This window comes from Marmota monax, unplaced genomic scaffold, assembly GCF_021218885.2.
Source record: "Marmota monax isolate L192 unplaced genomic scaffold, Marmota_monax_Labrador192_F-V1.1 WCK01_AAM20220418_F8-fsc00327, whole genome shotgun sequence".
NCBI classification, from domain to species: Eukaryota; Metazoa; Chordata; class Mammalia; order Rodentia; family Sciuridae; genus Marmota; species Marmota monax.
In genome coordinates, this window is record NW_026692808.1 from 329,483 (window position 1) to 615,737 (window position 286,255).

The 286,255-nt window shown below is 46.2% G+C and overlaps 5 protein-coding genes, 1 long non-coding RNA gene and 4 pseudogenes across 24 annotated transcripts; 4 read left to right on the forward strand and 6 right to left on the reverse strand.

Moving 5' to 3' along the window:
- Window positions 1-20,974: 20,974 nt before the first annotated feature.
- Window positions 20,975-27,127, reverse strand: Prss38 (serine protease 38). Its single transcript, XM_058580629.1, has 3 exons — window positions 22,506-27,127; window positions 22,261-22,423; window positions 20,975-21,729 (listed from the first exon to the last, which is right to left on the reverse strand). Exons 1-3 carry the CDS (start codon window positions 22,918-22,920, stop codon window positions 21,432-21,434), a joined length of 876 nt encoding a protein of 291 aa, XP_058436612.1. The 5' UTR covers window positions 22,921-27,127; the 3' UTR covers window positions 20,975-21,431.
- Window positions 27,128-57,488: 30,361 nt separating this feature from the next.
- Snap47 (synaptosome associated protein 47) lies at window positions 57,489-130,458 on the reverse strand. Of its 7 annotated transcripts, XM_046448413.2 has the most exons (7): window positions 130,315-130,428; window positions 129,103-129,165; window positions 106,018-106,561; window positions 87,691-88,181; window positions 77,985-78,109; window positions 63,736-63,905; window positions 57,489-63,424 (listed from the first exon to the last, which is right to left on the reverse strand). In XM_046448413.2, exons 3-6 carry the CDS (start codon window positions 106,515-106,517, stop codon window positions 63,759-63,761), a joined length of 1,263 nt encoding a protein of 420 aa, XP_046304369.1. In that variant the 5' UTR covers window positions 106,518-106,561; window positions 129,103-129,165; window positions 130,315-130,428; the 3' UTR covers window positions 57,489-63,424; window positions 63,736-63,758. The 7 variants fall into 7 exon arrangements, with proteins under 7 accessions (XP_046304369.1, XP_046304373.1, XP_046304372.1 ...); XM_046448417.2 differs by lacking the exon at window positions 129,103-129,165 and having other exon boundaries at window positions 87,691-87,932; window positions 130,315-130,458; XM_046448416.2 differs by lacking the exon at window positions 129,103-129,165 and having other exon boundaries at window positions 57,489-61,109; window positions 130,315-130,458.
- A 10-nt stretch (window positions 130,459-130,468) lies between these two features.
- Jmjd4 (jumonji domain containing 4) lies at window positions 130,469-138,253 on the forward strand. Of its 2 annotated transcripts, XM_046448410.2 has the most exons (6): window positions 130,470-130,899; window positions 132,090-132,255; window positions 134,373-134,507; window positions 134,614-134,881; window positions 135,210-135,356; window positions 135,557-138,253. In XM_046448410.2, exons 1-6 carry the CDS (start codon window positions 130,635-130,637, stop codon window positions 135,854-135,856), a joined length of 1,281 nt encoding a protein of 426 aa, XP_046304366.1. In that variant the 5' UTR covers window positions 130,470-130,634; the 3' UTR covers window positions 135,857-138,253. The 2 variants fall into 2 exon arrangements, with proteins under 2 accessions (XP_046304367.1, XP_046304366.1); XM_046448411.2 differs by lacking the exon at window positions 135,210-135,356 and having other exon boundaries at window positions 130,469-130,899.
- Window positions 138,254-140,427: 2,174 nt separating this feature from the next.
- LOC124095266 (phosphatidylinositol transfer protein alpha isoform-like) lies at window positions 140,428-166,639 on the reverse strand (annotated as a pseudogene).
- Window positions 142,796-171,055, reverse strand: LOC124095267 (small ribosomal subunit protein eS21-like; annotated as a pseudogene).
- LOC124095241 (zinc finger protein 709) lies at window positions 170,945-207,809 on the reverse strand. 9 transcript variants are annotated; one of them, XM_046448406.2, is made up of 6 exons: window positions 207,693-207,809; window positions 196,677-196,761; window positions 179,450-179,589; window positions 175,212-175,338; window positions 174,692-174,737; window positions 170,945-174,142 (listed from the first exon to the last, which is right to left on the reverse strand). In XM_046448406.2, the coding sequence occupies exons 3-6, from the start codon at window positions 179,495-179,497 to the stop codon at window positions 171,649-171,651; spliced, it is 2,715 nt and encodes a 904-aa protein (XP_046304362.1). In that variant the 5' UTR covers window positions 179,498-179,589; window positions 196,677-196,761; window positions 207,693-207,809; the 3' UTR covers window positions 170,945-171,648. The 9 variants fall into 9 exon arrangements, with proteins under 9 accessions (XP_046304362.1, XP_046304365.1, XP_046304360.1 ...); XM_046448409.2 differs by lacking the exon at window positions 207,693-207,809 and adding an exon at window positions 205,858-205,958 and having other exon boundaries at window positions 179,450-179,502; XM_046448404.2 differs by lacking the exon at window positions 207,693-207,809 and adding an exon at window positions 205,858-205,958.
- Window positions 206,145-206,936, forward strand: LOC124095246 (uncharacterized). The gene is made up of 2 exons (XR_006852442.2): window positions 206,145-206,351; window positions 206,457-206,936. It is a non-coding gene; the product is annotated as an uncharacterized LOC124095246 (long non-coding RNA).
- Window positions 207,810-245,569: 37,760 nt separating the features above from the next.
- On the reverse strand, window positions 245,570-263,659 carry LOC124095247 (zinc finger protein 717). 4 transcript variants are annotated; one of them, XM_046448419.2, is made up of 5 exons: window positions 263,461-263,659; window positions 261,633-261,755; window positions 249,691-249,817; window positions 249,376-249,468; window positions 245,570-247,410 (listed from the first exon to the last, which is right to left on the reverse strand). In XM_046448419.2, the coding sequence occupies exons 2-5, from the start codon at window positions 261,696-261,698 to the stop codon at window positions 245,891-245,893; spliced, it is 1,806 nt and encodes a 601-aa protein (XP_046304375.1). In that variant the 5' UTR covers window positions 261,699-261,755; window positions 263,461-263,659; the 3' UTR covers window positions 245,570-245,890. The 4 variants fall into 4 exon arrangements, with proteins under 4 accessions (XP_046304375.1, XP_046304374.1, XP_046304378.1 ...); XM_046448418.2 differs by lacking the exon at window positions 263,461-263,659 and adding an exon at window positions 260,223-260,462 and having other exon boundaries at window positions 261,633-261,735; XM_046448422.2 differs by lacking the exon at window positions 261,633-261,755 and having other exon boundaries at window positions 263,461-263,622.
- A 2,758-nt stretch (window positions 263,660-266,417) lies between these two features.
- On the forward strand, window positions 266,418-268,799 carry LOC124095268 (proton-coupled zinc antiporter SLC30A1-like; annotated as a pseudogene).
- Window positions 268,800-274,698: 5,899 nt separating this feature from the next.
- LOC124095269 (retinitis pigmentosa 9 protein homolog) lies at window positions 274,699-276,116 on the forward strand (annotated as a pseudogene).
- The last annotated feature ends 10,139 nt before the right edge of the window (window positions 276,117-286,255 follow it).

The window sequence follows — 286,255 nt, forward strand, 5'->3', positions numbered from 1 at the left end:
AGGGAACGTGAGTCCGCCATCCCGCCTGCCTTGGAGGGTGTGTGGCCAGGGACGGTTGGGGGCCAGGCCAGCCTCTCGAGTCCCTACCCCGGCTGCCTGCGAGGGCTGAGCTGGGGAGAAGCCCCCACTCTTGGCCCTTGGGCAGGGAGCCATTTGCCCACCTAGGGCAGGTTCCTGGGCCCTCCCCCATGGGTCCGTGGGCAACAGGTGGGAAACAGCGGGTCGTCCCAGCCCCCTGTGCACATGGGGTCCCCAGTGCTCAGATGGGTCTCCAGTGGTCCCAGGGTCACAGTGTCCCACTCTTGTCAGGCAAACAGGGAGGACTTCCTGGAGGAGGGTTGGGCCAGGCTAGAGCTGAGGTGGCCTCAGGGGACGGCATGGGATTGCTCTGGCAGCTGTGGGAAGAAACCTTGAGTTCTGTGTGTGCATGAGCGTGCATGTTCACATGTGTGCGCTCCCCGTCCAGGCCCTGTGAAGACCCCGGGAGCACAGTGACTCAGATCCATCTGACGGGAGACGCTGCGGCGCCGTGTGTCAGGTTCTGGGCAGTGGCGGTCAGCTCCTAGCCTGTCCCCTTCTGTGACTCCTACCTATGAGGATGTGGCAGAAGGCTCAGGTCAGGACAGGACTCTGAGCCGCTCTGGTGGCCTGAGGGCAGGGTGAAGCCCACCACCGCAGAGGCACGAGGATGTGGGCTCCTCTGGGTGACTTCGCTGATGCCACCTGCTTCTCAGCAACCCCGTCCCCTCTTCAGAGCTGTCTCCACTGGCTGGCCCAAGGGAGGGCCCCACTTCAGCCCAGTCCAGGGCTCCGCGCCCTGCCAGTGCCTGTCCAGGAGCTCTGCAGGACTCCAGCATCAGATCTGAGGTGGTGGTCCAGACCCCTGCTGCTGAGAGCAGGAGGGGAGACCCTCGCCATGGCTTGGGTGGCCTACAGACCCCACTTCCCCATGAGGCTGTTGAGGGAGGACATGCCCAGTCTGGAGACTTGGGTCAAGAATCAAGTCTGGCTGGTACAGATGAACTCAGCCCCCTCAGCTGCCCTGGGGATCAAAGTCCACTCTGGATGGGTCTGTGGCCTGTGTCTGGGAGTCTGGCTGCCACCTGTGACCTCTGAGGAAGGGCCGCTCCAACCCCATCTCCACAGGGGCGCTCCTGAGCAGAGAGCTTCTTCCTCTCCAAGGTGGGTGGGCACCCAGGGGCAGGCTATGCAGGACAGGGCTGGGACACTGGGCAGCATCTTTGTGTGACCCCATGGAAAGTGGTAAGGCAGCTCGGTCTGGGGATTGGGTAAGGGTGTCCAGAAGGAGGGGGATAGTCTCCCATCCCAGGCCCCTCTGCCCTCACTCTGCCCTCCTTCAGAACCACAGGATCCTGAGAACCAGCCTCCTTCTGGCCTCCTGGCCTTTGTGTGGCCTGGCCTCTGGCCTGGAGTACTCTTCAGGCTTCGTGAACTCTTATTCACACAGCAAAGCCCATCTCAAAAGGCCCCCTTCCCTGGGCCATCTTCCCTGATAGCACCCCTGGACAGAGAGCTGGAAATTTCCTCTAGATGACTCTCCATCCTGGACCTACCCCACCACTCTGCATACGAACCTGCTCCAAGTGCCCCTTTCACTGTGGACCCCAACCTGGGCAGGATGGAGGTGCCAGCTCCTAGAACATGGCTCAGGGTCAACAAGTGACCACTCAGGGATGGAAGATGTAGGACTGGATGGTCAGAGAGCACTCGGATGGGGAGCCTGAGACCTAGAGAGACCCCCGGAAGCAGGTGCCCATGTGCCCCAGACTTCCCACACTCCCCTTCCTCCTCACTGCTGCCCTTTGTCCTCCTCCTGGGCCCAGTGGGCAGCCCAGGCCTTGCTGCCTGAGGGGAAAGCAGCTGGATGCCCATCCCTGAGCCCAAGTGAGACTCAAAGTGGGCTTGGTGCTGAGCAGCTGCCTGACACACGCTGTCCACTGGGCCCTCAATGGGTGGGCACAGCAGGCCCCCATGACCAGGTGGAGATGCTCTCCCAGCTGAGCATGCCCAGGGGCCTGAGGCTGGCAGCCCTGAAGGATCTCCCCTCACACCTGGGGCCACTCTTCCCAGGAGCAGGCCGAGCCCCAGGAGCCCAGGCTGATTGCTGCCTGGTGGATGGCCCCAGCAAGAATGATCCTTTCCACCTGGGTTTGGGATGGGGAGGAACATAGAGAGGTCAGAGTCTGTCCTTGGCCAACTACTCCATTCCTACTGAGTTCTGCCCTGACCACTGGGCGCCCATGCTGATCTTTGCACTGTCCAGCTTGGGGAGAACCCTGCTGTGTCGATGCAGCCGAAAGCCCTGCCCTGGCTGCTGCCCAGCTCCTCACCCCTCCACCCTGGATGATGTCTGGCCACTGGCCTGCTGAGTCTTGCCAGCTGGGTCCAGCCAGAGTGCCTGACCTGTGTCTTCACTGGGTCACTTTCTAGCGTGGACCTACCCTTGGCCACCAGTGTGCACTCACCACTGTGCTGGGGCATAGCTCTGTCTGCTCCCCACTGAGAGACCTCCCTATAAAGTCCTTCTGTCTTGACGAGTGTTGTTAGGCCTTTCTTTCTTAACGGAGGGACAACGGCAAGTCCAGGCAACGTCCCCAAGTCCCCCACTGCCCGGGGACGTGACTCCTGCTGCTCTGACGGGCCACCAGACAGAAACTAGAGTCCTATTATCCATGTGGACCATGCGAGTGGCCTCCGTGCCCACAAGTTGCCAGGCAGCCTCCGAGCCTTGTGGACGCCGGCAGTGGGGCCCTCTACCTGAGAAGCCTTGCCCCATTCCCCCACCCTCAAGCCCCAGGGGCCTCCTGCTCCTGGGCAGCCCCCGCTTCTCTGGGTGTGCACACTCCGACCTCTCCACCTGTGTGTGTGTGTGTGTGTGTGTGTGAGCCTGTGAACGCTGAGAGACCCATCCCGCAGCAGGAGCTGGTGCTGCCCGTGGGCAGGCATGGATGGGCACGTGTGTCCTGGACACACTGGGGACGTGGTGCGCGTCTGCAGGCACTCGTGTGTTGGCACAAGCATGAGGCGGTGCACGGGCAGTGGTGTGGGCATGGACACGGGACGAGTGCATCTTGGATGCGTGTCTTGGGCACAGGCCTGTCTTGGGCAGCCTGCGTTGCTGCGGGGGAGATGCGTGGACACGGTATTTCAAGCTCAGACATGTAAGTCACGGGCACCCTGCACTCGCGTGTGGGCTCAGACCTGAGTGCCCAGGTATCTGTGCTCCACGGCTGTCCGGCTGCACCCGCCCTGTCCTACGCCCGGGGCTGCCCCTGCCCCTTGGCTTACTCTGCTCTCCCTGTGGAAAGGTCTGATACATCTGAGAAATTCCACTCCCAGGCGGCCCCAGGGACAGGTCTGGTTTCCTAACTGCTGGAGAGGAACTGGGGCTGCTGCCCGGGGTGGGGCTCCTGCCCCCTGCGGGTGTGTTCCCAGGATGAGCCCTGGGTGGGGAGGGCAGTTCCCACATGAAGGGCCCCAACTGTGTGGGGGTGACATTTGGGGACCCTGTGCATGCCACCAATGCCTGGGTGCTGCCTTGAGGAACCCCATTCTGCATCCTGGGTGGGCCTGGAGTGGTCAGGGGAGAGGCTGGAGGGGTGAGTTGGAGAAGCCTTGGGGAGCTCAAGTGCTCCCTGCAGGGTGCCCTCTGGCTCAGGTCCCACCTCCTGCACTCTCCAAGGCAGCTGGATCTGTCCTGCTGGGGCCACCCTGCCTCCTTTGGAGACTGAGAGAAGCTGGCTGCGGCCCTTGTGGGAGGGCTTCACCCTGAGTCTGTGGGGCTCATGGGGACTCACTGGTGTGGGCTGATCAGCAGGGAGACTCGACATCCACTGGCCTTGCTGCAGCTATGATAGCTCAGGACCCAGCAAAGCTGCAGCCAGACCACTGCCCACCAGCCTGGGGAGGACATCTGGAGACACCGCTGGGTGCATCCTGGGCTGGGGTAGGGGCCAACGGTTCCCTCTGTTCTCCTGGGGTGCTGGCACATCGGGCATGCCCGACCTTCCTGTGACCTAGGAGAGGGGCAGGCTTGGAGAGGGGCAGGGCTCCCTAGCAAGGGTGGGGGTTGCTTTGCCAGGCAGGGTGCCAGCCCCAGACCTGTTTGTTGAGCTCCCCACCTGCTACACCTCTACCCTACCCTACCCCAACCCTTTCTTCTGGGGCCCAGAGACCCCAGGGCCTTGGGTGGCTGCTAGTGGATGGACCCTGATCAGTGGCCACTGCAGTCTTCTGCTCTCCTGCCTCTCCCATAAACACAGGGCCCATACTGCTGCAGCTGCCAGCTGAGCTCCCTGAGAGTGCTCAGGCGGGTCCTGAGGGCCCTGCCCAGACCTGGCCTTGGTTCACCACAGCCTCCCTGGCCCCAAAGGCAGCCCCTGGTCCCGGCAACCTGGGAAGGGCTGTGTGTAGCTGGCCCTGTCTTCCCATGCTTCCCTGAGCCCCAGCTGGGGCTGATGGATGGAGGACATGGTGAGGCCAGTCTGAGGAGGCTGCCACAGGGAGGCGGTGAGAGCAAAGGGCCCTGGGGGGGTTTCCAGTGTGTCCAGCCTGGGGGAAGGTGGGTGGTGGCCCTGAGGACTCCACTGTGGACTGGGAGCTGGTTTCTGCAGACGGAAAGGTGACAGTCCTCTTGAAGACTTCTGAAAGCCACTATCCAGTATCTGGAAAGTCACACCAGTCTTCCAGCACCTCTGGCCCCCTGGCTCTCCTCCCTGTGAATTCCTGGAATTCCTTCCCCGCCCCCTGCTGGGCTGGGTGCGACTGGGGCTGCACTTCCCAGGGTCAGTCAGGAGCTCAGCCTCCAGGCCCCAGGCAGTCGCCCCTGCCAGGCACCAGGCTGCCCTCAGAGGCCATCGGTGCTGTGGGGCTTCTGCCCTGCACCCAGGGCTTGGTTGCAGGAAGCTTGAGCTCATCCACCCCTCACCCTGGAGGAGGACGCACTGTGGGTGTCCTGTGGGCTCCTGGCGCTTCTGACCACACATGCAGGGGTCCAAGAGCAGGTAGGGAGAGGCAGAGACAGGGGGACAAAACGGGGCGGAGACAGGAGGCCAGTAAGAGAGCAAGAAGGGCTAGGGGTAGCTCAGAGGTGGAGTGGGCACTTGGCTGGCCTGTGAGAGTCCTGGGTTCATCACCAGTGGAAAAGAGAGAGAGGAAAAGAAAGAGAGAAATGGAGAGAGAGAGAGAGAGGGAGAGAGAGAGGGAGAGGTGGAGAGAGAGAGGGGGAGAGAGAAGGAGAGAGATGGAAAGAGAGGGAGAGAGATGGAGAGAGAGAGGAAGAGATGGAGAGACAGAGACAGAGGAAGAAAAAGCATAAGACAGACCGAGACGCAGAGGCAGAAAGGGAGATAGAAAAACAGAGAGTAAAAGAGGGAGAGAGACACCCAGAAACAGACCCAGATAGACAGAGCTGTAGAGAGAGGGAGAGAGAGACTGATGAGGACAGAGGTGGCAGGACAGCTGGGGCAGGCCGCAGCTGCCGTCTTTTGTGCCAAGGGAGAGGTCTCAGGCTGTGGCAGGCCCAGGAGCCCCGCTGTGGGGAGGTGGTGGTCTGGAATACCCACGGCTCTGAACTGCTGCTGGACATTTGGCCTTGTGGCTCCCAATGCAAGCTTCACCCTGACCCCAAGCCTGTCCTCTCAGGCCCTACTGACCTCACATTTAAATAACCTGTGGCTCAAGGCAGATAGCCTGGGCCCTTGGCCTGCTGGCTCCACATCTAGGTGACAGCATCCACCACCTTCTGATGTGCTGATGGAGTGGGGGAAGAGGATAGCCCCACGGCTCGCCCCTGAGACCAGGCGGCAGGCGGGCCAGAGTCCATGGAAGTATTCGGGCCAGAGTCCATGGAAGTATTTGCCGTGGTGCCTCCCTTGGGTCCCCAGTCCTACTTGAGGCCTCTCAGGAGAAACAGAATGTCCCTGCGCCTGGCCTGCCCCAAACCTTAGTTCCCTTCCTGGGTCACAGATGGGGCAGAGAACAGAGGAGCTGGATGCCCAGGGGTCCTCAGCCTCGAGCCTGCTGCCCACTGCTGGGCTGCGCAGGGGCTGAGGAGAGGGCAGGCTTTGAGGGGAGGCTTTCCCAGCTCTCCTCCTTGCCACCCCCAAGCCTCAGTGACAGCTCATGTCCTCAGGCCCCGTTGCCCAGAGTGGACTTCTTTCCCAGACCCACCCGCCCTGGGGATTTGGGCCAAGCCCCCGCCTTGCAGAAGCCCTATGGTGTGTGTGGGGTCCAGAGCCCATGGAGGCCCCATGTGACAGCCCCTCCAGATTCAGCAGCTCACCAAGACTCTGTCTGGGGCAAGCCGGGCAGCGCAGGTTCTGGCTGCTCTGTACCCTGGGGCACCCTGAGAGCCCTGGAGCAGCAGGGGCAGAGACTCCAGGCTGCTCTGCTCCCTGCTGGCCCCGGCCACCGGCTGGAAAGGACCATTCCTGCTGCCTTAGGGCTGGACCTTGGCCACCTGTGGGAAGACCAGGGCTGGAAACCTGCGCGGGGAGCAGAAGGGTATCTGCAGGGGATGGGGAGGTGGCCCTTGCCAGGGCTGCTGTGGGGTCCTGCCTGGGCGGAGGAGTCCACCCACAGATGCCCACCAAACCTGGCCGTGGGAGGGACCCACCTTGGCTCCATTGCCCCTTCCAAGTCTCTAGTACGCGTTGTAAGGACAGCCAGCCTGGCACCCTCTCCACCTCTCAGGGTCTCCCACCTGGGACATCCTCCCTTCCGCATGGCTGGGCCGGCACGGCTGCTCTCACCAAGACCCTCACTTGGGCAGAGTGACTGCCCCTCACTGTGGCATGGCCTGGCCGTGAGTTCAAAACTCCCCTCCTAAGGTGGGAACCCCCCAGGGAGGTTCCCAGCCAGGACACCAAAGGGACCTGTGGTGAAAGCGTGGGGGCACAGCCCAACCCCCCCTTCATAGAGGGCAGAGGGGATCTTCCAGAAAAGCCCACAGATATGGCGCCTGGGACCCCCAAGCCCTCGGGACGAGGGTGGAGCTGGCTTTCTCCCATGGTGGGCCAGAGCTGCTGCTCCCAGCACCTGCAGGCCATGCCCGGGCTACCCCAGACCCATGCTCCCTGGCTGTGGAAGCCTGTCCGCACAGGACAGCTGGTGGCTGCCGTGGTTCCCCTGTGGCTTGTTCAGGAGGTAGGTGGCCTGGTAGAGCCCCGCCCACCATCTCCTGGCATGCTGTGGGGTGGGCTTGGGTTAGGGCCCCGTGTGCCCGATGATGTCACCTCTATCCCCAGCCTCAGTTTCCCCAGCTGTGAGAAGGAGAGATGACAAGGTTTCTTTCAACTTGCAGATAGGAGGGAGAGCACTCACTCCCCAGAGGAGCCACCAGAGGGGACATTTGTCCTGTGGATGCTCACCCTCACTGTGGCTGCAGCTCCCGACCCCATCGGCCTTCCCCTGCAGCCTGAGGTGGTCACAGTTCAAGGGGTGCGCTCCCTGCCCTGAGGCTCCTGGGGACAGCCTGGGGTCCTGGCTCCTGTCTGGGGGGTCCTGCGCTCACTGGGCAATAGCAGGTACACCGTCAATGTGAAGGGACTACAGAGACCTTGCCAGGCATCCCTCTCCTGGGACCCCAGCGTGGCCCTATGAGCTGTGGGTGCTCTGGGACCAGTGTGTCTGCCTTTCCTTCTGACCCCGCGAGCTCCGGTGGAGATTCCTGCCGGCTCTGGGCCCAGCACCACTGCTGAGAGAGTGTTATTTCACCTGCTGGCTTCCAGCATTCCAGGGCAGGGCCGGGAGGCCATGAGAAGGTTGCGGTAACCTATATATTATTTTTATGCTGGTGCTTAACACGGCGTCTTTGACACATGTGCAGGAGTCCCCTCGTAAATCAGGCTGGGTCCACTGTGCACCCGTGCAGGGGGCCACCAGGCCTCTCACACGTGTGCTGTCTGCAGCCTCCCTCTGGGAGCTGAGCTTCAGGGATGGTCTGGGCTCCAGCTGCTGCCAGCGGCTTCCCTTTGCCTCCCACTGAGCTTCCCCAAGAGCTGGGAAGGCCCAGGCCAGACGCCCAAGGCTAGTGTTGGATTTGGCGGCCATAAGCACATGTGAAAGTGTCTGCGTGGGTGTGCTCATAAGTGTGCATGGGCGTGCTCCTGTCTCAGTGTGAGCTGTGCTCATGTGAGTGTTCCCAGGGGTGTGTGTGTGCTTGAGTGTGAGCACTCATGTGGGCATGCGTGCTCCTGTGTAAGTTTGGATGTGTACATTAGTGTGCCACGTGTGCATGCGTGTGCTTGCTGGTGCACTGGGCGAGGGCTCTGTGCTCATGTTTGCAGGTGTGTGCTGGTGTGCTCGCGTGGCATTGTGTGCCAGAGGGCTCCCAGGCTCCCACGGGACACGGTGCTGATGCGTGTGTGTGGATGTGCTGGGCAGAGGCCCAGCTGCCCCGTCCACTCTGGTGTGGCCCTTGCTGTCTGCCTGGTTGGGCCAGGACTTCCCCAGGTGCTGTGCCTGGGCCTGGTGGCTCCCCTCCTGAGGGGCGAGGACACAGGTGATGGCACCATTCCAAAGCCCCCGGGGAACCCTGAGTCAAGCCTGGGATCACATGGATCAGGGCTCTCTGGACCTGGTTTCCCTCTCTGTTGCACACACAGGCCATCCCTGTGTTGATGCACTGGGCCTCAGATAGGCTGAGGGGACTGTGGGGACAGTAATCTTCCTTGGGGTGCCTAGTCTGTGGAAAGTGGACATGAGGGATTGGTGGCCTGGGGAGACTCGTGGGAAAAGTGGGTCTTCTATAAATTGGGTCAAGGATCCTGGCCTTCCTGACCTGCCCCCCACCTGCAGGAACTTTGTAGGTGTCCTCTGACCCCATTTCTTTGGCCCAAGGCCCCTGGTCTGGGCAGCATGTGCTACTGAGGGCCACAGAGCCCTGGCCTAGCCCAGGGCTGGGCCCCTCCTTCTCTCTGCTGTGAGAGCAGACAGTCCCTCCTGGCTGGGGCACGAGTGGACGGTGGGTCCCCATAGTTGGCACAGCACATTGCCCCCAGAGACGTAGGAGAAGGGTGTTTTCTAAGGCGACCGTCCATGTCTTTGTGCGTACCTGTGGTGTGCATGCCTCAGTGGGCCTGGACCAGCGCACCTGTGGGATGGCCCAACATGCCCCCTGGTCCTCAGGAGGTCTTTACTGCAGGACTTCAGAGTGTGCTCTGGTTGCACAGTGACACAGGGGTGGGGCCGATCTCAGTATCTGTCAATGGACACCCAAGGGGCTTTGCTGCCTGTATTGCCCAAGGGGCTGCGGTCCCAAGGTGGCCATGCTGTGGTCTTCTGAGTCTTCCGAGGGCATCTGCAAACGAGGGCTGGCTGTTGGCAGGGGCTTCGGTTTCTCTGCTGAGGGTCTCATGTGGTTGCTTGACTGGCAGTCCAAAGACAAAGACGTCCCTCTCACTTCTGCCACATGTGTGGGTGCCAAGGGCCACCCTTAGCTCAGGACAAGTTGGACTTTCCAAGAAAAGCTTCATGATGCTGCTTCCTGGGCCTGATCTTGAGCCCAGGCTGAGCTGAGGCCCAGGAGGGATGAGCAGTGGAGAGGGACATGTCTGGGGACCCCTCAGCCCAGATCCAGAGCTGTGGATACTGTGCAGATGCCGCCAGGCCCGGCACTGTGGGGAGGGCGGCTCACAGTGCTGCCTCGCCAAGGCCTCGGCTGGCTTGTAGAGTAGGGCTGGGTGGGCTGCCCCACGCCCCAGCCTCTCTTGGCCCCTCAGCCTCCCCATTCCTCCCTCTCTGGGGCACTGACCACCATCGAGGACCCCTAAAGCCTCCAGTGGATTCCAGTGTGCTACACCCTCAATGATCTCAAGAAGATATGGCCAGGGAGAGGACGGGGCTGAGAGGCAAGGGCAAGGGATTGGGGACCCTCCAAAGGGTCAGAGGTTCTCTCCATGGGTGGATTCATGGAAGGACAGGCAGGAGCCATTCTAGATAGCAAGGACAGCTGACTCTTCCTCTCCTGCCTGGAAAGCTTAGGGGAACATGGCTGGAGTAAGGTAAGGATTGAGATGGCCTGGAGCCGAGGGGAAGAGGGACACAGGGAGGGTCCTGGGGGCAGCTTCTCAGCACCCTGGGCAAGGGGTGTCTGGAGGTAGGCAGGGAGGGGGTGAGGTGGAGACTTCTGGAGGCAGGCCCCAGGTGGGACTGCTGAGCTGGGGTCCCAAGGAGGGAGCTGTCCAGCAAGTGTCCAGCTGTGAGTGAGGACCCTGGCTCAGGGGAACACAAGCCCTAAAAGGGAGGCCCTTCGTGACCCAGCTGCACCAGCCCCAAGCCCCCAAGTGTGCAGCAGCCCAGGCTGTCCAGGAGGGGCCTCAGGGGGGAGTGTGGAGGGGTGGGGGTGCACTGGGCCTCAGTCAAGGGGCCTCTGCACAGAGGTGCCTGTGGGCTGCTGTGCCTGAGTACCCGGCCTCTCAGGCCCCTGGTGCCAGGCCACAAGAGGCGAGCAGCTGATGATGAGGAGAGGAAGTCCTGTCAGTGCTGGCGGGAGGTCAGGCCGCGGCTGGGCACAGACAGGCTGTGAAGCAGACACCAGGGCTGGCTAAGGCCACTGGCCACCACATAGGCCACACAGGGCTGCTGGGCTGAGGTATTGGGGAGCCCCACACTGTGAGCTTCCTGGACCCTGAGGGCAGGACCTCGACCCAAGAGCCACAGTCCAGCCAGGCCAGATTCATCCCGGGGCTCACACCCCTCTGTGCTGAAGGAGACCCTGGCCTTGGGGGTAGGGGCTGCCTGGTGAAGGGCCCCTCCCCTGCTCCTGCAGCTCGAGGACATCCTGAGGGTTTCCAAGGCCCAGCCCTGTCTGTCCACCTGGGTGTCCTCCCTTTGCCCAGGGAGGCCAGTGGCGAGACCAGGGGATCTGGGGGCAGAGCCCCTGCTGCTGCCCGCAGCAGCAGCATGCTCACACACATTTTATAAGGACCCAGGACGATGGCGATGTCTGCCTTCCGCTCCAGCGCATTTTATTAAGAAGGAAAAGGAGGGAAAAGAAAGAAAAATAAATGAGAGTCTCCCACAAGGACCACACACGGTGGCCCAGTGTGGTCACGGGGCAGGGCTGGCCCAGCTGGCAGGCTGCAGCCCACAGCCCCTCCAGATCCTGATGGTGGCAGCAGCAGCCCTGGTGGAATTTGGGCCAGATGGGTCCCACTTTGGGTTCTTCACACCTCTGCTGCCCCTGGCTGCTCTGAGATGGGGGCTAGTGAGGCGTCCATGTCCTTGGCGTGGTCCTGGTGGGGTCTGTTTGTCATAATCCTTGCCAGCAGCCCTGGCCCTGGCGGTGCTGCTGACCCAGGCAGGGACCCCCCCTCCTGGCTGCATGCCACCAGCCCATTGTGCCCCCTGGGCACACTGTCTCCATCCATCCACCCCATCTCTGCAGCCTCTGCTGGACACCAGGAGGTCCCAGGACTGGGCGAGGGCCATGGCCTGGTCTGGATCCTGTAGGGATAAGGCCAGGGGCCTGGCATAGTGTCTGTCCCCTCTCCTGATGTCCCACCCCCAGTCTCGTCACCAGGACCCATAGGCCTGACAATACAGGAAGCCCCTCTGGGGACAGGACTTTGAACTGGGAACCATCCAGAGGGAGCAGGGGCTGGGAGAGCTGGGAGCCCCCCTCCCCATAGCAGAGCAGGCATTTGGCTTCTGGCTCCTTGGTTAACAACAATGGAGGGAGTGGGTGCAACCTGGAGGCCCCCCCCCCAGTGTGTCTGTCCCTCATGCTTGCTTCAGGAGACAATCACTGTGGACCTCTTGGAAAAAATGTTCTCATTGTGAACATAAACAGGCAGCCCAGCTCTGCCAGATGTTCCTGGAAAATGTTTAGGATCCCAGTCAACATATGAAATTTCCATCAGACCTTTTATTAATCAGAAGGCATTTGCTGTCGGTTCACCCCGCCTGATCCCCTGGACGTCCTGGGAGAGGCCTGGGCCCCAAAGGGGACTGTCAGCACAGGGCCTCCTGCCTCCCCTCCACCCCCAGCAGAGAGGGCTCCAGGACTTCCGCAGGGACCAGCCCCTGTCACTCAGCCTGTGGGTCCTCCAAGGACCAGGACCCTTCCCACGCTCCCAACAGCCCCTCTCCCACCACCTCTTCCCACTCCGGGCAAGCCCAGCTGCTTCCAGAGGTTCTGGGCAACTCAGTGGTGATCTCTTTTATGGGGTGGGAGACTCGTAAAGAACCAAGAGCCCCACTTAGGAGCTGAGAAGCTTGGCTGGCTCCACAGCCCAGGAGGAGAGGCAGCGGGCGAGTCCTGGGGGTCAGGAGGGAGGGAGTGGTGGCAGGAGCAGGAGAGGTGACCTGAGGGGGAGTCCTGGGGAGGGAGGCCTGGAAGGAGTCCTAGAGGAGAGGCCTGGAAGGAGGGGGCCTGGTGGGGCAGGCTGGGGGCAGGAAGCTGGGTACTGGGGAGCCCCAAGAGGGAGGGAAGGCCTGGAGGGGGCAGGAGTCTGTGGGGGAGGGGGGAGGGAGGGGAGGAGTCCCAGGGCTCACCAGACAGGGAAGCTGGGTGGGTGGGACCCCCAGACTGGACCCCGGGGCCCTCTCTTAGTAGGATACCCGGGTCCTGTGTGAGTCAGTGGAGCCCCTTGACTCCCCAGGCCTGTGGTGTGTATCACAACCAGATGGGCAGTGGCCCTGGCCACAGCAGTCAGGAAGCTGGAGCTGACTTTCACCCTGGTGTGAGGATGGGTGCTCTCCCTCGCTGGCTCTGGGCGGGGCTGGGCAGGGGGACCTGAGAGGGCCATGGTGCCCAGGGGCTGGGGGTACTTCCTGCCCTCATTCCTAGTGCGGCCTGCTCACCCCCAGCTCCTGAGCCTGGGGCCTCTGCCCTTGGCAGGGAAGCTCAGATTGGTCACCTCAGAGGTCCGGGCACGTCGTCCTGGCACACGGCCAGCTGTGTCCTCAGCCCTCCTTATCTGGGCTGTGCAGGGCTGCAGGCCACCCTGGCTCGGCAAGAACCCATCAGCTTCCGAGATGAATGGCCGTGGTAAGGAACTCCGCGTGATGGCTCTTGGATCAGGTCCTGGCTGCAGTGTCAAAGCATCATTTTTTATGGGCAGCTCTGTTTTGGCCATTAAGTCATAGAGGGAAGGCGGGAGTGGAGTCCGGCCTGTGCTCTGAGGGTGAGGCGCCAGCATGGCCCAGCTGGGGCCTCTGGAGCAGACCAGTGTCCTGGGATGATGGTGAGGAGCCTGGGAGGGGATGCCAGTGGGTGGGCATGGTGGGGGGCTGGGCAGCCCCCTTCCACTCAGGCCTCTGTCGCCTCTTCTGGCCAGGGAGAACAGGGAAGATTCTCCCAGCCAGCTGGCCAGGACTGGGACTGAGCCAGGTGGGTCTGGGGCCTTCCTGCACAGAACAGGGCAGCAGAGCCTCTTGAATTCCTTGCTGCCCTGGGGGCGGTAGTGCGTGCCCTTCTGTCCTGGACCTGGGCTTTGCCCACTGTGTAGCCCTCCCTGCAGCATCTTCAACAGCTTATGGGAGTAGGACCTCACTGCCGTGGGGGAGGAACTGGCTGGCCCTCAGTGAGGCCCTCTCTGCAGGAACAGAAGTGGCGTCCAGGCCAGAGCAGTAGGTGGGGACCTGCTTGCTGCTCATTGTCCTGGGCGCAGTCTTGCTGTGGAAGGCTGGGAGGGGCCGCCTTCCACCCCAGAACTCACAACGCCCCAACAGGTCCCAAGAGCTTGCAGAGTACGGAGAAGCACAGGGACGTGGGGCAGGGTGTGGGACGGAGCCGAGCCCAGTTCACAACTCTGACCCAAAGAGCTTCAGAGCCCACAGTAGAACCAGCACCCGTCACTGTCCCCACTCCCTGACCTGCCTTGTCCAATACTGAGTAGGCAGCGACACTGAGGCCAGAAGGGTCACCTGAAGGATGGGGAGGAGGAGGAGTCCTTGGTGGTCCCTTAGAGGACACAGGTGAGGAGTCCTCGGCAGTCCTCTAGAGGACAGAAGAGGAGGGGTTATCCTAGGGAGGTCCCCTGGAGGACAGAGGAGTAGGGGTCATCCTAGGGAGGTCCCCTGGAGGACAGAGGAGGAGGGGGATCCTACGGAGGTCCCCTGGAGGACAGAGGAGGAGGGGGTCATCCTAGGGAGGTCCCCTGGAGGACAGAGGAGGAGGGGTCATCCTAGGGAGGTCCCCTGGAGGACAGAAGAGGAGGGGTCATCCTAGGGAGGTCCCCTGGAGGACAGAGGAGGAGGGGTCATCCTAGGGAGGTCCCCTGGAGGACAGAGGAGGAGGGGGTCATCCTAGGAAGGTCCCCTGGAGGACAGAGGAGGAGGGGTCATCCTAGGGAGGTCCCCTGGAGGACAAAGGAGGAGGGGGTCATCCTAGGGAGGTCCCCTGGAGGACAGAGGAGGAGGGGTCGTCCTAGGGAGGTCCCCTGGAGGACAGAGGAGGAGGGGGTCATCCTAGGGAGGTCCCCTGGAGGACAGAGGAGGAGGGGTCTTCCTGGGGAGGTCCCCTGGGGGACAGAGGAGGAGGGGTCATCCTGAGGAGTTCCCCTGGAGGACAGAGGAAGGGTCATCCTAGAAAGGTCCACTAGAGGACAGAAGAGGAAGGGTCTTCCTAGGGAGGTCCCCTGGGGGACAGATGAGCAGGGGTCTTCCTGGGGAGGAAGTTGGAAGGTAGAAGAAGGGGCAGAAACGTGAACTAGGTGGGCTGTCACGGAAAGGTATGGAGGCTCCTCAAATAACTACCAAGGAAAGGATGCAGAGTCCTACCACTGGTCCTTCCTCCAAGGGACATGAAGTAGCGTGTCGGAGAGACATCTGCACTCCTGGGTTCGCACTGTCCATGGTGGTCAGGTGGGATCAGCACAGATGGATGAGGAGCAAGTGGTGCCGTCACAGGCCATCCAGCCACAACAGGGGTGGGGTCCTGGTTTCAGTGGCCAGGTGGGAGGAGCTGGAGGATCGTGGATGAAACACGCAGGCACAGAAAGAAGGGCTGCACATGTCGGCCACCTGGGGTGGTATCGTGACCTCGGAGAAACTGAAGCTTGTGCCCTGCGGCTCACCTGCACTCACCCTGATGGACAGCAGGAATGGGACCTTTCAGAGCAGCTACTAGGGAGGACTCTGAATGTTCCCAGCTCAAAGAAAGGATGACTAATGGCCAAAGTCTGAGGTGATGGACCTGCCAATCACCTGATCTGATCATCACACGTTGCACATGGAGATTAAGCGGCCACTATACCCACTGAGGGTGTCAACTGAAAGGAAAATATGTGTTAAAAAAGGAGAATGCTGCAGCTTCTGTGTGGTCCTCTGCTTTGGAGGAGTGATTTCCTAGTTCCAGGGAGGGTCCTGACCATGGCAGAGCAAGGGTGGGAAGAAGAGGAAGTAATTTTGATTCACCACGGAGGGGCTGGGGCTGGGGAGGATTTGAATGGGCAGTGTCAAGGGAGGTTGCATTTGTCTGTCTCCTGTTACTATGCCAAAATGCTTGAGGTAGGGTGGCTTTTTAAAGAAAAGAGGTTTTGCTGGGCTTGGTGGCATGCACCTGTAATCCCAGTGACTCCAGAGACTGAGGTAGGAGGTTCAAGGCACAAGTTCAAAGCCAGCCTCAGCAACTTAGCGAGACTCTGTCTAAAGATAAACAAATTAAAATGGCAGGGGATGTGGCTTAGTGGTAGAGTGCCCTTGGGTTCAATCCCCAGCACTGCACAAAAAGGAAAGGGGTCTGTTTAGCTCACAGTTCTGGTGGTCCAAGATCCAGGGGACACATTCGGGGACTGCCTTCTCGCAGCAGAGTTCTAAGGCAGCGTAGGGCACCACGCAGCAAGACAGGGAGTGTGCGTGTGTGTCCTCCAGTCTTCCTGCATGTCCTGTGTTCCTCAGAAGTCACCAGGACTCCTCCCCAAGGCCCCACCTCTGAAACCTGCCAGGGGGGCTCAGTCTCAACACAGGACACACACAGAGGGCTGTCCTCACACCACGAGACAGATGAGACAGACGGGGGCCCAGGCACTGCTGGGGTCAGGAGGGAGTCCAGTCACATGGCTCCCCAGGATGGAGGTCCCTGCGCCCAGAGCCTGGGGACACGGGGCTGCAGGCTGCACTTGGGCACGGCCCACTCCTGCTGTGGGCTCTCCGACCCTTACTCCAAGCACCTGGCACCATGAGCCCCCTGAGCTTCCTGGCCAGGTGTCAACCAGGAGCTGATGGGAGCTGGGGACAGGTACGGCTGGAGTGGGAAGCAGTGCCCTCGCCACTATCTCATGAGCCAGTGAGGTCCCTCTGTGGGCAGCATGGCACACCCAGTGTGGCAGCAAGGCAGAGGCCCTCAGAAAGCCTGGCCTGGGCCTGCGGCTGGCCTCCTGGATGCCGGTTCTCTCTGAAGCCTGTGCTGGGGGCTCTGCAATGCCAGGGCAGCGGAGTCCCAACTCCCAGGTGCAGCCTACCTCCTCTGCTCAGCACCCCAAGCCAGTGTCACAACTGCCACTCACACCAGGCAGGCCACCGCCCCAGCTTTGCAGAGTAGGCCACTCAAATGTGCTGGGGCCCAGGGAAGTCCCACTTCCAAGAGGCCAGAGAAGTGCCCCCTGGTGGAGGAGAGGGCAGGGTGCCACTACGCAGCCACTGCTTTGGAGTCCTTGGAGGAAACGATGAAGTGGGAATTAGAACCCAGAGATGTGCCGGGACTTCAGCCCAGGATGCCACAAAGTCCTCAAGCACAGCCGCCAAGCTGGGGGCCAGGGTGAGGCCTGCCCACGCACTGGGCTCTCCCCTGCTGCAACCATCACACCATGCACACCCCTGCCGAAGTGCCACACAGAACCCCGCAGACATGTAAAGGGCCACGTCACTTTACAAACTGAAGCTGGGAGCAGGGGAGTGTGCCCATGATCCTAGAGCCTCGGGGTTGAGCCAGGGGGCCAAAGTTCAAGGTCAGCCTAGGCAACTTGATGAGACCCTACCTCAAAATAAAATAAAAAGGGCTGGTGCAGCTCAGTGGTAGGGGATGCTGGAGCACTATGAGGTCCTAGGTTTGATATTTATTTGAGGTACTACAAATAAATAAACACAACAAGCTAAAGAATAAACATTCCATCTCTGAAACAAAGCGGGTTCCCTTTAACGCACTCTAGCCACGTCCTGAACGTTGGCTCCGCAAGTGCTACTACACGGGTGCTCTTGCCGGGTGGGGTGCGAATGCCCCAGTTTGGGGCGTGGTTCCTCCAGGAGCCATGGCCAATCCAGGCACCGCAGAGCCATCACATACGGGGGCGATGGGGAGGCCTGGCAGCTGCTGCTTCCCATAGGCAGCCTCTGTGGCTGCGAGAGTCCCCTCCTGGTCCATGGGGCTGCACCCACAGAGCCCCTCCTGGTCCATGGGGCTGCACCCACAGAGCCCATCCTGGTCCATGGGGCTGCGCCCACAGGGGCACAGTGGCCGGAGCACCCTCTGCACCAGCCGCGTGGTCAAGTGTGTTTCTCTGCTTTGACGGGTGCTGGAGGTAGTGCTGATCCCGGCTTGGGCAGCAGCCTGACTCTGGCTCAGTGCCATGCCGTGCCCACTCCCCAGGTGCCTGGCAGCTCTGCTCACTCGACAGTGGGAAGCCACTCTCCCTCCAGGAGCACCCACAGTGCCATGGATGTGACCCAGGAAGACAGAGTCACATGCTGACGCTCCTTCGGGGGGCTCCAAAGTGTCTGTGGCTCCCCAGGCCCAGTGCAGGTGGACGACAGGCCAGGGGGAGGGCCCAGATGTGGTTAGAGCTGGTCATAACTGATCGTGGCCAAAACCCACGGGACTTGCTGTGTAAAACCATAGCTCTGTAAACACCAGTAGAGCCAGGTAGCGGAGCTTCGTTTCAGTCTCCTGCCAGAAAATAAGCCCAAGGACAGCAGAGAATGATCCTTCCATCTCCTTGCCTTCCCAGGGCTGGGACTGGGACACAGCAGGTGTCCCGTGAATGTCACATGGAATGTGTTTATGTTTTGAAGTGCTGCAAGAACTCTTGTGTTCAGCTGCCCTTCGGGGCTGCATGACCCCTCCCTGGTTGGGATCCTGTGATCTCAACTCTATTCGACCAGGTACCTCCAGGAACTGAAGCGACACTTGTCACCCACCAATCCCACAGGCAGGGTGCAGTCTGAATGTCCAGCCTTACCCACTGACTTCTGTATGTATGGCAGACGTGGATCATCCAGTCTGTGGCCTGCTGAACTGCAGCGTCCAAGTACAACGTGTCAGTATCTTCTGACCAGCTAACCCATGAACTGTCTCTCCCTGGGCATTCCTGCAAGTTCATGTTTTGATAAAAAGTTGGAAATCAACTTATCTAGGTACAGAGGAAAAGAAGAACCTTAAGCTGCTCTGTCTGAGCTGTGTATTTTTCCCTCGGGTACACCTGCTGTGGTAGGGGCTTGCCCTGAGGGTCGGCCCCTTCAGCCCTCAGCAGCACAAAGACCTCCCTCCTGGTTCTGTTGTGCTCCTCTTTAGGCCATGGTCTGGGAGTGGCCTTTGAAGCCCATGTGCTGGAAACCCAACCCCAAGGTCATGTGTTGGTGGTCTGTGGAGGGACAGGGTTAGGAGGCCCTGCTGTCACCAGGGCCCTAGCGGGTCAAGGAGGACGTGGCTTGGTTAGGAATATGCTTGCTCTGGCACACCTGTGAGGGCCATGTGAGGCCCTTCCCAGGTCATAGTGGGGCAGAAAGTCCCCTCAAGAGCCCATGCTTCTGCGTTCCAGCCTCCAGAAGATGAGCCAAATAAGCTTCTATTCTGTCTCCTGCCTGTCTTCCTTTCTCTTTCCCTCCTAACCTCTATTCTTTATAAGTTTCCCAGTCTGTAGTATTTAGTTATAGCAACAGAAAATAGACTGAGAATAGGGGCATTTTAAAGAGCTCTGTGTATGACCTTCCATCTCTTTTTGGAGGGGGTAGGTGGGCTGTCCATCTCATTGCTCAAACCTCGATGCCCCCTAACAGGTGCACAGACTGCGTTTACACAGCTGTCTCAGGACTGCTGAACTTCCTGTCACCTGGTCGTCTCATGTTCTCCAGGACAGCCGCCCACACTAAAAGCCTTCTTGTTCTTTACATGAGGACATCTTAAGTGACCCTGCTCATGTCTCTGGACACCTCCTAGGTGATGACAGAGACACTGTCCTCCAACGGTGCACAGTGACAGTGGAGGCAGAGCCTGCCCAGCCCCAACCCATGTGTCAGGCAGGAGATCCCCCATTAGGGACATAATGGCATCTCTCAGTCCCTGATTGTGGAGAAGTAGAGAGGAATGCTTTTATAGAATTTGGTCTATTTGAACCTTCTGTTGATTTTGATTTTTAAAAAATTCCTAAAAAGGGAATTAAAACTCATTTACATATAATTATGTAATATCTTGTGATTTCTTATTTTTTTTTTCATTTTTTTTTTCTTTTTTACCCCCAGTGTTGGAGACTGAACCCAGCCTTGCACATGTGCTCTACCACTGAACTATATCGCCAGTCCTTATAATTTTATTTTGAGGCAGGGTCTTGCTAAGCTGCTGGTCTTGCTAAGTTGTTGAGGCTGGCCTGAAATTCGCCATCCTCCTGCCTCAGCCTCCCAAGTCACTGGGACCATAGGTGTGTGCCACAGCATTCAGCTCCTCTTTGTCATTTTTTTTTTGTGTGTTCTTATTCTCATTTCTTTCTTGATTAGGTTAGTAATCCCCTCTCCCCTGCCACTACACACGTTTTAGTTTTTTTCTTTTTTAAAAGCAGCATTTTGAAATACAGTTGTCCCTTGGTGTCCTTGAGGGTTAGTTCTAGGACCCCCCGCAGGTACCAAAATTCAAGTCTTTGTGTAAAAGGCTCAGTATTTGCCTGTAACCCAGGCAATCCTCCGTGCAGTTTGCATCCTCTCTAGGTGGCTTATAATATGTAAATATTCTGTAAATAGCTGTTATACTGTATCATTTAGGAAATGACAAGAAAAGTAAGTTTGTTCATAGTTAATAGAGACAAAATTTTGGGAGGACTTTTTTCCATCTAAAGCTGGTGAGTCTGGGGTGCTAGACATGTGGAGGGGCAGGGCTGACTGCCAGCTGTGGTATGTTTTGATTTGGGCTCATTAGTTTCTGCACAGATCCTCTGGTTCCTTCCTTGGGCCCAGCTACTCTCAGCTCACCTTTTCCAGTTTTTCAAAGTGGATGTTTAAATGTCTTCAGGAATTCCTTTCTGTTTGCAGGTTTAAATGTTCAGACAATGCCCTTCCCTCTTGCCTCAGCTCTAGCTACAGCCCACAGACTCACGCTGGCCTCTAGGTAGTCCTTCCTACAAAGGCTCCATTTGGTCTGGGCTCTTCCTTTCATGCTATGGGAGCTGCCTCACCCTGAAGGTGGATGTACAGGGGACAGGTGGGCCCTTCTCTGCACAGACACTCACTCTGAAGGAATCTGCTGCAACCCTGGGGCAGAAAAACCAGTACAGAAGTGCTGAAATGCTTGCTTCATAAATATTTAATAACCTTACCAAAGCTCCTGGCTCTCCTGCTGCATCTCCTCTGCCCTCCTGGGAAGCCCCTAAGCCTCCCCTGGGAGACCCACCTATGGACCCGGCACCTGGCCTCACCTGGCTCTGGAGAGACTGCCAGGAGGAGCATAGGGACCCGGCAGGCTGCAGCTGGACTGAAGCAGGGCATGCAACCATGAGGAAGCCTGGGGTAGTCTCGGTCCTCACAACACTAAGAGGCCCACCAGAGTGGCCACAAGGACACCAACAGTGACTTCTAGGATGGGGCAGAGAGCAGGGGTCGGCTGAGGAGGAATGGGTGTGATTTCTATGTTATAACGGATCCAGTTTGAGAAATAGGAAACCCGGGCATACACTCCAGGGTACAAGGGCTGGGTACATCCGCGGCCCCAGCTCACGATTCCAATCTGCAACCATGTGTGGTTGAATTCACAGACCAGCGGCCCCCCAGAGTCACCCTGCAAAGGAAGTGGGGTTTTCTGTTACCTGAGAGTCAAGGGCCTGCTTCTCAGGTGCAGGGAGGGTGGCCTCGCTCCCCACTCACATGGCCCCCTCCCTGGCGGCAGCAGGCCCAGAGCCACAGTCTAGGCCTAAGGCAGGTATGAAGTATTCATGCACCATCATCAGCACACAGCCATCCCAGGGTCCCTGCCCAGCCCCAACTCCAATCCTTCCGGTGGGGGCATACCTCACACACAGTCCTCACATTAAAGAGGTCCCCAGCACACAGCATGTCTGGCAGGATATAGGACGAGTGTCTGTACAGCAGTGCACACAGGGCCTTGGAGACCAGCGGCAGCTGGACCTCCTGCAGCTCATCCGTGGTGTGACCTGTATGGTTCGGAGAGGGGCAGCTGGGTGAGTTCCTGGTGGGCAGGAGGCAGGGACAACAGAGCCTCAGCCCGCAAGGAACACAGCCCACCTGGGAGAAGAAATGTGCCGGCTTCAGCGTGAGCTGCCCTTGTGCCTACCTTGCTGCGTGACCACTCCCCACCCAGTGGCCCAGCAAAAAAGGTTGGTGAGGTTCACATCAGGAGGTGCCAGGCAGACCGGAAGGACGGCGTCGGAAAACACAATTCGGGTCTTCAGCTGCACCAGAGCCACGTCACCCCCCACGGGGTGGAACCTTTCGTAGTCGGGGTGCAGAATCACCTGGTTTACCTCGAACCACTGGGTGTGCTCATTGGCCACCAGGAGGTTGACGATGCCCACGTACATGTCAAAGATCTGGATGCTCTTGTCCCTGGGGGCCAAAATGAAAGCCACTGCATGTAGCCCCCGCCATCAGCCTATAGACAGAACCAAGACTGGAAGGCGGTGCAGCCTGACCAGCAGAGGTACCCACAATAGGTGCCTGACTCAGATCGCAGACCATCAAGGGCCCCTGGCCAACAGCTCTACAAGCCAGACGCCCCCACATACGAACCCTCCCTTGCAGCAGGCTGGACAGTACACACTTCCCGCAGCAGGCAGATGGCCAAAGGGGAGTCTTGTCCCTGTGCACCAGGCAGCTGCTGTGGACGTGACTGAGGCTCAAGGGACAGGGCCTTGCTCGGTTAGCATCAGGGAGCATGGCTGGGATGCGGTCTCTAGCGTGGGCACCTCGGTGTGGGGCGGGATGGTGCAAGTGGGGACCAGCCTCCCGGAGCGGTAGGGGCCTCAGTGCAGAGAAGGGTTTTGCTCAAGCAGACGGGCGGTACAAGTGGGAACCCGTTACGAGGTGGACGCAACACCATCATGGACACGCTGTGTTCCTGCCTCCCGGCGCCCTCACCTGCCGAAGCAGTGCGCGGCCGACAGCACCCAGTACTCGTTGAGGATGGAGCCCCCGCACACGTGGAAGCCGGCATACTGCACGCTGACCTGCCATGGCCACTTCCCCGGGGGCGCGGACACACCGCCCAGGATCTTGCCCTGCACCGCGCGCCGGCCACAGGCTGGGGAGAGACAGGCAAAGTGGGCGCGCGGCGGGGCAGCGCGAGGGGTCTGATGGCTGCCGGCGCCAGGGACGGGACCTACCCACAGCACTGCTCAGGGAGTTCCCGGAGCTCTTAAGGTGTTGGTGGGCCGCGGCGGTGGCCCGGGCCAGGGGCGTCTGCAGGAGCAGAAGCACTAGCAGCAGGAACCCCAGGGCAGCGCGTCGGGATGCGCCCAGGCCGGATGCGGGGGCGGCCATGGAGGAGCCTCCGCAGCAGGTGAGTATGTAGTTGCAGGTGACAGCGCCCCCAGCCGGTGAGGGCGCGCCAGCCGGACACGTGACAGCGCCTGAGCCCTGGATACCTGATGGCGCCCCCAGCAGGACATGCTCCCACCAATGACTGCAGGCCCAGCAGAACAAGCTCCCACCAATGACTGCAGCCCCAGCAGGACACGTGATGGCGCCCACTCTAGGCATGTGACAGAGTACCCAGCCCAACTCTTGTAGGTGTGGCATTCCATCCCATAGTCACACCTCGATCTTCCAGCTCTGAGAACTTCTTACCCAGCCTGGTATCCCCAGCTTTCTCCTTGGCCAACTCAATTTGGTTGAATCATTGTCTCTCACACCTGTGCAATACCCTGTGAAAACCTTTTATTTTTTTAAATTGAGGCTTCATTTACACACAGTAAAATATACTCATCCCAGCTAGTTTTGACAAGTCTTGTTATCATCAAGATACAGGATTCCAAAGAATTACATAACAAAAATGAGAAAAATTAGGGCAATTCCAAACAAAATCCTGGCATGGTCTTTAAATGTACTCTACAAGCTGGTTTTAAAAGTTATAATTCATGTTGGGTGCAGTGGTGCAGGCCAGTAACCCCAGCAGTGACTGGGGAGGGTGAGGCAGGAGAATCTCAAGTTCAAAACCACCCTCTGCAACTTAGTGAGACCCTCTCTCAAGATAAAAAATGTATGAAAAATGAAAGGACTGGGGATGTGGATCAGTGGCTGAGTGCCCAATCCCTAGTATAAAAAAATTAATAATTCATGTGGAAGGGTAAAAATTTAAGAAGAATAAGGCAGATAAATTTCCCTACAAGACACCAAATTTTATTATGATTCTGCAGTAATTAAAACATCAGGGGGGCATAGGCTGGGACAGATAATGGAATTATCTTTATCAGTTCAAGTTGCTATGACAAAATACCAGAGACTGGAGGGCATGTCAACAACAGAAATTTATTCTGCATATTTTGAAGGCTAGAAGCCCAAGGTTGGGGATCCAGCATGGTCAGGGACTGGGGAGGGCCCTCCTGGGCTACAGACTACTGCCTGCTGGTGCTGACCTCACATGGTACAGACAGGGTGAGGATTATGACTTAATCCCCTCCTCAAGACCCCATTTCTGGATACCATCACACAGGGAGTTAGGAATTCAACCTATGAATTTGGGGAAAACACAAATATTCAGTTTATTATAGGAATGAAACCCAGAATTAAATCCTGATAGATATGGAGCTTCGATATCTAATTGCAGTGGTGTGTTAATCCACTTTCCATCACTGTGACAGACTACCTGAGAAAATCAACTTTAAAAAGGAAAGATTCCTTTTGGATCATGGTTTCAGAGATTTCAATCTACGGTCACTTGGTCCTGTGGCTTTGAATCTTTGTCATGGCAGGGGACACATGGTGGAGCAGAGTTGCTCACATCATGATAGCTAGGAAGCAAAGAAAGAGAAAGGAAAGGGCCAAGGGCAAGCTAGTGCCTTCAAGGTCACATGTCCCCTAAAGTTCCTACCACTTCTGAAGAGTGCCACCAGCAGGAGAACAAGCCTTCCTTGGGGTCACTTCATATCCAGACCAAAACAATGACAAAACATAAAGCCATCTCCAGAAGCAGGAGACACTTATAATGCGGTAAGGACTCACCAGAACAGTGAGATCTGGGGAGCAAGGAGACAATGACCCGCCCCATCTGAGTGGGTGCTGCCCTTGCAGAAACGGCGGCAAAGGGGTCTGTCCTTTTGAGGCTACTGAAACAAAATAGGAGTCAGGACCCAGCAAGGGGTGAACTGTGGTCAACCACACCTGCTTCCGGCTGAAATAAAAAGGGATGCTCCCCATAAATAAGGGTGAATCCTAGGTAAATCAGTCCTTTAATGGCCACAGCCCAACTCTGAATCAACTGGGTACTCAAACCTTGAACCTGGAAAATCTCAAGTTCTCAAGCCCTGAAGGCAACCAAAGGTAACTCCAAGTGGCTGGTGTGCCCATGCACCTGGAAAAAAGCCCAGTGAGCTCCTCTTAGGGCAATGAGAGCATTGTCCATGAGGCTAAGGATGTTTCACTTGTTTCTACAAGTGAAACCTGACCTCTTTTCCAGCACACAAGCAAAGATGGCCAGAAAGAAGCACGAGATGTGCACCATGACAGAGAACCAGCAGGAAAACAGACACAAGAAATCCCAATGCCTGGATCACCAGCCAGAAAACATGAAAGAAGGATGCTGACTATGGGTAGGCTCAAGGGGGTCAAAGGCTTGTCGACTGTTTGCATTGACTGGAAGCTGTAAATTTGACCAAGGAGAATGTGAAAAGAATCATCATAGAAATTATAGAAATGAAAAGCCCAAAACCCAAAATTCAGAAACCACTGAATGGTTTTAACAACAGTTGAGGCCCAGATGAAGAGAATCCATGAACTAGAATGTGAGTCAGAAGAAAGACCCCCTATGGGAAGGAAAAGAGATGCTCAGAAAAGAAATGTGGACGTACTATGTGCTGGGTGCACGCACTTTTAAGAAAGAAAGTGCTGCTTTTATTTTGATTTTTTAAAATAAAACAATAAAGCCAAGTTGTATTAACAGGACCAGAATGACCTTCCACCTGAAACAACTCCCACCCAAAATTTAATACAGGAAGCTGGTGTTTAAGACCAAACATCAGGCAGTGAATGCTGGATCCCAGAGAGACAGGGAAGGAGTGGAGGTGGCCACCACTGAGCGACTCCCAGGACACAGCACAGCAGAACGCAGCTCCAGGGCAGTTGGAGGAGGCTGACAGAAGAGAAGGGATAGCAGGACGGCCATGGTGGTCAGGTTCTCAGGAGAGGGCACCAGACACAAGAGAAGGACAGAGAGAACCCTGGAGGACCGGAGAGGGCACCTTTGTGTTCTCAGCCTAGAGTTTGTCACATAAGCATGTGACAAAACCACCCAAGGATGAAGAGAAAATCCCAGGAGAATGAAGTGGAAAGCCACCCGGTACTCACAACAGGTGTGAGAGTCCCGTTCACAACAGGCAGGTGGGAAAGGTTCCATGCCCACAGGAGAGTGGCAGGTGTACCCGACACTCTCAGTGATGAGAACCAGTCATCACTAGACCAGACTGCACCCTCACCATCTAGAAAACCACAGAAGCAAGACCTGAAAAGACTTAACTGGAGTCAAGCCACACAAATGAATTCAGATTAAATTCAGGAAGATCTGTAGGAATTAAAAAATATATATACAGCACCCAGTGAGGTAAAATTCACAATGCCTGGCATCGGTTCAAAGAAACTAGACAGGTAAAGAAGCAAAAGCTCCCATCCCCAAACAAGGACAAATCACCTGCAACTGACTTCATTGTCAAAATGAGCAAACAAGGACATTAAAACATATCATGGCTGTAGGACATTAAAACATATAATGGCTGTATTCCATGAAAACAAGAAGTCACACAGAAGCCTAAAAGGCACTAAGAAGCACAACCAAACTTAGAAATGAATCCACAATCCTGAGGCTCACCCAAAGTCTTACAGAAAGCCTGAGAGGAAGGAGGATTGCATATTATAGGTGCTAAGAGTGGGGCTGGAGGACCCTCTGGAGAAGGTCAGCGGTGGGTTATGTAGCATAAGTGCTATGATCAGTGGGCTGGAGGGCAGAAATAGAGACCTTCTAAAGGACACACAAAGAGAATCACTTTCCAACAGTTTAGAGAATGGTGTCTGTTAGTCAGCTTTCTGTCTCGTGGCAAAGCCTGGGACGATCAGGCTTGGGATGCAGGTCTGGGAGACCCTTTCCTTAGCATGTGGGGGGCACGGGTTCAATCCCCCACAACATGGCAGGGGATGGTCCTAATAAAATCAACTTAAAGAAGGAAAGATTTATTTGGGGTCATGGTTTCAGAGGTCTCCGTTGGTGCCTCCCTTGCTCTGGCCTCAGGTGAGGCAGGACAACATGGCACAAGGGCTTGGTGGAGGACAGCAGTCAGCTCATGGCTGCCAGGAAGCAGCAACAGGAGAGGGAGCTCAGAATAAGATGAACCTTCCAGGACATGCCCAGAGGCCACCTCCTCCAGCAGGCCTTGCCTCTCTAGGTGTCCACCACCTCCCCAGAGCACCACCAGCTGGGGACCAGTCTTCAACACACAGACCTTGGGGGACAGTCCAGATCCAAACGAAACCAATCAGAAAATGAGTAAGATATAGTAAAAAAGAAATATGAGGATTGGGAATGTGGCTTGGTGGTTAGATACCCCTGAGTTCAATCCCCAGTACAAAAAATATGAAATTAAACAAAAAAAGCAGACACAGGCAATAATAAATGTCAGAGAAGAAAATAAAATAGGAAATAAATATATAAATAGTTGGCAAAAAAAAACAAAAACAAAACAAAACACAAAGAAACAAGAGCTGTTTTTTTTTTTTTTTTTTTTTAAATCACTAACATTGAGAAACCTCCCAGCAGAATGGGCAGGAGCTGCAGTTGAGGTCCACGCTGCCAGCATAGGAGGGAGTGGGACGTGGCCAACATCCAGCTGACAAGCAATGGAGGGAAGGCAACATTTGGAGCATGTTGTTTGGTGTTTCGTTTTTGGAACTGGGGATTGAACGCAGGGCTTTGAGAATGTGAGGCAAGTATGGAGCTACATCCCAGTCCCTGGAGCACGTTTCTGCCACCCAGGTGAAGTGGGCAAAGTCCTGAAGGTGGAGTTCCCACAGGGCCCTGAAGAGCAGACACCCGAGGCATCTGTCAGCCATAATGAGGACGTTCTGTGGTGAGCACGTGGTGCAGAAGGGCCCCGAGGAGCATGCCACCGAACATGGGGCAAGTCAGACGAGGCTCACCCAAAGTCTTACAGGAAGCCTGAGAGGAAGGAGGACTGCCCAGTACCTCTGATACCAGAGAAACCAGAAGGCACTGAAAGTAAAGGACGTTACAGAACTGTTCCTTCATGAAACCAACGCAACATTTCTCTACAATTTTTTAGCAAATCAAATCTGAAGGACATGGACAATAGGCCCCAGGGAACTTCCCTTACTATTCTTCTACCCATCCTCCTGCCCCACCCTAAAGGAGCCCACCACCAAAATTCCTCCCATGACCTGGCCCTGCTAAACCCATACCCTTGTTGGAGCCCACCACCATTTTCCCCTCGAAATTTTCCCCTCAAAAATGTGTCCCTTCATTACTTAATAAAGCATTGCTGGTCCAGTGAGCTCTGCCACCATTTTCTTTTTCTTTTTTTATTCCCTTTCATGTGCTGGCATTTGGGGCCAAAACCCAGGATGGAGATTTGGGGCTGTCTACCCTTTCCTGACCTAATGAACCTCTACTGTGTTTTCATATTTCCCTCCAATTCCCCCTGCCTCTTTCCACCTTATACTCAGAGAAGGAGGCCCTCCGTGAGACCTGGGCTAGAGTTTTGTTTCTTTACTGCCACAAGGATGGAGCAAGGACCCCTATGGGTGTACAAACTGAATATTAGCAGCATCCCCTAATCCTATCTGCTCCAATTCTTTCCTTCTCTTATGTATTCAGACCTCCAGGCTGCTTTTTGCCATTTTGCTCCTGCCTGCAATACCAGGCTTCTCATTCTTTGGAGAGGTAAGTTCTCTTCTGGTCTCTCACAGAGGTGCCCTGCCTGAGACCCTCACCTTTTGGCTCATCTGGATACCAGGGGTCCTCCACAAATGGGATTGCAGGAGGGGACACCCTCTCACTTTCTGGTGGAACTCTGGTGACAGGAGACATTAAGGGATGCCTTGATCTTGACTGACACCCCAGTCAAACCTCTCCAACTTGGGCACTAACCAGCCCATCCCACAGGATTCCCTCTTAGGTTGTCTCATTAAAAATTTCAAAATCCTCCACTTCCAATCTGATCTTAAAAGTAAATGCCTTATTAGGATGAGTACTCGGATCTGGCTGCAATATAAACTAGACAACCTTGTCGATGGCCCAAATTCAGAATTTGTGATATTTGACCTCCAAACCCTCCAAGACTTAGACAAGTTCCTCCAATGAACTGACAAATGGCCTGAAGTTCCTTACCTCCAAGCTTTCTTTTGCCTTTGCACAAGGCCCTCATTATGCCAACCTTGCTCTGCTCTCCAATTAATTCTCACTGATTCCCCACTCCATAAGCCCCTTAGATCAGGTCCTGACTCCCAGCCCTCTTCTTCATTTATTGTCCCCCAAGTAGCAGATAAACCCCCAACAAAAGTAAGTAAAACTGAAGGCCATAAAGGAAAGTTTCATAGATAGGAGTGCCTGATAACTATCAAGAGACTATTAAGGGCTGGGATATAGCTCAGTTGGTAGTGTGCCTGCCTTGCATGCACAAGGCCCTGGGTTTGATCCCCAGCACTGCACACAACCCAACACATACACACACACAAAGAGACTGTCAGAGTCATAAGCCTTTTTTCTGAGTCAATTTGAGATCTACAAATCTTCCTAACCTCCTATATAGGCAAGCTTGATCTCTGTTTCTGTGTCTGCTAGTATGATTATCTAGCCCCAAATGTATACCTCATATTGGTCTAAACAATGTAACATGGCACATAATAGTCCTAACGAACTTTACTAAGAAAGTTCTAAGTAACAGAAATAGAGAGATCTCTACTAAGCACAGAGGTTATGCTAATAGAAAGGTATTTTGTAAAAATCAGATGACATTAGATAACTACATCTTATGGGGGAATCTGTGACATTATAAAACTAATTATTGTGATAATCCTGGCAATGTTAAAGATTTACATTCCCAAATAAAGGCCTTATCCTCACCGGCTTTGTTATGGGAACAACTTCTCAGCTCTTGTACCTCCTGGTGAGATTAATAGTTTCCATCAACTTCATGATATTCATTGATCTGTTCTAGATGCTGTGACATTATTTTGCATAATCTCATTCCAGTCCTCATGTCTTTTTGTTTCTCTCATAGAAGCACCCACCCCCAGATGACTTTACAACCCATTCTTTCCAAACCAGACTTTTGCCATGGACACTTCAACAGACCCAAAACATTCCTAAAATGGAAACCCAAACTGGCCCCAGGTCATCCTGTCTCAGCTCAAAGCAGCCAGAGCAGCCATCTTCACTTTTCCCTTATAGCAGTAAGATTCCCTTTCTCAGAGGGGGGAACCGAAGCCAGGAGACAAAAAGACAGTGTAGATAATAAATGATTGGGTCAAAAAGGAGGGGCCTGATTCAGGAGGAAATAGAATGTTCATACCTCCAGGACACTTCCCCCATCCCTACCTGCGGCCAAGGTGACCTGCCTCCAGGGAACTCTCCTCCTGGCAAAGAGTTGTTAACGAATGAATGCCCCCATCCACTCTCTTGCTCTTCCTGCCTGTACCCCTGGGCTTTGTTCCTGCCCTGGGATCAGCCATCTGTGGCCCTCCTTTTGTCACTAGTCACAGGACAGAGAGAGAGAGGCAGGATTGGGCGGGGGAGCCTGCTAACTATTGTGTATGATTCTATCAAGTGGGCCCTCTGTGCTGACCCCCACATGCTTTCTTTTCCAAGAAACAATTTATCTGCAGCCCTGCCTGGCCCCTGAGGACAGGATATGTCACATTTCTTAGCAAACTACCTGTTCACTAAAGGAGAACTGCAGACCCAAAGTAATATTGATAAGAGGAACCCAAGTATCTCTGAGGAAGATTTCGTGACCAGATTCTGAAACTCTGGGAGGTTCTCAAAGTAGAGCTCCCCTACCTTTAAAATGAGACACCCTTCTCTAGACTCTCATAATACACATTTTCTCCTGTACTCCCCTCATCTGGCAGGAAAAGACCAGATAGCTGTCTCCTTTAACTAGAGTAAAACTAGCCCTCATCTGTCTGTCATATTTCAGGAACACAAATCATTTCTCTAGTGAAGATGTCACCCAGAGCACTAACAGACTTGCCTCCTACTTGAAATTGAGGCACATAATACGAGATCATGGTCCTGTGAATTTGAGGACCCAAAAGGACAAAAGGAACATGTAAGAAACTTTAAGGGCACAATTAGCTGGCAAATGTCCTCCCTTAAATTAAAATATTTTCAAGAAGTTAGTTATTATCCTCCATTTTGAGTGAGGCCCCAGCCAGAGGTTATGGAGGAAAAGGCAGAAACTGCTGACCCTTACAGTCTCCAGCATAGGGGAGCTGTCTTCTAGCCAAAGAAACATTTTTTTCTCGGCACAGGTGCCCATATTTCTCTTCTCTTTTTAAAATATTTGTTCAGAGGAGGGTCTTATCCTCAAAAGTAATAGTAGGGGATGACTTAATCACAGATGAGATAAAGGAGATGCCTAAAAATTTTCTGCCTCCAACATGGCCTGATTACCAACTGGGGAAATGAAAAAGGGTCTCTGGAGGAAACATAAAATGCAGGACCATACCTTAAGAGACTGATTTTACAAAAGAAAAAAAAATGGTTAAAATGCAAGCTCATGACAGCAGCTTCCCTCACTTAGCTTCTGCCAGATCTCTATCTCATCAAGGCTTGTGTTGAAATGTAAAAATCGTGGAGGTCTGCTGGGCTTGCAGGGAGCTGATTTAGGACCAAAAGGGGTAAAAAGTGTTACTTTTAAAGCCAAGCCACTTGTGAGACCTAAATGGCTGATTTATTTCCCTTTTGCAAACTAATGATCTCATATATCAAGTCTTCTTTACCTTGAGAATCTTTACCTAAGGATTTCAGGGCTCTCTCTCACATTCTTTTAATATCTGAACTCTAATCTGAGCCAAAAAGTGAACTCTGATCTTATAACAGCCATGTTATTTTTCCGCTAGAACTCTTGTTTTTAAATTTTATATATATATATATATATATATATATATATATATATATATATATATATATATTTTGGGGAGAGGCAGGTGGGTACTGGGGATTGAACTCAGGGGCACTTGACTACTGAGCTCCAGCCCTAGCCCTAGCCCTATTTTGTATTTTATTTAGAGACAGGGTCTCACTGAATTGCTTAGCACCTTGCTAAATTGCTGAGACTGGCTTTGAATTCTTGATTCTTCCATCTCTGCCTCTCAAGCCACTGGAATTACAGGTGTGCACCACCGCGCCCAGCTAAATTTTATATTTTTGAGCTCATAGTTTTATGATAAATTCACATTTGATCCTGTGTGCCTAAATTAATATTTTTTTCTGATCAGTTTTATTTTATCTAACTATAGAGGTTTTTATATTCTGTCTTTGTTCAGGGGCCAATTTTCAAGAATTAGGTCTCAAATACATTGGGAAAACTTCCTCTTACAACAAACAACTATGAGATCTCTGTCTCCTATCTGTTTTGTGTATGTGTGCACACCTATGTATTGTGGTATTGTATCTACATATGTGCTTATGTCCATACATAATGTACATGATATCAAAATTGGCATATAGATAAATGAGTACTCATAAATTAAAATTTAAATGATGAATAGATCCAAGTACCTTCGTTCATGTGACTTTTAAAAAGGGGTTCAATTAGGTAAACAAATGAGAGTAAAGATGTCTTTAAAAATTACTCACAAGTTTTTCTAGATGGTCAGACAATTAATAGAGTGTTGGTCTCTATAAAATGTCTAAAATGGGGCTGGGGATGTAGTTCAGTTGGTAGAGTGCTGGCCTTGCATGCACAGGCCCTGGGTTCAAACCCCAGCAACACACACACACACACACACACACACACACACACAATGTCTAAATTGTAATATGCATTACTTTGAGGATTTTTCTTCAAGAAGAAAGAGATGGCTAGTATTATTAACTACACTATCTGATATCTTGTTTTTTACAGTTAAAAATAAGTAAATTAGATTTCACATAAATGGTATTAATCATAAATGTGTTTTTTAGAGACATCTGATTAATTTACAAAGTTAAAGTGCTAACTGCTAAATAGAAATCAAGTATGCTTAACTTTTTAAATTCCATAAGATAATGTATTTAAACATTATGTGTGTTTTCATAAATTGGTGAATGGAAAAATGTTTGAGATTGCTTTGCCTGTGTCTTCATTAAAAACAAGGTTACTAAGAGTTAAGATTCTATCAGGTATAATTATATGCAAAGAGTATAATAGGTTTCAGTTGGACTTCAATTAAAGTACCATAAAAACATAAAAGTATTTCATCTTATTAAAGTGGAGTAATCCATCTAAATTCAGAAATTTCATAAGGGTTGTTTCACAATGTAAATTTAGAAAAGGATCAACACCTAGGAAAGAGATATGAGAAGGTTCTAGGTATGGAAATATATTTTAGTATGGAAAGTAGAAGGAAAAAGGAAGTGTTTGTGTGTGAGAAAATCTTTGGTGATGTAAAAAGTCGTAGGATGTCTAAGCAATTTGCAGAAGGTTGATGGAGGGTAAATTTCAAAATGTTTGTATGTAACTAAGTTGGAGATAAATAAATAAATATATATATATATATATATATATATATATATATATATATATATATATATATATCATAATAAGTTAAAGCTATTCAAGGCTTTTCCCCTAAGGTCAAATATTAATAATACTGATATAAACCAAAGTTTAATCCTGTATATGTTGAAGTAACAAGGATTTCTTAAAACATTAATCTGCTCTTATCTATCAAGATAATTTCTTGTGTCTGTTAAGTTTTAGTCTTCAGAAAAATTAGTCTTAAAGGAATAAGGGTTTGTACAACTCTGGCTAAACAACAACTGTTATTTTAGTGTATTACACTACATTACTGAATCTAAATTTTTCTTTAAAAGCCAGACTTGATATATAAAAACATCAGTGTAATTGTCGTGCTATTATTGGATTTTTTTTATATACTCAATGTATTCATACCTTCCAAGTATACACGTCTTTAAAATATAAGGTTTAAAAGAACAAAGAACATTTTACCAATTGGTGTTCTTCAAACTAAAGTTTAGAGTAAAGGTTTGGGATTATAAAAATTATGTTTCTTGATTCCTAGCTATGATACAAACTAAATAGGTTTTTGCTCTTGTTAATTTCATTTTGTATTTTCCTTGTAGACTTAACTGTTGTCTGTTAGTACCTTACAGAAGTACAACTTTCAATATAACAACCTGAGGTAATTTGAGATAGTAGGCCATCATCTATAGACAGAGAGGATGCAAGGCTAACTTCCAGTACTCACACAGACCCCAGTTGAATAGAAGGGGTAAATTACTGTAAAGTTATAAACATTAAAATTAAAACCCAGTATTCTTTCTGTAAGACTGATGAAACTGGCTTGCTGAATGTTTAAGACCAAGTTAAGAAAGTAAAAGGGCCAAGAAAGAAAATAGCCAACATTTGGTTCTTGCCCTTCAAGTCAGTTTAAACCCATGGAACAAGAAAAATTCTCTAAGGGCTTTGCCACTCTGGGCCACATGACCTCCCGATCAGGAAGACCTATGAGACCCTGGAGAACAGAACACTGCCAGTGCACATGCTGCAAAGATGGGGGGCATTGGATAAGGGAGACATTCCTGATGCTTCCAAGGGAAGCCACAGTGTCAAGGAGACCCTGGTCCATCCTGGCAAATGGCACTCAAGAGGCTGCTCACAAGCTCCTAAGAGTGACCCTGAGGGAACTCAGCTGATTCTTAACAGCAGATAGGAACAAGATCAGTATGCCAACTTGATCTTGAACACCTAGCAAAAACAGTCATAACCAAGTTACAGCCATTCCTGAGCATTTAAAAGAAAATACAATGGTTCTTTTAATGGAACTTAAGATGTACACTTGTGTCAGGCCCACGGCCCTGGTGTCCCCTGAATTCTGAGGCATTTTTTCCTTTGTGAAGCTCATATTTACCTGCCTACCAAAAATTGGATTGGCCTCTGTACCTTTGTCCTCAAATTGATGTTTTACCTGAAAACCAAAGTTTGCCTATCCTGATAATGGTATACACCTGACACAAGAGAGCCCTTAAGTTTATTCCCTTGCTCAAAGGGCTAGAAATATCCACTGGGATTGAAACAGGAGGAGCAGGATTGGAAATCTCTATTCACTCTTATAAAAAGTTGTCAGAACAGGTTATTGAAGATATCCAACAGGTTGCCCATTTGGCACTGACCTTGCAAAATCAACTGGATTCCTGGGTATCTGTCATCCTACAAAATCATCAGGGCCTAGATCTCCTTACTTCAGAACAAGGTGGCCTGTGCCTCTTCCTCAGGGAAGAATGTTGCTTCTATGTCAATCAATTAGGACTGGTAAGGGATAAGGTTAAACAGCTGTAGGACTGACTAGAACAGCAGAGATCAGAACTAGCTGATTCCTGGTGGGCCTTGTTGGATGGGAGACCTAAAGCAGTGGGCTTCCTGGCTTCTCCCTCTTTTAACCCCTTCATTTTTCTTATAATAACCTTTCCCTCCTGCTTTGTTTACTTTATACAGAAGCAGCTTCTTGATAAGGTATCTAGCCCATACCACCTCCCAAGAACATGTGAAAGCCATTCTGCCCCTTCACTCACAACATGACTCTCCTGAGCCCCACGATGGAATAAAGAAGGAATCACCCACATGACATTGAAGTTCCCTTCCTCTACGTCTACCTCAAGCCACATCTACCAGGACTAGAAGCCTAAAATGCCTCCCACCTCCTTATTGTCTTCCAGATCTCTGACAGGGGATCCCTTACTCCACCCCTTCTCAGCAGGAAGTAGCCAGATATTATGACATAGCCCCAATTCATTATACCCCTTTCAGAGTCTCGAATGGAGGATATGGACAATGGGCCCAGGGAACTTCCCTTATCTGCAACTGTTCCCCTGCCTGCCCTCCTGCCCTTCCCTAAACGAGCCCACCACCAAAACTCCTCCCATGACCTGGCCCTGCTAAACCCTATAAAAAACAGACTCTTGTTTGGAGCCCACCACCATTTTCCCCTCAAAAAGTTGCCCCTATGTTGCTTAATAAAGCATTGCTGGTCCATTGAAGTCTGTCTCAATTTTCTTTTTCTTTTTGTATTCTCTTTCATGCTTTCCAAAATTGAATAATATATAAGAAAAGTCAGTACACGGTAATCAGTTGTGGTTTATCCTAGAATTGTAAAGTTGGTTTGACATTTTAAAAAGTCCATCTCTGTGATTCACCATATTAACAAACTATGGCTGGGCGTGATGATGCATGCCTGTTATCCCAGTGACTCAGAAGACTGAGGCAAGAGGATCACGGGTTCAAAACCAGCTTCAGCAGCTTAGCAAGGCCCTGTCTCAAAACAAAAACGGCTGGGGATGTGGCTCCATGGGATAGTGCCCCTGGGTTCAAGCCCAAGTACAAACAAAAACAAAAACAAACTATGAGAGAAAATATTGCTCAACTCAATAGAGACACAGAAACATGAGAAAAAGTCTAATACCCATTCCACATTTTTAAAAATGTCTAGTATTATCAGCCATCAGGGATGTGTAAATCAAAACCACACAAGATGCCATTTCACACCCACTCAGATGGCAATAATTTTAAAAATGAAAAATAACAACTGCTTATGAGGACATGGGGGAAATCACACCTTGCTGGCAGGAATACAAAATGTTGTACTCTGTGGTATTGCACTGGGGATGAAGTTTTCAACACAGGGTTTTGGAGAAACACATCCAAGCTGTAGCAGGTTGACTCATTACAAAGACAGAACAATTACAAACATATGTGCATCTAACTATGGCCCCCAAAACCATGCAACAAGAACAGACAGAATTAAAGAGAGAAGCAGACACAGTAACACTCAAGATACTTCAGAAATCCACTCTCAGCAGTGTGTCAAATAACCAGCAAAGTGCACTGGGAAGACACAGATGGCAGCCATACTGTGGACAGCAAGGCCCAGAAGATGGCGGGCACTTCACCCAACAAGCAGGATCCACATTCTTCTCCAGACATGTGAACTTTCTCCAGGACAGACCAACATGCAAGGTCAAAGATGAACTTTAACTCATCAAAAAGGATCGAAATTATACCAATGTGTACTCTTCCCAAAGTAGAAATAAATATGAAAAGCAAAGCAGAAAAAAACTGGAGGAAGTTCATGAATGTGTGAGAATTAAACAATATACTGTTATGTAACCCAGGATGGGGATGGGGTTCCAAGAAGATACCACAGGGTAAGTTAAAAATATTTTGAGATAAATGAAATGAAAGAATACCATGTCAAAAAATAAGAGATGTAGCTAAAGTAGTTCTTTTTAAAAAAATATTTATTTTTTAGGTGAAGAGGGACATAACACAATGCCTTTATTTTTATGTGGGGCTGAGGATCGAACCTGGGTCCTGCCTGTGCTAGGTGAGCGCTCTACCACTGAGCCACAATCCCAGCCCCTAAAGTAGTTCTTATAGGCAAATTTATAGCTTTATTAATTAATTAGGTACTGGGTTTTATTTTTTATTTTAAGGCTAGGCTTTGCAAAGTTGCCCAGGTTGTGATCCTACTGTCTCAGCCTCCTGAGGCACTGGAATTATAGGCATGTGCCACTGTGTCCAGCAAATTTATAGCTTTAAATACCTATATTAGAAAAGAAAGCTCTCTCTCTCTTTTTTCAGAAGTCCTCTGAAAGTTGCTTTGCCTCCCACTTCCCAAGATTGCCCACAGCCCAGCTCATACACTTCAGAGCCTGGTCTATCATCTCCAAGCCCATGTGTGTCCTGACTCAAGTTCCTCCAGGATCTATCTGGACTGAAGCACCTCACTAAATGCTGTCTCCCACTGTGCAGTGAGTTTGCTCTGGGACTCCCGTCCCACATTCTCTCAGCCTGCAAGCTGACTCTCTTGCTCATATCTGGGCTGCAGACCTACAGTGGGATTCTCAGTAGACTTCCAGACTGCTGGCCACTCTGGGTCTTGCCCAGCAGTTTTCATCTCTGCCTTCCCCCTGAGATCTTTCCAGGTCTAAACCCCCTCTCCAGTGTTCTGGACCAAGGGGATTTCCCTGAGTACACACAGTCTCTCTTAAGGCCCTCATCAGTCTAGTGGGGAAGACGGATCTTGTAATATCAGGGCCCTGAGCTCCCTAACCCTCCCAAGCTTCCCAGCAGCAGCACCAATAGTGCCAAGAACAGCTCACACTGGAAACAATGCTGCCTGGCCCAGGCCTTCCATCAGGATGGCTCAGGAGGACAATGATGGTCCTGCTCTCAACTCTGCCTGGCCACAGAGGGTCAGAAGTCCAGGCAGGAGCAATGCTTCTCTCTGGGTCTATATGTCTCTTTTGGACTATACTGGGCTCATTTCTTCATCCTTCCTTTCTTCTCTTCCTCCTCCTCTTCCTCACTCTTTTCTTCTCCTTATTTTGCATTTAAGGGATGGCAAGAATCCCGCATGTTGCAGATGCAATACGCACCAGTTGTTTTCACTTTTGTTCTCTTCTTGCTGTGATGAAGGCTATGGGCTGACCCTGCTCCACACCTTATAGGGACCTGGGCTTCAGATGTGGGTACATTCACCTTGTGCACTGACTTGTTTTCCCCACTTTCTTGCACTACACACTGTGAAATGCAGGTTCTCAGAACACAGTCCAATATTTGACAATGTATCCCTGCTTCTGCTGAGTCAGCCCCCAAGGCACAGCATTTGCATTTCCCTGGAGAATTCCTGGGGACCCTTATCCTTTCCTGTCTCCATGCTGGGGACATCTGCTGCCTTAATTTGCAGGTGAGGGGGCCTCTGTGTCCTCTTTTGAGGAGGATCCCACATGCCCACCTGACAGGAAGGTGGGGAGGAGTCAGTGAGGAGGATCTGTCTTCAGCAGTGCTCCAGGTCCCTCTGGTCTGTGACAGCAGCAGGTACTATCCATGCTTTCTGCTTGGGTGGAGCATGCTGGAAGCCTGTGGCTAGGATGACTTGCTCCACCCCAGCTGTGTCCAGAGTCACTAGTGAGTCCTCCAAAGACAGAGACATGGAGGCAGGGCCGAGATTGGCCAGAGGGGGTTTCTGAGCTGGGACACTGGACGCCTGGGCAGGGGATGGATCTGAGAACTGAGCCCAAGCTGGACCTGGCCACATCTTGAGGCTTGAGGTGGGAATGCATGCTTCCTTCCCAGGAGGGTTTGAGGCTAGGCTGTTGTGTCCTGGGAAGTTTGTGGCCTCTTTGGACAAGACATAGGGGAAGGCAGGGCAGTTGTGGGCTTCCCCCAGGGAGAAGCCACCGGATGGCTAGATTCCATGTGGCTGAGAGTTGCAGGGTGGGCTCTCCATACCTTATGCCATGTGCATGTGCTCCTGAGATACACACACCTAGTGCTCCAGTTTGGGATGACCAGCTTGACTGGCTTTGTGCACCTGCGCCCAAACTCTCAACATGCTTTGACACTTCGACGTCTTTTGCACCCCCAACACCTGTCACCACATCATCCACACCCTTCCCAGGGGACCACCTCCTGGATCTGCCCCAGGAGGGCCCCTTCCAAGCTCCTCAGGGCAAACCAGTGTCCCTCTTGGCACTGAGTTAGGAAACAGGATGAGGCTGGCAGAAGACCAAGTGTAGATGGGTGGTGTAGGTCAAGAGGGCCCTTGCCAAGGGCTACGGACCATAGGAGAGCTGGGCAGCTACTAACAGTGCCAGCCATGCGTCACCATGCACCATGCACCATGCACCATGTGAAACACCCCAGATCAACTTCAAGGTGTGGGATGCAAAGAGCCCTGAGCTCCATTCAAGCACCCCACTAGTGTTCTCACCCTCATGTTCACACAGCCTGCCAGGGGCCAAGGACCAGAGACCAGCCCACCAAGTGGGGGTAAAGGCTCATGCCAAGTTCTTGCAAAGTGGCAGGAGCCAGCTGCAGGAGGGAAGATGGAGATTCAGTGTGGGTGACCCAGGGTGGCAGGAAGAAGACTCACTACAGAGATGGCAACTAGAACCTTGCAGTATCTTCCCTTATAACTCTGCCTTGGCTACTCTGTAGAACAGAAGACACCCATCACAGCTATGTGACTCAGCTCCAGGTCCATACCTCCCCTTGGCCTCAAAAGTAGAAGCCCTGTGCCAGGTTGGCTGGCACATGGCTGCAATCCCACTGACTTGGAGGTTGAGGTAGAGGAATTGTGTATTCAAGGCTACCTCGGCAACTTAGCAAGATCCTGTCTCAAAATAATAAATGGGGCTGGGGATGTAGCTCAGTGGTAACTTGCCCTGGGTTCAACCCCTGGGACCAAGGAGGGAAAAAAAAGTAGAAGCCCTTTCTTCCCAGCTGTAGGGCCAGCCTTGGAAGGTTGACCTCCCCCTTGCCCTGTAGGATAAGGCAACCCCACAGCCCTTAGGACCTGTATCCCACATGCACCTTTTAAAAATCTCTTGTACTGGGCAGGTGGTGGCACCGGAAGCCTTGCTCAGTCTGTAGGAGCTGCAGGTTGTGGAGCCACAGTTTTCTGAAGGCCATGGGCATCCCTTGGGTCAGTTGAGAAACGCTGAGCTCTGTCCCAAGTTCCCATTCCCGAGTCTGTGCAGAGCTTGGTGTCCTGATCAGCTGGCCCTTGCATAAATCAGGGGCTACCAGGCGACAGGAGAACATGCCCAGCCTGTGGGAGCTTGCAGATGGTCCCTGAATCCATGGCCCACCTGCAGCCATCGCCGGCTGTTAGACAGGCGGCTCTGACACGTGGCTTCAATCACAGCAGGGCTGGGAGGAAGGGGGGCCAGACTGACTCTTCTCTTCCCAGACCAGAATCCAGACGGGACAGCACACCCAGCAGCAGGCCAGCCCACCCAGTGCTGCTGCCTGCCAACTGTCTGCCTTTGAACTTGGGGAAATCGGAGGCAGATGCCTGTGGTCAAAAGAGTGTGTGCAGATGGGGCTCAATCCTCTGAGGGGACAGGAGATAGGGAGAGGGGCTGGGCTGGCCACACTGACCTCCCTAGCCACTTTCATGTGCCTGTTGTTTACCCACGGCTCAGCTAAGCCTCATCCATCCCAGGATGGACCTGCCGAGCAAATGATCACCCCTCCCTCAACACACACACTGACTCCGCAGGGGGAGCATCCGCGATTACTGACCCTGGGGCAGCACAAGAACATCACCCCCGTCCCAGACAAGACTCCTCAAAGAGTGTTGTCAGGAAGGGCCTGGTGGCCTTGCCAACTGACCTCTGCAGCTGTCCAGGAGCCTCGAGGCAGAGGAACGCCCTGCCTTTGTGCAGGGTCAGCCAGAGGCCTTGGGAGGCACCGCCCACCAGGCCGGGCCTGTTCCCAGCCTGCTGAGGAAGGCCAGGCAACCAGCATGCCTGGAATGTTCCCAGCATCCAGCTTCACCTCGGGCTAGAATGGCCCCTAGGTCACCCCTGGAGCCCCACGCTGCTTGCTTGCCCCTGGGACATGGTCCAGGGCAAAGCTGGCTCCCTGTCTGTACTTGGTCAAGAATGCACTGGGGTCTTCCCAGGACAGACAGTACTGGGACAGACTGTGATATGGAAAGGGAAATGCCCAACACCTGATGGCCACTGCTCAGGTGTCCTGGATAGACTCAGGTAGGAACGCTGGCAGTACCTGCAGAAGCTGCATGATAAAGCTGCCACTTTTCGGGGCCCTCGGGCCCCTCCAGCCCCTCTGGTTCAACGCTACGAACAGTTGCCTTTTTGTTTACTGTTGCAGATTGAGCATCCGTAATCCAAAAATCTGAAATACAAATTCTCAAAAGTCCAAGACTTTTTGAGGGTTGATATGACAGCCCAAGAGGAACATTCCACATAAGACTTCATGGATAGGTCCCAGCCAGAGTCCAAGTGCACTAGAAGTCCTGCCTACAGGAGTTTCAGACTGTTCTTAAGTGGCCCTGAGGCATATATGAAGTGTGTGTTGAGATGTACATCACACCTGCAAGATGAATATGTGTATGTAAACATTCCAAAATCCAAAAACCAAAAATCTGAAATCTAAAACACTTCTGGGACCAGCATTGCAGACGAGGGATGCTCGTCTGCTTTTCTTTATTTCTCCCTGTGTTTGGGGGTGGGTAGGTACGGGGTGGACTCAGTGCCACTTGCATGTTAGGCAAGCACTCTGCACCGAGCTTACCCCACCCTACAAGCTGCAGGAATACACTCTGAGACAACTTCTTAAAGCCCAACATACTTTTCTGTAGGACACAATTATTACTAATTGATTTGTATTGAACAGGTAATCCCAGAATCAAGTTGGTAAGCACTGCCAAAAGCCAAAAAAAAAAAAACCAAAACCTGAAAATAACTATTTCCACTGTGGCCAAGTGATACTGCAAGGAAATACAGAGTGTTTTCAAAAAACAGGCAGGGCAAAACCTCACAGAACACTGGAAAATATTTAATATTTAAATATGATAATAGAATGACGATATGATTTTTGGTACCAGGGATTGAGCCCAGGGATGCTTAACCACTGGGCAATATCCCCAGCCCTTATTTTTTATTTTGAGACAGTGTCTCACTAAGTTGCTTACAGCATTGCTAAATTGATGAGGCTGCCCTCAAACTTGTGATCCTCTGCCTCAGCTCCCGAGTTGCTGGCACTACAGGCATGCACCACTGCACCTGGCTAACATTTTCGTAAGTTTACTGTTCTAGAAAGAGTCTTAACAACTGTTGGACGCTGCACTGTGCTCTTAGCCCTGCTCCTTCTCCTCCTGCTGCTGCTTCCTGCTCTTGGCATATTCATCTCTGTATAGATTCTTGAGATACTGAACTTACTGAGTTCCATCACTTTTGATTTGGGTTTGTTATACAGCCTAAACTAACTGATCCACAGCCAATTTGCAACAGTTGGACCTGGTTTAATCTGTCACCAAGTTCTGGGCGTGGCCGCCTCATACAGCTGCAAGTGGTAGTATCCTCCTGGGGCCTGGCTTGTTCCTCCAGGGCTGTAAATCGAATGCCCATCCTCAGGCTGACCCTCATCTTTGCTATCAACAGCATGAACCTGCTGGGCCTGGGAAGAAGCCCCTCCAAGGACACAGTAACAGTCTTCCCTGGATGTTGGGCGAGTGGATGTCTTGTTTTCTCCCTAGAGGGCTGTGTTCTGCTCTCTTCTAGGTGGATGGTCCAGGAGTGGTCTCAGATCTACAGGGTAACTAGTGCCTCTGGACTGGAATCTGCTGCAGCTGAGCTCAGGGCCTCAGTTTCCCCACTGTGATAGGAAAGGCTGCAGCAGGTCTTTCCTGACAAGGTCATGTGAGCTAGGCCCATGGGGCCTTTTCCTGTAGACACATTCCCCCATCCCCCCAGCACAAGGGAGGTGCAGCTGGTTCTGATTACAGGGCCCCAACTCTCCTTGGTGAGTGAGCCTGTCTGGCAGAGGCAACCCAACCAGCCCCTCACCCACAGTCCAGCCCCTGGAGGATGGGGTCAGCTGCTCCTAACTTGCATGGCCCCTGAAGGCAGGAGCCTCCCAGGAGGTGGAGGGTGAGCCTTCCCACAGGAGAGCTCTTTGCATAGCTGTGACCTCATGGTTTTTTGCTCTGACCTTGGGTGGGTGGAGCGGGACTGCATTTTTTCCACTTCAGTGGCCAAAGAACATCTGATCTGAGCACAGTAGGACTTTATGGAATTATAGAAATCTCCTCTCCTGGACCCACTAAGATCTAACTTCCTTTGGCCCCCATGAGGTTCCACCCAGCAGAATGGGAGAGGTTCCCCAGGCCCCTCTCCTCTTGACTTGCCTCCTGGGCTCTGTCTGCCTCCTGGGTTGGGGCTGAGCATAGGGACTCTTTCTGGTGGTGTACCATGCATCCCCTGGGCATCTGGAATCATGAGGGCCCAGGGCCAACACAGGCCCAAGCACCCTCTCTCCCCTCATCCCTCCTACCACAGGGGGCCTCGGTATCCCAAACATGAAGTTAGGGCAACACAACAGAGACCCACCCTTGGCACCCTACAAAGCAAGCTGCTCCTGGAATGTCAGCAAGGCCACATGGACTCCCTGCATGTCAACTGCATATGCAGGAAGGCTGAGCCATGTGCTCCTTTCCTGGGGCATGACAAATGGACCGGGGCCACAGAAGCCCTGAATTCTCAACACTGGGCCTAACCTCAAAGGAGGGTGTGGCTAAACCAGGACCCTGACTCCTCAACCCATATACCACAGTCCAGACTTTCTACCTATTTCTCAGAAGTGACCCTCACAACCATCCAGGCATATTGCTTGACTTGGAAACCTGACCTCCATGGGAAGTTGTCAGACTCTAGCCTCTGAGAGGGCCCTACTGGAAGCAAAGAGCCAGGCTGGACACTGAGCTGCAAGAAGACCTGGCACTTGCTGAGGGTTCATTCTCCTGAGGTCCCCTCACCAGGTGGTCTTTGGGGTGGCAAGGCCCCAATTCTCAGTCCCCTTGGAAGAGGTGCCCAGCCGGTATGGGAGCTGTCCTGGGAAGATGCCGGATGCCAGCTAATAGGGCCCTGCACCCTCCAGGACAGGGCACTGTGGGGCCAGGGAGAGGCCCTGTGAATGTGAGCACTTGTGCCAGGTGTGCAACAGTCTGCAGGGGCTCAGGGTCACACAGACATGCCAACGGGGACACTGATCTTGCAGCCCATTTAGAGGCCTGTCAAAACTCTGCCATCTGCAGTGAAGGCCCCAAAAAAGCAAGCTCTGGGCCTGGGGGCCTAATGTAGACCTGGGAATTGAGTAATGCCAGTCTCCCCACCATGCCAGGTCACATCTGAGGCTGCCCCACTACCTCTTCTTCCTTCTAAGGTAGAGCATCCCTGGGGAGGTGGAGTTGCCCTGCTGAGGTGGAGCAGCTCTGGGGAGGTGAAGCAGCTCTGGTGTGATGGAGCAGCTTCTAGGGAAGTGGAGCAACAGGGGTGCTGGCCCCTCCCAGGTCCTGAGCTTACCTCCTGTCACACCCCTCTGGCCTCCAGTCCCAAAGGACTGTCCAAAGTGACACCCTGCTTTGTCATGATCTAATCTCCCAGCCTCAAGGGTCTGGGGAGGATGCTCCTGTCCTGTCAGGAGCTCCCCTCCCCTTGGCTTCCTCCCTTGCACATTGTGCTCAGAGGGCCTCAGTCCCACAGGATGAAGGTGCCGCTGCCTGGCTCCTACATTGTGTAAAGCTGGCTTTCTTGGACATGAACTGAATCTGCATCCTTACACACTGAAATAATGTCTTTGAAATTCTTTAAATTCAGGAGACGGACAGTGGTGTGTGTTTTGTAAAAAGCTGCAGTCGCTTTCTTTCCTGGCACAAAGATAAAGGAGGCTTCTCTTCAGCCACCATAGCTGGGCCACATTCTTGGTCCCTTGAGCATAGTGAGTGCCACTCCTTGAACCCACAGACAGGCTTCCTAGGCTTGGCCACACGTCCCTCCCTCTGGGGTCAGCATGAGTGCGCTGGTATTCCAGGCTCAGAGGGCAGAAGCCTGACACCTTCCCCAGGGGTGTCATTGTGGAGGGTACCCAGACACGATGCTGATGGCTGCTGGGTCCTGGCCCAGAGCCCCCACCACTTTGTGAGCTTCCCCTCGCCACAGCAGAGACCTGCCACTGAGACTTCCCTCACCTGGCTTTTTAATGGAGAGTGAGTGAGGGCTAGGAATACCTGGGGAACAGTCACTGGTGTCTCACATGGAGGTGTGAGGTTGGGAGCCACTGGCAGGGGCCAGGCTGGCCTCTGCAGGGATCTCCACCACACACTGTACCTGAAACGTAATGCATGCTCAGTTATTGGCTCGGCATGTGAAAATGTTTTCTTGACAGGCATTGTCTGTGTTTGATTTCAAAATCAGTCCTTTCAGGTCGACCACTTTCCTTGTGTATTTAGAGGTAACCTGGGCTCTTGGGTGTCTTGCAAGTCTAGGCAAAGGGGTAAGTAGGCCACTATCCACATAAGGCATCCTTTCTTGCTAGCCTAGGTCAGAATGCACTGATTCTTTTCTTTAAAGATGGAAATGGCTTCACAATCCTCACTGAACAGATAGGGAAACCAAGGCCTCAAGAGGGAGAGAAGGAGATGCCTAGACTACACCACTGGAATTTGTCTCTTGTCCATCAGCCCCTCTCTAGCCCAACACAGGATGGAGACAGTGACACAGGGGATGTCTAAGCACAAACCCTCAAAGTACACTCTCTGGTCCCCAAATGGTGCTTGACCTTGGGGAGACAGCCCCCAACATCTCCCTCACAGATGCCAAAGCCACAACCTTCACTGGAGGCACAAGAGACAGCAGTCACACCTGAGCTGTGTGTGAGGTAGCACCCGAGGGGGACTGGAGAGGGTGGACCCTGACTCTCCCTGGTCCCAGCTCTGGCAGGGGCCCTGGGGTCATGAATGTACACCTGAGTTGGTTGTTATTTTTCTGCCTGCCTGTGTGAGCATGTGTCAAGGCCTAGCAACAGATGAGAGAGGTTCTGCAGAGAATGGAGCCTCCTGGGAATGTCCTTGTAATAAGAACACACGTGCCACAGTCAACTAACCTGAAGAAGTGGAGGCAAGGGGACTTCTTGAGGCAAAATGAAGAGAAGTCTATAATTTGTTCTGTTAAAATGATTCTTGGCCACAGAATCAATACTAAGCTAGGTGTCAATAACAAGAGTCGCTCTACCCAGGGTTGTACATCTGCCCAGATGTCCCTAAAGAAGTAATTCTGTGCAAGGCTGCACTCTTCTGACAGTCCCTGCATTAGTCCCTGTCACCAAGCAGCCAGTGCAAGAGCTCTTCAGGCCTCCCCGGCTCTGCTTTGTCACTGTTTTAAACCTAATAGTTTTCAGTTGGTCCATGAGTCTCTGTGTGCAAGGGCATGTGTGCGTGCAAGGGCATGTGTGCGTGCAAGGGCATGTGCGCACACACTGCTCTGCTAGGGGCTGAGCCTCCACTACACTTGACTGGGGGTCAGAGAGGTGCTGGGGACTCTCCCCACGGTAGTTTTGGTGGACCGGCCCCAGGAACTGTGGCATGGAGGCACATCCAGCATGAGTGGCCAGGAGAGCTGACTCAGAGATCTCCCCCTCGCAGGCCCTGCTCATGAGTATGGAGTGGACAAGGCTGAAATGAGCACAATGAGTGCCCCCCAACAGTCCAAAAACACATTGACATGATGCCAGGCTGCTCTCAGCACTCCAGTGGCCCCAAAGGGTGTCCATCATGATCTCAAAAGACAGACTCCCAAATGCTGAGATCCTCAAAGAGCAAAAATCCCTGAAATCTAAAATTCCCAAAATTGCAAACTCAAAAGATTAAAATCCCCAATATTACAAGCTGAATTCCCCCAAACTGCAAATCCCATAGGAAAAAAAGGGGGTGCTATATTCAGGATTGTATCTCAGAATCATGGGCAGCACCACAATTTATGGGAAGTTTTGTCACAAAGACAATACCTTAGTAAAAGAAGTCAGTTCAAATGTATGTTCTTGATCTCACATTGGAGACTTAAGTGGTTATTTTGTGTCTGCTGTGCATACTAAAGGTCTGCAGAGGAGATAAAACAGAGAGCAATGCAGACAGACAGTTTATTGATATAATGCTGATATAAGGCCAGTTCTTTTGTCTTATAATCCTTCCATAACCTGAAATTTGGTTTATGGTGCATTTATTTTTAGCACTGCTTGAGCCTAACTTTCTCTTTTCTTTGGACTGAGACCTCCACAAAGGATGAGTGGGTTGCCCTGTTCTTTTCTTCACTGTATCCCTAACAGCAATGCTTGACCCCTAGCAGACACTCTAATAAATGTCTTATAAAGGGATTCAAATCATTTTTAAAAATATACAGTGTATGCATAAAGCCTTCAGTACTAGAAAAAAGGGGGTACACCACACTACCATATCACAATTTGCTATATTATTTATTTTATCTTAGCATCACTTCCAACACTGGAGGTATAAGTTGTATTAAAACTTTTAGAGAAAGTTCAAATTCATTTTGTGCAAATTTGACTCAGAGAAAATGCATTGACATGCTGACTTTGTGTGTATGTAAAATAAATGAAGAGATGCCCTTTTTGTACATCTGCATTTACAAAAGACAATTTCTCAAGATCTGGGCTCCCTGAGTGACTGCATATTCAGTGGTAACCAATCTCAGTTTTTAACAATCTCCTCAAAAGACTTAGTATAGATGACTGCAGTTATAAACCTGAATGTGCACAATTACCAACCATGGTGATAATACATTTATATATTTTGCTTTTTGACCTATTTCTTTGTAATATTGTTTACTTCCTGTAGCTACTAACCCCGTGACTATTAGTACATCTGAGTGTTCATGTTTGCAAAAATGTATATATTGTTATTGCCTATTTTATTCTGTAAAGTGGCCTACGAAGTATTCTCTTGTGTTTTCATGTTTCTCAAATAAATCTGCTTTTTTAAATGCAATTTGATGTCTTTAAAGAATTTAAATTTTTTTCTAGAAATATATGTATGTATACATATATGTGTGTGTATATATATATATATATATATATATATATATATATATATATAAAAAATTTGGTATCACAGATTGAACCCAGGGGCCCTTAACCACTGAGTCACATCTGCAGCCATTGTTTACATTTTATTTAGAGACAAAATCTCACTAAGCTGCTTAGGGCTTCACTAAGTTGCTGAGGCTGACTTTGAACTTTCAGTCCTCCTGCCTCACCCTCCTGAGCTGCTGGGATTACAGGCATGTACCACTGTGCCCAGCCCAGAATTATATTTTTAGTATTTTCTAACTCTAAAGTCAGAGTTACAGTGTTTGGGATTGTTGTTTGGGATTACAGCCCAAATCAAACTGAAAATTCATCCAAGGCTCTTGGACTTGGGCTCTGCCCCAACACCCACATTCTGTCTGCATGTCTGAGTCCTGCTTGAAAGTAATCTCCTTTTCCTTATGGAGATTTAAAACACAAAGCAGGGAAGAATACTCCTATCCAGCATCCATTCCCTTTCCTTCCTCTCACAGAGTGTCAACTAATAGATTTGGAAATGTCCCCTGGAGGTGTAACACCAACAGGTGTGGGCTCTGGAGGGGACCCATAGGTGGGAATGTTCCTACACAGAAATGACTGAAGGAGGATCTTCAGGGCCAATGATAGTAAACTGGTGTTTGGATGTCAACTCCATCAGTAGAGAAAAACAAGGGAAGAACAATCCCCAGGAAGGGATCAGGGACGCCAAACTTGCTTTTAGCAATGAAACAGATGAAGTCTGTATCTTAAATTCTGCAAGTATTGTTATATGCTTTAGTATATAACATTTATAAAGACAAAGACAATAAGTAAGAATATATTGAGTCACATAAAAATATGAAATCTGAGATTGAGTCTCAGCTACAATGTATTCTATGGGTTGTGCGGTAAATTCGATGTTATTTTATTTGACTGGTAATATCAAAACACATTTTGATCAGATTGAACTAGAAGCTCAAGAGAAGGAACACTTTTGTTGCAAATCAGTCACAATTGCTTTCTGTGCATGGTCATCAAGAAGCTGGGTATGGTGTTATGTTACAGTCCCAGCTGCTCAGGAGACTGAGGCAGGGGGATGGCTTGAGCCCAAAAGTTCAAGGCAAGCCTTGGCAACAGTAAGAACTGGTCAAAAAAAGAAAAAAAAAAAGTCAGCAGGAGACACCCAAAGCAAGACCTTGAAACCAGCCAAATATGTGAAAGCATTCAGTTCAAACACAGGGCCAGGGCCATGGGCACTGAGGCACCAGGGCCATATCAAGGAGCCCTGGACCAGCTCTGCTTCTACTTCAGAGAACCCCGAGGCCTGCGCTTGAGGAGTCACGGCCTGGAGGGAGCCTGTCTCCTCCCACTCCCAAGCTTACCTGTGTCCATGAAGGGAGACAGCAGACACAATCACTGCCCCATGACTTGGACCCCAGGAAACTTGGTGGCCCCTGCTGAGCTCAGTAATAGCCAGTCTACTTTGTCTTCTGTTCCACCAAATGGTTGTGCTGTTGTTATTTCAGTTTTTAGTGTTCTGTATACAGTCCTGCTTGGCATAATACTATTTTGGCCAATGATAGATGGCTTGTATGGTGAAAGTCCCCTCAGACTATATATTTGAAAATTTCCTATCATGTGACTGACCCCTGCAGTTGTGGTGCAATGTGTTCCTCTCGTGTTTGTAGTGAGTTTGGGAGACCGGGTGGTGTTCGCATCGGACTCAGCATCCGGGCCTTTCTTCCCCTACAAGCTGTGCAGGGTCGGGGCAGCACCTTGGTTCTCTGTTGTTAATGACACGATACTGTGGGCTGGGTGGGCCATGGAGAAGATAGATTTGTTGTGGCCCACGGTTCTGGAGGCCTAAGGTCAAGGCACACGCCTGGAGCGGGCCTGCTTGTCAGCAGAGTCCCAGGGTGCCACAGGGCTAGAGACAGGGGATGGGTATACGTCTCTTCTGGTCTCCCTTACAGAGTCACCAGGATTCAGTCATGAGCTTACCTAGCCTGGACCACCTTCCCAAGGCCCACCTCTGAAAACCATGGTGGACAAGCTTCCTCCCTCTTTGCACCTCACAAGGGGACTGCCTTCCACATACGGAGCCAGGGCAGAGGAGCACTCAAACCATTTCCAAACCACGGAACGAGCCGCTGTCAACAGCACTGATGTCCAGCCCCAGTGTCACAGGGGCCTCTGGATGCGGGTGCAAGAATGGCTCCCATCCAAGCCAGAAGTGACCAGGCATAGGGTACCTGGCCCAGTATTCTTTGCGGGGTCTGTGTGAGCCCTGCCCGCCATTCAGTAGAGCTCTGGCAGGAGGTGGCCTGAGTCCCTCTCTCAGCAGTACAGATGGGTATGGCTGCACTGTCCAGAACCCACCCAAAGTCTGAGGGCTGGAGGTGGGGTGCAGATGTGAGGCCCACCTCTCATAGGGAGAAATAAAGGGGACACTACATGTCAGGGTCTTTGCTCCTCGGTGGGTAGGGGCAGCAGAAGAAACAAGAGCTGGACCTCAGAGGAGCAACTGCACCCCAGAACCTTCCAGGAGAGGGAGGAAGAGGCTGCAGCTCATGCAGGTGGGCTCTGGGAACTTGAGTCAGTTCTTGTTGATGAACTGCTGGACCCTCTGACACTGCCCTCCCTCAGAAGGCGGGGCTGTGCATTTCCAGGGTTCCTTGAGGGCAAGGTCTGCTGACATGGTTCTGTGTGGCCTAGGATTGTCTTGATTTTAGCACTACAATCTCAAGTCCTGGAAAATGCTCCTGAAGTCCTGTGGCAACCCCCAAGCTAGGAGTTGAGCAGGTCCAGTGGATACCACCCCACACTCTCTCACACATCCTGGTACACATGTGCACACAGGTATTCACACACACAGACCTGAGTATGCCCATCACAATTGTACAAACACATATACACACACACCCCAGCACACAATCAAGTATACAAACACCTGAGAACACACTTAGGTAAGCACACGTCAGCACACTCCTCACTCTTGCACACCCCCCCCCCCCCCGCCCAGTACACTGGCCTCACCCTTGGGTGTGCTAGTGCTCACCAGAGCCTGGAACCCTGACAGTCACTGGGGGAGGCTCTGGGGACCGCCCAGGAAGCCCTCACACCACCTCCTCCCAGGCTCTATCTACCTGACCATACCTACCTCTGCTGAGGCTGGAGAGGCCACTCTGCACTGGGAAGTCCTGGGACTTGTGCCCTGCATTTGTCAGCGTGTCCCCTGGAGCTGGGACCTGCCTGTGCAATCTAGCAGTTCCCCGCCAGTGTGGGTGCAAAGGTCACTCAGCTCCCATGCCTCCTGGCCCTGGGCAGGGTTTCGCCAAGGGATGGTCCTGTCCTCCCATACCTGGACAGTCAGTTCCCTCCCTCCGTATGCTGGGCTCGAGATGCAGGAACCCCCACCCACCAGTCTTGGACACCCTTGCTCCACTCCCCTTATTCCCTTCCTAAGCCCCCACCATTGGACGCCCTTGCTCCCCCGGGGTCTCTACCCCAGTCCACTGTCCCACGGTGCCCCTAAAGCGGACACCGTGTGCCTGGGGCCCCTCCTCTACTCTATACTGCCACGGTGGGTGGATGCCCTTGCTCCCCTGGGCTCCCGGGCCGCCCAGCCAGTGGCCTGATCCATCCTTGGGATTTGAGGGTGTCCGCAGGCAAATGAGCGATAGGCCTCCCCACAAAGGACTCTGTGGACTCTTTACCCGCCGGGTGTGCAGCCAGGGCGGTGTTGAAATGGGCCTCTCTCTCTCTCTCTCTTTTTATCAGGCTCCAAACATAAGGAAGAAATTAATCTCTGAGGAGGTATCATTTCCAAATCTAGAGATTCTTGTTTTGGAAACGTCTCCTTTGGAAAGCAGAGAATTGCGGAGACTCATATTTATTTGTTCAGGCAGTGTGCTCTCCAGGACAGCCTCTGGAGACCAACATCTGCTTCTCATGAGAGCCAGGGAGTTGTGGTGCCCAGCACACTGGCACCACATCATGCAACCCGCTGGTCCACCAGGCGGTCTGTCAACAGCCCTCACTGCTGGTCACGGCAGAATTTCAGCCACAGACTAGCTCTGCCTGCTGTACAGCCTTTCCTCTTACCAGAGGTTGTGATTTCCAGGGTTTCAGTTGGCCACTGTCTGAAAATATTAAGTGGAAAATTCCAGAAATGATTCTTTTCTGAGTAGCATGGCAAAATTTCACACTCCCTTGCTCTGTCCTGCTCATTTGGGATGTGAATTGTCCCTTCGTCCAGAGTCTCCATATAGTATATGCTACCTATCTGTCAGTTACTTGGGAGCTGTCTTGGTTATCAAAGTAACCATGTTGGTGTGTAGGGGATGTCAAAGAGAAGCCAGGAAGTTCTTCCTTGAGGCAGAAAGGTGAATGTTTTTGACTTAAGCAAAGGAAAAAAATGAATATGAGGTTGCAAAGATCTACCATAAACTGTTAATCTCTTACTGTGTCTGATTTATAAACTTCACCAGTTATGTGTCCACAGGAAAAACAGTAAAGCTAAAGGGAATGTAGGGAGGAAAGGAAAAGGGGAAGCACTGGGGAAAGAAATGGAGTAAGTTATATTCATGTAACATAATCATGTATTCATATGTTGCCATGAACCCCATTATTATGTATGATTATAATGTGCTAATAAAAACCAGGAGAGCCAGAGTTTGGTACTATCTGAAGTTTCAGGCTCCACCAGGGATCTTGAACATATCCCTTACAGATAAGGGGATGCTGTATGGTATTTCACAGTCAGATGAAGCCAGCCAGGGAGGGGTCATCCTGTCCCGGCACCCCAGCACATTCACTGTGGGGCCACAGGGAAACTCTTCACTTCCCCACCCAGAAGGCCACCCTCTCCTAGATGCAGCCAGGGACCTGCCCTCCTTGTGCCCTGGTCTATGGTTCTCCCTCCTGAGAAAAGCCCTTGTGTCCAGATCCTTCCTCTCTGGACACCAGCCCCCTGAGCCCAAGGCAGCTTCTTTCCCCTCTCAAGGAGCCGGGTGGGGGGAATTGAATGATTTCAAAGCCAGAAAAGTCAGATTCTTCTGGAGCCCAAACATTAGCTCTGTGAGGCCAGGGGCCTTGTAAGATGTAGTTAGGAAGATGGGATTTTGAGCTGCAGTGTTACGAGGGGTCCCAGAAGCCCCCATATCTATTTTCCCCCAAAGCAGAAGCTATGTTTCGCATAGCTCGAAACATCAGAAGTATATTCTCTTAACTCCCAAGGCCAGAATTTGATATCAAGGTATTGGCAGGCTGTGTCCTCAACTGGGGTTCATCTGGGGCTCCCCCAAGTTCATCTAAGTTGTTGGCATAATTCAGCTCTTTGTGGCAGTAGGGCTGAGGGGTCTCTAGCTACCCTGGATGTCAGGAAGTGTTTCCTTGAGGTAGAAAGGTGAATGTTTTTTACTTAAGCAAAGGAAAAAAATAGATATGAGGTTGCAAAGATCTACCATAAATTGTTAATCTCTTACTGTGCCTGATTTATAAACTTCACCAGTTATGTGTCCACAGGAAAAACAGTAGCATAAAGGGAATGGGGGGATGTCTGTGTAGGGTGTCCTGACTCCAGAACCTCCCTGGTCCCATGGTCTACAACATGAAGTGTGCGAGAGCCAAAGGCAGTTGGGAATGGATTCCCCATACATGGAAAGGACTGAGGTGAGGTGAGGCAGAGAGAGCTCAGAGACCAAACCCCTCATGTCTCCATCTCCTCCCCACTTTTTCCTCTGTTGGGATTGATGTAGCCATGAGGCAACCTACACCTCTGACCAGTGAACCAAGCATGATGTCCTCCTTTAAACCAGCCTGCATGCTGGGCACGATTCCGGGGCCCACAATTCCTGTCTCTTGCTGACTTCACAGCCGTAAACACATCTACCACAACATAAACCATTAAATTAAAAACATGCCTGACATGTGGAACAAATCCTGACGTCTCTGTGCACAGGCTATGCATTTACTGTCTTTTCTCACTGAGAGTCGACAAAGCAGGAAAGCCCCTCCTCTCCCTGGCCTGGAAGTTGCTGTGGCTGCTGAAATCACTCTGCCCGGGAGCTCAAAGCCAGCAGTGCCCTTGGAGGTGATGAAGCACCAACTGCCTCCTCAGCAGAGATGAAGGCACCAAGGGGTGGTCCCACTTATGGCTGCACTGTGTCCTTCGTCTCCTGCTGACACCATCATGGAAGCAGGGGGTGTCTGGGAGCCTGCCAGCTCTGAGCAGCTCCTGGAACAGGAGCAGCCTTCAGGAAGAAAGTTTACCACATCTCCGTCAGCCTCTGAAGCCACATGAGGAGGACAGGAGGAACTGCGGAGAAGTGGCCCACACAAGCTGGGTCTGGGTCAAGGGCTTTGCCTAGTTGGGTCAACTAGTCTTCCGAACTGTACATGGGAGGCAGGGACATCTCCACATTACAGATGCAGAAACAGATGTTCAGAGAGAAGTAACTTCCTGGGGCCCACAGTTCATGTGGCACAGCTAGCATTAAAGAAAAAGGCCTGATATACACAGGAGAGCCTTGGGTTTTTGAGAAGGCTATAGCAGTAGAAACACAGTCAGTTTGGGCTGAAAAGGTACAGCGGCAGGACCAAGTCAAAAAGGGGTGGTGCAAGTGAGAGTGGCAGCCAGAGCACGGCCTCCTGGGTGGAAGAAACACAGAGACCTGGAGGTTCTAGCCTGGTGTCCACAGCTCTTATGAGTTATCAACCCAATACAAACTAAGTGCTGGTGAAAGGTTCTGCAGATGTCATCAAGGTCCTGGATGAGTGGATCAGAGACAGGAGAGTCCCAGTGGGACTTGCGTTGTCACACCAGCCCCTTTAAGACCAAAGTGTTCTCCAGGTGGTTGCAGGAGAGACCAAGGTCTGCAGCAGGAGGAGGAAGATTTGTGCTGCTGCTAGTGAAAAGACAAAGGGACAAGGGTCGAGGACATCCAGGGTAGCTGCAGGGGATACCTCATCCCTACTGCCACAAGGAGCTGAATTATGCCAACAACCTAGATGAACTTGGGGGAGCCCCAGATGAGCCCCAATTGAGGACACAGCCTGCCAAGCCCTTGATATCAAATCCCAGCCTTGGGAGTTAAGAGAACCCATTTCTGTTGTTTCAAGCTCTGCAATTTGTGGTAATTGTCAAGGTCACCCTGGGAAGTGAATACAGAAGTGGTGAGTGGCTGTAACAAATGTATAAACAAGTGGCTCTGGAACTAGGAAGATGAAAAAATGGAGACACATGATGGAAAAAGTCTAGGCTACCTTGAGCAGACTGTTGGTAGAAACATAGATGTTAAAGACTCTGCCAGTGCCTTCAAAAGGAAATGAGGAATATGTTATTGGAAACTGGAGGAAACTTGTTATAAACGGCAAAGCAGTTGATTGAAATGTGTCCTCCTGTTGAGTGGAAAGCAGAACTCATAAAACATATACCTGAGGAGATTTCTATGCAAAGGGTTGAAGGTGTGGCCTGGTTTCTCCTTGTGTTGTTTATAGCAAAATACAAAGGAAAGAGATAAATCAAGGACAGAACTATTAGGAAAAACAAGTGAAAATAGCACTTAACAACTTGGAGAAATTCTCAGCCTGTCAGGGAGCAAAGTTGTTAAATTAGAATATTCACTATTAATAAAATGCTCTGGAGAGAAGGCCAGGGTGGCTGGACAAATGTGGTGATTAGTTGTGGCTCATGGTGTACGCAGCCATCTCAACAGAAGCAGTAAGAAAGATGGGGCTTCCTGGGAAAGGGCTGTAAAGAACTTCTTGTCTAATGACATTAGTGCCCATGATATGCACAGGAGACCTACAAGAGATTTGAGAATGTTTTATCATCCAATACACAGGCAGCTTGGACTGAAAGGTACATACAGGATGAAGCAAAAAAGAAATGTTGGATTTCCAGAATCCTACAAAAAGGAGAACAGGCTGATAGAGCTGGTGGGCTGTGGACAAATTCTATCCTTAAAGGAGGAGAAAGAATGACTCCAAGGGTGGAATTTGGGGCCCAGAGGATTATTTTCAAGGCCTTGAAACCTAAAGAAATTTGCTCTGGGATTGCTTGGGATGGATGACTCCTCCCTCCCTGCCTCCTCCTCCTCCTCTATCTTCCTTCTCTTACTTTAAAAGCAGTTGTAGGTTCACAAAATTTGAGTGGAAGATTCAGAGTTCTTATATACCCTGTTGCTATGACATTCACACAGCTTCCCCCAGTGTTAAAACAGATCTTCCATTAAGCAGTACATTGGGTACAGTCACTGAGCCCACATTACATTGGGGTTCATCCTAGTGTTTTTACTCTTTGGGTTTTGACCAATGTGTAGTACTGTTGTTGCCCTAAAACCCCTCTGTGCTCCCTCTCTTCCCCACAACTCCGGGAAATCACCCATCTTATGTTCCCCTAGTTTTCTTTTCCACAATGTCATGGAGTTAGAATCACACCTGATGAAGCCTTTTCAGGTCGACCTCTTTCCCTTAGGCTCTTCCATGTTTTTTCTTGGTTTAATAAATCCTTTCTTTTGAGGGATGATTAATATTGCATTGTCTGAATGTATGCAGTTCATCCATTTGCCTACTGAAGGATATCTCAGTGGCTTCCAAGTTTGGGCAATTATGAAGAATGTGCATGCACAGGTTTTGTGTGGATATTAAGTGTTCAATTCATTTGGGTAATCACCAAAGAGCATAATTTCTGGATCATAGGGTAAGAGTATAGTTAGTTTTGGAAGAAACTGCCAAACTGTCTTCCAAAGTGACTGTACCATTTTGCATTTTCACTAACAATGAGAATTCCTGATGTCTGCGTCCTTACCAACATTTTGTGGTATCTGTTTTGGAATTTGGCTATTAGAATATGGGTGTTGATTCTATGTTTCTACTAACAGTCTGTTTAAGGTAGCCTAATTTTTTCCTCATTGCTTTAATCTGCAATTCTTTAACGACATGAAATTAGAGATGCTTAACAACTCTTCATATGCTTATTTGCCATCTGTATATCTTCTTTAATGATGTATGTTAATACACATTTTTAATTACATTTTTCATTCTAATGAGCTTTAAGAATTCTTTGTGTATTATGGATAATAGTTCTTTATCAGACATGTTGTTTTGCAAAGACTTTCTCCCAATCTGTGGCTTGTCATCTTTGTCTCAAGTGTCAATTGCAGGGCAGATTGTCAACTCATTCTTTCATGGATCATGGGCTTTGACAGTCTATCTAAAGAGAAGTTCTTTTGTTGTTTTTATTGTTGTAACAGGGATTAAACCCAGGGTACTTCACCACTGAGCTACCTCCCCAGCCCTTTTTATTTTGAGACACGGTCTCAAAATAATCATTAGTTACTTAGGGCCTCACTAAGTTGCTGAGTTTGGCTTTGAACTTGCACTCCTCCTGCCTCAGCTTCAGATTAGGGGCATGCACTACCTCGCCCAGCAATTTGAACAGCTTTTAAGAATCCTATCAAGGTAAGTCTACTGACAACATACTCTCTCAAGTTACTTGTCTGTGGATGTCTTTATTTACGTTTGAAAGATAATTTCACAGGATAAAAATTGGTGGATTTTCCACTTTAAGTATTTTGCTCCATTCTCTTCTTGCTGGCGTGGTTTGGGAGGAAAAATCAGATGTCAGCTACTCTGTAACTATCGAGTGGTTTCCCCCCTCTGGCTTCTTTTGAGATTTTAAAAAAATATTTGATTTCCCTTGTTTTATTTTTGAATATACTAGGTATAGGTGTAGTCATTTGGTACTTCTCCTGCTTGCTGTTCTCTGAACCTCCTGGATATATATCTTTGTGTCTGACATTAACTGGAGGGAAATTCTCAGTTATTACCGCCTCAAAACACTTTCTGTTCCTTTCTTTATTCTCCTTTTAATATTCTCATATGTGCATGTTATAATTTTGTAATTGTCCCACAAGTCTGGGTATTCCATTTCTGTCTCTTTTTTTTCCTTCAGAGTTTTCTCTTTGCCTTCTATTATGGAAGTTCCTATTCTCATGTCCTCAAGCTCACAGACTCTTTCCAGCATCTTGATTTCTGTTAAAAGTCTTTGATTTCTGGCACCCTTTTTACTCTTAGAATATTCGTCCTCCTGCTTATATCATCTGTATTTTTACACGCTGTGCACTTTCCGTGTGTCTTTGTCAGCTTTTTGGCTGCTGTAACTAAAGGATCTGACCAACACAACTGTAGGGGAGGGCTCACAATTTCAGGGGTCTTAGTCCAGAGAAGGCCAGCTTCATTCCTTGGGCTCGAGGTGAGGCAGAACATCATGGCAGGAGAGGGTGGTGGAGGAAAGCAGCTTACGTCATGGTGATCAAGAAGCAGAGAGACTGCACACCCCAAATACAGATGCATACCCACAGCCATACCCCAATTCCCACCTCCTCCAGCCACACCCCTATCATGGGATTAAATCACTGATTGGGTTAAAACTCTTACAACCCAATCATTTCTCCTCTGAACCTTCTTGCATTGTCTCACATGTGAGCTTTTGGAGGACACCCTTAGCATAGCTATCATAGTATTTTTGGAAAGATCTTGGTCTGATAATTTCAAAATTCCTATTATCCAACTCGGTTCTGATGCTAGTTCTCTCTTCAGTCTTTCCTTTTTTTATTGGTGTATTATAATTATACATGATGGTGGGATTCATTATTCCATATTCATACATGCACATGAATGTACTTCTTTTAGTATGCAATTTTTTTGTTGTTGCTGTTGGAGGGACTTTATGTGCTAGGTAAAAGCAACTGCTGCACACAGGATTTTGGTAATGTGGTGTAAGATGTGGGGGAGGGAACTATTCTATAATGATTAAGTCTTGGTAAGTCAATGTCCCTGGTTCATGGACTTCACGATTGCTTCTCAGCACAGACCCTGTCCCCCAACAACCTGTCAGGTAAGATAGAATGGTTGGAAGGACCTGTAGTTGGATACTTCCCCTTCCCCAGGTCAGCCAGGCCTTTGTAGAATGGTTTCTCTTGAGGTCAGAGCTCAAGAATAGAATGCTCTTGTATACTTCAAAAATGGTTACTTAATATTTTCCCTGAGGAAGCCCCAAAGGGATCTTTCTCCAACATTTACTGTGAGAATATGATTGAGCTGCTAAAGGTGAACTCACAAAAGGCCATGGTCTCCCCTCTTATCATGTCTCCTGCGGTTTTATCTTTCAGGATTGAGTACAATGAGGCTCCAACAATTTGTCATTAATGGTGCAGATTTTCCTACCCCAATTTGGCCTCCAGAGAAAATTCTGACATGAGTTTCTGCTCCAGGAAGAGGGAATCTGTCTTTGCTGTCTGTTGCCAGCAATCATGGCGGCAGTATTGGCCCTGTGACCTCATTTCCCTGAGAGATCTAGGAAAGTCTGTTCAAACTTTTACTTCTTGTTAGGCAGAGGGATAACGCCAAGGTCCTCAATGCATGACTGCAAAGGGAAAGCCAAGTGGCTCCTTTCTAATTTCTATTTTTTCCTCTCATCATTGCAGTCATATGCCAGTTCCACCACTGGATTTTGGTAGCAGACATGTTTCTACAAGTCGGGTTCCACAGGTTCATGGATGAAAGGGTTTTGCCCCAAGGAGAACAAACCCAGCAAATCCTTACTAACAGCAGACTCAGGAGACCACAACCCAGAGTGTGACATTCTGTGGCAGTGAATGGACATGAGAGACCCTACACCACAGCATGAGGTTCTGTTCTGTAAGCACACAGGGGAGACTTCATCCCAGTGATACTGAGGACACCCGCCACTCACAGCATGAGGTCCTGCATCAGGGAGGTGTCAAGGGATGTAGGACACCCTATGTGTCACTCTGATCCGGGTCCTGGTAAAGGGATGGGGAGCCATCCAAGCCAGAGACGTGGGACAGATGTGCATCCCTAGGTGGTGGGATGCCAGCAGAGATGAGTTCTCTGCTATTGGTCAGAGGAAGTTAAGTGGGGCTGGGACTCACTGCCAACGTGTTCTCTAACTGCGGACCACACGCTCTAGGTTGCTGACAGTGAGCTGCACATGCTGCTCACGTGGGGTGCCTGGCAAGAGTGTCTTCTCCATTAGTACTGTCATGCCTGGCAGCATCCCCAGCACTGCCCTACTAGTGGTCTTCCCACCTGCAACTCCCAGCTCTGGAGCTGGCTTCTCCTTGTCTACCCAGGACCAAAAAGTTTCCTGTCCGGCAGTGTCCTTTCAGGGATGAACTAATGGGGAAAACAGGTGGTAATACCTCATATAGGAAACAGTCTATGCGACACGAGAAAAAGGGGTCAGTTTGAGCCTAACACCATAGTCTCCAAATGTCTGCATTTTACACTATTGTAGTCCTAGACCTGTTCTTCAGGCTGGCTCTTCCTGTGTCGATCAGATCTAACGAACTTACAGAGAGGCTCTAAGGAAGACTCTAGAAGATGTAGGTCCTGGGGCAGGTGCACACTGCCTGTCCGTTTTTTGTCAAAAGTGCACAGAGCTCTCCTTCCACAATACCAGCATTTGATTAACAGAAATGCGACATTCAACAAGGAAAGACCCAGGTCCAGGTGGGACAGGCTGGTGCCCTCCAGGCCTCCTGGTATCATACTGGCACTCCACGTGTAGCCTCAATGTTCTCTGAGAGTTGTTTTCTACAGCCTCTGCATCTCTGACACTCATCCCAGGGCCAGCTCAAGTGCTGCCTCTACAGAAGACTTCATCCTGGGATTCCCAAGTAGAGTCCCTCGAGTCTGGGATCCTCAATGACCCAACATGTGGTTTTCCAGTCACCACAATCCTATCCCTATGGCCACTGCACTGTCACATACTGGAAGAGGCAGCCCATGGTCCAAACAACTTCCTGCAAGGTACTCCTGGGGCCCTACCTGTCATTATCTGAGGGATACCCACAATACAAGCTGCTGTACCCTGAACTTTGAAGGGTCCAACACCTGCTTTCCCCATGCCCACGCTCAAAGCACTAGCCATACCAAAGGTGAATTTCTGCCACCTGGGAGCCGGCTTCTTTAGTGGCAGGGTGTGGTCAGGAGTGCCCATGCACAGGGTAGAAGCTCTACCAGGGCAGCTGTGGTTCTGTGTGCAGCTCCTCCCCCGCATATCCAGTTTTCAGAGGGTTCCGAGAGCTGAAAAGACAACGTGGATGTAGAAATCTGTGGCCAACCTGAGAACTGACTGAGCAGAACTTCTGCTGTGCATAGGAGGTCCTGGGTGTTGGGAAGCACCTCCAGGAGCTGGAGTATGGTGCTTTCTCCTAGAACACGAGAGGGATCACTATGGGTGGCACTCCACCTCCACTCACTGGCCCTTTCTCAGCCTCTTCCTTTTTTGTTTTTATTTTTTTTAAACCTTCATTTTATTTGTTTTTTATTTTTTTATGTGGTACCGGGTATTGAACCCAGTGCCTCACACATGCTAGGCAATTGCTCTACCACCAAGCCACATCCCTGGTCCCCCCTTTTTTTTGTTTTTAATTGCCACAATAATGGCACCTATTGCCTTAGTGCCTGCTGAAGGGGGAAAACACCAACATTTCAGTATGACATTTCAGAACAAGTCTACCATGTGTAATGGTCAGATCAGGGGTAATTAATATATCTATCTCCTTAAACACCATCAATTCTCTGGGTGAGAATACTCAGAATCACCTCTTCTAGCTGTTTTGCAATATGCTACTCACTAGAGTCACTCTACCATGCAAGAGAACACCAGAATCTTTTCCTTCTAACTAGTTTTGTTCCTGTTTTCCTACCTTCCTTCTGACCCCTGGTAACCACTATCCACTCTACTTCTGTGAGATCAGCTTTTGCAGTTCCACATGACCAAGATCACATGGTATGAATAAAGAAACTATGGTGTGTATACACAAAGGAATATTATTCAGCTCCCCCCAAAAGATGAAATCCTGTCACAGCAATATGGATAAACCAGGAGGATGTCATGCTAATGAAATGAGTCAGGCACAGAAATACAGGCACTGCCCATTCTCGCCCATGCAGAGACAAAAAGCTGATCTCATAGGAGTAGAGAGTAGAATGGTGATCACTAGAGGCTGGGAACACAGGGGAGAGGACAGATGGAGGGAGGCTGGATAGCAGGAACTAAAACACAGCTGGAAAGGAGAAATCAGCCTTCATGTTCTACAGCCCTGCCAAGTGACTACAGTTCACAACAGTCTATTATCTATTTTAGGAAGAAGAAGAAAAAGAGAGGATTTTGAAGTCTCCTAATACCAATAAATAACAAATGTTTGAGGAAAATGAAATACTTATTGCCCTGATTTGATGACCACACTCATATACATGTATGAGACTGTCACACTAGAGCTCACTGTTAGCTTTCCACTGCTGTGACACAATGCCTGAGAAAAACAATTTAAAGGAGGAAAGCTTTGTTTTAGCCTATGGTTTCAGAGGCTTAGTCCACGGTTGGTTGTCTCTGTTGTTTAGGCCTGAAGTGAAGCAGAACACCATGGCTGAAGAGTGGAGGGAAGGAGCTGCTCAGCTCATTATTGCCAGGACGGTGTGAGGCAGCAAGAAGAGGGGTGTGGTGCTGAGGTCAAGATGTACCATTCCAGGGCACATACCCAGGGACCAACTCCCTCCAACTAGAGCCACCTCCTACAGCTCCACACCTCCCGACACTCTACTCGATTGGAATTCCTCCATTGATTAATCCACTGGTAAGGTCAGAGCCCTCATGATGGGATCACTTCCCAAAAGGCCCCACTTCTGAACACTGAAGCATTGGGGACCATCCATACAGGAGTGTTTGAGGGACATTCCAGTCCAAACCATAACACCCACAAACATGCAGTGTACATTAAATACACAGATGGGTGACAGTGGCCTGCTGTGATGTGGCTTATGAAAGGACCATCTTTCTCTCTCCCAGGGGCCCCCTGGGAGAGGTGTGAGTGTCCTAAGACATAAAACATGAAGGCCAAGAGTAGGATGCAGCTGCAAAACCTATTTTAAAACTAGCATTTCTGGGCTGGGGATCTAGCTCAGTTGGTAGAGTGCTTGCCTTTCATGCACAAGGCCCTGGGTTCAATCCCCAGCACCACAAAACAAACACCACCACCCCCACCGCAAAAAAATTATCACTTTTTTCCTATTACTGGAGAGACCTCGGGTCTGTCCAGAAGACAGAACTCTGCACTTTTTGTTAAGGGTGCTGTCACTTTTCTCTTGGGGGCAAAGGCCAGGCAGGTGTTTGCTGAGTGCTCTGGAGGTGTATTGGACTTCGTAACGCACGGGGAGCGACAAGAGCTGTCCACCAGAGGAAGCCAGAGCAGGATGTGGTGGTGAGTCTGTGGCTGCAGTTCCCACTGGGGGGGCTTGAGTGTCACTCCCAGAGTGTGCCCGTGATGCTGTGATGGAAGAGCAGGAATGTGCAGTCGCGTTCCTTCAGGAGGACTTGGGTATTGCCTTAGTGCCTGCTGAAGGGGGAAAACACCGTTTCATGTTGGATAGCTTGGGCTGCAGCCCTGCAATGGCAGCACCAGGCTGGGATCTCACAGCTTCAGGGACAGCAAAGATGGTCATACTGTATTGGCTGCCCTCACCAGGACAGGGCTCTGCCTCCATGCTCATGACACCCAGGAGGAACCTCATGTGTACAGTGGCTCCCTCCTTCGGCTGCCCGTCCTGGGGCAAGGTGGGTTCCCAGACAGGACTTCAAACACCCACAGCCCTGGAATGGCTTCCCAGGCCCTACTGCAAGGGACACACAGGCTTGGGAAGTGCAAACCTGGAGGTGCAGTGTGTCTCCTCCTAGGTCAGCCTCTTCATCCGTCGGTTATGCTTGTCCACGGTCAGGGTCGCACGGTCCACGGCTGCTGTGATGCCACCCAGGGCCTCATCCTGCCGCTCTAGCTCTGTCTCAGTGTCCAGCGCCAGCCCCTTCAGCTTTGCCAGGATCTGGGGAGAAGTGCAAATAACACACAAGCAGCTTTCCTGAGGATGTTCAGGAGCACACACACCACTCACAGACCTCAGGAGCTGCATGTGAATGCACGAAGTTTTCTGAGTTGATGGCAACAGAGCCCACAGAGCCAGCTCCTGAGCGTGGCCGCAGCATATAGAACTCAACCCTGCCAGCCGCCAGCACACAGGACCACCTGGAGAGCTTTCTCTGTCTGCCCATGCCTCTGGCCTTGTGAGAATATCCTCCATGAACGTGGGTGCCTGGGTGTTGTGTCAGGTGGCTGGGAGTGTGGGGCTCAGTCCAGGTTCCTGGTCCCATCCAGTCACCATGTATGTTACCTGTCTGTGCCCATCTGGATGTGGATTAAACAAGACTTAAAAGGAAGAGCAGAGTACTGTTTTCCATGTGTAGAAGATGTCACACACAAATATAACAGGCAGAAAAAAACAAGGTGTGACATGTACCACACAGTGACTCTCCATCAGCAATGGACTACACATGTGACAGTGGTCCCATGGGATGGTGACAGCTGAGAAGCCCTTGTCACATGATGCTGTAGCAACATCACCCTCTTCATTTCTGTGGCTGTGCTTCATATCTGTGGGCAGAGCTAGTGTGCTGCTAGCATGCAAACTGCAGGGCAAGTCATTGTGCCAGCACGTGACACTTAGTAATAACTACCAGGGCTATGGTATGCTCTGGCTTATGCATCTACCACACCACACGCTTCATGTTAGAGTGCATTCCTCCTACAAACAGTGTGCCGTGTCTTGCTGGCCACAACCTCGTGCACCTTGTTACTACCTCTTGGTGGCAGTGAGGCCACAGCAGTGACTGCTCCATATCTTCTAAGTGTGTGTAGGTCACTCTGTGACGTTCGCATGAGGATGCAATTGCCTCACAGCATCTTTCTCAGATTATGTCCCACTTGTCATCAACAGGATGAGGAGCTGTACAATACAAACCCACCAGAGTGGGGGCACCTGGCTGCACTGATCTGTGAGTGGGAGGTTCACTGAGCATGAGGGCCTGGGGACAGTAGGGATATGCACAGGTCACGGAGGAAGACTGCCTGGGCCACTGCTGGCCAGCTCCTGTGTGCTGTGACTCACGTCATGTTTCATGGAGTCTTGTTCCATCTCCATTCTGTGGACACTCATCACACTGTGCAGCACTGCTGTTGAACTCATGCTTACAGAGTGCACTGGTCAAAACCTTGATAGACTCAGGCTGACATCAGGAAGGAGAACATTTCAAAAGAAATAGTAATGACAACTACTTGAGATACACACAATCACCCGCTTTCAAGGGCAGTTTCAGAGCACCATGAGGTCACTGAAGAGGACCTGCAGGGCCTGATTCATAGGAGGAGCCCCTGTTGTACTGGCAGCCTCCCCAGAAGAGAGTTGTAGAAGATCCACTTACAGCACATTGAGTGTGCACAAGGACTGCCTAGGTGGTGACTCTGGAGGGCCAGCAGAGCTCCTCTAGAGACTATGGCTGTGCCTGAAGCCTTCCCAAGGCCCCCAGATGACACAGGTAGGAGCTCTGAGTTCACAGGGGTCTGGGAGCTCCTCTAGGGACTGAGGCTGTGCCTGAGGCCTTCCCAAGGCCCCCAGATGACACAGGTAGGAGTTCTGAGTCCACAGGTGCCAGAGTGGGTAAGGCAGAGCCATCAGCACAGAGTTAGCTGTTACACCAGCAGGTGTCTGCAGGTATCTGGAGATGACCCAACAGATGCACAATGGACAAATAGCAGGCACTCAGTTTCTAGCATCATTAACCCCTTGTTCACAGGTCTGGCCTCTAAAGACAGGGAGACTTCCCTGTGCTCTGTGTCTGACCAACCAAAACAAAACAGGAAACAGGAGCCTGAGACAGTAAGACTCAATAGCTTCCCTGTAAGGTGAGGTTCGCATGAACACACCACGTAAATGAGCTCCACAGACTGAAGGTGACTCTGCAGATCCCAGAGGAGCCCGTCCTGAGCATGTGCATTCTGCAAGTGGGCTGTGACAAAGGGGCCGTCTATCCCTCTCCAACATATAGTGCCTGCGCTGGGCTCGCTGTCACGAGACATGGCTGACTGCAGATGGCCGCCCCAGATGAGCCTTCTCACTCCCTCTGGTAACTGGTGGAAACTCCATCAGGTGAGTCATTTCTTAGGAACTGGCCAGAGCTCTGGAAAGTATACTGTGGGGTCAGCTGGCTCTGGGGGATGGGCTGGATGACCTCATACAAAAGTAGGTCTTTTCCATCTCCTAGGCCTATGACCTCACATGGCGGATGCCCAGACTGCACATTAAAGAAGGAAAAATAAACCCCAGCCCACTGCCAGGGTAGATGGGCTCCTCCCTGCCACTTTTCCTGGTCAATGACTTCTTTCTCACTTACTTCTACTCTCAGTGCAGGAGGAAGGTCACCTTGTCAGGAACTGGCACAAAGGGTTGGCCTTTGCCACCCACCTGCTTGTCACTTGATGTCCCCAGACAAGGCCCTCAGCCGCCCACAGTTGGGTCACAGACAGCCCCTGGCAGCATGTATGTAGTTTCTAGGTCCCAACGATCTCTCTGAAATGTGATTGAGTTTATGGCCACCCACTGTATAATGACGTCTTAATTAGTGATGGGCCCATATATGACAGGGGTCCCGTAAGACCACATGGCCTGGTGACACAGTGGCCATCTGATTTTGTACATCTGATCTGTGATGCTCCCACAGTGGTGCACTTCTCTGACTGTGTCCCGGCTCTCAAGCAGATACAGGACTGTGTTGGAAGTGGAGATGTACTGTGGACTGCAAGGCTCTAAGCTATGTAACCTGACTTCTTTGCACATGAGCTGAGAGCTGAGCCTCTAGAAATATACCTGCACTGGAAGTCCAAGTCCTGGCTAGAACTCTTGGTACTGAGGCTTCTGAAGGCCACATATGGGTCCTATAATCCCTCAGCTACTTGGCTCCCTTTAGTGGAGATTACTGTTTGTCTTCTTATTGTAAGAATAGTATGTGTAAAAAGAAAAAAGTTGAAGAAGAAAATAATTGTTCATGATCCAGATTATTATCTGTCTCATTAGCATCCCTGTTCCCAAAATCCACAACCTGGACCTTCTGACCTGAGGCCACAGTGCAGCGTTCCACCCCTGGCTTTGTGAGACAGGCTGCAGCTGAAACACTGGTGCACCAAGAACTGTCCTAGGTCACCTTCAGACTCTGTGTGTAAGGTATATGTGAGACAGAAATGGATTTTGTGTTTAGAATCAGTTCCCCATCTCAAGAGAGCTCATTATGGCTATACAAATATTCACAGTCCTGAACAATCTGAAACGCATAGGACTCTTGTCCTGAGTACTTCAGAGAAGGGTGCTCAGCCTGTGTAAATCATATCTTTTCCCATCACCATATTCATATGCCCCCACAATATCCAGGAATATGGGATTAGAGTACACACAGTTTTGTTTCCTGTCTTTTTCATTCCCTAGCCATCCTGAATAGAAGCTCACAGTTAGGAAACCCAATGTCAGGCACCCAAACATTGTTTCAAGACTTCACATGTATCATCTCAGATAATTCTCAAACAAACCTATTTTATAAATGAGGCCAAGAAAGGCTGGACACTGGCTGGAACTCTGGGGTGCACTGGATCCAGGCTAAGCCAGTTCTAGAAGAAGCAGAAACACCTTTCTGACATCAGATTCAGAGGTCTGATGATGCACACACAGTAACTAGGACACTGCAGAAACTGCATGTTCCTGAAGAACACAGTGCAGACCTCACCAGGGGTTGGCAGGAGGGAAAGAAATGTCCCAGGGGTACTGGGTTTCAGGACCCGTGCTCTTGTCCATAGCCCTGAGCATGCACAAAAGCTCTCTGCTGAAAGGCCAACTCAATAAGCAACTATAGATTTTTAAATACCCACATAATAAGGAGAAAAAACAAATATATCCCCAATACTACATTTCAAAATGAAGTCAATAAAAGCAATGATTGATTATGTATAGTATTTTAGTTCAATGAATGTGTATAAAGTCTTGCTATGTCAGTGTGAATGTTAGACTTAACACATATTTCAACTAGGACAGACAGGTGAACGCTGGATACACGTGACACGAGATCACAGGACCACAGGACCATCCTTCCAGAGGACCATCTCATCGACAGACCCTGTGTGGCCAACACTTATGTCTCCATCATCCTCACATGACTCTGCCCACAAGGACTATCTCCACGTTAGACTTCCATCTCCATCTTTCTGAAAGGAATCAACTGCCTTGTTCCTATGCACAGTGAAACTGTGGTAAAGGTAAGAAAATATATATATATATTCCTTGGTCTTTGCCTAATAAGCAAAGTAATATATGCACCAGGGGCCAAAACCTGCTGACCACCTGTAAAATTTTGGGCATTTTATTATATAAATCATGAAATACAGAGTAGTTCCATTCAACTTTTGACTTGGAAAAAAGTCTCACTGAATTTTAAGCCTAAATAATAGAACTCATTCCAAATGGCCTGTTAAGACCCTTGCCCTGTCTGCCAAAAAATGCACTTGGAAAATAATTAAATATTGCAAATTCAAAAGAGATCTTTATAGTTACTACGTATGCAGACAAAGAAAATTACAAAGTTAACCTTCAAAGCATTAGTACCTCTGGAATATTGGTAGCCTTTTTCCTTTAAGAGAGGGACTGAAGTAATTAAACAGCATCGTGTGCATTCCATATAACAGGATGGAAAGAATGGAGCTCATGAAGTCTGGCCAAACCTTAAAAACAGTTGTTCCCTCTGTGGCTCAGGATGACAAGCTGTCTAGTCATCCATGTTAATGTTGCCAGCCGCTGAAATAACCAGGGGCCTCTCCGATGAGCCCTTTCTGGTTGTGAGTCAAAGACCAGGCTCCAAACAAACACGTCCCCAAATCCCTGCTACACAAACAAAGTAACCAGGCAGCTTTACCTACTCAGAAATTATCTGATTAGAAGTGCTTTAATTTTGGGGAGAAAGAAACATATAGCTCACATAGCACAGGCAAGACACAAAACCATGCCTGAGTGTCAGGGGAACCATTTTGGGAAAAAAAAAAAAAAACCCAAAGGAATGCCAAGGGCTCTTCTGCTTGGGGCATGTGTATGTGTGTGTGTGTGTGTGTGTGTGTGTGTGTGTAACGATGGGCAATGAGCATGGCTGTCCACTGAAGGCACTGGGTTCCCTTAGTATCTGTGGCAGGGAAGGGTAATGAATGACCTGAGTGACTCAGGCAGGAACCAGACAGGAAGTGAAAACACAACCTGAACAAATAAACTCAGGGAAGGAAGCAGACAAAGAGTTAAGAGCTGTGGCCCTTCAGGGTAGCACAAAAGCTACTGACCCTCCATGAACTTGGCTCTCCTGGCCTTGCCAACCCCTGGTGTCCCTGACAATGCTCTGGCCCAAGAGCCTACAGTCTACTGTAGTATACACTGGCCACTTTACATGCTCACAGTTCCTTGAACTCAGGATGAGATCTACCCACAGTGTCCAGGATGAGCAATGGCACACCAGTGCACTGCAGGAGCAAATACGGAAAGAGCTCAGCCTTGCCATTTCCATTTATTCATATAGGAAATAAATTATGGAAACATGACTTACTGATAGCCATGGGTACTTACCAAAAGAGATTCGTGTGCATGCATGCACCAGCAAGGGGCAAGGCCCGTGCCCCACTTGGAATGGAGCCTGGGCCCTAACCATGGGTGGCTGTGCTGTCATAGCATAATAGGGCTCAGGAAGACCCACCCTATACTCCCAAACACACAGTGATGTATTAGTTGTTGTCTCTGCATAGAATTTGAAAGATGTTCCTCTCCACCCCATCATACAGCCCTAGGATTCAGGGTACAACTGTGTGAATATTAACAGCCTACAGGGAGTGAGTATTAGTGAGGCTGTCTGCCCTGAACTGTTATTACTCTGACTCACCTAGAAACTGAATTTTCTTTCAGTGAGAAATTAGCACCTATTGAAGAACAGAGTGGGACAAATCAAGCTGTCTGTACCTCTCAGTAGTTATTAGATGCTGTGGAGAAGACAAGGAGGGAAAACTGGCAGTCCTGTAGCAAGGCCCAGGGGACTTCAGGAACATGCTCTGCTATGATCTGTCACAGGCAGCACTCACAGGACACCCCAGACCCTCATCCCAGTGGCTATATTCCTGAGAGTCCCCAAGTGGCCTGGGGCTGGAAGGAGGATGGGTGGGAGGGTTCCCCTGCCCCAGTATACCCCCATACTGCAATGGCTAGTATCCCTGTGCCATTTCTGAGGGGACTTGGAGACAGCAGAGCAGCTGAGCTCAGGTCTTCAGGGATCCATGGATCTCAAGATACATCTGGGGGCTGGCTGCCAGTGAAAGCATTCTCACTTGAGGCCTAAATAGAAAAATGGTGCTGTTATATAGTAAGGGACCAGGGGATGGCCTGGGTCACACCATCTATCCATGCAACTCCCTGCTACCAGGCCATAATCCCATAAAGAGCAATAAATTATGGTTTAGATGTGAGGTATTCCCCAAAAGCTCATGTATGAGACAACACAAGACGGTTCAGAGGTGAAATGACAGGTTATGAGAGCCTTAGCTTCACTAGTGCATTAATCCTCTGATAGAGGTTAACCTGTAACTGTAGGCAGATAGGCTGTGGCTAGAGGAGGTGGCCCCTGGGGACATGTCTTTGGGGTGTATATTTTGTCCTTGAACAGGGCTCTCTCTCTCTCTCTCTCTCCTTCCTGGTACCATGTCCTGAGCCATTTTCCTCCACCACATCCTTCCACCATAATGTTCTGCCTCACTGCGGCTCTGAAGGAATGGAGTTGGCTGTCTATAGACTGAGACTTCTGAAACCATGAACCCAAATAAAATTTTCCCTCTCTCATTGTTCTTGTCAGATCTTTTGGTTACAGCGGCAAACAAACAAATAAACCAAACCAAATCAAACCAAACCAAACCAAACCTGACTAAAACAGTTCTCGCTAAATGAAACACATGCTGCATCTGCATGGAGCATCACCGAAGCTCATCTCACACGAGGAAGTGCATACTCAGAAGTCATATTAAACAGGGAATCTTCACAGTGACCAGAGGCTCAGCGACACACAGGCATAGAAAGGTACTGCGTCACCTTTATTCTTACCAACACCCTAGGAATGACTCTTTCCTGTGATGAGATGATACCGAAGCCAAGTGCTAGGACAAGGAGTGAATGGCTGAGAGTCAGCTAACAATCCCTTGCCCCATCTCAGTCCTCCTGCCCTCCTGCTGCAAATGGAACAGACAGACAGCATGTGCTGCTAGGGCCCACAGCCAGCAGCCACCTCAACTTCGCTTTCTCATTTAATATGATTCAATTGCATCAAAAACCCAAGGCCTGGTTCCCAACCTAAACCAAAGACTGAATCATACCTGCTACATATATTTTAAAAGTTAATGAAAAAGATGTCAATAATGAATAGATCATCTAGACAGAAGATCAATAAGGAAACAGGACCTGAACAACACTATAAACCCACTGGATCTAAGAGACGTAAACAGAACATTCCACCCCAAAACAGTAAGCCTGTAATCCCAGATTTTGGAGGCTGAGGCAGAAGGACTGCAAGTTCAAGGCCAGCCTGGACAACATAGCAAAAAAAAAAAAAATTTACAGAAGATGCAGATGAAGAGACACATCAGTGAGGTAGGGTAAGAGGCCTTCATGCCTTCCAAGCTCGAGGAACCTCCGCAGGTCCAGCCACCAGGCTCTCAGAACCCTGTGCTTTTGGGGGTTTATAGAAGTTTCTTTCCATGGGTGTGACAGATTAAATCACTGGCCACTGGTGATCCACTTAGCCCGCAGCCCCTCTCTCTTCCCTGGAGGTTGACCCTGCCTTGGTCTTTCAGGGACCAGTCCCATCCTGAAGCTGCCTGGGCTGCCAGTCAGCAGCGGGCTCAGCAGCAGACAAGACATATCACTTCAGAGACTCCCAGGACTCTAGGAGCTGTGGAAGACAGACAAAAAACCTCTGTCAGTACACAAGCAGCACGCCTGCTTCAGTGCACAACAACACTCTCCAATTATGCCGCATGGCCGGAGAGGAGTCTCCACGAATTCACCAAGACTAAACAACAGAACCTTCTCTGAACACAGTGGACTAGAAACATGGAAATCCAGAACATTCGCAAATAGGTAGCAATTAAACAGCACACTCTTAAAACTACCAGTGGAAGGAAATTTCTAATTTTTTTGACATGATTAAAAACAAAAATACAACATACTAAGCAAACCAAATCCATGTGGGACTAAGCTGGAGGGCAGGGGGCTCAACATGAGAAGACAGTGTGACATACCATATCAAGAGATTGAGGAGAAAAGCCACAAATGGTCTGAATTGACAGAAAAGCATCACCAAAGTCCCCAATCCCCTCCTGATACAAATGCTTAGAAAGCAGGAATAGAGGGCACCTCTCCAACACGGGAAAGGGTGTTTGTGAGAAGCACAGAGCTAACATGGCTGCAAGCTCTCCCCCAAGATCAGGACCAAGAGATAGCCGAGGCCTGTGTCCACCATTGCAATGTGGTGCCCCCACCCCAGAAGCCAGAGCGGTAGGACAAAAAAGGAAAAAGGCAACCATATCAGAAAGGCGGCAGCACAGCCATCTCTGGGCAGACGACGACCTACCTGCAGAAAGCCCCAGATTCCACAAACAGCAGCCAGAACAGACACCAACCTAGCGCAGCTGAGAACCAGCACAACGGCCATCAGTCTTCATATGGCAGCAACAATCAAAGAAAGAAGTTGAGAAAATAACTGCATTTATAATGGCATTCAAAAGAATAAAACAGCAAAGTTTACCCAAGAAGGTGAAAGGTTTGTACACAGCAAAGGACAAGCACTGTTGAAAGAAGCTGGAGAAGGAAACAAGTGAGAAGACATTCTCTGCTCTTGGGTTGGAAGACTTCATACTGGGGAGGACAAACAACAAAAGGGGGGGGAAAAAAAAGATAAACTGCGTTTCACCAGAATTAAAAACTTTTGTGTACTTGTTCTATTATAAAGAATTTGATTGGCCTTTGTCCCTGGTTCCTGGGGACAAAACTAAATCTTTGAAATTTTCCTAGCAATGGGACTGTTATCCAGAGTACTGGGACCAAACCTGAGTTTATGCAAACGCAATGACATAAACACAGGAAGAGCTGGAAAGACCAGCCAGGTGACTGGAGATAGGGGCTGTGGGCCACCTGATCCCAGTCCTATCTCCTGGAAAGGATGGGGGCTAGGGATTCAGTTCAGGCATGGAACTGATGATTTAATCAATGATGCCCCACAATGAAGTCCCAGTAAAGATTCTGGACCTTGAAGCCCAATGGAGCGTCTTGGTTGGTGCCACGCTGATGTGACTGGAGGGTGATGTGCTGGCTCCATGGGAGACGGCACAGAGGCTCCACACTTGGGATCCCCTGGAACCTCACTGTGTCTCTTCATTTGGCTGCTCCTATCCGCACCCTTTATAAACTAAAACTTTAATAGAATAGTGCTGGGAGTGGCGACGGCACACACCTAGGAGGCTGAGGCAAGAGGATCACAAGTTCCAGGCCAGCCTCTGCAACTTGGAAAGACTCCGTCTCAAAATAAAATGAAAACAGCTGGGGACGTGGCTCAGTGATAGAGCACCTCTGGGTTCAATCCCCAGTGCCCCAAACAAGAATCAAACAAACAAGCAAACCACAATGAGATACCATTTTATACCTACAAGGATGGCTTTTTTTTTTTTTTTTTTTTAATTAAAGTAAGTGTTGGTGAGGATGTACAAAACTGGAATTCTCATATACTGCTGTTAGCAAGGCAAAGTGTTGCAGCTGTTGTGAAGTACAGTGGTTCACCAAAAAGCTAAGCCTAGAGTTACCATGTGAGCCAGGGATCTCACTTCTACACCCAGGAGAGCTAGAAGTCAGGACCTAATTGCTTCTTATATGTGAATATTCACATAGCACTATTCACAGTAACCAAAAGTTGGAAACAATCCAACTGTCCATCAACAAATGAATAGATAAGCAAAATGTAGCTATCCAAAGTTATATAGCAAAATGAAGCAATGACACATGCTATAACAGACCAACAGCTATTCTTGAAAGCCATTCAGAGAAGTCATAGGCCATGTTGTCAGGAGCACTTAACAATTAAAGTACATGTAGGTCCTCCCCTGCACAGGACCAGAAGCATTTTTAATTTTAGAATAATTGCATAGACATTATAATGAGATATCTTGGAGATGGGACCCAAATCCAAATGTAAAATTTGTTTCTGTTTCATGCATACCTTATACACTGAATCTGAAGGTGATCTTATTAATGTTTTTAGTGTACCTGCATTTGGATTGTGACCCATCCTGTGAGGTCAGGTATGGAATTTTCTACCTGTGGCGTCATCATATTGGTGCTCTAAAGGATTTGGATTTGGGATCACTTCAGATTTCTGGATTAGGGATGCTCAACTCGTGACTGAGATATGTAGCTGAGTTCAGCAACTAACATCTGGATTGAAATCAAAGCTGTCTATAAGAATGACATTAACTGCCCTTCTCACCCCCAAAGCCGACGTCTGGCTATGCCCTGTAACGAGGGAAAGAATGGATGGTCTGGAAAGCCTTCAGAGCGAAGCTGCGGCAGTGTGAGGAAGCCGAGGAGAGGAGGCAAACCCCGCCGTGTGCCAGCACGTACTCTGCATCTCCTCCACCCTAACCCTCGCAGAGCAGAGCCCGCTCCCCTGGAGGTCAGCCTGGCTGTCCTGCCTGAGACAGTGCGACTTCTTCCAGGACACATACTGGCTCCTTTGCAGCCTATGCTGGCAGTCATGCAGAGAAACAGGCTGTCATCTCTATGCAGACAGTGAGTGCATGGAAGCCAGGATCGTAACTCACTGGTCTTTACGTTTACCTCAGGCTCAGGGACACCATCGACTGTGATCATCTGACATAGACAAAGTATACAGGAAAAGCTGAGTGATGTTTCTCCAATGGGGAGTGTACACAGAAGGACTGAGGCAGGTTTAAAGCCAGGGCACCAGGCACAGTAGGTAGGTAGGTACTGAAGATGATTAAATGTGTTCCATAATTTTTTGAAAGGAAAGAAAATGCAAAGACAGAAGCACACGAATTTCTTAAGATCGTCCACAGTCAGTGTAGAAAACCCCAGAAAGCTCCAGGAAACTACTAAGGCAAGCCCACGTGGGGCTGGGCTGAGAATGCAGAGGGTTTCCACAGGTGCAAACACCACGACAGGAACACTGTGTTCTCCCAGGTCTGGAGCCGCCCAGGGGCCTGCACGAGCCTGGCAGGGCCACACATTCTCCTCCTCACAACCCTCCCACCAGCTGTCTTTGCTCTTCACTGAAATCATAAGACTTTTTTTTTGTTAGATTGAGCAAATCAAGCTGCTTTTCTTTTTTGTGTCTTGTGTTTACTGTGATAATATCACATAGAGCAGACAGATAAAGTGTCCTCACATAGCATGAGAGTTCAGACATGACCAGATACTTCCTGTGCCCCCACCTCTGAGGGGCCCCTGTGCTTTCTTATCACAGTGACACGTAGGGTGCTACACATAAGGGCCTCGTCTTCTGATGCAGCCCTTCAACACACCCTGCTGCTCTTGCACCCCATGGATCCCACCCTCTCCATTTCCACTGCTGCTTCCCAGTGAAACAGGAGGTGGAATGAAGAAACTCCAGACCCAGGATAGGACAGGACAGAGAAACGGACATGAAGCAACTTCTTGTGAATCTGAAATGCCCTGCTTTGGGGACAGCCAAGAGCCACGTTTTGTTTTACCACTTTCAAACCCTGCATCAATGATGTGGCCTCTGCAGATCCTGTCAACCCAGCACAGCAGCAGTTCTGAGGGGGCACAGACTCTGCGGCTAGTCGAGGGGCTCTGCCAAGCCCACCATGGGATTGGCTGCCCTCTGGCCTCCTGGGCTCATCCTTCCTGGCCACAGTGACGTGACAGATGATGGCTATAGACCTCAGGGGCCTGCAGACTGGGTACCCACAAAGCCCATTCCCGTCCCTGTGGAATCCTGGCCACCTCCCCACAGTACCCCTAACTGCAATTTAAATCTCCGGACACGTCTCCATGTAATGCCTTAATGGCATCTGCAACCACAACCACAGCTGGATGGAGGATGGTTTCCTGCATTTTTGTTTACCCCAGAAACTTAACTCATTCCTACTTATGCATGAGCTCCAACTACATAGCTAAGAATTCCTCTCTAAATCTGAAACATCTGTTTCACCTCCAAAAGACCATCTCACATGAAACCAGGCCTTCCTCCTGACCAGAACACAGACTTCATCAGCCTCCTCCCTGCTTCTGCAGCTCCACCTGAGCCCTCCCTGCCGGGCCACAGGACCACTGACCCTCTCCCTCCATCTCTGACCTTGTGCTCTGAACAAGAGCTCTGACACAGGGTTCCACTGTTCCCAGCTCAGTCACTAGGAGCCCCACCTTGCCCTCAGCCCTCTGCACGCTCATCCTGATATGTCCTATCCCATCCTCTGCTTTGGAGTCCATGGGACAGGTTGGTAGATGGGACATTTGTAAACAGGAAGGGTCCTCTCAAACTACATGGTCACCATCAGAATTAATAGGTAAATCTGTTCTTTTCATCCAAAGTATGGTCTACTTCAACCTGAACACAACTGTGGGACACAACACCATGACGGGGTAGGCATGGGAGCACCCTCAGACCCTACCCACCCAAAGCTCGCATGCTGTTATAAGCTCTCAGGAGAATGATGGGGGAAACTTGGGTGCACAGGCCTTGATACACTAGTTTCTCAAAACACACAAATCTGACCTTTACCCAGTGAGTTCAGCTGTCAGTGTGACCAGTGGGGTGGCCTGCTGAGTGGACTAGTTACAACTAGCAACAGCGTGTCTGAGAGCCATGTCTGAAAATGACCCAAGTTAGACCAGGAGGAAAAAGTGATAAGTCATGTATCCCATAACAAAGATGAATGCTGGGCTGGGGCTCAGCGGCACAGCACTTGTCTACAACATGTGAGGCACTGGGCTCCATCCTCAGCACCACATAAAAAATAAATAAAAAGTTATTAAAAAATTCTGTTTTTTTTTTTTTTAAAAAAAAGGATGAATGCTTTTCTCCCCTGCATCACAGAGGATAAAGCTGAACTCAAAAAAGTTTGTGCCTATGTGGAAAAATAAAATGAGAATTTGTTTTTAAGCACAGGTTAACTCCTAATGGAAGTGGACAGCCCCCATGAGATATACTGCATCCCCCAAGTGCTGAGGTAGGTAGAGGCCCTGGTCTGGGCACACAAGTGACATGCACTGTCACGGGAGGACTGAGACACATGACAGCAACTCAGCAGTCGTGATACAGAGGAACTCTATTTATTTTTAAAGATATGAATGGTATCATGGTTATCTTTTAACAGCTCTTATCTTTTAAAGATACATATTGAAATAAATATTTCAGTGATATGACAACAAGGTACTACTACTAAAACTATCAGAGAAAGAAAAAGCCACTACATTGTCCAGCAAAACTGTAGGAAGACAGGTTTAAAGGTATTTACATCAAATATTCAAATTTCAATTTCTGGAGAAAAGTGGTAAGCCTTCTTCAGAACCCAATGCTAAGTACAAAACCTGAGTAAGCCGGAGTGCATGGACCACACATGTGTACAGTGCAGTATATGCCTAGCACACACATGTGCACAGTGTCTGTACAAACACGATAGGGTGCACACACATGCACAAGCCCGGCACACATGCACTGTGCACATATGCATGATTCACACGCAATACACACTCATACACACAGTGGTGGAGAGCTGCCAGGGCAACTGTCTGCATAGGAGCAGGCTGGCATGGTGTGCAAATCTATGGATTGAGAACACTAAGGGAACATACAAACAGTGGGCCCCAGAAGCAGCAACCAGTGCAAATGAACAGAGACCCTGTCTTCAGGCAGGAGAGAGAAGAAGAGTCTGCAGGGAGGACAGAAATGCCACCAGCCTAACAGGGCACTTGGGGAGCCTTTACCTGTGTCAACTCCTGGGTTTCCCTCTCAGAGAGAAGTGGCTGATCCCTCTGCAGCTGCAGTTGCCCGCCTTCCTGGCCTCCTTCAGGCAGCTCCCGCTGTGTGGTACAGCCCCTCAGCCTGGGTGCTGGAATGGAAAGCTGAGGTCAGTGGTGACATCTTTCGGAAGACACAAACCACACACAAACATTCAGAGCCTTACAGAGGAACACTGAAGACTGCCCCAGCACTTTGGCCTGGTGGCGCGTGTCCAAGCACGTTACAAGTATCCATCCCCACACCTCTGCTGAGCTGAGCGCCCCACCCAAGACCACTGTTTGGTATCATACTCATGAGATACTCAGGGACTAATTCTATAACTATCTCTAAAAAAAGGTCATTTATCCAAGAGTGATCAATTTTTCTTTTTTGGTACCAGGGATTGAACCCAAAGCACTTAACCACTGAGCCGTATCTCCAGCCCCATTTTTAAATTTTATTTAGAGACAGGGTCTCACTGAGTTGCTTAGAGCCTTGCTAAGTTGCTGAGGCTGGCTTTGAACTTGTGATCCTCCTGCCTCAGCCTCCCAAGTTGCTGGGATTACAGGTGTGTACCACTGCGCCTGGCCAATTTATTTTTTTCTTTGAGTAAAGACTGAAGATTTGGAGTCTAAAACACAAGAACCTTTGAAACCTGGTGAAGTGTACATAAAACACATCACTAGGAAACTTCAGGGACATCTGGGATATTCCACAGAGCAAGTGGTTCCAGAGAGCACAGGAAATGACCAGCTATCAGAGCCAACTGAAACCGCATGTAAGGTTGTGCGGAGGTAGAGGGTGAGTCAGAGCTGCCCTGTGGCCGGGCTTGGCAAGATGTGGCATCTCTGAGGTTTGGGGTACCATGAGCTGCGGGACTCACAGAACACCTGCACATTGGGCAATCTCTAAGTCAGGGAGGTGCGCCATAAACAGTGTGAAAGTCCCCATGAAGTGTGGCTCCTGGTGGCTGCTCATAGGGGTGTCACTTGTCCTTTATTTAGAGAATAGCTCCAACTGCAACCCCAGCACTTCACAGGCCAGATAAGAGCTGCAATTGAAGTCCGATCTTTGTTCTTCTCCATAGTTCAAGCCACCTCAGATATGGAGCAGTTGGCCAAGTGGAAGGAAACAGCGCTGGCTAAGCAGCCCTTTCCTTTGGTACAGGAGGGACCTGTGACCTTCATGCCTTCCTCTGAGCTAGACAAGATACAGCAGCCTGGAAGCCACTGCTATACATATCAGAAAAGAACTGGAAAGAAAGCACATGGGAAGAGGGTGCCTTGTTGGGCATGAAAGGCAGGAACAAAATGGGTTAGGCTCAATACTTTCCAACAAACTGCACTTCACTGTCCTCTCCAGGAAAGACACTAGGCACCTCCAGCACACACACACAAAATCTCCTCCAGTCTCATTACCTCTTACAATAATCTTTCAAGGTAACCTCCCCTGAGAGTGCCAGACTGAGCAGAATTGGCTTCCCCACCAGGATGAATGTGGCTGGGGTTAGAACAGGCATGCACGAGAACATGGGCGTGGAGCCAAGGGAGGTGAGAGGCACACTCTAGAAAGTCAGGGCCATTAACTAATGACCACTCTGCATGTCTGAGTGGCCAGGTCTCACAAAATAGCACCTTTAGGATATATCACTTGGATTGGTGTTTTCCTATTCTGTTCTTAAACAACTACAAAAAAAGAAGAGTATTTGCCAAGTGCTAATGTTGCAGATGCTATCTGCAAAGCTCCCCAGTAGCTTCAGGGCCCTGCTAATTAGCACTTCTCTGCAAGAAAACATCCAGGCACTGCCCTGCAGCAGCTAGCAGGGTCTGCAGCTAATGAGGTTGGACGATACAAAAGATGTGTCTCACAGTTGTCATCAGCTTAAGCAGAGGATAGCAGGGCTGGGGACAAGACTGCAGCATGAAAAGGCTCTGCCAGGTGGGCTGCAGGAAGAACCCATCCCAGACTCAGGGGATCCCCTATTTTCTGCTCAGGTGTCTAGGGCAGTGCAGACCCCTTCAGCTGGCTTGCACCGAGCCATGCACTGTTCTACAGTCCTTGCATCTCTGCCCACAGCCTTGGTGGCCCTGGGTTGGTATGAGCTCTCCTAAGAGCCTTTCATGTGGGGTCCCAGCTCCAGCACATGCTCTGGGCAGTGGAGCCCTGGTGCTGCTGAGATGTGGCTGGGTTTTCATTCAACACCCAAGGCTATAGGGAGATACTGACTGACTGAATTCCAACAGCCAAGACTGCTTCAGCAACCAGAAGGCTGAAGCAGGAGTGTTCTTCTTGATATAACTAATTACCCACAGGTGCATGAAGGGCATGGGGATATTTTCTCTGAGCCGCAGGGTCAGTTGGGACTCAGCTAAGTCACAGGCTCCATCTCCAGGGCTGGTTGCTGACTCAGTCATGCAGTGTTTTAAAATATCTGAGGAAAAGTATGGTGGTCCTGTTGCTATCTCTTCAGTCATTAATAATCTCAGTTAAATAAAAACAGTAAAAATGGCTCTGCCAAAAAGGGGAAAAAAGACAACTGTACCTTCTTGGAATAAGGAGGCCTGAGAGTCCTAAGCGAGGTCATGCTGGAAGAGAGAACACAGACACTGGCCCCAGCAATGGCCTCTGCACTGTACCAGGTGGCAGGAAGTCCCCTCCTCATGCATCAAAGGCTCAGCTGTAGCCTGGGGACTTCCCTTGCAGATGCGACACAGAGCTGTACCTCTGCATAGGCTCAGAGGGAAACCTGCCAGCACGCTATCTGGGCAGACCTTCCCCTGGGCCCAGGCCTTGTCTCATCTGCACCCGGGGAAATGCCCCTCTACCCAGGCTATGTGGGATGGGACATGGAAAGCTCTGAGAGACATGGGTCAGAGGAACACAAAATGTGAAGGTGCACATCCATCCGTGTGGGAAGGACAGCACAGGAAGCTGAAACACAAGGAGACAGCAGTTCGTGGGACCCCAACAGACACTTGTATTTTCAAAGTGATGAAAAAGTATGGCAGAATCAGGCACGGCAGTCTCCAAGGAAGTCGGTGGACCAGGACTGAGAAGCTCCAACAGGCTTCGGGTCACGCAAGAGCACTTCATGCACAGCACATGCTTACATTCCTCAGGACCCCATCCTGGGATACTTAAGAACTCTGTCATGCATATTGTACAGCCTGTGTCTCCAAGGAACCTGTCCTGAGACCCCCAAAAGCTCTTTGATGCAGAACACAGTGCTTGCATCCCCAAAGATCCTGACCTGGGACCCCAGGGCTCTGTCATGTATAGCACAGTGCCTGCATCCCCTCAACTGAAGCCAGAACTCCTCTGCCTAGGAAGCCAGCCAGGAGCAACTGACCCTGCAAAGACATAGTCAGCCGTCCACCACTGTGCCTCCTGCTGCCTGGCCTGCCTGGTTCTGGGGACACCATGAATGACCACAGGCACAAGTGCTGTGGATAGGAAAAGTTCTGGGAGCTTACTTGATCCTGGTTCTGGGAAACCTCTTTGAGCAGGTGATAGCAGCAAGCAGCTACGACAGAATCTGCTAACAAATGATCCATAGAAAATGCTGTACAAGCTAAGTCATGGGATGTGAGAGGAGGGCACCTCATTGTGTGGCTGCCTTCCAAACCACACCCCAGGCAAACCACAAAAACACATGACACAGACTCTAGCAGGAACCTTGCCAGTCCTTCCAGAGGCTGTTAAGAGCACCGGGGAGGACTCTCAGGCATCATCAGAGTGGGGAAGCCCAGAAAGTCTAGGATCACAGGCTAGGGGGCTCTAGAGACAGAAGAGGATTTCAGATAGAGACAAGGGTGTCTATAGTGGGAAACACCCATGGGTGCTCCCTGGTTGTAATGAGGAGGCACCTAACAATGGCACAAAGAAATGGGGGATAAAGAATTCTGTACAGATTGAGAGTGAATATCCCTAACCCAAAACCCCAGAATCCAATCACTCCGAGCACAAAAATGACACAAGCAGAAAAATCCCACACCAAGAAAATTTGTTTCTTGTGCAAAATCTATGAAAAATATTGTATAAATTTACCCTCAGGCTGTGTGTATAATGTTTATGTAAAACATGAATGAATTCCATGTTGACTGGGGTCCTGGCTTCAAGATATCTCACTATCTATGCAAATATCCCCAAATCTGAAAAATTCAAAATCCAAAACATCTGTGGTCCTTAGCTTTCAGATAAGGGATACTTGGCCTATACTATCTTCAGATCTTTTCCTGCAAACTAGAAACTATTCTAAACTCTAAAGGCAATTTTGAGGATTCTAAGCAGAAAAGCAGCAATCTACAACTGCACTTCCCTGAGGCAGATGCTGTCCTGTCTTCCCATTCCCCTGGCTCTGCTCCTGAAGTGAGCACTGCCTCTCCCCATCTGCCTGAAACATCATTACAGTTCTCTGGAAAACTTCACCCCAGGAACCAGAGGACTGGCTGCGACACTGCGACACTGCCCCCATGTGGCTGTATGCGCACAGCGCGCCTCCACCAGACTGCACCCAGGGCGAGTCATGGTTTCCACCCCTACTGCCTCAGCACGTTCCAACTCCAAGCAGTAAAAACAAAGAAGACAGACACACAACAGCAGCACATGAAGATGACAGTTTGAGGAAAGCTTCACCCCAGCCTGAGGTCAGGAACACTACTGAGTCCCAGCAACTCTTAGGCTATCTTTCCTACTGAGACCCAGCACATGCTTTCTGCAATGGTACCGGCCAGGACTGGCCCCCATAGCCACCCTGCAAGGTGCGCACACCAAGCCACTGGAGGTGAAGAGTGGGGCTGAGAGTGCAGCTCAGTGGAGGAATGCTTGCCTACTACGCAGGAGGTCCTGAGTTCATTGAAGCAATGGACAGGAAGGAAGGGAAGAAATGAAGATTGACTTCCTAGAGCATACCCTCCATATCCTCCAGAGAGTCCTCCCAAGAAGTGAAAAATAACTGAGATGGAAACCCTGTGTCATGCCCAACACAGGATCCCTGTGACCGTCTCTTTCCTATGTTCCTTCAACAGCGACTCAATAAATACTAACATGCTGTGGCCAGAAGAGTGTCACAAAGATTTCCTACACCCAGGCCCACAACAGGAACTAGCGAGGGTGGGCAACTGTATCACTGGAGCAGCACTGAAGAGACACCTCATTTTGAAGACATCTGAAGACTCTAGAAGGACAATAAATCCACACCACCACAGGCACATAGAGGGGCAGGAGAACACAGAGAGACAACAGGGGAAAGAACCGTACTGCTGCATGAATCAAACCACCTATTAGACTTCAAAATTCCCACTGTCTGGGAAAACAAAAAACAAAGAACTGGTTAGGATACAACACAAAACTCGTACAGTCACACACCCAGCCACCTCCCATTGCCCACTCCTCTAGGACAGTCACCACCTCCCCAAAGGCCACACCTCCTCCATGAACTCACACACCAAGTCACCTCCCATTGCCCACTCCTCTAGAAGAGTCACCAACTCCCCAAGTGCCACACACCTCCTCCATGTAATCACACACCCAGTCACATCCCCATTGCCCACTCCTCTAGAACAGTCCCCAACTCACCAAGTGCCACACACCTCATGCAGTCACACACCCAGTCACCTCCCCATTATCCCCTCCTCTAGGACAGTCACCACCTCCCCAAGTGCTCACACCTCCTCTACGCAGTCACAAACCCAGTCACCTCACCATTGTCCCCTCCTTTAGGACAGTCACCACCTACCCAAGTGCCACACTTCCTCCAGGCAGTCACACACCCAGTCACCTCCCCATTGCACACTCCTCTAGGACAGTCCCCACTTCCCTAGGACAGTCCCTACTTCCCTAAGTGCCACACACTTCCTCCGTGCAGACAAACACCCAGTCACCTCCCCATTGCCCACTCCTCTAGGACAGTCACCACCTCCTCAAGCGCCAGTTCTCCTCCAAGCACTCACATACCCAGTCACTTCCCCATTGCCCACACCTCTAGGACAATTACCACCTCCTCAAATGCTACACACCTCCTCCCCGCAGTCACACATCCAGTCACCTCCCCTTGCCCACACCTCTAGGACAGTCACTACTCCCCAAGTGCCACACACCTCCTCCTCGAAGTCACATACCCAGTCACCTCCCACTGTCCACTCCTCTAGGATAGTCACCACTCCCCAAGTGCCACACACCTCCTCCCCGCAGTCACACACCCAGTCACCTCCACATTGCCTTCACGTCTAGGATAGTCACCACCTCCCCAAGTGCCACACACCTCCTCCAAGCAGACAGACATCCAGGCACCTCCACATTGCCCACACCTCTAGGATAGTCACCACCTCCCCAAGTGCCACACACCTCCTCCCCGCAGTCACATACCCAGTCACCTCCCATTGCCCACTCCTCTAGGATAGTCACCACTCCCCAAGTGCCACACACCTCCTCCCCGCAGTCACATACCCAGTCACCTCCCCATTGCCCACACTTCTAGGACAGTCACCACCTCCCAAGTGCCACACACCTCCTCCAAGCAGTCACACACCCAGTCACCTCCCCACTGCCCGCCCCTCTAGGACAGTCACCACCTCCCCAAGTGCCACATCTCCTCCAAGCAGTCACACACCCAGTCATCTCCCCATCGCCCACACCTCTAGGACAGTCACCACCTTCCCAAGTGCCACATCTCCTCCCTGCAGTCACACATCCAGTCACCTCCCCATTGCCCACACTTCTGGGACAGTCACCACCTTCCCAAGTGCCACACACCTCCTCCAAGCAGTCACACACCCAGGCACCTCACTATTGCCCATACCTCTAGGACAGTCACTGCTTCCCAAGTGCCACACACCTCCTCCCCGCAGTCACATACCCAGTCACCTCCCATTGCCCACTCCTCTAGGACAGTCACCACCTCCCCAAGTGCCACATCTCCTCCAAGTAGTCACACACCCAGTCATCTCCCCATTGCCCGCTCCTCTAGGACAGTCACCACCTCCCCAAGTGCCACATCTCCTCCAAGTAGTCACACACCCAGTCACTTCCCATTGCCCACACTTCTAGGACAGTCACCACCTCCCCAAGTGCCACATACCTCCTCCCCGCAGTCACATACCCAGTCACCTCCCATTGCCCACTCCTCTAGGACAGTCACCACCTCCCCAAGTGCCACACAACTCCTCCAAGCACTCACACACCCAGTCACCTCCCCATTGCCCACAACTCTAGGGCAGTCACCACCTCCCCAAGTGCCACATCTCCTCCAAGCAGTCACACACCCAGTCATCTCCCCATTGCCCACTCCTCTAGGACAGTCACCACTCCCCAAGTGCCACACACCTCCTCCCCACAGTCACACACCCAGTCACCTCCCCATTGCCCACCGCTCTAGGACAGTCACCACCTCCCCAAGTACCACACACCTCTTCCCCGCAGTCACACACCCAGGCACCTCCCATTGCCCACTCCTCTAGGACAGTCACCACCTTCCCAAGTGCCACATCTCCTCCCCGCAGTCACACATCCAGTCACCTCCCCTTGCCCACACTTCTAGGACAGTCACCACCTTCCCAAGTGCCACACACCTCCTCCAAGCACTCACACACCCAGGCACCTCCCATTGCACACTCCTCTAGGGCAGTCACCACCTCCCCAAGTGCCACACACCTCTTCCCCGCAGTCACACACCCAATCACCTCCCCATTGCACAGTCCTCTAGGACAGTCACCACCTCCCCAAGTGCCACACACCTCTTCCCCACAGTCACACACTCAATCACCTCCCCATTGCACACTCCTCTAGGACAGTCACCACCTCCCCAAGTGCCACACACCTCTTCCCTGCAGTCATACACCCAGGCACCTCCCATTGCCCACTCCTCAAGGACAGTCACCACCTTCCCAAGTGCCACATCTCCTCCCCACAGTCACACACCCAGTCACCTCCCCATTGCCCACACTTCTAGGACAGTCACCACCTCCCCAAGTGCCACACACCTCCTCCAAGCACTCACATATCCAGTCACCTCCCATTGCCCACTCCTCTAGGACAGTCACACTTCCACAAGATGGCACAACTCCTTCATGCAGTCACACACCCAGGACCTCCCACTGCCCACTCCTCTAGGACAGTCACTACCTCACCAAGATGGCAAGTCTCTTTGAAGTCCAACAATTCCCCTCTTTTCAGTTTCAGTGTAGAAGGGCAGATCCACGATCCCTCTTGCCCTCAACTCACATCTCAATGGATATTTATGGTTGAGTATTCTTGTGACAATTTTCTTTCTCATACCAAATACCTGTATTCTGTTCTGTGTCGTAGCATGTGATTTTTTACATGTTTGTCTCCATCTCTCTATGAACCCTTACCCAGTCCCTATGCAGGAATGGCTCAAGAGTTTGGTGGATGAACGCATGTCCAAATATATGTCCTCTCTTGCTGGACTCTCAGGTCATATCTAGTTTAGTGTCATGCTCCACAATGCCCCATTGTAGAGCATCTGGAGAAAGCTGAAAGCTCATGGCACTGCCATGTTCTCAATGAAAGTATACCTGGTCTCTGGCTTGGTAGATTCATGCCTTGAGCCAGGGGAGGTTGGATGGCTGGGAGGCATGGGGAGGGTGGCCCACCAGCAGAGGTAACTTATGCCAGGTTAGGGCTGTGAGTCCTCATTCTTGAATCAATCTGAGGAAATGAAGAGAGGACAGTGGATGTGGAGTTTCTTTATTCTGAACGACTAGCAATGCCCCTTCCTATGGTTCAGATGTGGAAGGTGTATATGGGGTCACGTGTTCAGAGCTTGGTCTCCTTGTAGTAATGTTGATATGTGCTGGGACTTTAAGGGTTGCAGCCTAGTGGGAAGTCCTTAAGTGATTGGGGTGCTGCCCTCAGAAGGGATTAAAGTAGTTCTTATGAGATCCTAATGAGTTCCTGAAAAGTCAAGTTTTTATAAAAGTACAAGCCTGACTTCTGAATCTCTCTGGCTTTCTGTCTTGCCATATGACCTCTCCCTCTCACACATACTCCTAGTACAATATCATCTGCCATGAGGCCCTCACAAGAGACCAAATAGAAGGGACTGCTCCATTTTGGGCCTTAAGCCTCCAAACCCATAAGATAAATGAACTTTTTTTCTTTATAATGTTTCCAGTTTCTGGTATTTTGTTATAACAACATGAATTCACACATATAATAATACATATAGTCCTATAATAAAATACCTGAGTCAAGTTATAAAGAAAAAAGTTTTAATTTGGCATGCAGTTCTAGAGGTTCCCAATTGGAGATCAGGCAATCCCACTGTTTCTGACCCGTGGTGAGGCAGCACATCACACACAAGCACAAGGAGGAGTAAAACCATTCACCTCATCACAAGCCAGGAAGCAAAAGAGACAGGAAGGGGCTGGGGTCCCTCAATCCCCTTCAAGGGCATATCCCTAATGACCTAAGGACCTTCCACCAGGCCCGACCTCTAAGGAGTTCTACCACCTTTCAGTAGTGCCACCCAGGGGACCAAGCCTTCATTCAACACAGGGGTCCTTAGGGGATATCCAAAATCCCACCATGGCACTGACCAGTTTTGAAATCCAAGTGTCTATCGAGTATACGGTATAACTCAGCAGTCAAACTTGCAGTGTCCAGACTGAGTAGAGTAGCTAGAAACTGCTTTATGTCTGGGCACAAGGGCTATCTGGTTGGGTCACTTACCTGCATGCCAGAAGGACCAGCTCCTCTCTGTGGAGGAAGAAGCCCCTGTGCTCCTGAGCACAGAGGCCTCTTGTGGCAGCTCAATCTTCTTGCTGAACTGTACTTCTAAAAGGGGAATGACCTCTGGCATCTTGGCAGATATCACTCGATAGGCCACATCTGGTCTTCCAATAAACCGCTGGCGAATGCTGATTTCATAAGGCGAGTGCACCTTAATGTCATCTAGGTCTTCTCTCTCAAACCTGTGTAGGAGCAAAGAGCTGGAGTCATGGATTTCCAACCCAGAAACCAGGATGGTGAGCCTTCCTGGCTTAACATGGAACTCTGTTCTTTGGGAAATAATAGCAGGGATTTTGGCCACGACCCCCTCCTTTCCAAATGGCTCAGAACCAGCCATGGAGGTGCTTTCCCTGGGCTTTACTTCTACTGGTGTCTTCCAAAGCTTGGAGCTGAAAGGCCACCATGAAGGCGATTCCAGTTCTGTCAGCAATCTAAAAGTGAAAAGAAAACACAGAAAACTGAGTCAACCTGCTTTAAAAGAGTAATGATTTTTGTTTGTTAAAAGACTGCTTTAACCTTAGTAAAGCACATTACCATTAATGTTTCTCACAAGCACTTATGAAGCAGAAAGAGCAGAGCTGTTAGCTCCATGGTTCACGAAGGGGATGGAGGTTCAAGGCAGTAAGGATACTTGCCTAGAGATACTCAGCTAATCTGTAGTAAGGACATGGCAAATATGCACATCAGATTATGATATTTCTCTTTCCATAATATTCTGCCTTGACCTGAGGAATTTTGACTCAAAATCAATCCTGATCTCAATTTCTGAGAGCTAAGATAACTTTCAGCAGTGTGGATGCTCTGCACTGTTCAATACAGTAGGAATCATACATGGCAGATTGTCGACCTGAAGAAAGAAACAAGTTCCAGCTATACAGTGATGCATGTTTAGAGACACATGGTTAAAAACACATGGTAAAAATATGAAAACACAGGTACAGTGAAAACAAAGGATTAGAAATAGATATATCATGCTCAAAGTATGAATGTTAGTTACTAAGGGTGAAGAAGGCACTGCATGATAATAAGAGAATCTATCCAACAGAAACATTTAATATTAAATGTGTATGCATTTAGCAGAACTTTAAAATTAATTAAACAAAAAATTTAAAAAAACTGACAAGATCAAAAGGAGAAGCAATCGCTGTTGTAGATGTTTTTTAAATTGGTAAAGTGTCTCTGGGTTTAATCCCCTGTACCTAATAATAATAATAATAATAATAATAATAATAATAATAATAATAATAATTCATTAACTTAATTAAATTAAAAAATAAAAGGTTTGGAAGGACATAAAAAGGATGAGAAGAGAGATGAGGAAGAGATGAGAGATGTCAACTTTAGTGAGACCCTATCTCAAAATAAAAAATAGAAAGGGCTGTGGATGTAGCTCAGTGGTATAGCACCCTTGGATTCAATCCCTAGTACCCCCCCCACACACACACAGTACTCTGTACACAAAGAAATAAAACTAGAAAATCAATAATTAAATGATAACCTCAAAATCCTTAAATATTTGGAAATTAAACACGTGCTGAAGTAATACAGGGATCCAAAAAAGAAAAAAGGAAATTAGACCATATTAAAAGTCAATCAAAACGAAATTAGAACAAACACAAACTGGTAGGAAGCAAATACAGCAGCTGTTAGATAGAAACGACAGCTCTCAAATCTTTCTGGAAAGGCTGAAGTCAGTGATCTAAGCTTCTATTTCAAAAAGTTTCAAAGCAAAGAATAAACTAAATTCAAGTGAGTAGAAAAAAGAAATGCAGAGATCAGTGAAATTGAAAACAGAAAAAAATGAAACATTGACAAAACCAAAATTTAGTTCTTTTAATTTAAAAAATTAATAAATCACTAACAAGAAATGATCAAAGAAAAAAAAGAGAAAATGCAAATTACCAATATTGGGAATGAAAAGGGGAGAAAGATTACCATAGATCATGAAAGGCTTGTAGATATTATTCCCAACATCAATAAATTGACAACTTATATGAAATGGAAACACTTGAAAAATCAAACATTCTGAAACTAAGGCAAGAAAAAAGTTAAGAATGTATGAATTATACCTGTAATTCCAGCAACTCAGGAGGCTGAGGCAGGAGGGTTGCAAGTTCAAGGCCAGCCTGGAAACCTTAGCAAGACCCTATCTCAAAATAAAAAGTGCTAGGGGATATGGCTTAGTGGTAGAGTACTCCTGGGTTCCATTCACAATACTGCCACACAAAAAGGAATATGAATTGCTTTACAAAGAAATTGAATCTGTAATTAAGATCTTGTCATAGCAAAAAATATGATCTAGGTGGTTTAAATAAATAATTCATCAATTTAATTTAATTAAAAAAAAGGTTTGGAAGGACATAAAAAGGAAGAGAAGAGAAATGAGGAAGAGAAGAGAGATTCATGGGAGGAGAGACATCTCCCAAGAAGTGTCTGAGGAGTTCCCAAAGGGAGAACTTGACTCAGGACCAGAGGGGTTTTTGGCACAATACGGAAAAGAGTTTCAGAATGTGTCAGTCCAAGGTGTAAATGGAGGTGTCTTTAGGAAAGCAGATGCTCTTCAAGGAAGAACAGCCTTAGTCTCAAAAGAGAGATGTCTCTGGGTAAAGCAAGGAACATGCACCCGAGGAAGAGGGCAGGCTCTGCAGAGGGAGAGACACCAACCTATTGGTGCAGGTGTTCATATTTATAGGGGCTGGTGCTTGGGGCTGGACAAGAGGCAGAGGCAGGTGGAGCTGTACAAGTCTATGCCAGTGAATTTCCCTCGTTTTACAAGGGTATGGCCCAGTGCATGTCCCTTGATGTTTCCCACTGTGCTTTCTGTGTCTCAATGGCTCATGGACGTTTCCTTCAAGACTCAGTATCTCTCTATACACCCTAAATCCCTGTCTCAGTTTCACTGGTGAATTCTGTCAAACATTAAGAAAGAAATAATACCAATTGTATAAAGAACAGTGTAAGAGTAAGTGCCCTGTCCTTCATTTCATAAGGCCACATAACTCGTGCGCCAAGCCAATAAGGAGCTTGCAAGAAGATAACACAGAATGCATAGAGGTTGGAGATCTCCACAGAGGCAGAAGAGACTTCTACTTGGATCTTTCAGGCTCTTGACATATCCTGAAAAGAATTTAAGGAGAAGTCAGATTCTAGCAGAGGAAAAACTTTGTTAAAAAAGTGAAAGGGCTTGAAGATGCACATTTCTAGAGTAGAATTCGAGCCATCTCAAGAGTGAGGGGTGCCCTTTTTTTAGAGGAACATTTGTGAGAAGGAGGCCTTTCTACCTACCTTTTATTTCTTCTCCATTTTACCTCATTACCAATAGGTCTTCCTTATGAAAATATCAGCAACTCACATCTGACAATGTTAGGGGAGAAACAGATGAGGATAGTAGGAACTCGAGGCTGAGAATGATTCTATAATTGGGCTCACTATGCTGACCCCTACATGCTTTCTTTGCCTGCAACCCTGCCTGGCCTAAGTGGACAGGATATATCATGTTCCTCAGCAAACTGGGGCAGGGGCAAAGGTCAGGCAGTCAGTGAAGATAATGAAGGATGGGGGTCCAGAGAGAAAGGATAATGCTTGGTTATCAAAGAAAGAACAACATGTTGCTAACAGTTAACCTTCACACCCCTGCTCTCAGTCCCCTATACAGAGAAGAAAGAGAAGACAATCATTAAAAAGCAGAGTCTATAAGAAAGCAAGTCGCACCCCCCCCCCCCCAGGGGATTCCAGCTCTGCAGCCCCACTTCCCTTCAGAGGAGTCTGTCTATATCACTTTCTTATATAAAACTCGCTCTCTATGCTTGCTTCCTTGTCTCTCCAGGGTGTGATCTTCAACACCGAGGAGCAAGAACATCTGCAGTGAACTGTATCAATGAAATAGGGGGTAAAATAAAACTTAAGAACGCGGTATTCATCTCAGGAAGATGATGTTGGAAATTAATCTATGTAATTCATCTTACCAGTAGAGAAACAGGATAACTCTATGATCACCATAACAGATAGAAAAAATAACCTCAAGAAATTCATCACTCAACCATGTTAAAACTTCCAGAAAGTTAGAAAGAGAAGGAAACTATTCAGTTGGATCAAATATAACTAACAACATGCCTGATGTTAACAAAGGATCAGAAACAGTAAAAACTGGGCAGATTTCTAAACTTATCCAAGCTTTGAAAGCATTCCCCAAGTGTGATATAGTGAAATATATTTGGTCTTCCTCCCCTAATCAGACATCCAGCTCCTAAGGTCCTTGAAATCTCTGAAGTGATATGTCTTGCCCGCTGCTGAGCCCGCTGCTGAGCCCGCTGCTGACTGGCAGCCCAGGCAGCTTCAGGATGGGACTGGTCCCTGAAAGACCAAGGCAGAGTCAACCTCCAGGGAAGAGAGAGGGGCTGCGGGCTAAGTGGATCACCAGTGGCCAGTGATTTAATCTGTCACACCCATGGAAAGAAACCTCCATAAACCCCCAAAAGCACAGGGTTCTGAGAGCCTGGTGGCTGGACCTGTGGAGGTTCCTGGAGTGTGCAGGTGAGATGGGGCAAAGGCCAGGTAGCTAATTATCAAAGAAAAGGAAATGGGTAGACAGCACTCCCCATCATCTGGCTGCTAACAACCTCTGGGGGAGGGGAAGGAATCAGAAGCAATCACCTCCTAAAGGGCTCTCTTCCTGCCCTTCTGGTCATTTTTGGTCACATAGGCAAGGTGGGTGAAGAAGACACGAGAAGAAATGAAACCTGAAATCTATAAAAGGTGCAAAACACTCCCACTCTCTTGGGCATCAGTTCTGGACCCCCTCCTTTCTGGAGGAGTCTCTCTCTCTCTCCCCCTCTCCCTCTCTCGCTCTCCCTCTCTCCCTCCCTCCCCTCTTTCTGTTTTATTTCTTAAATAAAATTTACTTTCCGCTCTTGCCTTGGCTTTCCTCCGGGGGTTTATTCAATACCAGGGGAACAAGGACCCAGTCCTGAATTTCAAGACGGGGGTTTCAGAGGGCATGAAGCCTCTTCTCCTACCTCACTGATGCGTCTCTTCATCTTCATCCTTTGTAATATCCTGTGATAAACCAGTAACTGTAAGGAAGTATTTCCCTCTGCTTTGTGAACCACTTGAGCAAATTAATCCAATCCAGGGAGGGTTGCAGGAATCCCGGTTTATAGCCAGTTGGTGAAAGCACAGTTAGGAGAGCATGGCTGGCATCTGAGGTAGGGGCTACCTTGGGGACTGAGCTCTCAATCTGTGGGATCAACCTCCAGACAGACTCAGAACTGAATTGAGTTAGAATACACTCAGCTGGTGTTCACTAAAGAACTCCCTGCTTGCTGGGTGGGGGCGGGGAGGGAGGGGACAGGTTACACATCTGGTTTCAGAAGCAGTCTATACTGTAAGAGTATAAGAGAAACTGAGTCTGTTTTTCTCCACTTCAGGTATTGGATTTCACAGATAAAGACTTCAAGGAAGCCATTAGAAATGTCCAAAGAATGAAAGGAAACCATGTTAAAAAAAACTGAAGGTGAGTATGGTAATGATTTGTTAAAGAAAAATTACCAAATTTGTATTAAAAGAACCAAATGGGCCAGATGCAGTGGCACATGCCTGTAATTCCAGCAGCTCAGGAGGTTGAGGCAGGAGGATCGCAAGTTCAAAGCCAGCCTCAGCAACTTAGTGATGTCCTAAGCAACCCAGTGAAACCCTGTTTCTAAATAAAATATAAAACAGGCTGGGGATGTAGCTCATTGATAGAGCGCTCCCCCATTCAATTTTTAGAAACACGAACACACACACACACACACACACACACACAACCAAATGGAAATTCTCAAACTAAAATAACAGAAATGAAAACTTCATGAAAGAGACTAAATTTGGTTTTGCAATCACAGACGATCCGAATTTGAAGACAGATATACAGAAATCACATAGCCTGAAGATCAGGAAAAAGGGGAAAAGAATAAAGAAAAGCAAACAGATCCTGGGCACCTGTGGGATCAACTGAAAACATTATCATTCAAGCAATGTTGGTGCGAGAGGAAAGGATAGAAGGTTCAGAGAAATGACTGGCAGAATGAAGTCTTAAAAGTACCTCCATTTCATGAGAAACACTGCCCATATATCTAAGACTCCAAGCCAACCTCCAGCCACATGGAAACAGAGATGTACATCTGGCCAAGCAGGGGAGCTGGACAGGCATTCCCCCATGGCAGTCCAGTGGGCCAGTTCCCTCCCAGAGTCACAGGGTCAGGAAAGACCTGCTGGAACACTAGTAAGCACAGAGTAAGTACAGAGTCTTGTAATAGAATACTCCAAGTGTCTAGAACAGCGGAAAATCACTGGTTGTATCAAGAACTGAGAGAGTCTAACTGGGCGTGGCCTGTAATCCTGAGGCAGGAGGATCACCAGTTCAAAGCCAGCCTCAGTAATTTAGCAAGACCCTAAGCAACTTAGTGAGACCCTGTCTCTAAATAAAACATAAAAAGGGCTGAAGATGTAGCTCAGTTGGTCAAGCGCCCCTGGGCTTAATCCCTGGTACCAAAATAATAATAATAATAATCATCATCATTAAAAAATAAAAGAACTACAAAAATCCCCATCTGATTGGGAAAAGACAAAATAGCATATGCCCAAACCCAGATGATATGGATGGTGAAATTACTAGACAAGGGTTTCAAAGCAGCCACCACAAAAATATTACAATGAGCACTTTGGAACATACTCAAAAAGAACAAAAATTCTGAGTCTCAGTCAAGAAAAAGCAGCCATAAGAAAGTAATACATGGAAATTTTAGAACTGAGAAATATAATAACTCATATAAATCTGTCTGAATGAGAGAAATCCCAGGCTGAAGAGACAGAGAAAAGAGTCAGTGAAATCAAATATTAAACAATTGATACTACCCCATCTGAATAACAGAGAGCAAATCCTAAAACAAGAAAAAAAAATCTAGTACAGGCCCATGCCTGTAATTGCAGCTACTCAGGAAGCTGAGGCAGGAGGATTACAAATTACAAGGATTACAATCTGGGCAACTTAGCAAGATCCTGTCTCAAAATAAAAAATAAAAAGGGCTGGGGATGTAGCTCAGTGAAAAAGCATTCCTAAGTTCAATCCCCAGTACCCCCCCACACACAAATGAATCAGGAATAAATTTAATTTAATCAAGGAGGAGAAAGACTCGTGCACTGAAAACTATAGAACACTGATGAAAGACATCCCATGTTCATGGGGTAGAAGACTTAACTACCATTTGTTAAAATGTGCTCACTTCCCAAAGTGTCTACAGATTTGACACAATCCCATCAAAATACCAATGTCTTTTTTAAATAGAGATAAAACACAAAAGACCCAACACAACCTTGAGAAAGAAGAACAAAACCAGAAACATCACACAGCCTCATTTCAAAGTACATTATAATCGAAACAGAATGTTACTGACATAAAAGCAAATATACAGACATATAGAACAGCATGTAGACTCTTCTGCCCTGAGCCCCATTCAAAACTGGTAGTTTTCAAATCACTAGGTAAATGTACAGAGTGGCATGAGGAGGATGTTGCCTCCACAAACCCTAGACGCCCACCCAGGTGTTGTGCTCTTCCTTGGTTGGAGGAGGGGCAAATGCAACAACCTGCCCTTCACCTTAGCAGAAATATCTAAATGCGCCTCACACTGAGGGAGATGTAGAAGAGCCTAGGTGTCCAGGGCAAGATGGCGAGGGGACCAGCAGGGGACCCAATCAGACAGACCTTCTGTACTTGTGCTCCTAAGTGGGGGATCCAATATAAAAACCAAAACAGACACAAGGACACAGGGGACACCAGTCAATAATAGTGAGGAGAGAGTGGGCAGGGGAGGAGATAAGGAAAGGAGGAAATTCTAGAGACCATAAAAAGAACAGGCCAAAACTCCCCACGGACTCCTGACTCGGGGCCCTTCTCTTTGGAGAAGTCTGTGTCCCCTGCTTTTGCATCACCCTGCTGCTTGCTTGCTATCTGTGTCCTGCTCTTCAATTCTTTGCTGAACAGAGACAATGAACCCAGCACCTCTAGAAGGTATCAATACCGCTGAACCTCTAGAAATGTCAATGAAGTGGAAGTCCTCAAATTTCTGTCAGATTTATTTCCCACCCATTGATACACAAGCATCATATCAAGAAGCCCAGAGTGGCAGTTATGCCTCTCTCACTTGGTCCAAACGCCACGGTGTCACCCACGTGTCAGACCAGCGCAGTGCCTTCTGTGAAGGAACACAATGGTGTCACCCACATGACAGACCAGCGCCCTGCCTTCTGTAAAGGAACACCATGGTGTCACCCACATGACAGACCAGCACAGTGCCTTCTGTGAAGGAACACCATGGTGTCACCCACGTGACAGACCAGCACCCTGCCTTCTGTGAAGGAAAAGCAGTTGAGATCCCAGCAAGCTGGATTCTGGTGCAGGGCTGGAGAGCTGACAGATCTTTCAGGCAGAACAGAGAAGGTGACCTGCTGGCCTTGTCACCTGAGAGCAAAGTGCTACTGTAGGCTGAATGGACAGCACTTGTCATTTCTTTGTGAGGAGAACATTCAGAATCCTCTAACTATTTTGAATTATATGACACAGTGACGCCAGTGTGCTAGAGGCTGGGAACGGGTTCTGTTCTTTGGCGTTGAAGAATAAACACTGAGGAATGCAGAGGCAAGCACAGAGAACAAGTTTTACTTAAGTAAGGGACAGAAAAAAAGGAAAGGGATAGAGAAAGACTTCTCCAAAGAGAAGGGGCCCAGAGCTAGGTGGCCGTGGGAGTGGGTGCAACTTGCTTTCTTGGAGACCCCAGAACCCCTGCCCCTCTTTCATTATTGTCTTCTCTCTTCCCCATTTGCCCGACTAGGAGCTGGCGACCCAGAGTTGGAGTAGCACCATCAGGAAGTTAGCCACTAGCAACCCATCATTCCTTCTTTGATAACCAGGTGTCCCCCTGGACCCCCATCCTTCATTACCTACACTGACTGCCTGGCCTTTGCCTCTGCCTCAGTTTGCTGAGGAATGTGACATATCCTGTCCACTAAGGTCAGGCAGGGCTACAGGCAAATTGATTTGTTTTTGGCAGTCCTCATCTGTCTGTCCCTAACGATAGCATCATTGACTCTAGTCACCCTTCTGTGAATCAGAAAAGCGGAACACATTCCTCCTGCTGAGTATGACTCTGTACCTGTTAGACAACGTCTCCCCACCTTCCTGCCCCTATCCTCCTCATCCTCTGGAGACCACTTTTCTCCGCTTCTATGAGTTCAGCTTTTTAGTTTCCATGCATGTGTGAAATCAGGTGATCCCATGTGGTACTTGTCTTTCTGTGCCTGGCTTACTTTATTTAACATAATGCCTTCCATCCAGGTCCATCAGTATTGTAGTAAACAGCAGGATTTCATCATTTTTATGACTTTATTGTATTAAACTGGTATGTACATTACATTTTCTTTGCCCTTTCATGTACTGGTGAACACAGACTATTATGACTATTCTGATCACTTCTGTGCTTCTGTTGCTCATTATGGTATGAGAAATGGAAAGTCTGAAAGTCTAGTGGTTCATTTTCAGAATACAGTATTTATCCTTAAATGTAAAATTACTGGGTATATAAGACAAAAAGCCAGAGGGAAAATACAGAGTGTTTACCAGCAGTTAACTCATATAATAGCACAATAGTCTGCGGAGGTGGCAGATTCAAAGTTCACACACCTGAACAGCCCCTTGATAAACAGGGTCAGCCTGATCAACAGAAAGAAATACCTCTGTTAAGAAATAGTAATGTAAGCCAGGTGTGGTGGTGCAAATCTGTAATCCCAGCAGCTCAGGAGGACGAGGCAGGAGGATTGCAAGTTCAAAGTCAGTCTCAGCAACTTAGCAAGGCCCTAAGCAACTCAGCAAGACCTTCTCACTAAATAAAATACAAAAAGGGCTGGGGATGTGGCTCAGTGGTTAACTGCCCCTGGGTTCAGTCTCTGGTACAAAAAGAAAGAAAGAAACAGTAACTTAAATGAAGAAATAAGAACTACATATGTGCCAAAACGCGCTCACCTCAGGAAGGCTTTCCCTCCACAAGAGAACAAAAGGAGGAGACAACTTTTTTTTTTTTTTTTTAAAAGGAAATCTAAAGGAAACAGTGTCCTCTTGTGTCACAGCTCCTGACTTCTTTTTTTTTTTTTTTTTAAGAGAGAGGAGAGAGAGAGAATTTTTAATATTTATTTTTTAGTTATTGGCGGACATAACATCTTTGTATGTGGTGCTGAGGATCGAACCCGGGCCACACGCATGGCAGGCAAGCGCGCTACCGCTTGAGCCACATCCCCAGCCCCAGGAGGAGACAACTTTACTGTCTTCAGTAGGAGACAGTAAAGCCTGGGTGACACCTTGGAAGACTGTGCACCCCACAAGTCTCAGGCAATAAGGAACGGGGGAGAGACCCTGCATACTAGGTGGTAGAATATGAATTACAACCATGCTGGGTGTGCCTGGCCACCAACACTCAGCCTTGCAAGACCATCACTGAAGCCTCACTTCTGCTACACCTCGTGTCTCTGAGTCCATTCTCAGATTTGGCAGGGGACGTGTTTCTCACACGGCAACCATCCCCACCCTGTCTTTGGTGACTAAGTGCCACCACTTGGCCTGATGGCCTGGATCTACCTGTTCCCACTGCACTGAAGGACCCCAGTCAGAGGCAGCAGTCCCACTGTGACCTCTGAGCCAGAGCTCTCAGGGGCTATGGGGCTCTCTCAAAGTCTATTTCCCACAGCTATGGTGCAGGTGTGTCCTGTAGTTCTCCTAGGGTGATGAGCAGCTCTTGTGTGATACACGAATTCCGTCATTCCCATCTCCCTATTTCTTTGGATACCTTCCTCCAAGGAAAACCTGACACTTCAAATCTGTCTTGCACGGGCCACCTTTTGATCCACGTTTCAGCCAGCCAGGCAACCAAGCTATCAGGACCTTTGCTAACCCTCAAGCACTGACATTGAACCCAGAACTCTGCTCAGTGGGCCATTGCACTACCCTTGGTCTGATTCAGAGTCGCAGCACTCTCGTCATGGCCCATTAGCCCTGATGTCCATTCCTGTCCATATTCTCCAAAGTTTTGCCTGTATGAACTGGATAATCACAGGTTTCCTCATGCATCACAACTTGTACTGCATCTTTCAGGATCTGCTGGAGCTGCTTATAGGATGGGACTCTGGATTTAGTTCAGAACTTTTAGCCCTGTGGCTGTGGGAGCCATGGCTTTCCTTTTGAGCAGGCATGGGAACTTCCAGGTCGTGTATGCAATGACCTGAGCGCACCAATTCTTTCTCCACACAATCTAGTAGAGTCAGGAGCAACCAGCCAATCTCACTGTGCTCATAAGTTTGACAATCAAATGCATGGTGACCCAGTGCAGTCCTCTGAGTGTCTGACCAGGAGCACCGTGGTGATATCTTTATGGCTACCTCCTGCCAGGGATCAGCAGGACCCTCTATACCACTGCAGATAGAGCCCTCAGCAGTTTTAACAACAATGAGGTCAGAGAATCAATTCAGAAAACTCATCCTTCACTCTTGTTATCAGAATTTGTATCAGTCAGGGTTCTCTAGGGAAACAGGACCAGTGGGGTGCATCAGTGTATGAGTGTGCAGGCACAGGGACAGAGGGAGGAAGGGATGGGGAGGGACAGAGAGGAGGAAAGAAAGGAGAAGGGGCAAGGGGTAGAAAGAGAGAAGATGGAGAAGAGGGAAGGAAAAAGACACAGGGAGGGAAGGTAAAAGGGGGAGGTGGAGAGGAAGGGAAAGAAAAAGGAAGAGAGAGGGAAGGAGAAAAATAATTTGTTTTAAGGACCTAGCTCACATGATTTCTTGGGGGGCTGGGTGGGTACCAGGAATTGAACTCAGGGTTTTTCAACCACTGATCCATCCCCAGCCCTATTTTGTATTTTATTTAGAGACAGGGTGTCAATGAGTTGCTTAGTGCCTTACTGTTGCAGAGGCTGGCTCTGAACTCACGATCCCCTGCCTCAGCCTCCCGAGCTGCACCAACAACAACCACCACACCTGGCTCTCACATGATTTTTAACCACCATGGGCCAACCAGTAACAGAACTATTAACAAAATTGGAAAAATCACCTTTTATTTCACTAACTTCTAACTGAAATTTTGCATTTTCTTCAAGTACATCTGTCAACAACCATCAACACAGCAGTCCCTGTGATTGTCACCAATAGAAATCTCAGATACTTTTACACCATACTATAGTCAATGCAGACCTCAAAATGTGGTTTATATTCATTGCTACTTTGAAATTACTTTAGCTATTAGACCTGCCATTTGTTTGTAATATCCACATTAATGAGCACATGAATATTTCCTCACGAGAGGGTAATAATGTACACCTGCTTTATTACAGATAATTTTCCATCAAGATTGCATATAATTACCCAGAGTAAGCTGGAGATAGCCAAAAAAAAAAGTTCCTTTTATCAACCAGCTTTTTTGCCCAGTACTTTGCCACTAAAGGACCTGTGTAGCTTTCCAAAGGAGAAGGCCTCTCATGACAGGCATCTGGTCATCTTGGGCAGCTCTGACTACTCTCCTCTCGCGGCCAACTTCTGGTTTGCTCTTACACAACACAGTATTCAAATCCTTAATAGTTGTTCATTCTCCCAATGTTACTCTAAGAATGTAGATGTAATATTTCGTTTACCCCAAAGGGAGCAGAATGGGGCCACCAGCACTAATTAAGATCACATAAGGCCATTCTGTCATCCACATAATTCCATTGGTTCACACACAACCAAGTCTCTATACATCCAGCAACTATGGAAGAGAGTATGGAGGTTGCTCAGAAATTTTAAAATATGATCCAGTAATCCCACAACTGAGAATATATGGAAAGGAAATAAAATTGGGTTCTTCAAAGATGTCTGCAGCCTGGCATAGTGGCACACACCTATAATTCCAGTGGCTTGGAAGGCTGCGGCAGAAGGATCTTGAGTTCAAAAACCAACCTTAGCAACTTAGTGAGGCCCTAAGCAACTCAGCAAGAACTTCTCTCTAAATAAAATACAAAAGGGACTGGGGATGTGGCTCAATAGTTGAGTGCCCCTGGGTTCAACTACCATTAAAAAAAAAAAAAAAAGAAAGAAACAACGTCTGCACTACCATGTTCTCTGTAGCACTATTCACAAAGACCAGGACAAAGAAACAATGTAAGTGTCCATCAGTGGATGAATCAACCATAAAAAGAAGGGAATACTGTCATATGTGACCGCATGTACAAACATGGGGGACTCTGTGATAAAAGAAATAAGCCAGACATAGTGAGATAAATGTCCATGATATCACTTATATGCAGATTCTGAAAAGGCAGAAGCAGAATCAGGGGCTAAGAGAGAGAAAATGGAGATATGGTTTCAGTTGTAAGGCAAGTAAGAAATCTGCCAGGCAGCAAATCCTATGTGCTCAGTACACACACATAAATTAATTGTGTAAGGGAACACACAGCATTTTTCACAATGTAGCACAACTTCAAATTATATTCCTTTAAATGCATACTTTTTTTGAGGCAGGTGGGGGATCAACCATACCTCGATAAAGCTGAGGAGAAAATCACTACTCTTAAAAAAGAAGTCTTTATAGCCAGGCATGGTGATGCATGCTCATAATCCCAGTGACCTGGCAGGCTGAGGCAGGAGGACTGCAAGTTCTAGACCAGACTCAACAATTTAGTGAGGCATTGTTGCAAAATAAAAATAAAATTAAAAAGGACTTGGGTATGTACCTTAGTGGTAAAGTGCCCCTCAAGTTCAATCCCTAGTACCAAAAAAATAAATAAATAAATAAAAATAAAAAGCCTTTATATCAGCAGTTTATTTCCTTAGCCATTTTAGATTTTCTGACCCACTCTTTGAAATCCTGAACCAGGTCAAATCTCTTTCTTACATGTCCTATCTCTGCACATTCTGGGCTTAGTGGACATGCTCTGTGAGGAGTCCTGCAGTGGTGTGTCTGCTCATATTGACAGGCTATGGTAGAAAGAGGAACCAGATGTCCTCAGACACTGAGGGCACCATATGTCCAGTCTGCCAGTGAGAACTGTTCATGAGAGAATATAACAAAATGAGAGGCAGGAACTGGGGCCTCACTGGAACCAGCACCCTTATGGTTCCAGTGAGATGCAACCAGAGCTGAGCCACTGGCTGCTGGGAGGACCAAAGCCTGTAATTCACTGTTCCTTTTTTTTAAGGAGCGGGGGTATTGGGGATTAAACTCAGGGACACTGGACCACTGAGCCACATCCCCAGCCCTTCTTGTATTTTATTTAGCGACAGGGTCTCACTGAGTTGCTTAGGGCCTTGCCAAATTGCTGAGTCTGGCTTTGAATTCACGATCCTCCCGTCTCAGCCTCTGGAGCTGCTAGGGTTACAGGTGTGTACCACCACACCCGGCATTCACTGTTCTTGAACGACGTTGATGATATGGCCAACCTGAAGAGAAGTGAATGCCAGCGGGCACAGTGGTCCACGTCTGTCATCCCAGCAGCTGGGAGGCAGATGCAGGAAGATCACGAGTTCAAAGCCAGCCTCAACAAAAGAAAGGTGCTAAGCAACTCAGTGAGATCCTGTCACTAAATAAAATACAAAATAGGGCTGGGATGTAGCTCAGTGGGCAAGTGCCCCTGAGGTCAATCCCTGGTACCCACATCACCCCCCCCCAAAAAAAAAAGAAGTGAAGGCCACATGTGCAAGACAGCTGAAGATGTCAAGAACAGATGAAGATGGCCACTCTCAAACATCTATTTCATTTGAAGTTGTTTCATTTAGGAAACTGAAATATGGTGATGTCCCAAAGATAGCAAGAATCTTCTCTGTGCACACGTCTCTGGCTTAGGATGATGAGGGGCTCTGAGGAGAGACAAGAGCAACGCTCACCAGCCAGGGCCAATATCCTCAGGCACCACATCCTCTCCACCTTCCTCAGGGAAGCCCCTGGAATGCCCACAGTGAGCTGGGGCCAACAGGAGCTCCACAACTAGGGGACTCTGGGCTCCTTGGGCTGGGGGACAGAGAGCTGACCCATGGTCACAGGCCTATTTGCTGGCCTGAGGTGGATGTCATGCCTGAGCCATGTGAACACCCATCTGACTGGGCCACAATACCCAAGCATTTGGTCAAGTGCAACTCTGGAGGTTCCCGAGACAGGATTCTGGAGGTCTGGATGAGACTGACACTTAAACTCGTAGACTCTGAGGAAAGCACATGATGCCCCACAGTGTGGGGTGGGCCTCCTCCAGTCACTGGAGGACAGGAACAGGGCAGAGCCCAGCCTTCTTTGGGAAAGAAGAGACCAGCAAAGGCCCTAGGATTCAAGTGAGACTCTCCCTGGGCCTCCAGAAGACTTTGTATCTGTTGTTTTCTGGAGAGCCCCAAATAAGAAAATGGGGAAAAACTAAGAAAATATTTGCTCTATGCACTTTGCTGTCTCCCTGTTTTGGGGGTGAGCATGGCACATGCCCATCCTCCACAGCACTGTCTGATTAAAGGAATCTCTCTGGCTTGGTGAGTGGGGATGACATGATTGCAGTCCAACCACCCATGATGGGCACAGACTTATGCCCAAACCCTCTCCAGGTATGAATCTGTATGGCAAAGGCTGCCACATCCAAGAGTGGGATGAGGGAAACTGAGCACTCTGCAGTCCCCTCATCTGCAGGGGACACATCCTCAGACCCCCAGGGTACTCCTAAAGCTGTGGGTAGTACCAAACGGTAGAGGTGGGATTGTGGGCCACCGTGCCTGGATGAAAAAGCACTTCACGGCTTCTCTTTGGCATACCTGAACTGCCAGCATCACTACCCCTGCACTTTGGGACCTTCATTAAGTAAAACAAATGTTACTCAAACACAAGCAGGTCTGATAACCAAGACTGCTACTAGGAACTAAGAGTAGGATAGTGCGAATATGCTGAATGGGTGATTCACACTCTGGGTGGGACAGGGCAGAAAGGTGTGAGATTTCATCATGCTACTCAGCAGAGTGCACAAGTTACAATTTATGAACTATTTTGAGAATTTTACAGTCAAAATCTTTGGACTATATTTGACAGTGGGTAACAAACTGAGGACATAAAACCATAGATAAGGAGCACTACTGTTGTTACAAAAATCAGATTTCAAAACTAATTTTTGAAAAATACACAGAAATTTTTTAAAAGTCTGAACTGATATGATAAAAAAAAGAATATTTTCAAGGACTCACCTTTAGGGAGAATAGCTGGGGAACTGGTCAAAGATGGCAAACTGAAAACACAAAACATCCAAAAGGATGAAGGAAAGAGACAACAGCACAAGAATAAGGAAATGGGGGACAGGCTAGCTAGACAGATCAGGGAGGTGAACTGCAAGCCATTCACAGGGTTAGGCTGAAAAAACAACCTCGCTGGTGAAAAGGAAGTGGGGCCTGGAAAGCAGGAGTAGAATGGGGCCAGTGACAGCCCAGGTGGGAGGCGGAAATGGGGAAGCACAATGACACTGGGCTCCACCTGGGAACCCACTGTGAGACACTCTGTTTGGGACGATAAGAGAACTGGGTCCACCATTCCCAAACACCTGGGTGGACTCTGACAGGGAGAAGAAAGCAATATAGTCCACACTGGGCAGGACCCAAGAGGGCTCAGATGTTAGGTCCCAGGTGCAGCCAAGCCCTGGTAGCCCATCCACACAGGGATCATGGGACAGGGATGCTTCTGAGGAACACATAGAGAAAAAAAGAACCCAGAGAAAGAACAAATAGGAGAAATCAGACATTAAAAAAAAAAAGCAAAAAAGACAACTGAAACTGCCAAGATAGGATCTGGGATATAATAGGTAGGAACAATATTGCAAAACAAAAATTCCTAGAAATTAAAATACAGAGCCAGGTGTAGTGGCGCATACTTATAATCCCCCAGAGACTCATGAGGCTAAGGCATGAGGATTGCAATTCAAGGCCAGCCTCAGTATTTCAGTCAGTTTTTTTTTGCTGCTGTGACTAAAGGATCCAACCAGAACAATTGTTAAAGGGGAAAAGTTTATTTTAAAGTGTCTTACAGTTTCAGAGGTCTCAGTCCACAGAAGACCAGCTCCATTCCTTGGGGATCAAGGTGAAGCTGACCATCATGGCCAAAGAATGTGGCAGAAAGAAGCAGCTCACATGGTGATCACAAAGCAGAGAGAAAGAATCCACTCCCCAGATACAAAATATATACTCAAAATCACGTGCCCAGTGCCCCATTTCCTTCAGCCACTCCCACCACCTCAGTTACCACACAGCTAATCCCCACTGGGGGTTAACTCACTGATTGGGTTAAGACCTCACAACCCAGTCATTTCTCCTCTGAACCTTCTTGCATTGTCTCATGTGAGCTTCTGGGGGACATCTCACATCCAAACCATGACCTCAGTGACTTAGCGAGGCCTAAGCAACTTAGTGAGGCCCTATATTAAAATAGAAAATAGAAAGGGCTGAAAATATGGCTCAGTGGTAAAGTGTCTCTGAATTCAATCCCTAGTACCAAAAAGAAAGAAAGAGAAATTAAAATACAAAACTAGAAGAGGAAGAGGGAAAAAAGAAATATAAAGTAGAATGAAAACAAAAGCACAAAGCAGAATAAAGAGGAAACATATAGGAACTAGTAAGAGAGGACAAACACCCACAGAGCGGGAGTGACACGGGCACCTGTGTTTAAAAACAGGGTGAGAAATTACCAGAGACAATAGGAAAACGCCGCACCCTGGGGATGAACTGTAAGCTCAATGAGAGACTAGGTAAAACACATTTTAAAAAAGAGACCACGACACATCACAACACAGATCACAGCAGGAAAAGACACAGACCTCCCTGCGCCTCAGTGACCTGAGGTCGGAAGAGCAACACACCTGTGTGCAGTCGTAGAGGATGCCGGCCTCACTGCACCTGTGACCCAAGACACCAGGACATGCATGGTCTCCACACAGGAGCCAGCTTGCACTGAGGGACAGGAGTCACTCACACAGTCATCAGAGAACATTCACCTCACTGCACCTCTTCGAACTGCTAGGGCCCCGAGGTGACCCAAGGAAACCTTATTCAGAGCACAGCCTCTCAACACGTGCAGCTCTCTGGGATGTGCCCTGTACCAGGTACACAGCCCCACCTCCAGATGCTGGGTGTATCACATAACTGGACTGCAGTAGGGATGTGCCCTCCTCACGGGGGAGGCAGAGCAGTCTCAGGTTCACCTACCTATCGGCCACGTCCAGGTCTGAGTCCATCTTCTCCAGGTCCTTCATGACACTATCCAGTTGCTCACCTTGGTGGTGAAGGACCTTTGCTGTATCTTCCAGGCGCCTCTGGGAACTTGCCATCAGTCCTGTCAACTCCTGCCCCCTGGTTATGGGGGAAGGCGTCACCTCAGCAGCAGCACCTGGCGGGGACAAGAGCAGTTCCCTCCAGAAGTGCTCGATGATGTTGAAGACAGCATTGCGGCTGGGACGCAAGGAGCCAAACCAGTGCTTGAGGTGGCCCTTCTCCAGGACAGTGATGGCACTGAAGATAAAGTGTGACGCTTCCTTCCTGATCTCAACAATGCTAGACAGGGGCAAGCCCACGAGAACCTCTCCAGCAATGTCTGTTGTGAACTTGAGTGAGCAAGGCAGCAAGGACAGTTTCCCAGGGACCCATCGCTTCTCAATATCCAAGTAGTAGGAGCAGGGCCAGGAGTAGATGCAAACATCACCGCTCATCTGTCCTGGGTCTACTGTGCCACACCAAGGCCACAATGTCTGCTCTGAGGGAGAAGAAACATATTCAGCGGGCAGGTGAGGCTAGGAATGGACGCAACACCCTTAGACTAGGGACCTGAGGAAACAACTGGTAGGAGCAGCCTGAAAGAAGCACCAGGGTAAAGCCAAAGCCTCCCTGTGGCAAGCAAAGAAGGCAAAGATGGGGTAGAGATGGATGAGAGGAGAGCCAGGGCTGCCATGGCCAGACCTGTATGTATCTCCCCTGTCACCCCAACCTGAGTCCCTCTGCCCCATCCCACCTGGGCAAGCCCTGAGAAGGCATGCCCCAGGGCCTGGGCCTCACTCCTTGGGCCAGACAGACATGCCATTATGGCAATGATGTCCTCATCATAGCACACTCAAGTGAGATTCACACAGGGTCCCCTTTAAACCTCCGCACACACATTTATTTATTTTTGGTACTGTAGATGAAATCCAGGGGTGCTCTACTTCTAAGATACACTCATCCCTTTTTATTTTTAGAGAAGATCTTGTTAAGAGCAAACTTGTAATCCTCCTGCCTCAGCCCCCAAGTAGCTGGGATTACAGATGTGTCACATGCCCAGGTTTACATGTATTTAATCGCAGAGTAAACAATGCTGTAGACAAACATTCCAGTCTTGGACTCTAATTGCACAGTGTTCTGCGTAACCATGGAGTCAGGTGCACATGTACATGTTTATGACACACATAACTTTATGAGCCACAAGCAGTGAAGGTGCACCATTTGCGTTTTTATGTTTACATTTACACTTATCAAGGCACTCTGACATGTCATGGACGACAGGTTTGAATCAACCCTCATAAAGCACGTGGTTCAGCTTGCTCATTGCACAGATACAGAATATAACTGAAGAAAGGATGAAGACTTGTACAAGGTTCTACCGTGAGTTTAGAGCCCTGGCCTGGCAGGAGCCAGGCCTAGTAAGGCGAGTAAAAGTCCTCTTCCAAGTAGACAGTGGTCAACATCAATGTGGTATCTTTTCTCCCTCTCCCTCCCGCTCTCCCTGTCTCACTCTCTCACTCTCCCCACCACCCCGTCTGAATCTCTGTCTCTCACTGTCTTTCTTACTCTGTCTCTCCCTCCATCTCTGGATGTATCTTTGCCTGTTTTACTTTTTCTCGGCACCTCACTGTCCCCCTGTGTCTGCCTGCCTGCCTGGTCATGACACTGCTCCTCCCACATGTGTCTGCACACACCGCCAGGCCAGGAAGAACCAAGACAACAGCTCACTGGTTGTGGCTGGACATTCAGGTCGCGGAGCAGAGGGAGACACACCATGGCTGAGTGCAGGTGCCCTGAACTCACCTCTGCCACAGAAAAGAATCAAGGCAGCAAAGCCAAGACTGCATCTGAGGAGTGTGACTAAGGGAGAACTCTGGAAATCAGCAAGGGAGAGTCAGAGACAGCACAGGGACAGGAACAAAGCATACAGCAGCAACAACTCCAGCTCCCTGGAAAAGGTAGGTGGAAAAATAACAGCAGCAACAGCAGCTCTACAGTGCTAACTGCAGAGTTCCACAGACCTCATAGGCTTTCCACCAGCTGGGGGCCTGGCTGAGGTCCAAGCAACTGCTTTACTCCAAAGAAGGAACTCACATTGGCCCACTCTGAGCCCAGGACACAGGCTGCTACAACAGCCACTGCGAGGCGCCATTTGCCTGAAGGTCTGACCACCAGTCTGATGCCACTAAAAGCCTTAAGCCTATGAGTGTCAAGAGGTAAAAGGCAGATCCAGCTCAGCCGCGCCGCCCGCAACCCGCAGCCCTCTGCTGGGCGCTGACGGTCCTGCACGCCCGCCGCCACAGTAGCCGGCGCGCCTGAGGAGGTTTGGAGATCCAACATGGCGGCGGGCGGAGAGGCAGTGCTTTCAGTACCCTCTCAGTGATGGGGTCACAGAGATGCATAGATACGCTTAGATTCTACCAGCTGAGAATCTCCTAGCAAAATTCCACTGAAGAGAGACCGGCCGGGAATTACTAGGATTTTTGGAGGTGACAGTTTGCCCCAGACGAGTGAATCCCCACCACGAGATGCAGATGTCCAGACCCGCCAGCCGCTGTCCGCGCGATGCGGCGTGGCCGCCTGCCCACAGCCATCATGACTCGGCGGCTAGCCTCCCAAGACACAGCTTGGCAGGAAGAAGTCTCTAGCCAAGCCTTCATGAAATAGCGAGCCGGGAGCTGAGGCCAACCGGGGACGGACCACTCCCACCCCTCCCTTCGGACACTCCGGCAAGGAGCCTGGGGCCCGCCATAGCAGAGAGGTAACGTCACTGGAGTTCAGCCGATGGAATTCCTTCCCAGCGGAATCCACTTTAGCACGTGTGTGACTCCCACCCCATCCAGATACAAGCAGCCAGGAAACCTCAGGGATCTCTCCGGGGGCGTGTCTGTAGGGAAGCAGAGGGGATTCCCGATCCCCAACCCTCCATATCACCAGCGGGAAGCAGAGGGGATTCCCGATCCCCAACCCTCCATATCACCAGCGGCGACTCCTAAGGTCTTAGCCGCCAGTTTACCACAGCACTGGGGCTTAAATGGGACGTGCAGTGGGGCTGCAAGTGTAACTAGATCTTTGGGGAACCGCTTCCGGTGAACAGGACCTGGCTGGCCGGCTGACAGGAGGAAGGGGGGAGGGGCCGGAGAAGTGAAAGGGCTCTGGACTGACAAGATTGAGAGACTCCCAGGAGCCGCCTTACAGGGATTGCTATCGGCACATAGAGGGCAGAAGCTCGGCTTGGAGGGCACAGCTCCGCCTATGGGAAGAGAAGAAAATGGATCTCTAAGACTTCAATTTTTTTTTCTTCTCTCTCTGTTCTTTTTTCCCCTGTTCCTTCTTTCTTTCTTTCCCGTTTCAAGTTTTATTGTTCTTTTCATTCTCCTCTAATCTATCTATCTCTCTCTCCTTCTTTCTTTTTAAGAGCACCTTCCTTCCCCTACCCCCCAACTTTCATCCCAAGCATTACATCTTCCATTACATGTAACTGTCTAAATGCAAATAGGTGAATGTTTTGAGGCTGTCTATAGGGCTCCTAAATACCTAGCTACTACCAACACCCTAATCCAATCACCTGCTAGTATCCCCCTTCAGTAGAGCAATCTTCAAAAGTAGCCAAGACATACTAACCCTCATACCATCATAGCACCTAACCTAAACATAAAGTCCTAAGAACAAACAACAAATCACTCTATGCATACAGAATCCGGAAGCCTTTTATGAATTGAATGAATCAGCTTTAAAGTACAACAAAGCCCATCATTTCTAGGCATAGTCTACCACCACAAAGGAGAGACAACAGAGATATACAAAACCAAAACAAATTTATAGGAGAAAGCAGAAACACAGCAGTCAAACAGAGCTGGAAAGTAACGTGAACAACATAAAAAAACAAGGGAAAAAAGGATTACAAACAATGCAGGACAACTTAAATCTACAGGAGGACCTAGAAGCATCAGAAACATGGACAGGGAAAGAACTCAAGGCATACCTAACTCAGATGGAACAGAATATTAGAGAAGACATGAGACAGCAAGGCCAAGCAATGAAAGTATATTTTGAAAACAAATTAAACAAACAAATTCAAATGGCAAAGAACGAGCTTTACCAGGAGATAGAGATTAAAAAAAAAATCAAACAGTAATCCTAGAAATGCAGGAAACCATAAACCAAATTAAAAACTCAAACAAGAATATTACAAATAGACTAGATCAAGTAGAAGTTAGAACATCAGATAATGAAGACAAAGTTTATCAACTTGAAAAGAATATAGTCAACACAGAAAGGATGCTTAAATCTCACGAGCAATCTATCCAAGAGATATGGGATGTCATAAAAAAACCAAACTTGAGAGTCATTGGGATAGAAGAAGGTATAGAGGTTCAAACCAAAGGAATGGACAACCTATTAAATGAAACAATCCTAGAAAACTTCCCAGAGATGAAAGATGGAATGGATTGCCAAATCCTGGAAGCCTACAGGACCCCAAACATTCAAAATCGTAATAGACCAACTCCAAGACATATAATTATGAAGATAGCCAACATACAGAACAAGGAGAGAATATTAAAAGCTACGAGAGAAAGGAAGCAGATTACATTCAGGGGTAAACCAATTAGGTTAACGGCTGATTTTTCATCACAGACTTTGAAAGCGAGAAGATCCTGGAACAACGTATTTCAAACGCTGAAAAATAATGGATTCCAACCAAGAATACTGTATCCAGCAAAATTAAGCTTCAGATTTGACAATGAAATTAAAATATTTCATGATAAACAAAAGCTAAAAGAATTCGCAGCCAGAAAACCAGCACTGCAAAGCATTTTGAGCAAAATACTACAAAAAGAGGAACTGAAAAATAGCGCCCAAAACTAACAGTGGGAGGTATCTCAGTAAAGGGGGAGAAAAATAACCAAAGAGGAAAAACTAGCCAAACTAAAATAAATAAATAAACATGACTGGAAGTACAAACCATATTTCAATTGTAACCTTGAATGTTAATGGCTTAAATTCACCAATCAAGAGACATAGGCTAGTAACCTCGATTAAAAAAAACAAATCCAAGAATATGCTGCCTTCAGGAGACTCATATGATAGGAAAAGACATACACAGGCTGAAGGTGAAAGGTTGGGAAAAATCATACCACTCACATGGTCCTCGGAAGCAAGCAGGAGTGGCCATACTCATATCGAATAAAATCAACTTCAAACCTAAGTTAATCAAAAGGGATAAAGAAGGACACTATATACTGTTAAAAGGAACCATCCACCAACAAGACATAACAATTATCAATTTGTATGCACCAAACAATGGTGCTGCAACATTCATAAAACAAACTCTCCTCAAGTTCAAGAGTCAAATAGACCACAACACAATAATTATGGGTGACTTCAACACACCGCTCTCGCCATTAAACAGATCCTCTAGACAAAAGCTGAATAAAGAAACTATAGAACTCAATAACACAATCAAGAACCTAGACTTAACCAACATATATAGAATATATCAACCATCATCAAGTGGATACACGTTCTTCTTAGCAGCACATGGATCCTACTCAAAGATAGACCATATATTATGCCATAGGGCAACTCTTAGTAACTATAAAGGTGTGGAGATAATACCATGCACCTTATCTGATCATAATGGAATGAAACCGGAAATCAATGATAAAAGAAAGAAGGAAAAATCCTGCATCACCTGGAAAATGAACAATATGTTACTGAATGATCAATGGGTTACAGAAGACATAAAGGAGGAAATAAAAAAATTCTTAGAGATAAATGACAATACAGACACAACATACCAGAATCTATGGGACACAATGAAAGCAGTTTTAAGAGGGAAATTCATTTCCTGGAGTTCATTCCTCAAAAAAAGAAAAAACCAACAAATAAACGAACTCACACTACACCTCAAAACCCTAGAAAAGGAAGAGCAAAACAACAGCAAATGTAGTAGAAGACAAGAAATAATTAAAATCAGAGTGGAAATCAACGAAATTGAAACAAAAAAAAACCATTGAAAAAATTGATAAAACTAAAAGTTGGTTCTTTGAAAAAATAAATAAGATCGACAGACCCTTAGCCATGCTAACGAAGAGAAGGAGAGAACTCAAATTACTAACGTACGGGATGAAAAAGGCAATATCACAACAGACACTACAGAAATACAGAAGATAATTAGAAAGTAGTTTGAAACCCTATATTCCAATAAAATAGAAGATAGTGAAGATATCAATAAATTTCTTAAGTCATATGATCTGCCCAGATTGAGTCAGGAACACACACACAATTTAAACAGACCAATAACAAAGGAAGAAATAGAAGAAGCAATCAAAAAACTACCAACCAAGAAAAGCCCTGGACCAGATGGGTATACAGCGGAGTTTTACAAAACCTTCAAAGAAGAATTAATACCAATACTTTCAAGCTATTTCAAGAAATAGAAAAAGAAGGAGATCTTCCAAATTCATTCTATGAGGCCAACATCACCCTGATCCCGAAACCAGACAAAGACACTTCAAAGAAAGAAAACTACAGACCAATATCTCTAACGAACTTAGATGCAAAAATTCTCAATAAAATCCTGGTGAATCGAATACAAAAGCATATCAAAAAAATTGTGCACCATTATCAAGTAGGATTCATCCCTGGGATGCAAGGCTGGTTCAATACATGGAAATCAATAAATGTTATTCACCACATCAATAGACTTAACGATAAGAACCACATGATCATCTCGATAGATGCAGAAAAAGCATTCGACAAAGTACAGCATCCCCTTTATGTTCAAAACACTAGAAAAACTAGGGATAACAGGAACATACCTCAACAATGTAAAAGCAATCTATGCTAAGCCTCAGGCTAGCATCATCCTAAATGGAGAAAAACTGAAGGAATTCCCTCTAAAATCTGGAACAAGACAGGGATGCCCTCTCTCACCACTTCTATTCAATTTAGTTCTTGAAATACTAGCCAGAGCAATTAGACAGACAAAAGAAATTAAAGGCATAAAAACAGGAAAAGAAGAACTTAAATTATCACTATTTGCTGACGACATGATTCTATACCTAGAAGATCCAAAAGGGTCTACAAAGAAACTACTAGAACTAATAAATTAATTCAGCAAAGTGGCAGGATATAAATCAACACGCATAAATCAAGGGCATTCCTGTATATCAGCAACAAAACTTCTGAAATGGAAATGAGGAAAACCACCCCATTCACAATATCCTCAAAAAAAAAAAAAATAAAATACTTGGGAATCAACCTAACAAAAGAGGTGAAAGATTTATACAATGAAAACTACAGAACCCTAAAGAGAGAAATAGAAGAAGATCTTAGAAGATGGAAAATTATACCCTGTTCATGGATAGGCAGAACTAACATCATCAAAATGGCGATATTACCCAAAGTTCTCTACAGGTTCAATGCAATGCCAATCAAAATCCCAACAGCATTTCTTGTAGAAATAGATATAGCAATCATGAAATTCATATGGAAAAACAAAAGACCCAGAATAGCAAAAGCAATTCTAAGCAGGAAGTGTGAATCTGGAGGTATAGTGATACCAGATTTCAAACTGTACTACAGAGCAATAGTAACAAAAAAAACAGTACTGGTACCAAAACAGGCAGGTGGACCAATGGTACAGAATAGAGGACACAGAGACCAATCCACAAAATTACAACTTTCTTATATTTGATAAAGGGGCTAAAAGCATGCAATGGAGGAAGGATAGCATCTTCAACAAATGGTGCTGGGAAAACTGGAAATCCATATGCAACAAAATGAAGCTAAACCCCTTTCTCTCGCCATGCACAAAACTTAATTCAAAATGGATCAAAGAGCTTTAAATCAAATCAGAGACTCTGCTCCTGATAGAAGAAAAAGTTGGCTCCGATCTACATATTGTGGGGTCGGGCTCCAAATTCCTTAATAGGACACCCATAGCCCAAGAGTTAATAACAAGAATAAACAAATGGGACTTACTTAAACTAAGAAGTTTTTTTCTCAGCAAGAGAAACAACAAGAGAAGTAAATAGGGAGCCTACATCCTGGGAACAAATTTTTACTCCTCACACTTCAGATAGAGCCCTAATTTCCACAATATACAAAGAACTCAAAAAATTAAACAATAAGATAACAAATAACCCAATCAACAAATGGGACAAGGACCTGAACAGACACTTCTCAGAGGAGAACATACAATCAATCAATAAGTACATGAAAAAATTCTCACCATCCCTAGCAGTCAGAGAAATGCAAATCAAAACCACCCTAAGATACCATCTCACTCCAGTAAGACTGGCAGCCATTATGAAGTCAAACAACAATAAGTGCTGGCGAGGATGTGGGGAAAAGGGTACACTTGTACATTGCTGGTGGGACTGCAAATTGGTGCGGCCAATTTGGAAAGCAGTATGGAGATTCCTGGGAAAGCTGGGAATGGAACCACCATTTGACCCAGCTATCGCCCTTCTCGGACTATTCCCTGAAGACCTTAAGAGAGCGTACTATAGGGATACTGCCACATCAATGATCATAGCAGCACAATTCACAATAGTTAGACTGTGGAACCAATCTAGATGCCCTTCAATAGATGAATGGATAAAAAAAATGTGGCATTTATACACAATGGAGTATTACGCAGCACTAAAAAATGACAAAATCATGGAATTTGCAAGGAAATGGATGGCATTAGAGCAGATTATGCTAAGTGAAGCTAGCCAATCCTTAAAAAACAAATGCCAAATGTCTTCTTTGATTTAAGGAGAGCAACTAAGAACTGAGCAGGGAGGAAGAGCATGAGGAAAAGATTAACATTAAACAGAGCCGAGTGGTAGGAGGGAAAGGGAGAGAGAAGGGAAATTGCATGGAAACAGAAGGAAACCCTCAATGTTATACAAAATCACATACAAAAGGTTGTGAGGGGAAAGGGGGAGAAAAAAAACAAGGGAGAGATCTGAACAACAGCAGATGAGGTAGAGAGGGAAGGTGGGAGGGGAGGGGAGGGGGGATAGTAGGGGATAGGAAAGGCACAGAATACAACAGTCACTAATATGGCATTATGTAAAAATGTGAATGTGTAACTGATGTGATTCTGCAATTTGCATTTGGGGTAAAAATGGGAGTTCATAACTCACTTGAATCAAATGTATGAAAGATGATATGTCATGAGCTTTGTAATGTTTTGAACAACCAATTAAAAAAAAAAAAAAAAAAAAGACAGACCCACAGCATCCTGCAGTCCCAGGAGAGAGGCTACAAGTACCATATCTCCCTGCCTTGCGTAGCCTCTCCCAGTGGGAACCGGGAAGATCTCCCTCACAGCTGGATGTGAATGCACACACCTGTAACCCCAGTGACTCAGGAGGTGAGGCAGGAAGACTGCAGTTCGAAGTCAGTCTCAGCAACTTCGCAAGGTCCTTAGTTATTCAGTGAGGCCCTGTCTCAAAATGAAAAATAAAAAGGGCTGGGGATGCAGCTCAGTGGTAGTGCATCTCTGGGTTCAAATCCCTAATACCAAACAAAAATAAAACTCAAGAGGCTGGGGATATAGCTCAGCTGGTACAGTACTTGCCTCACATGTGTAAGGCCCTGGGTTCAATCCCTAACACAATAAAAACAACAATAACAAAACCCCCAAGTAAACAAAACCCAACTATATAAAAAACTCACTTCATTGGTAAAGATACAGACTGAAAGTGAAATGCTGTAAAAACATAAACCTTGCAAATGGAAAGTAAAATAAGCAAGAATAGCTACAGTAGTGTCAGATAAAGCAGATCTAAGATAAACAACTATAAAAAGAGACAAGACGGGTACAGTGGCACACATCTGTAATCCCAAGAACTTGGGAGGCTGAGGCAGAAGGATCCTGAGTCCAAAGCAGCCTCAGCAACTTAGCAAGGCCCTAAGCAATTTAGCAAGACCCTATCTCAAAATAAAATATTAAAAAAGTGCTAGGGATGTGGCTCACTGGTTGAGTGCCCCTGGATTCAATCCCTGGTACCAAAAAAAAAAAAAAAAAAAAAAAGTGGAAAATCTACAGATACATGGAAAATGAACATGCTCCCAAATGAACAGTAGGTAACTGAAGAAATTAAAAGGTAAAATTTTAAATATTTTTCTTTTTCTTGTGTGTGTGTGTCTGTCTGTACCTGAGATTTAATCCAGAAGCACTGGACCACTGAGCCATATTCTCAGCCCTTTTTATTTTTATTTTTTATTTTGAGACAGGGTCTTGCTAAATTGCTTAGGGCCTCACTAAGTTTTTGGCCTTGAATTTGTGAGCCTCCTGCCTCAGCCTCCCAAGTCACTGGGATTACAGGTGTGCACTACCACACCTGGCTCCAATTTTTCTTAAACTATTCCAAAAGTTGAAAAAGAGGAAACTCTGCTAATTTTTTTTTCTTTTATGAAGCCAGCATTACCCTGTTACCAAAACTAGACAAAAATACAATTAAAAAAGAAAATTACTGACTAATGTCCTGGATGAATTATGAATACAAAAATTCTCAATAAATCACTAGAAACCCAAATCCAACAGCACATGAAAAAAGACCATACACCATGATGAAGGGGGACTCATCCCAGAGGTACAAAGATGGTCTGACACTTATAAATCAATAAGCATGACCCAGCACACCAACAATAAAGTACAGAAACCATATGACAATTAAAAATACAGAAAAGGCACTCAAAAAGATTCAACTCCCCTCCTGATAAAGACTCAACAAAGTAGGTACAGAAGGAACACATCTCAGACTACTAAGGTCATATATAAAAATCCACAGCCAATATTATACTGACTAGGAAAAAAACTGAAAGCGTTTCCTCTAAGATCTGGAATAAGACAAGGATGTCCACCATCACTACTCTTACTCAATACAGTAGGAGAAGCTCAGCAAAAGCAATTAGGGAAGAGAAAAAAGGCATTCAAATTGGAAGAAAGGAAGTCCAGTTATGTTCGCAGATGATATGAATTAGTGTAGAACCCCAGGTCTGCCAAGTACAGTGGTACACACCTGTAATCCCAGTGACTTAGGAGACTGAGGCAGGAGGATCGCAAGTTTGACACCAGCCTCTGCAATTTAGCAAGGTTCTAGGCAACTTAGTAAGATCCTGTCTCACAATAAAAAATAAAAACGACTGGGGACATGGATCAGAGAATAAGTACCCCTGGGTTCAATACCCAAATATAAAAACAAACAAACAAAAGGCGGGGGGCAAGTAAGAAAGAAAACCCTAGGTTTACAGGTTTAGCTCAGCGGGAGAGCACTTGCCTTGCATGTGTTGGGCACTGGGTTAGATCTCCAAACAAAACCCTAATGACCCTATCGAAAAGCTGTTAGAACTGATAAACAAATTCAGTAAAGTTTCAAAACACAAAGTCCACATACAAAAATCAGTAACATTTTACATTCTGACAACAAGATTGCTGAAAAAGAAATCAAGAGAGCAATCTCATTCATAATACTTATAAGACAAGGATGAATTGGGGATAACTGTAACAAAGGAAGTCAAAGATCTCTACAAAGAAAATTATCACACATTGTGAGAAATAGAAAGTCTAGTGGTCCACTTTCAGAATAATATTTAGCCTTAAATGTAAAACTGGGATTAAGAAAGGCAGCCAGAGGGGAAAGAAAGCAGAATGCAAAGACATACAATAGCACCACACCTATGGATATGGCAGATCCAAAGTCTATGCACCTGCATAGTCTCTTGCCAAACAGAAGGTGGGGGAAGGGGTCAGCCTAACTAACAGAGACAGAAATCTCTGTTAAGAAATAGTAATTCAGGGCCAGGCATGGTGGTTCATACCTATAGTACCAGCAACTCATGAGGCTGAGGTGGAAGGATCAGAAGTTCAAAGCCAGCCTCAGCAACTTAGTGAGGCCCTAAACAACTTGGCAAGACCGTCTCAAAATAAAAAATAAAAGGGGTTGGGGACATGTCTCAGTGGTTAAGTGCCTCTGGGTTAAATCCCCAGTACAAAAAAAAAAAAAAAAAAAAATAGAAATAGTAACTTAGGTAAAGAAGTAAAAGCTATACACATGTTAGAATGCATGCACCCCAAGAAGGCCTTCCCACCACAGGAGAACAAAGAGGGTAGGAACAGCTAAAAGTAGATTTCTTTAAATAACCCAATAGGAGACAGTAAAACTTAGGTGACATTGGGAAAGACTGTACATCCCATTGTACTCAGCCAGTGAGGAACTCGGGGAGGGACTTTGTGCACTAGGGGTAAAATGCTAGTTGTACCCAATCTGTGTGTTCTTGCTTGCCAGATTTTTTTGGTAGCACATCCTTCTACAGAAGTAAAGTTTGCCTTGCTGAGTTAATTTTGAGCACGTGTTTGATTCCTCACAGCACCCGATATTTCTAACAGATACTGCTAAAAGAAATTATAGAGGACATACACAAAAGGGAAGATATTATGTGTTCATGGGTTGGAAGGATATTATTAAAATGCTTATAGTACCCAAAGTGACCTATAAGTTCAATGTAGTCTCCATAAAAATGCCAAAGGTATTCTTCACAGAAGTAGAAAAACAATCCTAAAATTCACATGGAACCATAGAAGACCCAGAATAGTGAAAATGAGCAAAACAAACAATAAAGCTAGAGGCATCATAATGTCTGACTTCGAAACATATTCTACAAGGATTGGGGATGTAGCTCAATGGTAGGGTATTTGCCTAGCACGTGGCAAGCCCTAGGTTCAATCCCTAGTACTCGAAAAACAAACAAAAAACAAAAGTAAAATCATATTACAAAGCCATAGTAACCAAAGCATGGCATAAAAATGACACTCATACCTTTGTAACAGAATAGAGAACCCAGAAATTAATCCATGTATGCAAAGCCAATTCTCAACATAAGCTTGCAGAAGTACCCCACTTCCCCACCCCCGATGCAACCACAGTGTTCTGCCCAAGGTGAGAAGAGCCACCTGGCCCTCTCCTCTCCCTGACCCTAACCCTCTCCCCTCTCTTCCTTCCCACGGGGGTGGGGGGAGGGGGTTTTGCAGAGGCTTAATGCGCTTGGGACATGATTTGGTACCTCTGGTTTGACTGGAAGCTTTGGAGAATGAAAACCATATTCTATTCTGAGTCCTTGTTCAGTGACTTCTTTATGACAGGCACTCATGGTTTGCCACATTTGTGCATCTGGGATTCTGGGGCATTGCTAAGGTTCATCCTGCTGAGTGGCCATCTCCTGTGCTTGGAGTCCCACTGACAGCAGTCTCCATCAAGTACTGTACAAGACAAGCTGAATAAATCAGAGTGACACAGCAGCTGGTCAGTTAGGGGTCTAAGGAGACTGTCACTGTGTCCTGAATTCTCTATGACTGGTAGGGCATCACCATACCCAGAACCTGCCACCTGGCTTTCATTTTTACCATGTGATCAGAGTTGGCCTCAGACAACAGGTAGCCACAGAAACAAGCAAACGTGATGATGAAGATGAGAACAGGAAGAAGGCAAACTTTACATAATGGCATGCTCAACATACACAAAATTGAGGGGCCAGGTTAGAGCTAAATGAAAATTCCAACAAGTCTGCTCTTAAATAAATTCAGCTTCTCTGGTAATACAATTCATCTTAGGCTTTCTCTTAGCCATATTTCCCAGATATGAGCAAAGTACCAGAACACAGCTTTACCAGTTACTAATTCCTGAAATCAGGACACACTGCAAAAAAAGCTGATGTACTAGATTTTGTCATCATCAAAAAAATAAAATGAGTCTTAAAAAGTAACACAGTTATCAGGGTTGAAGAAACCTTAGAAATAATCCCAGATCACAGATGGGACCTTGGTCCTACGGGGATCCTAAGCTAGGACTCCTAAGAACCTGTCCTTAGCCATACCAAAGGGAACCTCCACATTAAAAATAAACAAAATACTTTTACTCTCACCCTAAGAAAGCCAGGAAGTTAACAACCTGATGTCACTGGAACACTGAGGAAATTTTCTCAGTTATAGAAGACATCTTTTCTTTCTGTATAGAAAGTAGTCCTGAATCTGAGGAAGAAGTGCCTCTAGCAGGACCACCCTCCCCACAGCTCCCAGCATACCCCAGGTCCACACAAAAGTTCTCCAACAGGACAAGCCTTTCCAATGTCTTAGTATCTCCCAACACATGGATAAATCACAGTGAATCCTGGGCAACAGGTCCCTGAATTTGGAAACATACACTGGAACCCTCCACTGTAGTGACTCAAGAGACAGGAGCAGCCAGACCCAGTGGCACACGCCTGTTATCCCAGCAATTCAGAAGGCTAGGGCAGAAAGATTACAGAATAGCAAAAATGGTCCTGAGCAAAACAAACAACAAAGCCAGCCTCAGCCACTCAGTGAGACCCCATCTCAAAATAAAAAATGCTAGAGATGTAGCTCAGTGGTAAAGCACCTGAATTTTTCAATCCCATATTAAAAGTGGGCAGGGGCAGGTGCTGAAACATTTAGTGCTACAAATAACCTGCATGTACCCCAGTAAGTACAGTGGCCACAGCACAGGCAAAGGTCACGAGTGTCACCCTCCACAAGCCAGTGGCACCACTTCTCAAAATTAGAGGTTGAGCTACTTCAACTCAGCCATGTCCTCAAAGTCTAAGAAAAGCACCAAAGGTGAAGAGCTCCATGCTTGAGTGCCAGTTGGCCCCTGAGGATGGCCTTGCCCTGTTGTTTCAGCTGAAAGGGGCTCCTTACTACCTGGTCACACCCATACGTGTGGGGATGGGGTGATCATGGCTCATTAAATGGTTCAATGCCTGGGTACATGCAGGGAAAAAAAAAACAAAAACAAACTCACAGTGGGTTCCTCCTACTATACTCAACAAAGATCACTTCTGATACCACATGTACAGTGGGTTTTCCCCACACCCCATCCAGCTATCAGTTCTAAAGTGGACAGTTCTCTAACCCAACTCAATTCTGACACTGCCTGCTTGAGACAGGATCAGATCCCACAGGTTGAGGACTCAGTTTCCTAAGATGGTCCCCATTTCATGTCAATTGCCAGTCCAGGCTGCCTTAACCTGTGCTCTGACCCCCAGCTATAGATCAGAATTCTATAACCCTCTCCCTGGGTTTGATCAGCTTGCTCAAGTGGTTCAATGAACTCTGGGAAACACTTGTGTAAGGTGTGGGGAAGAGGCCTCCATGCCCTCCCTGGGTACCACCCTCCAGGAACCTCCCCACATTTACCTACCAGGAAGCTCTCAGAATCCTGTGCTTTTGGGTTTTCATGGAAGTTTCATTCCATGAGCTTCATAGATTAAATCACTGGCCATTGCTAATCAAATCAACCTTCAGCTCCTCTCCCTTCTCTGGAGGCTAGGGATGGGGCTGAAATTCCCAACCTGGAACCTGCGCTTGGTCTTTCAGTGATGAGTCTCATCCTGAAGCTACCTGGGGCTGCTGGCCAGCGGGGGCTCTTCAGCAGACAAAAAGACTTTATCATTTCAGAGATTCCCAAGTTTCTTAGGAGTTGACTGCCAGAAAACAGAAAAAATATATATTTCATTCAATCACACTGCTACACACATTATGGAAAGTGAATAATTACCTGACCACAAGTGACTTCCTGAGCATATACCTCATGGAGGTAGTCCATGAGTGTGAAGTGAAATTGTTCACAAATTCCCCCAAAGAATTACCTTACCTAGCGACAGAGAAAGCTTTCTGAGGCTCCTACTCAGCTCCTTCACTTTATCACAAACTTTGTAACTTTGGAAAAGTAACCTCACCTACTGGGCCTCTGTTTACTCTCTCTGGTAGAATAACTAAAAGACTTCAGAACACCACCAGCAGTAAGACACTTTAAAATTCAGAGAAAAGGACAGAAAAATAAAAGATGAGGAAGCACTTGTCCTTATGTCCTTATGACATTATAGATAATAAATAGGAGAAAAGTATTCAAATGTGAAATATCAAGAAAGCAGCAAAAGGAGAAATGTGTGGCCACAACTTTTCCTACCACAGATCTCCAGGGCACCTTTCCCAGAAAACCAAAGTAAATGGACACTAAGTGGAAGGACAGAAGCGAGAAAAAAACATTCCCACCATGCACCGGAAATCTTCCAAGCGTCTACAAAACCTCCATGTCCTTCCTCGTCACCTCCTGCCCCTGACATACAATCACTCATGCAGACTCCTCAGGAAGGGGGTTCCTGCCCTCCTATAAGGCCAAGCCTTCCTCCTGAGCTCTCCATTCCAACCCACTTCTCTCTAACACCAACAACTGCATCTCCCCCGTACCTGGTTCTGCAAACTTGATCTGTTACAAGCCAAATGGCAAGTACTTTAGATCTCACAGGCCATGGGTCTGCCATAGTCACTCACCTCTGCCACTGTAGAGGGCAAACAGTCAGACAACACATCAAAACAAGGACGGTGGGTGTCCCAATACAACTTCATTTACAAACACTTGGCAGCCAGACATGCCCTGCAGTGTGCAGTCAGCCAGCCATTCCCTAGGTCACCTCATCAGTTCACAAACATGCTCTAAGATCTCCAACTTACACACACACACAGCCATGTGCTGTAACACACTCCTGTCATCCCAGTGACTCAGGAGGCTGAGACAAGAGGATCACAAGTTCAAGGCCAACCTGGGCAACTTAGCGAGACCCTATTTCAAAATAAAAAGGGCTGGGGATGTAGCTCAGTAGTAGAGTGCCCTTGAGTTTTACCCCCAGTACTAGACAGGGAGAACCACACACACACAGGTCTCCCTCAGACACCATCATCCAGGCCCCAGAAGAGACACTGCTTTCTGACCTCCCCCCACCAATACCTAAGTGCCTCCAGAATGCTCTTATTCCCATCACTCCCCCGACATGTCAGTCACCAGTGGCCTCCAGATGGCCACCCAATGCCCATGCTTGTTCTTACACTGCAAAATGCATTCCCCTACCCGACTCCCAGAAGTCTTCATGTCAGGACCTCCTGGACACTACTCCTGGTCTCAGGCATCCAAGTTGTATAGGCACTGGTTTTCTGTGTCTTTTCCTGGTCCTTCCACTCATACCTGCCTAACTGGACATGGCCTTTTCCTATTAAAAAAAAATAATCCTCTCTTCGTCAAAAGAGCACAGATACCAGAGTCCTAGGCAGAGGCCTGACTCTGGGTATCCCACAATTCAAGTATGGCCACTTGCTAAAACCAAACAGAAAAGGTAACGGTGAAAACATGAAAGAAACTTTGTAGCAGCTACACGGGGAAGACAAGGGCACCCACGTCCTTAACCCTGTCTTGGGGGCTAATAATGACTTGAGGTTTTATACAAAGGAGAATGAAAACAAGGGTTGGGGATTTGCATAGCTGGAGGCTTTTTGAAGCTGCCAACACAGATGATGTTGATCAGGTGTAGTCTGTCCATCATAATCTCAGGATTGGTCAGTGGGGCCTTGTCCCAGATAAGAAAGGTGCCATCTGAAGCTGTGCGCAGTGGCGCATGCCTATACTCCCAACAACTCAGCAGGTTGTGAGGCAGGAGGATTGCAAGTTTGAAGCAAGGCTCAGCAACTTAACAAGGCACTGTCTCAAAAGATAAAGGACTGGGGATGTAGCTCAGGGATAAAGTGTGTTCAGTCCTAAGTACCCAAAATAGGGGGATGGGAGGGAGAGGGGGAGAGAGAGGGGGAGGGGGGAGGGAGGAGACAGAGAGATGTCAATGCTTTGACTCATCACAAGGTGTTTATCAGATCAGATCTTGTTCTGGAATCCAAGGTGACTTAAAGCAAAGGAGATGGATGCAAAATTGAGGCAGAGGGCCCAAGTCTTTAGTCTTGCTTTTAGCCACCCATCAGACATTAGCAGGCAAAAGTGAAGAGTCAAGGTCCTTGTTACAGAACCATGGCACTAAATGTCACTTCAATCAATGCTCATTCTACTCAATGTACCTATTAAGCCCTAAATTTTCTAGGCCTCAACTCAAATATCTGGTAGGCTTTGGGCATCTCCATATCACACCTACTAAGCAACAGTTGACAAGCCCCACTATCAGCTCCTCATCTGGCCACTTGCTGGGCACAGCCAATCCATAACTAAGAAGTACCTCCTACCTGACTAGCCCCCTCAGAAGTGCTCTTCTCATAAAGACTTCACTGGACTCAAGTTTCCCTAGATTCCTCTCTTCCTCATCCTCCTGAACAATCCATCATAAATCCTGGCAGCATTCCACTGTTCTCCATCTCCTCATCCACACCTCTCCAAGGAAGGGCCATCACCCACCTGAACAAATCCTCAGCTGACCTCCCAATTTCACCCTGACCCCACCCCCTGTTCTCTGCCCAGCAACCAATAAAACAGAATTATGAAAAGTGACTCTTCTGCCCAAATCCCTTCCCAACGTAGAACAGGGATGTAGCTCAGTGGTAGAGCACGTGCCGAACACCAGCAAAGCCCCAGGTTCCATCTCCAGCACCCCCGTCACTGAAAAAGAAACAACCACAAAAACAAAAACACCTTTCCCAGTGTACTTGGAGTAAGTCCAACTCCTCACCACAGCCAAATGCATTCTGCAGCTTAATTCTGCTGCCCTTTCCACTAGTTATTCTCTCTGGAAATGAATGACACTTTTCACTTCAGGCCTCTGCTCAAATGGCACCTGAGCCCTTCCTAATTAATCCCCTGAACCATCACCTAGCAAAGCATTCCCACACTCCAGAGCTTGTTCACATTTACAATGCTATCAACTAAAGTCTGCACACAAGAGAAAGAGAACACCACAGCTAACAGGCCCCCATGCATGTGTGCTGAATGAGCCACATCCCACCACATGGAAATAAGGACTCTATCCATTCCCTTGCATACTGCCTAGCTTTCTGGTGATGCTCCATTCCCAGAGTCGTCATTGGGATGCTGCCTACTGCAAGCTGGAACAGCCTACACAGCACCAACATGAACCTGAAGACCTGCATTGACTCTGCGTGTACAACACAGATCTAGCATGGGAGGTCATGGCATGAAGCTCTGGGGTGTCTGAGGCTAATATATCCAAGTAACGCTCTTGGGGAACAAGTACTTGGTCACACGGCCAGCACTACTAACATCATGGTTGGCATAATGCATGTCTTTCAGCATTTCCATCATACAGGAGCCCAAGTGAGACTCAACAGTAAGTAAACACCCTATTTTTAGTTCATTTCCAAAGTAGCAGAGCTAGAGACATTTTACACACCTTCCACTACCTCCAAATTTCAAGGCTGGAAGAGAAAACAGAGGGGCAGTGTATGTGGTGGGGCAGTGCAGCTGGCTTTTTCCCATTACCTGTCCTCCCACTCTGCAGTATATCCTCTTTCCACTCCCTCAGAGGCTCCCAGCCCCACCCTGGAAGGCTCAGTCATGCTGTCCGAGGGCATTTCAACCCAACACCATGGCCTACTCACAGTGCATGTGCTAGCTTTTCAGAGAGAGCTGATTGTGTGCTGTTTCCACTGCACTTCCTCCAAAACACTAACTTCAACCCCTTTCCTGTTGCTCTTTCAGGGATGGCACTACCCAAGAGGGTCAGGTTCTGTAAGTCTGAGTGGGGCCAAAGGATGTGCATCACTAGCTGGTTCCTGGCTCTGCCAGGGAACTTCAGTGACATATACCTGTATTCCAGACCTCTCTTCCCTCCCACATGTACAACAGTGCTCACATTAACACCAGAGGGCCACCATGTGGATAAGGGGAAATATGGCAACAAATATCTGGCTCAAGAGTTCAAGGTCCTATACACAACAGTGAATCTCACCATTGCGTACATCCACAGACTTGGATCCTAAGTAAAATTACATATTTTCATAATTATATCAAAATGGATTCTATTGTCATGTATAACTAAAAAGAACCAATAAAAAAAGTTTAAGGTCCCAGACATGTGGATAAGAGCTTAGTTGTCCCCAGAGATCTTGGGGTATATGTGGATGTGCTGGCCCTGACCTCCTCTTTCTCAGAGAACTTGGTCTCAGGCACAGAAATTCAGCCTGGGAAATGCTTATCTGAATTTCAAACTGTGTGGGGAAAAAACAAACAACCCGTTCTGCCAGGCATGAGGAGGCATGCAGGTAAGTGATCTCAGTGACTCTGGAGGCAGAGGCAGGAGGATCACAAGTTCAAGGACAGCCTGGGCAACTGAGCAAGACTCTGTCTCAAAATAATAAAATAAAAATAGAACAAGCGGCCTTACCTCTGCTCTCACACCACAATCAACACAGGAGACTTCTGTGACCCAAAAAACTATAAAGGTTTTGCCCCACCAGCAAGTGAGCAATTCTGCAACAAGGGACACCAACAGGACATACTCTACTTTGATCCAATTCTGATTCAGCCTGGAGATAGCATCAGATCCTAGTTTGAGAACTCAGTCTTCAAGATGCCAATCACAAGCCCCAGGCTGTCTTGCCTGTGCTTCTGATAGACTCCCATACATAATCATAACCCCTTTTTTGGATTGGATTTCCTCAAATGGCTCAAAGAACTAGTGAAATACTTACTTACATTCACTGGTTTACCATAAAAGACAATACAAAGAATACAGATGAAGAGACATGTAAGAGGCATAGGGAATGGGTACAGGCTTCTACACCCTACCTGTGCACCACCTTCCAGGTACCTCCCTCTATGCGGCTACCTGGAAACTCTCTGAACCCTTTCCTTTCCAGTTGTTATGGAGACTATAGCACAGGCCTGACTGCTAATAGAAAGGGTGAGGAAACCCAGTAAGCCCATCTATTCAGATTATTTTTGACATCTCCAAGAAATTCTAGTTTCTATGGTTTGCCCTGTGGAGGGAATTATAAGCCAGGAACCATGGATAAAAAACAAAAAGCTGGGCGCGGTGGCGCATGTCTATAATCCCAGAGGTTTGGAAGGCTAAGGCAGGAGGATCACAAGTTCAAAGCCAGGTGCAGCAGCAAGGCCCCACAAAACTCAGTGAGACACTGTCTCTAAATAAAATATGAAACAGGGCTAGGGATGTGGCTCAGTGGTTGAGCATCCCAGGTTCAATCCTTGATTCCCCAGTAGAACAGAAATGTATTTATTTTTGTGTGTGTGTGTGTGTGTGTGTGTATATATATATATATATATATATATGAAATATCAATACACATACTAGTGCATTTTTGTGGTATCCTTTATAATAAATTAGTAAATGTTTTCCTGAGTTCTGTGAACCACTTGAGCAAATAAATCAAAATTGAGGAGGGGTTATTGGGAATGCTGATTTATAACTGGTGGGTCAGAAGCCCAGATGAGTCAATCTGGGCTTGTGAGGTGAGGTGGCAGGGCAGAAAATGGTAACTACATAAAATATGCTGTTAACCTGAAATAAGTCTCCCAGAAAAAAAAAGGGAGAAAGGAAGGGGGCTAAATGAGTGAATTCACACATGCCTAGAAACACAGGCTCTATACCAGAAAAATTTTAAATGGTCAACTGTGGATGGGCTTATGATTGAGTCTCTCTCCATTTTAACTTCTGTGTACATTCCCATTTCCTACCATGGACTAGCCCACAATGACATCCATGGTAGGGGACAGACAGAAGCAACTGGTGGTAACACAAGGTTAACTGCATACTTTATGCAGGTATTATTCCATGGTGTGTGTGTGTATGTATATATATAATATCACACATACTTTCCTCATGAGGCAAATTCTGTGATGAATCATACTTCTCACATACTGAGACAATTATAAACACTCTGCACCCCACTTTTCCCATTGGCCTCCCCAGTCTGCATGCACAAGTGAAATCAAATACCCAAAGGACATTTAGTAAACACATGGAAAGATCGTAGTTTATTGTTAAGTTTTTTTGAAAACTATATATACATATAGAGAGTGTTAAGAGAAATTTGTGTGTGCACATGTGTGCAAAACACAAAACTCAAAATTGGTTTCCCCTATACTCTAACAACACACTTTGACACATGTATGGGAGTTTCACAGACACACACACACCAGGAAGCAAACAATTCAGCAATTCAGTAGAGGACACAAGTTGGATGTTCCCTAATTCAACTCAATTCTGATATTGTATGCTTGAGACAGGATCAAATCCAACAGACTGAGGGCTGTCCCTCCACCACTCCCCAGCCCCTTCTGCCTCCCCATTCCACCTCACAAGCCCAGATTGACTCACCTGGGCTTCTGACCCACCAGTTATAAATCAGTATTCCCAATAACTCCTCCTCAATTTAGATTTATTTGTTCAAGTGTTTCAGAGAACTCAGGGAAATATTTGCATTTACTATTTTATTATAAAGGATACTACAAAGAACACAGATGAAAAAGAACACAGATGAAGATGATTTTATATATATGGGGGGGGGTGTCGGTAGGTAGGTGGGGGTAAGGTATGGGAAGAGGCCTCTCGCTGGGCACCACCCTCCAGGAACCTCCCCACATTTACCTACCAGGAAGCTCTCAGAACCCCGTGCTTTGGGGTTTTATGTAGGTATCATTCCATGGGCTTGATGGATAAAATCATTGTCACTACTGATCAACACAGCCTTTAGTCCCTCTCCCCTCCCTGGAAAATGGGGCTGGGGAGTAAATTCCCAATTTACAGTCAGTCTTTCATTGACAAGCCCCATCCTAAAGCCACCTGAGGCTGCTGGCCAGCAGGGGGCTCAACAGCAGACAAAACATTCATTTCTTCAGATATCCAGGAAAGAGAATGAAAACACACACACATCGTAACATTATGCCTACATAAGAAGACACTAGGGGAAGAAAAAAGGGAGAAAGGAAGGGGGCTAAATGAATGAACACAAACGTGCCTGGAAACACAGGCTCTATACCAGAGAATTTTAAAATGGTCATCTGTGGATGGGCTTATGACTGAGTCTTTCTCTCCATTTTAATTTCTGTGTACATTCCCATTTCCTACCATGGCCTAGCCTACAATAATGACATCCATGGTAGAGGATAGACAGAAGCAACTGGTGGTAACACAAGGTTAAGGGAGTAATTCCATAAAAATGGGCCCACTGTGCTGACCCCCACATGCTTTCTTTTCCAAGAAGCAATTTACCTGCAGCTCTGTCTGGCTTAAGTAGACAAGATGTGTCACATTTCTCAGCAAACTACATGTTACCTGCAGGAGAAATGCAAGTTTGAAATAATGTCTCTAAAAGGAATCCAAGTTACCCTGAAAGAGGAGATTTTGTGACCCTTTCCACAGACCAGATCCTGGAACTCAGGGAGATAAAGGATAGTTCCTCCTAACCATGAAACCTGTAAGAATTTAGAGTTAAGAATCCATGTGCCAGGGGGTTGTGGCTCAGCAGTAGAGCTCTTCTAGCATGTGCAAGACGCTGGGTTCGATCTTCGGCACTACATAAAAACAAATAAATAAATGTCCAACTACAACTTAAAAAAAAAAGAATCCACAGACCAAGGTGACAGAGTTGTCATGACAGAGGGGACCCGAAAGTCCGATGTCATCCTGCTGTCAAGTCAAGGGGGGATTCCCTAGAAACTTCACTGTGATCCCCAATAAAATTGGAGTGCAGGAGAGGCACGCTGTCCCTCTCCTGAGAGGACCTACTCTCTCCCTTGAGTGTCCCCTTTACCCTTTCCTATCCCTTCACTAAACTCATGCATGTTACTCGGAATGACATGTCTGAAACCTTTGATTTGACTGGGTTTGAAGGGGTGCGCGTGCGGGGTCAGTTTCCTGAAAGGCCCCAGCCCAGTAACCTCCATCCCCAGGGGTGGTGGCCACACCTGTAATCCCAAGTAACTCAGGAGACTCGGAGAGAAGGACAGCAACTTCGAGGCCAACTCGGCAAAACTCCGTCACAGACATTTTTAAAAGGGGCTGGGACTAAGGCTTAGTAGTACAGACCCCGGGTCCAATCCCCAGGGCCGGAGGAAGAACCAGCCTCCACGCCGTGCCCACGGGAACTGAGGCCACCAGCACCGGGCCGCAGCACGCCGGCCCCCACCCTGCCCGCGACTCAGTCGGCCGCCCTTACCGCTCCACCTGGAAGCAGCCCCCAGGCTCCTCCAGCCTCCCGAGCCTCCCGCTCTTTCGGGACAAATGGTCCTCTCTTTCCAAAGGGCCCCCTCAACGACCCCGGCCCGGTCTCCCTCCGTCCGGCCGCCCCCTCAGGTCCCCATCGCCCCTCCGCGCCCCGCCGTCCCCTGGAGACCCCTAGGGGCTCTGGGTAAGGAAAGGCTCAAACTCGTCGCCGCGTCAGCCATGGCGGCCGGGCTATCCCGGGGCTGGGCAGGAGCCTACCGGGCCGCAGCCGAGGCAGCGGGGAAGATACGTGCCAAGTCCGCCGGGTTTAACCGGACCCGGAAGCGACCTCCAGTGGGAGCTGGTCAGCTGTGAGGCGAAGAACTCTGCGCTTGCGCGGAGAGCGGCAGTGTGCCGGGCGCATGCGCGCAGGGCGGAAGCGTGCGGCGCCTCGGCCAGAGGTCCGGGCGGAACGCGGCGCCACCGAGTCTTGGTTCCGGCCCCGGTCCTGCAGTTTCCACGCCGCGGCGATCTGGGCGACTTCTCTGCCTCCGCTTTCCTTGGGGAGTGTGAGTCCGAGCCTGCCTCCGCCGCTGCCAATGGACCGTGATACGCGCGCCTTTGCCGAGCAGCACTTCCGGGACCTCGGAGGCCAGCTCTATGGCGGCGGCGGGCAGGCGCCGAGCGGAGTAGCCTTCATCAAGGAACCCGCCACCTTCTCCTACGCCGACTTCGTGAAGGCATTCCTGCTGCCCAACCGGCCCTGCGTGTTCTCCAGCGCCTTCACCGAGAACTGGGGCAGCCGGCGGCGCTGGGTGACGCCCGAAGGGAAGCCCGACTTCGAGTACTTGCTGCAGAAGTACGGTGAGGAAGAGCGCCGGGGACACAGGGAGGGCCAGACCCGGGACAGCCGGGGACACAGGGAGGGCCAGACCCGGGACAGCCGGGACACAAGGAGGGCCAGACCCGGGACAGCCGGGACACAGGGAGGGCCAGACCCAGGACAGCCGGGGACACAGGAAGGGCTGATATACCTAGCCTAGTTCTCTCATTAGATCAGAAGCCAGCTTGTCACAAGTTATGAAGGATTCATTTCTGTTTCCTGTAAAAATATTAGGATGTCTGTATGGCCTGGCCATTAGTTGATGTTGTAAAGCTGATTGGAATGCCTGCCCGTGCCCTGAACTCACCCATGTCCGGTTTTCCCTGACCAGATAACAACCCTTTCCTAAACCTTAGTGAGGCCTCATAAATTCTGGCCTTCCCTGGCAGGATAACGACCCTCTCTGAGTCTCTAAGATCTCCATAAATTCTGATGCCGGGGCCAGCAAAAATGTAAACTTGTGTTATGCTCCTCAGAGTGTTGTTATCTGTAACCCCCCTTTGTGTAACTTTTGGGGCTATAAAACTGGGCTGCAAAGAAGCCTCGTTGCTGTCCTTGGCTCCCACGATTTTGATGGGCAAGACAGCCCCGCCGGTCGAAATAATAAGCTTGCTTTAATTTGATTTTAATTGGAGTCAGTGGTCTTTTCTTGTGTTGTGGTCTAACAGGGCCAGACCCAGGGACAGCCGGGGACACAGGGAGGGCCAGACCTGGGACAGCCAGGGACACAGGGAGGTCCAAACCCAGGGACAGCCGGGGACACAGGGAGGGCCAGACCCAGGACAGCCAGGGACAGCCGGGGACACAGGGAGGGCCAGGACCGAGCTCCTACTGCACACCGAGCCCAGGGACACCGGACTGAGGTGGGGGAGGATACAGGATGTGTTCCAGACCGCAGCTCAGGTGGGTGGGGCAATAAGGTGTCCAGAACCCATAGGGCACAGGAACAGCCCACACCAGACAAGCAAAGAGAGCCGGGATGGAGCTCAGGCCCCCAGGAAGATCCAGGACAGAGAAGGAGACATGGGAGCTCAGCTGAACTACAGAAAGGCATCGTGGAGGGTAGGGAGGGAATGGAGTCTGGTTTCCTGGGGAATTCTCCTGCAGCTGGTTTGGAGGGTGGCCTGCGTTCAGAACTCACAGCCAAGTCTGTCTTGCTGTCTCACTTCAGGAGATGTGGTTGTACCAGTTGCCAACTGTGGGGTCCAGGAGTATAACTCGAACCCCAAAGAGCACATGCCCCTCCGAGAGTATATCAGCTACTGGCTGGAGTATGTCCAGGGGGGCTGCTCCTCACCCCGGGGCTGCCTCTATCTCAAGGACTGGCACCTGTGCAGGTAAGGGGGATACTGGCCATGGGGCACCTCCCTAGAACTATGCCTCCCAAGGCCTTTTTGACAGGGTGCCTGCTGCTCCAGCAGAGTTCCAGCCTATGTCTCCAATGTGGTGGGAAGGTCAGCTCCTCACCAGGCCTGTGCAGTGCTGGCCACCACAAGGAACATGGGCTTTTTGTGGGCACAGGTGGGCTGTGGTCTCATCCCTTTTCTTTATTATTTTCCCAGCTTCCTTAAGAGGATCCCCTGGGACTGGCATTTTCTCCACCCCAGTGAGGAGGCCAGGTCTCTACCTGGAATATGCAATGGTCTTTAATGTCTTCCTGCCTCCTTGCTGGTCTCTCCAAAGGAGGAGGCCTACCTCACCTTAAAAATGACCCCTACCCCAGCCTCCATGCGCTATGTACAGATGACAGAATTTTTTTTTTTTTTTTTTTTTTTTTTTTTTTTTTGTAGTGCTGGGGATCAAACCCAGGACCTTCTGCATTCAAGGCAAGCACTCTGCCAACTGAGCTATAACCCCAGCCCTGATAGGATTTTTAGCCTTGGGCAAGAGTGATCTGCATTCAATAGAAATTAAAGAGAATGGACTCTCCTTTCCCCAGGCTAACAGTATGTGATCTGATCCATAGTTCCCAGTAAGCTTCACCATTCCCATAGAGAGCACTCATCATTCTACAGTGTCTTCAGTGTGCTGTGTTACTCAGCAATGATGTTTGTTCAGTTAGTGATATTGTTTTGTTGTTGTTGTTGTTTCTTGGTGCTGGGGATTGAATCCAGGGTTTTGCACATGCCAAGCATACCCTATTAATGTATTTTTAATTTTGGTATTTTCAACATGGACATATGAGAATATGAGCCCATTGTAAGCTGAGAGGCATCTATAATTCATCTGAAAAGCTTAACCCACCCCACACCCAGACACACAGTGTTCACTCTGGGAAGCATATACATTCCTCTCCAAGGTGGTCCTGGGATTTTGTGTCCCTTGCTGGGTATGCCTTTCACAAGAAAAGGTTGTTATGCTCATACCCTCAGCAGTGGGTACATTGTGGGGCTCAGGTAATGTTGAATGAACCTGGGAACAAATTCCTGGGTCACTTTGTGCAAACTAAAGCTCAGAGCAATGGAGTGAGGCCCTTGCAGTTCCCACCAGGTCACGAGAAGCACCAGACCCAACTCTCCCCATCACTCTGCTGCTTGCTTAGAGAGGGGGCCAGGTTCAGCCAGAGGTTGGTCCTGGCCCACAGGCATCGCCTGAACCAGCAGTGCAGACAGACACAGACCCAGGCGTGGTTGTGCACTGTGCTTGAGGTACTAGGTAAACAGATGGGTCTTGATCATTTGCTAAGTGTTTCTCAAATATTGCATGTGACATACATATGCTAGAAAATTGTTCATTGTGTATTTGGAATTCAACTTTTGACTTTCCTGAATTTTATCTGACAGGTCCAAACAAAAAGGGCAGAGGAAGACATGGGGTCGTACAGTCAGGAGGACACAGGGAGTGACACCTGAGCAGGATCTTTGTGGATGAGCAGACTTTGCTGGAAGCTCAGAGGCATGCTAGGCAGAGGGACCCTTGTGTGTTTTGGGACCCATACATGGTTGTTGCTGCGCATGCCCTGCTCTGTCATCATCTGACCAGCAGTTATGTGCGCTTGAATCCAGAAGTTTTTTCCAGCACAGTGTTGGTTGGGCTGTGCCTTCTCTAGGGCCCATTGATGGGTTGAGAGGGTCCATGGATAGCCCTTCTGCCTGGGCCTGCCACTTAGAATCTACTAGGCAAAATGTGGTCTGCTGGTACTGGTGAAAAAGTGAAAGAGGCCCCCAATTCAGGAGTTGGGAGGATGCCCACACAGCACCAGAACCCCCAGCACAGGCACACACCAGAGCTCTGGGTCTGAGGGAGAGTGCCCACTGCTTGCATGGGTCAGTTGTGCTTTGTCACAGGCCACCCCCAAAGCCACCTTCCACCTTGCAGTTCTGGGCTCAGCAGTTTGAGGGGTTCAACTCAGGTTTCTCAGGGCTATCACTGTCCAGTAGATCCAGGAAGGCTGGGACTCTTCGGTGGCCTTAGTCTGTGGGTGAGCTCCTCACAGCCTCTTGGCTCTCCACAGGGACTCATCTGCAGAGGACTTGGGGGACGTGTTCACCTTGCCTGTGTACTTCTCCTCCGACTGGCTGAATGAGTTCTGGGATGCCCTGGATGTGGATGACTACCGCTTCGTCTATGCAGGGCCCCCGGGCACCTGGTAAGGCTGAGTCAGAGCTGTGGTTGCCCCACTCTGCTTGGAAGCCCATCAGAAGCAAGGCCAACCCTGGAAACTGCAAGGCACCAACAATGAGCTCTTGCCACAGGTCACCCTTCCATGCTGACATCTTCCGCTCCTTCAGCTGGTCCGCCAACATCTGCGGGAGGAAGAAGTGGTTATTCTTCCCACCGGGGCAGGAGGAGGCGCTGCGAGACTGCCATGGTAGCCTGCCCTATGATGTGACTTCCCCCAAACTCTTGGACACGCGCCTGCACCCTATGCTCCAGCACAGCAGCCCACCTCTCGAAGTCACACAGGAGGCTGGCGAAGTGGTGTTTGTGCCCAGTGGGTGGCACCACCAAGTGCACAATCTGGTAAGGTGGGCTTAGGCAGCCCAGCCCTCTGCCCACCTGGTTCCTGTCTAGCTGCTTTTCCACAGAAAGGCAGCAGAGCACCCCATGCTGTGGATGAAGCTGCAGAGGTCCCAGCCCCTGGTTCCATTCCCTGCCCAATTCCTGCCCTGAGGAGTGCGCTCCTCAAACCCTTGCTGTGCTGATGCTGCCTGGAGGTGGGAGTGGCCTTTCCCGGCTGAATACGCTAACCCTCTGAATAGGCATGTTCAGGCCCCCTGCCCAGGGCCTGATATGGGCTATGGGACATTGCCTCTGCTGTGGGCTCAGCCAGCCTGCTCCTGCCCTCCAGGATGACACCATTTCCATCAACCACAACTGGGTCAATGGCTGCAACCTGGCCAACATGTGGCACTTCCTGCAGCAGGAGCTCCGGGCTGTGCAGCAGGAGGTCCATGAGTGGAGGGACTCCATGCCTGACTGGCATCACCACTGCCAGGTGGGTGCCCATATGGGCTCAGTCTGGGGCCTGGGGCAGACACCAGGGCCAGGTTGCATGACTCAGAGTCCATCAGTCACCGTCTGGCCTCAGCATCTGTGCCTCATGGCTCCTGTGTTACTCCCTGAGAACTGCTTGTTAGGGTGCTGTGCAGACATGGCTGTGACCACAAGCTCACTGTCCTTTCCTCTGTGGCCTAGGTCATCATGAGATCCTGCTCAGGGATCAATTTTGAAGAATTTTACCACTTCCTCAAGGTCATCGCTGAGAGGAGACTTCTTGTCCTAGGGCAGGGGTCGGAAGCAGCTCAAGAGGAAAACATAGGCCTAGGGCTGGGCTTCCAGCAGGCTGCATTTGATGTTGGCCGTCTTGCAGAGGTGCTGGCCTCTGTGGTCACACACCCTGACTTCCAGAGAGTGGACACCAGCACGTTTTCCCCAGGGCCTGAGGAGCTGCTGCGTCAGCTACAGGATGCTGTGGCTGCTACTACCACCCTGTAGTTCCTGTGGGAGTTCGCATGGGGGCACCAGCACAGAGTAGCCTTCTCCTCCAGGACCTTCTTGGAATACAAGCCATCCTCATCTTTATGGCCTGGGGTGTGATCTTGCTAAGCAGAAACAACCTCCTAGAAGGTCTGATGTGGCCATCTCCCCAAGGTCCTGACTATGGGTCTCTGGGGAGGCCCAGCCACAATGCGAGCACAATACTCTGAGATAGGCTGGGGGTATCCCTCCAACTTGCCTGTAGCAAAGTCTGCCAGGAACTTGGATGGTGGCCATGTGAGCAGGTTTCCGTGGATCTCCCAGCGCCCCCTAGTGAAGCCTGGACTGCTAAGTGATGAGTGTCCCATCTGTCTGCCTTAGGGTCTCCCCTTTCTGACCTGACCCATCCCATCCCCTGATTCCTGGGACACATGCAGCAAGCCTCCCTCCATTCCAGCCTTACCCTCTGGCTATGCTTCAGGGGCTCCCATCTCCAGCTAGGCCAGGAGTTGGGCACTGTGTGACAGGTTGAAGCCAGCTTCTTGAGCTGGTCATCATTTACCATGTCCAGAGGCAAAGGGCTAGGTGGCTGAGAAACCAGGCACTGGCCCAGCCAGGTGCCCAGAGTGGAGGATGTGATGCAGGAGGAGGGCTTTCCTTTTCCATAGCACCTCTGAGAGTCCTGGGCTGTGGTGCCTGCCCAGTCCCGCCCACAGACTGTCCTGGTAGGGTTGGGCTGCAAACAGAGCAGGAGGTGAGGGAACACCTCTCCATGGCTGCCTCTGGTAGTCCAGGAGCCTGACACAGTCCTCTATTCCTGGGCCCTGGTGGGGTGGTGCTGGCTCTGTTTATCATATTCACTATAAATGGTAGGTGCTCTCTGTGCATGGAGAAGGGGAATAGGCAAGCCACCCGACCTGGCCCACACAGCCCTCCAATACCCTGTGTCTGGCCACCTGTTGTCCACTCTGATCTCTTTCCTAGTGCTTTTCTTGGGAGTGCTGGGCATACCTGAGGGCAGAGGAGTGAGATCAGTGAGACCCAGTTGCTCTCTCTGGGCCTTGGCCTTGGCCCAGACACATGTGTGTACATGGGGCTGGAATGGAATGGACTCACAGGGCCCCCCAGAGCCCCAACTCACTCCACAGGGCACCTGGGACCCCCAGCTCTGTTAAGCCTCAGCCCCTCCCTTGTGACACAGCCTCTCACAATCTCAGGTGTTCCCATCAGAACTAGGAAGGATGTGTCTGCCCAAGAGGGCAGCAGAACACATCTTAGACACCACCTGCTGTGATGTCCAGTGGGATTGGATGAGCCTCATCTAGAATGGAAGCCCAGGAGAGCAGGGACTTGTTTTGTCCAATAAATTATCACATAGGAAGTGCCTTGTGTGTCACATGAGGCCCCAGCCAGCACCTTCCCAGCTACCTAGGATGGCCTGACCACACTGCCAATGCTGAGTCTGAGGGATTGCAGATCTTTCTACCAATAGAAAGGAGCTTTGCCCAAACCCAAGTTCCCAAAAGCTGAGTCTGGGGCTTCATGGTTAGGATGAATAGAGGCCTTACTGCAGGGCCTGACACTGGAAATTACCCTTTTTTCCCTGTGGTAACCCTTGACTGTGGTCTTCCTGTTGACACATTTTCAGAGGCTTGGAGCGTGGCACTCATGGGCACCCTGCAGAGTGGCCACACTCAGGTGCACTGAAAATGGGGAGGAGTGATTGCCATCAGGAAGGCGGGCTTCAGAGCCCCACCATCCTGCCTACCTGCCCTGACTGTCCACAGGGAACAGGTACCACCAAGGTGCTGCTGAAACTCAGCCTAGGCCTCGTGCCTCTACCCCAGGAGGCACGTGTACAGTGTTAGGAGTACAAGTGCAGTTATGTGCTTGGTGCCTTTAGGCCATTTGCTCACAAGTAGGGAAAACACTGTCATAACTGGCACTACAAGCTCCGTCCTGTCACCAGCAGGCGCAACAGGGAAGCATTATCAGCAAAGCAAGTCAAGTTCTTGTGCTGAATTTGAACTGATAAAACTTTTTTTTTTTTTAGCTGTATCAGTTTTATCTAATCAAATAAAACCCAATTTGTCTTTAAAAATCATTCTGTCGGAGATTTGCATTAGAGAGTGTTAGCTAGAGTGTGCAAACCAAGGCGTTGCCATTTGGGCAGAAAACTCATCATCACATTTTATAACATCTTTAGGGTGTTTTTTAAAAGGTATATTCCACAGAACTGTAAAAATTTTGAATGTAGACCATAAGAATTAATGCTTATATACCAGTTAGGAACATAATGTGTTTCTGTATACATGTACACACATTATCATGTCTTACATTTGCAAACTAGATTGTGTAAACAGTATAACTGAGAAAACCTGAAAAAAAGCTAGTCATTAAAATCTTTAAATTCTTGAGGTGGAAGATGGACAAAACAAAAGATGCCTCTAAACTATAGACATGACTGATGGTACTTAAGATGACTGTGAATAATGCATAAAGTCCTATTACATAAAGAGCAAGACACAGCAGGACAATTTAGTTACCTCTGTTGGCTTTTTCATCCCTGATCAAATTGCCTGACAAGAACAACTTGGGAGGCAAGATTTGTTTGGGCTCACAGTTCAGAGGTCCTCAGTCAGCCAAGTCCATTGCAGGAACATGGTAGCAGGAAAGCAGAGTGGAAGGGGGAAGGGGCTTTCCAGGGCTCCCCCAGTGACCTATTTCCTTCCTCTAACTAGGTCCCGCCTCCCAGTTCTTCATCCAGTTTTCAGATTAATCCATCAGTGGATTAATCCAGTGCTAAGGTCAGAGCCCTTAGGATCCAGTAGCTGCCTAACCCGCCCCCCCACCACGGTAGTGCTGGGGTTTGAACCCAGGGCCTTGTGTATGCGAGGCCACTCTACCAACTGAGCTACATCCCCAACCCCAGGACCCATGCTTTTAACCCTTGAGCTTCTGGGCTGATGTTGCAGATCTGCAGCATAACAATGACCTTCATTTACAGCATTATATGTAGATTATCAGATGTTAAAATTATTATTAGTAGTAGTACAAGGGATTGAACCCAGCGTGCTTATCTACTGAGCCTTATCCCAAGTCCTTTTTTGTGTTTTATTTTGAGACAGGGTCTTGTAGAGTTGCTCAAGGGCTCCCTGATGAGGCTGGGTTTGAACTTGGAATCCTCTTGCCTCAGCCTCCTGAGCCACTGGGATATTACAAGAATGGACTATCAGATTTTAAGGCTTTAGAATATATCAATAGTTTCATTGTGAAAATAGTTCATTTAACCAGAGTTATAAACCAAAAAGAGACTTTAGGACAAATATTTGAATTAAACCTAGCTATAAGGACTTAATTTTCATAACCAATCAAAAACTTATCAGCAGAAAACAGGAAATTGTCATGATAAAATCTTTGTTCTTGGGCTGGGGTTGTGGCTCAGTGGTAGAACACTCACCTAGCACATTCAAGGCCCTGGGTTCGATCCTCAGCACCACATAAAACTAAACAAATAAAGGTATTGTGTCCACCTATAACTAAAAAATAAATATTTAAGAAATTAATAAAATCTTTGTTCTTTAAACCATTTCTTTGTAAACTTTGCTAAAGCAGATCAGTATTTTTAAAAATCCTTATAGTTTTAAATATGAAGTATGAGATTCTGATTTCTTATCTGTGCATTATATATACATTTTTCCTTAATCACCCTTTCTAAGAATATTTACATGTTTTTATGAAAGATGTGAGTATCACATTGCTTTAATAGTTTCCGTTTACAACAGTGTCAGTTTGCTGTGTCATCATTGTGGGCAATGCCATGCTGCTGGATCCTCCCTATAAATGCTATTTAAGTTACTCTAAGGTTGCCAGGCATGGTAGGGCATGTCTGTAATCCCAGCAGCTTGAGAGGCTGAGGCAGGAGGATCCCAAGTTCAAAGCCAGCTTCAGCAAAAGTGAGGCCCTAAGCATCTCAGTGAGACCCTGTCTCTAAATAAAATACAAAATAGGACTACTGGGAATGTGGCTCAGTGGTTGAATTTCCTGGAGTTCAATCTCTGGTACAAAAAAAAGTTACTCCAAGTTCCTCTAGAGCTAAAATATTAAGCAAAGCAGAAAGGTGAAAACCATTTTCTGTATTACTCTTAACCAAAAGATATTCTTTATTTCCTCAACAACTTTCCCCCAGAAATTTCCATGCCAGTTATGTTCATTTGTACAAAATAGGTGTGTTCTGACGTACAGTTTACATTTGGGGGGCAAACTCTATCATTGCCAGGAAGGTGTGATGACTCCAAGGAATGTGAGAAGAAAGTGGCGGGAGCCGGCCACTTAGCCTTATCTTCAGGCTTTAGGGGATCGTCATCACAGAGCAACTTGGTTGTAAAATGAAGGAATATTCTCAACATCTGCAGAAACCCACCTGTCCATGGACATGCAGCCCATCCTGGGGGTTCCCCTTCCTGTGGATGCTGTGTAGCCCTCTGTTTTGTCCTGGCCTGCCGCCCCAGAAGTACCTAAATCAATGTGGTGGTGTTACCAAAAGCGCAATCCTTGTCCCCGTGCCAATCCAATAACTGGGACACGGCTTTGAGAAAACGAAAAAAATTTTATTGCTCTAATAGCAAAGGAGCAGCACAGAGGCTGTGATTCTGCCCATCAGAAGGGGAGCAGGGGCCTATTAAAGAGGTGATTCAGAAGCTAAATTCCAGGTGTTCTGTCTAGAGTTGCAATTCACTTGTTAATATGAGAGTCCTTTCTGAGAACATCTGGTGCCTCCCCAAGTCTGAATTACTTGTTCCCCTGTGGTGGGTGTGTCTAGAATGGGGAGGAAAGGTAATCCTGTTTTCCTGAGTAAGTCATGGTGGCAGAGCAGCAAGGACTTTATTCATAAAGCGAGCCAGAGTTATGTTGGGAGAAGAGATGTCTTCAGAAAATGTTTGAGGAGCTCCCAGAGAGATGGGGCGGGTGACTCAGGACCCCAGGATGGAAAAGAATTTAAGCACACACCAGTCCAAGGTGTAAATGGAGGTGTCTTTAAGAAAGCAAGTGCTCTTCAAGGAAGAACAGCCTCAGTCTCAAAGGAGAGATGTCTTTGGGTAAAGCAAGGAACCTTCCCCCCGAGGGAGAGGGCAGGCTCTGCAGAGGGAGAGACACCAACCTATTGGTACAGGTGTTCATATGTATAGGGGGCTGGTGCTTGGGGCTGGACAAGAGGCAGAGGCAGGTGGAGCTGTACAAGTCCATGCCAGTGCATTTCCTTGTTTTACAAGGGTATGGGCCAGTGCATGTCCTTCGACGTTTCCCACTGTGCTTTCTTTGTCTCAGTGGCTCATGGGTGTTTCCTTCAAGACTCAATATCTCTCTATACACCCTAAATCCCTGTCTCATTAACAGTCCAAACCCTCGGGTCCAGCCCTCCAACTTCTGTCTTTGGAACTGGAAAACAATACACTGGGGGTCTTTGCAGCCTGGGGGTTGAAGAACTTTGCTTTGAACCAGTTATTTAAGTCCTATACTTACTTTTTAAGCCTAGTTATTGAAAGAAGAGACATCTAGAAAACCTTAAAAATCTTTCAAGGAGCTGTGCTTGGAGGTGCACACCTATAATCCTTGAAACTCAGGAGACTGAGGCAGGAGGATCATTAGTTCAAAGCCAGCCTCAACGACTTAGTTCCTAAGCAACTTAGTGAAATCCCATCTCCATAAAAGATTGGGGGATGTGGCTCAGTGGTTAAGTGCCCCTGGGTTCAATCCCTGGTACAAAAAAAAAAAAAATCAGTCATATAGCTGGGGAGTAGCTTTTAGGTCCACATTAGGCAGTCCTGGGCAGAGCATCCTCTCTATGGGTTTGTTAGGGTTCTCTAGAGGGACAGATTCAACAGGAAGTATAATTATAAAAGGGGGACTTATTAGGTTGGCTTTCTCGACCAGAAGCTGGATAGTCCACGATGGTCATCTGCAGGTGGAAGAACCAGTAGGTGTGCAGTCCAAGAGGCTGAAGCCCCAGCACAAGAGGGACGAGGTGCTGCCCTGGTCTGAGACCAAAGGCTTCTGAAGAACCACTGACAAAATCTGCTTTGGAAGAGCGAGAGTCCAATATCCTCAGACAGCAGCAATCAAGAACCTGTTCAAGAGTTGAGCTTGCATCTGCGGCTGCGTCCTTGTTCTTCCAACTTTTATTCCATCCAAGCCTCCAGCCCACTGTACGATGCTACCCATTTCAGTTGGCTATCCCACATGCAATCGTTCCTAGACACACCCTCTTGACATACCAATAATGCTCTTAATCCCTGGCATCTCTTAATCTAATTAAGTTGACAGTTCAAATTAACCTTTGCAGTGGGTAAAACTCCAAAGTCTGATTCCCAGTGGGGCTCCTTAATACCAGTTACAGCAAAGGCATCTCTGTTCTAACAACAGCCCGAGGGACATACTGATCCCCCCAAGACTGGCCAGACCCCTGAAGCTAGGAAGTGACAACCTTGAGATAGGTGAATGACTCAGTGCTCTAAAGTCAGCCAGTGAGCCCAACCCACTGAGAAGGCAGCCTTTAGTAGATGGTTCCATCAAGGTCGCCACAGGCACATGAACAGGGACAATCTTTAATACTTTCCTTAGCCCTTTAGTAACTTAATGCAGAAAATATAAAGACATTTAAAATTATATAAATCCTGAAGGGGAAAAAAGGTACAATGACATTTTAGATCTACATTTACTGCCAAAAGAAATAATTATTTTTCTAGTGAATAAGGTTTTACATTTAATTGAAACAAACTAGACTTTGGACATCAGATATAGCACAAGAATCATTTAATAGTTTTGAGGGACATTTCAAGAAGTCATTAAAGGACTTTGTTGACTAGAAAAATAAAACCAAGGTAGTTTGTGCAGATACAGTGTTATAGTTAAAGCTTCGTCCCAGGGTTTCGTAAACTGACTTCCAGACCACTCACGTATAATCAAATCAAGCCTTTATTGAAGCACACCGGTGGCGGCTGACCAGAACATAAAGCTGTTCCCCTGATCAGCCCCGAACAATTGCAAGGGCACTCCTTATAAGCCTGAAAACTGCAAAAGGGATGTTCAGGGGGTCTAACCAATGCAAGCAAGCCAGGTTACAGAAGCGGGACAGTGCAGTCAAGCGGAGGGAAGCCTAACCAATCACAGTTAGCCCAGTCACCCCAGTTACAGAAACAGAGCCCCATTACCCTAGTTACAGAAACAATACCCCGTTAGGTAGTTCCGTGTTCTTAGAGGTTTCTATAGCAAAAGGAAAAGAACATCTTGCCCCAGTCATGACTCTTCTACTTGGCATGGTTGTTTTACAGGATGAAGTCATAAAACAAAATGGAGTCATATTTGCTCCTACTATCACAACAGTATCATAAATGAAAAGTACTACAGGTAATATCATACAAACTCATTTTTAGCTAGGCACAGTTGTGCATTCCTGTATTCTCAACAATTTGGGAGGCTGATGCAGAAGCATTGAAAATTACAGTCAAGCTTTAGAAATTTGTCAAGACCCTGTGAGGATTAGAAAGTTTGGTGGTGCATTTTCAAAATGTAGTATTTTGCCTTAATTGGGATGTAAGATCCACTTGTAGCCATTTTAACTATAGCCCTTCCCTTTTGCCACCCCAATTTTAAAATTAACCAGTCATGTAGATTGTGATCCCAAGTTCTTATCAGGGCAAGGAGGAGCACTGTGTTAGGAATAAAAGCAGATGGACTGCCCACCCAGGCACAATTGCTGGCTGGATTTTCTTTGGAAGCACACCCTTCAGCAGAAGTAAATTTTGCCTTGTCCAGATACTTCTAAGCACATGTTTAATTCCTTGTGGTACCCCGCTATTTCTAATAACCCATGTCAAAAAAAGGGGGAGGTAGCTGAGGAGGTAGCTCAATGGTAAAGGATTGTTATACTGATACCGAGACCCTCAAATAACTCTCAGACCACACATTGCCATTCTAATTAAACCTTTATTGCTGGCCATCGGCAGACACTCTACTCTCTAAAAGCGAGTTAGTCAGAGTGGCATGCCCCCTTCAGTTTGGCGTCATATTTAAGCCAAAAACCCACAAAGGGACGTTAGGGGGGTTAGCCAATGCAAGCAAGGCAAGTTACAGAAGCAGGAGATTGCAGCCAGGTGGCCAGAGGCTTAGCCAATCAAAATGAGCCCAGTTACCCCAGTTACAGAAAGAGAAGATTGCAGTTAGATAGTTCCGTGTTCTTGAGGGTTTCCACAACAAAAGGAAAAACAACTTGCCCCAATCATGACCTTTCATGTCCTCATTACTGGATTGACATTGGGGACGAGGATGGAGTTTTTGGTAACTCCTTAACCTCACCTTTCTAAGCCTCACAGCTGTTATCTATCAGTACATTTTTAGTTTTGAACTATCTTGCCTGATGTTAGGAGAGGTGCTATAGTACAGCTCACTCCTCTGCCTGTCTGCATGGTGGATGGTTCACACCCTTTTGTTCTCAGTCTCCTTATACATTTGCTCCCAACAGTGACCCCTGTAGATGATAGCACAGAAGTGGGCCTCGTTTTCACTGTCTGATGACCTCTACTTGGGACAGGGTCGTTCATTCATTCACATTTAATGTCACTGTTGATGTAGTGAAGTTTAGGTCTGCCCTTTTACATCCTTCTATTTCCCCATGTCTTTTTGTTTTCCTATTGCTCTCCACTGTGTGTGTTTGTATTTTACTGGGAATTGAGCTCTTAACACTGAACGACATCCACTGCTCCTTTTAAAGTTTTATATTGAGAGAGGGTGAGATAAAGTTTCTGAGCCTGGCCTAGAATTTTTGATCCTCCTGCCATGGTTTGTACCAACATACCAGGCTACTGCTCTATTTGTTTTTGTTTTTTCATTATTTGCTAACATAGAATTTCTTCAATGATTTTTTTTTCAGTTTTTTATGTACTGTCCTAGTGATGAGTTACCATGTGTGAGAAATATGCTCACTTGTCCAAACCCAAAGAATGGACTTGTTATAGACATAGGAACTTCCAAGAAACTCAGGCAGTCTTAAGAACCCCTTCAAACCCGGATTCTTGCAATCAAGTCAGAAAGTGGGGGACAAGTCCACAGAGTACTGCATAGTGGCATACGTTAAGGGCACCTGAGTGGCAGCCCGCTCCCTTCATGCTAGGCACAGGAGCAGCAGGCCACTCACCCGGTAAGCATAGCCCTGGGCGTAGGACTATACACGTAGGACAGTGCTTGCTCCCTGCCCCCCCCTCCTTGATTGGTTGCCGCAAGGACAGTTGGCAAAGAATTGTGTTGGTGGCTGCCTATAATCTGCTGAGCTATAGTAGCTCGAGTCTATGTACATGGCAAATATGCATTAAAATCAGACCTGCTTCCTGCTTGGTCTCCAGGGGTCTTGAATCACTACTCTACAGCCACATTCTCCTCTACCCTGTTCCGTGGACCTCCTCGTTGGACAAGAGAGAGCCCATGCAAGAAAGAGTTCAGACATGTCACCCAGTAATAGACATGAGCTAGTTGAAGGGATAGAAAAGGAGGAAGGGGATACTTTCAAGGTAGAGAGTCCTCTGAGAAAAGAGAGGGACAGTTGCCTCTCCTGCATTCCAACTTTACTGGGGTTCCGGAAAAGTTTCCAGAGAGTCCTGCCCAGGTTCACCTCTTGACTTTTGACTGACTGCAGGGTGTCATCAGACTTTCAAGTCTCCACTGTCATGGCAACTCTATGTCACCTTGGCCCATGCTAAGTAGTCATAACTGGATTCTTAACCAAAGAATTATCCTTATCTTCCAAAATCTGGTCTTTTGTGAAAAGAGTCACAAAAGTCTCTCCCTCCAAAGTAATCTGGGTTCCTCTTAGGTTGTTTTTGCCTGCATTTCTCCTGAAGCTAACAGGTAGTTTGCTGAGGAATGTTACATATCCTGTCCACTTAAGGCCAGGCAAGGTTTGCAGATAAATTGCTTTTTGGCAAAGAAAGCATGTTGGGGTCAGCACAGTGGGCCCATTTTATAAAACTATTCTCTAAACCTTGTGTTCCCACAATTGTCATCTACCTGTCCCCTAACATACTGAGAGACAAAGGTACAGAGAAAGCGTAGCTTTTACTGACAGGCTTGCAAGATGGAACGTCTGGGGGAGCAGGCACACCCAGAGCAGTTATGATCAGCATTTTACCCTCTTGTACACAAGGTCCCCTAACCCTCCCCCATGCTCCTCATTGGCTGAGTACTATGGGGGTGGTGTACCATCTTCCAGATCATCACTTGGGTTTTACATTGGGTCACTTAAAGAAATATGCTGCCGGGCACAGTGGCACATGCCTATAATCCCAGCTGCTCAAGAAGCTGAGGCAGGAGAATAGCAAGTTCAAAGCCAGCCTCAGTAATAGTGAGGTGCTAAGCAACTCAGTGAGACCCACTCTCTAAATAAAATATAAAAAAGGGCTGGGGATGTGGCTCAGTGGTTGAGTGCTCCTGGGTTCAATCCCTGGTATCCCCCTCCCACAAAAAAAATCACACCTCTATTGTAACTAGTTGCCATTTTCTCTCCTGAAAATGTGCCCTCTGATGCTTAACTCTGCAGCTTAATATAAGACATTGCTGGTGCATGGAGGTTTTTCCACATTTTGTTTATTTTTGCTTTCACTTTGGATCTGCCACATGCACGGGCTGTTGGTGCTATTGTGCATTCACTTCTTGTCACTTTCCATCTGCAGTGACTCGTTTCTCTCTTTTTTCTTCCCCCTCACACCATCTTATATGTAATTTTGCATAACAATGAGGGTCTCCTACCATCTTCCGTGCAATTCCCCTTCTCACTCCCATTCCCACGCACCTCTCGACCCTATTTAATGGTAATCTTCTTCTCATGCTCTTCCTCCCTGCTCTGTTTTAAGTCGCCCCCCCTTATATCAAAGAAGACAGTCTGCATTTGTTTTTTAGGGATTGGCTAGCTTCACTTAGCATAATCTGCTCTAATGCCATCCATTTCCCTGCAAATGACATGGTTTTGTTATTTTTTAGTGCTGAGTAATATTCCATTGTGTATAAATGACACATTTTTTTATCCATTCATTTATTGAAGGGCATCTGGGTTGGTTCCACAGTCTAGCTACTGTGAATTGTGCTGCTATGAACATTGATGTAGTGCAGCTACTTTTTCACATGTGTGAGAATATGGCTCTTTATACATTAGCCCACCTTGTCCATGGTGATACTGTTAGGTAAAATGAATTTGGGCCAGTTGTAGGATGTGAAAGACTTCACAAAATCTACATTAAAAGCAATTTATTTATTTATTTTTCTTTTACTTTCCAAGAGGGGGATAATGGACGGCACCACAGGCCATATTGGCCCCGAGTGATAAATGTTTGGGGTTTATATGCAGGCTCTATGGGCAGAGCTGAGCAGGGTTTTTGTTTCTTTCTGGTTTGACTATCGGTTGAAACCCAGGAAGCTGAGAACACTGGGTTAGCATCTGGGGGTATGTTGCTTTCCAGGCAGGAGCAGGTGGGTTTGTGGGTTTTTTTTTTTTTTTTAATGTAGGTGTCTCTGAACGACTGACATGGGAAGAACACATGAGAGCGGGACTCTCCTGAGGGACCAAGTGAGGTCAGACTGTGCAATGGAGTGATGGGTGTCAAGGAGACAAATGAGCATGAGCTCACAGACATGTTATGGGATCCATGGATCCACGGATGCCTGAAGCCACAGATAACAGCAAACCCTACCTAGAGTGCTTCCCATACATACCTGCCTATGATCACTCTTTCTATAAAACCTCAAAGTCCTTGTCAGCCCCTGAAGACAGGGCTAAGGACAGGGTTCCCTTGTCTTCCTGGAGCAGCTGTACTGGTCAAAGTTCCTTTCCTGCTTTTCATCATGACCTTTTCTGTTTGGTTTTGGGGTAAACAGCTGACCTGACCTGTGGGATCGCCAGAGTCAGGCCACTGCCTAGGACTCCCTAATAGTAGAATGTGGAACATCAATATGAAGCACAGGCACCCAATTTATTTCCACTGCACCTTGCTGTCCTAGAGGATTGTCTCCTTCCCCCCACCCGCCTTCTGCTGGGGATGGGACACTGAGCCAAGGCACCAACACCAATTGCTTCCTTTCATAGATCAGTATAAAGAGCAGAGGCCAGGGGGTGATGAGAATTATTAAAATAATTGTCAAATTGTTTTCATTTATAGATATCATATGTGTGATATATCTGATATCTTAAACTTGTTTCAACAATGTTGAGACTTGCTAAGTTGCCTGAGGTCACCCCAGCTGATACCATATACCATATATCTGTATGTCTATATCTCTATATCTCAAGATATCTATATCTCTAATCTTTCTCTTTCTCTGAGGTACTGGGGATTAAAACCAGTGGGGTTATACCTCTGAGCTAGGTCACCAACCCTTTTTATGATTATTTTTAAGACAGGGTCTCACTGTTAGCAGATGCTGACCTGAACCTTGGGTCTCTCCTGCCTCAGCCTCTCTGAGTGATTATTGGCATAGCTACAGCCATCTTACTTTCACCCAACCTCATTTATAACTAATGTTCCTATTAAGAAATAACTGCCATTTCTGTTCTTGAGAAATAGAAACTTTCCCATTTCTGTTCTTGAGAAATAGTAATTTGCTTTCCACAAATTCAGGTGATGCTTACTGTACCAACCACAAAGACTAACCCTGCCACTAAAGGAACTCCTCCCGCCCACCACCATGACCTTGCCTATTAAAGGAACTCTTGAGAGGAAGCTGCTCTGTCCTCTCTGTGGAAGACGGCCTGTCAGCCTTTGCCTTTGCCTCTGATGTGCTTGTGTGATCAGTCCTGCACCAGTTGCCATTCAATGGGGCTGTGCCTGGGATCCAGGCCCTCCTGTTAATCTTGCTCTCTCCTCTGGGGATCTGAGCTGCTTCAGGGCCCAGGACAATCACCACACACCCCCTTCCATCCATGGAGTGCCCGCCTACATCCACACACCAGGGGTATTTGGGTGAGTGACCCTGCCTTTACCTTCCCTGAATCCTGGTGAGTCTGCTCTGGGAGTCGAGTTCCAGCTAGGGTCTTGGTTCTCTGTAGGTTGCTCCCCGGGAGAGCCACAAAAGCCCTAGGTCCAGGCACTCTTGAAGCTTTTTGCCTGGGACTAGTGAAGTGGTGGGCGATGACACCCTTCTCTCAGTCCCAGAAAGGCTTTAGCATGGGGCAGTGAATCGTGTGATGATGGTCCCCCTTCACTGCTGTCCCCTCTTTATTCTGGTTTGGTCTAGAGCTGGGCATGCCTAGCCCTAGCCACTCCAGACTAAAAACTCACCATGGGGACCCTCAATCCAAAATTCCATATTACCTCTCAGCTGCCTTCTCACCCACTTAGTTCTGATTTGTTTGGCTCCAAATCTAAGGGCTTATCAGCTGTTCAACTTTCCACCCAGTCACAGCCCTTTCATGATCTAAGTGGATCTAAATGGCCACCTAATGGCACCTTTGATCCCAACATTTTACAGAGTCTTTACACTGTTGTGACACTTGGGTAAGTGGAGGAGAGCCCCTAGTGGCAGGCTTTCTCTTCTCTTTACTCTAAGCCTTCCCTTTGCTCTTCTTGCTCCCCGCTCAGCTTTTACTTACCACCAAGGCTCCAGATTTCTCGAAAGACCCTACTCCTACACAAAGGACCCCGAACCCTCATTCAACCCCAATGATGAGACCCCACCTTAGCAAGCCTCACCAAAACCACCTGTTCCCTCTACATTACCATCCCACCCACCCCCAGTCCCCATCACTCAACCTCACACAGCTGCCCAGGAACCTGCCCCTTTACTCCCTCTCTGTGAGGTCGCTGGGTCTAGGGGGTTGTTAGAGTTCTGTGCCCTTCTCAGTGATCTCTCTCAAATTGAACAGTGCCTGGGGTCCTTTACCTTCACCTCTGCCACATGTACCAAAGAACTACAAACACAACACAAGCCTATGACCTTACCTTTCATGACAGGCACATGATCTTATCCTACACCCTCCTCCCAGAGGAGCAGAGATGGGTCTGAGAACAAGCCCACAATTACGCCAATGAAGTCCACCAAACTACCCTGCCCACCCCATCGGCACTGAAGCAGTCCCTGACCAAGACCCCACCTGGGTCTATAATTCCTCTGGGGGCTGAACAAGAAGAGACCAGTTCACCACCTGCTTACTGGCAGGTCTAAAAAGGACAGCTCATAAAGCCGTCAATTATGATAAACTCCAAGAGGTCATTCCGGATAAAAATGAAAACTCATTTTCCTTTAAAAAAAATTTGCAGTTGTAGATGGATAGCATGCTTTTATTTTATTTGTGTACTTTTATGTGTGCTGAAGATCTAACCCAGTGCCTCACACGTGTGAGGCAAGCACTCTGCCACGGAGATACAGCCCAGCCCAACCCCTCTTCCTTTCTAAACCGCCTGACTCAGGCCCTGCCCCAATACACCAATCGAGATCCTGAGTCACCTGACACCAGACCTACTTGTGACCCACCTGCTCCATTACACCAATTGAGACCCTGAGTCACCTGACAGCCAGACCTACTTGTGACCCACTTCTTCTCCCAAAGTTTCCCTGACCTTAAAGCTGAACTTGAGAAGCTAGAGCAAGTCCCCTCACCCCGCAGGCCCAGGGACTTGAAGTAGCCTTCAAGGTGTACAATGGTGGAGATGAAGGGCCCGCAAGGTCAAGTACCAAATCATAGTCAAAGCATTTCAACAATCGACCACTGGAAAACCTACTGGTTCATGCTATGAATGTGGTCAATTGGGCCATTGGGCCAGTGCCTGCCCTAATCCTCACAAACCTCCTGTCCTTGTCCCAAAAGCCACAAGGAGGATCACTGGGCTGTCAATTTCCCTCTTGCCCAGAGAGTCAGGAGGTCATATGATTCCACCACACTGCAGGCAGACCTTCCGGGCCTAGTTACAGATGACTGATGAGGCCTGGGGTCCTGACACCCGATGACCACCAGCAAAACACGGGAACCCAGGGTAATCATTGTGGTAGCAGATAGGCCCATCTTTTTTTCTTCTGGACACCAGGGCTTCATTTTTGGTACTTGTCCAATTTGGGGGACCCACCTCTACCTCCACGACCTCCATTGTCAGGGTAGAAGGCAAACCGTACCAACCATTAAAGACCCACTTCTCACATGCTCCATTCACGAGATCCCTTTGTCCCACTCTTTCCTCATCATCCCCTAATGCCCTACTCCCTTACTAGGTTGAGGCCTTTTAAGTAAATTAGGTTCATCCATTTCCTTTATCTTCCTATGCAGGGCTCTTTCCTGGACTTGTCGCCACTCCCACTCCTCCTCCTCCTATCACCTACAACTACTCCCTCATTAACACCCTTACCCCCATCCTTGATCAATCCTCGGGTATGGGACATACACAACCCCTCTGTAGCCACACGCCAAGATCCCGTCCACATCACACTTAGGACCCACTCTCTAAGGTCCAGCTCTCACTTCCCACCGTCATGGGCTTCCAACTGACCCCATCCCACAAGGCCATTACGAGGGAGCAGAAAACCTCATTTCTCCCCTTCTGCTCCCACTACCAAGGCTGAAGTACTCTCATTTCTGAGATTAACAGGATTCCTTAGGGCTTGGATGCCCAACCATGCTCTGCTGGCCCGACCCCTTTACCATACCACAAAGGCCCCCACAAAGAGCCCCTCATCACATCCGTCAACACCCCCTTTCAGGCCCTCCAGAGCCCTCCTGCGGGCCCCAGCCCTTCACTTGCCTGAACCATCCCACACCTTTTTCTATAAGTAACAGAAAACCAAGGATCTGCCCTGAAGGCACGAGGCCACCAGTTGGGACCATCCTTTGTAGCAGTGGCATTTCTCTCAAGATGCCTTGCCTAGCAGTATGGGGATGGGCACCTTGCCTTCAGGTACTGGTCTCCTCAGCCATCCTAATCCAGGAGTCAAGGAAACTGACATCTGGGTCACCTCTGACAGTCCTCTCCCCACCACTGAACTGAATCACTCTCCTATGCGGGTCTTTAGACACTGCCACTTCCATATCCTTTCCCTCCAGGTCTCATGGACTGAGGGAAAGGATGTGGACCCCACTGTGACCTTCAAAATGTGTCCACCCCTCAATCCCTCTACTCTGCCTCCTCCTCCCAGGGACATGGATTCTCATCAGCCTCTCCATTCCTGCATAGAGACTAAAGAACAATTACTCCCCATCCCTCCCATATTCTGGAAGGACCCTCCTACACCTGGTTCGGGATGGGAGCTCCTTTTCCTATGAAGGCCTCTGAATAGCAGGCTGCACTGTCACCATGGCCATAGAGCTGATGGAGGCTAGCCCCTCACCTCCTAACACCCCAACCCACAGGCAGAACTCAGAGCTCTAACCAAGCACCAACCCTAGCTAAGGGGAAGTCTCTGACCATTTACACAGATTCCAAATACAGACACTGTATCAGAATTTCTTGGGCAGAGGTTTCCTTTGGACACCTCCTAGGGACCCTTGTCCCCAGTCATTATCCTTTCCTGGGGCTGCCACAAGTGCCCACACATGCCTTGTGCCCTGCATGGTGCAGGGAATTTCAGGCCCTGGATCAGCTTCTCCTAGAGGACAGCCCAAGGTGTAGGTTGCAGCCTCTCAGGGGAGCAACTGGAGGCCCTGGGGCTGAGGAATCTTCTGGAACAGGCCTCATCTAGAGAGCTACCTCCTTGGGACATCGTCTCCCCCAAGCCCTGTTCCCATCCCTTGGAGACAGGTGGACAGTGAGCCTGTGGATGCTGGTGCTGAGGGGCCAGGTCAGCAGTGATTCCTGCCCTTGCAGTCTCTCACAGTTGTGAAGGAGGAAAACTCTCCCAGAGCATAAGGACCACCCACCCCAGTGCAGTGCTGTGCAAACCTGAAAGCCTCGTAGACTGGAGTCATGGTCCAGGTCTCCTGGGAGGGTGATCATGGAGTGTTTCAGTGAGAAGGACCAGGTGGGAGATGTCCAGCTGGTAGGGACCTTACCTGCCCCTTGAGTCTGACATGTCGGTGCTCCCTCAGCACCAGCCCTTTCTGTTTATCACTGAAATGATCTGCTCACTTATTTGAGGCTCAGGTTTATTTATTCAGAGTCAAATATGATGAAATTATTAAAGAGGCAAGGAAAAGTGGATTAAAAATCTAGTTATATTTCCATTTTTCAAAAATCCTAATTTATAGACAGGTGCAGTGGTGCACACCTGTAATCCTTGCTGTCTGGAGGCTGAGGCAGGAGGATTGCAAATTTGAGAACGACCTTAGCAACTTATGAGGCCTTATGCAACTTGGTGAGACTCTGTCTCAAAATAAAATATAAAAAGTATTGGAGATGTGGCTCAGGGTAAAGTGCCTCTGGGTTCAATCCTGGTACCAAAAAACATAAAACAAACAAACAAAATCCTAATTCACCTTTTGCTACCCCTGAGTATGTCAGAAAGTTTCTGAGATTCGGTCTTGTCTTTTCAGTGCTTTCAAATTGAAATTCAGGTCCTAGACTCCAGAATCCACTTAAGAAACAGAAAAACTCCATCTTGCATTATTGCTGTGGAACATGAATCCATGTTTACAAGAAAAGTGGTGGATAAATTTATCAATGAGGATCCACGGAAACATCAGTTTACAAGGTGGAGAATGTGACAGGGGATGAGAGCTCACTGTTGTTGTCTGGACTTGGCAGGTTCATGTTAACTGTGTGGTGTTTTGGTATCAGGAATGGAACTCAGAGGTGCTTAACCACTGAGCCACATCCCCAGCCCCTTTTAAATATTTTGTTTTGAGAAAGGGTCTTGCTAGGGGCTAGGGTTGTGGCTCAGGGGTAGAGCACTTGCCTAGCACATGTGAGGCCCTGGATTCGATCCTCAGCACCACATAAAAATAAATAAATAAAGATATTATGTCCAACTTAAAAAACCAAAAAATAAATTTATATATATAAAAGGTCTTGCTAAGATGTTTAGGACTCAGACCCCTGAGCCACTGGGGTTACAGGTATGTGCCACCACCCCTAGCTTCATGATGAAGTTTAAGGACAATCTGGGCAATACCTGTGATCATTTAATCAGTAAATGATTTAAAATAGTAAATGACACCTGTTTCTAAATAAGAGTGCTGGTCCCCTTCATGAGCACTCCCACAATCTCATCTAATTCCTGTTTCCTCCCAAATGCCTCCTCCTAGGGCCCCTGTTGAGATCCAGCCTTTTAGCTTAAGAAACTTGGGAGTTATATAAATACTTTGTCTACACTCGCTGTGTTCTCTATGATATTTTGGCTAGTCTTAGATATGGCCTACTATTTCCACTTTTAGAAGTAGTTTTTCTTAAGTTCACCAACATGCACAGCAAAACTGGCCCTGAATTTTACAGAATTTACTAAAATGCTTGGTGTGTTTTCAGAGAGTGTAGATCATGGGATGTTCAGTCTCATTTGTAAGAAAGTGTTTTGTCTTTCCATTGATTTCATTGTATTTTATACCTCTCACTGTGTACCTTTTCTATTATAATCATTTTTATCACCCATTAGATGTATTTAGTTTAATTATTTTTGTGTATGTGTGAACTGCTGGGGATTGAATGCAGGGCCTCATGCATGCTTGCAAGTGCAGTACTACGGAGCTACTACCCAACCCAATAAAATTAGTTTTATAGACTGTTTTTTATTGATTTACTTATTTATTGTGAAGGATTGAAGCCAGGGACTTGCTCATCTGAAACTTGCTCATGTTATCCTCCAGAAATTCCTTTCAACTTTGCGAAAGGATTTTGGAGGTGGGTGGGTGTTTGACTGGGGATTAAACCCGGAGGCACTTGACCACTGAGCACATCCCCAACCCTTTTTATTTATTTATAACCTTTTTGTAGTTGTAGATGGACAGAATACCTTTATTTTGTTTAATTTTATGTGGTTCTAAGGATTGAAGTTGCCTCATGCATGGTAGGCAAGTGCTCTGCTACTGAGAGACAGCCCCAGTCCCCCCATTTTTATTTTTGATTAAGACCAAGTTTCACTAAATTTCTGAGGGTCTTGCTAAGTTTCCAAGACTGGCCTCAAACTTGCCATCTTCCTGTCTCGATCTCCCTCATTGTGAAATTACAGGTTCACACTACCACACCAGCAGTTGGAATGACTTTTAAAGATAAATCATCCTATTTCTCTCTAAATGGAAACAGTATTGAAAATTAGTTTCCTTGCTTTCCTCCATAGTTTTGAAATTTGTATCTATGACTCTTCCTTTTTACTTTAGTCTTGTATTATTCTGGAAAAGGTACTCAGTGTGTGATATTGTATATGTCTGCGAAAACTCCATGGCACAGCGTTTATTCAAGGCTTCATTTTCAGAGTGATTTTTTCCTTTTTTTTCTTTTCTAGTCTTATATTGTGTATTAGTCAGGGTTCTCTAGAGGAACAGAATCAACAGGAAGTATGATTCCAAAAAGGGGATTTACTAGATTGGCTTACTCCACCAGAAATTGGATAGTCCATAACGGCCATCTGCAGGCTGAAGAGCTGGAGAACCAGTAACTGCACAGTCCAAGAGGCTGAAGCCTCAGAGCAAGAGGGATCATGGTGCTACCTAGTCTGAAACCCAAGGCTTCTGGAGAATCACTGGCAGAGTCCACTTTGGAAGCATGAAGAAGGGAGAGTCTAATATCCTCAAGTGAGCAGAGCAGCAATCAGGAATATTTGAGAAGAATCCAGCTTGCATCTGCTGCTACCTTCTTACTCTTCCAACTTTTATTCTATCCAACCTACCATCCTATTGGACGGTGCTGCCCATGCTTAGGGAAGGTCTCCACTTCAGTTCCCTATCCCACATGCCAATCATTCCTAGACACAGCCTGGTGGACACACCCAGAAGCCTCTTAATCATCAGCATCTCTTAATTCAATCAAGGTGATAATTCAAATGAACCATTACACATAGTATCCAACACCCCTTCTCTCCAGCTTCTAGTGTCCTCAGTTTTCAACATCTTGCATTGGTGTAGTATGTTTGTTAGTTACTGAACCAGTATCCTACATTTGATGAAAAGAGTGGACGAAGCAACATGTTATCATCAGCTGAAGTCCACACTTTACCTTAGGGTCCTCCTCTGTGTAGTGTGATTGTGTGTGTCACGTATTCTGCATAATGTCATACAGAAGAGTTTCACTGCCCTGGGATCCTGTGGCTCCCCCTGTTCATCCTCCTCCCGTCTTCCTTCTAGCTTTGGGTACTTCTAGATATGGCTGCTGTAGTCACTGCTGTGAGGTTTTCTGTGCACATAATTTTCATCTCTTTTGGGTAGACACCTGGGAGTGTGATGACTTAATAGTAGAGTGTGTGGTGCGTACTTTGTACGAGCATGACAGACTGTCTTCCAAAGGAGCTTTTCTTGCATTAGCAAGAACAGAGTTCTTCTGATTCACGCTTTCACCATCTTTCGGTGCTGTCAGTGTTTGGCATGTGGCCCCTCCAGTGGGTACATGGTGGTACCTCATTGTTTAATTTGCAATTTCCTAATGATGTGCTGGTGAACATCTTCTCACACACGTATTTACTGTCTGTATTTATTGGATGAGTATCTTTCCAGATCTTCTTGCTTGCTTTCTTATTGAGTGTTTTTCATGTATTTCGAATATCAGTCCAGTGTCATTATGTGCTTTGAAAACATTTTGTCCAGTTCTCCAGCTTGTCTTCTCATCCTCTTAAGCGTATTTTTTGAAAAACAGAAACTTCATTTCAATAAAGTTCCATTTACCAGTGTTTCACTCACAGATCATGTTTTTGATGTTGCATATGAAGCCATCATGCTGAACTCAGATTTGTAAGTACTTCTGTGTTATTTTTTTGAAGTTCTAAATTTTGTATTTGGCTTTAGAATGTATAGGCATTTTTTTTTTTTTTTGGTTCTGGGAAGTTAACCAGGTTCTTCTATGTTCTAGGTGGGTGTTGTGCTAGAGCCTACTTTTTGACTGATGCTCCACTGGCAGCTGACTTTGTGACTTTTGTAAAGTCAGTGTAATTCCTTTCTTTGCATGTTAATGTCCAGGTGCTTTGGCAATGTTTTCCAAGAGTCTTTCCATCAATTTTCCTTTGTTGAAGATCAGTCGACTGTATTTATATTGTGCAAAAACCATTCTGTCCAAGGATTGTAGCTTTTTAGTAGTTCTTAACCCCAGGTTTTTTAAGGTCCTGCGAATTTAGTGTTCATGACTGTGTTGGTTCTTCTGGGTCTTTCATTACTGAAAACATAACTTAAAAGATTTGGGATTTTATTGAATCCACAATTGAAATTTGTAACAATTGATAATACTGAGGCTTCCTATGTATGAACAGAAAACATCTCCATATATTCACCTTATCTTTGACACTCTCATTAGAAGTTTGCAGTTTTTGTCGTACAAATTCTTGTCAGGTTTATATATGAGTATTTCTTTTTTAATTTTCTTGGTGCTATATAAGTGGTGTGTGGTATTTTGTTTTTTTGTTTTTTGTACTTCTTTGGAATTCACTGATGCTCTACCATCAAGCTACATCCCCAGTCCTTTTTATGTTTTTATTTTGAGACAGAGTCTTGCTAAATTGCCCAGGCTGGCCTCAAAGTTGTGATCCTCCTGCCTCAGCCCCCTGAGTGGCAGTAATCACAGGCATGGCCTCCGGGCCCAGCTTGCTGCTGTCATCAGTATAACAATAGTGCTATTTATTAGCCTTATGTTCTACAACCCCGATGTCATCTTGTTGATTTTCATGATTCTCTGGTGCATTCCACATACAGTAGAGGACAATGCTGCATCTCCATAAAGACATTTGGGTTTTTCTAAGCTCGAGTGCTTTTTTTATCATTCTTTTTTAAAAATATCTTTTTAATTGTTGGTAGACATTTATTTTATTATTTATATGTGGTGCTGAGAATGGAACCCAGTGTCTCACACATGCAGGCAAGTGCTGCACCACTGAGCCCCAGCCCCAGCTCCCCCCAGCCTTTTTTTTTTTTATTCTTGACTCTTTCTTTAACTATTGATGTAAGCATTTCATTTATTATTTGGGTTTTTGTTGTGATGGATAAATTTAAATGGTTTTTACATTTTGAATCAGTCTTACATAGCTGTAATAATTCCCTCTTGGTCATGGTGTACAATTCTTTTTATTTATTTTTTGACTCAATTATGTAATGTTTGTGCAGGAATTTTGCATTTATGATCATGATCATAAGAGTAATTCATAGTTTTCTTATTTTTCTATTTAATTTTGATAATATGGTAACCTATGCCTCAGAATGAATAGGGAGGTGTTTACTCTTCTGAAAATTGGTGGCAACTCCTAAGTATTTTATGGGAGCCTGTATGAGATGTTGGAGCCTTGTCTTTCCTTTTTTAAAATATTTTTTTTTAGTTATACATAGACACAATATCTTTATTTTGTTTATTTATTTTTATGTGGTGCTGAGGATCAAACCCAGGGTCTCACACAGGCGAGGCAAGAGCGCTGCCACTGGGCCCCGGCCCCAGCCCCTGTCTTTCCTTTTTTTGTATAGTAATTAATTGCTGATTCTATTTTTTCCACAGGCATGGGCTCATCTGTTTTGCACACTTCTCCTTGTGTGTAAGTTGTAGGAGATTGTCTCTCTCAAAGAATTGGTCCAGCTCCTCTAATTTATCTAATTTGTGTCAAACTGATGTTCCTGATAGTCTTGAATCGCACGTGGATTCATAGCAATTGCACTTTTAATTGTAATTAGTAGTTTCTCTGTTCTGTTTTCTTTTTTCTTCAATATTATTGTATTATTTATACCTTTATTATATTTATTTATTCCAAATAACAAATTGATGTATTTATTTAATATGGTGTTGAGGATAGAACCCAGTGCCTCACATGTGCTAGGCAAGTGCTCTACCTCTGAGCTACAATCCCAACCCCTGTCCTCTGTTTTCTTAGCCTCATATCAATTTATCAGTGATGCTGATGTTCATGAAGAACTTGATTTTGCAGACTGCTGCGAGTTTCATGATTGCAATTTCATCAGCACTTTCTCTATTAATTACTTTCCTGTGTTTAATTTAGGTTTACCTTGCTCTTATTTCTCTGGTTTCCTGAAGTGGAAGGTTCAATAATTGCTTTTACCTCTTCTTTTCTGAAATGTGCTTAGGATGACTTACACACCCTTGAAGAACCACCTGTGCTGTTTTCTGCAGATTTCATAAGATGCCCTTTTACATTTCATTTCCCTAGAAATGGTAGACTTTTCCCTTGAGTTCCCTCTTCCACCCATGTCTGTTTAGAGCCCAGTTTCCCCTTCCATTGCCTGGACACTTTCTAGCTGCTTCTGGTCTGGGTTCTGCTTTATCTCCCATATTCTTTGAGCACACTTGGGATTTCACTGGTGTTGCACATTTGTTGGGGTGTGGTTTATGGCTTAGAATGTGGCCTGTCCTGGGGGGGTCTTGCTCTGACCTGACAAGGCTGTGTGCTTCGTGTTGGCTGAAGGCCTGTGAAGACTTCCTGTCTGCTTCTCTGCTGTGAGGTCTCAGTACTGACACAGTTGTGCTGAAGCCTCCCAGTGTAACTGTGGATTCTTCATTGTCCTGGGCAGTTCTGTATGTCTCTGCCTGGTGTATTTTGACTTTATTTCAAGGGCATACATATTAAAAAATTGAGACAGTTAATTTAAAGTTTAGCCTGGGATGGGCACAGTGGTACATGCCTATAATCCCAGTGATTTGGGAGGCTTAGACAGAAGGACCACATGTTCAAAGCCAGCCTCAGCAACTTAGTGAGGCCCTTAGCAACTTAGAGAGAGCCTACCTCAAAATAAACTAAAAAGGGCTGAGGATGTGGCTTGGTGCTTAAGCACTCCTGGGTTCAATCTCTGGCATGAAAAGAAGAAAAGAAAGAAAGGAAAGAAGGAAGGAAGGAGATGGAGAGAGAGAGAGAGAGAGAGAGAGAGAGAGAGAGAGAGAGAGAGAGAAGAAAAGAAGAAAGAAGTTTAGCCTAGGGATAAGACAGCTCTCCTGGGACCCCTGAGCTCCTGCAGCAATTAACAGAAATAAGGCTCCCCCCGCCCCCGTCCCCTGCTCTGACAATCGGGGAGATGCAGATCAAAACTGCACTGAGATCCCATGTCACCCCAGTCGGAATGGCAGCTGTCAAGGATGCAATAGTAAAGAGTGACAGAGAATGCGGGAGAATGTGCACTCCTCCACTGCTGGTGGGACTGCAGATCAGGGCAAGTGCTCTGAAAAGCAGTGCGGAGATTCCTCCAAAGCCTAGGTGTGAGGACTACCACATGCCCCAGCTGCCCTACTCCTACTATTTGTCCAAAGCCTCCTAGAGTGATGCAGCCCCATCCATGTTTATAGCAGTGCAATTCATAACAGCCCAGCTATGGAACCACCTAGGTGCTCTAAGCAGATCAACGGACACAGATGCTGTGGTGGCCGTGGTGCATGTGCCCAGTGGCCCTACAGAGGACTGGAATCATGACATTTGCTGGGAAATGGATGGACCTGGAGACCATGATGCTCTGTGAAATAAGCCAGACTCAGGAAGTCCAGGGTCCGAGGTTCTCTCATAGGCAGAAGTTAGAAAAAGGGGGAAAGGGAATTTTTAAAAGGGGGATTGCCTGAAAATAGAAGGGAGACCAACTGAGCAGGGGAGGGAGGCGGGCGGCCTGGGAAATGTAGAGGAACCGCGTGTGCATGAGCTGCCATGAGCCTGCTTGTGTGTGAGTGTGAGGAGCCAGTGGAGCCAGTGGTGCTAGTACAGGGGAGATCAGCAGAGCAGAGCAGCAGATGGGGCGGGAGGGAGGAGAGGGAAGCACCCAGGAAGGAGTCGATCCCACTGTATGAACCCCACTATGGTTTCTTTCTCATGAGTCCCACTATAATGTATGATTATAATGTGCCAATAAAAGTTTATAAAAGCAAAGAGTGGACCTGATCCCAGAATCACTCTCGAGCTTCCTGCTCTCAAGATGTGATTTTTCTAATGTTTTGAACAACCAATAAAAAAAAAAAAACTACAGAAAAAAAAAAAAAGATGTGATTTTTCCTTCCCACACACTGTACCTCCCATGCCAACCTCCACAAGGTGACCAAGCCAAGGGGTCCCTTGCAAGTACCAAGACATGCTGTTTGGACTTGCTGCCTCCAAAAGTATGAACTCAAAAAACCTCTTTTCTTTATAATTAGCCTGCCTCAAGTGCTTCTTATGGTAATGAAAGACATAATAATACAGGTAGCCCCATAATGGCCCCCCAAACGTCCACATCTGAATGGCTGTAAACCGTGAGTATGTTATGTTACCTGGCAAAGGGGAATCCAATATGCAGATGGAATTAAGTTTGCTAACAAGTTGACCTTAAGGTGGGAAGATTACCAGGGCTCACCAAGTAGGCCTAGCATGATCACAAGACTCCCAGTAAGTGGACAATGAGTTAGAACAAAGATTCAGAGTGACCCCACGAGAAAAGGACACAGAGGGAAGAGCCACTCTGCTAAGATGTGGACTTCAGACGGTGACTCATATTTGACCTCAGAACTTTAAGAGAGCATGTTTTGGTTGATTTTAGACACTTGAAGCCATTTATTATGGCACCTTGGAAAATGCACATAATCAGAAACAACCGATTCTTCAGGAAATCAAAGAGCTTTTAGAAAATATTGTGGATCACAAACAAAAGTCTGAAGAAGGGCTAAAGGGCTGTACAAGAAGGACAACTTGAAGAAGAGGAGATGAAAGGGTGGTTTGCAAATGCAAAGAGCACCCTCCAGAAAGGAAGAGCCAAGTCAGGGAAGCAAACAGACGCTTGAGCAGGGCACGGTGGCCACACCTGGGACCCCAGCACGTGGAAAGCTGAGGAAGGAGGATCACATTGTCAAAGTCAGCCTCCCCACTTGGTGAGGCCTAAGGCTGTAAATAAAATATAAAAAGGGGGGGATGTGGCACAGTGGTTAAATGCCCTGGGTCCCCCCAAAAAAGAACAGTAGAGTCTGCCAAAACATTCAGCACTGGAGCAGGACCTGGCCATCCAACAAATGAAAAACAGAATGGAGGAGCCGCTCAGCAGCTCTCAGACTCAGAGGCAAGAGGCCCAGGCAAATCACCTGCTGCGACATTGGCAACCCAGGTGCTGGGAGAAACCCATATGAAAAAAACGGGGACTTCAGCAACAACTGGGCAGCCAAGAATCCTGCAGCATAGCTGTCTGTTGCTCTTGTTCACTGAGCCCACCCAGCCTCCTCTTGGCATCTCTACCCTGTCATCTTCTTCATCATCAGGTGCTGGGGATGGAACCCAGGCCCTCCCACAGGCTTCGCTCTTCCTAACTCTGAGCCCACCCAGCCTCCTCTGAGTGACCTTCTGTCCACTGCCCTGCCTGCTCCTTGGCTATGAACCTCCACTGTTCTTGTCATACTCCTCTCCCCTGCTTAGGCACCCTGTGGCCACAGACCCTGTTAAAGTCCTTTCCACAGTGTCAGAATATTTTTTCCTTTACTAGCCATGGTCCTCAAGTTCTTCCTGGTCCTCTTCATGGTCCTCAAGTTCTCCAACACAGCTCTGACTGTTGGAGGGGCACAGTGAGGAGATATGGCTTTACATGGTGCATTGTTGGCACTGCCCTTGGTGTCTGCTCAGTAATAAATGTGTCACTGTCCTGGATGTTGAATCTAAGGAAATGACTATTATTCCATGTGAAGGTTTAAAGCACACGGCAATGTGATGACTCTGCTTTGTCATTGCTTCTGTTCTTCATTATTGAGATTCTCCAACCAAAACCAAAGAAAAAAGGCAGTGGGCTGGAGCTGCTGGGCAATGCCTCCCTCGCCCACCTGGCTCTCCTCCCTCTGGAGCGGGCTGTCACTGACACTGCTGCTCATCTCCACCTTGTCCCTGTGTGTGTCTCTCACACCCAGGCTCCCCGTGCACACCCTCTCTCACACACACTCTCTCTCTCTCACACACACACACTCTTGCACACACACTGGGGGTGCAGCTCAGGGTTGGCACACCCCTGGGTTCAATCTCAAGAAAGAAAGGTAGAGAGAGAGGGAAGAAAGAAAGGAAGAGAGGGAAGGGAGGGAAGGGAGGGAGGGAGAAAGGGACAATTACAGCATCTGTGTGGCCCAAAGGTAGAGCATGAGGTCCTGGGTCTGACTCCAAGCACTGAATTGAGAACTCCCTTACACCACAGTAAGCATAAATGAGACTCCAAGTCACATGTCAAGTGCTGACTCCCAGGTGGAGGCATTAGGAGGTGAGGGCTTTGGGAAGTGACTGGGTCATGAGGCTGATTAGTGTCCTTATAAGAGAGACTCTGGGGAGCTCCCTTGTCTTCTTCTCTGGGTTAGGACACAATGGGAAGATGGCCATGTTGTGAACCAGTACTTAGAGCCTCCCCTGACACCAAATCTGTATCTACTTGACCTTTGATTTCTTATCTTCAGAACGGTGAGAAATAAATCGGTGTCTGTGAGCCACCTGGAACTCTCTACCTGTGGAGGCTCTGGGACTGACCCTAGCACCACACACAGGACCTGACGGCCTATTCATGGCAAGCCACCCAGTCCATGGCAGTGGCTTCCCCAGCCCACAGGTTTAAGACACGGCGTTGGGAGAACGGGTCGGTGAGGACAGAGGATGGAATGGGTCTCTATGCAGTGTTACTTTGAGTGCATGTAAGAAAAGTCATCTGGTCACAAATGGAGTCGGGCCTGCCATCTGGATTCCAGGGATCAGCAGGTATGACTGCCTTTCCTGGACATCTTTACTTCCAGAAGGAGGAGCATGGCCCTTCTTGCACACTCTTGCTGGTGGCTTGGGCTGTCAGAGACCCACCATGCTGCTCCAGGGCTGTGGAGAGAGCCCCTCTGTTGCTTGAAAGCTAAGCCAAAGATAGGGCTTGGGTGCTCACTGTCCCCACAGGCCATGTGTTGGAGGCTCTGCTGGGGGGGAGCCCTTGGGAAGGAGGGCCTGGTGGGAGGGAGTTCAGCTATTGGAGGTGTGTGGGAGGGGACACAGGGACCCACAGCGCTGTGCTTTTATTTCTCTGGGGACCCTGAGGAATATAGCCTGGATCCCTGACCATCCCCTCCCTGCTACCCCCACTCCCCAGCAGTCTTACCTTGGCCCAGTGCTCTGGAGTGTCTGAGGGAAAGGAAACAAACCTCTGGGCAGAGGAAGAAGTGACACAGCCCAAACCTGGGTTGGGGGAACCCCTCCACGGGGTTGCCTGCACCCTTCCCTTCATAGTGGAGCTCAGGAGCACCAGGGTCAATGAGCGTCCACGTGCTCAGAACTGAAGAGATGTAGAAGCCACACCCTGGAGACCAGCGTCCCAGCTGCACAGGATCTCAGCTCTAGGAAGTATCTGGACCCTCTATCTGCTTCTGCATTAGATCTGTCGTCTAACCACACAGCCACAGCCTGTCGAAAACTCCAGTACACACTGGTGAAAGTGAAAAATGACTCAGGGTGTCCCTGCTACACTGAGAGCTGTAGGTGTGGGAGGGTAGCAAGTCCACTGCTCCACCTCTCTATCCCATGACAGGGTTCTGCATTAGGTGGCCTCCTACCAACAGTTGTTAAAAATCATGTCCCTCATAAAAGTACAACATTGTAACTAGGCAACTAAAAATAATACTAATTTTAAAAACCATTGTGGAGAAACTAGCCCCAAATCAAACTTTCTGTTAGGGCTTTACAAAAAAATTCTGGAGGATATGCTGGGGACGTCAGAACTGAAGAGAAGTTGTGAGCCTTCACAGAAGGGTGGCCAGGATCGTCTTCAGAGAGACTGAACTGCAAGCATGGGTCCCACTCCATGGGCACGTGGCCCTCTGGGGAGCGGCTCTGTGGGCGTTGAGCTGTTTCTCCTGGGGAAAGCCTATCTGATGTGCTCCCGGGGGCAGCACAGCCCTGGCTAGGTCTAGGGCACACAGTCTGTGCTCAGGGGGCCGCGGTTCTTCAGGGTCTCTAGCTCATTATGAGGAAGCAACAAAACTATTGCAGAACAGGGAGCCCGTGCTGGGACCTTCTGAGGATAGTGCTCTGCCCCCAGGGTCCTCCCTTGGCACCTGGCTCCTCGGGCTCCATAGCCCATAGGTACTCTGACTACTTCATGCCATGGGACACACCTTCCCTCCAGGCTCAGGTGTACCCACCGCAGGTGCAAGGTTGTCAGATGCAAGGTGCTGCCCCCTGTGAGCTGGGGTCCTACTGAGCCTGTGTTCCACTTCAGAGCTCCAGGGTGACTTTTAATCTTTAATGGGTTTTTTTTAACTTTTCTTTTTTCTTTCTTTCTTTTTTTTTTGGAAAGACCAAGAAGTCACACTTGTTTGTAAGAACAGTGGTCAGAGGTGCAATGACCAGGCAGGGACTATTCATATGGGTTAGATGTTCTTTGAACAGAGTCTGGGCCTTGGGTACCTCCTTCGTGCTTAGTCATTGTAACAATGGGTGACAGGAACAGAGGTAAGAGTCATGAAGCCACATGGCTCTCCTGTGGAACTAGGTGGGGAAACAGGGGAGGATACTGTATTTCTAACTCATCTTCTCTCCCCAGGTGAGCATTCCAAATGTCAAGGATCTGCCCAGTAAGCAAAATACCTCAGTTTATCCCAAGGTTGAAAACAAATGAACTTAAATCACCACATCACAAAAGGCAGCTAACTTGAAGACTAAAAATGTCACTTGGAAATAAAGGTGGGGGCACACAATGGAAAAATGGGGCAGAACACAATGGAGAAGAGGGAGAGGTGTAAATCCAGCAGCCTACACACCACATATGTCAGAGGAGCAGGCTCCCACACACACAGGCTCGGTAATACCAGGTGGGCTATTTGTTCACAGTATTAAAGGGCATCTAGAATTTCACTACAGTAAGGAATTGAAAGTTGCCTGAAGAATGGGCACAGAAAGGCTGCGTCCGAAGATGGCCTGTCACTCAGGAGGGTGGAGCTGCTGGGCCTTCCTGTTGACCACTGTATTGCGAAAAGTGCAGAAGGGGGAGGGGTGGCTTTAGTCACCTGATGTCATTCCTTTCCCTGGGTCTTTTGTCTCATCTCATCTAGCTGTCTCTTCATCTCTTCTTCCATCCTTCGAATGTCGTCCATGGTCAGGTTCACCCACTTATGAGCCAACAGAACAGCTTCCTGTGGAAGTTTGTGAACAATGCTTCTCTTTGTTCCGCAGGCCCAACCACTTGAACGTGACAGTGACCAGTGTGTGTGCGCACATATATGGGCAGTCTTTCTGATTTACAAGTTCTTGCTTCCACTTTGGGCCCAAGGGTCCTCGGCCTGTTTTGACAGACTTGAATGCTGCAGGGTCTTCCTCTGCCCTGTAATCCTTGCTAAGTATTTGACTTTGCTCTTCAATGTCTACATATATGGCCTCCACGTGTTTCCATGTCTCGGGCTACAGTTTATGCACATTCTCCTGGGTGCCAAGATCTGGTTTGTGCCAGGTTTCAATTTTAATCAGAAAGTCCTCTTTCATGTACTCATTTGTAATAGCAGTTCTGCAATATGGGTAGGCATTCCATGTTTGTTCATGTATATTCAGGGGCCAGCATTCGAACAAATGTGGGTACCCTGCTCTTTAGGTGGTAGATCTTGTGGCCTTTCTCACCTTCCTTCTCATAGCGCCCACTCACTAGGGCCTCCACACCTTCACCACCACCAGTTTCATTTTTGCTGGCCTTGGCCACAGAATACAGCTGCCCCACTTGATGCTACAACTACCCAGATCCTTTTTTTGGCTTTTCACTATTAATTTATGACAAGCATTCCACATCCACAATTCTCTCCAGTCAAAAATTCTTTGAGACAATGCTGTCACCTTGGCCCATTGGAGGATGGAGTCATCTGACTTGACCATCCTGTGAATGGCCCCCAAGACAGTGTAGGTTTTATGTTGGCCATTAAACCTGCCAGTGACCGTGTCCACTTCCTCCACGTCCATCTGGATGGACAAGTGGTCCTTGGCACCAATCATGCTGTTGCTGGTGGTGCATTTCCACAGCATGTACAGGTTCATGAACTCAACCATCTTGTTCTGGACATTGAACCGTGCCTGCTGCCTCCACCAAGAGCACTAGCACAGAAGGGAGGAGCCAGGTTGAATTGTGCCCACTGGAGCGTGGAGACCGTGTAGAGAGCTGGAATATATCTGGAAGCCAAGGTCCTACTGGCTATCTTTGGTCCCTTTGGGTGATTTTGTCATTCTGCTGACCTACCATTTTTTGTGACCTCTGGATAAGTGTATGCTAAGCTCAGCAGACCTCTGGCCTTTCCCACTGAAAACTAGAAATGGGACACACCCAAATCCTGCAAAAGATTCCTCCCATCTTAACGAAAGCCATCTCTGAATCGTGGATTTCTCCAGCTCTTTGCAGTCTGACTAGCTGAGAGCCCCACTCCTTCCTTCTGGGACTAAAAAAGCATGTGTAGCAGGCTCTGTGGTTCATCCTTGTAATCCCAGAGGATTTGGAGGCTGAGGCAGGAGGATCATGAGTTCAAAGCCAGCCTCAACAATGGTGAGGTGCTAAGAAACTGAGACCCTGTGTCTAAATAAAATCAAAATAGGGCTGGGGATGTGGCTCAGTGGTCAAGTGCCCCTGAATTCAATCCCCGATACTCTCCACCTGTAAATGTGTGTAATTGCCTTCAATGGGAACATGTGTATTTTGGGAAAGCTTAAGCTTGAGTTCACAGAGAATGGTTGTTCATATTTGGCTCAGAATAAAACATTTTCTTATTTCCTCAAAGCAGAAGTATTGCTTTCTCTGGACACTCACAACCCAGCAACACCCCAGAATGCCAAGGGGCCCAGCTTATCCCAGGGTTGTGCCAATCTTTCCCTGTTAGACATTTGTTCATACTCACTGTATTACCAGGGCAAAAACACAAAACCACCATGTGACCATTCGCAAACACACAGGCTGATACCAGAAAATAAATCCAACATCTTTATTCATTTATAAGAATTTGTCAGTAATTTATTTTTTTTTCTTTTTATTTCTTTTCTTTTCACGTGTGTGGAGCTGGGGAATCACAGGAACTTGTGCATGCCAAGCAAGCATTCTACCTCCTGGGAAAACCCCAGCTCCTGTTACTAATCTTAAAATTCTCTTTTAACAGCCTGGTGTAAGCCAGGCATGGTGGTGCACATCTGTCATCCCAGTGGCTCTGGTGGCTGAGGCAGGAGGACTGCAAGTTCAAAGCCAGCCTCAGCAACTTAGCAAGGCCCTTAGCAACTCAGGAAATCCTGTCTCTAAATAAAACACAAAAAAGTTGGGGATGTGGCTCAGTAGTGAGCACCCCTTGGTTCAATCTTTGGTTTAAAAAAAACAACAATAACCAAATCAGGTATAATGGTATGTACCGATAATCCCAGCTACTTGGGAGGCTCAGGCAGGAGGATTATGAATTCAGCCTGGGCAATATAGTAAGACCCCCATCTCAAAATTAAATACCTTTCAAATAATAATTTAATCATATGACCAGTATAATCATAACATGATAAATACTCATCTCTGCAACCTGTTATAAATTGAACTTACAAGTCAAATCCTATCCCCAAAACCTTATTAGGAAATAGGGTAGTTGCAGGTGTAAATAGCTAAGGTGATGTCATAATGAACAAGTTGATCCTTAATCCCATGACTGATGTCCTTATAAAAGGAGGAGACAAAGACGCACAGCTCAGTTGGTTCAGGTGCTAACAGAAACCAGGGCCCTGGAGGGCTCCTAAATGGAGACTGTCCTCACAGTCTGAAGCTGAGAAGTTGAAGAGAAGGTGCCATAGACACCTGCCTGGGCGGGCTGCTTCCTGTCTCACAGATGGCCACCTCCTCTCTGCTCACTTGGTTAAATGTGTTAGAAATACCAGGTTCCGTTAAGAATCAGACATGGGCTCTCAGAAGCAGCTGGGCAAGGAAAAGTTTACTTCTGCAGAACAGCACGCAGCTGAACAAAGTGGCAAGCAAGCACACTTGGATGGGCAGTCCCCCTGATTTTATCCCCAAACCCAGAACTGATGGGAGGAGCCTGATATCAAGAAGAGCCTTTGCTGCCCCCCACCCCTTTTCTCTACAGCAGGAAGTTCTTCTGGTGGGGGGAATGTGTTTCGAGGCAGACGGTTCTTACTTCTTTACCTAAGTTTCTATTTCTAAACAAGGATCCCTACCTCTGCTTTCTGTTGCTTTTCTCTAGTTAACCTACATGTTAATGCTTTGCAGGGTGGGAGAAGCACACCTCGAAAGAGGAACCCGGAGGAAGAGGAAGGAAGGAAAGATGGCTTTGTGGTCACTCTGGGGTTGCTGGTGGCAATGGCGTGGGCTTTGCCACCCTCTGGGGATGACAGCCATGTAGGCCTGCTGCTCAATTCTGCAGGCACAAGGGGGAGCGCGCGATTCCTCTTGGGGGAAAATACACCCCTGGTTCAGCCCGCCCTGCCCCAACAGCTCTCATAGGCTCCCCTTTCAGAACCGGCAGGTTCCGACTCACCACTGTGACAGACAACCCGTGTGACCCGCGTGCCTCTGGGTCTGGCGTCTGGCTTGCACCTGTCTCACCGGTCCCCCACGCCTTCCAGGCTTCTGCAGGGTCGCCCACGCCTTCCAGGCCTCTGCAGGACCACTGAGCCATACCCCACCCAGCCTGGGGCCTTCAGCCAGCCCTCAGTGACTGCCTGGAGCCTGGGCTTTGGTTTTGGCCCCAGGCTAGGGAGGGCAGAGAAGGCCCTGGTGGGATTCACCCCACAGTAAGCTGCAGGTGCAGGACATTGCTGGTCAATATATTTTTAAGCATTTGTCCCACCTAAGAAACCTTACCTTTAGAATAGGTATTCTTTATGTGTGTGTGTGGGGGCACTCCACCCAGCCCATTTTTGTATTGGATTTAGAAACAGGGTCTCACGGAATTGCTTAGCACCTCCCCTTGCTGAGGCTGGCTTTGAACTCACAATCCGCCTGTCTCGGCCTCCCAAGCCACTGGGATAACAGGCGCGGGACACACAACGGCAGGGCTAGGTATTCTGACTTTTGATAAGGGCGGGCATCTGGCGTGGAGCACAAAAGAAAATGCCAATCCTGGGTGCAGCTCAGAGTAGGGCGCTTGTGCTCTTACCTACCACGTGCAAGACCCTAGGTCCAAACCCAAGGGCTGAGAGGAAAAGAAGACCTCACCACTCCCCTTAGGGTTACCTGTGTGCCTTAGCCTTTCAGTTCCTGTTCAGGCCCAGGAGCCTAGGGCCCACCATTGGGCTACTGCCCCTCCGCCTGGGCAGTTTTTCTTCTGTCTCTGATGAAGGGTGAAGAGTTCCCCGTGAGAAGGGGAGGTCAACTCAGGACCTACGGGTTCAGGTCGCACGTGGTGCAGATGCAGGTCCAAGGCACATACCGCTCATTTAGGAAAGCTGGTAACTATTCAGGGCAGAATGGGGCTGCCTCCAGAGGACAGCAGCCTGCGTCAGGGGTGTTTATGGAGGGCCAGGAGTAGGGGCGGTGCTACAGGTGGAGCCAGGTTGAGTCACACGGTTCCCTGCCAGTTTTCTCTGCACTTGTGCCTTGTCCCAACACAAGTCCAAGATTTAAACTTTGCATTGTATTATAATGAATCAGGTTTTGATTTGTGTGAAAAATCAGTACTCAAATCTTTAGGAAAAAAAATCTAGAAATGGTGGTTTAACTGAGTCAACTGGGATACTCACAAAATCCCTCTTACACAATTCATGTTCCATAAATGCTTTGCAACTTCCTCTGAGGTTTCATGACCTGTTTAAACCTGCAACTTGCTACTTATGCCGGAAGTTTTGCCCTGCATGCCTCTGCCCCTCCAGGAACAATCCATCATTCTACATTAAAACAAAACAAAACAAACTATATATCCATCTATCTATCTATATATACACACACACATATATTATGGATGTATACATATACACACACGCACACTCAACAACTATTCTATATGTACTTTCCTGTTATTGAAGGTGACTGGGAATATTAAATGATTTGTCATGTTTTTTTGCATTCCATGGGCTTTTGTACAATACCACTACTTTCAGGTTTAAAACAGAACCCCCAAATGAAAGGAATTTCACATTTTTTCTCTTTATTAGGGATTTTTTTCCTGATGAGTTGTTTGATGTTTTATAATCTAACTAATGAAGTAAAGGCTTTCCCACATTTTTACATACGTGGGCCATCTCTCCAACATGAGTTCTTTCAAGCAATGTTGTTTGATGTTTTATAATGTAACTACATGATGTAAAGGCTTTCCCACATTTTTACATACATGGGCCATCTCTCCAACATGAGTTCTTTCAAGCAAATAAAAGTGACTAGATGTAGTGAAGGATTTCCCACACTGCTTACATTAGTCAGGTTTCTCTGTAATATGAGTTAATTCATGTGTGTAAAGGTAAACAGAAGTAGTGAAGGCCTTCCCACATTGTTTACAACGGCAAGGCTTTTTTCCTGTATGAAATTGTTCATGTATGTGAAGGGAAAAGGAACTAGTGAAGGCTCTCCCACATTGTTTACATTTATAAGGTTTCTCCCCATTATGAAATCATTCATGTCTGTGAAGGTGAGCAGACCTAGTGAAGGCTGTCCCCCACTATTTACATCCATAGGGCTTCTTTCCTTTATGAGTTCATTCATGTGAATGAAGCTATCTGGATCCAGCAACGACTTTTCCACATTGTTTACACTCATAGAGCTTTTCTCAAGTATGAATTCATTTACGTATTTAAACATAAGAGGAAGTAGTGAAGGCTTTTCCCAATTATTTACATTCCTAGAGTTTCTCTACAGCATGACTTTGTTTATGTCTTTGAAGATAAGAAGATGTAGTGAAGGCTTTACCACATTGCTTACATTCATAGGGCTTCTTTCCTGTATGACTTCGTTTATGTCTTTGAAGGGAACTGGAATAAACAAAGGCTTTCCCACACTGCTTACATTCATAGGGCTTCTCTCCAGTATGAGTTCGTTTATGTCTATGAAGGTAAGAGGAACAACTGAAGGCTTTCCCACACTGCTTACATTCAAAGGGCTTCTCTCCAGTATGAATTCGTTCATGTTGGCAAAGGGAAGTTGAAGAAACAAACACTTTTCCACACTGCTTACATTCATAGGGCTTCTCTCCAGTATGAATTTGTTTATGTCTTTGAAGGGAACTGGAATAAATAAAGGCTTTTCCACATTGCTTACATTTATAGGGCTTCTCTCCAGTATGAATTCGTTCATGTTGGCAAAGGGAAGTTGAAGAAACAAAGGTTTTCCCACATTGTTTACATTTATAGGGCTTTTCTCCAGTATGAATTCGTTTATGTCTTTGAAGGTAAGAGGAACAACTGAAGGCTTTCCCACATTGTTTACATTCATATGGCCTCTCTCCAGTATGCGATCGTTTATGTACTTTAAGGTAAGAGGAACAACTGAAGGCTTTCCCACATTGCTTACATTCATAGGGCTTCTCTCCAGTATGAATTCGTTTATGTGTTTGAAAGGAGTAAGTAAAAGTTTTCCCACATTGCTCACATTCATAGGGCTTCTCTCCAGTATGAATTCGTTTATGTTGCTGAAGGGATGTAGAAGAAGCAAAGGCTTTCCCACATTGTTTACATTCAAAGGGCTTCTCTCCAGTATGAGTTCGTTTATGTCTTTGAAGTTGAGAGGACTGAGTAAAAGCTTTCCCACATTGCTTACATTCATAGGGCTTTTTTCCAGTATGAATTCGTTCATGTTGTCGAAGGGAATTGGAATAAACAAAGGCTTTTCCACATTGTTTACATTCATAGGGCTTCTCTCCAGTATGAATTCGTTTATGTGTTTGAAGTTGAGAGGAATGAGTAAAGGCTTTCCCACACTGCTTACATTCATAGGGCTTCTCTCCAGTATGAATTCGTTTATGTCTAGAAAGGTAAGAGGAACAACTGAATGCTTTCCCACATTGGTTACATTCATAGGGCTTCTCTCCAGTATGAATTCGTTCATGTTGGCAAAGGGAAGTTAAAGAAACAAAGACTTTCCCACATTGTTTACATTCATAGGGCTTCTCTCCAGTATGAGTTCGTTTATGTGTTTGAAGTTGGGAGGAATTAGTAAAGGCTTTTCCACATTGCATACATTCATAGGGTTTCTCTCCAGTATGAATTCGTTTATGTTGCCAAAGAGAAGCAGAATAAACAAAGACTTTCCCACATTGTTTACATTCATAGGGCTTCTCTCCAGTATGAATTCGTTTATGTGTCTGAAGTTGAGAGGAATGAGTAAAGGCTTTCCCACACTGCTTACATTCATAGGGCTTCTCTCCGGTATGAATTTGTTTATGTCTTCGAAGGTAAGAGGAACAACTGAAGGCTTTCCCACATTGTTTACATTTACAGGGCTTCTCTCCAGTGTGAATTCGTTTATGTGTTTGAAGATGAAAGGAATAAGTAAAGGTTTTCCCACATTGCTTACATTCATAGGGCTTCTCACCAGTATGAATTAATTTATGTCTACGAAGGTAAGAAGAACAACTGAAGCTTTTTCCACATTGTTTACATTCATAAGGCTTCTCTCCAGTATGAGTTTGTTTATGTGTTTGAAGATAAAAGGAATAAGTAAAGGCTTTGCCACATTCCTTACATTCATAGGGTTTCTCCCCAGTATGAATTCGCTGATGTCGCTGGAAGGAAGAACAATATATGAAGGCTTTCCCACATTGTTCACACTGATAGGGTTTCTTTCCATTATGAGTCCATTCATGTGAATGAAGCTGACTGGAGGTAGCAAACACTTTCCCACATCGTTTACATCTATTAAGCGTCTCTCCAGTATGAAATCGTTCATGTATGTGAAGGTAAGAGGAACGACTGAAGGCTTTTCCACATTTTTTACATTCATAGGGCTTCTCTCCAGTATGAGTTTGTTTATGTCTTTGAAGGTGAGAGGAACAAGTGAAGGCTTTCCCACACTGTTTACATTTATGGGTCTTCTCTCCAGTATGTGTTCGTTTACGTATTGGAAGATAAGAGGAACTAGTGAAGACTTTACTAGATTGATTACATCTGTAAGCTGTCTCTCTGGTATGAGATTGTTGATATTTTTGAAAACACAAGGAACAACTTAACCCTTTTCCACTTGTTAGACATTCATAAGTTTCAACTATAGTGTGCACAGATGCTTGTCTTTGAACACTTGTGTGAGAAATTAAAGATGTTTTCTTCTGTTTAAGTTCATATGGCTTCCCTGCACTCAACTCATTCTCATACAATTTGTTTGCAGAGTGAGATATAATGTGCCTATTAAGGAAAAAAAGATATATAAAGACTTGTCAATATATACTACTCACATGGACTTACTCTAATGGGAAAGTCCTGGTGAAGACTAAGATTTGGAATCTCACACTGAGTACCTATTCAAATTTTTCCAGAATCTACCGTATGACTTCTGTTTAAAAAAAAAATTACATGGATATTTATGGTTGGCTTATTAACACTTTTATATATTCATTAGTCAGTATGGCACGTACACTATTACCAATGTCAGGGAAAATATTGATTTTCTGTCATGTTTAAACTGTTTGAAAATAAATATAATGATGACTTTGCAACACTGCTTCTCATAGATAGTACTAAAATGGTGGTATCATAAGAGCAGTTAGTTTGTTAGCATTGTCAACAAATCAATAATTTTTGAAAATATGAAACATATAACTTACATTAAAGTTCTGGTTAAATAGGAATAACTATAATTCATATCATGGTTGTTTCCTCTGCTTGTTTGTAAAATTATAGGACATGTTACAATTCCATCAAGATACTGTGTTTCTTCTAGTGAATACAAATTACCTTAGATCTCTTTCAGTATTTCTGTTCTGATTTTTCCACTTGTCTCCTAAAATGTAGACAGAGAACAATCATGAATCATTATGATTTTAAAATAAATTATGGGATTTATAATATGGAGTGCTCTAATGCAAAAATAAAAATGAAGAAAAAAGAGAAAAATTATGGGATTCATGCTCAGAGTGAAATGATATTAGGCCCATTTTATTCCCCAAAGTACTCCCTTTTCACATTCCAAATCCCTGAGGAAAAAAAAAACTCTCATTTGGCAGGCCCAGTGTCCCACACATATAATCCCAGCAGATTGGGAGGCTGAGGAAGGAGGAGCTCAGGTTCAATGCCAGCCTTAGCAACTTATGGAGGCCTTGTCTCTAAATAAAGTATAAAAAAGGGCTGTAGATGTGTGTCAGTGGTTGAACACTCCCAGATTCAATCCTTGATAAAAACAAAAACAAACAAACAAACAAAAAAACAACCTCCCAGTTTCTCAGTGATTGACTATATAATGAAACATCATCTTTACCTATAGAAGCCAGGTTTCTAAGGACTTCTTGCATCACGTCTCTGTGGAGATTCTTCTGGGAGAGATCCAGCAAAGCCCACTCCTCCTGGGTGAAGTTTACAGCCACATCCTCAAAGGCCACTGAATTCTAAAATATTCCAGAAAAGAGTAGTGCATGCCAGGAGAGATTGACAGCATGAGGGCTCTATTCTCATCATAAGACACATTTGCACATTTCTGTGATCTCCAAATATTCATTCCATGATTTTGTCTTCAAAACTTGTACTCTCATTGTGCACTCACTTGCCCAAACAGAGGCATATTAATACAAGACCGGAACTATCCAAAAAAGCATGAGCAGAGCAAAACACCCTTCTCCTTGTGGAGTCCAGGGAATAAGGTATGCTCCTGGGTCACCCCAACACCTTTGTGAGTGCATATTTAATTTATGGAATAATGAAGCCCTACTACCTTATGTGCAAAAGAGAGTTAAATTGCTGGGTGCAGTGGCGCACACCTGTAATCCTAGTGGCTTGGGAGCCTGAGGCAGGAGGATCGTGAGTTCAGAGCCAAAAAAGCAAGGCACTTAAGCAACTCAGTGAGACCCTGTCTCTAAATAAAATATGAAATTGGGCTGGGGATGTGGCTCAGTGGTTGAGTTCAATCCCCACTACCAAAAAAGAAAGAAAAAAGAAAAAGAAAAGAGAGCTAATATTAGTCCTCCTAACAGTATGTACACTTAGAAGTATCAGCTGACAAGTTGGAACTTTGCTGGTAGGGGGAACTAAGGACATGGGAGGATCCCGCCAAACTATGCAGTAACATTGAGTCATAATGCTGAGACTATAGGTAAAAAACACGATCTTTACTGAATGTATGCCTTCCTTCAGAAACCCAGTTATTTTGTTCCACTCATACCTTAGAACTCCTAGTCAGGGAACAAGCATGGGAGATGGGGCAGCTGCCCCTGCAGCAGTTTTGCCTCTTACCTGAAATTTACCATGAACTGCAGAATGGTGATTTTTCTGACTATTCCTACAAATTTATAATATTTTTCCCTTTAGAAACACTGCCAGTATCACAGTGAAGATCTCGCTCTCGCTCTCTCTCTCCCTCTCTCTCTCTCTCTCTCTCTCTCTCTCACACACACACACACACACACACACACACAGGCTCACTGCTTAAAGCACAGGAAGAAGAAAGATGGCATTTTTCAGTATGCCCAGAGAACTCCAACCTTCCTGGCACTACATTTAGAAGAAATTATTTCCAAAGACTAAATCACCTGAGATGTTATAAGTCAAACCTTCTGGGGAAAAGAGAAACACCAACCTCCATCTGCCCCCAGTCTTCCTGTCTAATCAGAGAGGAGGAAAGGCTGAGAAGTGCTCATGAAAAATGGCCCTAGAAGGACTGGAATATGAGACCTGCTCCATTCACCAGGTCCTTTTGATGCAGCAATGGAAACAGTAGCCAGGAAAATTATGTAAGGAGAAACAGTGAAAAAGAGATGCACCCAAATTGGAAAGGAAGAGTAAAACTATCTCCCTTCACAGATAATCAGTTCCATAAGTGTATGAGCAACCTGAGAAAGGCATTCTGGAAATAATACCAACAATTAAAACAATGTCCCAAGAAGGGGGCTTATATACTGAAAACTACAAAATGTTCCTAAAAGAAATGAAATAAGATACAAATAAATAAAAACATACCTGTGTCATGAGCTCAAAGTATTACCATTTTAAAGACCACCAAGGAACCTGGGTTGAGACACAACACCCTCGCCCTGTGGCAGCAGGACCTCAAGCTCACATCCAAGGAGTGAGGCAGTGTCGGCCTCTGAGCACAGGAAAGGGAAGCCATCAGGATCCTGCTGCCACTGACCACACACTGGGGGAGCAATGGCAGGAAGCTGCCCGAGTTCTACGAAGCCTAGAAGGATTACCACAGTCTGCCTGGGGCCCACGCTGGAGGAAAGCTGCTTGGACACACATTGACACAGAGAGATGGCCCCAGATGTGGCAGCTCCCTGCAGAAGGCTGGGATGAGAAGTTGCCCAAGTCCCCTGGAAGCTGAACGGGAAGGTCACTGGAGGCAGCAGGAGGTGGGTCAAGGCAGAAATTTGTTTGCTCTAAGGCAGCAAGCGGAGAGCAACAGCTCCCATCATGTGGTGTTGGGGCCAGACCTGGGGAATGCTGGGCACTGTTTGGACACCAGTTGGATGCTGCATCAGTCACTCAGCAAAAGAAATGGGCACCTGCTGTTGATGACCTGGGACACCGGAAGTTAAAAAAACCAGAGGACTAGTGAAGTCTTTGTATTCAGGACTAAGGACCCCGGTGAGTCATGTTGGCCAGGGTGGGGGGACATTTCTGCACCACAGATGGGCCTGCAGAGAATCCACAGCCACAGGATCTGTCCTCAGACACAGCCACCAAGCTCCCTGCCACATTGAAAAGCATTCTGCTGAGTAGAGCAGGTACTTACTGACCCACAGTAAATATGATGGAACCTAACAAAGTGCTGCACCCCTGGGCAGTCAACCACCAGCCCGGGGGATGGCCCACCAGAACTGCCCAGTGGATGTTCACAGCAATTAGTGGAGTGCCTTATGTCCCAGCATCTCTGGAAGGACACAAAGTCACAGAGTGACAGACATCGTCTATATGTCCCAAAATATAATGAAATCCAAACTGAGGTTCAGCAAGACTTTTCATCACCTTGACATGTTTTATTTTAAATAACTCTAATGTCAGCTTTTTTTTTTTTTTTGGGTACTCTGTGTTGAACCCAGGGACACTTAAACACTCAGTTACATCCCTAGCTCTTTTTAATGTTTAGAGAACTGTTGAATGAAATGGAACAAATTATGCTATGCGCTGTATAAATATATCACAGTGAATTCCAATGTTACATTTACGTATAAAGCATATCAATTCAAAGTGAGGAACACAGATAGGGCTGGGGCTGAGGGAACACAGATGTGTCATGTTCAAGGGACTGATAATCGGCCTACCAGCTGGACATCTCCCACCTGGTCCTGCTCACTGAAACACTCCATGATCACCCTCCCAGGAGATCTGGACTATGACTCCAGTCTATGAGGCTTTCAGGTTTGCACAGCACTGCACTGGGGTGGGTGGTCCTTATGCTCTGGGAGAGTTTTCCTCCTTCACAACTGTGAGAGACTGCAAGGGCAGGAATCACTGCTGACCTGGCCCCTCAGCACCAGCATCCACAGGCTCACTGTCCACCTGTCTCCAAGGAATGGGAACAGGGCTTGGGGGACACAATAGCCCAATGAGGCAGTTGTTTAGATGTGACATGTTACAGGAAATTCCTCATCCCCAGGGCTTCCAGCTGCTCCCCTGACAAGGTGTGCCCCACACCTCAGGCTGTCCTCTAGGAGGAGCTGACCCAGGGCCTGAAATTTCCTGTACCTACAGGGCACAGGGCAGCGGTGGGCACCTGTGGCAGCCCAGGAAAGGCCAGGACAGTGGCTCAGGATATGCTACCCTGTGAAGTGTCTAAAGGGAAGCTTTGCTCAAAGACATTAAGGCATCTGTGCTGGGAGAAGACAAAGGACAGTGGAGCTCCAGGTGGCCGCTCTCTACTTTCCCCTCATGGTAGATATTCACAAACAGGACACAAATATTTAAAAAAGTATCCTGCATTACTGAGTGAAAAATTGATAATACTGTGCCCACTTGAATGTCGTGAGTGGAAGAGTTGAAAATGGTGTGAACTGGAAGAGGAGTTGGAGTCTGGAAATGTGAGAGAGAGGTGCAAGCTTAGGGGTCTACTGCCAGCCCTAAGAGGGGCTAGCCTGGGAGAGCAAAGTGAATTGAGACTGTGTTTCAGAAACACGTGGAACATGGAGTGGGAAAGTGAGTGACTCCTGGGGTCGGAGGAACAGTGACCCCTAGACCAATAACCTTGAACACAGGAACCCCATCCCTGAGTAAGTATCCCATGAAAAGGGTCTGCCTTCATTGCACACTGAGAGACTAGGGCTGGGTCCAGCTGGGCAGAGAGGGTTCTGCCAAAGTAGCTGCAGACCAGGCAGCACATTGGGAACCCACCTGCACCAGCCCACACCATGTCCTGAAGGCATCAAGGGCTGAGCTGTAGCAGCATCTGACTCAGGTCTGGGCTGGCTGACTCTGGAGCTGACAGTGGGAGGCCAGAGTCCAGCCACAGCTGATTCCCACCAGTTCTAACCAGCCCACCTCCCTGAGCAGTCCTCAACCCACACTCACCATTTCCTGCCTTCTGGGGAGTCCTGACATCCTTCCTGAGGACCTCATAGCACCTGCAGGTCACAGGGAGACAGATCTGAGCCAGAGCCACTTGGGTCTCACACAGCAGAGAAGACACAGTCCTGGAGATGGATTCTGAGCTGCACAGGGTGAGAGAGAAAGTCCTGTGAGACTGTGGAAGGCCACCCTCCCACCAGCTGCCTGCTGACTAGTTGATGAACCCAGCCTAATTCCACCTTATGATTGGGAGCCATCTCATCACAAAGTCATGAAAAGTTAATTGCTGTTTTACCAGAAATTGCTGAGATTTTTAAACTTGTTTGGAACTCCTTCCGGTGCCTTGAACTCATCCATGCCTGGGCTCCCCCTGACCAGATAACCACCCTCTCTAAAACCTTAGTGGCACCTCATAAATCCTGGCTCCCCCTGACCAGATAACAACCCTCTCTGAAAGCTCAGTGGCACCTCATAAATTCTGATGTTGGGATCTGAATTTATTCCCTATCTTAAAATATCATGCCATGTAGATCACTAACCTGCTATCTGCCTTTGTATTATGCTTGTCAAAATCCTGTTACCTATAAGTTCTCAAGACACCCCCCCTTTGCAAATTTTTGGTGCTATAAAACCTTGTTCCTTGAAAGCTGGGGGGCTGTTCTCTGGCCCAGGTTTTGGGTGAGAAGGCCACTGGCAAGCTTTTGTGTACACAATACAAGCTTGCTTTAATTTGACTTAAAATTGGAGTTGGTGGTCTTTTCTTGTGTCATGGTTAAACATAGGCAGGGCTCCAGAAGACCCCTCTCTCACCCCAGGCCACATATGCATATTTCGGGACCCTGAGTAACAGAATATGTATCCGATTTTTAGATAAATAAGGCCAGAAGGAAAGTTTCTTGGCAAAAGCTCTTTTCAGGCAGGGTTTCTTTCCTGCAAGGGGACTGCCACACCAGGGGAATATTTCCACTTGTTCAGAACTGACCCCAGCTTTCTAAAGCAGGCCCTGTTGTCTTCCTGCTCTCAGGAGGCCCTTTCTGCACCTTCAGCCTGGACACAGTCACAAGCATATGTGAGGAATTACACACTTGGAGTGAGGAATTACACACATGATGTGAAGGGAGCCAACCATGACCTCAGAAAAGGTGGGTGCCAGGTCAGGCCAGACTGGAAAGGAAGGAGATGGGCATCCATCTCACTAGGGAGAGCCTGGGGATACTAGGCAAGGCCACCTCACACTTGACTTTGTCAAATCATTTTTCAGTCAAGCAAATAGAAAGACAACAAGGAAATAAAATTAAGTGCATGAAAAATTAGTTACATAGTAATAAAATGAATTAAAAATAAAGAAAATCAAACTCTTGAACCAGCTCAGGTAAGACGTCAGTTTCACCTGCAGTTCAGAATGAAAACCAACTTGCAGAGGAATATACACATTCCACACTGGAAGCCAGAACCTGACTGCTGAAATATGACCCTGAGGGAAGACACCAATGACACTGGCTTCTGTGGGGGCCATGCAACACTCCCCTGAGTCCATTCCCTCCAGGGTGCCCCCCTTTTCACTGACCGACACTAGCTATTCAGACTGGAGGGTGAGGCTATTAGTAAGAAACACCTGGCTCCTTTTGTTCACATAGTAAGTCTTTAATAGCCTGCTTACTGTTCCTTTCCTCAGATGTGCTCAATGCATTCTTTAAAGCTGTAGGAGGGGGACTTGGATACAGCTCAGTTGGTAAAGGGCTTGCCTTGCATGTACAGGCACTGGGTTCAATCCCCAGTGCCACAAAAACAAAACAAAAAACCCAAATCAGCTGTAGGAGAGAGGTATTTTTTAAATCAACCCCTTCCACAAACTCTTCCAGGAAAAGGGCATTTTTTTTGCCTAACAACCACTAGATATTCCATTACCCTCTGGACATTCCTTTAGTCTACACAGCAGAGAAGAGTTCAGGTTTTTTTCTTCTTCTCCTTCTTCTTTTTGTGGGTCTTCATAATTGTAAAATTTATAGTGGAAGGGAGAAGATCAGTAAATGCCCGTAAAAATGAATTCTCCTGAGTCTCTGGTACAGAGCAACTGAGAACTTTAGCACCTGCCAATCCAGCCACCACGAAGATTGGCAGATCCAGGAGGTGAGAGTTGATGTGCTGGATTGCTAGAAACTCATGGAGAGAGGTCTCCAAGGACCCAGGTGGGAGGGAGCTTTGTTCTCAACAGTATTTACCAGGTTCATCACTAACATGCACACTGGGAAATTAAGACCAGTTTGACCCATAGATGACCAAGAAAAATAAAAAGGACAAGTACTTAAGGAATCATCTACTGAGGAGAGAAATCAGGGGGACCCCTGAAGCCTCCATCTCCTGCTGATAACCATCACCAATATCAGAAGTCCTCCTGTCCTCCACACCTATCCCCAAAAGACTGATCATATATACCAGCTCTCCAAGAGAGGCCAGGGGGAAGATTCAAACCAGTTAAAGCACATACTCCTTTCTCCCTCCAAGACTTAAAATAGGTAAGAATCAACCTAGGAAAGTTTTCAGAAGATCCAGATAAATATATTGAGGCATTTCAGAACTTAGGCCAGGGGTTTGATCTCATCTGGAAAGATATTATGCTATTCCTTAACCAAATTTTAACCTCCACTGAGAAGGTCACCCTAGAAGTAGATAAACAGATAGGGGATGACCTACATCTTGTTCACGGCCCAGCAGCACAAACGAGAAGCAAACCTAATCATCAATCTGGAGCACAGGTAGTTCCCAGAACAATCCTGCCTGGAATCTGAGTGATGAGCAGGATGCCTTGAATATTAGACATTTCCAGATGTTAATCCTTGAGGCCTCAGGAAAGTCCTGCTATTTTCATGAAGAGACTCAGGGAGGCAGTAAGAAAACACACCACCCTGGATCCTGAATCTATAGAGGGCCAACTAGTTTTTAAAAATAAATTATTAAAGAAAATAAATAAAAGATAAATTTATTATTCAGTCAGCCCCAGGCATTTGGATAATATTACAAAAAGTGGCATACGGCCCTGGTCAAATCTCGTGTGATACCCTCTGGCTTGCAACTTCTGACTTTTAGAACAGATGTTAGAAGGAAAATAAGGAGAGAGCCTAGAAACAGGGAAAGGTGAAGCACTGGTCATAGACCTAAGAGGAGTGACCTTCCTGGATGAAAAAAAAAAAAAATGGAGTGCACCCTGAGCAACAAAATGTACTTGAAGAGGAAGGACATTTCAAACAGAATGTCCACAGGTGAAATGGCCACACTTGAAGCCCTGTCCTAAATGTCAAGGTAATTGTTGGAGGAATGAATGTCCCTGGGGCATAAGTCTTCTAGGCCAGTCCCCTCCACACAGGCTGGCAGAGCCCTAGGTGGATTCCAATGGCTCTGGTAACTCCTATCACCATGAACGAGCCCCAGGTATGCTTCTCTATAGGGAGCCAAGAGGTCAGTTTCCTCTTGGACACCAGTGCCAGCTTCTCTGTAGTCACCTCTTAACTTAGACCTCTTTCCTGTCTGATGGGTGTCAGGACAGCCAATCACCAAAAAGTTTATTCCCTATCTGAGTTATGAGAAGGCTTTGGAAGCCTTTGAGACATTAAAAAGGGGCCTTACTTCAAGACCCTGTCCCCAACTTACCTATGGAACAAAATTTAACCTGCTTATCACTGACAGACGAAAAATAACCCTAGAACTAGTCACAAAAGGGCTGAGGATAGTTAGTAAAGTGCTTACCTCACATGCACAAGGCACTGGGTTCAATCCCAGCACAACACACACACACACACACACACACACACACACACACACACACCACCCACATAGACAACAAATGGAATAGCTCAGTAAGAAGCTTAACATAGTAGCTTCCTCCTCCAATAAAAAGTAATGTCTCATAACTTTAGATCAGGCTCAGCTGAGGATAGGTCTGAGACACAAAGGGGGAAGAAAAAAAATAAAAAGTGTCTTTTACCTGAACTCATGTTAGTCTGAGGCAATAAGTAAACTGTATGCTGCTTTACTAAGATAATTAATGACTGTGTCACTTGTTCTAGGACTCTTTTTTTAATTCTATACTTTTGAGCTCCTGGTTTTATGGTGAAATTCACATTTTGTTCCTGCATAGCTAGGTTAATATGTTTTCCTAATCAGTCCTATTTTTGTTCAACTATACAGTTTTTTTGTTTGTTTGTTTTGTTTTTACACACTGCTTTGATCAGAGGAAATTGGGAAGGGTTAGCTCCTAATCTAATAGGTTTTAAAAACTACATAGCCGGGAATGGGGTTGTGGCTCAGCAGTAGAGCATTTGCCTAGCACATACAAGGCCCAGGGTTTGATCCTTAGCACCACATAAAAATAAATAAACAAAATAAAGGTATTGTGTCCAACTACAACCAAAAAGTAAATATAATGCACCCCCCCCAAAAAAAAACACTACATGGCCTGTGTTGTTTGTCTATGTGTGTACATGGGTATATTGTCATGTCTACATGTATTTGGGTATCAAAATTGGTATATGGATAAATGAGCCCTCACAAATTAAAATTTTTTTAAAAAGAAAATGCATCCAAATATCTTTTAATTTCTGTGATTTAAAAAGTTTAATTTAAATCAGGTAAACAAATGGAAGTAAAGTCACAAGTTTCGCGAGGTGGTCCAACAACTAATAATATGTTGATATCTAAAAAATGTCTAATATCCATTGTTTCTAGGATTTTTCTTCAACAAGGAAGAGAAAGCTAATTCTGTTAAATACACTTGTTTGAAATCTTGAGTTTTGAAAATGAGTGAATTAGATTTGACATATATGGTATTAATCATAAATGTGTTTATTAGAGACATCTAATTAATTTACAAAGTTAAAATGCTGTTAAATATAACATCAAGTTCTCTTTCTTAATTTTTTATTTGTTTTAATTAATTATACATGACAGTAGACTGCATTTATGCACTATGATATGTCCTACATAGATGGGATATAATTTCTCATTTTTCTGAGTGTACATGTTGCAGAACCATATTGGTCATGTAGTTACATATATACATACAGTGATAATGTCTGTTTCATTCTACTGTCTTTCCTATCTCTACATCCCCTCCACTTCCCTCCCATCACTTCCCTCTATCTAATCTAAGGTAACACTATTCTTCTCTTGTGCCCCCCCACCTTATTGTCAATTAGCATCTGCATATTAGAGAAAATACTTGGCCTTTGGTTTTGTGGAATTGGCTTATTTCACTTGGCATGATATTCTCCAACTCCCTCCATTTACAGGAAAATGCCATAATTTCACTCTTCTTTAAACTGAGTAATATTCCATTGAATATATATACCATATTTTCTTCATCCATTCATCTATTAAGGAACACCTAGATTTGTTCCATAGTTTAGCTATTGTGAATTGAGATGCTATAACATTGATGTGGCTGCATCACTATAGTATGCTGATTTTAAGTCTTTCGGGTATAAAAAGAGGAGTGGGATAGCTGGGTCAAGTGATGGTTCCATTCCAAGTTCTCTGAAGATTCTTCATACTGCTTTCCATAGTGGTTTCACCAGTTTGCAGTCCCACCAGCAATGTATGAGTGTACCTTTCCCCCCACATCCTCGCCAACACTTATTGTTGCCTGTATTCTTTTTTTTTTTTTTTAAAGAGAGAGTGGGGGAGAGCGAGAGAGAGAATTTTTTAATATTTTTTTTTTTTTTAGTTCTCGGCGGACACAACATCTTTGTTTGTATGTGGTGCTGAGGATCTAACCCGGGCTGCACGTATGCCAGGCGAGCGCGCTACCACTTGAGCCACATCCCCAGCCCATGTTGCCTGTATTCTTGATGATTGCCATTCTGACTGGAGTGAGATAATATCTTAGCTTAGTTCTGATTTGCATTTCTCTAACTGCTAGAGATGTTGAACACTTTTTTATATATTTATTAATCGATTGTATTTTTCTTCTGTGAAATGTCTGTTTAGTTCCTTAGCCCATTTATTGATTGGGTTATTATTATTATTATTATTTGGTGTTAAGTTTTTTGAGTTCTTTATATAACTTAGAGATTAATGCTTTATCAGAGGAGCATGTGGTAAAGATTTTCTCCCAATCTGTAGGCTCTCTCTTCACATTATTGTTTCCTTTGCTGAGAAGAAGTTTTTTTAACCTGAATCCACCTCATTTATTAATTCTTGATTTTACTTCTTGTGCTTTAGGAGTCTTGTTAAGGAAGTCAGATCCTAGGCCAACATGGTGAAGATTTGGGCCTATCTTTTCTTCTATTGGGTGCAGGGTCTCTGTTCTAGTGCCTAAGTCTTTAATCCAGTTTGAATTGACTTTTGTGCAGGGTGAGAGATAGAGGTTTAATTTCATTTTGCTACATATGGATTTCCAGTTTTGCCAGCACCATTTGTTGAAGAGGCTACCTTTTCTCCAGTGAATGTTTTTGGCTCCTTTGTCTAGTATGACATAACATATTTATGTGGATTTGTCTCTGTGTCTTCTATTCTGGTCTACAATGGTATTGTGGGTCTCTTATTTTTCCAAATAAATTTCATCATAGCTTTTTCTATTTCTATGAAGAATGTCATTGGGATTTTAATAGGAATTGTATTAAATCTGTATAATGCTTTTGTTAGAATGGCCATTTTGACAATATTAATTCTGCCTATCTAGGAGCATGGGAGATCTTTCCATCTTCTGAGGTTTTCTTCAATTTCTTTCTTTAGCGTTCTGTAGTTTTCATTGTAGAGGTCTTTCACCTCTTTTGTTAGATTGATTCCCAGGTGGGTTTTTTTTTTTTTTTGAGGCTATTGTGAATAGAGTAGTTTTTCTAATTTCTCTTTCAGTAAATTTATCACTGATGTGTAAAATTTTGTTAGATTTATGGGTGTTGATTTTATATCCTGCTACTTTGCTGAATTCATTTATTAGTTCTAGAAGTTTTCTGGTAGAATTTTTTGGATCTTGTAGATACAGAATCATGTCATTTGCAAATAGTGATAGTTAGAATTCTTCTTAACCTATTTGTATCCCTTTAATTTTTTCTTTTGCGAATTGCTCTGGCTAGAGTTTCAAGGATGTTGAATAGAAGTGGTGAAAGAGGACATCCTTATCTTGTTCCAGTTTTTAGAGAATATGTTTTCAATTTTCTCCATTTAGAATGATGCTTGCTTGTTGGCAACAGGTCCACCTTGGCCCCTGGAGCCCTACCTCCACTAGTTTGTTCTGCATGCCAGTGTGGCCAGCTCACAAGGCCATGGCGAACTTGCGGTTTTTCTGTTCCTGCTTATCCGTCTGAGACATATGTATCCCACAGGAATGCCTTGACCTTTTCTGGTCTGATGGACTTATTGTTAAGGGAGGTTTCGGTACCTGACAATAATAGATGTTGAAACTAAATTTCTCCCCCCTCCCTCCTGCTTTTGGGTAGTTTTCCACTTCTGCTGCTTGGGGTATAAAAAAAGGTGTGTTAGCAATAAAGATTATTGACTCCTGGATGAAGAACCTTGGTGTCCTGTGTGTCTTTTAACCTCGCGGTCCCTCGCCGGACTCGGCTCCCTTGGCCGGACGCGGCACTTGCTGGCCTTGGGCTTAGCATATATAGCTTTTACAATGTTGAGGTTATGTTCCTACTATCCCTAGTTTTTCTAGTGTTTTGAACATGAAGGGGTGCTGTATTTTGTCAAATGCTTTTTCTGCATCTATTGAGATGACCATATGATTCTTGTTTTTAAGTCTATTAATATGAAGAATTATGTGTATTGATTTTTGTATGTCGAACCAACCCCGAATCACTGGGATGAACCCCACTTGATCGTTGTGCACTATCTTTTTAATATGTTTTTGTATGCTATTTGCCAGAATTTTTTAATCATTTTTTTTGGTGGGGTTCTTTTTTTTTTTTTTTTTTTTGGAACTGGGGGTCAAACCCAGGGCTTTGCGAATGCAAGGCAGACGCTTTGCCACTAGCTACATCCCAGCCCTTGCCAGAATTTTATTGGGAATTTTTGCATCTATGTTCATTGGGGATATTAGTTTAAAGTTTTCTTTTCTTGATGTGTCTTTGGTTTTGGTATCAGGATGATATTAGCCTCATAGAATGAGTTTGGACAGGTTACTTCCTTTTCTATTTCATGGAATACTTTGAAGAGTATTGGTGTTAATTCTTCTTTGAAAGTCTTGTAGAACTCAGCTGATAATTCATCTGGTCCTGGGCTTTTCTTGGTTGGAAGGCTTTTGATGGCATTTTCTATTTCATTGCTTGAAATTGATTTGCTTAAAACATGCATGACCTCCTCATTCAGTTTGGGTAAGTCATATGTCTCTAGAAACTTGCTTATGTCTTCAATATTTTTAATTTTGTTGGAATATAAATTTTCAAAATAGTTTCTAATTATCTTCTGTATTTCAGATGTGTGCATTGTGATATTTCCTTCTTCATCTTGTATTTTAGTAATTTGAGTTTTCTTTTTCTCTTCATTAGTATGGCCAGGGGTTTATCTATTTTATTTATTTTTTCAAAGAATCAACTTTTTATTTTGTCAATTTTTTTCAATTGTTTCAATTTCATTGGTTTCAGCTCTGATTTTAATTATTTCCTGTCTTCTACTACTTTTAGTGTTGATTTGTTCTTCTTTTTCTAGGGCTTTGAGGTGTAGTGTTAGTGTTCATTTATTTGTTGGCTTTTTATTCTTTTAATGAATGAATGCAATGCAATAAAGTTTTCTTTTAGTATTGCCTTCATAGTGTCCCAGAGATTGTGATATATTGCATCAGTGTTCTCATTTACCTCTAAGAATTTTTTTACTTCATCCTTAATTTCTTCTACTATCCATTCATCATTAATTAGTATATTATTTAGTCTCCATTTGTTACAGTAGCTTGTATTCTTTATTTTATCATTGATTTCTAATTCCATTCCATTGTGGTCAGATAGAATGCAGGGTATTATCTCTGTTCTTTTGTATTTACTAAGAATCATTTTGTGGCATAAGATATGGTCTATTTTAGAGAAAGAGACATGTGCTGCTGAGAAGAAAGTGTATTTGCTTGTTGATGGATGAAATATTCTATATGTGTGTTAAGTCTAAATTATTGATTGTATTATTTAGTTCTAAATACCAAGTAGTCTTAACTCCTTGAATTCTATAGGGTAAAAACACTTAACATTATTGGTGTTTTCATAAGTTGGTAAGTGAAAAAAAAAAGTCTAACATTGCTTTGTGTCAATACTGAAAACAAGGTTACTAACAGTCAAAAGTCCCAACAGGTATAATTCCATATACCTAGGATCCAAAAGTTCCCACCACATTTTAACTAAAGTACTGTAAATAAAAAAGTGTTTCACTTAAGTAAAACGATGAAATTTGTCTAAATTCAGAAATATACAAGGATCTCAGAGTGTAAATTTTAAAAATGAGTCAACAAGCTAGGAAAGAGAAAATTTAAATGGTGCTTAGTATGAAAATATATTTAGTAGATAAAAAGGAAACGTTTCTGATAAAGAAAGTGTGTTGTGGTAAAATTGCAATACATCTATGTAAACAACAAGGGGGTTGTCTAAGTATGTGATAAAAAGGTCTGTGTGAATTTTAAATTCCAAGGTAAACTTTAAAAAGTTTGTGTGGGACTAAGTTAGTTGTATATAAACAAAACAATCAGTTAAAGCTAATGCTTAAGGTTTTTCCCTAAGGTCAAATATTAATGTACTGATATACACCAAAGTTTAGTCTATGTGCTGAAATGAAAAGGATTTCTTAAAACATTAATTTACTATTAACATTGTATCTGTTAAGTTTTATTCTTTAGACCAACTATCCTTAAAGAAATTAGGGTCTGTACGACCTTTTTTTTTGAGGTGCTGGGGATTGAATCCAGGACCTTGTGCTAAGGAGTGAGCTACATCCCCAGCCCTGGGTATGTACAACTTTGATCAAAAAACTGTTATTTTAGTATATTGTACTCTTTTACAGAGTCTAGATTTTTCCTTAAAAGCTAAACTCGGTTGCTATAGAAACATCAATTAATTGTGGTGCTATTACTCTTATTTGTATATTCAATGTGTTCATATCTTCCTAGTATAAAAGTCTTTAAAGTAGAAGGTTTAAAAGACCATTGTATCAAGCTGGTGTTCTCCAAACTAAAGTAATAGTTATTTTAGACTTGTAAGTATAGCAAATTTTGTTGGGGATTATTTATATTATTTAACGTTCTGTAATTTAACCTGTTAACAATAAGATATATGTAAATTTTTTGTTATTTTCTAACAGGGGTAAAAAATTTAAATGAATTTTTCAAAGATAACATTGGTATTCTTGGCCCTGTTTAAATGTTAATATCATGAAACATAAAAGCATTTTACCATTTTCCACAAAAAGAAATTTAAAAGCTCTCTTAGCCTTTCTTTGATTCATGTTTCAGATATAATGTCATACTGTTTTAGCTATCATTCATAAAGACTTGGGAAAAATTATGTAAATTTCATAAAATAATATTTAAGAAAGAGGCAAAGATCAGCTTCAGAACTAGAACATTTTACCTAAGATTTGTAAAGATCTCTGCCTTATCAGAGATGTGGTGCTGCCTTCCACCTTACTGCAAGTTAGAATGACTCCAAACTAGGTCAGACTCCAGTTCACTTAAAGTTGTGTTCAAGATTGTTTTTTGTTGTTATGACCACTGAGTTTTGGCCTGACATGGTGGTGCACACCTGTAATCTCAGGGGCTCAGGAGGTGGAGGCAGGAGGATTGCAAGTTCAAAGTCAGCCGCAGCAATTTATTAAGGCATTAAACAACTCAGTGAAATACTGTCTCTAGTAAAATACAAGATAGAGCTAGGGATGTGGCTCAGTGGTTGAGTACCCCTGAGTTTAATACCCAGTACTCCCTCCCAAAAGAATACTATGATATCAAACAGGGGATATAATGTATAACTCAGCCAAGGGTCAAGATTATGTACAAACTCAACATGTTTTTACTCGTTTAATTTCATTTTGAATTTTCCTTGGAAACTTTAAATGTTATTTGTTAGTGACTTACAGAAGAACAAATATATAACAACCTAAGTGAATTTGAGATATTAGGCCATCGACTACAGACAGATAGTATATAATGCTAACTTAAAGTACTAATACAGACCCCAATTAAATAAAAGGAGTAAAATGACTATGAAATTATTAGCATTAAAATTAAAGCCCAGCACTGTTACTTTAAGAATGGTGAGATGGGCTTTGTGGATGTTTAAGACCAAGGCTTAAAGATTAAGGTTAAAGTAACAGGGCCAAGAACACCAATATTTTTGGCTCTTGCCCTCTGAGTCAGCTTAAAACCAGGGAACCAGGGAACTTCTCCAAGATCTTTGCAACTCTGGGCCACATAACCTCCAGTCACTGAGACACTTGAAAAACCCCCAAAAGCCAGCCAGTGCACTTACTGCAAAGAGGAGGGTCACTGGAGAAGGGAGACATCCCGATGCTTCCAAGGAAGCCATATCATCAAGGGACACTGACACCCAGCAGACCGCACTAAAAGAACTAAGAAGCTGTTCTGAAGTTCCCTAAGAATGACCCTAATGGTAACTCAGCTGACTCTTGACAACAGGTAGGAACAAGTTCAATTTCACCATCTTGATCTTAACTATCTAGTAAAACAATTATAACCAAAGCACTGTCATCCCTGGGAATTTAAAAGAAAAAAACAATAGTTACTTTACTGTAACTTAGCATGTACACCTGTGTTAGCCACACCAAGAATAAGTAAAACTGAAGGCTACAAATGAGATTCCTAGGCAGGAGTGACTGATAACTATCAAGAGAAACTGCCAGAGTCAGAAAAAAGTTTTTACTCAGCCTACAGATCTGCCTAATCTCCTAGAAATTTAGGTTTATTCAGTGTTAGCTTGTATGATTATCTAGCCCTGAGTAAAAGAAATAAAGGGATCACTTTTAAATACAGAGGACAGCCCAATAAAAAGATATTCTACAAAAATCAGATGACATTAAGTAGCTTAAATGTAGTGTTTATTCCAGATAACTGTGGCAATGTTGAAGATGTACATTCCCAAATAAATTCTTTGTCCTCTCCATCCTTAGTATGGGAATAACTTCTCAGTTCTTATACTGCCTGGGAAGAGATTATTGATGTACTTTTTTATGATAGTCATGACACATTCCAGATGTTGTAACATTTCCTTTGCAATTAATCTATTTTCAGTACTCATGTCTTTTTGTTTCTCATATAAGCACCCACCCCCACTTTCTTTATAACCGGTCCTTTCTGAACCAGACTTCTGCCACAGACCCCTGGACCAACCTGATTTCCCAAAGGGAACTCCATGCTGCTTGCCCCACCCTATGTTGTTCCCCCCCCCCTCATCTCAAAGCACCAAGAGTGGTTCTCACCATTTTCCTTAGAGGAATAAAGAGTCCCTAAAATTAGAGGGGAGAATGAAGCAAGAATTAAGGACAGGCAATCAGTATAGATATGTAATTGGGTGAGATCAAGAAAATGGAGGCTTGTTTGGGTCTAGAAAGTTGGAGACCACCCCTGGGAGATTGGAGATTTAATGCATTCAGAGTCTTTTGATTACAAAGATTACTTGCCCATACTGCCATTTCCAGGAGGTTGTTGATAAAGCACACCCTGAGCAGAAGGGGAGCTGCTAATTCATGCCCTCTGGGCGTCTTTCAGCCTGGATCACTTCATTTGGCCCTCCACCTGCCCATCTACTTCCCACCTTTTGGCCATCCCACCAGGCATCTCCTGGGCCTAATCACATACACAGAAAAGAGACAGATACAGGGGAAGACAGCAGGACAACAAAGAAAATCTAAAATGTGTGAATGGGGCAGGACACTCTCACTTCTTGGGATACCAGGACAGCAGCTATGGCCCCCTTCTCCCTTCTGGGAGAAGTCTCTGTTACTATTTTTTAAATAAAACCTACTTTCTATGCATGCCTCAATGCTTTTCTCTAATGTTCAAGCCTCAATCCTTGAGGAAGCAGAACTCATCACTGATAACTGGTGATATCCGTAATAAAAAAATCCTCCGATAAAGTAAGCCCAAGACTACGTGGATTCTCAGCTGAATTCTACCAGACTTTTAAAGAACTAATACAAACACTCCTCAAATTATTCCATAGAACATAAAAGGATGGAATACTTCCAAATTTATTCTATGAAGCTAGAATTACACTCATACCAAAAAAACATTAAGGACACATCAAGCAAAACTAATTATAGACCAATATACCTAATGAACTTAGATAAAAATTAATTAAAGAAATAGAAACAAGTTACATTCAACATATTAAGAAGATTGTGCATTATGATCAAATTGGTTTTATCCCAGGGTAGAAAGGATATTTTGTTTTGTTTTGTTTTAATTAGTCATACATGACAGTAGAATGCATTTATGCACTTTGATATATCATACATAGGTGAGATACAATTTCTTATTTTTCTGAGTGTACATGTTGTAGAATCATATTGTTCCTGCAGTCTCATTTATACATTCAGTAATAATGTCTGTTTCATTCTACTATCTTTTCTATCCCCACATCCCCTCCCCTTCCCTCCCATCATTTCCCTCTACCTAATCTAAGGCAACACTATTCTTCCCTAGTGCCCCCCGCCTTATTGTGAATTAGCATCCACATATTAGTTAAAACATTCAGCCTTTGGTTTTGTGGGATTGGCTTATTTCACTTAGCATGATATTCTCCAACTCCAACCATTTACTGACAAACTCCATAATTTTACTTTTCTTTAAAGCTGTGAAATATTCCATTGAGTATATATACCACATTTTCTTTATCCATTCATATATTGAGGGACACCTAGGTTGGTTTTATAGGTTAGTTATTGTGAATTGAGCTGCTATAAATGTTGATGTGGCTGCATCACTATAGTATGCTGATTTTAAGTCCTTTGGGTATAAACCAAAAAGTGGGATAACTGGGTCAAATGGTAGTTCCAATGCCAATTTTCTGAGGAAACTTCACACTGATTTCCATAGTGGTTGCACTAATTTGCAGTCCCACCAGCAATGTATGAGTGTACCTTAGAAGGGATGTTTTAACATACACAAATCAATAAAAGTAATTCACCACAAAAATAAAATTTGGGAGTTGGGGCTGTGGCTCAGTGGTAGAGCACTTGTCTAGCACATGTGAGGTGCTGGGTTTGATACCCAGCACCACATAAAAAAATAAAAAGACAAAATAAAGGTATTGTGAACATCTAAGACTAAAATTATTTTTAAAAAAATTAAAATAAGGGGAAAAAAATCTTAGTCATCTCAATATACGCAGCAGTAGGCTTTGACAAAATCCAGCCCCCATTCATGACAAGAACACTGAAAAAAGTGAAGACAGAGGAATCTGTCTCAACATGATAAGGGCCATGTACCACAAACCCAACATTGCAGTGAATGGAGGAAAACTGAAAGCATTTTCTCTAAATCTGGAACAAGGATGCTCACGCTCTCATTCTTATTCAATATGGTACTAGAAATTCTAGTCAGAGTAATTAAGCAAGAGAAGGAAATGGGCAAAATTAGGAAAGGAAGAAGTAAAGTCATCACTGCAAGTGATATAATCTTAACTGAGAAGACCACCACCAGAAGTTCCACCAGAAGATTGTTAGAGCTAATAAATAAATTGAGCAAAGTAGGACTGGGGTTGTAGTTTAGCGGTAGGTAGAGCGCTTGTCTACACATGTGAGGTACTGCGTTCAATCCTTAGCACCACATAAAAATAAATAAAGTAAAGGTTTTGTGTCGAACTAAAAAATAAAGAAATAAAAGATTTTTTAAAAATTCAGCAAAGTAGCCAGTTACAAAGTGAACACACAAAAACCAATGGCTCTCTTGTACACCAATAATGAATCTGCAGAGAAGACATGGGGGACATCAATTCCACTCAAAATAGCCCCTTGTAAACAAAATTTTAAAAACAAATAAATGTAACCAAGAAAGAAAAAAACCTCTATAAGGAAAATATGAAACACTGAATATGGAACAGTTCTGAAGAAATGAGAAGGTGGAACGACCCCCACGTTCATGGATAGGAATAATTAATACTGTCAAAATATCCACACCATGAAAGGCACTATATAGATTCAGTGCAATCCTCATGAACATACAAAGTACTTTACTAATGAAAACTGCGTGATACTTCTTTTAGTCAGCTTTTTTGCTATGTGACTATATTTTGGATCTGACCAGAACAGCTATGGAGGAGGAAAAGTTTATTTGAGGGCTCATGGTTTCAGGGGCCTTAGGCCCAAGAAGAGTGGCCAATTCCTTGGGGCACCAGGTAGAACATAGTGGAGGGAGAGTGTGGCAGCGGGAAGTAGCTTACATAGTGATCTGGAAACAGAGAGTCTCCTTTGGCCAGATACAAATACACAGCCATGCCCCAGTTCCCATACAATCCAGCCACACCCTACCACTTCAGTTTTCATTCAGTTAATCCCTATCAGGGGATGAATTCACTGATCAGGTCAAGATTCTTACAACCCAATCATTTCTCCTTGAAACCTTCAAGCACTGGCTCACGTGTGAGCTTTTGGGGGACACCTCACATCCAAACCATAACAGTACTGGCATAAAAACAGGCACAAGGACCACAGGTACAGATTAGAAGACGCGGAGAAAAACCCACTTAGATACAGTTATCTGATCCCTGACAAAGATGGCAAAACCAGACACTGGAGAAAACACAGCCCCTATAACCAGTGGTGCTGGGGAATTTTGTTACCCATATATAAAAGAAAAATGAAATTAGACCCTTTCTCCCATCCTGCACAAATTCAAATGCAATGGATCAAAGACCTGGGAATCAGACCAGAAGCTATGAAACTCCTAGAATAAAATGCAGAGTCTGAGGCATGATGTGGGAGCCCCAGGCAGTGAGGACATGCATGACATGAGATAAAACAGTGGCTGAGGACACAGCATCCAGTACAGTTTCCAAAGGGAAACCTCTGCTCAGACACTGATATAGCGTTTGTGTCTAGGAAAGAAAGGCATAAGTGCTTCTTTTAAAAAATTAATATTTTATTCATTACTTTCTGTCTTTCTTCATTCCTTCTGTTAGAAATGGCAGCTGTCCTGAGCAATAAGACACACCTTGGAGGTAGCTGAGCAAGGCCAACTTTACTTCAGCAGAAGGCATGCTACCAAACAAAGTCTGGCAAGCAAGCACACCTGGTTTGGCAGACAATCCACCTTATTTATCCCTGACACAGCACTGACCCTTGCTCTGCAGAAGGAGCTTGGGTCAAAATCCACACAACTGGCTAATTTAAAATTACAGAAGGGAAGGACTATAGTTAGGACTGGATCACTCAGGACACTACAGCATTATGATTGGAAGTCTGAGAACAAAGGAGGATTATAGCTGGGGATGTGACCAGGGCCAGGGTATACACTCCTGCCCACATGTGGATACATGCTGTACATGTTGGGCAGTTCACAATGGCTACATTAAAAAAAAAACAACAATATATTTTTGGTTGTAGATGGACACAATACCTTTTATTTTGTTTATTTAGTTTTTATGCAGTGCTGGGGATCAGACCCAGGGCTTCACACTTGCTAGCTACACAAGTGCTCTACCACTGAGCTACAACCCTAGCCCCACAATGGCTATACTTTAACCATAAGGTTTATAACTGAAATTGGCTCTACCTAACTATACATTGTGAAATTTAACTTTTATAGACTTTTTTTAAAGTCACATATTAGGAAACTCACCAGACTACAGATCAACTTTTATTTTTTTCCTTTGTCTTTGGTGGTGCTGGGGAATGAACCTGGAGCCTCCTGCATGCTAGACAGGGGCTCTACCACTAAGCTACTGCCCCAGTCCTACAGGTTTAACTCTGACAGGAGAGAACATTAACCTTACACTTTCTTCCTTCATTTTTCTCTTCATAAGTCCTTTTAAAGTGAAGTTCCAGGTGATTCTAGTCTTTCCACTCACAGGAAATATTCACCCACAGTTAAAAAAAAAAAGGGAGGACTCTACTACTACTCAGGCTCCACAAATACTTCAAGTCAAACTGGCAATACATTCTATGCAAAGCCAGTTTTGAAGGAAGATAGAATGATTTGTTTCTATTTTTCATCTTCAGATAACTAAAGTGACAGAAAAGAAAACATATATGAGAAAAGCAGCAAAGTGAGAAAGAATAGGCAATAAACATGTGCAGATTTACTCACCTCGACAGAGCCCAAGTTGTGACACTTAGCAGCTGGAGGAGGAGCAGCCCTCTCAGGCCCAAGGGTAATTCAGAGGCAGAGCAACCTGGAAAAGGTAGGAGTGACCCTCAATTTCAGCCTGTTTCAGGAACTGGAATATTATAGGTTTGCTGCCAGCCCTAAGGAGGTCCAGGTATTGGAGGGAAGATGGGTTGGAGACCCTGCTTCCTGCACATTTGGAATAGTGTGAACAGGTAAATTCACTACTCCTGGGAGAAATAAAGGGGACTGAATAAAATAAAATGAATCAACAGAGGGGGCAGGGGTTGTGGCTCAGTGGTAGAGCACTTGCCTAGCAAGTGTGAGGCCCTGGGTTCAATCCTCAACCCCACATAAAAATAATAAATAAAGATATTGTGTCCATCTACAACTAAAAAAATTTAAATAAATAAATAAATAAACAGGGACTCTGCATGCCACTCCTACATTATATAGAACCCCAACTGATTCCAGATTCCCTGAAAACTTCCTGTGACTACTGTATACACTAGAGACCTGGCCTATGGGAGCTGGCCCAGGGCCTAAAATAGACTGCACCCTGCAAGACACAGGGCAGCTCCAGACAGTGCTGACCTCAACCCAATAGGACAAGCCAGAGGTTGAGGACACACCACCCTGTCAAGTTCCTCAAGGGACTTTTTGCCCAAAGTCACTGATGAGGGAAGGGTCTGTGTCTAGGGAAGATAAGAACCAGAAGAAGCACAAAACAAACTCCTCTCTCTTGTAACATAGGTCCACTTTAAGCTTCAAAAATAACCCTCCCTGTCACTGCAGTTTTTAAAAACTGACATTTTTTTCCTTTCTCTTCTCTCTTTCCCCCTTCCTAACCTTGGGGAAGCAAGACTACCCACCCTTCTTTCCATCCTAGGCCAAGTTCCCTGTCCTTGAGCATACACACCAGATGTCTGGAGGGATGATGCCAGAAGAACTCAGAAACAGTTCCATCTACTATCTACCAAGTCTACGAGTGAATTATGGCCCCCAACAGGGCACCCTGGGATGCAGTCTTTGAACCACCCCTTTAAAAGTTCTCTGTTCCCCCAGGGGACAGAACCACAGCCTCTGGAACAGTAGTCCCATGTGTTTCTTTTTTGAAAGCAAAAAAAAAATTATTTTTCTTCTTTTTCTCAGAGTCATGTCCTTGTTACTAGACTGGCATTGGGAACAAACACAAACAAGCTTTCAATAACTAACTGAAGTCCAGGGAAGGGTCAACAGCAGCCCCAGCTCTGGCTTCATGGGCTGGTATTTTGGGCAACCCCCTTCCATGCTGAGGAGATGAAGACTCCTGAGACCTAAGCATCATAGTATGTTCCCAATACCAAGGAAAAAAAGCATGGAAAGGGCCTCCTCCATGGAATATCAATACGCTTACTATAAGAAAAAATCCAGAAAGCACCTCTGGGTACAAATGACAGTGGGGAACACACTTAAAGTAGATGGCTAATAAGGGATAAGGGATAATAATAAATAAGCCAGGTCAGACTCAACAATATCTTGTATTCAAACCCCTTGAATGCAACATAAAAAAAAATTAGGTACACTTCCTTTTATGTTCATTTGTTTTTTGGTACTGCAGATGAAACCAAGGGGCACTGAACCACTGAGCTCCATTCTGGGTCCTTTTTACATTTCGAGACAAGATCTCACAAAGCTGATTAGGGCCTTGCAAAATTGCTGAGGCTAGTCTCAAACTTACATCTGCCTGTATTATCTTGCCTTGATGGGATTACAGGCATGTACCACTGCACCCAGTTTAGCACAGCTTTTCTATGTGCTGGATTGCCCAATCTCTCTCCTAGGACAAGATTGGTTTTGTGAATTAAATCCTATTGGGGTGAGATGGTTATCACACCCAAAAAGCAATGATTTCATATAAAGTGCCAACAGAACACAGGCTCTGCTTTCAGTTTCAATCAAGGAAAAGGAAATTACCTGATCTACTGGAGGTCTAGGAAAAAAGCCATTAAGGCTGAATGGAGTCTGCAAAGTGCAACCAATGTTATCCCAACCAGCTTTTGTTTAGGAGTTGTTAACTCATCCCAGGAATAAATAACATCCCCTTTTAAGAGAAGGCACTGATGGACATCCATTCTCTTCTGGACAAAACTTTAAACACAGATTGGGCTAGTTTTTCCACCCTATAATGCATCTATTCTGCAGAGAGCTAAAAATAATATTGCTTAGAATATTCAGCCCACAATACCAAGTCCACAAACCCTACTGGCTCTGATGCCAGGCAACTAAGGCTGATTCATGATGCTAGACTTAAAGGATATATTCTTTTGCATTCTTCTGGAAAGGATATCCCAATTATTACTTGCTTTTCAGTGGCAAGGACCTGATACCAATGTTGCATCCTTGCTGGACCATCCTACCCCAGGGATTTAAGACCTATTCTACTGTTTAATGTGAATCTAAAAAAAAGACCTGTGAGAGTTACAGCCATATCAAAGAAGGCTTTTAAAATATGTGGATGATCTGCCTATAGCCAGTCCAACCATGAATACTGCCTTTAAACACTAAAGCTGCTGTAATCTATCTTGCCCCATGTGGATATGTGGTATCCACTAAAAAGTCTCAGTTTTGTAAACAGGTTGCCATCTGGGATTCTAGATTATCCAATAGACCCCAAGTTGCTGTCAGGTTGCAAGCAGGCTCTCTTTTGAGAGTTAGAGAAGTCAGGAACCAGATAGTTATATGGGTGTCTGGGAATGTCAGGACTCTGCCATGTTTGTGTTTCTAATTTTGGACTAATGTGGCGAAAGACCTGAAAGTCTTTTCCATGATAGATGCAGGTCAGGGTCACTCATAAAAATCTGCCCTAACTGGCTTTTTTATTGAGAGTCCCTGACTCTCTTAGGAAGATTTGGGCTATTTTTCCCCCAACTTAGCAGAATGAGGGCATTGCCACCTGAGGGTAACTTAAATTTTCAAACTTAGACAGCAAAGCAACATAACCACAGACTCCATCAAGGCCTACCTCAGCTTTCACTAGATGCTGTAAGAGTCTCTATTTTTGTTTTGTTTTGTTTGGGGTGTTTTTTTCTCTTTTCCCTGTTCCTAAAGTGGAACAGAAATAGAATCTTGGAGTCCACAAAGCCATGTCAGAGCCCTTAACTTGGTCCCTGCCTGATTTACAAAAGGTGTTCTGCTGAGAGCCACAGCTAAGTCGGAATGGCCCCTGGCATTTTGCCAATAGTATTGGTTGAGAGGTGAGCCATTAAGATGATGCTGGATTGATTCAATTGTATATTAGACCTCTACTGTCCACCTTGGCCCGCTACTTTGGAGTTCCCGCGCTACTTTGGAGTTCTCACGGGGATTCCTGGAGAGTTCGCATTGGTTGGGGAAGTGCCAGAGGAGGGATTTCTGTGTGGTGTGTCCCAGGAGAAGGCCGCGTGCGTGGAGTTCGCGGGAGTTCGGAAATAAAGTTTGTTCCTGCTTCAGTGGCTCGTGATTTGTGCCCAGCCAGACTGCGGCAGTTTTCAGACTAGTAAAATAATGTCCAACTCTTACAGTTCTCTTAGACACTGGGAGACATGCTGTGACTAGGATGCCATCTGTCAAAACAGCTGGACCACACAGCAGAAGGCAGAGTACTGCCTGCTGGAAACATGGGGAGAGAGCAGGCCAGCCTGTTGGATGATCCAGATGCCAACTGCACATCAGACTCACACCTCTCCTGAATGGGAACAACACAAACACTTTCGTACTGAGGAGAATGAGAAATGAGCCAAAAAAATAAGGGGTTTCTGACTCTTAGGATAGAAGTGCCAGGTGGAGACAAAGTTGCCATGGGCTCCTCCTCCTGCCTGCACAAGCCTGGCCCCTGGCAGAGCACCTGCATGAGTACTTGCCATGGGAAGGAAGCCTTGCTGACCTTCAGCAAGTCCCAGCTGGCAGGGCCATGCAGCCACCAGACCCCAGCAAGTGTATCAGAACTCTGCTGTTCACCAGAACAGTTCAAAGACTAAATGGCAGCCCATGTAAAAGAGCATGAGATGTAAAAGGGCACAGGACATGAAATAACTCAGGCTTTTGTAGACTGACAGGTAGAGCCTGCCCAGGTACGGAGTACCATGGGAAATGTCAGATATCTGATGTACTGGTAGATAGATACCTTCTCTAGGTGGGTCAAGGTTGACTCTTCCAGAACAGAAAAGTCTTTAGAAATGTCTAGAGTACTTTTGAAGGAATTGATCCTGACGTGATGATGGACAATCTCACTGCAGAACTGACTTAACAAGGGAACAAACATTGGATGGCCAATGAAAGTTACATGCATCCTGGAGACCCCAATCTACATGGAAAACAGAGAAGGTAAATCACACCTTTAAAAACACTGTGGCTAATATATGCCAAGAACCCACCTGCAATGGGATATGGGGTTGCCAACTGCTCTTGATTTAAATCAAGCCCAGAAATACTATGTTAGAGACCTTGCTGGTATCCTGTGGAAGGGCAAAACATGGCTCTCACAAAGAGACCTAGACTAAAAGAGCATTATGACAATCAGTCAAATATTTATTAATTGCTGTAGTGAGTGGGCTTTCTCCAGGTCCCCATTAAGGTTCAAGTCACCTCTTCATCTGCTCCAGGGAAAGTCCCCAAAAGGAAAATGACACTCCATTCTAAGACCCCATTCATCACCCAGCTTCAGGAGCAAACAGCTTAGGGATGTTGTAGCCCATTTCTCCACAGAAATGGGAGGTAGAAATTGACAATGGGAAATGTATCGGGGTCCACTTCATGCTGTGAACATAACCTTGTGGCTTAACTTAAATGTATCAGGGATCCATTTCATACTGAACATAACCCAGTGGCTTATTTTAAATCTGACAATGTTTTTTTCCCACTTTATCTTCTCCCTTTCCCCTTCCATAACCTTGGGGTGACAGATTGCCATACTTCTCATCTTAACAGGAGTTAGCTGTCCTTGAGCTCACACAACACGGGAACCATGTAATTCAGACTTGCAACAGTACCACAACAGCCGTCTCCCAAGTCTATGAGTAAATTATGAAACCTTACAGGGCACACTAGAATGCAGCCTCTGAATCACTTCTTTGTAACCTTCTGTTCCCCTCACATGACAGAATCACAGCCTCTGAAACTGGAGTTCCCAGTTTCTCCTCTGCTGGCAATGCGATAAATCTTTTTCTTTTTTTCCTCAAAACTGTCCTCATTATTGGACTGCCATTGGGACATTGCCTGAAGTTTCAGTACCACTGTGTCTGTATGCTGACTCGACAGTTCCATGTATACAAATTTTATGAAGTGTTAGCACATGGGAACAAAAGTGAATGAAACTGTCAACATAAAAAACAAACTTGAACAACTCAAGTCCCATAAGAACAGGGGAATACCAAGGTTGGACACTGCTCAAAAACACTGGCCCACTTTAGGAGGGCCAGCCACCCTGCTGAGAGCAAGTAACCACAAACTGGGACTCCAATTACCCCCTCCACAAGTTCAATGATTTTATTTTTAGCAAAGCACATCACTTATGTTTAGTTACTATAAATGATAAAACTTAGAACTGCCAAAAGGAAAAGAAACTGCCAAAGGGAATCCTAGGAAAGAACTATAAATGAAGAAACCCCCCTCCTCTGCATTCTGCTAGAGCAGTTCCTGCACAGACACCCCCTCCCCCTTATGACTCAGAAGATGCTCCCTTTTTAACCCATGGCAGATACACACCTTGATCCAGAAAATCCCTCCCCTCTTTTTCTCCTCATAAGCAATTAGCTGAACAAATTTCTCTTCAGGGATCAGAACAATTCCTTGTTAATCAAACTGGGCTGAAGATTCTCTCCTTCCTCAAGGACTCTGAAATTTGACTCACTGGCAGCTGAACACAACATAGAACCCGTCTTCCTGGCCCCTCCATAGAACAGGCTCACTTCCAGTGAAACATCCTCTGACCTGGGATCTGACCTGCCCCCCCTCCTCGCTACCCTCCCCTCCAGCTTCTTCCTAACCCTGTTTGCCCCTCCCTAGGAAAGCAGCCCTTTTCTGCAGGAGCTGTGGGTGCTTGCAGAGCTCACCTGTGGTTCTCCGCCCCTCCTGCAGTGCTCCTTAGAATAAGTCGCTTATCACCCAAATCTGCATTTGTTTCATTGGACAGTCTGTGAACAACCCTGGACAATATCAACTGCACTCTCAGAAATGGCTTCTCCTTATCCTTCCCATCCAGTCCCCCATCACATCTGCTTGAGGACCCCAGGTTTCCAGAGCTCTAGAGCTTCTCAGTCTAAAGGGCTCCTTCCAGGGTTGGTGTGAGCAGCCTGGGCCTCTGCAGGGGAGGCTGCCCAAAGAGCTCTGACTGGACCTTCAGTGACCTCCTTTTGCAGGATCACATCTGGCCTTGGATTATACTTACTGGGATTAAAGATCTCTTCTTCTCAGTCACCTTTTCAATAGAACAGACTTGGTGTTTAAAGAACCCAGTAAAAACACTCATACTCTGTGTTTATGTTCATAGGAGAAAAAATTTTAAGCCACTTACATTTAATACTTCAGTAGGAAAATCAAATTTACCCATCTTGCTTAGAAAACGAACATGTTATTTAATTACTATTTCCAATATAACATTTGGTAATCAATCATCACAGGTGACTGCTGGGAAAGAAAAACACTACCAAACAAGTTTTAACTAATGGAATAAAAGAAGAAATGTTTCTTTGTTTTTTGTCTGGATCTTTCTTTTTCCCCCTGACTTATACCTCTATCTTGCCCTTTAGGAATATTTCCTAATCTTTCAGCTTTATTAATAAGTTACTTTTTACAATTAATGAAACACTGAAGCTAAAATAAGTGAACAAGTCTAACTAAGACAACAAACCCGGGGAGCTGCAGCACCACTGGACACTGACCTGTCACACTCCAGCTTCAAGTCAGGCTTCTGTCACCAGGCATGTCCGCCCACCCCCTCCTGCTGCTGAAGACCTTTGTAGGGTTTTCCTTCACCTTCCTGGGGCCACTTTTCCCTCCTCTTTGAGATAACTGTTCTTCCTTCCAGCTCTGAGAATCCAGAGGGCAAGAACCATGTCTGTCATGTTCCCTCAACACCAGCATTTCACTGCCTGACCTGGGTATCTCCAGCTGCTCCCCTCAGAATCTGCAGTCTACACCTCAGTCTGTCCTCTAGGAGGAGCTGACCCAGGGCCTGAAATTACCTGCACATTGACAGGCACAGGATGGCTGTGGGCACCATTTGGAAGCCTCAGGAAAAAAACAGGAAAGTACCTGAGGACATAGGACCCTAAAAGTGGCCTAAAGACACTGCAAAGGTGTCTGTTCCTGGGCAAGATCAAGAGAGGCATAAGTAGTTTTTAACACTCAAATTCCAGGTCATTCCTCTCTGCTTTGCACTCCTGGGAGACATGCAGATACATAAAAATAAAAACAGACAAAACCACCACAAGACAAACAAAAAACCCTTTAAAAATTGGCATCCAGTACTCAGTGAAACTACGACCATTAAAACACTCTCCACTTGAATGCAGTCTTGGGAACAAATGTTGACACAGTGTGCCCTGGTGAGTGTGAGACACATGCTCACCTGTGCAAACCCAAAGAATGGTCTGCAACATGCAGTAGAGCAGGCAAAGCCACAGCTGTGACAATCAGCATTTCATCCTAGGGCAGAAGGTCCCTCCCCCAGTTCCTCATTAGCTGAGGACTTGGGGCGGGCAGTGTCCTCTGAATGTCAGCTAGGTTTTACTGTCTCCTATTGGGTTAAAGAAATGCACCTTTTCTTGCCCCACCTCCCTCTGTTCTCTGTGGCAGGAAGGTCTTCTTGGGGTGAATGTATTTTGGCACACAGTTCTTCTTTACCCAGTTACTATTTCTAAACAGAAAGTTTCTACCTCTGTTGGTCCAGATTGCCCCTTGCCTGACTTCATTTGTCAAGAGCTGTTTAGGTGCAGGGACTTTGATCTTCCATATCACAGGCGGTGGTGCTGTTGTGTGTTAACTGCTTGTAACCTTCCATCCTGCTCTTCTTACCCTCAGGCTACCATTCTTACATCCCAATTTTACATTTATGTTTAAATACTGTATTCAGAAAATGAACCCCTGACTTTCTATTTCTCACAAGATGCAGTTAGCATGAGGAATGCTGAGAGAGAATTGGAATTTTAAGGATTTGCTGCCAGCCCTTGGAGAAGTGGGGTTCTAGAATGGAAAATTGGTTTGAGATCCTACTTCCTGCACATTTGGAAGTGTCTGTGGGGAGTACAAGTTACTTCTGTCCAGAAAGGAGGGTCGATGGGGCCCCACTGGGGCCCCACTGCCACACTCAGAACACATCTGAAGATCCCCTGACACTCTCCTGGGCTTGTGGTAAGTCACAATGGAAACTTGGGGACAGGGGCTGTGGCTCAGTGGCAGAGCGCTTGCCTGGCATGTGTGAGGTACTGGGTTCAATCCCAGCACCACATATAAAGACAAAAATTTCTAAAATTATTATTATTTTTTTTTAATGGAAACTTGGCAGCCTAAGTGCTCACAGGCTATGGCGTAGCACTCTGACACAACAGCAGCTCTGTGTACTGACATTTAACCTCAGGGTCGTGAAGAACCAACCCTCCGCAGCAAAAGGGAAATTAAAACAACTGGGACTGAAGAACTCCCCTTTGGTCTTAGTGCAGTAAAAGTCCCTAAGTTGCGTGAGCTGAGTCCCTAGATTGAGGACAAGCTTGACCCCTTACAAAGAGGGCATAGCGCGTCCTCTAATAGAACCGACCAACTCTCTGGCCCGAAGTAACCCAGAGCTGTTACGTCTGAAAGTAAAGGCCCTGCTGAGCCCGGGGCTCGGACTGAGGGGTTTTCCCCCAGGTCCTGGCGCCACTAATGCGTGCTGCTTCCAGATCTCGGGTCCTCGCGCTCGTTTCCCACGACGTGCTCACCGCGCTCTCTGGGATCGGCTGCCCAGGGATGACCTAGGAGGTCGCCAACAGGGAGGGGACAGGGACCAGCCCCGCGGGCCCAGGGGTCAGGGGCCCAGCGCCACCTGCCAGCCCGGACTCGGCCACACGCAGCAGCTCACCCGCAGGCTGGGTCCCCACGGCAGGTGCCGACAGGGTGCCGCCAGTCCTCTGCACACACTAACCGGTGGGCCTCCAGGGGGACTCACCGTCCTCCCAGGGCTCATAGGCTGCGCAGACGCACCGGACACTCGCGAGCAGCGGATGCCTGACCTGAGGAGGAAGGACCGGATGTGGTGAGGAAGAAAAGCCCTAGAGATTGCAGAAGCCCGCCCTTCCTGTCTATCTGCACACCGGATTGGACAGTCCTACCCCAGGTACAAGCATTATGGAGTGACAGTTATGTCATCCTATCTTTGGCTGAAGTGGGCCAGAGTGACAGGTACTTGACCCAATCCTTTTCAAGCAGGATTTCCTTGCCCTGTTGGAACCTGATCCTCCCAGGAAACTTTTCTATTTCGCCTGGTGTAGAAGGCGATTTGTAAGTAGGACAACAAGTGTCCACGATATGTAAAAATAAGTGTCCTGTTCACGGCTGAAAGTGTGAGAAATAGACAGTCCAGTGATCCATTTTCAGAATACAGTTTTTGCTTTAAATGAAAAATGAGAGGACGTAGGAAAGGCAGCTGGAGGGGAGAGCTGGGTGGAAGGTACAGGCAGGTCCCGGGTGAAAATTCAGGGCCCTGACGAACAGGAGGTGAGAAAAGCCCCCACTAATCACCAAGGATAATGTACAACAGATAGCTAGCTCCTTTACCTCAGAGTTGGAAAATGGAAGATGGAGGTGAACTCAGATGGAAGTTACAAGAAGGAGGGTGGTACTCAGGATGCATTTTCTTTTTTTCTTTCTTTTTTAAAATTTGTTCTTAGCTATGAGACAATAGCTAAGAACATGACAATAGAATGCATTTTGACATATTATACATATATGGAGTACATCTTCCCATTTTTCTCATTGTACATGATGTGGAATTAATTACATTTGTTGTGTATTCATATATGTACATAGGAAAGTGATGTTCCATTCATTCTAAGATGTTTCCTATTCCCTTCTCCCCTTCCTTCTTTACGGTCCCCCAGAATGCCTTTTCATTAACCACTTCACAAATATTGTCTTTCATGCTCTGACCAGAACCTGAAATGAGTTTTTCTGCTATCAGTCCCACTTCCCCCAATGGTGAGTGTTCTATTTCTTGTCACTTAAATAAACGCAGCTGCTTTAACTCTTCCTTTTCGTGATTGCCCATGAATTTTTTTTTCCCCATGGACTTTATTCTTCAAAATTTGCAAAACAAGAACCCAGAAAAAAGACTGTAATGGGGCGGGGGGAGGTGCGCTGAGGCAGGAGGATCAAGAGTTCAAAGCCAGTGTCAGTAATGGTGAAGCGCTAAGCAATTCAGTGAGACCCTGTCTCTAAATAAAGTTCAAAAATGGGCTGAGGAGCTGGGGTTGTGGCTCAGTGGTAGAGTGCTCGCCTAGCATGCTTGAGGCACTGAGTTTGATCCTCAGCACCACATAAGTGTAAAATAAAGATATTGTGTCCACTTAAAACTAAAAAATGAACTAAAAAAAAAAAAGACCGGGATGAATGCTCAGCTCTCTATTCAGGAATGAAGTTTCACGCAGGAACAGGGAATGCATGGGTGAAATGATGCCATGGGACTCACTTTCCTGGTGGAAAATGAGCCCCGAGAACAAAGAAAGGCCCTGGGCTTATATAGGTTATCCTTTGAGGTGACTATCATGAGCAGCGCTATTGATAATTACTTGTAGGCGGGTTGTCTTTGAACTCAAGTGTGTATTTTATCACACCAATCATCAAACATAAACAATTAATGCAAAAGTTGTTGGGTGTGCTGGGACACCCCACATAGCACTCAACACACACTAATTAAACACTATATGTAAATCACACCATACTAGGGCAATTAAACATGACAAACATATTACAGGATCCTAGGGCAACCACAAGCCCCAAAAGTACCTTTGATGCCATGTGACTTCTCTTAGTGGAAGAGCAGAAGATGATGCTGTCTGGTGGTTCTCTCCAGCCAGTGGTTGGATATCACCGAATGGAAGAGTTGATCTGGGGATGAACACCAAGGTGGCCAGTCTCACTGGTGTCCTCAGCGAAGCTCTTCAGTATGGGGAGCAAGCAGTTTAAATACCATTCCAAGTTGGTGGTGTATGTTGGTGATTGGCTAAACCCAGTGAACTATGTCCGTTATGTCTAGTGAGATGATGTAATTGCAACTGGGCATGTTCTTTGTGCTTGTCCATGGAGCTGTGCTCCCTACCAATTGTAACCAGTCATAGCTAAGCATGGTCTACGACTAGTGCTCCTTATAGCTCCTTATCAATTGAAAGTAGATATGACTAAGAATGCCAATGGCTGCTGTTCCTTATGGCCAGCAACTTATTGAGTCCCAGCATTGTAGGGAACAGAAGAGGCAAGGCACCAAAGATAGCAGGAAATAGTTTTATTTGGCTGCAGCCAGGTTCAGAGGACACAATTTTAGCTGTAATTCATTAATCCCCTGAACCTTGAGTTCAGGTAGTTTCAGAACTTTATACCCAGCATGTAAGGAGAGGGGCTTAGAAGTTCATATAAAGCAACTTTCCACATAAAGCAGTGAAAGTTCTGGGCAAGTTAACCTTTCAAGGTCAACACCTAAGAAGGGGCGAGCTTTTTCTCCCCTTTCCTTCTTCCCCCTGTCAGTTGTTACCATGGAGCCCAATTGGTAACTTATCTTAGAAATGTAGATACCTCTGTGAAGCCCAGATCCAGGTTAGAGACCTTGTTAAAAGATCTTTCATTTTAAAATCATACTTTGCATTTGCAAACACACTTCTACAAACTACTATACTGGATGATTGTGAAAAACTAGTAAGGGGGCATCCAGCACTTGGAGTGCTGCTTTCTTCCAGGCCAGTGGCCAAGTAAAATAGAGCAATAGGAAGATAGGAAGTTTAACTACATTGATCTCTTGTTTAGAGACTCTTTTGCTGACAGTCCTAAAATCAGCCCTGGTGAAGATTTCTGGAGAAGCCCAGTTAAGATTTTCTGTGGAGAAGGGGGTGCCACTATAATTCCCCCCTTTAATACTGCTTCTCATAATTTAATCCTTTAAATTAAAGAGCATAATTATGATCATCTTGGCTTAAAGCCTTATATAATACCAAAACCTTAGTTGTTCTCCTTTCAACAGCGGCTTCTATAGTGGATCCAATAGTTTTAATGCACAGTGGAGCCAAACATAGGAGCAATACACAGGTTAACAGCAGAATACCCACTATACCAATTAAGCTTTTAAATCTACCAAGAGTTGAAAACCGTCCCCCAAAGCATGTTTGGGTCCCAAATTTTAATGCCCTTCCAGTTCTGAACTGGCACGTGTGCTAGTTTTCTTATGTTGGCTATATCCGTAACTGCTTGTCTATTGTCATCTATTTGGATGCAACAATCTGAACTGTTGATCTGTCCACATATTCCTCCTTTCTCAGCCAGTAGGTAATCTAATGCTAAGAAGTTTTGATAGATAGCTGCTCACATCTGGGTCTGCTGTGTGGTTATGTGGTCAAAGCCTGTGGCAGTCTGATTAGTAATAATTTCTAGTATAGCTTGTAAGTGGATAATTCTGTTCAGCATGCAAATAGGAATCCTAGAGCCCCAACTGCCATCTTGTGCCCTGGTAGCAGGAGCATAAGTGGCAATAATCCTCTGGGGTGGTCACTCATCTTTACCCCAAGATTGGTGACCTCCCAGATCAAGCCCTTGCCCAGTGGATCTCTTTTTTCTTGGCCCTAGATCCTCATCAACAGGATCCCTAGGTCTTTTCCAGTTGCATTGGGCAGTAGGGAAAACCCAGGTTTAATAGTACCAACTGTGCAGGTTCCCCTCCAGTTTGTTGGGAGTTAGGTATATGCCACAAATCCAAAATAGTACATCAGATGCTTTCCAGTTAGAGAGAGCCAGATTACTCCAGAATTTATGGATCTCAGGGATGCCATAAAAGAACTGATTCTGTTAGTGTCTGGACACATACAGTTAAAAAGAATTTGTTTCTTATGGGGCTTTTTGCATATTAGGCCCTAATCCCCAGGGTTATCTTCCCAAAACCAAGTAGATTTCTCTGGCTACTGGGTGGAATTCCAAAACAATATTTTATTATGTGGGGTTTCACTGACCCATAGGGTGTTGTAGGTTTTAATTCTGCCAATACATTCTTCACCAAATCTTAGCCTTGGGGCCTTTTACTCTTTAGTTCCTGGGTCTTATTGTACAGAAGTAGAAAATAAGTATCTAGACTTATTCTTGTCCAGAGCCATTCTTCACTCATGAGGGCCCCTCCCCAGATCCAACAATTTTTAACCCCATAGGCAATATGTAAATTCCATCTGATGTTTATATATAATTTATATATAACAGTGGAATGCATTACAACTCTTATTATATATATTACATATACAATTTTTCATATCTCTGGTTATATTGTTAGATCAGGACGCAAGAAAAGACCACTGACTCCAATTAAAATCAAATTAAAGCAAGCTTATTATTTCAACCAGCCGGGCTGCCTCTCTCCACAAAAACCTCGGGAACAAGACAGCAGCTTTCCTGCAGCCCAGCTTTATAGCCCAGAAAGTTACACAAAGTGGGGTTACAGATAGCAAAACTCTGACGAGCATAACACAATTTTTGCTGGCCCTGACATCAGATTTATGAAGGTAATTAGAGCCTCAGACAGGGTCATTATCTGGCCAGGGAAGGCCAAGATTCATGAGGCATCACTAAAGTTTCAGAGAGGGCTGCTATCTGGTCAGAGAGCCCGGCTTGGGTGAGTTCAAGGCACAGGCAGGCATTCCAAGCAGGTTCAGAATTTGCAGTAATTTATAGTAAAGCCGAAATTATCTTTTCATGGCTTTTTGGCGAGATGGCTCCCAATTTTAAGAGAAAAACAGGTTGGATTTATCAGTATACATAGTATACTCACACCAATTCATGTCCTCATACATGTACTTTGGATAATAATGATCATCACATTCAGCCATCATTAATAATAGCCCCTGCCTGCTGCTCCCTTTCCTTCCCACCCCTCTACCCTATTTAGAGTTCCTCTATCCCTCCCATGTTCCCCCTCCCTATCCCATTATGAATTAGCTTTCTTATATCAAAGAAAAAAAAATCAGCATTTGTTTTTTTGGGATTGGCTAACTTAGCATTATCTTCTCTAACTGCATCCACCATCTGATGTTCAAACTCTCGGCCAGTAATTCTATCACCTCTGCCACAAAAGCTGACCCAATAGTTATTGTGATACCAAATCTGGGAATGATTTCCTGGAGGAGCATCCTGGCTACCTCCATAGCCTTTTCAGTATGGGTTGGAAAGGCTTCTACCCAGCCAGCGTATGAGCTCACAAAAACCAAAAGATATTTATAGCCCAGTGAGCGTGGTAGCTCAGTGAAGTCTACTTCCAAGTCTTCAAAAGGTTCTTCTCCTATAGTTTGGATTCTTGGTGGAAGCTTTGGCCCCTGACAAGAACTGTTGTGAGCACAAACCTCTCATTGTTCACAGATCATCTGGGTGGTGCTTGTGAGCCAGAGGGACATAGAAATGCTGACCCAGAACTGTCTCAAGTGCTGTATATCCAATATGTGTCCCCCTGTGGAACTGCCTGATAAAGGCTGGGGCTAGAATCTCCAGGATGGCTATGTGGCCATCAGAAAATCTCCACCATCCCCCTGGGGGATTAAATTCTTTCTTTAGTCTTAAACCAATTACTTTCATGCAGGGAATATTTTGCCTCCTATTGTGTTAGGGGGTCAGGCAGAAGGGCAGCATTTAAATCTGGGACTGGATTCTCTTCCTGTTTCTCCCAGGCAGCTACTCTTAAAGGCTCAATTAAGTAAGCTATGTCAGGAGGCTCACTTACATTGAGATGAACTTCTCCCTATTATACTGTTGAGGATTAGATCTACTCCCACAAGGAGGACTGGATTCTCTCCAGTTACCCTGAGCAACCACAACATTTCCTCTTTGATTACCTTGGCAATGCACAACTGCAACTTTCCTAGGAGCCCACACTGCACCCAAAAGTTTAAGGATTTCCTTCCCATACTTTATACCTTTTCCTCCTGAGTTAATTAGCCCCTTTTCTTTTTTTTTTTTTTTAAGAATATGAGCTCAATATATATTATGATTAAAATATACAAATACTTTTAAACTCTATATCAGTAGCATTATACAAGCAATTAGTCAATTGGCAGGTTCTCTGATTTTACATAGTGAATCCATTATAGTATACCCATTTCTCTTAGTCTTTTTAAAAATTAGTTACAAATGACAGTACAATACTCTTGACAATTCATACTTTTGAATCAAATGGGGTATAATTTCTCATTTTTCTGATTGTACAGATTGCAAAATCACATTGGTCATGCAGTCACCAATATACATGTAAATACATGTAAATCTTGGACTGGCCAGTAATAATCAGTTCCTGGTTTCTGGACAGGCAAAGGAAGTGTATTCCATGGTGATGGGCAAGGCCTGAGAATCCCATGTTGCAAAAGTCTGATTAAATGTTTTTAAATTTTGAGTTGTGCCTCATGAGGAATATGATATTGTCTCAGGCACACTGGCATGGCTCCTGGTTTTAATTCCACTATTACCGGGGAGGCTAGTCCAGGTGGATTGTCCGCTGCCCACACTCCTGGCACTTGGAAAGGAAGCTGTGGCCTCTGTTGTTGTGTCTCTACTTGGCTGAAGAGATGCCACTCCTCTTCTTGAGGAATTGTGAGGGTTAAAATTCTTGCTTCAGGTTTTCCCAATGATAAGGCTGCCTGACCTTGTGCATCAAAGTTATTTGAGCCTGGAGTTTTCCTAGCAGCCTAAGAAAACTAGTTTTTCTGGGAGCTCATAACCCACTTGAATCAAAGTGTGAAATATGATATATCAAGAACTATGTAATGTTTTGAACAGCCAACAATAAAAAATTAAAAAAAAAAAAACTAGTTTTTCCTAGGCCCTAGTTTTCCCATCAATGGCACTGGGAAATCTGGCATGTACAGGAACTCATGGCTCATTTCATGGCCTGCTAAATTGCATTGCCAGGACAACAGGAAATAATGATGAGCTTTGTTGCCAGTGGCCCTAATAATTGTGGTCTGTTTCTTTGAAAGTAGGCCCACAGGTTGGTCACCACTGAGTGGTGAGCCCCAGTGTCCACCATAAAGTCCATTCAGACCATAGGCTCCTTGGGGCCCAAAGGGATGGAGCCCAGTTGGTCCTAGTCCTCATCATAATTTTCCACGGCTTCCAGTCCCACAAAATCTTTCTCAGGGGCATCAGATGGGTGTTTGCGGTGTTGGTATCATAGGGGACCTCTTTGTAAGGCTGGTATCACCCTCAAATGAGTTCACCTCTCTTATCCTGGTAAGGAGCAGCAGCAGCCCAGTCCTTTGGTTGGGGCCATTCAATCTTCCAGTGGCCCTCTAGATGGCAGTAGGTGCACCTGTTTGGTTTCAGCTTAGTCCCAGGTTGAGATGGTCCCTCCAGCCAGATTTTTCTTTGGCCTTGAATTTGACCCTGATTTTGATTTTTTTTTTCTTTTCTCCAGTGGGATGCCCCTTTGAATGATTTCGGAGTTTGAAATAAAGGCAGCTGCAAGGAAATCCATTTTCTTCTTCATCTTTCTGTCTGCTTTTCATTGGGCCTCTTGGTCTTGATTGATAAACTCTGTAGTGGTGACTTCAGTCGCTCACTGGCACACTTCCCAGAAAATCCTTCTAATTTTTATTTTCAGCTTGTCCCACAAAGGCTGTGTTGATCATTCACTGGTTGTCTGGTGCCTTAGGATCAAAGGGAGTGAAGAGCAGGGAGGCCTCACACAGTTGTTCATAGAATTGGCTGGGGCTTTCACCAGGCTTCTGGAGCACTTGTGATATCTTGTTCACATTTAGGGCTTTCTTTACCCCTTCCTTTATACCTCCTATGAGGGCTTCTAGATATCTCTTTATCTTTTGGAGGCCCTCCCCATTGTTGGAGTCCCACCTGGGGTCTGTGTCAGGGAACTGGGCCTGGACATAGGCTTAGATGTTGCCTTGTGTATCTGGAGCATGTTCCTCTAGCCATTTTAAAGCTACTCAGGTTACCTATCTGCGCTCCTCTGTATTGAACAGTCAGAAGAAGCTGGTGACAGTCTACCCTGGTGGGCTGGTGAGTCTGGATAATGGATTGCATCAAATCAATCATGGCCTGGGGCTTTTCCGTATAGGAGGAAGTATAATTTTTCCAATTTAAAAGATCAGTGGAGGTGAAAAACTGATACATATAAATGCATTGTCCCCATTGAACATATCCCTCATGGTCAACATAGGCAGGTTCTCTAGCCTCTCATAGGGGCATCTGGAGAACTCTGCTTTGGGTAGTGGCTCTCATCTTAGGACAGGTTCCCATTCTGGTCTTGGGAGGTGGAGGAGTCTTTTGTTCTGGGGAAGTTTCTGGCTCTGAAGACGAATTGGAAGAAGGAATAGCTGGTGTTAGAGGATTATCACCTGTTGCCTCTGGGGAGAAGGGGCTGTGGGGCAGGCTGCTGTTCCAGTAGTCTTGGTTGGGTAAGGTTGGGTAGAGTGGCACCTAAGGTGGTGGATTTTCTTCTGGCTTATTGGGCAAAGCTGGTTTCTCTTCTGTCTTTTCTCTGTCAGATTCTCTTTTTCTAGCTGCTCTCTGCTGAATCTTAGAGGTCGCTATGCTCCAGGCTAACATCAGCTTGGACTGTCCATCTAGAGAGGCTCCCAACCAAGGGGGCTGTTTCTGTACTATCTCTTGCCAGCAATCAATATAAAGGAACTGGTTTGGGTGTCCAGGGGTTCCAACAACTAATAAAAGGACTTCAGCAATGACTCTGTCATCTAAAGATCCTTCTGGTGGCCAGCCCACACCTAGGGTGGGCCATTCTAATTCACAGAGAGTATACAACCTTTGTAGAGTGAGTTTCACCCCATAATTTCCCTTAAAACCCCTCTTAAGATTTTGCAGCATACATTCCAAGGGGTTCAAGGAACTCTGTTTACTTTGTGTGCTTCCCGTGTTCCACCCTAGTTGGTGTTGCACACTTAGGACAAGACTTGCTTTGTCTGTCTCTCTCCAGGCATTCCTCTCACAGGAGAAAATACTCCCACTTGGCAGGCGCATTGGCCCACACCTGTACTCCAGCAGATTGTAAGGCTGAGGAAGGAGGGTCTCGAGTTCAAAGTCAGCCTCAGCAACTTATGGAGCAGTTGTCTCTAAATAAAATATAAAAAAGGGCTACAGATATGGGTCAGTAGTTGAACACCCCTGGGGTTAATCTTTTGTTTAAAATTTTAAAAAATCCCTCTCAATTACTCAGTGTTTGATTATGTAATGAAGCATCACCCTTACATATTGAAGCCAGGTTTCTAAGGACTTCCTGCATCGCATCTCTGTGGAGATTCTTCTGGGAAGGATCCAACAGAGCCCACTCCTCCTGGGTGAAGTTCACAGCCACATCCTCAAAGAACACTTAATTCTAAAATATTCCAGAAAAGTGTAGTGCAGGGCAGGAGAGACTGACAGCATGAGGGTACTATTCTCATCATGTGGGATATTCTCACAACTTTGTGGTCTCCAAATATTTATTTCATGATTTTATCATCAAAACTTGTACTCTTGGTGTGCACTCACTTCCCCAAATGGAAGCACTCCAATATAAGACCTGAACTATCCAAAAAAAAAAAAAAAAAAAGCACCAGCAGAGCAAAAACACCTTCTTCTTGTGGAGTCCAGGAAGTCAGGCATGCTCCTGGTCACCCCTAATGTTTTTGTAGGTGATGTCTACTACATGGATTAATGAAGCCTACTACCTCCTGTGCAGAAAACAGTTAACATTAATCCTCCCGACAGCACCTGCCCTTAGAAATGCCTGCTGACAAAGTTGGAATCTTGCTGAGGGGGAGTTAACAATTTGGAAAGAATCCCACCAAACAAAGCAGTAACACCGAGTCATTGTGCTGGGAGTATGCATAAACAACAGGACCTTTACTGAATGTCTGCCTTCCTTCAGAAATATAATTATTTTGTTCCACTCTTATCTGAGAACCTAAAATATCACCCATCTGGAAACACACAAGCAAACAAAAACCAACTCTGCGCTCAAGGAGACTGGAAGCTGTGTGGTAGAAAACATTTCATACAGATGGTCACAATGTGTTCACTAGGGATGAGAAAAATTAGAAGGCTGCATCTGTTTGCTCCAGACCAAACCTAACCAACCACCAAGAGGAACAATGATTGATAAACAATAATTTCTAATACTTCTGATAATGTCAAAGAAGGATGGGGTAAGTGAAAGGAGGCATGTGTCTTAGGAATAAATCAATGTCACCAAAGTTCATTTCTTCCACATGCTAGCCTTGCAGAATTTTATAAATTTCCAAAATAGACATTTTAGTGGCCAAGAAAGTAATCTGGCAAGCCTAATAGGCATAAGAACTGTGTAATAATTGTCAACATTGTCTGAATCACAGACTGCCAGCTTTTCTTTTTCACATAGGGTGACCAAACATATGACACACATATGGGTGCCTGTTTTATGAGATTACTTGTGTGTGAGCAGTGGTGCTGGTATAATAAACCTAATGCACTGTCAACTGCAGGATTTGGTAAAGCAACATGCTGGGGAGGTTTGTAGCCCAGGAACCACCGACACCACAGAGCCTAGGTGTGCAAGAGACTGTGCCACCAGGATCATGTGAATAGGGAGTGATGTTGTGCAATCATTTTCTCCTCAAGAACATATCCCTGTATCTAAATGACACGTGATTGTACATAAAGGACTTTCCAATTATGATACTCCAAACAGCACAGAATTAGCAGACAAAGGAAGAAGGAACCAAGAGATAACAAAGTTTTCAGTGGGCTTCCTTTATGGGGAAAGCCGATTGATGACATAACAGGTATTCTAGAGGGGGAAAATCACAACATGAGCCAAGACAAACCTAATTGTAAAAATACATTTCAGTCCTATTTCACAAATACCATTCTAAGTTCTCACATCAAAGGATATCAAAATACATTAAACGAATTACAAGAGGAAAAACAGTGTAGGAGAAACCTGCAGTACTACGACCTCAGAAAGCCCGGCACAGAGTGAGATGAATAAGTGCATGAGGGAAATGGAGACAGCCAGGAGGGGGAAGAACAGGTGAGAGCCACGAGTGGGGAAAGGGCCAGATCTCAGGGAAGAGGAAAGCCCGGGAGGAGGCCAAGCAGGGGAGGCTTGACACCACCTGCAGAACAAGGGCCCTCAGTCAGGGAGAGCAGTGGGGAGACGGGACAGTTGACCCTGCAGCGGTACTGCCTCTCACCTGACGTTTACCATGACCTACAGCCCAGCGAATTTTCAGACTATTTCTACAAGTTCATGATGTTTTTCCTCCAGAAACACTGCCAGTATACCACAGTGAATCTCTCACTTTTTCTCTCTCATACAATATACAAATGCACACACACACATGCACACACACACACACATACACACACACCACTCAGTGCTTAAAGCATGAGGAGAAAATGCCAAAAGATGGCATTTTTCACTATCCCCAGAGAACTTTATATCCTTTTTGACCCCTAAATTCAGAAGAAACTATTTCCAAAGGCTGAATCACCCAAGATATTATGAGCCAAACCTTCTGGGGAAAGAGAAGCACCCAGCTCCATCTCCCCCTAACTTTTCTTTATGTTCAGGGAGGAGGAAGGGCTGCGCAGTGCTCATGAAGACTGCCTAGGGAGGCCAGCGTGTCCTAAACAGCAGGCCAAGGCACAGTTGACAGAATGGCTCCTCGCCCACAAGACACTTCATCACCAGCAGAATACCTCCATCACCACAGCCTGGAGTCACCCCTGGGCATTTACCAGAAAAAAATAATTGACACCTTCATGTTCCTTAACATGTACACCAGTGTTATCCACACCAAGAATATGTAAGACTGGAGGCTACAAAAGAGAGATTCCCAGGAAGGAGTGCCTGATAACTATCAAGGGAAACTGCCAGTCAGAAGTTTTAGTAAGTTTAAAGCCTAAGGATGTGCCTAACCTCCTATTCAATGTTTGTTAGTGTGATTATGTTGCCCTAAATAATGGAAATAAAGGGATCTTTATTTTAAAAAGAAGTCATGCCAATAAAAATGTCTACAAAAATTGGATGACATTAAGTAGGTTAAATATTGTCTTTACATTTCTAATAACTCTAGCAATTTTAAAGATGTGCATTCCCAAATAACAGCCTTGTTTTCTCTGGCCTTATTATAAAAACAATTTCTCAATTTTCACACCTCCTGGTGAGAGATTATTGATTTCTATCATCTTCATGGTATTCACTGACCTGTTCCAGATTCTGTAACATTTACTTTGCATTAATCTCATTTCAGTACTCACGTCTTTTTGTTTCTCTCTCATAGAAGCACCACCCCCAGAGGACTTTAAAATGTTCTTCCCAAGCCAGACTTTTGTCACAGACCCCTCAACCAACCTGATTTCCCCAAACAAACTCCAAACTGATTACCCAACACCATTCACCCTCTCTCATGTGGAAGAAGAGAGAATGAGCACAGCCATTTTCCTTATAGCATTAATGTCACGAGTGGTTACTATAGACTCAGTCTGAGGCACCGTTAGATTCAATCAAATCCAAGATATTAATGCTTATCACACTATAGTGGCACCCCCCTTTCTCCACAGAAAAGTCTTAACTGGGCTTCTCCAGAAATCTTCATCATGGCTGATTTTAGAACTGTCAGCAAAAGAGTCTCTGCAAAAGAGTTCAGCGTAGATAAACTTCCTATTTTCATGTTGCCCCTTCTTACTTGGCCATGGCCAGGAAGAAATCAGCATTCCAGGTGCTGGACAGCCCCTTACTAGTTTTTCACAAACATATCCTTTATGACCAAATTTAGGGTCTGACCAGTACAACTGAAGAGGAGGACGTTTATTTGATTGGTTTTTTTATTCAGAGGTCTTAGTCCATAGAAGCCTGGCCAATTCCTCGGGGCTCTAGGTGACACAGAATATTATGGCAGAAGAGTGTGGCAGAGGAAGCAGCTTACACAGTGATCATAAAGCAGACAGAGAGTCTCAATTGGCCAGATACAAATATACACCACAGCCATGCCCCAGTTCCCACCTAATCCAGCCACACCCTACCACTTCAGTAACCACTCAGTTAATCCCTATCAGGGGATGAATTTGCGGATTGGGTCAGGAGTCTTACAGCTCAATCATTTCTCCTGTGAAGCTTCATGCACTGGCTCACATGTGAGTTTTGGGGGACACCTCACATCCAAACCATAACAGTACTGGCATAAAAACAGACACATGGACCAATGGTACAGATTAGAAGACACAAAGACAAACCCACTTAGATATAGTTACCTGATCCTTGACAAAGGTGCCCAAACCATACACTGGAGAAAACACAACCCCTTTAACCGCTGGTCCTGGGGAAACTGGTCATATATAGAAGAATAAAACTAGACTCTTATCTCTCATCCTGCACAAAGGTCAAATGCAAATAGATCAAAGTCCTGGGAATCAGACCAGAAGCTATGAAATGCCTAGAATAAAATGTAGAGTCCAGGGCAAAGGGCAACAGTGGGCATGATGTGGGAGCCCCAGGCACTGAGGACATGCAATGCCAGGAGACAGGACAGTGGGCAAGGACACAGCATCCAGTACAGTTTCCAAACAAAAACCTCTGCTACACTGATGTAGTATTTGTGCCTAGGGAAGATAAAAGAGGCAAAAGTACTGATTTAAAAAAAACAATATTGCCTTCATCATTTTGTGTCTTCCTTCTTTCTAGGCTGTTCTGAGGGATCACATGTGCACTCGGAGATAGCTGGGCAAGGCAAACATGACTTCTGCAGAGGGGCATGCTACTGAACAAAGTCTGGCAAGTGAGCATACCTAGGTGGGAAGGAAATCCACCTGCTTTCATCTCTAACGCAGCACTGTCCCTTGCTCTGACAGCAGGAGCTTGGGTCAAGATCCACACAATAGCCTAATTTAAAATTGCAGAGGGCAAAGGGAAGGTGTGTAGGTAAGGCAGGATCACTTAGGACACCAGAGCATTATGATGGAAGCCTGAGAGCAAAGGAGGATTACCACTGGGGTGGTGACAAGAGCCACATGGTCTGCACTCCTGTCCACATGACACATGCTGCACATGTTGGGGAGCTCACAATGGCTACACTTCAACCATAAGCTTTGATAACTGAAATTGGCTCTACCTAATCATACATTGTGAAATTTAACTTTTAGTTTACAGTAAACATGTTTTTTGTTACATATTAGGAAGCTCACCAGACTACAAATTTAATTTTCATTTATTTATTTGTTTGTTTGTTTATTTATTTGGTGGTGCTTGGTATTGAACCTAGTGCCTCCTGCATGCTAAAAAAGTACTGAACAACAAAGGTATCACCCCAGCCCTACAGGTTTAACTCTGACAGAAGAGATAACATTAACTTTTCACTTTCTGTCTTCCTTTTTATTTTCATAAGTACTTTTAAAGTGATGTTCCAGGTAATTCTTGTCTTTCCACTCACAGGAAAAGTTCACCCACAGTTAAAAAAAAAAAAAAAAAAGGAGGACTCTACCACTACTCACACTCCACAAATACTTCAAGTCAAATTGGAAATACAATTTATTCAAAGCCAGTTTTGAAGGAAGATAGAAAGGTTTATTTGTATTTTTCATTTTCAGATAATTAAAGTGACAGAAAAAACTTCTATAAGAGAAAAGGCAGCAAAGTGAGAAAGAACAGGCAACACACACGTGCAGATTTACTTCCCTGTGCTAGACAGAGCCCAAGTCAGTGACACTCAACACATGGAGGAGGAGCAGCCCTCTCAGCCCCAAGGAAGTTCAGAGGCAGAGAAACCTGGAAGATGCAGGGGTCACCTCAATTTCAGCCTGTTTCAGGAACTGGAAAGTTACAGGTTTGCTGCCAGCCTTAGGAAGGGGCCAGGCACTGAATGGAAAGTGGACTGGAGACCCATCTTCCTGCAGAGTGTGAACAGGTAAATTCTCTACTCCTGGGAGAAATGAGGGACAGGGACTCTGCATGCCACTGCTGCTTCACATAGAACCCCAACTGAGTCCAGAGTCCCTGATACCTCTCTGTGCTCACTGTACACACTAGGAGACCCAGGAGGCAAGCCAGAGGCTAAGAACACATCATCCTGTCAAGTTCTCTAAGGGACCCTTTACCCAAAGTCATTGATGAGGGGTCTGTGTCTAGGGAAGATGAAGGACCAGAAACACAAGCCCATCCCATTCTTCTTATAACATGGGTCCACTTCATGCTTCAAAATAACCCTTCCAGGCCAGGTGCAGTGGCACACACCTGTAATCCTAATGGCTCAGGAGGCTGAGGCAGGAGGATCACGAGTTCAAAGCCAGCCTCAGCTACAGTGAGGTGCTTAGCAACTCAGTGAGACCCTGTCTCTAAATAAAATTCAAAATAGGGCTGGGGAAGTGACTCAGTGGTCAAGCACCTCCAAGTTCAATCCCTGGTACCCACCCCCAAAAAAAACACTCTTCCTACACTTTCACTGTGGTTGTTTTTTTTTTTTTTCAACTGACATTATTTTATCCTTTCTCTTTTCCCTTTTCCCCTCCCTAACCTTGGAGAAGCAAGACTACCCTTCTGCCCATCCTAGGCCATGTTCCCTGTCCTTGAGCACACACACCAGACATCCTCAGGGATGGTGCCAGAAGAACTGAGAAACAGCCATCTACCAAGTCTACGAGTGAATTATGGCCCCCAACAGGGCACAACTGGAATGTGTGTGTGTCTTCCTGAACCACCTCTTTAAAAGTCCGCTGTTCCCCCCGCGGGCAGAATCACAGCCTCTGGAACTATAGTCCCCTGTGTTTCTCATTTCAAAGCAAATAATAAACTTCTTTTTCTTTTTTCTCAAACTATGTCCTCATTAGTAGACTGGCATTGGGGGCAAGCAGAAACAAGCTTTTGTAGCGATACCCCCTCCTCCACAGAAAATCTTAACTAAACTTCTCCAGAATTTTCACCATAATTGATCTTAGGACTATCAGCAGAAGAATCTCTACAGAAGAGTTCAATGTAGTTAAGCTTCCTATTTCCTGATGCTTTATCTTACAATAATTAAATTTGGCCCCAGGTCTGAAAGATATCAGCACTTCAGGTGCTGAACACCTCTTTACTAGTGTTTCACAAACATTTATAAACTATCTAGTGTGTGTGAAAATATATATATATATTTTTCAAGGGAATTGGGTCTGTGAATGCAGAGTGTGATAAGAAAAACAGAGTCTTTTAACTAGGTCCCTGGCCTTGGGCCGAACTTCACAGAGATGTTTACATTTCAAGAATAAGAGAGGATGTTACCAACTGGGCTCCATGGTAACAGCTGGCAGGGGGAGGAAAGAAAGGGGAGAAGCAGCTCTCCCCTTCTCAGGCACTGTCCTTGAAGGGTTAACTTTCCCAGCACAGTGAAGGAAAAGCTGCTTTTATGTGAACTTCTGCAGATTGTGAACTTCTGAGCCCCTCCCCTCACACTCTGGATATAAAGTTCTGAAACTACCTGAACTTGGGGTTCAGGGGATTGCTTGATTACAGCAAAAGCTGTGCCCTCTGAACCTGGCTGTAGCCAAATAAAACTGTTTCTTGCTCCCTTCAGTGTCCTGCCTCATCTGCCTCCTACAACACTTTTAATTACAAATTGGAGCCCAATTAAGGGACCACCAACTGCACCAATATCTTGGGCAGGTATGTACTCTGGGCAAGCCCTTTCATATTGAGGAGGCAAAGCCCCTCAGGCCCTGACAAGAACCTGAGACCAAAGCAGCTTGGCATGCTCCTCACATTCTGTGCCCTGAGCCCAATGCTGTGCTTTTCCTCTGGCCAGTGGACCTATCTGCTTTCAGCCTGGCTGCTGCCCACAGAGCTGAGGTACAAGGACCTTCTGGAGTCCCCAAGTATGCAGGCACTTGCCACATGGCCCTGCTGGTTTCTGTAGACAGAGGTCCCCAACAATCTCTGTATGGTCAATGTGACCTTCATTAAACAGAGTGCCTTAGACATAAGAAAAAAGTCTTGAGTGGATGGAGGGAATAAACTGACATAAACCCCTCTCAGCTAGGGGACAATGCCTTTAGGGGGTGCCTGGGAGGAACAGAACTCAAGCCAGCTCTGACTGGTTGGCAGACCTGGCAAAGGGATCTTCAAGGAAGCCTAAAGAAGAGCATAGAAAGGGCCTCCTCCACTGACTATCAATATGCCTACTATAAGAAAAGACCCAGAAAGCACCCTGGGTACAACTGACAGTGGGGAGCTCACTTCTAGTGGATGGCTGGTAAGGGATGATGATAAGGGGGGCAGGTCAGACCCACCAACATCCTGTGCTCAAACACCTTGAATGCAACATAGGAAAAAGAGATTTAGATACTATCCTCCGCTGCCTCCGACTCTGCCTCCACCTCCTTTTTTGATACTATGAATTAAACCAAGGGGCACTTAACTGCTGAGCTACATTCCTGGTCCTTTTTATGTTTTATTTTGAGACAGGGCCTCACAAAGTTGCTTAGGGCCTTGATAAATTGCTGAGGCTGGCCTTCAACTTTGCATCCTCCTGCATTATCTAGGACTCTGGCCTTGGGCTGAACTTCACAGAGATGTTTACATTTCAAGAATAAGAGAGGATGTTACTAATTGGGCTCCATGGTAACAGCTGGCAGGGGGAGGAAAGAAAGGAGAGAAGAAGCTCCCCCCTTCTCAGGTGTTGTCCTTGAAGGGTTAACTTACCTGGCTGGAATTACAGGCATGTGCCACCACACCCAGTCTAGACACTGTTTTTCTATGTGCTGGATTGTTCAATCTCTCTCCTAGGAAAGGACTGGTTTTGTGATTTAAATCCTTTTTGGGTAAGATGGTTATCACACCCAAAATGCAATGATTCCATTTATATGTGCCACCAGCACTCATGCTCTACTTCCAGTTTTGGTCAAGGAAAAGGAAATTACCTGATCTACTGGAGGTCTAGGGAAAAAGCCACTTAGGCTGAAGGGACCTGGAAGCACATTCAATGTTATCCCAACCAAGCTTTTGTTTAGGAGGTGGTAATTCATCCCAGGAAGAAATAACACCCCAACCCTCTTAAGAGAGAAGCACTGATAGCCATCCATTCTCTTCTGGACAAAATTTAAAAACACAGATTGGACTGGTTTTGCCACACCCTATAATGCAACTCTTCAGCACAAAGGTATAAATAATATTGCTTAGGGTATTCAGCCCCCTGTACCAAGTCCACAAACCCTACTGGCTCTGATGCCAGGCAACTAAGGCTGATTCATGATGCTAGATTTAAAGGATATATTCTTTTGCAATCTTCTGAAAGGAAATCCAATTGCTTTTCAGTGGCAGGGACTTGATACCAATGTAATTACTCTTGCTGGACCATCCTACCCCAGGGATTTAAGACTTCTCCTACTGTTTAATGGGAGTCTAACAAAAGACCTGTGAGAGTTATAGCTGGATCAAAGAAGATCATCCACATTTTTTTTTTAACCAGGGATTGAACCCATGGGCGCTTAACCACTGAGCCACATCTTCAGCCCCTTTTAGATATTTTATTTAGAGACAGCGTCTCACTGAGTGGCTTAGGTCTTTGCTAAGTTGCTGAGGTTGGCATTGAACTTGTGATCCTCCTGTCTCAGCCTCCCAAGCCACTGGGATTACAGGCATGTGCCACCCTGCCTGGCTTGAACTCTGTTCTTTTAAGGAAGCACCCTGAGCTATGAAAAGGAAGAGAATTTCCAATAGAAATAAAATGTGGGCCTGCACATATCTTTAAATTTTCTAGAAGCCACATAATAATGTTTAAAGGGCCTCAGTTAGCTCAGCCAATGGAGAGTACTTTTCTAGCAAACACACAGCCCTGGGTTCCATCCCTAGCACAAACAAAAGAAAAAAAAAAGAATTAAAAGCACACAGGTGAAATTGATTGTCATTTAAATTTGTAATCAATACAATGAGGTATATTACTTTTAACTATTTGTCTTTTTGGTACTGACACCAAAATTTTGCGATGAGACTAGAATCCCTGAATTGCCAATTTCCTTCTAGTTTCTTATCTCACAACTTTGAACAATCAAATCCACCGGCAGTAAAAGAAGGGAAGAGTAAGTTGAGTAGACCTTACTTGAGAAGCGAGAAAACTCCTGCAGTGTGGGAGGGACCTGATAGCAGAGGAGAACCCGTGTTTTAGCTGCTAGCTTTGGGGTTTCTATGTGAATGGAAAGAACTGAAGGAAGGAGATCAAGAGAGAGGGGGAGGCTATTCCACAGTGACCCAGGTTTATTCTGGACAAACCTGTTGAGGGAGGTGGGGGGAAACTGAGACTGTTCCACTTCTAGCCAGGGATAGACATTGGGCAGTGGGGGAGAACATTCTAGTGATTAGGCCACTGGCAGGTGTGGTCCTTTTGGTTGGCATCTTTGTTTTTTGAGGTGGTCACTGTTCCACGTTGACCAGGTGTTTTCAGGATTCCAGTCCCAGGTCAATTTCCTTTCCTTGAATGGTGATGGAGTACTGTCTAGAGTTCAGGTCAGCCTGAGTCAGAGTGACCATGAGTTGACCCCATTCTAAGATGAAGGATGGTTCAAAACGACATTGCCTGTATCAAGTGCGACCTAACATTCCTGCCTCTGTCTTTTCCTTTGATAAGTCAGAACAGCAACACCAATAATTATAGAGAGAATTGAGAAAAGTGGCCTATTCCAGTCCAGTGGGTGAAGAAAGAGATGTAAGAATTATTTCTGCATAGGAGGAAGATTCCCTGATTAGAGTCGAGATCCCAGAGAGGTGATAGGAGAAAATTTACTTTAACTGGAGGCAGGGTTTTGTAGGATTTTTTTTTTGGGGGGGGTACTGTGGATTGATCTCAGGGGCACTTGACCATAAAGTCACATTCCCAACCCTATTTTGTATTTCTTTAGAGACAGGGTCTCCCTGAGTTGCCAAGTGCCTCACTTTTGTTGAGCCTGGCTTTGAACTAACCATCCTCCTGCCTCAGCCTCCTGAGCCACTGGGATTAAATTTGTGTGCCACTGTGCCTGGTTTATAGGAAAATTTTAACAAGTGTGTGATGGGTGGCTGTGGTGGTATTGGAGGCGTCCCACTCTGTGTTTGACACCTCAGGGAGGAGCGCTGGAATGGATGTTAGAGCATCTGCTAAAGGAGACAGAGGAGTGGGCAATGATGCTGGGAATTAAAATGAATGGAAGCCTTGAAAGAGGTTAGGATGTGCCTGCCAAGGAGAGGAGCTGGGCATCCAAGTGTGCGTGGGGGCCTTTTAGTACAGCAGCCATAATGAAATGTAAAGAAAAAAATGTTAAAAAAAACAATCAAAATGTAGGGTTTTAATCTGGGTGGTGAGATCCCATTCTTGGAGGTCCCCATTTCTATCTTTCTACAGATAATCAGTCTCCTGCCTCAATCATTCCTCTGAACAGTTAACCTCCTGATGGGGATTAACTGAGTGGTAACTGAAGTGGTAGGGTGCCGCTGGAGGAGGTGGGAATCAGGGACAGAACTGTGGGATATATATCTGTACCTGGCAAGTGGAGAGTTCTCCCTGCTTCCTGATCACCATGTGAGCTGCTTCCCTGCCACATCCTTCTGCCATGCTGAGCTGCCTCACCTAAAGCCCTGAGGAATGCAGCAGCCTTCTATGGACTAAGGCCTCTGAAACCATGAGCCCCCAGATAAACTTTTCCTCCTCTCCAATTGTGCTGGTCGGGTCTTTCAGTCACAGTAGCAAAAGAGTCAGCTAAACAGTGGTGGGCAGGTGAAGGTACTAGGGAATATGAGGTTGGGATGTTGCCAAGACAGCAATAAACAACACAGCGAAGCATTAATTTCTGTGAATAATTAGCACAAAATGGTCAGTGTTATCAGCTAGCTCAAGACCACAAAGAAAATGAATAGAGCTTAAGGTGTGGTGTGACATTTTTTTTTTTTTTTTTGTGAGTGGAGGCCATTCGAGGCTATAGAAACTTTCAGAGTTTTTAGGAAGACATCTAATTTCATAATAATGGCACAGATGTCTCCTCTTGAGATGTGGAACACCATCTGATTTCTGTAATAGCTTTTTGGGGGAATTACCTCTGTTATTTGAAGGATCCCTTTAGCTGTGTCACTTTGGACTCTCCTGGGAAAGTCATTTAGGGCTTTTATGTGCCATAGTACATCTTTTAGATCATCTAGAACTAGAAAACCGTACCAGGTAAAAACAGATTGAGTCTCCTCTCCCTATGTAGGCGGTTAGGAAAATTTGTAGGTTTCAAATTGACTTAGAGCAAACTTGTGACTGTGACAGTGTCTTTTAGAACACTTTCTTTCTAACCTCCCAGTCTGTTTACTGTGGGAGGACGGGTGTAAGTGTACATGTCTAGTTACATGAAGAGTCATTGCCAATGTCAATGTAGGACTGTGCTTTGGTTACAGTCTCCTGTCAGGACTTTAAGATCAAGTGCCCAAGACCGGCCTTTTTCCTACCTACCCTTAGGGTCAGGTGAGATTCTGCAGGGGATCACCTTGGGAATAGGAGTACAGCCTCTTGGCTCCTTTAGCCTTCAGCAATTGAGCCTTCTGCCAGGGTGGGCCAGTCATGCTGACCACATATGGCTTCCCTTGGAAGAATCAGGGACATTTTCCTCTCTGACGACTCCCCTCTTGGAGGAATGTGGGGACAGGTGCTGGTTGTCTTCCTGTTCTCTGCTCTTGATCCCACTGATTGCGGGGTAGGGTGACTCACCCAGAGTTGCAGGGCCCAGAGAGAGATCCCATCATTCCCTAAGTCCTAGCTGACCTCAGACAGCAAGGACCAAATTGTTGGCTCGTCTTTTCCTTGGCCCTTTCACTTCCTTGAGTCTGGTTTGCAAGTTTGGGTTTTAAATATGCATCATGCCAGTTTCACCAGTCTTAATGGGGATATTAGGTTATAGTGTCACAGTCAATGATTTAAACTTAATGGGCACATTAGTGTTGGAAGTTAAAACTTTAAGTTTTATATTATATTCTCTGTTTACTTTGAGATCAGAGTAATCATTTTTAAATATTTTTTAGATATCAATGAAATTTTATTTTATTTATTTATTTATATATGCAATGCTGAGAATCAAACCCAGGTCCTCACACATACTAGGCAAGCACTCTACCACTGAGTCACAACCCCAGCCCCAGAGTAATCTTTACAACAACAACAAAAATCTATCTTTTGAACAAACCTTTAAATAAGATTAATTCTAGCCTATTTCGGAGCCATCCTAACATAGAGAAGAATGAGAGGCAGAACTTTCACTCAGATGAGAATGGCCTCTTCAATAATTTTCTTTCTGAAGCTGATTTTTGCTTTTTTTTTTTTTTCCTAAGTATCATTGTACAAATTTCTCATTTCCAGCTGGGCACCATAATGCAATCTACCTGCAGGTTCTTTGCCTGTGATCAGTGAGCTTGGGCACAGTGTGTGGTGTGTTGGATTCAGAGAGAACAAGTGCTCCAGGTCCCTCACAGGTAACAGCCAACACCAACAGAGCCTTCCTACAGAACACGATGAGGACCACCATTGCAGGAGTAGCCAGTGTGCACCCCACACACTCTGGAGTATACACCACTCCTGCTGAGCTACTGGTGTCCTCATGCATGAATGTTCTCCATACTGACAATGGTTCATGTGCAGATGCTTCCCAGGGAGAAGTGGGGTCAGGAATCGCAACACCCCCTCTGTGGCACTAACACCCAATACTGTCAGCAGTGAAGGCTCAACCGAGGTGTGGGTGTGTGGGCAGGACCACAGAGGGACAACTGTGGTAGGCCATTACCTGTCATGGCTCAGGCCCTCCTAGCTGTGCATAACTTTGGTCTGGGTGTCAACCAGCATTTTGTTTTCCTCAAACTTTTAGCTACAGTTCCCAAAAGCAAGCAGGGGTGAGTTATGGCTGGAGCCAGGCAAATAGTCTCTCAGCTGAAGTTCTCGTGAGACCGACTACAGACAACTTAGCTGGTCTGGGCAAAGCTCACCTCTGAGCATCTTAGGCCATGTGTCCAGAGGCAGAGTGACTGGCCTTTGCTTGCTCCTGTGGGCCAGGTAACCATAGTACTTGGAAATATTTCCCTAACAATTCAGTGGCAGACACCTGTGCCCAGCACTGGGAGGATAGGTGGTGTGAAGTGTCCAAGTGACCCCCTTCAGTGGTGACATTGGCATGGATCTACATGAAGCTGGTCACATCCCTGGAATTGGGTGGCAGGCTCCCACCTCTCCTGACCCTAGAAGGTGGTGCCCTCCATTCCCTTCTGTCACCATATCCGTCCCCACCAGAACAGAGCACTCAGTGTGCTTGAGTCAGAGTCACTTACTGAATTATGTTTGGTTCACGAGGCAGCTATCCATGGAGCAGTGCTGTGGACTGTCTCTGAGGCATTTGAGGTGGATCTATGTCCCCTAAGGCAGTCCCAGTTCACATGGTGGTCCCGTCTGAATAGCTCCTCCTGGCTAAAGCGCTCTGTGTTCACTGGGTCATCGTGTGAAATCCTCTCTGGATTCCACGGCTGTTATGCAGACTTCAGGTCACTTATCTAGTAAGGCTGTAATCCAAGGGGATGGTGAACCTTTCCTTTTCTAGAATCCTGGGTCTGCTGATAGTTTGCTGGGGCTTTCTTTCACGTTTACATTGGCATGGGGGAGACTCCTTGCACCTTTAAGGTGGAGCTGAGACAGCAGGTGCTGAGTATTTTATTTCTCTTGCCATGCTGCTGTCCAGAGTCTCTGGATTTTCCAAGGTTTTCATTTTCTATTGCATTCCAGTGCTCTCCAGGATCTCTTACCTCAATATGCAGCGACACACTTTCTGCTTCCATTACTGCTTGTAGAGAGAGGGTCAGATGAGTGCCTGGTGCCTCCATTGAACCACCTCCAATCAGTATTTGTCATTAAATAATGGTGGGTGCCTCCTTAAGACCATGTAGATATAAGATACTAGTTGGGTAAAAATGTAAATGATTTTAACTGTTTACTTGATGTAGGTCTATTAACATAATTTTCTTGAGGGTTTGATAATTTTGTATGATATGAAATTATAATTTGGAGTAGCAAATGTTTCTAAATGTTCTTGGTAGTTGATTTTTAAAAATAGTATGAAAGAATGAGACTTTGAGACACTCTGTGACACCTAATCTCAGTGTTCTCTTTAGTAAGGAGGAGAAAATGATCACAAATGCTTTACCTAATACTCAGACATACTTTTATGACACTCAGGAGACACTGCATCCAAAGTTAATTATGAGATTGTGTGACTGGACTTTAGGTTTTATCAAGGAGGCATACTGAGCCCACACTTTTGTGTAAAGACTTAGGTAACCCAGAAATGAAACTTATAATAATTCAAAATAGCATTTTGAAGTAAACAAGTTACCAATGGTTGACACGTTGATGAGTCAGAGTAGTACATACTACATGTAGTACATAGAATATATTATATATTTTCCCAAGCATTTGCACATATAGACTTTATATATAATAGTTTTAAATGTGTAACATAGATTCATTCAAAAGGACAAACTAGTGTACTTGCTTTCTAAGAGATGACATTAAAATTGTCACAAACAGGGCTGGGGTTGAGGCTCAGCCATAGAGCGCTCGCCTAGCATGTACGAGGCCCTGGGTTCAATCCTCAGCCTCACATAATAATAAATAAATAAAATAAAGGTATTGTGTCCAACTACAACTAAAAAATAAATACTTAAAAAACTGTCACAATATTGTTTTCCAAAACCATAAATATATGAATAAAAGAGTGTTAAGGGGCTGGGGTTGTGGCTCAGTGGTAGAGTGCTTGCCTCGCATGTGTGAGGCCCTGGGTTTCATTCTCAGCACCATATAAAAATAAATAAATTAATAAAATAAAGGTATTGTGTCCAACTACAACTAAAAAATAAATATTAAAAGAAAAAAAAGAGTGTTAAATATATTTTTTAAACAAGACTAACTGGTTGGGTTGTAGTTCTGTGGTAAAACATATACCAAATGATTATGAAGTCCTAAGTGTGGGAAATCCAAAACCTCAACATCATATTCTGATCAATCTTTTTTGTTGTTGTATTTGTTTGTGGAGCTAGGGATGGAACCCAACGCCTTGTGCATGTGAGGCAAGCAGATACCAACTGAGCTACATCCCCAGCTCCAAATCATATTCTGTATTTTTTCTGATCATAATTAAATAAAACAAGAATCAATCACTGTGATATCCAGTTTTTCGTTGCTGTGACTAAAATACCTGGAAAGAAAATCTTAAAAGGGGAAAGATGCTGGGCACGGTGGCACATGCCTGTATCCCAGCCGCTCGGGAGCCTGAGACAGGAGAATATCAAGTTCAAAGGCAGCCTCAGCAATGGTGAGTCACTAAGCAACTCAGTGAGACCCGTCTCTAAATAAAAGACAAAATAGGGCTGGGGATGTGGCTCAGTGGTTGAGTGCCCCTGAGTTCAAACACAGGAACAAAAAAAAAAAAGAGGAAAGGTTTATCTTGGCCCATGTTTTCAGCAGTTTCATCTGTGGTTGGCTATCTCCAGAGAGGCTCCAGGAAGAAGGTGGTCTAGGTATGCTGCTGAGCTCATGTCATGGAGAGTGTGCCCTAGAGAGTCAGGAAGGGAAGGGAAGAGCGACTCTCTAGGGCACACTCTCCATGACCTACCCCTCAGCTTGGTCCTTCCTCCCAAGGCCTGTCCAGCCACTAGGGTATTCAACCGCTGATGAGGTAGGAGCCATCAGGACCCAGGCGTTCCTAATAGACCCCAACCCCAGCCTGCTGCACTGGGACCGTGCTTTCATTCCAGATCCAAACCACACAACAAAAACATTTAGACTTCATACATAGAGCTGAGTAAGGCATCTGAATGAACAGTGGGTCACAGAGGAAATCAGGGGTAAATTTTTAAAGCTGATTGAAAAATTAAAATGAAAACTAGATCTTGCTTCTGTAGCAATGCCCTCGAGAGCGCTAACCAGGGTCCCACATGGAAGGCCTTATCCCTCCAATGTTCTTAAAATGATCAGAAACTTGTATTCAAGTGAACTTGTCAGAGTTATTTTCATGCATCCAATTGCAAAGTTTCAGAGAAAAATCAAAATAGTCACTGAAACAGGCATTATTACTATATGTATGTATGTGATTACATGACCAATATGATTCTGCAACTGTATGCTCAGAAAAATGAGAAATGATATCCCATCTATGATATATCAAAGTGCATAAATGCATTCTACTGTCATGTATAACTAATTAAAACAAATAAAAATTTTTTAAAAATAGTCATTGTTTATGGTTAACCATGACTTGATAATTTGACAATGTCCCCATAGAATTCAACATAATAAATTAGCCTGAAGAGCTTATCTTTCTTTGTGTGTGTGTGTGTGTGTGTAAAATAAACATTTTAAATGTTCTGGGCTTCTTTAAAATGTCCAGGATTTAATTTCAGTTTAAAGAAATTTAATTTAGAACTTTGATCTTGGATAAGCCTACTAAATATGTTGTAATGGTTTAAAACAACTGATTAAAACAGAATTAAAGCCAGATGCAGTGGCATGGGCCATGTAATTCCAGCAACTTGGGAAGCTGAGGCATGAGGATCACAAGTTGAAAGCCAGCCTCAGTCATTTAGCCATACCCTAAACAAGCCTGGGAACTTCTCCAGACCCTGTCTCAAAAGTAAAAAAACAAACATGCAAACACTAGAATCGATGAACACTGTGAAATCATATTCAATCAGACAGGAACAACTGAAAGGCTTTAAAAACAAATAGTAAAAAATATTGATCTTTAATCTTTCAAGTCTCAAATTTCTACATAATAGAAAATCAAAGTCTGATATATACACAATGGAATATTACTCATCAATAAAAGAGAATAAAATCATGGCATTTGCAGGTAAATGGATGAAGTTAGAGAAGATAATGCTGAGTGAAGTTAGCCAATCCCCAAAAACCAAATGCCAAATGTTTTCCTTGATACAAGGAGGCTGATTCATAGTGGGGTAGGGAGGGCGAACATGAGAGGAATAGACGAACTCTAGATAGGGCAGAGGGGTGGGAGGGAAGGGAGGGGGCATGGGGTTAGAAATGATGGTGCAATGTGATGATCATTATTATCCAAAGTACATGTATGAAGACATGAATTGGTGTAAACATACTTTGTATATAACCAGAGATATGAAAAATTGTGCTTTATAAGTGTAATAAGAATTATAATGCATTCCACTGTCACATATAAATTTTTAAAAAGGAAAATCATAGTCTGTACAGATGGCAGGAAGTCTTTTTTTTTTGGGGGGGGGACCAGGGATTGAACTCAGGGGCACTTAACCCCCTGGGGCTCATAGCTGGGTCAACACCTGAAATTAACAGGTAGGAGAAAAGGCTTGTTTGCCTTGTGGCTTCAGAGATCTCAGTGCAGGTCACTTGGTCCCTGGCTTCTGGTCCTAGGAGATAGTCATGGTGGGAGCTGATTTGGTTATACCTTTTCCTCAACAACTCATATTTTCATACTTTTAACAATAGTTTAATCATCAAAATACATCTTTAATGTACAATTTGTATAGAAAACTACATACAATTAGAAAGCTCATTTTGTAGTGAACATCTAGGAAGTTACCAAAATTTACTGGATCTGGCTTATAATAATAATTTAAAAATGCATATTGCATAAATTCTAGAACTACATGCTCCTGCATAACAATTTTTTAAATATTCCTTTTAGTTGTAGACGGACACAATACCTTTATTTTTATGTGGTGCTGAGGATTGAACACAGTGCCTCACACATGCTAGGCAAGTGCTCTATCACTGAGCCACAATCCCAGCCCCTCATGGCAATTTTTAATGTGGAAGAGGACACAGGTAAAAATACATAAAAATTACATGTTTTTACAAAATTTAGAAAGATGAAGGGATAAATTTCAACTTCATGATAGTTAAAGGTCAGCATTTTAAATCAGAAACAAATGCATTATGCTGTTTCTGTTATTTATTGCAACAACTTCAGGACTACAAACTACATAACTTACATGCACGAATCACATTTATATCCACCTAATTTCTTGTTAACCACTGTACTCAGATGGCATGAAGACAGCTTAGTTGCTGGCCCATCCCCTCCCTCTTTATCTTCCTCCTGGCTGCCATGACATGGGCAGCTCTGCTCTTCCTCCATGTTTTAAGTCATCTCAGACAGACCAGCGGGGTCACCCAATTGTGGACAGAACCTGTGATCACATGAGCCAAAGGAAATCTTTTCTCCTGTTATCTGTATTTCTCGTGTGTTCTGACCCATCAATGGAGAGCTGAGTAACCTGTGAAGAGAACTGGAAGCCAGATGCCTTTACAAGATTTGTTGGTTGCTAGGTTTTAACCTGTGTGATTTTTTTTGTCTTTTAAAGGAACTGGGAAAATTGGAAGCTTTCCTACATCTCTCAAATTCATGGACCTCTTCTATATTGTGAGTACTTTCATATATGTATGTGTGTGTGTGTGTGTGTCTGTGTGTACACTCAACAACTTTCAAGAACTTTTTTTTTTTTGGTACTGTGAATTGAACCCAGGAGTGCTTAACCACTGACCCACAACCCCAGCCCTCTTTAATATTTTATTTAGAGAAAGAGTCTGAGTTGCAAGTGCCTTGCTAAGTTGCTGAGGCTTGCTTTGAACTCGCAAACCTCGTACCTCAGCCTCCTGAGTCTCTGGGATTATAGGAATGTACCACCATGCCAGGCTTCAACAACTTTTCTATAAGTACATTCATTTTGTTGAAAATGACTGAGAATGCTAGATATTTTGTCATGTTTTTTGCATTCAATGTACTTTTCTTAATATAACTACTTTCAAGTTTAAAACTGAACCCCCAAAATGGAAGGCATTTCATATTTTTTTTTCTTTTGTAGGGATTTTTTTCCTGCATGAGTTGCTTGATGTTTTAAAATGTTACTGTAGCAAGCTTGATGTTTTTTTTTTTTTTTTAAATGTAAACAAATGACAATTTGGATTTTTTTCTTTTTTTAATTTATTTATTTTTAGTTCTCGGCGGACACAACATCTTTGTTGGTATGTGGTGCTGAGTATCGAACCCGGGCCGCACGCATGCCAGGCGAGCGCGCTACCGCTTGAGCCACATCCCCAGCCCAAGCTTGATGTTTTAAAATGTTACTGTTTGCATCCACAAGGCTTCTCTTCAACATGAGTTCTTTCATGTTTGGGAAGGTAAGCAGAAGTAGTGAAGCATTTTCTATATTGTTTATATCTGTAAACAATATAGATATGTTTATGAAATCATTCATGTATGTGAAGTTAAGAGGAACTAGTGAAAGCATTCCCACATTTTCACATTGATAGGACTTCTACCCAGAATGACCGCTTTTGTGACTACGAAAGGGAACATACTAGGTAAGGCTTTCCCACATTATTTACAGCCATAGGGCTTCCTTGCGTTAAGAGTTTGTTTATGTGAATGAAGGCAACTGGATATAGCAAAGACTTTTCCACATTTTTTTTGCATTCATAGGGCCTCTCCAGTATGAGACTATTTATATATTTGAATGTAAAAAGAAGTAGTAAGGCTTTTCCACATTGCTTCTCTCTAGTATGAGTTTGTTCCATGTCTGTGAAGGTGAGAAGAACAAGGTAAGGCTTTCCCACATTTCTTACATCCATAAGGCTTCTCTACAGTATCAATTCCTTTATGTTGCTGAAAGGAAGCGAAATATTGTTTGCACTGACAGGGCTTCTTGCCAGTATGAGTCCATGCATGTGTATGAAGATGATTTGATGTAGCAAACACTTTTCCACATTGTTTACATCTATAAGACTTCTGCCCAGTATGAAATTGTTCCTGTATGTGAAGGTAAAAGGAATTAGTAAAGCTTTTCCACATTTTTTAATTCATAAGGCTTCTCTCCAATATGCATTCACTTGTGTATTTGAATGTAAGAGGAATAAGTGAAGTCTTCCCCACATTGTTTCTTTCTGTAAGCTGTCCCTCCAGTATGAGATCATTGATACACACACACTGAAGATTGAACCCAGGGGTGCTTAACCACTGAGCCACATACCCAACACTTTATTATGTTTTATTTAGAGACAGGGTCTCGCTGAATTGCTAAGAGCCTCACTAAGTTGCTGAGGGTGGCTTTGAACCCAGGATCTTTTTGTCTCAGCCTCTGAGTCACTGGGATTACATTGATATTTTTTAAAACACTTAGAACAACTGAACTCTTTTCACATGTAAGACATTCATAAGGTTGATTTACAGTGTGCACTGACGATTGTCTTTGAACAGTTTTGTGAGAAATTAAAGATGTTCTGTGTAAGTTCATATGGCTTCCCTCCATTTTCTTCATTCTCATATGGTTTGGTTGCAGAGTGAGATATAATATGCCTATTAAGAAAAAATAGAGGGACTGGGGTTGTGGCTCAGCGGTAGAGAACTCGCCTAGCACATGTGAGGCCCTGGGTTCGATCCTCACACCACATAAAAATAAATAAATAAAGATATTGTGTCCAACTAAAAAATAAATATTAAAAAAGAAAAAATAGATATATGAAGATATATATTTAAAAAAAATATATATATATATATATATATATATATATATTTATATATATATATATATATATATATATAGAGAGAGAGAGAGACTTGTCCATACATATTTCTTTCACATGGACTTACTCTAGTGGGAAAGTCCTGGTGAAGACTAAGACTTGGAATCTCACTGAAGATTTTTCCACATTGAGTACCTATTTACATTTTTCCAAAACCTACTATATTGCTTCTGTAAAAAAAAAAAATTACAAGGCAATTTATGGTTGGCTCATTAACAATTTTATGCTCACTAGTCAGTATTGCACCTACACTATTACCAATATCAGGACAGCATTGCTTTCCTATAATGTCCAAATTGTTTGAAAGTAAATGTAATAGTAACTTAGCAACACTGCTTCTCATAGCTACTACTAAAACAGTGGTATCATAAAAGCAGTTTTGAGCACTGTAAACAAATCAATTAGTTTTGAAAACACTAAACTGGTATCTTAAAGTTCATATTACTGATTAAATGAGAATAAATGTAATTCATATCACGGTTGTTTTATTTGCTTCTTTGTGAAATTACAGGACATGTTACAATTGCCTCAAGACACTGTATTTCCTCTGATGAGTAAAAATTACCTTAGATCTCTCCCAGGATTTCTGTTCTGATCTTCCTATCTGTCTACTAAAATGTAGACGTAGATCATTATAAATCTTCATGATCTCAGAATAAGTTATGGAATTTACAATAGGGACAACTATAATGTAACAATAGAAAAGAAGGGAAAAGGAATAAAAATATGGAATTTGTGATACAGAGTGCAATGACATTAGGCTCAATTTATTTACTGAATTACTCTCTTTCCATATTTCAAATCCATGACAAAAAATTCCCATTTGGCAGGTGCACTGACACCTGTACCCCAGCAGATTGTAAGGCTGAGCAAGGAGGGTCTTGAGTTCAAAGCCAGCCTCAGCAACTTATGGAGCACTTGTCTCTAAATAAAATATTAAAAAGGACTATAGATATGGGTCAGTAGTTGAACACCTCTGGGTTAATCTTTTGTTTAAAATTTAAAAAAATCCTCTCAATTACTCAGTGTTTGATTATGTAATGAAGCATCACCCTTACCTATACAATCCAGCTTTTTAAAGACTTCCTGCATTGCATCTCTGTGGAGATTCTTCTGGGAAGGATCCAACAGAGCCCACTCCTCCTGGGGGAAGTTCATAGCCACATCCTCAAAGGCCACTGAATTCTAAAATATTCCAGAAAAGTGTAGTGCAGGGCAGGAGAGACTGACAGCATGAGGACTCTATTCTCATCATGTGGGATATTCTCACAACTTTGTGGTCTCCAAATATTTATATCATGATTTTATCATCAAAACTTGTATTCTTGGGCTGGGGATGTGGCTCAAGTGGTAGCGTGCTCGCCTGGCATGCGTGCGGCCCGGGTTCGATCCTCAGCACCACATACAAACAAAGATGTTGTGTCCGCCGAAAACTAAAAAATAAATATTAAAATATTAAAATTCTCTCTCTCTTTAAAAACAAACAAACAAACAAAAAAAACTTGTACTCTTGGTGTGCACTCACTTCCCCAAATGGAAGCACTCCAATAAAAGACCTGAACTATCCAAAAAAGCACCAGCAGAGCAAAAACACCTTCTTCTTGTGGAGTCCAGGAAGTCAGGTATGTTCCTGGGTCACCCCTAATGTTTTTGTAGGTGATGTCTACTACATGGATTAATGAAGCCCTACTACCTCCTGTGCAGGAAACAGTTAATATTAATCCTCCCGACAGCACCTGCCCTTAGAAATGCCTGCTGACAAAGTTGGAATCTTGCTGAGGGGGAGTTAACAATTTGGAAAGAATTCCACCAAACAAAGCAGTAACACCGAGTCATTGTGCTGGGAGTATGCATAAACAACAGGACCTTTACTGAATGTCTGCCTTCCTTCAGAAATATAATTATTTTGTTCCACTCTTATCTGAGAACCTAAAATATCACCCATCTGAAAACATACAAGCAAACAAAAAACAATAACTCTGCACTCAAGGAGACTGGAAGCTGTGTGGTAGAAAACATTTCATACAGGTGGTCACAATGTGTTCACTAGGGATGAGAAAAATTAGAAGGCTGCATCTGTTTGCTCCAGACCAAACCTAACCAACCAGCAAACAAGAACAATGATTGATAAACAAGAAATTGCTAATACTTCTGATAATGTGAAAGAAGAATGGGATAAGTGAAAAGAGGCTTGTGTCTTAGGAATAAATCAATGTCACCAAAGTTCATCTCTTCCACATGCTAGCCTTGCAGAATTTTATAAATTTCCAAAATGGACATTTTAGAGGCTAAGAAAGTAATTTGGCAAGCCTAATATGCATAAGAACTGTGTAATAATTGTCAACACTGTCTGAACCACAGACTGCCAGCTTTTCTAATATACATTCAGAAGCCACACAACAATGCTTTCTTCAAGGACATTTGGTCACATAGGTGACACACATATGGGTGCCTATTTTATGAGATTACTTGTGTGTGAGCAGTGGTGCTGGTATAATAAACCTAATGCACTGTCAACTGCAGGATTTGGTAAAGCAACATGCTGGGGAGGTTGTAGCCCAGGAACCACCGACACCACAGAGCCTAGGTGTGCAAGAGGCTGTGCCACCAGGATCATGTGAATAGGGAGTGATGTTTTACAATCATGAGGTGGCCTAAAAATGCTCCTCCAGAATGTATCCCTGTATTTAAATGACACATGATTGTACATAAAGGACTTTCCAATTATGATACTCCAAACAGCACAAAATTATCGGACAGAAGAAGAAGGAACCAAGAGATAACAAAGTTTTCAGTGGGCTGCCTTTATGGGGAAAGACGATTGATGACATAACAGGTATTCTAGAGGGGAAAAATCACAAGCACTGTGAAACAGGGGCCAAGACAAACCTAACTGTAAAAATACATTTCAGCTCTACTTCACAAATACCATTCTAAATTCTCACATCAGAGAAAATCAACACTTCCAGTTTAGAGGAAGTGGTTTGAGAGGAATAGAAAAACTATTTTTACCTAAGAAGAGTAAACTGTAATGAAGAAGAATGAGAAACTCACACACACTAACATTAAGGGAATTAAAAGAGGAGAAACCTGCAGTAATACAACCTCAGAGAGCCTGGCACAGAGTGAGGTGAATAAGTGCATGAGGGAAATGGAGACAGCCAGGAGGGGTAAGAGCAGGTGAGAGCCAGCTCTCAGGGAAGAGGCCAAGCAGGGGAGGCTTGACACCACCTGCAGGACAAGGGCCCTCAGTCAGGGAGAGCAGTGGGGAGACGGGATAGTTGACCCTGCAGCGGTACTGCCTCTCACCTGAAATTTACCATGACCTACAGCCCAGCGAATTTTCAGACTATTTCTTCAAGTTCATGATATTTTTCCTCCAGAAACACTGCCAGTGCATCACAGTTAATCTCTCATTTTTTCTAATACCACACACACACACACACACACACACACACACACACCTCAGTGCTTAAAGCATGAGGAGAAGAAAGATGGCATTTTCCAGTATCCCTAGAGAACTCCATCCTTCCTGAGCCCTACATTCAGAGAAACTATTTCCAAAGGATGAATCACTCAAGATGTTGGGAGCCAAACCTTCTGGGGAAAGAGAAGCACCCAGCTCCCTCTCTCTGTAACCTTCCTTTCTAATAAGAGAGGAGGAAGATCTGAGCAGTGCTCATGAAGACTGGCCTAGGGAGGCCAGCGTGTACTGAACACAAGACCAAGGCACAGTCAATAGAATACCCCCACACACAAACACACACACACAATGTAGACAGAGAGACCAGGCTGGATGCCGACTTCATGGATTATTTAGCCTTTATTCAGGAACAGGACACACCTATAGGAACTGACCCACTCTCCTGGTGAAAACGAAGAAAGGAAGGGACTGGGCTTATGTAAGTTATACTGAGAGGTGACTTACTGAGCATGTCAGCTTGGGCACTCAGGAATTTGGGGTGTTTTACTGGGCGAAATGGGAGGGAATCTAGGGTCAGGAGTCAATCTCTGGGATTTATCTTACTGGAGCAGACCCCACTGACCTGGGGTCAGTGGTTGGTATCTGGAAAGGATTTGTTTATGGAAGAGTTCATGCTTTGGCCTCTTCCCAGACTGACTTTCTAGATTTGATGAACACCGCTTCCCCAGGGTTTGTTTTATCCTGGCTAAGAGTGTACTGGGAAAGGATCAATGCTCTCAATGTATGGCTTTCCTTCTCACCCCACTTTTCCCAGGTTTCACTATTTTGGGGGTTTCTCATTTTCCATATATAATACACCAGACACTTCATCACTAGCAGAATCACCTCCATCACAAGAACATGGAGTCATCCCTGGGCATTTAAAAGAAAAAAAAAATAGTTACTTTAATATAACTTAACATGTACACCAGTTTTATCCACTCCAAGAATATGTAAGACTGGAGGCTACAGAAGAGAGATTCCTAGGAAGGAGTGCCTGATAACTATCAAGAGTAACTGCCAGTCAGAAGTTTAAGGCCTACAGATGTGCCTAACGTCCTACATAGGTAGGTTTATTCAATGTTTGCTAGTATAATTATCTTGCCCTAAGTAAGAGAAATAAAGGGATCTTTATTAAAAAAATAGAGATCATAATAAAAATTTATCTACAAAAATCAGATGACATTAGCACATTAAATGTTTTTTTTTAGTTGTGATTATTTTTATTTTAAATTAACACATGTAATTATACATGTTTCTGTGATATAGTGTGATGCTTTGATACTTGCATAATGCTAAAATCAGAATATTTTGCTCATCCACCATTTCCAACAGTTATCATTACTTTGTGGTATAATTACTGTTCTTGTCCTCAGTTTTACTTTGAAGGACAGCAGTTCTCAAAAGCACATTAAATGTTATGTTTACAATTCTAATAACTCTGGCAATTTTAAAGATGTACATTCCCAAATAAAGGCCTTATCCTCTCCAGCCTTATTATAGAAACAATTTCTCAATTCTTACACCTCCTGGTGAGAGATTATTGACTTCTATCATTTTCATGATATTCACTGACATGTTCCAGATGCTTTAACATTTACTTTGCATTAATCTTATTTCAATACTCAGGTCTTTTTTTGTTTCTCTCTCATAGAAACACCTACCCTCAGATGACTTTAAAATGTTCTTCCCAAACCAGAGTTTTGCCACAGACCCTCAACCAACCTGATTTCCCAAAAGGAACTCCAAATAGATTGCCCCATGCCATTTCACCCACTCAGGTAGAACCAGCAAGAGTGGTCATCACCATTTTCCTTACAGCATTAAGGAGGCCCTAAAGCTAGAGGGGGGCAAGATGCAAGAATTGAAGACAGGCAGTGAGTAGATAGGTAAAAGGGTCAGATCTTGAAGATGGAGACTGCCACTGAAAGACTGAAATGTTAATGCCTCCAAGAGTCCTTAGATGATCCAGATTATATGCCTATATTGATACTCCCAGAAGGCTGTTGCACACCTAGAACAGAGAGGAGATGTTAATGAATGCCCGCAGAGCTGCTTTCAGCCTGGACCCGCCATTTGGCCCTTCCTGCTTCCCATCTGCTTCTCACCTTTTGGCCATCCCACCAGGCATCTCCTGGGACCAGTCACATACAAAAGAAGGAGAGAGATAAGGGGGAAGAGGGCAGAAGAACAAAGAAAATCTAAAATGTGTAAAAGGGGCAAGACACACCCACTTCCTGGGGTAAAAGAACACCAGCTATGGGCCACTTCAGTGCACTTCTCTAATGTTCAAACATAAACTTTTGAGGAAGCAGAACTCATCACTGATAACAAGTGGTATCAGTAATTTAAAAAAATCTTTCAATAAAGAAAGCCCATGATGGGGTTGTGGCTCAGAGGCAGAGCACTCCCATGCATGAGGCACTGGGTTTGATCCTCAGCACCACATAAAAATAAAATAAAGATATTTAAAAAAAAGAAAGAAAGAAAGAAAGCCAGTGACTGCATGGATTCTCAGCCAAATTCTACCAGACCTTTAAAGAACTAATATCAATGCTCCTCAAATTATTCCATAAAACAGAAAGAGATGGAATACTTCCAAATTCTTTCTATGAAGTTAGTATAATACTCATACCAAAAAAAGATAAAAGATACATCAAGCAAATTATAGACCAATATACCTAAGGAACTTAGATAAAAATCCATTGAATAAATACAAAGAAATTGCATTCAACATATTAAGAAAATTGTGCAAAATGACAAATTGGTTTTATAGCAAGGATGTTTTAACCCATGCAAATCAATAAAAGTAATTCATCACAAAAATAAAATTAAGGCAAAAAAATCACTTAGTTATCTCAACATACGCAGAGGTAGCCTTGGACAACATCCAGCCCCCATACATGACAAAACACTGAAAAACATGGGGACATCATAAGGCCATGTAGAATGAACCCCACCAACGTCACAGTGAATGGAGGGACACTGGAACAGAGTCCACACTCAAGTTCTTATCAACGTGGTCCCAGAAATGCCGCCAGAGTAGTGAAGCAAGAGGAGGAAACCATCAAGAGCAGGAGTGGAAGGAGCCAACCATCACTGCTTGTAAGTGATGTGACCTTTCTATTTAATTTTCTTAGTTATCAATGGACCTTTATTTTATTTAGTTTTGTGTGGTGCCAAGTGCCTCACACATGCAAGGCAAGCACTCTGCCACTGTGTAACAGCTCCAGCCCATGATATGATTGACCATCTGCTTGACACAAAACCTTTAACCCACATTTTGAAGATGAAGAAATGGCACTCAAATTATTTTTTTATATTTATTTTTTAGTTGTAGTTGGACACAATGCCTTTATTTTATTTATTTTTATGTGGTGCTGAGGATCGAACCCAGGGCCTTGTACATGCTAGGCAAGTGCTCTACCACTGAGCCACAACCCCAGCCTCGGCACTCAAATTATTGATTAGCTAGGTCTTCCCCAGTCTTGATGTGAGGGGTTTACATTCACGGCATAGGGCTATACATACTCAATTTACACTGGAGATAGCACAAGAGAAATGTTTCCCCAAGGGAACCACGTCTGCTCAAACACAAATTAACTCATAAGTGGTGCTTCCCAGCCTGGTCTCACCTTGACTGCAGCCTCCTAAGATCCTAAGCCAGGAACCCACCTGAGCCATCTCTAGACAAGAATATCAGAAACTGTAACACGAAGAACAGTGGCTATTTCTTTTGCAATAGAAACCGAATGCTGCTGGGCATGGTGGTGCACGCCTCAGCAACTCAGTGAGACCCTGTCTCTAAATAAAATATAAAAAGAGCTGGCGATGTGGCTCTGTGGTTAAGTGTGACTGGGTTTAATCCCTGCTACCAAAAAACTGAATACTCTGCATAAATGTCTCCAAAAAAGAGGGGCTCCTGGGTTGGCTACTGGTGACCCTTCACACCACCACACTGCCTCAACAGCTCTCCAGTCTCTACTCCAAGGATTGGAATGTGCAAGCAGGGGGCACACCTAGTAACCAATGTCCTGCTGCTGTCTCTTCCACATCTCCCTTCCGCCTTGAGAGGGCTTTTCCAGACAAGCCACAGACCCCTACCAATCATGCTCAAAGAGTACTAAAAGAAAGAATGATCTTGGCTAATACAAAGTTTAACCCAGTAACTCTGAGTATCTCATGTGTAGAAGTGGGTAAGCTAAGAAAACACTTTGCCAGAAAGTTGAAGATGGTTCTCACGAAGCCGAACAAGTCTGTCATTGCCACCTGCCGCTTTTAACAGTTACTCTGTAGATCAGTCATCGCCATCACTCTCACAGCCAGGTGACTCAGTACTCATGAAGTGCCAGGCAGTGCTCAAAGCTCTGCAACATCCAGCAGGTGCCTCACTTCAACCCTGGAGGCAAGTCCTGTTAGCACTCCCCATCCAGGTATGAAGCAAGGGCAATCAACAGAGGGAAGAGTCACTATCCCCACCAACGGAAATGCACACAGGGCACATCAATGCAAACGAAGACCCCTCGATCACACAGCTCCTTAGCACACACTCATGTCTGCTGTCAACAGAGGGAAACTTTCCTTCCAGACTGCTTTACACGGAGTAGGAAAGTCAGGGCCGTTGCTCACATCTGTTTAATCAGACTTAAGACGTTAACAACATGCCTGACTCACACATTTCTGTGTATTTGCTTGTATTAAAAATCTACTGGTTTGGGCTGGGGTTGTGGCTCAGTGGTAGAGTGCTCACCTAGCATGCATGAGGCATTGGGTTTGATCCTCAGAACCACATAAAAAAAAAATTGTGTCCACCTAAAATTAAAAAAAAAACAAAAAACCCTATTGGCTGACTCTGAAAGATGCGAACTTCGGAAAGAAGTTATATTTGCCAATCAAAAATCAGATTAGTAATATTATTTACACAAATTTTATACAATAGAAAAGTAGGGGGGAAGTATGTACAATGATACTTTACACTTCATGTATTCAGGAATAAAGAAGCTAGAGCAGTATTTAGTTGGAGTATCTCAATATGTCACATTATGGCAGGTGTACACATACATCTCCACCATGGGTTTCCAGTCAGAGAACGTGGTAATGCTGAATGCTCATGCACAAACCCTCCACCTGGAGGAGCTGCTTTGTGCAGAGGCTGGTCCTATGAACTCCAGTTATGACAACCCCAAGTTCCTGCAGATAGAGTCAAATACCTGCTGGCAGGCCACATCACCACTCACATCACTACTGGCCAATGGTCCAGTACTTCAACAAGCATTGTGATACTATATGCAACCTATTTGAAAATTTATATCCTTATCACATAAATCAGTTGCTTTCCCTTTACAAAAAATTCTGGTATATGAAAAAACTGAAAGTTATGTTCAAAGCTTTGACACACTAAAGATACTATAAAAATTTACTTCATTCTCCGTGTTCTGCCTGAAAAGGTGTTCCCAATTTGTGGCATTATTCCTCTGATTTTTCTGGTAAACTGAACAAAGAATAAAAGATGATGACAGGTTTCTGTGTGAATTTCATAACAAGGGCTGAAAACTTCTCTCAAAAGCTTGTACAGGGAATGTGCCTCAGTGGGTTGTAATGCAAACAGATCACACGAAAAATGGCTCAACAGAGGAGGATTTATTTCTCACTCCTACGAGGTATAAATGGAGGCTTAGAAAGAGAAGCCATCTGATCTCTTCAGGCAACTCCTTTTCGGTCACAATCACCTTCTCTAACAAGATTTCTCAGGGCCACCCTGGGTATCATGGGACTCAAGAACTCAGGCAGCGTCACAGGGAATGTCTGTCATCTGACAGCATCACAGGGAATGTTTGTCATCTAACCTGGAAGCAACATTGGTCCCATGTGTCTACACTGCATGGACCCAGGCAGCTGCAGGCTCCTCCCACAGCAAGCAGAGGCAGGGGTGGGCAGGCGAGCTAGAGAACAGTCGGGGCTCTCTGCAGCACACACAGCCAGTCTCCACCATGCGGAGCAGCTTCCGGGTGAATCTTCTGATGACTGCTGAGATGCGACTTGCGGCGGAAGGCTTTCCCACACCTGCTGCACTCGTATGGCCTCTCCCCAGTGTGTGTTCTCTGATGCACGTGGAGGTATGACTTCATGCGAAAAGCTTTCCCACACTGAGCACACACATGGGGCTTCTCGCCAGTGTGAATCCGCAGGTGTTTGGTGAGATCCAACTTATGAAAGTAGGCTTTCCCACACTGGGCACATGTGTGGGGCTTCTCCCCGGTGTGCATGCTCTGGTGCCTCCGGAGGTGGGTCTTCTGGGAAAAGGCCTTCCCACACTCGCTGCATTTGAAGGGCTTCTCCCCCGTGTGAGTCCTGTGATGCATGGTGAGACCCGACTTCAGGAAAAATGTCTTTCCACACTGGTCACACTCATGGGGCTTTCCTTCTGTGTGAGTCCTCTGATGCAGAGTGAGGCCTGCCTTCTGACAGAAGGTCTTCTTGCACTGTGCACACTCATAGGGCTTCTCTCCCGTGTGGATCCTCTGATGGATGGTAAGGGCCGACTTCCGGCAGAAGGCTTTTCCACACTGGTCACACTCGTGGGGCTTTTCTTCTGTGTGAGTCCTTTGATGTAAGCTGAGGACTGATTTCTGACAGAAGGCTTTCTTGCACACCTCACACTCATAGGGCTTCTCTCCTGTGTGAATCCTGCGATGGATGATGAGAGCCGACTTCCTGCGGAATGCCTTCCCACATTCACAGCATTCGTAGGGCCTCTCCCCAGTGTGGATCCTCTGGTGCGTAATGAGGGCCGACCGATGGCAGAAGGACTTGTCACAGCTGCTGCATGTGTAGGGCCTCTCCCCAGTGTGTGTTCTCTGGTGGTCTCTAAGAACAGATCTAACAAAGAAGGACTTCTCGCATCTGCTGCACTTGTAGGGCTTCTCTCCTGTGTGCTTTTTCTGATGGTCAGCAAGGGCAGATGCTCTGGAGTAAGTCTTGCCACACAGACCACATGTGAAGGGTTTCCTCCCTGCCTGGGGAGACGCACAGCTGTTCCCACACTCACTGTGCGAACAGGTCCCTGCCATGCTGCCCCTCTCTGTGCTGAGGGCACTCCCTTGTCCCCCACCTTCCAGATGCTGCTGCCCAGCCTGGGCATTGTGGCTCTGGCTGAGGAGTTCACTGTGTTTGAGGGCCTTCCCGGGCACCTCATAGGCACCAGACTTCTCTGCTGTGCATCTCACAACAGGCCCTCCAGGGAAAGGCATGAGTTGGTACACATCCAACTCCTGAGGTCTCATTACTGAAGAGTTCCCATTATTTACCATCAGATTTGAAATACATTTTGAGCTCAAATGAAATGCCTTTCCTAATTCAAGTCTCTCCTTAGCTGATGTGCTGCTGTTGACAACAACTTGCCACAAGTGTCTTCCGTGATTTTCTTGGCTGTTCTCAACCACATCATCAACTATCTGCACATCTGAAATGACAAAATAAGAAATAAACAAACACTCCCATGAACCACATGTCAACACCCTTTGTAGAATGCTCATGTAAATGTAAAGAAGTTTCTTCCTATCATAGCAGCATAAGAGTTCATAGGAGTCAATAAGTACTAGCTTTATAAGTGTATGGTTTTTCTTTTTGACAGTGAAATGTTACATTAATTGATTTTCTAGTGCTAAATTGCTTTTCATTGATTCACTTTTTTCTTTTTTATATTGTGAAGAAATATTTGGTAAAAATATGTCCTTAGTGGCTGGTTGCAATTTTAAACTAAGTGCTAACTTTTGGCCATTTATTTTCTCAGTTCCTCCCTCTATTTTATTAACAATGGTGGGTATTTCCTGCTGGCATTCATACCAGTTCTGTTTTGAAGACTGGAAAGACTTTATGGATCAGCTACCTGCAGTTGCAGGAAGGTCATTTGTCTGGAAGGAATATGGCTTAGGGATGGGAACCATATGTGTTTATTTAGTTTTCACAACTCCCTAGGAAGTGGCTAGAGGCTTTTAGGGGATTTCAAATTAAAAGAAAAACTCCTCTTCCCCATGTTGAACCAGGACAGCTTCCTGCAAATTCCTAATTGAACCCAGTTCCCTGTGTTCCTCTGAACCAGGCCTGAGGAACTGCAGCTACAACCTGGACAACCCTCCTGGCCAGAGGTTCTAGCTCTGCACCACCTCTGTGGCCAGCAGCCCTGGAGTACCATTTCCAAGGTCCAGCACATGGCCCTGCTTGGTAATGCTCTGCTCTGTATTGTGTTGGTGTTTAGCTACCTCCCAGTGTCATAGAAAATGGAATCTCCTGTTCATTTCTCATTCTGTTATTTTAGAATGATTTCCACAAATGGAAGGCAGAAATGCTGAATTCAAGATCCATGCCCCCAAAAGTCTGAGCACTGCAACACACACTGGTTCATTTGGCCCTGAGAACCAGAACCTCCTGGTCCCTTCCAAGTCCAGGACCTCCCTTATCATGCTCCTATGCCAGGTCTTCCTCTGCTTCCTGATTTCCAACATTGTGGTACATGAGGCTCACTCTTGGACCTTTCTTCTCATTTTCTTATCAATTGTAAAGATGACTTACTCAATAAAAATGACTTAATTAATAGCTTTAAACCACTGATTTCTAAATCTGTATCTCTAAGTTGTCCCACTCTTGAATTTAGATTTTACATTTCCTATAGACTATATGTCAACATTGGAAAAGCGGCAACCCAAACTGCAGCTATGCCAAAGCAGACTCCTAAACATCCCCTGATATCACCTTCTCTGACCCCCTTCTTGAACCATCACACAACACTTCTCTCTTTCACTGATTAAATACGCCTTGTGGTTCTAATCCAACAACCTATAATATCATTCTCATTTCCCTCTCATCAGACTGTAAACTATAGGGAAAAAAAGGCATCACTTTGAGCACTGTGGTACTATGTACAACTATAATATTATCAAGCTTAAAATCTGCTCAATTAAGATACGCAGAAAGGGGGCTGGGGATGTGGCTCAAGCGGTAGCGCGCTCGCCTGGCATGCACGCGGCCCGGGTTCGATCCTCAGCACCACATAGAAACAAAGATGTTGTGTCTGCCGAAAACTAAAAAATAAATATTAAAATTCTCTCTCTCTCTCTTCCTCTCTCTTTAAAAAAAAAAAAAAAAAAAAAGATACGCAGAAAGGATAAACGAACGTGTGAACTAACATCTGAACAAAGTCCACAGCGTGGAGAAACCAGGGCAATGAGGACACTGGAAAGGTGGGTAGCAAAAGCAGCCACAGGGAAGGTGGGCTTAAGCTAGTGCCAGTGGACGGAGAACTCAACAGAGCAGGGGCACGTGAGCCACCACGGCCTCCCTGAGCCGACAAGGTGTGAGGGTGCAGGGCAAGGCCGACCTCTGCCTTGCTTGTTCCTCCTGGCCTCCCATGCCCAGCACATAGACTGACCTGGAAGACACCGGTCCAGGGCTTCTTTAACCAGCCATGGCTCTGTTCCTTGCTCCAACTTGAAAATAACTTCAGGTCTGGTAATGAAAAGCCCTGTTAATGAGAAATAATGCAGGACTTTGGAGAATGACAGCAGCCCACCTAGAAGCTGGGCAATGAAGGGGCCTGCAGGAACCTTTGGCTAGAGAGGGGTAATGCGTTATTCACGGACTCGAGTTTTCAACCTAAGCGGCATGAAATGTTACAAATGGTGCCTACATTTACCACCAAGGAACAAAGTGTTCCTTCTGTGAGTTACTGGGGCATTTCACTCACCCAAGAACACCAGGCTGCTGTAGGTCTCCAGCATCACGTCCCTGTAGAGGGTCCTCTGAGCATCATCCAGGTCCTGCCACTCCTCCCAGGTGAAGTCCACAGACACATCCTCAAAGGACACCATCCCCTGTAATGAACATGTCTCCTCAGCCCAAGCCCTCTTCCCTGGGCACAAAAACAAGAATCTGGGCATTAACTCGTGTGTGTGTGTGTGTGTGTGTGTGCAAGTATCTCATGTAAAATTAAGAGTTTGCTTTGTACTTTACATCAAGGGAGAAAGGAAAATCAGAAAAATTCTGCCACTATAATTATTAAATTATTATAAAGACTTTCACAAAGTTTACCTTATAGACCTAAAACCATCCTTGTTAGTGGAAATATACATGACTAAAATCCTGCTGCTCCAAGGACCATGTGATCTGGCATGAAGATGTAGTATAAACACCAGGAAGAAGGTGTCTAACGCACTAATCTGGACCCAATTTCTATACAGACTGGGGTGAGACAGGAGAAAGGAGAGCCCTGTTGTGTGCCGTAACATGCACCTCACTGGAAAAGAAGAGGTGCCGTGCTCTTCAGGTCATGAAGTCCCCACTCCAGTCCAGCCACAGCACCACACAACACGTGCTAGGCAAACACACCAGGACTGCGTGCACCTCAGAACTCCCCGGCTTCCACTGGGGGGCAGACCAAAGCACTCTTCTTCCTAACTCGCTGGTCCCCAGGAAGCCACTTAGGCAGAGCCTGACCTGATGTGCTGTGTCAGAGCTTAAGCTTGAGTTACTTGGGTGGAGGGGATACCCAGCTTCAGCCCATACCAGCCATCCCCAGAGGAGGACAGAAACGCCCAAATCCAGTCCACTCTGGCCATCTGGACTCACCACAGGGGAGGAAAACTCAATAACAACAGGGAACACATATGAAACCCCCACCCAGAGGCAGAAGCTCCACAGAAGAAGGACTTACAGAACTGAGGCCCACATCCCCGGGGGAGGGGGAGGGGTCTTCCCAACACCTGCACACTGAAGCCTCACACCAACGCATCAGAACAAAAGCTGGTGCCTTTGGGACATGACTGGTCCTGTGTGGAAAGAACTTAGGAGTGGGACTACCCCCTAAACACGGGAGAAAGAAGGGAAGAGGGCTTCTTTGCACATCTCACCATGTGAGGACACAGAACAGGCCCCACTTAGGAAGGATGGACCTCACCAGACACCTAATCTTAACTTTCCAGCCACTGAAACTATGAGCAATGCATTTCTGCTTCTTACAAGGCACCCAGTACAAGATGTTTTGCTATATCAGGCGAAGAAACTAAGACCGCTTCCAGCACGCCTATGCTTTCCAGTTCATTTACCCAGCACACCATGTGTGCCTAGGAAGAAGGAAAACCACATTGCAGAGCAAAGGTGAAACTACAACATGAGGTGAAAGAACAGGCATCAGACAGATATGGCCAATACGTTGGAGTTCTCAAATAAGCAATGTCAAACTGGGTAATATGCTAAAACAGCACTCAAAAAAATAAAAACATAGCCAGACACAGTGGTGCATGCCTGTGATCCCTGTGGCCCAGGAGGCTGAGGCAGGAGGGTCACAAGGTCAAAGCCAGCCTCAGCAACTCAGACCCTGAGCAACTCAGTGAGACCCTGTCTCTAAATAAAACAACAGGGCTGGGGTTGTGGCTCAGAGGTAGAGCACTTGTCTAGCATGTGTGTGGCCCTGGATTCAATCCTCAGCACCACATAAAAATAAATAAGTAAAATAAACGTATTGTGTTTAACTACAACTAAAAAATAAATATTAAAATAAAACAACAAAAAAATGGGCTGGGGATGTGGCTCAGCGGTTCAAGCCCTAGCAACAAAATTGAAAAAAATGAAAAAAAAATTATGAATAAAGCCAGCAAGAAGAAATCTGCCTATAGAAGAACAAAGATGAAAAGGACACCCAACCTCTCCACAAGTCACACAAATGAGAGGGGCCTGGAGAAAAGTCTCACTGGCTAAGACTGTACAACACTCCTCAAAGATGGACACCTGAGAGAATTTTCTGCCTTGTGGGGACAAGGGCATGGAGTACTGCACACATGGCATATGTTAAGGGCGCCTGAGTGGCAAACCACTCCCCCATGCTAGGCGTGTGAGTGGCAAACTACGTACCCTGTAAGCACAGCCCTAGGCATGAGGTCATGTGTTGCAGTCGCTGCACTTTCTCCATAGCCCACTCCTCGATTGGTGGCTGCAAGGACAGTTAGCAGACATTGCATTGGTGACTGCCTGTAATCTGCTCAGCTACTGCCTGAGTATATATACATGGTAACTGCACACTGAAATTAGACATGCTTCCTGCTTGGTCTTGCAGGACTTGATTAGCGACTCCAGTCACACTCTCCTCTACCCTGTTCTGTGGGACCTCCTTGCTGGATGAGAGAGCCCACACAGCAGGTGCCTGAGCAGGGACCTGAGGTAAGCCTATAAGACAGGGTGTGGCCCCTCACAGAGCAGTGAAGAAGGGAAAACGGGGAACCTACTGAGTTCCACCACAGACTCGCAGCTGCAAGTGCTGCACACTCTCTTAGATACTAGAGGTTTAATCCTGAAGAAGAGAGAAGCCCAGAAGTTCTGAGATGTAATAATAATAATAAACACTAACCCACAGATCAATACTGCTGATGATTTTGATCCTAGGATATGGGACAAGATAATGTCAAATGAGCAGCAAGCTGAAGTGAGACAGGGGTATAATATATCACTACATTTTTTCCTATTGTGACAGCCATTCAGCAAAGTTTAGGGGAACCTGCAACAGACCCTGGTCATATAATGATGGCCCTGAGGGAAGATGAGGCTGTGAGAGACAGATGGGGGGAAAAGGTGGGGGAGAATTCTACCTCAAAAGCAACTGCAGCAGGTGTAGGAGGGAGAAAGGCAGGAAATGGTACCTCTAGCCTTCATGTGCAGGAAGAGGTGACCACAAGTGGTGCAGGTGCGCCTTCTACTGACAGGCAAAGGTGATATCCTTCCCTGAGTCAATGGCAACTGCCTCCTTATGAGGCAATGCCAAAGCCAGCAAAGGACTATGACAGTTTGGAAATGACCAGGCCACCAGACAGGCCCCAGACATGGTGTCCCAGAAACCTATTCTAGGAGCCAGAGATCCTTTTGAACATCTATGTAGGATAAGAGATGAGAAGGGGGGTGAAGGAGTACAAGCCTTCCCAGTCAACAAGGTCCCCACACCAGAGCACCTTGCAGAGCAAACGCTTGAATCACTCAGTCTTGAACTAAATTGCCCTCAGGACTGGAGAGACCTAGCCAGAGCAGCTCTTGAGCCTGCAACATTTTTGAAGTGGAAGGCATTCTCCTGTGATGAATATGAACACCAAGGGGATCCTAACCACACCACAAATGTTAGCCTTCCAGCTGACTGCTTGCAGGGAGAGGGAACTATAGTTCCCCTGCGGTACAGGCTACAGGCCAACCAAATTATTTCGATCAGGTGTGGCTCTGTGCTCTGAGAGCCTGGAGGAAGTTGCCAGCTGGGGGAGGGACAGTTTCCATATAGGGCTTAAGGCAGAAGGCCACAGAGGACTTGCCACAGTTTACTGACAGGGTAAACAAGGCAGAAGAAGGGAAGGTGTCTCATGAAGGAGCCAGGGTGGCCTTAGCCAAGAAGTTGATCTGGGATGGACTAAATAAGGAACACAGAGCAGCAGTGGCTCCAGTTTGAAATGGCACACTGGATGAGTGGATTTTGGCCCCCCAGGATATAGGGACACAAGCAGTTCAAGCCTCTCTGCAGCCCTCAGTGATGGTAGCTGCATAAAAGCAGGACTAAGGAGGCTTGCAGACAGCTAGTCAGAGACTGCAAAAAATGTACACCTTTTCTCCCCATTGGCCCTGCACAACCTGCTGGAGTAAATCCCCGAGTTAAAATCTAATGCTCTATGGCAAATGGATGTCACTCATTATTATGTACCTTTTGGAAATTTAACATATATTCATATAATCACTGATACCAACTCAGGCTGTGTAATGGCCACAGCCCCCACAGGAGAAACCACAAAAAAAGGCCATCTCCCATCTACTTAAATGTTTTGGAATTACAAATGTTCCCATGTCTATTAAAACTGACAATGGGCCAATCTATACTAGCAAGACATTTCAAGTGGTTTGTAATGACTGGCATATATAGCACTTAACTGGGATCCCCTACAACCCTTAGACTCAAGGCATAATAGAAAAAGCACACAAGGAATTAAAGACCATGCTACAAAACAGGAGGGAAACTATACCAAGTCCCCTCTTGATGCCTTGAACAAAAACTTATTTGCTTTAATTTTTCTTTCAATGTCAAAATCTTCTATGGAAACAGCAGCCTATAAGCATTGGGCCCCCCTCTTGGGGCCCTCCCATCTACCTATGATCTCATGGAAGGATCCCATAACAAATGCATGGGATGGTCCGAGGCCTTTCCTAACCACGGGTCGGGGGTTTGCACAGGTTAAGAGGAGCCTCACCCCATCTGGGTGCCTGCCAGAAAGTCAAGCCCTGGACCCCCAGAACCACCAACCAATAAGATAAAGGAACCAACTCTGGAGGAGAAACCTCACAAGCAAAGGACTCAACAACACAAATAGACCTCATGTAGAGAATCCTGGGGTGATAAAGGTCTTTTTGAATAAGCCACCAGATTGGCCCCTTTGCCTGGTGGCAATCCCATCCCTGGGCCTATGACGATGGTCCTAGTGTGTGCAATGCTCACTGCTAATAGTGAAGCCTCCCATGAGGTAAATTGAGCTTTGGTCACTAGGCCATCACTTTTAGTAGTTGCTAATTGGGAAGGGACTTTACCTAAGCGCTTTTCCAATAATTCCAACCTTACTGATCCTGAATTATCCAACAGGTAACTGTACCTGAAATACCAGCATTTCCATACCTACCCTGCCCATTTGTTTCTCCATAGTTGATAATAATGAGACCTACAATCAGGACAGTCCCCTCTGTTTTGCTCTTTCCAGAGAAACTATTATAGATAACTGTAATAAGTCTTGTGTTGGGCTTTCTCTCACTGGCCTTAGAAATATAGTTAATGCTACCTGTAGCCATAGACTCCCTCATGACAAATGCAAGAAACCCTTGCTGCCAACATGCCCAATAACGCTTTTGGAAAGCTCCCCTCAGATAATGGTAGCATTCCATGGAATAATGTGTCACTGCCATAGCTTATCTACTTAATAAGAAGAATTTCTCTGGGGAAGAACAATATCTATGCACCTGGGCAGGCGCAGCTCCCTGGAATGTAACTGATGTGCTCCCAAACCCTACGGGCCACTGCAGTAACTGCTCACGGGACAAGCCGTTACCAACCAGTAGACAGGAAATCAGTATGGCATGATGGACATCACGCCAATATTGCTAGCTGCAACAGCCGGCTGGATGAATGGGTCTATACTGAGTCCAGACCTTGACCATGGATTTGCCTTTGTGACAAATTATACCCATACCCACTATGCACAAGCTTGTGTTATGCCACCCTTTGCCATGCTATTAATCAATGATGGCATAAATGTCACTCATACAGAGATCCCTTGTGCAGTCAATACATCCTGCTGGCTCACAAATTGTCTAACCCCTGCTGCGAAAGCTAAACCTATATTTTTCTTCAGAGTGCCCCCAGCAATCTGGCTTCCAGTGACCCTGTCCAGAGTTGAGGAGTCCATGGGACATGGAGATGAAGAATCTTCTAAATGAGATCCTGCAACAGACAAGGTGTGCAATTAACATCATCTCTGGGATTACTGCCCTGGTGACCACCAATGCCACCACAACCACTGTCACTGCTTCATTCACGTGGAGTATCCAGGCTGCTCAGACTGTGAACAATGTGTCCACTGCCGTGGCAGAAGCCTTTGCCATTCAAAGTGACTTAAATAAAATCTTCCAAGCTGCTATTTTAGTCATCAGCAAGAACTAGACCTCACCAGGAACAACTAGATATTCTGTTTTGTTGCAGAGGCTCATTGTGACCCTGAGTTTCATAGTATTTGTGTCACCCAATATGCTGTATCTGAAAATGTAACCTTACACTTCTCCAGTTTTTCTCTGCATATTAAGGGCACTTGGGATGCTAATGTGTTATGACTACGCAAAACCTTACTAAGGCAATTGTCAAAATCAATGAGATGAAGGTGTCTATCTTGACAACCTCTTCTTTCTTCCAGGGACTGACGGAGCACTGGAAAAACCTGATAGCCAAATTAACTAATCCTTATAATGCTATTACCCTGGCCCTACTGTTTTAGTGATAATTTTTTCTTGTGTTGTGAGATGCTTACGTAACCATGTAAAGGCCACTAGACGAAAAACAGCAATGCTGGCTGAGGTCCTTGAAGCACAGTTAGAGCGGGGAGATGTGGGGACAAGTGCCTGGGGTACTGCATTCATGGCATACTTTAAGGTGGCAGGCCTCTCCCCTCGTGCTAGTGTGTGAGCAGCAGGCTGCTTACACCGTAGGCATAGCCCTGGGCGTGAGGTCATGTGTTGCAGTCCCTGGGCTTGCTCCATAGCCCACTCCTCGATTGGTCACTGCAAGTACAGTTAGTAGACATTGCACTGGTGGCTGCCTGTAATCTGCTTAGCTACTGCCTGAGTATATATATGGTAACTGCGCACTAAAATCAGACCTGCTTCCTGCTTGGTCTCTGGAGGTCTTGATTAGTGACTATGCAACCACACTCTCCTCTACCCTGTTCCATGGACCTCCTAGCTGTATGAGAGAGCCCACAAACTGCCCGTCTTGCAAGAAATGTTAAAATTAATTCTTTAAAAGAAGAAAAAGACTCCTGCTATTCTTCCTTGATCTGAACAAAGGGTTTGTATATGATGACATATACAACTGTGCACCTACACATGACACACAGCAATGAGCACACACACAGGTGAGAAAAGTGAGGAGCACACAGGTGACGGGAGTGTGGGAAGACAGAGTCTGAACTGTGGGTGATCATGGGGCAAGGGCAAGATCCTAGTAGGTTCCTATGCAGAGAATCTCTTAGCGGGGTTTAAAGCAAGCAGGCACCTGTTCCAGGGGGTCACGCTGACAAGGTAGCCACCTGACATTCGCAGGCAAGTGGTCACCTTGGAGGGAAGCTTCCTGAGAGCTCTCATCTCTAGCCACCAAGGAAGCATTCAGGTGGGACAGCGCTGGAAGCCATGAAGGGAGGCTGGCCTGCAGTGGCAGGAGAAAGCCACACTCACACTTTAAGTGGAAGCAGAAGGGACATTGAGCTCCTCTCGCTCTCCCTGAACAGTGTCAGCACTATATGTTTTTCTCCATCTCTACTGTTTTTTTGTACCAGGGATTGAACTCAAGGGTTCATAACCACTGAATCAAACCCAAGCCCTTTTTAGTTTTCATTTAGAGTCAGGGTCTCAGTAAGTTACTCAAGGCCTTGCTAAAGTTGCAGAGGCTGGCTTTAAACGTGCAATCCTCCCACCTCAACCTCCCAGGCCACTGGGACCACAGGTGTGCACCACCATGCTCAGCTTCATCTCGTACAAGGAGAAGAGTCCTGTCCCTGCTTACAATAAATTCTATTACTATGACAACTCCCACCACTGAGGACTCATGACAGTGACAACTCCAGCCACAGGTGTGAATTTTAAAATGACAAATGGGGTAAAGGACACCATATTCTAATTACGTTTTCTAAGTAACCAATGGGGAGAAGGAAATTAGAAAATATTCTAATCCTGTATCGTAAGGTAACCAATGGGAGTAAATGGGGTAAGGTCATCAGTCAGGTCCATGTAGGGAAGAGAATGCTCCACAGCTCAGGACATAAGACCCTAACTTCCAGACCCTGAGGCCTTGAGAGCGGCCCTGCCTCACCCTCTTGCTTGGCCCACTCTGCTCTAACAGGGTGCTATTTTCACCTTTAAGAACTTTGTACTTTGCTACCTCTGTGTCTTGCTCAATTCTCTGTTCAGGACTTGAAGGACCTGGACCCCAAATGGCACCCTGATGATAACGTACATGCATATATGCTGGATGGGAATTCTCAATTGGTTCTCTCTCTCTCTCCCTTATAACAAGTTTTGGGGTGGTTTTAAAGCACAACAGATAAACAGAACAGAATCTGGTAGTCAGAAATGGGGTGCTACAGTAATAAAAAGCCATGACACATGGCACTATAAGACCAAACAGATGCTACTAAAAGATGAAGCCATCTTCTTCTGGGATGGCACACACCTGCCGTTCCAGACTTGGGCAGCAGGGTCACAAGTTCAAACGCAGCCTTTGCAACTTAGCATGACCCTGTCTCAAATTTAAAAATAAAACGAACTGGGGAGGTGGCTCAGTGGTTAAGCACCTGATGTCAATCCCCAAGACCAAAAAAAAAGAGGGGGGTATCTAAACAAATAGGATCTAGAAAAACAAACAAAAAGATGAGAAATGAACTAATAAGCAAGGATGTTTAATTTCCACACAGAATCTGGAAGAACTATGGAGGATCCAACATTCTGCAGGTTTGAAATAAAACTATTTCTATCCCTGGTTTTTCTTACTCCTTAGAAGTCAGAAACGGCTTTGTGGCCCAGATCAGAGACCAAAAATATTTTCAGCATTCTAAGATCTTGGGGCGAGACACAGAGTGGGCCTGGTAAAAAGTGGGCCTTCCAAGGCTGTCCTCCAGTGCCCAGGACAGAAGCGGCTGCCAGAGAACAAAATGCCTGTCCCCGAGAGCACGAGGGTGGCTCAGGACTAATACATGCCAGTACAGCTGGAGCTCACTTCACTTAAAGAAAGTATTTCTTATAATTCATGTCTGGAGTCAGAAAAAAACTGAAAAGGAGGCTGCTGGATCCCCCACTTATAACCAAAAGATGTTCCACTAAGAACCCAGATGTTTAAGAAGAACACTGATAGAGAATGGCAAAGCCAGGGGAGTAAGGAGGCACAAAGCACCTTTCTCAGGGAGGAGGACTGGACTTTAAGCTAAGAATCAGTGCAGGTGGCCACTAGGAGCAGTTTTTCTGACCACTGCTGCAGGGAGTGTCCACCAGAGTCAGTCCTATCTCCTCAGTATGGAGGGGGTGTGTGGGAAGTACAGATGGCTGGTCACCAAGACTTAGCTGAGCCTTCTACCAACACCATGATACAAAAAGGTTTAGAGGCCAGACGCAATGGTGCACTCCTCTAGTCCAGTGACTTGCGAGGCTGAGGCAGGAGGAAACCAAGTTCAAGCCTCAGCAACTCGGTGAGGTCCTAAGTAACTTTTGAGACCCTGTCTCAAAATAAAAAAACAAAAAGAGCTGGGGATGTATCTCAGTGGTTGAGCACCCCTAGGTTCAATCCCTGATACCAATAAAGGGGCTTTGAGGCTCTGGAGACCGACAAAGCATGCTTCACACGGGAGAGAAAGGGAGGGAACAGCACACTAACAACTGGTGTGTCTCGTTACTCTCTCTGAAAGGCAGAGTCTAAAGGCCTCTCCTTAAGCAGAAGTGGTCCTAGGGACGTGCCTGACCAGGCTTGTGTCGGGAAGGCCATCTGAGACTTCTGAGGGAAGACCACAGAAGGCTCGCAGCTTCCACCTGGGTCTCCAGAGAAGCCAGGCACATCTGACTTCCCGAGACTGCCAGAGCCAGAGAGGCTGGTGGCCCCAGGTCCTCGGCCACCAGGGTCCTTCCAGCTAAGATGACTGGCATCATGAAGCAGCCCACCAACACTGCCCAGTCCCGTTGCCTGACCCACAGAACCATGACACATAATAAGCCTGTAGGTTCTGTAGTTCCATGTTACTCAGCTGATAACTAGAAGACCAAAAATTCTTTAGAGACCTTAGGTGGTACCCTCATTTGAACAGAAAGGATACAGTTAGACTTGGATATTAAGTTCAAGGTAAATTAACAAAGTAAGTTCCATGTTAGATATGAAGCTATAATTATGAATTTTAAATGTTCAGTTAAGTGGATTTAAAACTTTCTTCCTTAAGCAACTATTAACAAGTATATTCCATAAACAGTTACAACTGATATGCATTCATTTTTCACATTTTTAAGTGGTTATCAGAAATAAAAAAGAGCTTACAAACATGCCAGTTATTCTGAATTACAAAATAAAACTATGTATTAATAAAAACTATAGATCAAATCGCTGACATAAACTTCCATAAGCAAAGATACACATTATAAAATCTTTATCTTGTTTTTATTCTTTGCATTGTCTATCAATTCTATTAACTGACCCTTGTTCAAAACTGCCCCATTAACCTCTGAATGCTAAGGAGTCACTCTGGGTAGGGAAATAACCCATAGGGACAGACCTAATCACCCAGGAGCACAGCCTCCGCATTCTTCCAAGAATGGCACTTCCAATGCAATGAACAGTTACTGTGCTTGTGAGCACCGACTGCTCCTCTTCCCCAGGGGCATTACTGAAGCCACAGAATAAAAGGGAAAAAATCAACAAAAGCAGCCAGACTTGACACCAGGTGAGATGAGGTCTGAGTCCAAAGAACCCACCTTTATGGTCTGTATAGTAGCTGGAGAAGGGCGACCACATTTGAAGACCAAAAGGATGCGGTTTTCATCTGCACTTTGGACAGCTGCCAACATGAGAGCTGAATGTGTGGTCTACAGGCTAAGGAAGAGGTCAGGCTGGTTTCTTCAAGAAACCCAGAGGCCTGGGAGGCTGAGGCAGGAGGATCACAGGTTCAAAGCCAACCTGAGCAAGTCTCTAAGCAATTCAGCAAAACTCTGTCTCTAAAGAAAAAAAAAAAAAGGTGCTGGGGGATATGGCTCAGTAGATAGGTTCAATCCCCAGTATCACAAAAAAAAAAAAAAAAAAAGAGAGACTGGGACAAAGGGGAAACAGATAAGCCATCTGAATGAGCTACATCAAGAAGGTAAGTGGTACATATACACATGGAGTATTACTCAGCCATAAAGAAGAATAAAATTATGGCATTTGCCAGTAAATGGATGGAACTGGAGGCTATCATGCCAAGTAAAATAAGCCAATCACAAAGGCCTAATATTCTCTCTGATATGTGGATGCTGACACACAATGGGGGTGTGCAGTGGACGTTCACGGGACTGAATAGGACAAAACTTTTCTATGTTCGTGTATGAATACAAGACCAGTGTAACTCCACATAATTTACAACCACAAGACTGAGAAGTTATACCCAATGTATGTATGACATCTCAAAATACATTCCATCATACATAACTTTAAAAAAATGAATGGAAACTAAGGAATGCCAAGAGAAAATTGAGAACACTAGTTTCAAACTCAACACACTCAAGTCAAGACCTGAGAACAGTCACTAGATTTCACTGTGTGGGTTCCTGGTGAGTTTTCTGAGGAACTGAGACCACAGTCAGTGGGTTAATGTGCAGATGAGCTGTGTCTGCGCAACAGAAAAGCATTCCATTAGTTGCTGCACCATCATACACAGGAACATAACACAGCCTTCCATGAGCGCCACTGCATGAACAGGTGCGCTGAAGGCCCTGGGGTCGACTCAGCCCCACTGACATCCAAGACAGCCTTCCAAAGCTGTGTGGGCCACGCTCTCTGAAGAACTCCAGGAGAACCTCATTAAGGAAGCTGTAAAGCAGTGAAGAGTACACAACAGGAAAACAGTGTTTCATGAAAGCTGAGCAGGCTCTTTCCTCAGGTTCCCTCCAATCCTGTGAGAAATGTGTCTGCCTTTCCAGCACAACATCAGAAAGGCCAGGTACACACTGCTCCTCCAAGGAGAGGACCCTGAAGTCAAAACCTGCACCTAACTGTGTGCCAACTTTATTTATGAACATTAACTTCAGACTCAGTTTTACTTATTTCTACTTTTCTGTTTTAAGTCATGGACCCACAAACCCCATGCAGTATAATGTAAACCAAGTGAGGAATGGATAAAAACAACTCACTGGAGTCTCACTCATTTTTTCAGTGCTCCTGGAAACAGGCGGAAAAGGTGAATAAGGTGAAGTCATGAGGGAAATGGGCAGGGGGCGTGGTCCTAGATTCTCCTGCTCAGACCAACACACTGGCTGGAAAAGACCAAAAAGAAAGATTTTTAGCAAATGTCTGTTTTGACTTAACTATGGCAAAATAAGGCCAGCTGAAGAGTGATCCAGGGCAAGTCACATTTCCACAAATTCAATTTTTAAAACCTTTAGCCAGGCACAGTGGCGCACACCTGCAATTCCAGCAGCTTGGGAGGCTGAGGCAGGAAGATTGCAAATTCAAAGCCAGCCTCAGCAACTTAGCAAGGTGCTAAGTAACCCAGTGAGACCCTGTCTCTAAATAAAATACAAAATAGGGTGGGGATGTGGCTCAGTGGTGAGTGCCACTGAGTTCAATCTCCAGTACAAAAAAAAAAAAAAAACAATAAAACTTTCATATTTGGTAGAGACTCCTTGGCAACCTTTCCTAAATTACCAGGAAGATCCATCAGGTCAGAGGGAAGATCAGCAGATTTCTAGATGCCAGATTTGGTGATAAACCAGGTCTGAGAGCTAAGACATTGGAAGCAATTTGGGAACAATGAAGAAATGGAATGTTCAAAGAGTACTGTGGGCAGACTGCCCAGGTATTACAGGTATTTCTCCACCCCAGACCACACCTTCAGGCCCCTCCAATAGATAACATTTCCAAGGCTCCAGCCTCCCCTTCTCAGTCTGACTGAACTCTTTAAAGAAAACTGGTCCCAAACCTCCAGAACTGCCTACCTGGTGACAGCTTCTGGTGGAGCATTACTAGAGGAGCCTTGCTGCGCTCCTGCTGCCTGGGCCAGACAAAGCAAGTCCAGGGCTCCTGTCTCCCACTGACTGGGCCAGGCTTCGCAAAGCCAAGTCCAGAGCTACTGTCTCCTGCTGTCTGGGCCAGGCAAAGCAAGTCCAGGACTCCTGTCTCCCACTGTCTAGGCCAGGCAAAGCCAAGTCCAGGGCTCCTGTCTCCCACTGCCTGGGCCAAGCTTTGCAAAGCCCAGTCCAGGGCTCCTGTCTCTTGCTATCTGGGCCAGGCAAAGCGAGTCCAGGGCTCTTGTCTCCCCCTGTCTGGGCCAGGCAAAGCCCATCCAGGGCATCACTCTCTGCCCTGGCCTCCTCTGAAAATGCGGCCGAGGCGAACTTTCTGGCGGCACTTTCCTTCAGACTCTGTAAGGCTTACTTTTACTTTGCCCCAAGATTAGGGGGCCATCATCACGCAGGACCCCCAACCCCGTTAGAACTTACTGTCCCTGGACATCAGTCTGGTATAGGACACTGTAAGCTCCAACTGCGGGCGGCTGTCCTCAAAGTGAAAGTGGAATCCCCCTCCCTGAAATCGGGGCTTCCCCCTGCAGAGAGGGCGAGCTCAGGGGGCACAGCGGCCCCGCCCGGACAGGTGCCCAGGGAAGGGACCGCAGGGGAGGAGAGGGACGCCGCCGCTAACTCGGGTCGACCGAGCCCGCAGCGCACAGGCCACCGGCTTCTCTTTAAGTCGGGAACTGGGAAGACAGAACCTGACACGTAGGTTTCTTCCATCTACCTTCAAGGCTGGCTTCCAATCCAGCCAAACCCCCGCCCACCTGGCTCGGAACGCTCCTCCGGAGCAGCGAGTCCCAGCATCCAGGGCAGAGCCCTGCCGCCGCAGCCGGAGGGCCCCAGAAACCCCACTGGCTCCAGTGACACCACGGGCACACAGTGCGGCCGGCCGCAGGTGGCCTGCTTCAAGTGAGGCGGGGCGCGGCGCTCGAGCTACTGAACAGCTCACCTCGGCTGGGACGACCCAACGGAACGGGGGCGTCAACCGGCGCCCCGGGCGGAGCGGGGCAGTCGCAGCGGGCGAGCGGCCTGGGGAGCTGCAGGGCCCCGGCGTGAGCTCAGGTGTCGGCGCGCACCCACCCGCCGGGCCTCGCGGCGGCACCCGTCCCCTCCCAGCTCCCGCTGGCGCCCGCGCGCCACTGCGCGGAGGCGCGGCCCAGCCCAGCAAGCACTTGGCACTCTAGCCAGACAGCCGCGGGGGCGGGAGCGTCGGCAGCAAGATGGCGCGGGGGGGGGGGGTGCGGCGCATGCGCAGAGGACTCCGGAAGCGCTCCGAGCGGAGCGGGCGACGGCGGCCGACCCTGCCTCCCCCAGGGCCCGGCGGTCCTGCCGAGGGGCGGGGCCGTCCGCTGCGGGGCGCGCTGCCGGAGGCCCGGGATTGGCCGCCCCGCGCGCGTGACCGCAGCCCCTCCCCGAAAGGGGGCGGTCGCGGGGTGTGGGGGCGGTGCTCGCAGCGCGGGCGGTTTAGCTAGGGATGCTGCAGGCGAGCGTGTTGGACCTTGGAAGGTCTGTCTGGGTTTTAATTCGTTAAGTGACAGGAAATCAATGTCTGTTTTCTTCCGAAGAATCAGGAAAAGCTTATCACCCGCTGAACTAACGGGGCGTCGCCAGTGGCGTTCGCTACTCCGTGGGAGATCCTCCCGTCACGAGTCAGGACGCCCGGGGCTGGCGTGGCCCGGGGCAGGCTCTGGGCGGGAGTTCAGGGTGTCTGGAGGGTGCTCACGGGGCTCCCGCGCTGCTGCGCCCGTGGGCCTGGCCAGATGGGAGCCAGTGCTCCTTTCAGGGCGCCTCGCCCGGCCTGCTCCGCCCGGCGCCCAAGCTAGACCCGCGGAGCTGGAGGGAGGCCCTCCCCTCCGAGGTCAAGCCCCCGAGGTAGCCGTCTACCCTACGGTGGCGGAGATGAAAAGGCCTGCAGGGTTAGCTGTCAAACAGCGACCTCTTACTGCTACCACTGCCCCTAAAAGAACAGAGAGCCCTCCGGAGCGTGCTGTGGCTGTGGTCAGTTGGGCCACTGGGTCAGGGCCTGACCCTCGCCAACCTTCCGGTACCTGAACTAAATGCCATTGAGTGGATCACTGAGCAGTTGGTTGCCCTCTTGCCCAATGGCGAGGCGGGAGGTTACACACCCACCACACCGAAGGCCGACCTTGTGGGACAGCTACAGATGACTGAGGGTGCCCGGGAGCCCAGCGCCCCGACCGCCCCGGGTAACCACTGTATAGCAGGTGGGCCCATCTCTTTCGAATTGGACACCAGGGCTACACTCTCAGTACTTGTCCAATTTTGGGGACCCACCTCTACCTCCACGATCTCCATTGTCAGGGTGTAAGGCAAACCATACCAACCATTAAAGACCCACTTCTCACATGCTCCATTCACGAGATCCTTTTGTCCCATTCTTTCCTCATCATCCCCCAATGCCCTACTCCCTTACTAAGTTGAGACCTTTTAAGTAAATTAGGTTCATCCATTTCCTTTAATCTTCCCCAGACTTGTCCCCACTTCCACTCCTCCTCCTCCTCCTCCTATCACCTACAGCCACCTCATCAACACCCTTGCCCCCATCCTTGGTCAATTCTCAGGTATGGGACGTACACAACCCCTCTGTAGCCACCTGCCAAGATCCCATCCACATCACACTTAGGACCCACCCTCTTTCCATCCGAAGCCCAGTACCTAAACAGCCTCAAGAGATCTAAAGCCATAGTTCCTGACCTTCTAGCCAAAGGCCTATTGGAGATAAGGATAATTCCCTCAACCATGAAATCTCTAATTACAGGTTGCAATTAGAACCAGTCAGCATGGGCCAGAGTAACCTAGAGCCCACACAACAGTGGAGACTTGAACATCTGTTGTCTTGCTATCAGTCAAGAGTCAAAAGATGGACCTGGATGTCACCTCCAGGTGCCCAGGGTAACTGGACTTGTGGTAGGCTTCCAAGGCTCCACTGGCTGCCAGTGTGTTAGCTGGATACCAAAGAGCAGGAGTGCAGCAGGGCTTGCTCCCATGGGCTTTCTGCAGCTGTAGGGGTCTCCAGGCTCCTGGCTCCCATGGTCTGGGCTCTGCTTGTTGGGCAGGCAGAGCCTGGAGCTGGAGAGAAGTCAGCACTTGGGTTTGGCTTTGGTTGAATAAAGAATTTAGCCTATATGTAGTGCTTTAACCCCTGGAAGAATGACAGATGACAAAGGCATACTCCCAGATGTGTGGTGGCTTGAACAAATTCCAACCTGCTTCACTCTGTATCGAGGTGAGATAACTGAAAGAGAAACAGAAGCATACTATTTGCTTTTCGAAGAGTAAATTATTTGACACTGGTAACTGGCAAAGTGAAAAAGCACTTTCAGAAGGTTATGAGACAAGAAGACATTAGTGAGATATGGTTTGAATATGAAGACATACCCCTGAAATGGCATTATCCCATTGATTTGCTGTTTGATCTTCATGCATCAAGTTCAGCTCTTCCTTGGGACATAACAGTTTAAGAGTTTTCCAGAGAAAGATCTTCTGCACTGTCCATCTAAAGAGGCAATCAATGCTCATTTTATGTCTGGTATGAAAGAAGCTAATGCTTCAAAGCAGAAAAGCCAAGTAATCAATAAAATTCAGAAAAAAAAAAGATCATAAGCAGCTTTGGATGGGACTTCAAAATGACAGATTTGACCAATTTGGGGCCATCAGTCAGAAACTTAGGGAGTATCCTGCAGAAGAAAATGGATTTCATTATATCCCTTTTAGACTATATCATACAACAACTGAACACCATTTCATTCAGAAACTGTTTTGTGGGTGGCTGCAGATGGACAGCTATATACACTGGGCAATCTCCTCAAAGAAGTTTGTCCCTCTGCAATTACTCCTGAAGGTGGAGAAAGAAGGAATCAAGTGACAATTCATGGAATTGAGCCAATGTTGGAAACACCTCTGCAGCAGCTAAGTGAAATCTGAGCTATCCGGATAATTCTCTTAGCATCATCCGCAAACAAACAAGAGTGAAGCACCAATTGCTGGCTTGAATGGAATCGCTGGAAACAGAGTTCACCAGAGCAGTCACCCTTTGACTCAGTCTGGTTTGGGGAGGCAACCGGACTGGACGCTGCAGGTCTCCTGGTTCCTTGTAAAATACGATGAAGCTGAAGCCTTTGCCTTGAGGAGACCATGGGAGTATGTGGCACTCAGCTTGTATTTTTGATTAACAAATACACAGTCGCTGCGTCGCTGACCCCCCCCCCCCAATCGCCGCCTCCCGGTGGCCTGGCGGCAGCCGTAGAGTGCTGGTCTGTACAGAGACGGACCGGCTGCTGATGCTTACCTTCCTGTTCATGGTGCGGGAGGAGATGGCGGTGAGCCAGGTGACTGGTCACTGGCGATACTGTACTCCTTCTCCGTGTTGTGGGACGTGCTGGCGCTGGTGGCCGAGTTCTTCCCCGGCGGACCCACGCCACCCAGAACGCGTGCAGCTGGACCGGGGTCCAGGGGATGGGGGCTCTGGTGAATCCGTCCTGTGGAAGGCCATTGGGCCTTGCTTCATGCAGCAGCGCCAGACGCAGCAGCCGCCGGTGGTCCTCAGGGTCCTCATGGCAGAGCTGCTGGTCAACGTGCTGGTCTCTGTCTCTTCCACCATCACAGAGGCTTCAGTCAGGACTCCGGCCTTGGCTACTAGCCCGGGAGGCACGGCCTCAGCCACTGCCTCCCCAGAAGCGCCCGCGTCAAGAGCAACCACACAGGGACAAGACCAGGAGACCAACACCCAGCTGGCCCGTACCAGCAGTTTCAATGGGCTGAAACTGGACCCTGCAGATGCAGAAAAACCCAGAAGTGATGGTGCAGTGAATGGCAAGACAAGTGAATGGCAATCGCATCAGAGGACCTGATGATATGAAATTAGCAGAAGATGACAGGGCCCGACAACTTCACAGGCGTGTGCTTGGAGATCCCTTGGGTTGGTGATTGTGGTAGTAAATGCCTTGCTCTTTTACTTTTATTGGAGAGTTTGTTCTGAAGGGGATTTTTGTGTGAACCCAAGTTTCCCTAAACCCTGAAAAGGATTTGTAGAAATAATTAATAGTACTCATGCATCAGTTCATGAGGCTGGCCCTTGCTGAGTGCTATATTTAGATCCAACCCTTTGTATTTATGTAATGGTTTGTATACTTCTTCAGACAACTTACCCATTACTAAAGGAATCTGCTCTTATTCTTTTACATGCTGTTCCTAAACAAACTGATATCTGAAATCTGATAAAAGAACTTCAAGATGTTGAAGGAGCTGAGGAAGTTCACGAACTACATGTTTAGCAACTTGCTGGAAGCAGAATCATTGCCACTGCTCACATAAAATGAGAAGACCAGCATCATCCATGCAGGTGGCTAAAACTATTAAAGGTGCTTTTCATAATCCTGGAATTCATGCTACTGCCATTCAGCCTGAATTTGCTAGGGTAGGCACTAATGTGAGAGACCAACCTTACACGTGACTGAGTCACACTTCCTGGCTGGGTGCTGAGGCCCTCAGTCGCAGAAATGTAGCAGAGCTTTCCCCACCCTTCTTGGGTCCCAGGGTCGGTGTCTCGTCCATGGGTGTGTCTTGCTACAGCCCCATAGGTGAAGCTATGCTCACCTGTTCCTTTGTAATATAACCCCTTGCCCTGTTTAGGATAGAATCTTCCATGTAAGTACCTTGTGTGTGTCCCCTTCTCTTAGTGTGCCCTTGGGTGTGGCTTATCCAGGTGTCAGTCAACCTGTTGACAGTGGACATCATGAAGATTGAAGATAGACTCAGCCCCCTGAAACCTGACGCCTTGCCTCATTTGAATAGCTTCTCCTCAATAAAAGGGGTCAGCGTGTGTGTGTGTGTGTGTGTGTGTGTGTGTGTGTGTGTGTGTCTTTATGCGGACCCTTAAGGTCAGAGGAGCCATCACAGTGACCCCAAAGAAAAAGGTATTGTGTCTCTTGTGTGGTTATTTCATGCAGCCCAGTTAGCCCAGTTTAATTGGAGTGACCCCTGAGTCTTTTAGTCGTGAAACAGAAACCCGGCACACTAATGCAAGTGTGGTCCGTGTGAACTTGCCTGCAGGATTCAGTGTGCTTTGAAGCAATGTTGTGGGACACAGCCACCAGCCCATTCTGGAAAGAATGCAGGAAAGGACCCAGCAGTTAGCATTTCTTATTTAGAACTTAGTGACAATCCAGAGAAGAAGCCCAGGAGGACTAAAGTTGAAAACATCCCTGCTGTTGTGATAGAGATTAAAAAGTGCCAAACAAGCAACCTGAATCGCCTTTTGAGTCTTGAAAAAGATATGATATTTGACTTTTGCTTTAAACTGAAAGAGGAAAACGACTCCACTAAAATTCTAAGTTTGCCAAATAATGTAATTGAAGTCCTTGTTTGGGTCACACAGTTTAATTCTAGTTTTGTAAGAACACAATAGGACTGCATAACAGAGTCCTATATCATGACTTTGGGATTATTAGTACAGAGTACAGCTATGCTGTAACAATTTTTAAAAACAGTTTTAACACTGTTACATTTTTGTTTAAAGTAAGTATAAACCTTATGTAACATAGTGACATTTGATTTGTGTTTTCCCATGATAAAAAAATTAGGGGGATAAATAAATTAAAAATTCTTACTGGTATCTCTCTGCTTTTCTTTCTCCCATTGTTACACTTTATTAGGATTATAATTGTTAGACCTGTAACATCGTCAGCAAGTTTGTTTCCATTGATGTTTGGATAATGTTTACTTGCCCTTTGAAGTCATTACATAGTATAATGGCAGCATAGTTTAAGAGTTGCTCATGGCTATGAGCAGAACAGTTACTATTCTGTATTCTATATTGCTAAGTGTTGATCCAATAAACAGTGAGATAATTAGGAAACTGAATTAGAGTTCACACATAATAGGTCAAATGCAGAATAAGAACAGGTAAGAAGTTTACCAAACTAAATTATTAGATTATTGTATGTTGATATTCAGACTACATCTCTAAATTATTTTGAGAATTTCAACTCTAGTCTACCAAAGTTAGTCTAAAATATGAATATGTTCACCAGCATTTCTTTCTTTGAAAGATTGTTATTAGAAACATTGAACTGGAAGTCTACTTGCAAAATATCTAAATATTTTTAAGAATTTTTAACTTCCTCTTAGCTTGTAAACGCAAGGTATTAATTTAATCTTTTAAATTGTGGGTGTTTAAAAAATAACTTCAAAGTTAAAGGCATTTCATGGGGACTAATCATGAATGGATTTAAACAGTTTTTTGAGTACCACCATTTAATGCTTGTGCTTTGCCAAAAGCCACTAACTTGAGAGAAAAGAAAGTTGGTTAATGCAATCTGGATATTAACTTCTCAGCAAAATTAATAATTAAGGGAAAATTGAAGGGTCTGTAAATCATCATTTCTTGACATTGCTTAGTTCTTAGACCAGTGGCTTAATTTGCAGGGTGTCATGCTTTCCATCTAGGAAATTGTTCTTGGCTATTTGATTATTGAAATAGATTTCAAATCCAACACAAATATTTTAATATTTTTGAAGTTATATTTTTCTTGATAGAAGAGGGGTTTTGCTTTGTGAAGAAAATGAAGATTTTGTGCTCAGAAGAATGATTATTAAAATCAGTTATCATGTATAGCTCTATTTTTCTAGAAACAGGTATTCTGACTACTTCAGTAACTTTTATAGCTGACTACTTTGAAGATGGCTACCTTTGGGGATTTAAACTAATTCATTGCTTAATAGGTCTTAAGATGAAAGTGTTAGAATACGAAAATTTTTAAAGAGATGATCTTTTGTTGTAGATTGTTTTTTCCCCTAATATATGCATTTTGCTGGCAATGGGTCTATTTAAGAACAGCTGTTTTTTCCAATGAGAATGAGGTAATTTTAGGAACATAGTTTGTAAGTTCACATATATTATAATGGGCCAAATTATAACCTGCCAATTTGCAATACATCTTGATCTTTTTTATTCTAATTTCTTATAATGCAGCAGACTGTATTACAATTCATGTGATACATATAGAGCACAATTTTTATATCTCTGGTTGTACACAAAGTAGAGCCACACCATTGGTGTCTTCATACATGTAGTTACGGTAATGATGTCCATCTCATTCCACCATTTTTCTTACCCCCCCCCAAACATATTGATCTTTTAATACTGTTACCTGATATCCTGTAATTCACTTCTTTACCTAATAGTTGCTTTGAGTTTTGCAAAAGGTTTTTAGTTTTTGTTTTTGTTTTTAACATGAAATTGAGCAATCTATCTGGGTGAACAAGAGAAAGCTGCAAATTTTACTGTATAATGTCCATTCCTGATTTAACACTTTACAGAATATTTTACTAAGATCTCAAAACAATTTGTTATCTAAACATTTTAGCAATGATATGATAGGATTACTGGTAAAATATATTCAATGGGGTTTCTTTACAATGTTTCTTTTGGGGATCTGTGTCTTAAAGGTGGTCTAACATCTAAGTAGAAGACATCACCAGAGTGAGAATTTTAAAAACTTGCATATGAGCATTGGACAAGGCTTTGTTGTTTTATTTTTTGAAAGTGCTTTGAAGGGATAGCCTTTAGGTTTTAGTTATTTCACTTTTCATAATTTTTAAGTAGCTTATATGTAACAAAGTGGTACCATAGGATTTTCACTTTTCAAAGGACTTTGTCATAGCAAAATCAGAGACTCGCCTTTTGAGTTTTAGCAGGAGAATTATTTATTTATAATGTACTTTCTAATCCATTTTTAGCTATATTAGCATTATCTTTAAGGAAAAAAGACATGCTTTTACATTTAAATGTTGTGGGATTTAAGTGTCTTTCTCAAAATAACTTATTCCTTCCTGAGAGAAAATGCAAGAAATACCCTGAATTATTGGAGACTAACATCCATTATTTAAATATGCTGTTATATAACACTGCATCAGTTTTAGGAGTTATATCTCTCCTCCTGGCTCTTTTATATTTGAACAAGATCAATGTAGAATGTTTAAGAACTTGTCTGTTGTCTGAAAATTTTATTGAATCCACCATTTGACCCAGCTACCCCATTCCTTGATTTATACCCAAAGGTCTTAAAATCAGCATACTACAGTGATGCAGGCACACCAATGTTTATAGCAGCTCAACTCATAATAGCTAAACTATAGAACCAACCTAGATGCCCTTCAACAGAGGAATGGATAAAGAAAATGTGGTACATATACACAACAGAATATTATTCAGCCTTAAAGAAGAATAAAATTATGGTATTTGCAGGTAAGTGGATGGAACCAGAGAATATCACGCTAAGTGAAATAAAACAATCCTAAAAAAACCTAAAAGCCAGATGTTTTCTCTGATAAGCAGATGCTGATCCATAGTGGGGTGGGGTGATAGAGAAGAAGAAGGATATTTGGTGTGTGTAGAGGGGAGGCAGAGGAGGGGTGGAGTTGTGGGGATGGGAAGGATGGTAGAAAGAGACAGACATTATTACCCCATATACATGGATGATTATCCTAGTGGAGTGACTCTGAACCATGCACAGCTGGAGGAATGAGAGGTTGTGTTCCATTTGTGTACAATAGTTCAAAATGAATTCTATTGTTTAAAAAAAAAAACTATTGAAAAGAAGGTGCTGCATATGCCTGATTTAAAAACCAACCAGGAATTTTTCTAAGCCAATGTAGCTTTAGTGATAAGAGATTTAATTCTCTGTTTTTAACTTTTAGCTTGTATGATTGTTTATTTTTTTCTGGAATGTATCTACATTATAAAAGTCTGGACTAGAACCTAAACAATAAAAATCCTCTAAAATTTGACTGTATATATATTTTAGGAAACAAAATACTGAATAACTCTATCTTAAGCTATGTAATTTGAATAGAAGAAATTTCCACCAAGTGCATCTTGGAAAATCATACTAGGTAGAAGGCAATGTTAATATATTTGGGTCTTGTTAACATTCAGTCAATTTGGGATTTTTGAAAGTTTTAAGGGAAAAGACCTCTGGAACCTAATGTGAAATATTTAGTAGGTTAACCTGTATTGAGCTGAAGATTTTTACTGTTTATAAGCAGATATCATTTGAACGATAAATGTGTCATTAATCTGCTGTCTTAAGATGTTCACATATACACAAATATGGAGATTAATTCCTCAATTTAAAGATATTTATTTTAATACTGAGTTTCAGTTAAGTGATAAGACAGTGTTAAAACTCTTGGGAAGGTGGAGGGTTTTGTTTGTTTGTTTTGTTTATTTGATGTTTAAATAGAAACTGTATTCTGGGTCTCTGAAAAGGGAATTGTAATAGGCAGTATTCTGCTATAACTGTACCAGTATGTGGTGATGCTGATTTGTTTCACTAAGAAGCTCTGGAATGTTTAGCAGTCATTTTCTCTGGCACAAGAGCCTTTTGTATGCTATGCAATTTAAACTTTTAAACCAAAAATTTTATGGTTCAGTATCTTTAGCAAAAAGATGCTGAAGAGAATGTAACATACAGTTCATATGTGGTTATATATAAAAGACACAAATTACCGTGTTATGGCTCTGCCTTGAAACAGTGCAATGAAGTATATCCATGTATTCTGTGATTCTTATGAAAACGTCATAACTGTGTTGTTTTTGTATCTGCTGTTGCCTGTCTTTTGGGCCAGATATAGTGCAGTTAAATGCAGTTACCATCTCATTAAATGCAGATACAGATAAACTGTCTTTTAGTGTTGTAACATTTTACCTAACTTCTAACTTTTTGTATTTTTTTTTGTCTGTGTGTTATTTTCCAAAACTGTTCCTACCTCGAAGGCTTTATGGATTGTTACATATTATAAATGTTCTATATGAGACAGACTACTGTGTATCTTCCCATTTATTAAAAGCTAAGTAGAAAATAAACTATATCTATAGATAGATAGATCGGGGTGCTTTCTAATGTGACCGTGATTGAACTTTAGTTTGAGAGAATGGAAATATTGATTGAATTTTCAAGAGAATTAGATTTAAGAACGTAAAAGAGAAATTCTGTTATCAATAACTTGCAGTAATTTTTTTTAGTAAGAGATCAAATTCTAGTAAACCCATCTTTCCTTAGTGAAAATTTCCTAGTTTACAGTCTGTCTCTTGGTATGCAAACAACCTTGTGCTTGATAATGAACAGAGAGAGATTTTTAAATGAAGCTTCAAAATATGTTTTGTCATTTAATAACATACAGTTTTGTCACTTTTCAAGTACTTTCTGATTCCCACACAGTAAATCACTTTTTATTCTGTTCCCATTTTTCACTGGCATGGAATGGATACAGGGCATAGGATTACTTGTCTCAGGAGCTTTTATAGAACTTATCGATGCCTATTTTAAAACCTGTGTTCTCTACACATTGAAGCTATACTGTTAAATGTTTATCTTTGCTGTTTTGTTTATCAGTATAAACCTGTCAAACCACAGTATGCCAAGCATCTGTATAAAATAATTTTGCATATTTGGAAAAATCCATTCGTTTTCAACCTCATGTTTTTCATTGGCTCCAGAACATAATATTTCACTGTGGTCCCCTGGCAACTGGTCTCTGAAGTCTGAAGATTGCCTATCTCTTTTTTAAATTTGTTTTTTAGTTTTGGGTGGACACAATATCTTTATTTTATTTTTTTATGTGGTGCTGAGGCTCAATCCCAGTGCCTCACATGTGCTAGGCAATCGCTCCGCCGCTGAACCACAACCTCAGACCCGAGATTGCCTATCTCTTGACTGCAGTAGGTATTCCTTAACTCTACCCAAAATATCCAGAAGTTACTGGAGTTCTTATCCACTATAAGGAAAGTTTGCTGCACTTTGACAAAGGCTGCTGGGATTCTACCAACTAAACATATTTTTTGTATTACCATTGATTTCTTGTGAGTCAGCTTGCTGTCCATATTGAATGTCAACCCATTTGAGTATGCTGAAAGACTTACAGTACCTACAAGAATGGTTTTAGATTACCCAATAAAAATAAATGCTTTTCTTATAAAACAATTATATATATAAATATGCAGAGTAATTCTACAATTTAAAAACCAACCAGGAATTTTCTAAGCCAAATGCAACTTTAAAGAGTGACGAGAGATTTAATTTTCTGTTTTTAACTTTTAGCTTGTATGATTTTTTTTTTCTGGAATATAACTACATTATAAAAGGTAGATTCATGGGCTGCGGATATGGCTGAAGCGGTAGCGCGCTCGCCTGGCATGAGCGAGGTGCTGGATTGGATCCTCAGCACCACATAAAAATAAAATAAAGATGTTGTGTCCACCGGAAAAAAAAATTCTCTCTCTCTCTTAAAAAAAAATAGATACATTATAAAATGTATCTACATATATATAAAGGATGGACCTGGACTTTCTTCATCTTTGCACTTTGCACATGCTCATCTCCTCCACCTGCACACTCGGGTGTACGTGCCCATGCAAGTGTGCTCCTCCCTCTCTCCCTCCCCCGATCTGCAACGCCCTCTGGCTCGTCTTCTGAACCCCACTTTAGTCGTTTCCACCCAGCACATAGGTATTCTGGAAAGAAGAAGCGGACCTGACCTCCTTTCCCAGTGCTGTCAGAGCGCTGCTGTCAGGTTCCGCACTGACCAGGGGCTAGGAAAGCTTATACTGAGATAAGAAGATATCTGAAGAATGTGATAAGGAGACCCGGCTGGGAGGAACCCGGACTTGGGGAGCACGAACTTAGGGGCCGCCGCGCTGAAACGTGGCCCCGGCGGCCTGCGCTGGGACACCAGCTAGGGAGCACGCTGTGGGCCGGCAGCGCGTGGCGCTCAGCAAATGGGACCTCGGTTAGACCTCCGCCCGTGCCGCGCAGCGCGCTGGGACCGCGCTGTGTCCTGCCTCGGCTGGACCACACGGAGGCTCGGGGCGTGCAGTGCCCGCAGGAGCAGAAGCGGCGGCGGCTGGATAGCGCAGCAGCCACAGCAGCTCAAGCACCTGGAGTCCTTCTACGAAAACCCCCTCCTGGGCTTATGGGGGGGATGAGACTAGGCCAGAAGATGATTCCTGATATACCAGGCAACGAGCATGCAAGGGAATTTCTGGCTCACGCGCCAACTAAAGGACTTTGGATGCCATTGGGGAAAGAAGTCAAAGTTATGCAGTGTTGGTGTTGCAGGCGGTATGGTCACCGAGAGGGTGACAAAGAATGCCCTTTATTTATCAAAGGCAACCAGAAGTTAGAAGTTCAGAGTACCACTGAAGACCCCATGTATGACATCATTCAGGAGAATAAAAGGAAACAGCAATTAAAGCAGTTACTGGAGGATTCCACCTCAGATGAGGATGGTAGCAGCTCCTCTTCCTCAGAATGTAAAGAGAAGCATAAGAGAAAGGAGAGAGAAACGCATTTAAAAAAAGAAAGAAGGGGACTGGGGTTGTGGCTCAGTGGTAGTGTGCTTGCCTTGCACCTGCAGGGCACTGGGTTTGATCCTCAGCACCACATAAAGAAATAAAATAATAAAATAAAGATATTGTGTCCATCTACAACTAAAAAATTTTTTAAAGAAAGAAGGAAAAGAAAAAGAAGAAAAAAACAGAAGCATAAGTCTTCCAAGTCAAGTGAGAGTTCAGATTCAGACTGACAAGGATGAGTTGTTCAGCATTCTCTTCAGAAAAAATCAGACACTGTGGCCAAAGAACAGAGGGAGGTGTGACCCAAGAGTAACAGGACACACAAGACACCTGGCGGCACAGCTGTGGATTGTCACCACATTGCCATGGTGAGTTGTCTCCACTCAGAGCCTGGGTCTGGACAGCACTGGTTCTCCCAGGAGAGCTCATTCATCGGCCCCTCCTTGCCCTTCACTTGAGTCTCTAATTCCCTGGAAAGGTGTCCTGCAGCATCACACGACAGCTGGGTGTCTCTGGGGAGGTGCTTTGGGTGCTAGCATGGCCTTTGTCCTTTGTGAGCAACTCAGCTTCCACAGACTTTATGCTGGACTCTTCTATGTTGTTGAGTATAATAAAAGCTTATGATTCATTTTAGAAAGAAAAAAAATGTTATAATGAGGAAGATGGAGAGGGAGCCACCCACTTCCCTTATCCTTTCGAAAGGATCTGAGCAGAGCCAGCTGGCTGTGAAGTAGAGGCAGGTCCTCATGAACATCGGAGGAGATCAACCTACTTCGCAGTGGGCAGCAACCTCTTCTACAAGTCCACCCCCCAACCCCCACTGTATCCCAGCCCACCACCACCAAGGTGTGAGCGAATCAGAATGTCCAAAACCTCTCTGTTGTTCCTCCAGGTTTTTCTCTTGGGGATTGGAAAGCCGCCCTGGGGTTGAACAGCTGGTTACTTGCTCAACTCCTCAGGCAGGCTGTGAAGGAGAGTATGTCCATGCACACAGTGACATGAGGACTAGGGCCACTGCAGCTCCAACCACTGCACCATTGATGCACATTCCAGGCAGGGCCCTGCCCAACGTGCAAGGGAACTTGGAATTGCAGGGATTGGGTGAAAGGGTTATGGCCTTGTTCTAACATGCCGACCAGGGACACCACCCTGTTATGGCATTTAAAAAAGAATATGAGAAAACAGAAGGGTATTCCAGACACAGGTAGACCCAGGAGTTTGAAAAAGAAGTTAGATGGGGGTGGTCCATGTGCGATCTGTGCCCACAGACCATAGAAGGCAGGGACCTATCTTCATGTGTTCTCTGAAACAGGAGAGCCTTTCACAGCCTTCAGTTGCTCAGGTGGATATGTTCAGGGGTAGCAGGATTTGTTGTTGTTAGATTCTTGAGCTGTTAGACACTGTGGTAGAATCTTATTCAAGTCTACAAGGACCAAGGTTGAGACCTGTTCCAGAAGTGGGCTTGAAGGAATCAGACTCGAGTTTAGTGAAGATCTTTGTCTCTCACAGGACAGATGACAAGTACCCAATTTGTGTACACAGTAGCAGATGCAGTTCCCCAGTTATAAATAGACACTCTTCCAGAAAAGTGCCTTCTCTGAACTCAGTGGTACACAGGGAGTTCTAAGCTGCTTTGTTGCCACTTCTTCCTATCTGGTTGGTGACCCCTCTACTCTGCCCTCAGGTGATGGTCAGCTCTTTGTCCACCATCCCAAGGGTCACATAATGAGGAGGAGCAGGAACTGAGTGTGGTGATGAAGCAGATGAGAAAACAGGCAAGAACCCAAAGCAAAGAGAAAGAGCCAGTGATGGGTGATGGGTTGACCTGAGGGGTGTGGATCCTGCCTGTGCTGGTTGGAGCCCAGCCTCCTGTGAGTGGAGAGTGGTTGAGGCAGGAGGGAGAGAGTTCTTGAGAAGCTGGGGTGAGGGTTATAGAAGAAGCTAAGAAGGAAGTCCGATTTGAACACTTGAGCTTGCTGTAGCACCCCTGCCCACCCAGGCACCTGAGACCCACTCTCAATCTGCCTCATTCCAGCATTTACTTGTGGTAAACCTACTCCCCAAGTTCTACTGGAGGATTATGTGCAGGTGCATCTGAGCCAGAAGCTTTATTCCATTCTTTGTTCTTTTGTTCTTTATTTTATTGATGTGATGTATTACTGATTTGTGTATTTTGAAGTATCTTTCTGTCTTTGGGATAAATCCTACCTGATCATGGTGAATTCAGTGTACTAGTATTGAGAATGTCTGCATCCAGATTCCTCAGGATTTGTTGTTGTTTCTTTGCTTGTTGGTGTAAGGAGTCTTCTAAGAAGCAAGCACACAGCAGGAGCTGCTAACTTGGACACTCGAGGACCCTCTGCTGTCTTATCCCTCTCTGGTTCTGTAAGTAGCAGAAGGTCCTAACAATAAGGATGGCAGCCAGGTAATGCAGACTTCCAGGGGGCCTGTGTAAGCCCTCACAGAAGCTCAGCACCCCAAGAGAGGCACTCAGGGAGGCCAACACTCGGAGACTCCCTGAGGCCTGTTACCATCGCAGAAGCACTCTCCCTTCGAGGTGGTCAGCGCAGCCCTCCAGGTCGCAGAGAATCCCCCGACCAGCGCTGCCCCCCAGCTCCTCTGTTCTCGAAGCCCTCCGGGTCGCAGAGCACTCGCCCCCCAGTCCCTCTGTCCGCTCAGCCCTCCGGGACACAGAGCACCCAGCCCCAGCTCATCTGTTCCCCGCAGCCCTCCAGGTCGCAGAGCACCGGCCTCCCAGCGTCTCTGTCCCGCAACCCTCCGGGACACAGAGCACCCCCCCCCTCTGTCCGCACAGCCCTCCGGGTCTCAGAGCACCGCCCCCCGGCTCCTCTGTCCCCACAGCCCTCCAGGACACAGATCACCCGCCCCCCCAGCGTCTCTGTCACGCATCTCTCCGGGTCACAGAGCACCGCCCCCCAGTCCCTCTGTCCTCCCAGCCCTCCGGGACACAAAGCAACGGTCCCTCAGCTCCTCTATCCCCGCAGCCCTCAGGGACACAGAGCACCCGGCCCCCAGCGTCTCTGTCCCCGCAGCCCTCCAGGTAGGCAGAGCACTCGCTCCCCAGAGCCTCTGTCCTTGCAGCCCTCGGGGACAAAAGCTCTCGCCCCCCAGTCCCTCTGTCCTCACAGCCCTTCGGGTCGCAGAGGACCCGCCCCCCAGCTCCTCTGTCCTCTCAGTCCTCCGGGTCGCAGAGCACCTGCCCCCCAGTTCCTCTGTCCTCTCAGTCCTCTGGGTCACAGAGCACCCGCCCCCCAGTTCTTCTGTCCTGGCAGCCCTCCCGGATGGAGAGCACCCGTACCCCCACCCCCAGAACCTCTGTCCTGGCAGCCCTCCGTTCGCAGAGCACCCGCCCCTAGCGCCTCTATCCCTGCAGCCGCCCCCCCCCACCCCGCCCAGTGCGGCTGTCCCGGAGAGCTGGGGGGGTGCTCTGTGACCTGTTCAACTTACTGTAAATGCTTAAGCCTATTTCTAGGTTTCTATTCTGTTGCACTGGTTCATACATCTGTTTTTATGTTAGTACTATGCTGTTTTAGGTGCAGGGGCTTTATGATATATTTTGAAGTCAGGGAATTTGATGTCTCTAGCTTTGTTCTAAAAGCATTTACAGTGGGCTTAAGCATTTACAGTAAATTGAATTTTGAAAAGATATTAAGAAGACACAGTTGGGAAAGAACAGACTTCATTTACTGGTGCTGAAAAAAACAACAACAAAAACTCTTGTTGCAGAAAAACAAAATTAAACTCTCCATCACAACACACATAAAAATCAATAGGAAGCTAGGTGTGGTGGCACACTCCTGTAATTCCAGGGACTCAGGAGTCAGAGACAGGAGGATTGCAAGTTTTTTTGGAGGCCAGCCTCAGCAATTTAGCAAGGTCCTAAGCAACTTAGTGAGGCCCTAAGTAACTTAACAATACTCTGTCTCAAAATAAAAAGGACTAGGGATTAGGGATGTGGTTAAGCGCCTCTGGGTACAATGCAAAGAAGAAGAAGAAGAAGAAGAAGAAGAAGAAGAAGAAGAAGGAGGAGGAGGAGGAGGAGGAGGAGGAGGAGGAGGAGAAGAAGTAAATAAAAAAAGAAAGAAAAGAAAAGAAAAAGAAAAAAGAAAAATTAACTGGAAATGGATAGAAGACTTTCATATAAGACCTGCAACCCTATGCTACTAGAAAAACACACCTTGCCATTGCTGAGGCTGGCTTTGAATTTGAGATCCTCTTGTCTCAGAGCCACTCCAGCAGCTGGGATTATAGGTGTGCATCAGGCCCAATAACAGAAATTCTTTATGTAAATATTTCTACCTAGGAATTGATGAGTTTGGCTGACACTTTCAATGCCACCTGCACCTCACATTTCTATGCAGGGTCCTTTGGCTCTAACGTCAGTCTGTGGGAACCAACAGAATGGCTGCTGGGGCCTTGGTCATGGGGGTGACATTCTTACCTCAGGTTATAGCTGCAAGTCCAGGAAGCCTCTGTCTGTTTTACCATTATCTCCTCTTGGGTGTCACTGGGTGCAGCTGCAAGTCCACAGATGTGACTGCCGAGCACTGTAGCCAAGGCCTTTCCCCTCCTCAAAGCGGCTCCAGCGCAGACAGCTTTCGGGCTCAGACTCGATCCAGGGATCTGGGATGCAAACTTGTTTCTGCATCTAAAGGGTGGCACCAGCTGCCTCCAAGGTACTGCCATCAGTCCACGGTCTTCCAGGTACCTCAGCCTCTCCGTGTTCCTGCACTGCATCAACCAACTTCTGATAAATAGCATTTTTGGTATGGGGGACAGGGTAGAACTCAGCCACTGAGCCACATCCCCAGCCCTATCTTGTATTTTGTTTAGAGACAGTCTCACTGAGTTGCTTAGAGCCTCGATTTTGCTGAGGCTGCTTCTGAACTCGTGATCCTCCTGCCTCAGCCTCCCAGGCTTCTGGGATTACAGGCGTGCACCACCAAGCCTGGAAGACTATTGTTTTTCTTTCTATTTATTTATGTCACTGTGGTCACTGATGGTTTATATCTTTAAAAACATCCAACTGAATATAGTCAAATTATATTCTTAAAAGGAACAGTTTATTTTGTTGAAATGTAATAAGAAGTATATTTAGAAGTGTATTTCTAGATAGAATCTCTTCATGACACCTGCTTTATTTTTTTTCTTTTTAAATTTAAATTAATTGGAAACAAATACCAATGTACCTATGACAGGGATACAAGGTGATGTTTTGATTCATGTATATACTGTATTTTTTCTCTCCTTTTTTGATATTGCCGATTAGATCTGGGGGAGGGGGATACGTAACCACTGAGCCATATCCTCAACTCTTTTTATTTGTATTTTAAGACAGGGTCTCCCTAAGTTGCTTAGGAGCTTGTTCAACTGCTGAGGCTGACTGCAACTTGTGTTCCTCCTGCCTCAGCCTCCCAAGTCATTGGGATTACAAGTACAGCATGCCTGACACATTGAGTCATCTGAAAATCCGGCTAAGCCATAACTCTCTCTTTAGTTTTGATCTTTTGTTCCTAGGGACTTAACCCGGGGCGCTTTCCCAATAAACAACATCCCCAGCCCTCTTTAGTTTTATTTTGAGAAAAGTTCTCTTTGGGTTGCAGATGCTGGTTCCCTTGAGATCCTCCCGCCTCAGCCTCTGGAGCAGCTGAGATTGCAGCCGCTGTGGCCAGTGTCCAGCTTGTCTCCTTGGTCATGTCCATTTCTTCATGGTGAACACAGCTCAGAGCCCTCCTTTGAGCTCCTTGAGAGGCACATGCACTGCTGTTCTCTCTTGTCACACAAGACCTGTGCAGTGTCACACAAGACCTGCTTATTCTTCTCTTCTCCTTTTTAATTTATTTTTAACATATTTCTACATTTTTATTCTTTGTTGTTGTTGTTGGATGTTGTATATTTATCATCTCCTAGTTTTTAACCTAGAAATTACGGCTTCATGTAGATACGTGTGTGTGTGTGTACATATATATGCTGTAGATGGACACAATGCCTTTACTTATTTTTATGTGTTGATGAGGATCAAACCCACTGCCTCACTTGTGCCAGGCAAGCTCTACCACTGAGAGGAATAACGTGATGGCAAAACCAGACCTGCTTGTGAAATGAAATTATAAAAGCGTCATGATAACAAACCAAGGAGAAAGGACCAGTCCCCTCCTCTCTCAGCCTCTCTCCGGGGAAACCTCATTCACCTGGGTCCCTGCTTTGGGACCTGAAATACCTGCCTGCTCCCTCTTTCAACTGCAACAGCTGCCCGAGCCCCTTCTTCCCTGTTTCTGTGAGCATGCCGTAAGTTAAAGACCCTGCACAAGGCCTTCAGCCCCAAAAATTAGGAATTTTTTTTTAAGAGAAAAAAAGCCCCAGTGATAGGATGGATCTAAGATAATGCCAAATAACCTATAAATATTGTGAGAGACTAAATCCGGGCTCAGGATTGGAGTTTGTTTTCCTCTGGGCCTGCCATGTGGGGGCTCCTGCTGCTCCTGCGCCAGGGTGTTTCCCCAACAGTGACAGCTCACTTTTAAACACTCATCATGACATCAAGTGGTCGCACACCTACATCTTGTGGACAGTAGTACATTGATCAATTTATCCTCCTTCAACTTAAAGTATTTAAAATATTCAAAGATCCACGCACAGGTGGAAGTCGGTAGCACACTGCAGCTTGTAAAACCGACCCAGCTTTATCAGGCCTCCAGGGGGAAGAGGAAGCGGTTGGTCCTCTCCCCTGCTGGTGCCCGCCAGCCACGGCCCTGTGCTGCCATCTAGTGGCAAAGCCATCGCTCTGGTTTCTTTTTCTTTCTCTTTTTTTTTTTTTTTTTTTTTTGGGGGGGGGTGGTTACTGGTGATTGAACTCAGGGCACTCGCCCACTGAGCCACATCCCAGCCCTATTTTGTATTTTATTAGAGACAGGGTCTCATTGAGTTGCTTAGCGCCTCGCCATTGCTGAGGCTGGCTCTGAACTCGCGAACCTCGAGTCTCGGCCTCCCTAGCAGCTCGGATCCCAGGCGTGGCCACCGAGGCGGCCCGCCCGGCTCACCCTGGTTCCTTTTATGCTCACGTAAGTACTGTGCAGCAGGGTCTCCCTTGCACGTAGTTTTTCAACTGCCACAGGCGGGACTGCGGGTGGCTGAGGGCTGGAGCCTTGCCCGTTGCGCTCCAAGCCCTGGGTGTGTCCACCCTCAGTACCACACGCAAAAGGAGGAGAAGTCAGCCTGCAGAGCTTGCGCGCCTCTGTACCGCCGCCTGGGGTGGCCGGCGCTTAACCCGGAACCTGCTGTCCACTGCCATTCCATCTGAGGCTGGGGCCGTTGGGCACAGTGCCCAGTGCAGGTTCCAGCGCTCCTCCTGGTGATGTCGGACCACCCGGGTGGCTCTGCAGCCCTAGTGCCATCGAGGCCTTGACGGTTCCCTAGCTTCATTGGCACTGCCGTTTCCACAGGCGCTGGCTGCGCGTCGGTGCCCAGCACTGCCCTTCCCCACAGAGGCCCGTGTCTTGGACCGCGGTCTCCCGTCCTCCTGAGCGGGGGTCGGGCTTGGCCCACCTTCTGCCACGACTACAACCCGGTTTCCACACATCCAGCCACTGCTGGCCGCTTTTGAAGAGCCTGTTACTTTTACCGTCGGTTCCTTGCTATTGTATCCTTCACTTACTGATTTGTTGGCGAATTGTACACACATCAGGTAGGAGTTCAGGGACTTCAAATTGACAGAGACAGGGCCTAAGAAAGAAGCCGGCAGAAGACTGACCCTGCTTACTGAAAATCCCATCACCATGACAACTCCCACCACTAAGGACTCAGGACCATGACGACTCCAGCCACAGTTGTGGATTTTAAAATGGCCAATGGGGATCAAAAGTAGGCAGTATTCTAATTAGGAATGGAGTCAAGAGAAATTGAAAAATATTCTAATCCCGTATTGTAAGGTAACCAATGGGGGTAAATGGGGTAAGGTCATCAATTAGGTCCATGTAGGGAAGAGAAAGCTCCACAGCTCAGGACATAAGACCCTAACTTCCAGACACTGAGGCCTTCAGAGCCTGTCTTCAGTTCATCCCCCCCCCCCGCCCCACCCACTCTCCTCTAACTATGGGGTGCTATCTTCACCTTCAAGAAATCTGTACTTTGCCTGCTACCTCTGTGTCTTGCTCAATTCTATGATCAGGACATAAAGGACCTGCCTGGACCCCAACTAGCACCCTGATGGTTACATACATGTATATATGTTGGATGGGAATTCTCAACGCCGCCCCCCCTCTCCTTTAATAAAATTTCTCAACTTCAGTGTCATCTCATCTGTTATTTCCCCCTAGTGTACAAATGACTTCTGTTTCGTTTAAGGAATCCTTTCCCACTTTAAGCCACAGAGATGTCTTGTTTGTTCTTTTGAAGACAATTTAATTTGCATTTATAATTTGGTTCCACAATGAAAGGAAAGCCAGGAACCAGGAGATGGGCAGCAAGAAATGAAAGATAGAAACCAGGCAGAGACCCATACAAGAGAATTTATTTGTCAGAGCTGACAAATAAAGGCCATCTCTCCATAGACGGAGAGAAGCAATACAGGCTTGGTTTCCACGACTTTTATGGGGCAGGTTCAATGCGGGTGGTTAAGTGTGGAGTCGGTATGAAGGAGTGCTGAGCCTTTCTCGAGTGGGAAAGTGAAACTTTTTCTTAAAATGGCAGCTGTCACACAAGATGGCCATCCAGATGCTAAGCAAGGACCTTACATACAATCTCCCCAGAATCAACTTGTTCTGTGGTTAGTCATGTATTTTTTTTTCCATTAAACTAATGAAATTTTAATGTTTTCTGAGAATGTTGCCCTACAGTTTCTTTGCATTTGCTCTTACTTGTTATCTTCTCATCCAAATTACTCTCGACTCACTTTCAGAGCTGTCTTTTCTGTGTAGACTGTTTGTAATTCTGTCTATTCCTTTCTGCATCTTTAAGGTTTCAGCAACCCCATATTTATTCTTTTTAATTTTAAAACATGCATGGACAAGCAAATATTGAGTATATTCAAGGTGTACATGAATGGATGTGTATACACTCTATAATAATTATCTCAATCAAGTTCATGAACACATCTGCTGCTGTTGAAGTTTGTACTCTTCCGAACTTCACACCAGGTGTGCTCCCCATGGCTGCAATATGAAGAGGTGGCCCTAAGAGGGGTCAGGTCCTGAGGGCTCTGCCTCACCAATGGGATTAGCACTTATCAAAGTGCTCCGTGGAGGCCATTGGCTCTGTTTGCCCCTTCGTGAGGACACATCGAAGCTGAATCCACACCCTACTTTCTCAGGACGCTGGCTGGAAATAAGGCCACATCCACTGTTAACAAAAGCTCAGTCCTTATCCCTGATGCCAATCCAATAATGAGGACACAGTTTTGAGAAAAAGGAAAAAAAAATTATCGCTTTGCCAGCTAAGGAGAAGAAGCACAGGGGCTCCTGTCCCAAAGCCTGTGAATCTGTCCATCAGGGGAAAGAGAGGGTTTTTTAAAAATTTTTTTTAATAATTATTTTTTGGTTTTCAGCGGACACAACATCTTTATTTGTATGTAGTGTTGAGGATCGAATCCAGCACCGTGTGCATGCCAGGAAAGCACGCCACTGCTTGAGCCACATCCCCAGCCCGAAAGAGAGGGCTTTTAAAGAGGTGAGTCAAAGGCTGCATTCCAGGTGTTCTCTGTCTGAAGTTGTAATTCACTTTGTAATTTGGGAGATGGTTAAAAGATATGGACAACAGGCCCCGGGGAACTTCCCTGTTTCCCTATTGCCCTACTGTCCAGCCCTAAATGAACATCCACCAAAAATCCCATGACCTGCCCCCCAACAATAAAACCCAGACCCCAATTGCAGCCTGCCACCATTTTCCCCTTGAAAATGTGCCCCTCTGTTGTTTAATAAAACACCGCTGATTCATTGAGTTCTGTCTCCATTTCTTTTTATTTTTGGGTTGCCTTTCATTTGCTGTCAATGGTCGTTTCTTCATTGATCTTCTTCAATGATCTTCTTCATTCCTAATCTAAATCCCTCCTTCCTGTGGTGAGTGAGTGCGTGCTCCTGGACAGAAAACTCTGCCTGGGATGGAGGCAGGTAATCCTGTCCCCTACCCCTGCCATTAGGGAGGAGGAGAGATTAGGGATCGGGAAGGGAGAGAAAGATAAAGAAGGTAGTCCTTTTGAAACTGAAGCCCCAGCAACAGAGCCACAAGGGCTATATTCAAAGGACAGGATGGATACGGTTACACACACACACACACACACACACCTGGCTGCACAAGAGCTCAACTCTCATTCATCTCACAGCTGAAAGTCTGGACTTTGGGTCAACACCTCCCC

What these genes read in the sequence shown, in the direction of transcription:
- Prss38 (XM_058580629.1), bottom strand. Translation starts at nt 22,920, where the DNA reads ATGCCACACCTACAAGAGTTGGGCTGGGTACTCTGTCACATGCCTAGA. An exon ending in CTCCCTGAGCAGTGCTGTGG is followed by an intron (nt 22,424 to 22,505) that starts GTAGGTCCCGTC and finishes GTCTCTCCCCAG; the next exon opens with CCTGTGGCCGGCGCGCGGTG. An exon ending in GCCGCGCACTGCTTCGGCAG is followed by an intron (nt 21,730 to 22,260) that starts GTGAGGGCGCCG and finishes TTTGGCCCCCAG; the next exon opens with GGACAAGAGCATCCAGATCT.
- Snap47 (XM_046448416.2), bottom strand. Translation starts at nt 106,517, where the DNA reads ATGAGCGGTGATGTTTGCATCTACTCCTGGCCCTGCTCCTACTACTTG. An exon ending in CTGGTCCTTCTGGCATGCAG is followed by an intron (nt 78,110 to 87,690) that starts GTAAGTGACCCA and finishes TTTCCATTCCAG; the next exon opens with CACCCAGGCTGAGGGGCTGT. An exon ending in AAACCCAGGAGTTGACACAG is followed by an intron (nt 63,906 to 77,984) that starts GTAAAGGCTCCC and finishes ACTTCTCCCCAG; the next exon opens with ATCCTGGCAAAGCTGAAGGG.
- Jmjd4 (XM_046448410.2), top strand. Translation starts at nt 130,635, where the DNA reads ATGGACCGTGATACGCGCGCCTTTGCCGAGCAGCACTTCCGGGACCTC. An exon ending in AAGGACTGGCACCTGTGCAG is followed by an intron (nt 132,256 to 134,372) that starts GTAAGGGGGATA and finishes GGCTCTCCACAG; the next exon opens with GGACTCATCTGCAGAGGACT. An exon ending in GCAGGGCCCCCGGGCACCTG is followed by an intron (nt 134,508 to 134,613) that starts GTAAGGCTGAGT and finishes CTCTTGCCACAG; the next exon opens with GTCACCCTTCCATGCTGACA.
- LOC124095241 (XM_046448406.2), bottom strand. Translation starts at nt 179,497, where the DNA reads ATGAGGTCCTCAGGAAGGATGTCAGGACTCCCCAGAAGGCAGGAAATG. An exon ending in TCCCCAGAAGGCAGGAAATG is followed by an intron (nt 175,339 to 179,449) that starts GTGAGTGTGGGT and finishes GGAATATTTTAG; the next exon opens with AATTCAGTGGCCTTTGAGGA. An exon ending in AATACTGAAAGAGATCTAAG is followed by an intron (nt 174,143 to 174,691) that starts GTAATTTGTATT and finishes TTTCCTTAATAG; the next exon opens with GCACATTATATCTCACTCTG.
- LOC124095247 (XM_046448418.2), bottom strand. Translation starts at nt 260,315, where the DNA reads ATGTTGGCAGCTGTCCAAAGTGCAGATGAAAACCGCATCCTTTTGGTC. An exon ending in CTACTATACAGACCATAAAG is followed by an intron (nt 249,818 to 260,222) that starts GTGGGTTCTTTG and finishes TGTTCATTACAG; the next exon opens with GGGATGGTGTCCTTTGAGGA. An exon ending in CAGCAGCCTGGTGTTCTTGG is followed by an intron (nt 249,469 to 249,690) that starts GTGAGTGAAATG and finishes TCTCATTAACAG; the next exon opens with GGCTTTTCATTACCAGACCT.